At 35.3% G+C, this 234,986-nt stretch overlaps 17 protein-coding genes and 6 long non-coding RNA genes across 35 annotated transcripts; 7 read left to right on the top strand and 16 right to left on the bottom strand.

Moving 5' to 3' along the window:
- Nucleotides 1–6,707: 6,707 nt before the first annotated feature.
- On the bottom strand, nucleotides 6,708–11,361 carry LOC148786815 (uncharacterized). Of its 2 annotated transcripts, none has more exons than XR_016067169.1 (5): nucleotides 11,027–11,361; nucleotides 10,614–10,820; nucleotides 10,250–10,332; nucleotides 10,040–10,117; nucleotides 6,708–6,984 (listed from the first exon to the last, which is right to left on the bottom strand). It is a non-coding gene; the product is annotated as an uncharacterized LOC148786815 (long non-coding RNA). The 2 variants fall into 2 exon arrangements; XR_016067168.1 differs by having other exon boundaries at nucleotides 10,614–10,742; nucleotides 11,027–11,357.
- A 13,882-nt stretch (nucleotides 11,362–25,243) lies between these two features.
- LOC148786814 (uncharacterized) lies at nucleotides 25,244–29,908 on the bottom strand. Of its 2 annotated transcripts, none has more exons than XR_016067167.1 (5): nucleotides 29,576–29,908; nucleotides 29,163–29,369; nucleotides 28,822–28,904; nucleotides 28,612–28,689; nucleotides 25,244–25,521 (listed from the first exon to the last, which is right to left on the bottom strand). It is a non-coding gene; the product is annotated as an uncharacterized LOC148786814 (long non-coding RNA). The 2 variants fall into 2 exon arrangements; XR_016067166.1 differs by having other exon boundaries at nucleotides 29,163–29,291; nucleotides 29,576–29,903.
- A 13,897-nt stretch (nucleotides 29,909–43,805) lies between these two features.
- Nucleotides 43,806–48,468, bottom strand: LOC148786813 (uncharacterized). 2 transcript variants are annotated; one of them, XR_016067173.1, is made up of 5 exons: nucleotides 48,137–48,468; nucleotides 47,724–47,930; nucleotides 47,383–47,465; nucleotides 47,173–47,250; nucleotides 43,806–44,082 (listed from the first exon to the last, which is right to left on the bottom strand). It is a non-coding gene; the product is annotated as an uncharacterized LOC148786813 (long non-coding RNA). The 2 variants fall into 2 exon arrangements; XR_016067172.1 differs by having other exon boundaries at nucleotides 47,724–47,852; nucleotides 48,137–48,463.
- A 13,904-nt stretch (nucleotides 48,469–62,372) lies between these two features.
- On the bottom strand, nucleotides 62,373–67,070 carry LOC148786812 (uncharacterized). Of its 2 annotated transcripts, none has more exons than XR_016067186.1 (5): nucleotides 66,752–67,070; nucleotides 66,339–66,545; nucleotides 65,974–66,056; nucleotides 65,764–65,841; nucleotides 62,373–62,673 (listed from the first exon to the last, which is right to left on the bottom strand). It is a non-coding gene; the product is annotated as an uncharacterized LOC148786812 (long non-coding RNA). The 2 variants fall into 2 exon arrangements; XR_016067185.1 differs by having other exon boundaries at nucleotides 66,339–66,467; nucleotides 66,752–67,059.
- A 13,902-nt stretch (nucleotides 67,071–80,972) lies between these two features.
- LOC105169931 (uncharacterized) lies at nucleotides 80,973–85,657 on the bottom strand. The gene is made up of 5 exons (XR_016067192.1): nucleotides 85,323–85,657; nucleotides 84,914–85,038; nucleotides 84,550–84,632; nucleotides 84,340–84,417; nucleotides 80,973–81,249 (listed from the first exon to the last, which is right to left on the bottom strand). It is a non-coding gene; the product is annotated as an uncharacterized LOC105169931 (long non-coding RNA).
- A 14,646-nt stretch (nucleotides 85,658–100,303) lies between these two features.
- On the bottom strand, nucleotides 100,304–105,058 carry LOC105169932 (uncharacterized). The gene is made up of 4 exons (XR_016067204.1): nucleotides 104,763–105,058; nucleotides 104,346–104,553; nucleotides 103,982–104,064; nucleotides 100,304–100,636 (listed from the first exon to the last, which is right to left on the bottom strand). It is a non-coding gene; the product is annotated as an uncharacterized LOC105169932 (long non-coding RNA).
- Nucleotides 105,059–108,968: 3,910 nt separating this feature from the next.
- On the bottom strand, nucleotides 108,969–114,330 carry LOC105169934 (uncharacterized). Of its 2 annotated transcripts, none has more exons than XM_088884487.1 (7): nucleotides 114,067–114,330; nucleotides 113,736–113,770; nucleotides 113,206–113,283; nucleotides 113,031–113,133; nucleotides 112,718–112,806; nucleotides 112,491–112,601; nucleotides 108,969–109,156 (listed from the first exon to the last, which is right to left on the bottom strand). In XM_088884487.1, exons 3-6 carry the CDS (start codon nucleotides 113,265–113,267, stop codon nucleotides 112,526–112,528), a joined length of 330 nt encoding a protein of 109 aa, XP_088740613.1. In that variant the 5' UTR covers nucleotides 113,268–113,283; nucleotides 113,736–113,770; nucleotides 114,067–114,330; the 3' UTR covers nucleotides 108,969–109,156; nucleotides 112,491–112,525. The 2 variants fall into 2 exon arrangements, with proteins under 2 accessions (XP_088740613.1, XP_088740612.1); XM_088884486.1 differs by having other exon boundaries at nucleotides 113,736–113,780; nucleotides 114,067–114,329.
- Nucleotides 114,331–121,888: 7,558 nt separating this feature from the next.
- LOC105170215 (transcription factor MYB8) lies at nucleotides 121,889–123,661 on the bottom strand. Its single transcript, XM_011090887.3, has 3 exons — nucleotides 123,419–123,661; nucleotides 123,193–123,322; nucleotides 121,889–122,890 (listed from the first exon to the last, which is right to left on the bottom strand). Exons 1-3 carry the CDS (start codon nucleotides 123,552–123,554, stop codon nucleotides 122,080–122,082), a joined length of 1,077 nt encoding a protein of 358 aa, XP_011089189.1. The 5' UTR covers nucleotides 123,555–123,661; the 3' UTR covers nucleotides 121,889–122,079.
- Nucleotides 123,662–132,172: 8,511 nt separating this feature from the next.
- Nucleotides 132,173–135,852, top strand: FUC1 (alpha-L-fucosidase 1). 2 transcript variants are annotated; one of them, XM_020696718.2, is made up of 4 exons: nucleotides 132,173–132,914; nucleotides 133,522–133,562; nucleotides 133,662–133,758; nucleotides 134,902–135,852. In XM_020696718.2, exons 1-4 carry the CDS (start codon nucleotides 132,283–132,285, stop codon nucleotides 135,665–135,667), a joined length of 1,536 nt encoding a protein of 511 aa, XP_020552377.1. In that variant the 5' UTR covers nucleotides 132,173–132,282; the 3' UTR covers nucleotides 135,668–135,852. The 2 variants fall into 2 exon arrangements, with proteins under 2 accessions (XP_020552377.1, XP_011088787.1); XM_011090485.3 differs by having other exon boundaries at nucleotides 132,174–132,914; nucleotides 133,522–133,758.
- Nucleotides 135,853–136,152: 300 nt separating this feature from the next.
- Nucleotides 136,153–141,272, bottom strand: LOC105169936 (S-adenosyl-L-methionine-dependent methyltransferases superfamily protein). Of its 2 annotated transcripts, none has more exons than XM_020696719.2 (11): nucleotides 141,130–141,272; nucleotides 140,736–140,794; nucleotides 139,818–139,884; nucleotides 139,151–139,216; nucleotides 138,277–138,370; nucleotides 138,064–138,180; nucleotides 137,737–137,837; nucleotides 137,448–137,522; nucleotides 137,269–137,379; nucleotides 136,762–137,076; nucleotides 136,153–136,456 (listed from the first exon to the last, which is right to left on the bottom strand). In XM_020696719.2, exons 2-10 carry the CDS (start codon nucleotides 140,747–140,749, stop codon nucleotides 136,771–136,773), a joined length of 951 nt encoding a protein of 316 aa, XP_020552378.1. In that variant the 5' UTR covers nucleotides 140,750–140,794; nucleotides 141,130–141,272; the 3' UTR covers nucleotides 136,153–136,456; nucleotides 136,762–136,770. The 2 variants fall into 2 exon arrangements, with proteins under 2 accessions (XP_020552378.1, XP_020552379.1); XM_020696720.2 differs by having other exon boundaries at nucleotides 137,269–137,361; nucleotides 141,130–141,271.
- Nucleotides 141,273–143,785: 2,513 nt separating this feature from the next.
- On the bottom strand, nucleotides 143,786–146,184 carry LOC105170216 (serine carboxypeptidase-like). Its single transcript, XM_011090888.3, has 8 exons — nucleotides 145,793–146,184; nucleotides 145,372–145,543; nucleotides 145,080–145,199; nucleotides 144,839–144,982; nucleotides 144,612–144,762; nucleotides 144,435–144,523; nucleotides 144,097–144,355; nucleotides 143,786–144,009 (listed from the first exon to the last, which is right to left on the bottom strand). Exons 1-8 carry the CDS (start codon nucleotides 146,182–146,184, stop codon nucleotides 143,786–143,788), a joined length of 1,551 nt encoding a protein of 516 aa, XP_011089190.1.
- Nucleotides 146,185–147,392: 1,208 nt separating this feature from the next.
- LOC105169937 (serine carboxypeptidase-like) lies at nucleotides 147,393–150,537 on the bottom strand. Its single transcript, XM_088885335.1, has 8 exons — nucleotides 150,154–150,537; nucleotides 149,540–149,708; nucleotides 149,297–149,416; nucleotides 148,748–148,891; nucleotides 148,514–148,664; nucleotides 148,319–148,407; nucleotides 147,956–148,214; nucleotides 147,393–147,867 (listed from the first exon to the last, which is right to left on the bottom strand). Exons 1-8 carry the CDS (start codon nucleotides 150,486–150,488, stop codon nucleotides 147,611–147,613), a joined length of 1,524 nt encoding a protein of 507 aa, XP_088741461.1. The 5' UTR covers nucleotides 150,489–150,537; the 3' UTR covers nucleotides 147,393–147,610.
- Nucleotides 150,538–155,171: 4,634 nt separating this feature from the next.
- LOC105169938 (vacuolar protein sorting-associated protein 24 homolog 1) lies at nucleotides 155,172–158,236 on the bottom strand. Its single transcript, XM_011090488.3, has 6 exons — nucleotides 157,915–158,236; nucleotides 157,694–157,770; nucleotides 157,236–157,338; nucleotides 156,156–156,277; nucleotides 155,599–155,787; nucleotides 155,172–155,503 (listed from the first exon to the last, which is right to left on the bottom strand). Exons 1-6 carry the CDS (start codon nucleotides 158,024–158,026, stop codon nucleotides 155,438–155,440), a joined length of 669 nt encoding a protein of 222 aa, XP_011088790.1. The 5' UTR covers nucleotides 158,027–158,236; the 3' UTR covers nucleotides 155,172–155,437.
- A 2,444-nt stretch (nucleotides 158,237–160,680) lies between these two features.
- On the top strand, nucleotides 160,681–163,419 carry LOC105169939 (xyloglucan endotransglucosylase/hydrolase protein 31). The gene is made up of 4 exons (XM_088885226.1): nucleotides 160,681–161,020; nucleotides 161,510–161,610; nucleotides 161,720–161,937; nucleotides 163,016–163,419. Exons 1-4 carry the CDS (start codon nucleotides 160,816–160,818, stop codon nucleotides 163,374–163,376), a joined length of 885 nt encoding a protein of 294 aa, XP_088741352.1. The 5' UTR covers nucleotides 160,681–160,815; the 3' UTR covers nucleotides 163,377–163,419.
- A 2,004-nt stretch (nucleotides 163,420–165,423) lies between these two features.
- Nucleotides 165,424–167,908, bottom strand: LOC105169940 (putative glucuronoxylan glucuronosyltransferase IRX7). The gene is made up of 4 exons (XM_011090490.3): nucleotides 167,257–167,908; nucleotides 166,778–167,145; nucleotides 166,426–166,676; nucleotides 165,424–166,312 (listed from the first exon to the last, which is right to left on the bottom strand). The coding sequence occupies exons 1-4, from the start codon at nucleotides 167,555–167,557 to the stop codon at nucleotides 165,847–165,849; spliced, it is 1,386 nt and encodes a 461-aa protein (XP_011088792.1). The 5' UTR covers nucleotides 167,558–167,908; the 3' UTR covers nucleotides 165,424–165,846.
- A 4,990-nt stretch (nucleotides 167,909–172,898) lies between these two features.
- Nucleotides 172,899–178,658, top strand: LOC105170218 (actin protein 2/3 complex subunit-like protein). Of its 3 annotated transcripts, XM_088884430.1 has the most exons (13): nucleotides 172,900–173,139; nucleotides 174,307–174,481; nucleotides 174,576–174,638; nucleotides 174,713–174,818; nucleotides 175,008–175,112; nucleotides 175,186–175,262; nucleotides 175,370–175,499; nucleotides 176,067–176,139; nucleotides 176,423–176,614; nucleotides 177,265–177,385; nucleotides 177,670–177,894; nucleotides 178,087–178,149; nucleotides 178,366–178,658. In XM_088884430.1, exons 1-12 carry the CDS (start codon nucleotides 173,063–173,065, stop codon nucleotides 178,132–178,134), a joined length of 1,392 nt encoding a protein of 463 aa, XP_088740556.1. In that variant the 5' UTR covers nucleotides 172,900–173,062; the 3' UTR covers nucleotides 178,135–178,149; nucleotides 178,366–178,658. The 3 variants fall into 3 exon arrangements, with proteins under 3 accessions (XP_088740557.1, XP_088740556.1, XP_088740555.1); XM_088884431.1 differs by having other exon boundaries at nucleotides 172,899–173,139; nucleotides 176,082–176,139; nucleotides 178,087–178,658; XM_088884429.1 differs by having other exon boundaries at nucleotides 178,087–178,658.
- Nucleotides 178,659–183,965: 5,307 nt separating this feature from the next.
- Nucleotides 183,966–185,325, top strand: LOC105169941 (uncharacterized). Its single transcript, XM_011090491.3, has 2 exons — nucleotides 183,966–184,394; nucleotides 184,486–185,325. The coding sequence occupies exons 1-2, from the start codon at nucleotides 184,338–184,340 to the stop codon at nucleotides 185,137–185,139; spliced, it is 711 nt and encodes a 236-aa protein (XP_011088793.1). The 5' UTR covers nucleotides 183,966–184,337; the 3' UTR covers nucleotides 185,140–185,325.
- A 7,437-nt stretch (nucleotides 185,326–192,762) lies between these two features.
- LOC105169942 (UPSTREAM OF FLC protein (DUF966)) lies at nucleotides 192,763–196,502 on the top strand. The gene is made up of 7 exons (XM_020697018.2): nucleotides 192,763–193,171; nucleotides 193,574–193,922; nucleotides 194,018–194,087; nucleotides 194,192–194,307; nucleotides 194,820–195,699; nucleotides 195,802–196,104; nucleotides 196,215–196,502. The coding sequence occupies exons 2-7, from the start codon at nucleotides 193,685–193,687 to the stop codon at nucleotides 196,279–196,281; spliced, it is 1,674 nt and encodes a 557-aa protein (XP_020552677.1). The 5' UTR covers nucleotides 192,763–193,171; nucleotides 193,574–193,684; the 3' UTR covers nucleotides 196,282–196,502.
- A 2,201-nt stretch (nucleotides 196,503–198,703) lies between these two features.
- On the bottom strand, nucleotides 198,704–202,147 carry LOC105169945 (E3 ubiquitin-protein ligase RZFP34). The gene is made up of 12 exons (XM_011090493.3): nucleotides 201,826–202,147; nucleotides 201,623–201,710; nucleotides 201,206–201,265; nucleotides 200,880–200,912; nucleotides 200,716–200,793; nucleotides 200,573–200,616; nucleotides 200,387–200,427; nucleotides 200,212–200,294; nucleotides 200,021–200,112; nucleotides 199,589–199,658; nucleotides 199,453–199,494; nucleotides 198,704–199,155 (listed from the first exon to the last, which is right to left on the bottom strand). The coding sequence occupies exons 1-12, from the start codon at nucleotides 201,924–201,926 to the stop codon at nucleotides 199,000–199,002; spliced, it is 888 nt and encodes a 295-aa protein (XP_011088795.1). The 5' UTR covers nucleotides 201,927–202,147; the 3' UTR covers nucleotides 198,704–198,999.
- Nucleotides 202,148–205,673: 3,526 nt separating this feature from the next.
- On the top strand, nucleotides 205,674–207,559 carry FRU (FER-like regulator of iron uptake). The gene is made up of 4 exons (XM_011090891.3): nucleotides 205,674–206,351; nucleotides 206,448–206,648; nucleotides 206,763–206,936; nucleotides 207,130–207,559. The coding sequence occupies exons 1-4, from the start codon at nucleotides 205,830–205,832 to the stop codon at nucleotides 207,232–207,234; spliced, it is 1,002 nt and encodes a 333-aa protein (XP_011089193.1). The 5' UTR covers nucleotides 205,674–205,829; the 3' UTR covers nucleotides 207,235–207,559.
- An 8,069-nt stretch (nucleotides 207,560–215,628) lies between these two features.
- On the bottom strand, nucleotides 215,629–216,760 carry LOC105169946 (aquaporin TIP1-1-like). The gene is made up of 2 exons (XM_011090494.3): nucleotides 216,289–216,760; nucleotides 215,629–216,175 (listed from the first exon to the last, which is right to left on the bottom strand). The coding sequence occupies exons 1-2, from the start codon at nucleotides 216,691–216,693 to the stop codon at nucleotides 215,813–215,815; spliced, it is 768 nt and encodes a 255-aa protein (XP_011088796.2). The 5' UTR covers nucleotides 216,694–216,760; the 3' UTR covers nucleotides 215,629–215,812.
- Nucleotides 216,761–222,404: 5,644 nt separating this feature from the next.
- On the bottom strand, nucleotides 222,405–230,214 carry LOC105170220 (uncharacterized). Of its 4 annotated transcripts, none has more exons than XM_020696704.2 (6): nucleotides 229,682–230,214; nucleotides 225,121–228,003; nucleotides 224,506–224,559; nucleotides 223,478–223,822; nucleotides 223,134–223,206; nucleotides 222,405–223,052 (listed from the first exon to the last, which is right to left on the bottom strand). In XM_020696704.2, exons 1-4 carry the CDS (start codon nucleotides 230,114–230,116, stop codon nucleotides 223,565–223,567), a joined length of 3,630 nt encoding a protein of 1,209 aa, XP_020552363.2. In that variant the 5' UTR covers nucleotides 230,117–230,214; the 3' UTR covers nucleotides 222,405–223,052; nucleotides 223,134–223,206; nucleotides 223,478–223,564. The 4 variants fall into 4 exon arrangements, with proteins under 4 accessions (XP_020552363.2, XP_011089194.2, XP_020552366.2 ...); XM_011090892.3 differs by having other exon boundaries at nucleotides 222,405–222,895; XM_020696707.2 differs by having other exon boundaries at nucleotides 222,405–222,895; nucleotides 225,121–227,668; nucleotides 229,682–229,822.
- A 788-nt stretch (nucleotides 230,215–231,002) lies between these two features.
- Nucleotides 231,003–234,240, top strand: CSD2 (copper/zinc superoxide dismutase 2). Its single transcript, XM_011090495.3, has 8 exons — nucleotides 231,003–231,424; nucleotides 231,691–231,752; nucleotides 231,860–231,899; nucleotides 231,994–232,089; nucleotides 232,180–232,211; nucleotides 232,339–232,414; nucleotides 232,541–232,594; nucleotides 233,958–234,240. The coding sequence occupies exons 1-8, from the start codon at nucleotides 231,130–231,132 to the stop codon at nucleotides 233,981–233,983; spliced, it is 681 nt and encodes a 226-aa protein (XP_011088797.1). The 5' UTR covers nucleotides 231,003–231,129; the 3' UTR covers nucleotides 233,984–234,240.
- The last annotated feature ends 746 nt before the right edge of the window (nucleotides 234,241–234,986 follow it).

Here is a 234,986-nt window from a genome sequence, read left to right as displayed (position 1 = left end):
ACTTGGATAAAAACCGTATTATCATCTCTAGAGATGTTCACTTCCATGAACATTACTTTCCTTTTTCTACCCTGTTTCTCTCTCTTCTCTTAGTCTCTGTCATTTTCCTTTAGTTCCCCCTTATACTGATGATGTTGTCTGTGATCCTACTGCACTTTTCACCCATTTCCCGCAGTTCCTTTGGCTCCTGTGTCCCTTCTGTTTCTCCTCTTGCTCCTCAACCACCTGCACCTCCTCTTCGTCGTTCCACCAGAAATACTCAATGTCCTCCTTGGCTTAATGATTTTATATGTTCTGCACATGTACCTCCTTCTTTGCACTCCACCACTCCTGCATTTAAGTTGTTTCTAGCCTCGTTATCTGTTTTGCATGTTAAGTTATGAAGATTGATTTGAAGAAGAAAAAGATAACCTGATTCAACTTAGAAATCCCAAGTTGAGTTGGAGAAGGATAACTCGATTCAAAGTTGAGTTGGAGAAGGATAACCCAATTCAACTTAGAAATCCCAAGTTGAGTTGGAAAAATGATAAGTCATGGCTATATATATACTACTCTTATTAGCATTGTTTTGTAGAATAGAGTAGAGTAGAATAGAATAGAGAGAAAAGAAAGAGTTGAGACGAGGGTGAGTGTTGTCTTTCACGTGTGGTGAAGACTTGCATACAAGTGTGTGTGTGTTGTACTCCTCAATTTTTCTCCTCTTTGAGTGTTTTCTCCTGGCTTGGTATCGCCCCCAGACGTAGGATTTATATCCAAACTGGGTTAACAAATTCGTGTGTCTTTTATCGCCTTCATATTCCACCTGTTATCCATCTTAACCCGATCCATTTCCTAACAACTGGTATCAAGAGCCTGGTTCAAGGAGTTAAGATGGAGGGAAAGTTTCCAGTCAAACGGTTCAATGGTTCTGACTTTGGGTTTTGGCGTATGCAGATGGAGGCCTACCTGTACGGGAAGGACCTATACGAACCACTTGCAGAGAAGTCCGAGAAGACGAGTGATGAAGAATGGAAGGTGCTCGATCGAAAGGCGATGAGCGCAATAATCCTGTCGCTCTCTCGGAATGTCGCCTATCATGTGAAGGGAGCGAAGAGCACGAAGGAAGTCCTACAGACTCTTGCCGATATGTACGAGAAACCCTCAGCAATGAACTAGGTCATGCTGATGAAGAAACTATTCAGGTTGCAGATGGAGGAGAGGAAGTCGGTGGCCGATCACCTCAATGACTTCAACCAACTCACGACACAGCTGGCATCTGTGGATATCGTGTTTGACGATGAGGTAAAAGCGTTAATTTTGCTCTAATCTTTACCTGACAGTTGGGATGTGGTTGTTAGTTCGGTAAGCACTTCGTCTGGGAAGGAGAAGATGAAGTTCGACAACATCAGGGACATGATGTTGAACGAGGAAACCCGTAGAAAGCAAACGGGTGGATCATCTGGCTCTGCACTACATATAGAGTCCAGAGGGAGACTTGACACACGGGGTAAATACCGTGGAAGGTCAAGGTCCAGGGGGAAGAACAAGGGCAAGAAGGAGATGGTGTGCTGGAACTGCGAGAAGCCCGGACACATGAAAAGCGAATGTCGGGCGCCAAAGAAGGAAAAGGAGGGCTGGACAGCGAATGCCGCGACGGAAGAGATCACGGATGCACTCTTGTTGAGTGTGAGCAGTTCTTCCGATGATTGGGTTGTGGATTCAGGGGCCTCATTCCACTCATGCAGCAACAAAGACATCATGGAGCCATACACCTCAGGTGATTTTGGCTTAGTTTACCTTGCAGATAACAAACCCCTCAAGATTGTAGGAAAGGGAGATGTGCGGATCAAATCAACGAATGGGTCATGCTGGACCCTACATGATGTGAGACACATACCAGGACTGAAGAGGAACTTGATCTCAGTCGGACAGCTGGATAGTGATGGATTCCACACGACGTTTGGAGACGCAAAGTGGAAGATCAGTCGGGGAGCAATGACTTTGGCACGAGGACTAAAGTCGGGAACGCTCTACATGGCGGGAGGATCCAGTTCAAACATCCCCTTTGCAGGAACTGTATCGCAGGCTAACCTGTGGCACAATCGCTTGGGCCACATGAGCGAGAAAGGAATGAATGTGCTGAAGTCGAAAGGACGGTTGCCCGAGTTAAAATCGGTGGAGGTGGGTCATTGTGAACACTGCGTGTTCGGAAAGCAGAAGCGGGTGAGCTTCTTGACCACAGGAAGAACTCCGAGGAAAGAAAAGTTGGAGCTTGTTCACACCGATTTGTGGGGGCCAGCATCGGTGTCATCTCTTGGTGGATCAACGTACTACATGACATTCGTCGATGACTCCACTAGAAAGGTATGGGTGTATTTCTTAAAAAGAAAATCTGATGCCTTTGATACATTCAGGAGATGGAGGGCACTAGTGGAAAATGAGACAGGTCTACAAGTTAAATGTCTCAGATCGGATAATGGTGGCGAGTACAGCAGTGAAGGTATCAAGAATTACTGCGCCGACCATGGAATCCGAATGCAGAAAACAATCCCGGGGACACCTCAGCAAAATGGCGTTGCTCAGAGGATGAACAGAACACTGAATGACAGTGCGAGATGCATGCGATTGAAGAGCGGACTACCAAAGATGTTTTGGGCAGATGCAGTCAACACGGCTGCTTTCTTGATCAATCGAGGGCCTTCTGTCCCGTTGAACAACAGGATACCAGAAGAGGTATGGACTGGTAAGAAAGTGGATCTTTCTTTCTTACGTACGTTTGATTGTTCAGCCTATATTTTGAACGATGATCGGACTAAGCTGGATGCTAAGTCGATTAAATGTACATTCATTAGGTATGGGACTGACGAATTTGGGTATAGATTCTGGGATGATCAAAGCCGGAAAATAATTCGTAGCAGGAATGTTATATTCAATGAGGATGTAATGTACAACGATAGGAAGGTAAGCCCGGACGATGACAAGAAGGAAAGGGAATTTGTTGATCTCGACATTTCAAATTCCGGGATCATGAGACCAGTAGATACGGATTCAGTGGGAGTTCAGACGGACAAAACCGAACAGACGGAGATAGAGCCAGAACCAGTATCGGAGGAACCGATTACTGAAAGCAGCACACCCTTGACACTGGATCGAGAATCGAGGCTGAGAAGGGCCCCAGATAGGTACTCCCCCTCTCTTTATTATTTGCTTTTTTCTGATTGTGGAGACCCGAATGTTACGCAGAGGCAGTCAATGATGTCCACAAGAGCAAGTGGGAGCTTGCGTTAAACGACGAGATGAACTCGTTGAAGAAAAACAACACATGGAAATTGTGTCAGCTCCCAAAAGGAAAGAAGGTCCTACAGAACAGATGGGTCTATCGGGTTAAGGAAGAATCAGACGGGAAGAAGCGGTACAAGGCAAGACTCGTAGTAAAGGGATTCCAACAAAGATACGGTATTGACTTTACTGATGTTTTTACACCTGTTATCAAGTTAACTACTATTCGTCTTGTGTTGAGCATGGTAGCGGCAGAGAACTTGGAGTTACAACAGATGGATGTGAAGACAGCCTTCCTACACGGGGATCTTGAGGAGGAGATATACATGGTACAACCAGAGGGGTATAATGGAGATGATCAACAGGTGTGTCGCCTGAAGAAAAGCCTGTATGGATTGAAACAGGCTCCGCGGCAGTGGTACAGGAAGTTTGACAACTTCATGCTAGAGATAGGTTTCTCTAGATGCAATGCTGATCATTGTTGCTACGTGAAGAGGTTCGATGAGTTTTTTATCATTCTACTCCTGTATGTTGATTAAATGTTGATAGCAGGATCAAATGTCAAGGAGATCAATAGGCTCAAGGATCAGTTATCGAGGAAGTTTGACATGAAAGATCTTGGCGAAGCAAGGCAGATATTGGGCATGAAAATCACAAGGGACAAAGGTATTGGTAAAATATGGTTATCTCAATCTGATTATATTGAGAAGGTATTATGCAGATTCAAGATGGAAAATGCAAAATCGGTTGGAACGCCATTGGGAAATCAGTTCAAACTATCCAACAGTAATTCGCCCCAGACTGACTCCGAACGTGCAAAGATGAGAGTCACATCGTATGCCTCAGCAATTGGGAGCCTGATGTATGCTATGACCTGTACTCGACCGAATATAGCACATGCAGTGGGAGTAGTTAGCCGTTTTATGAGCAATCCAGGAGTGATGCACTGGGAAGCTGTGAAATGGATTCTTAGGTACCTAAGGGGTACTAAGGACCGAGCATTGGTGTTTGGTAAGGGCAAGCTTACCTTGTTTGGGTTTGTTGACGCTGATTTTGCAGGGAGTGACTATGACAAAAGGAGGAGCACTACAGGGTACGTGTTCACATATGGCGGTACAGCCGTATCCTGGGTCTCAAAGCTGCAGAAGGTTTTCACACTGTCCACGACGGAAGCTGAGTACGTGGCAGTTACTGAGGCGGCTAAAGAGCTCATTTGGCTGCAACACTTCTTGGGTGAATTAGGGAAACCTCAGGCAGATGTGATTCTTCATAGCGATAGTCAGAGTGCGATCCATCTGGCAAAGAATCCCGCGTTCCATTCGCGGATAAAGCACATCGAGATCAAGTACCATTTCATCCGACAATTTCTGGAGAAGAAGGCACTGCAGCTGGAGAAGATCCAAGGAGAAAAGAATCCTGCGGACATGTTGACCAAGGCGGTTGCGATGGAGAAGTTGAAGCTGTGTACGGCTTCGACTGGCCTTGATGACTAGAGTGGACAAACCCGGCGGTACCAAGAAATAAATGGAGAAAAGCTAATCAATCTTCAAGTGGGAGATTGTTAAGTTATGAAGATTGATTTGAAGAAGAAAAAGATAACCTGATTCAACTTAGAAATCCCAAGTTGAGTTGGAGAAGGATAACTCGATTCAAAGTTGAGTTGGAGAAGGATAACCCGATTCAACTTAGAAATCCCAAGTTGAGTTGGAAAAATGATAAGTCATGGCTATATATATACTACTCTTATTAGCATTGTTTTGTAGAATAGAGTAGAGTAGAATAGAATAGAGAGAAAAGAAAGAGTTGAGACGAGGGTGAGTGTTGTCTTTCACGTGTGGTGAAGACTTGCATACAAGTGTGTGTGTGTTGTACTCCTCAATTTTTCTCCTCTTTGAGTGTTTTCTCCTGGCTTGGTATCGCCCCCAGACGTAGGATTTATATCCAAACTGGGTTAACAAATTCGTGTGTCTTTTATCGCCTTCATATTCCACCTGTTATCCATCTTAACCCGATCCATTTCCTAACATTGCAGGAGCCCAAGTCTTTCTTTAGGCCATCCAGCATGAGGAATAGAGGGAGGCCATGAACAATGAGCTGCAGGCCTTAGAGCACAACAACACTTGGAAGCTTGTCCCTTTTTTGCCTGGTAAACGGGCAATTGGTTGTAAATGGATCTTTAAGACAAAGCTTAGAGATGATGGCCAAAACAGTTTTAGAGAAAAATTATATATATATAAACAGGTGTAAGAGTAAATAAAAAGAATGTATTTTTTTAGGGGAAATTATTGTAATAATGCAAAGAAAAAGAAAGTTACAAGAGTGGGGTGGTTTTGGAGGTGTTTAAAAAGTAGGCAGCACCGCTGCTGCTATTTTTTATAATTATACTGTTTTTTTTAAATTCTTAACAAGTAAAAGAATATTATTTATTTTAATTCTTAACAAATAAAAGGATTTATGCTATATTTTGAACAGTTACGAAACATAAAAAATAAAAAATAAGATAGAATTATGGAACAATCACATCATTATGGGCATCAACTGTGGAGTGTTAGGCTGTGGCCCACTGCTAGCAATTTTCAGCCCACATGCGATAATTGGAAACTAGCATTCCACCTTTGAAAATCAGTATTTTCAGCCCAATTTAAGGAATGTTATTTGTTCCAACGTGGCTTTATTTGGTTTTAATTTCTTAAATCCGATTGTAATATTTCAAAACATCATTTCGATTGCTTGAAACCAAATATTTTTCCATCATAACCCTTCTCCTTATTTTGTATTAGTAAATAAATAAATTAATATTATACTAATATTATGGTTTACTATATAAAAAATTTTAAAACCTTATTAAAAAATATCTTATCAAACAAGAATAAGAAATTTTCTTGTTAATAAAAATATTCATTAAAATGATTATTGCTCATTTATTTTAAATTGTTTATTTTAAATAAATTCCTAGCAAATTAACAACGTTGAAATGTTATTTGCCTATTTATTTTTAAGAATATAGTGTTTATTCTTTAATTAGTTTAGAGAAATTAGGAATTAATGGCAAATAATTTTCTTCTTTGACAGAGTTTGCTCTTATGTCTTTTCACAACAGGACTGAAATACTTAGACTATATTTGAATTGATGGATTTGAAGTTTAGATTAGTGTTTATATATTATTTACATTTTATTTATTTTAAATTTTACTATGCCAAGTATATTATAATCAAAATATCTTCTATCAAATTAATTGTGTTAAAATATTATTTTGCATTTAATCTTTTTATTGGATATATAGTTCTGTTTCCTACTTGGTCGTTTACTTGATTCATCCCTTGGACTTGATGTTGTCATGTGTGGCGACTTAGCCAAATAATTCGAGTGAAGTTTGTTCCTCTCAAAATAAAACAAAAAAAAACAGAAAAAGATAGAGAAGGTATAATAGTGCACATGAGAAGCAAAAGGAAAAAGAAAAATTGCTTGCTTGCTCAAAACATGGTACCGCATCAAGTATTTACTTACAAGATAGTAGGAAACAACTACATAGGATCTCTAGGAAACAACTACATGCTTTCTCTGTTTCTGGTTTCCTTAATATATAATTATGATCTAAGTATTACAGACATGCTTGGTTCTATTTACAGTAGGCAAGATTTACACCGACGGCGAACCCATCGACAAATCCACGAATGTGTTGTTAAGCAGACTCTTTCATTCAGATCATCTTCACCGTAACTTAACTGCAAAAACAAAGAAGAAAACTTGAGCAAAATCAACCATATAAGAAAAGTATGCAACACATAATGGCATGTAAACTATAGGACAACCTATATCCTCTCTGCCATTTCTACCCAAAAAGCAACCTTTGTCCCCATCCATTTCACCTTTACTGATTTTTCCCCATATTTAAAAATCAAGAAATATTGAGACCATTTTATTATCCTTTGCATAATTCAAACCCAAAATTCGGACTGATTTCTATTATGCCTTCACGTTCTCAACATTCTAATAGGGAAAGCAATAGGATTATGAATTCCAAGGCCACTTTAAACATGACGGACGCAAGGCAGTTCGGAGTTGAGGCCTACACGAGAGATAATACTCCAATGTTTTTGTAGATTTATTATTGGTCTGTTCATTATGTTGGCTTTTGGCCTCATGTTGCTTTTTCAGAACTTTTTGTTTGTCATACATTTGCATTTTTGTACAAATTTTACAAAAACACCATATATGTCCATATCATTGACATCTAACATTTGAAGGTGTATCACAAAAAAATTTGTTGAAAAATCATTATTACACAATCACACGAAATTCAGAAATCAAATACTCCATACTAAATTGCAAAACAGTCGAGATGCCAATCTCATTATTTGTGTTAAAATCACTTGTATATATATCTTAAAAGACTTTTATCATTTATCAAAATAAAAGATAGTGATGGATGCAATTTGCTAAAAAATAGTGTACTTTTTTGGAAGTCTAAACAAAGATGGTGATGAATGCAATTTGCTAAAAAACAGAAAACTTAATGCAGCTTAAAATGTTGCAAAGATCTGCAAAAACTGTTTTGAATCCAATTCTTTTTTACGGAAATAAAAATCAATAACAGATTTCCTTGAAAATCCAAAAACATGACTTATTCATGCATTTATCAAAAATAATTAAATGAATATATGCCCATGAATAATCAAATACAAAAAATATTCTAAACGCTGTAAATTTATCTTAAATAATTTGAAAGAAATTACTGCAATTCAAGCTGATTTTGAGAATTAAAGAAGACCACCCCACAAGAAAAACAAATCTTTGAGTCAAAGAGAAAAATTTATTTTAAGAACTTTACGTGAAAACAAAGGAACACTTGAGAAGGAAAGAAAATCTTTTGGGCAAAAGAGAGAAACAATTTTCTAGTAATACATTTCAACTTATCAAAACTTTGTGTTCCTTAAAAATCATTGATGAACTCTTGAAAGTACATAATACTCACAAAAGTTTTACCAAGTAATCTTGAAAAATATATTTTGAATTGGCATCTCGACAACTGTTCCACATTAGCATAGCATTTAATACCAAAGTTCGCAAATAAAATAATTCATGATTGTATAATATAGATGTTCCAACATACTATTCTGTAATACACCTTCAAAAATAAGATGTTAATAACAAGAACTAACATGGTTTTTGTAAATCATACACAAATGTCAAATGTATTAACAACAAAAAGTTTTAAGACAGCTCATGAAGAAAACCCAACATAATAAACGAACCAAAAATAAATTTACAAAAAGATGAGATATTTGTTCTCTCATTAAGGTCTCAACTCTATACTTGCATCATTCACATTTTTGAGCAGCCTAAAAAATCCCTAATCCCATACTTTCCAAACCAGAATGGAGAAAGCACGGCTTTCCAAAGAAATCAGAGCAGCAAATTTTAGGTTTGAATTATACAAAGTATAAAATCAATGGTCTCAACCATTCTTGATTCCAAAATATAGGAGAAAAATCAGCAAAGAAGAATTGATAGGGGCCGTTGGTTGCTTTTCAGTTAGAAACTTGAAGAGAAGACTATGAAGATACGTAAGGCTACCATTAGGTTCTAAAATGTCAACAAATTCCCACACAATTCTTATCGATATGAGGTTATCTAGTTTGCACCTAATTGGCAAACCCAATTCAAACTCTAGCCTTCAATCTTTTAATAAACAAGTATGAAAAACCTATACTAACTTATATGCTTCACTTTAATGCATGTGGAGAATGATGTATCAGGTAGGGTGATGCCCTTTGCTAATTGAACGCTATATGTGTTAGGGCTAAAGAAAACCAGATATCACCTCCAACATTAGTTCAATATGGTCCAATTTTTATTTGAAAATCTCTTAAAATTTCACTTTATATGTACGGATAGAAATTCACCAATAAATAAATACTCACCTTACCTAGTCAATGGGTTGTGGGACCCAAAACCTAACGAACAATTTCACAATTTTAATGCAATTAGAAACAAACTTGCAAATAAATATGGGTTTCAGCAAGACTTCAGTGACGGCATTGCCTGCATCAAATTTAGAGTATAGTGCTTTTTTCAACAAATAAAACTTGCAAATAAAAGAATTGATAACAGCAATTCCGTGTGACTCTATTGAATCTCTGTACTTGGTATCAAGACAGAATTACGAACAGACATGGAAGAAAACAACATAGATACAACATTGTAGCACTCTCCAATTAAAAGGCATAAGAACAAATACCGCACTTGATGCACTTGAGAAAAGATATTTTGCTGGCCCATCAATTGAGCAAGTATCAATTACAGTCCAAAGAGGAAATTGAGATATTTAAAGTCAAGCTCATATTCAGCGAATCACATATATGCATTAAGAAAGAAGATAAGTGAACTTGATCGGCAACAAAGATAATAGCAGGAAAAACAAAGTGTTACTTACTGTTCCTAAAGTAGGTTCATAGTTGCTGATCTAAGTGAAGATACATGTGGGGTCCCATTAGTTTCAAGCAACTGTCTTATGCTAGATTGTGTAAGATAATCGACATGGTGTGACTAACAAAAATCATCATATTTCTAGTATAGCCTAGCCCCATATATTAACAACTGCAGCCAAACATTTTCAGAAACAAAGTCCCACGTAAACCAAATGGCAGCAATTTATACGGATGGAAAATGAAAATCATTCACACAAGCAAAATATATTAACAACTGCAACCAAATATATTAGTAAATAACTTTTCTGAAACACAACATTCATGCAAATTATAACATTGCTAGACTCACATTCTTTCCCAACCTAATGGTAGGGAAGATCAGCCAGCAGACAAAGATGACAATCCAATCCAAAGCCTGCAGGTTCTCCTGGCAGATTTGGAAAAACAAAGGTTTTGCCCTAGGAGTTACTATATCATTAACACTCGTGAAAACTTGATTCGAAACAATGATTAACGCATGCATTATTAACAAAGAACATGTAAAAGACCAAAAGATTACCAATTCAATGCCAGTAGTCTCGTCGATTCGAGTCCCTAAACCCAACAAAAGTTTCGTTCCCACTCCATCTCTATAGGAATCCCCTGTGAAAGCATTTGGATGCAATTAAATAACATTATAAGATGGGAAAAGACCAATGAAATCAGAGCCAAAAAGAAAAAAGGAAAAGCTAGACACAGAAAATGCAAGTGGAAAAAGCAAAGCCAAATCTGCCTTCAAGAAAGAAGCTCTGAAAAACAAGACTGCCAAAAAATTGACCAGTTTGCGAGTGTAGGCAATATGTATTAATATCCCTCAAGACACTAGCGATCAAAATGACAACAGGATCACTACTGAATATAATCATATGAAAAAACAACCATACCCAAAGGGAAAAGCCTTCAAAACCTCCAATTCAGAGAGCCATCTTGCCTATTCTCTGAACAAGTTCTGATCCAGCAACAATGTCCACACCAGCATCCTTGTATGTAAGTCCCAGACACTTGTCCGCAGACTGCAGTCGTAATCCAAGACATACAATAGAACCCATGTGTAATTGAAATTCAAGAACCTTGAAATAACAAATCGAGACCTTAAAAAAGACAAAAAGGAAAAAGAGTAAGGCCGTGTAATTTCAAAATTCAGTGACACTGAAAAGTACTCATATTAAATCTTCCGTTGGGAAGACAGACTTTCTTTGACCAAGATACTCTTAAGTTCACAATGCAAGAACCCATAATTCAAGAAACTTAAAAGAACTCTTATGCAATGAGTTGATGTCAGACTCTCAAGAAATACCTTAAGAAAGAAGAGATCGAGGCTGAGGGCAGTCGGCGGAGGCGGCAGGACGTCTGAGACGATGTTCAAAAACGCCGCTGTTAAAAAAGAAGGGCATGTCAATGTGAGCGCCCTCTTGCTTTTCTTCTGCACTATTTTTGATTTTTCAAAATCTGGTCGTGGATGTTCCTCTTATATAAATATGCGCCGGCGCGGGGAACACAACGGTAAAGTTTTTTTGTTCTTTTCTTTCTTGAAATCACAACGGTAAAGTTGGGAAGATTAGGTTTCACTGTGGTTTGAGGGTGAGAAAGTGACAGACCCGTGAACAAGATGATGATTTCAAGGGTAAATTGCATTTTTGCCCCTGTATTATCATCAAAATGCAAAGAACCCTTATATTAAAAAAAATAGGTTAAAAATTCGATGTTTTTATTAATCTTGTGTAGAACCTTATTCCATCTGGCGAAGAGTGAGAAATATTAAAAAATGCTATATCAATACAATATTATATCATATGATATCAATTAGAAAAATCCGCACCATTGTCGTGTTAATACATTAATATATGACTGGCATGTGTTGAATTAAAATATAATTAAATCATACATAATTTAAAAATATAATCACATATAACCCACACATGTAGGTGAAATAAGTGCATGTTATAAAAAAAATGGGGTTAAATGCAACTTACTCATCTGATATACGAAATGAGCAAATATCCCCTTATGACAACACATGAAACAATTTACTATTTTATTTTTTATAGAGGATTTTTTGCTCATTTATATTATGCAATTTGATATTTTCTTTTTACATGTAAGTGTTTATGTAGTGGATGAAAGACTAATTAAAAAAATGTCCAATCAATAAAATCCTCAAATTAAAAAATCTCAATTTTGTCCATCTCACCATATTTTAGCCACTTTTAAAATCGACGATCAGAATCTTGCAATTGTAAAAATCAATTAATAAAAAATCAATTTTGTCCATCTCACCATATTTTATATACATGACAGTAAATGCTATTAAAACTTAAAAAATCCCACTATTCAATTTCGGCATTGGATCTTCTATTTCATTTTCCTATTTCATCTTCTATTGCTTTTTGGGCTGATTGCCGTGTGGATAATCTTAAATGAGAGAAAATGTGGCGTAAAATTCGTGGGGCAAGAGAGAGAAAATATATAGAAAAAGTAGATTGAAATAAAAAATTAAAAAAAATAAAATCTATGGCAAAGAGATAGAAAATTATCGATAAAAAATAATTAATGATAATTTTAATATTATCACAAATTATATTTATTTAGTGGCAAGAATTATTATTTTATTACAACAATGAATTTTAAAGTTTTATTGAAGATAATTATTTTATAAAAATTATAATTAGTTTCTAATTGTAAAAATTAACTCTTATATTTACCAGTTCACTAACTCTTGAGAGAGTTAATGGTCGTGAACAAAACAATAACGCCAAGAGAGGTAGTACAGTTAGTGAGCTGGTAAATACAGGAGTTAATTAAGTGAACTAGCAGATATAATTATTTTGTAAAAACTATTCTTTAACTTAAGAAAAAGTATTTTAAATACATTTGAAAAAAATATATCACATCAACTATAATCATTATATATTATTTTATCTCACAATTAATTATGTATTAAAAAAATATTGATTATACTACAAAAATAATGATTATTTTATATTATTATATCTGTCTTTCATTAACGCGTATTATTATTAAAAATACATTAATAAGTAACTTAAAATCATTATTATTGAAAATATTAATGAGTACGTGAATGTAGCTTTTAAAATAGTATAACATATTTAATATTTTGTAATTGTTGTAAATAAAAAATTTGCATTTTTGGCACAAGAATATCATCTAACTATGAGAATCAAGACGTCATTTATTATTGGACCTAGCCAAGTATTTTCCACACTCAACCAATTACATTATTAACTTAAGAACAGTGTCTCTTTATATCTCAAAATGTAAATAGTTTAGGCTGTAATTACTTGCGAGTAAAATATGTTTGATTGAGATAAGATATTAAAATTATTATTAAATACTTTTTATTGATAATTTTCTATTTTCTTGTAGTAATAAAAAATAAATTTTTGTCTCCTATCTATCGACGGTTGTCATGAGGGATAATGGCACATGCGACAGGGAAGACAACAACCATAAAAGTGCCACACATAACTGCTATCATCAATCAGCTTGAGCGCATATATTCCCGTTCTTCCACGACGCACATTGTCTGCTAGTCTGCCGCACGTAGGGTGCTGCCTGCCGCACAACTTGATGTCGTCTAAACATTGGATGTTGCCTGCGCGTGCAACTTCCTGCCTTTTGAACGTCGTGTCCTACATGAGTGCATGACATCCGGTCTTACTGCAAATGCATGCGGCCTGTGTGGGCGGCACCTTTCTTTGTTGCAACTCAAGTGCTATCTTCACTAAACTCGGGTACCATTTAGCCAACCCCCGCAACCTTCCATGCAAAGCCCCTATCCACACATACCCACAATCATTCACCACTGTAGAACAAGGCTACGACACCAACGTATTGTTGCTCACACCTCTGCATGGCTAATCGTCACTCTAATACGATGAACCGTCTGCCTTAAACTGGTTCAACACTTAACCAGCTCGAGTGCCACACCATGCTGGCACCTATGCACACTGACAGGCAAACCTGCCATGCCAACGTCTGATAGAGCTTCAAGGGGCTTACAGGAGCATCGTCTAAGGCTGATCCGCCATTTGCTTCCAAATATCAAGAATGCTGAGGCATGGCCTTCTCGGGTAGTATAACATGTCCCCTTTCTTCCAGATTACCCCATCCACCATTAACACCCTGTCTTCACAATATTGATTTCTTCTTTACATGGATGGGAAATCAAAGAGTGTAGCGGGCCTAGCGTAGCGATCGAGGGAGAGAGCGGCTTCCTAGTTGGAAGGCGCGAGAGACCGACTAACGGGGGGGGGGGGGGGTTACAGGGGGGTGTTCCCCTTGTTTGGCATCGTAAACTATATACCAGTGCCCCCTACCAAATTACTATAACTAAACTATATGCCCCAATCCCCTTTAAACGACACTTTTTTGACTACATCATTTTAGAAGCGGGCTCGGGATCTTTAACAATCTATAAGGCAACTCAGAAAACCATGATAGTCTAGAGAAAGCTCATAAAGAAAAATTATTCGTAGTTCCTTGCAAGCAGAATTACCAATCCAGGGCCTTCATCAAATCGAAGTGCTTCTTACACATACCTACGAACTTCGGATGCCATGAAAACGCTGCAGGTGCAGGACAACCGAGAGTATGAAACTTCATCGTCTGAAAAAATTGACTGCATTTTTTTCTCAATTTTATCGGCCACAAATTTGAGAAGTTTTGTTTAATGATGCCCCCTCCTTGTTTCGAATTTTCCATTTCCTTGTCTGTCCGTCTTTTTTTTTGTGGTGTGTGGGTGTGGTGTGTGTGTGTGTGTGTGTGCATGCACGTGTGCGGTGTGGGGTGTGTGTGTGCGCGCATGTGTGTAGGGGGTGTGTGCGTGCGTGTTGGGTGTGTGTGTGTGTGTGTGTGTGTGTATGCGTGTGGAGTGTGTGGGGGTGTGTGTGTGTTTGGGGTGGGGTGTGTGAGTGTGTGTGTCACGATAGGACATGTTTTACTTTCATTTTGAACATAGAAGAAGTGAGGTGTTGCTTTTATCTTCAGCACCAACGAATGTCATCTGCGTCTTGTTACATTTGCCATCCTCCTTCAATTTCTAAGTCTTCATTTTTATCTACACAACCTTTTTTCTCGTGCAGGATATCACCATAGTTTTGCAATATTTTATACTCATTACGGGTATTGTGTGTCTTTGTGGTCTATTTATGTCCTTTGTAATATTTTTGTGTGCTTGCATAGATGTGTATCCTCATTTTTGTTTACCTGATATTAAAGAGTATTTATTGAAATAAGAGCAATAACAGGATAGGAGAGATCCATTGCCCTCTTCTTTTTTTCTTTCAATATATCTCGTTAGCAAGAATGGTCTTGGATTGATTTAATTTACTAGAGGGGATATAGTAAGGAAAATGAGTGGAGGATTGATAAAATCTGATAACTGCCTTGGGTGGTTATGATATGCTAACCAATTCTTGAATTGGTTGACAGCGACCATTACAAAATGTTGTAGTTTTGAACCCTGACTTTGGTGTGTTTAGCCATTTTGATTTTCTTCCTGCTAATAGCGGTCTCTATAATTTTCACCCTTGAATCACATGGTAGTTTCTGTGGCATCATCGTGATTTTTGGGTACTCGCATAGAAGAGGGAGAATGGTGCTTTTGCTTAAGAACAATTAATTAATTATATATGTTGTAGCTGATGCTTGACTCATGCTTGTTCTTATATGTGGCTTACTGTTTATCAGGTATACAACTAATCAATACGTGGACTCTGAGCATTTTTTTCCATTGCTCAGCCAAGGTACAGTTGGACTTCAATACATTCATTTATATCGTATTTGTTTTCCAGGCAAATGAGGTCTGTGCTTGATGTGATAACCAAAGGAAGACTAGTTCGTATTTTTGTTCCTTCTCTTACAACATAGTTCATCAATCAATATGACCTTTGCTCAGAATTATTGAATTGATTGTTTCCCATATTGTTATTCCTGTAGCTAAAGCATATTCCAAGTAAATAATTACAATACTCAAATCTTATTAAAATTTGAACCCTTTCAATAGATTAAGAGATGTCTTAATTGACTTTAACTGTTTGTGGCGGCTATAGAGCTTGGTAAGTTATCCACTCTGCTCTTTTTGTCTGGATCCAACCTCAGATCAAATGATATTCTTAGATGATGGATTCCATGAGCAGCAGCAGCAGCAACAACAAACACTAGCCTGAAGATGATGAAACCATGAAGAAGACGACACTGATATTGTAGACGCAAGATGAAGTCGCTATTGTCACACGCTTGTTTTATTTTTTCACTTCTTACGTTTGATGTGTATGCTGATTCATTTATTCTCATGTCTATTCGGCCACGTCATTACTTAGTCAGTTAATCTGTTAGTGATACTTATAGGAGCTCATTTGTATATAAATCACAATCATCTTCTTCCTCATTGATATATACACGAATTCACAGAAAACAGAGCTTAAATGTTCATTTTCATGGCTTCCACTGTGTCATATCTCTTCAAGATCAAACTTTAACATGGTATCAGAGCCTTCCTTGTGAAGATCTCGGGGTGCTAAAACCAATTTTACTTCAATGGCGCATAGAGAATTGCTGAGTTATGGCGGATTCGATTGTGAGTCCGAGCAGCAAAGCTGCTGCAGAACAATTGGAAAGATATGCACTATATATATATATCCCTCTAAGAATTCGAGCTTGACACTACCCTATTCTCCGTTAGACGGAACAAACTTTCTACCATGGAGTCGCTCCGTTATGTAGCGCTTGGGACAAAGATGAAACTCGGTTTCATTGATGGGACTTTCCCCAGACCAACAGCTGGTTCGGTGATCTTTGAACAATGGAGACGGGTGGATTTAATGGTCACGTCATGGATTTGGAATTCAATTTCCAGAGATTTCGTTGAGTCGTTCATGTACGTATCTTCCTCACGTGAACTTTGGCTTGAGATTCAAGGTAGATATGGGCGGAGCAATGGCCCTATGGTCTATCAAATTCAACGGGATCTATCACTGACTGCTTATGTGACCAGACTTAATAAAATATGGAACAAATTGTCGTACCTGGCGCCTAATCCCAAATGCACCTCTGGAGGCTGCACATGTGGTTAAACAAAGCAATTGCAGAGAGGAATGAGAACACACAATTGATGCAATTACTCATGGAGTTACATGAAAGCTTTGATTATGAAAGAAGCTAGATTTTGATGCAAGAACCTTTGGTAGATTTAGAGCGAGCATTCTCCATGGTTTTCACGGTGGAGAAACAAAGGCAGGTTCACACTGATATGGGAGAAGTCTCAAGACAAATGGTCTACCAGCTCATGTTGAAAGATAAGAAGAAGGATGTAGGAGATATGTTCTCAAACAGGAGGAAACCATATTTGAATAAACATAATTTGTTGCGCACCTACTGTCATAAACCTGGTCTTACATAAGACACATGCTTCCAGGTTCATGGAGAGCAAAACTGGTACAAGTACAAGTAGAAGGAACAAGCAATCGAAATTTTGTTGCTGCAGCAACACTGGATGAAAGGGCAACATCTGTAGATACCACCACTATCGAACTTTGCTTGTCACAAAATACAGAAGAGTTTGTTGGTAATACCTCTGGACCATCTGAAAATGATTCGGACTGTTGGATAATTGATTGCAGGGCTACTAACCATATATGTGAAACATTCAACTTTTTCATTCATACACTAAGCCTCCACACACCAAATATATTCACTTGCCTGGTGGTTCCATGAAGCTTGCATCATAAGTTGGCATTGTTCACTTAAATGACCATGTCACACACACGCAAGTCTTTATATTCCTTCTTTCTCTATCAACTTGTTATTTGTCAGCCGGTTATGTCATCACAATGCTTATACTTTTCAGTTCCCTAAAGCTAAGTGCTTATTGCAGGACCAAGTTACGAAAGGAGCTTGGTTGAAGGGACTGCTTCCAAGAATCTCTACATTGTTAGACAGTGCCTTAACACATATGCCTTTCCTCCCTCTGTGCATTGCAATATTGCATGTTCTAAGTCAGTTCAATGTGATGTACAAACCTGGCACAATAGGCTGGGACATTCTTTTAAACGTAATGAAACATATTCCAATCTGTGTTTTCACTAATGTCGATCTTGATGTACCCTATGATGTGTGTCACAAAGCCAAACAAACTAATGACATTTCTTTCCAGTGAATCACAATCTGAAGCCCCCTTTCATCTTATACATTTAGATGTTTGGGGCCATTATACAACCTATACAATTTCAAAGTGCAACTATGTCCTCACAATTCTAGATGATTACAGTCGCTCCTTGTGGACTTACCTCTTGAGACACAAATCCTAAGTTGCTTCCACTCTCAAGTATTTCTTCTCCATGATCAATAACCAATTTGCCATAAATATAAAAGTCATAAGGACGGACAAAGGTTCTGAATTCCTCAACAACGACTGCCACACTCTTTGTCAAGATCTAGGTGTCATCCATCAAACTTCTTGCACATATACACCTCAGCAAAATGGGAGAATTGAACGCAAACATAAATAACTTCTAAATATTACTAGAGCCTTGCTATACCAACCCTCCTACAGTTCCAGGGTGATTCCATTCTCACAGCAACCTACTTAATCAATAGAACACCTTCAAAGCTCCTCCACTAGAAAACTCTCTTTGAACAATTAATAGATCACAGTCCCTCTCACACTCATCTTTGTGCCTTTGGTTGCCTTTGCTATGCCAGTAATGTAGATCCTTTCACAAGTCTAAGTTTCATCCTAGGGCTCTCAAGTGCATTCTGTTAGGGTATGCCATGACCTAGAAAGCATATAAACTCTATGACTTGGATAAAAACCGTATTATCATCTCTAGAGATGTTCACTTCCATGAACATTACTTTCCTTTTTCTACCCTGTTTCTCTCTCTTCTCTTAGTCTCTGTCATTTTCCTTTAGTTCCCCCTTATACTGATGATGCTGTCTGTGATCCTACTGCACTTTTCACCCATTTCCCGCAGTTCCTCTGGCTCCTGTGTCCCTTCTGTTTCTCCTCTTGCTCCTCAACCACCTGCACCTCCTCTTCTTCGTTCCACCAGAAATACTCAATGTCCTCCTTGGCTTAATGATTTTATATGTTCTGCACATGTACCTCCTTCTTTGCACTCCACCACTCCTGCATTTAAGTTGTTTCTAGCCTCGTTATCTGTTTTGCATGTTAAGTTATGAAGATTGATTTGAAGAAGAAAAAGATAACCTGATTCAACTTAGAAATCCCAAGTTGAGTTGGAGAAGGATAACTCGATTCAAAGTTGAGTTGGAGAAGGATAACCCGATTCAACTTAGAAATCCCAAATTGAGTTGGAAAAAGGATAAGTCATGGCTATATATATACTACTCTTATTAGCATTCTTTTGTAGAATAGAGTAGAGTAGAATAGAGTAGAGAGAAAAGAAAGAGTTGAGACGAGGGTGAGTGTTGTCTTTCACGTGTGGTGAAGACTTGCATACAAGTGTGTGTGTGTTGTACTCCTCAATTTTTCTCCTCTTTGAGTGCTTTCTCCTGGCTTGGTATCGCCCCCAGACGTAGGATTTATATCCAAACTGGGTAAACAAATTCGTGTGTCTTTTATCGCCTTCATATTCCACCTGTTATCCATCTTAACCCGATCCATTTCCTAACAACTGGTATCAAGAGCCTGGTTCAAGGAGTTAAGATGGAGGGAAAGTTTCCAGTCGAACGGTTCAATGGTTCTGACTTTGGGTTTTGGCGTATGCAGATGGAGGCCTACCTGTACGGGAAGGACCTATACGAACCACTTGCAGAGAAGTCCGAGAAGACGAGTGATGAAGAATGGAAGGTGCTCGATCGAAAGGCGATGAGCGCAATAATCCTGTCGCTCTCTCGGAATGTCGCCTATCATGTAAAGGGAGCGAAGAGCACGAAGGAAGTCCTACAGACTCTTGCCGATATGTACGAGAAACCCTCAGCAATGAACAAGGTTATGCTGATGAAGAAACTATTCAGGTTGCAGATGGAGGAGAGGAAGTCGGTGGCCGATCACCTCAATGACTTCAACCAACTCAAGACACAGCTGGCATCTGTGGATATCGTGTTTGACGATGAGGTAAAAGCGTTAATTTTGCTCTCATCTTTACCTGACAGTTGGGATGTGGTTGTTACTTCGGTAAGCACTTCGTCTGGGAAGGAGAAGATGAAATTCGACAACATCAGGGACATGATGTTGAACGAGGAAACCCGTAGAAAGCAAACGGGTGGATCATCTGGCTCTGCACTACATATAGAGTCCAGAGGGAGACCTGACACACGGGGTAAATACCGTGGAAGGTCAAGGTCCAGGGGGAAGAACAAGGGCAAGAAGGAGATGGTGTGCTGGAACTGCGAGAAGCCCGGACACATGAAAAGCGAATGTCGGGCGCCAAAGAAGGAAAAGGAGGGCTGGACAGCGAATGCCGCGACGGAAGAGATCACGGATGCACTCTTGTTGAGTGTGAGCAGTTCTTCCGATGATTGGGTTGTGGATTCAGGGGCCTCATTCCACTCATGCAGCAACAAAGACATCATGGAGCCATACACCTCAGGTGATTTTGGCTTAGTTTACCTTGCAGATAACAAACCCCTCAAGATTGTAGGAAAGGGAGATGTGCGGATCAAATCAACGAATGGGTCATGCTGGACTCTACATGATGTGAGACACATACCAGGACTGAAGAGGGACTTGATCTCAGTCGGACAGCTGGATAGTGATGGATTCCACACGATGTTTGGAGACGCAAAGTGGAAGATCAGTCGGGGAGCAATGACTTTGGCACGAGGACTAAAGTCGGGAACGCTCTACATGGCGGGAGGATCCAGTTCAAACATCCCCTTTGCAGGAACTGTATCGCAGGCTAACCTGTGGCACAATCGCCTGGGCCACATGAGCGAGAAAGGAATGAACGTGCTGAAGTCGAAAGGACGGTTGCCCGAGTTAAAATCGGTGGAGATGGGTCATTGTGAACACTGCGTGTTCGGAAAGCAGAAGCGGGTGAGCTTCTTGACCACAGGAAGAACTCCAAGGAAAGAAAACTTGGAGCTTGTTCACACCGATTTGTGGGGGCCAGCACCAGTGTCATCTCTTGGTGGATCAACGTACTACATGACATTCGTCGATGACTCCACTAGAAAGGTATGGGTGTATTTCTTAAAAAGAAAATCTGATGCCTTTGATACATTCAGGAGATGGAGGGCACTAGTGGAAAATGAGACAGGTCTACAAGTGAAATGTCTCAGATCGGATAATGGTGGCGAGTACAGCAGTGAAGGTATCAAGAATTACTGCGCCGACCATGGAATCCGAATGCAGAAAACAATTCCGGGGACACCTCAGCAAAATGGCGTTGCTCAGAGGATGAATAGAACACTGAATGACAGTGCGAGATGCATGCGATTGAAGAGCGGACTACCAAAGATGTTTTGGGCAGATGCAGTCAACACGGCTGCTTTCTTGATCAATCGAGGGCCTTCTGTCCCGTTGAACAACAGGATACTAGAAGTGGTATGGACTGGTAAGAAAGTGGATCTTTCTTTCTTACGTACGTTTGGTTGTTCAGCCTATATTTTGAACGATGATCGGACTAAGCTGGATGCTAAGTCGATTAAATGTACATTCATTGGGTATGAGACTGACGAATTTGGGTATAGATTCTGGGATGATCAAAACCGGAAAATAATTCGTAGCAGGAATGTTATATTCAATGAGGATGTAATGTACAACGACAGGAAGGTAAGCCCGGACGATGACAAGAAGGAAAGGGAATTTGTTGATCTCGACATTTCAAATTCCGGGATCATGAGACCAGTAGATACGGATTCAGTGGGAGTTCAGACGGACGAAACCGAACAGACGGAGATAGAGCCAGAACCAGTATCGGAGGAACCGATTACTGAAAGCAGCATACCCTTGGCACTGGGTCGAGAATCGAGGCTGAGAAGGGCCCCAGATAGGTACTCCCCCTCTCTTTATTATTTGTTTTTTTCTGATTGTGGAGAACCCGAATGTTACGCAGAGGCAGTCAATGATGTCCACAAGAGCAAGTGGGAGCTTGCGTTAAACGACGAGATGAACTCGTTGAAGAAAAACAACACATGGAAATTGTGTCAGCTCCCAAAAGGAAAGAGGCCCTACAGAACAGATGGGTCTATCGGGTTAAGGATGAATCAGACGGGAAGAAGCAGTACAAGGCAAGACTCGTAGTAAAGGGATTCCAACAAAGATACGGTATTGACTTTACTGATGTTTTTACACCTGTTATCAAGTTAACTACTATTCGTCTTGTGTTGAGCATGGTAGTGGCAGAGAACTTGGAGTTACAACAGATGGATGTGAAGACAGCCTTCCTACACGGGGATCTTGAGGAGGAGATATACATGGTACAACCAGAGGGGTATAATGGAGATGATCAGCAGGTGTGTCGCCTGAAGAAAAGCCTGTATGGATTGAAACAGGCTCCGCGGCAGTGGTACAGGAAGTTTGACAAATTCATGCTAGAGATAGGTTTCTCTAGATGCAATGCTGATCATTGCTGCTACGTGAAGAGGTTCGATGAGTTTTTTATCATTCTACTCCTGTATGTTGATGACATGTTGATAGCAGGATCAAATGTCAAGGAGATCAATAGGCTCAATGATCAGTTATCGAGGAAGTTTGACATTAAAGATCTTGGCGAAGCAAGGCAGATATTGGGTATGAAAATCACAAGGGACAAAGGTATTGGTAAAATATGGTTATCTCAATCTGATTATATTGAGAAGGTATTATGCAGATTCAAGATGGAAAATGCAAAATCGGTTGGAACGCCATTGGGAAATCAGTTCAAACTATCCAACAGTGATTCGCCCCAGACTGACTCCGAACATGCAAAGATGAGAGTCACACCGTATGCCTCAGCAATTGGGAGCCTGATGTATGCTATGACCTGTACTCGACCGAATATAGCACATGCAGTGGGAGTAGTTAGCCGTTTTATGAGTAATCCAGGAGTGATGCACTGGGAAGCTGTGAAATGGATTCTTAGGTACCTAAGGGGTACTAAGGACCGAGCATTGGTGTTTGGTAAGGGCAAGCTTACCTTGTTTGGGTTTGTTGACGCTGATTTTGCAGGGAGTGACTATGACAAAAGGAGGAGCACTACAGGGTACGTGTTCACATATGGCGGTACAGCCGTATCCTGGGTCTCAAAGCTGCAGAAGGTTTTCACACTGTCCACGACGGAAGCTGAGTACGTGGCAGTTACTGAGGCGGCTAAAGAGCTCATTTGGCTGCAACACTTCTTGGGTGAATTAGGGAAACCTCAGGCAGATGTGATTCTTCATAGCGATAGTCAGAGTGCGATCCATCTGGCAAAGAATCCCGCGTTCCATTCGCGGATAAAGCACATCGAGATCAAGTACCATTTCATCCGACAATTTCTGGAGAAGAAGGCACTGCAGCTGGAGAAGATCCAAGGAGAAAGGAATCCTGCGGACATGCTGACCAAGGCGGTTGCAATGGAGAAGTTGAAGCTGTGTACGGCTTCGACTGGCCTTGATGACTAGAGTGGACAAACCCGGCGGTACCAAGAAAGAAATGGAGAAAAGCTAATCAATCTTCAAGTGGGAGATTGTTAAGTTATGAAGATTGATTTGAAGAAGAAAAAGATAACCTGATTCAACTTAGAAATCCCAAGTTGAGTTGGAGAAGGATAACTCGATTCAAAGTTGAGTTGGAGAAGGATAACCCGATTCAACTTAGAAATCCCAAGTTGAGTTGGAAAAATGATAAGTCATGGCTATATATATACTACTCTTATTAGCATTGTTTTGTAGAATAGAGTAGAGTAGAATAGAATAGAGAGAAAAGAAAGAGTTGAGACGAGGGTGAGTGTTGTCTTTCACGTGTGGTGAAGACTTGCATACAAGTGTGTGTGTGTTGTACTCCTCAATTTTTCTCCTCTTTGAGTGTTTTCTCCTGGCTTGGTATCGCCCCCAGACGTAGGATTTATATCCAAACTGGGTTAACAAATTCGTGTGTCTTTTATCGCCTTCATATTCCACCTGTTATCCATCTTAACCCGATCCATTTCCTAACATTGCAGGAGCCCAAGTCTTTCTTTAGGCCATCCAGCATGAGGAATAGAGGGAGGCCATGAACAATGAGCTGCAGGCCTTAGAGCACAACAACACTTGGAAGCTTGTCCCTTTTTTGCCTGGTAAACGGGCAATTGGTTGTAAATGGATCTTTAAGACAAAGCTTAGAGATGATGGCCAAAACAGTTTTAGAGAAAAATTATATATATATAAACAGGTGTAAGAGTAAATAAAAAGAATGTATTTTTTTAGGGGAAATTATTGTAATAATGCAAAGAAAAAGAAAGTTACAAGAGTGGGGTGGTTTTGGAGGTGTTTAAAAAGTAGGCAGCACCGCTGCTGCTATTTTTTATAATTATACTGTTTTTTTTAAATTCTTAACAAGTAAAAGAATATTATTTATTTTAATTCTTAACAAATAAAAGGATTTATGCTATATTTTGAACAGTTACGAAACATAAAAAATAAAAAATAAGATAGAATTATGGAACAATCACATCATTATGGGCATCAACTGTGGAGTGTTAGGCTGTGGCCCACTGCTAGCAATTTTCAGCCCACATGCGATAATTGGAAACTAGCATTCCACCTTTGAAAATCAGTATTTTCAGCCCAATTTAAGGAATGTTATTTGTTCCAACGTGGCTTTATTTGCTTTTAATTTCTTAAATCCGATTGTAATATTTCAAAACATCATTTCGATTGCTTGAAACCAAATATTTTTCCATCATAACCCTTCTCCTTATTTTGTATTAGTAAATAAATAAATTAATATTATACTAATATTATGGTTTACTATATAAAAAATTTTAAAACCTTATTAAAAAATATCTTATCAAACAAGAATAAGAAATTTTCTTGTTAATAAAAATATTCATTAAAATGATTATTGCTCATTTATTTTAAATTGTTTATTTTAAATAAATTCCTAGCAAATTAACAACGTTGAAATGTTATTTGCCTATTTATTTTTAAGAATATAGTGTTCATTCTTTAATTAGTTTAGAGAAATTAGGAATTAATGGCAAATAATTTTCTTCTTTGACAGAGTTTGCTCTTATGTCTTTTCACAACAGGACTGAAATACTTAGACTATATTTGAATTGATGGATTTGAAGTTTAGATTAGTGTTTATATATTATTCACATTTTATTTATTTTAAATTTTACTATGCCAAGTATATTATAATCAAAATATCTTCTATCAAATTAATTGTGTTAAAATATTATTTTGCATTTAATCTTTTTATTGGATATATAGTCTGTTTCCTACTTGGTCGTTTACTTGATTCATCCCTTGGACTTGATGTTGTCATGTGTGGCGACTTAGCCAAATAATTCGAGTGAAGTTTGTTCCTCTCAAAAAAAAACAAAAAAAAATAGAGAAGGTATAATAGTGCACATGAGAAGCAAAAGGAAAAAGAAAAATTGCTTGCTTGCTCAAAACATGGAACCGCATCAAGTATTTACTTACAAGATAGTAGGAAACAACTACATAGGATCTCTAGGAAACAACTACATGCTTTCTCTGTTTCTGGTTTCCTTAATATATAATTATGATCTAAGTATTACAGACATGCTTGGTTCTATTTATAGTAGGCAAGATTTACACCGACGGCGAACCCATCGACAAATCCACGAATGTGTTGTTAAGCAGACTCTTTCATTCAGATCATCATCACCGCTAACTTAACTGCAAAAACAAAGAAGAAAACTTGAGCAAAATCAACCATATAAGAAAAGTATGCAACACATAATGGCATGTAAACTATAGGACAACCTATATCCTCTCTGCCATTTCTACCCAAAAAGCAACCTTTGTCCCCATCCATTTCACCTTTACTGATTTTTCCCCATATTTAAAAATCAAGAAATATTGAGACCATTTTATTATCCTTTGCATAATTCAAACCCAAAATTCGGACTGATTTCTATTATGCCTTCACGTTCTCAACATTCTAATAGGGAAAGCAATAGGATTATGAATTCCAAGGCCACTTTAAACATGACGGACGCAAGGCAGTTCGGAGTTGAGGCCTACACGAGAGATAATACTCCAATGTTTTTGTAGATTTATTATTGGTCTGTTCATTATGTTGGCTTTTGGCCTCATGTTGCTTTTTCAGAACTTTTTGTTTGTCATACATTTGCATTTTTGTACAAATTTTACAAAAACACCATATATGCCCATATCATTGACATCTAACATTTGAAGGTGTATCACAAAAAAATTTGTTGAAAAATCATTATTACACAATCACACGAAATTCAGAAATCAAATACTCCATACTAAATTGCAAAACAGTCGAGATGCCAATCTCATTATTTGTGTTAAAATCACTTGTATATATATCTTAAAAGACTTTTATCATTTATCAAAATAAAAGATAGTGATGGATGCAATTTGCTAAAAAATAGTGTACTTTTTTGGAAGTCTAAACAAAGATGGTGATGAATGCAATTTGCTAAAAAACAGAAAACTTAATGCAGCTTAAAATGTTGCAAAGATCTGCAAAAACTGTTTTGAATCCAATTCTTTTTTACGGAAATAAAAATCAATAACAGATTTCCTTGAAAATCCAAAAACATGACTTATTCATGCATTTATCAAAAATAATTAAATGAATATATGCCCATGAATAATCAAATACAAAAAATATTCTAAACGCTGTAAATTTATCTTAAATAATTTGAAAGAAATTACTGCAATTCAAGCTGATTTTGAGAATTAAAGAAGACCACCACACAAGAAAAACAAATCTTTGAGTCAAAGAGAAAAATTTATTTTAAGAACTTTACGTGAAAACAAAGGAACACTTGAGAAGGAAAGAAAATCTTTTGGGCAAAAGAGAGAAACAATTTTCTAGTAATACATTTCAACTTATCAAAACTTTGTGTTCCTTAAAAATCATTGATGAACTCTTGAAAGTACATAATACTCACAAAAGTTTTACCAAGTAATCTTGAAAAATATATTTTGAATTGGCATCTCGACAACTGTTCCACATTAGCATAGCATTTAATACCAAAGTTCGCAAATAAAATAATTCATGATTGTATAATATAGATGTTCCAACATACTATTCTGTAATACACCTTCAAAAATAAGATGTTAATAACAAGAACTAACATGGTTTTTGTAAATCATACACAAATGTCAAATGTATTAACAACAAAAAGTTTTAAGACAGCTCATGAAGAAAACCCAACATAATAAACGAACCAAAAATAAATTTACAAAAAGATGAGATATTTGTTCTCTCATTAAGGTCTCAACTCTATACTTGCATCATTCACATTTTTGAGCAGCCTAAAAAATCCCTAATCCCATACTTTCCAAACCAGAATGGAGAAAGCACGGCTTTCCAAAGAAATCAGAGCAGCAAATTTTAGGTTTGAATTATACAAAGTATAAAATCAATGGTCTCAACCATTCTTGATTCCAAAATATAGGAGAAAAATCAGCAAAGAAGAATTGATAGGGGCCGTTGGTTGCTTTTCAGTTAGAAACTTGAAGAGAAGACTATGAAGATACGTAAGGCTACCATTAGGTTCTAAAATGTCAACAAATTCCCACACAATTCTTATCGATATGAGGTTATCTAGTTTGCACCTAATTGGCAAACCCAATTCAAACTCTAGCCTTCAATCTTTTAATAAACAAGTATGAAAAACCTATACTAACTTATATGCTTCACTTTAATGCATGTGGAGAATGATGTATCAGGTAGGGTGATGCCCTTTGCTAATTGAACGCTATATGTGTTAGGGCTAAAGAAAACCAGATATCACCTCCAACATTAGTTCAATATGGTCCAATTTTTATTTGAAAATCTCTTAAAATTTCACTTTATATGTACGGATAGAAATTCACCAATAAATAAATACTCACCTTACCTAGTCAATGGGTTGTGGGACCCAAAACCTAACGAACAATTTCACAATTTTAATGCAATTAGAAACAAACTTGCAAATAAATATGGGTTTCAGCGAGACTTCAGTGACGGCATTGCCTGCATCAAATTTAGAGTATAGTGCTTTTTCCAACAAATAAAACTTGCAAATAAAAGAATTGATAACAGCAATTCCGTGTGACTCTATTGAATCTCTGTACTTGGTATCAAGACAGAATTACGAACAGACATGGAAGAAAACAACATAGATACAACATTGTAGCACTCTCCAATTAAAAGGCATAAGAACAAATACCGCACTTGATGCACTTGAGAAAAGATATTTTGCTGGCCCATCAATTGAGCAAGTATCAATTGGTTTACGAAGTTCCATTACAGTCCAAAGAGGAAATTGAGATATTTAAAGTCAAGCTCATATTCAGCGAATCACATATATGCATTAAGAAAGAAGATAAGTGAACTTGATCGGCAACAAAGATAATAGCAGGAAAAACAAAGTGTTACTTACTGTTCCTAAAGTAGGTTCATAGTTGCTGATCTAAGTGAAGATACATGTGGGGTCCCATTAGTTTCAAGCAACTGTCTTATGCTAGATTGTGTAAGATAATCGACATGGTGTGACTAACAAAAATCATCATATTTCTAGTATAGCCTAGCCCCATATATTAACAACTGCAGCCAAACATTTTCAGAAACAAAGTCCCACGTAAACCAAGGATCATTGGCAGCAATTTATACGGATGGAAAATGAAAATCATGGCCAATACATTCACACAAGCAAAATATATTAACAACTGCAACCAAATATATTAGTAAATAACTTTTCTGAAACACAACATTCATGCAAATTATAACATTGCTAGACTCACATTCTTTCCCAACCTAATGGTAGGGAGGATCAGCCAGCAGACAAAGATGACAATCCAATCCAAAGCCTGCAGGTTCTCCTGGCAGATTTGGAAAAACAAAGGTTTTGCCCTAGGAGTTACTATATCATTAACACTCGTGAAAACTTGATGCGAAACAATGATTAACGCATGCATTATTAACAAAGAACATGTAAAAGACCAAAAGATTACCAATTCAATGCCAGTAGTCTCGTCAATTCGAGTCCCTAAACCCAACAAAAGTTTCGTTCCCACTCCATCTCTATAGGAATCCCCTGTGAAAGCATTTGGATGCAATTAAATAACATTATAAGATGGGAAAAAGAAAAAAGGAAAAGCTAGACACAGAAAATGCAAGTGGAAAAAGCAAAGCCAAATCTGCCTTCAAGAAAGAAGCTCTGAAAAACAAGACTGCCAAAAAATTGACCAGTTTGCGAGTGTAGGCAATATGTATTAATATCCCTCAAGACACTAGCGATCAAAATGACAACAGGATCACTACTGAATATAATCATATGAAAAAACAACCATACCCAAAGGGAAAAGCCTTCAAAACCTCCAATTCAGAGAGCCATCTTGCCTATTCTCTGAACAAGTTCTGATCCAGCAACAATGTCCACACCAGCATCCTTGTATGTAAGTCCCAGACACTTGTCCGCAGACTGCAGTCGTAATCCAAGACATACAATAGAACCCATGTGTAATTGAAATTCAAGAACCTTGAAATAACAAATCGAGACCTTAAAAAAGACAAAAAGGAAAAAGAGTAAGGCCGTGTAATTTCAAAATTCAGTGACACTGAAAAGTACTCATATTAAATCTTCCGTTGGGAAGACAGACTTTCTTTGACCAAGATACTCTTAAGCTCACAATGCAAGAACCCATAATTCAAGAAACTTAAAAGAACTCTTCTGCAATGAGTTGATGTCAGACTCTCAAGAAATACCTTAAGAAAGAAGAGATCGAGGCTGAGGGCAGTCGGCGGAGGCGGCAGGACGTCTGAGACGATGTTCAAAAACGCCGCTGTTAAAAAAGAAGGGCATGTCAATGTGAGCGCCCTCTTGCTTTTCTTCTGCACTATTTTTGATTTTTCAAAATCTGGTCGTGGATGTTCCTCTTATATAAATATGCGCCGGCGCGGGGAACACAACGGTAAAGTTTTTTTGTTCTTTTCTTTCTTGAAATCACAACGGTAAAGTTGGGAAGATTAGGTTTCACTGTGGTTTGAGGGTGAGAAAGTGACAGACCCGTGAACAAGATGATGATTTCAAGGGTAAATTGCATTTTTGCCCCTGTATTATCATCAAAATGCAAAGAACCCTTATATTAAAAAAAATAGGTTAAAAATTCGATGTTTTTATTAATCTTGTGTAGAACCTTATTCCTGTTAGGATCTGGCGAAGAGTGAGAAATATTAAAAAATGCTATATCAATACAATATTATATCATATGATATCAATTAGAAAAATCCGCACCATTGTCGTGTTAATACATTAATATATGACTGGCATGTGTTGAATTAAAATATAATTAAATCATACATAATTTAAAAATATAATCACATATAACCCACACATGTAGGTGAAATAAGTGCATGTTATAAAAAAAATGGGGTTAAATGCAACTTACTCATCTGATATACGAAATGAGCAAATATCCCCTTATGACAACACATGAAACAATTTGCTATTTTATTTTTTATAGAGGATTTTTTGCTCATTTATATTATGCAATTTGATATTTTCTTTTTACATGTAAGTGTTTATGTAGTGGATAAAAGACTAATTAAAAAAATGTCCAATCAATAAAATCCTCAAATTAAAAAATCTCAATTTTGTCCATCTCACCATATTTTAGCCACTTTTAAAATCGACGATCAGAATCTTGCAATTGTAAAAATCAATTAATAAAAAATCAATTTTGTCCATCTCACCATATTTTATATACATGACAGTAAATGCTATTAAAACTTAAAAAATCCCACTATTCAATTTCGGCATTGGATCTTCTATTTCATTTTCCTATTTCATCTTCTATTGCTTTTTGGGCTGATTGCCGTGTGGATAATCTTAAATGAGAGAAAATGTGGCGTAAAATTCGTGGGGCAAGAGAGAGAAAATATATAGAAAAAGTAGATTGAAATAAAAAATTAAAAAAAATAAAATCTATGGCAAAGAGATAGAAAATTATCGATAAAAAATAATTAATGATAATTTTAATATTATCACAAATTATATTTATTTAGTGGCAAGAATTATTATTTTATTACAACAATGAATTTTAAAGTTTTATTGAAGATAATTATTTTATAAAAATTATAATTAGTTTCTAATTGTAAAAATTAACTCTTATATTTACCAGTTCACTAACTCTTGAGAGAGTTAATGGTCGTGAACAAAACAATAACGCCAAGAGAGGTAGTACAGTTAGTGAGCTGGTAAATACAGGAGTTAATTAAGTGAACTAGCAGATATAATTATTTTGTAAAAACTATTCTTTAACTTAAGAAAAAGTATTTTAAATACATTTGAAAAAAATATATCACATCAACTATAATCATTATATATTATTTTATCTCACAATTAATTATGTATTAAAAAAATATTGATTATACTACAAAAATAATGATTATTTTATATTATTATATCTGTCTTTCATTAACGCGTATTATTATTGAAAATACATTAATAAGTAACTTAAAATCATTATTATTGAAAATATTAATGAGTACGTGAATGTAGCTTTTAAAATAGTATAACATATTTAATATTTTGTAATTGTTGTAAATAAAAAATTTGCATTTTTGGCACAAGAATATCATCTAACTATGAGAATCAAGACGTCATTTATTATTGGACCTAGCCAAGTATTTTCCACACTCAACCAATTACATTATTAACTTAAGAACAGTGTCTCTTTATATCTCAAAATGTAAATAGTTTAGGCTGTAATTACTTGCGAGTAAAATATGTTTGATTGAGATAAGATATTAAAATTATTATTAAATACTTTTTATTGATAATTTTCTATTTTCTTGTAGTAATAAAAAATAAATTTTTGTCTCCTATCTATCGACGGTTGTCATGAGGGATAATGGCACATGCGACAGGGAAGACAACAACCATAAAAGTGCCACACATAACTGCTATCATCAATCAGCCTGAGCGCATATATTCCCGTTCTTCCACGACGCACATTGTCTGCTAGTCTGCCGCACGTAGGGTGCTGCCTGCCGCACAACTTGATGTCGTCTAAACATTGGATGTTGCCTGCGCGTGCAACTTCCTGCCTTTTGAACGTCGTGTCCTACATGAGTGCATGACATCCGGTCTTACTGCAAATGCATGCGGCCTGTGTGGGCGGCACCTTTCTTTGTTGCAACTCAAGTGCTATCTTCACTAAACTCGGGTACCATTTAGCCAACCCCCGCAACCTTCCATGCAAAGCCCCTATCCACACATACCCACAATCATTCACCACTGTAGAACAAGGCTACGACACCAACGTATTGTTGCTCACACCTCTGCATGGCTAATCGTCACTCTAATACGATGAACCGTCTGCCTTAAATTGGTTCAACACTTAACCAGCTCGAGTGCCACACCATGCTGGCACCTATGCACACTGACAGGCAAACCTGCCATGCCAACGTCTGATAGAGCTTCAAGGGGCTTACAGGAGCATCGTCTAAGGCTGATCCGCCATTTGCTTCCAAATATCAAGAATGCTGAGGCATGGCCTTCTCGGGTAGTATAACATGTCCCCTTTCTTCCAGATTACCCCATCCACCATTAACACCCTGTCTTCACAATATTGGTTTCTTCTTTACATGGATGGGAAATCAAAGAGTGTAGCGGGCCTAGCGTAGCGATCGAGGGAGAGAGCGGCTTCCTAGTTGGAAGGCGCGAGAGACCGAATAACGGGGGGGGGGGGGGGTTACAGGGGGGTGTTCCCCTTGGTTGGCATCGTAAACTATATACCAGTGCCCCCTACCAAATTACTATAACTAAACTATATGCCCCAATCCCCTTTAAACGACACTTTTTTGACTACATCATTTTAGAAGCGGGCTCGGGATCTTTAACAATCTATAAGGCAACTCAGAAAACCATGATAGTCTAGAGAAAGCTCATAAAGAAAAATTATTCGTAGCTTCCTTGCAAGCAGAATTACCAATCCAGGGTCTTCATCAAATCGAAGTGCTTCTTACACATATCTACGAACTTCGGATGCCATGAAAACGCTGCAGGTGCAGGACAACCGAGAGTATGAAACTTCATCGTCTGAAAAAATTGACTGCATTTTTTTCTCAATTTTATTGGCCACAAATTTGAGAAGTTTTGCTTAATGATGCCCCCTCCTTGTTTTGAATTTTCCATTTCCTTGTCTGTCCGTCTTTTTTTTGTGGTGTGTGGGTGTGGTGTGTGTGTGTGTGTGTGTATATGCACGTGTGCGGTGTGGGGTGTGTGTGTGCGCGCATGTGTGTGGGGGGTGTGTGCGTGCGTGTTGGGTGTGTGTGTGTGTGTGTGTATGCGTGTGGAGTGTGTGGGGGTGTGTGTGTGTTTGGGGTGGGGTGTGTGAGTGTGTGTGTCACGATAGGACATGTTTTACTTTCATTTTGAACATAGAAGAAGTGAGGTGTTGCTTTTATCTTCAGCGCCAACGAATGTCATCTGCGTCTTGTTACATTTGCCATCATCCTTCAATTTCTAAGTCTTCATTTTTATCTACACATCCTTTTTTCTCGTGCAGGATATCACCATAGTTTTGCAATATTTTATACTCATTACGGGTATTGTGTGTCTTTGTGGTCTATTTATGTCCTTTGTAATATTTTTGTGTGCTTGCATAGATGTGTATCCTCATTTTTGTTTACCTGATATTAAAGAGTATTTATTGAAATAAGAGCAATAACAGGATAGGAGAGATCCATTGCCCTCTTCTTTTTTTCTTTCAATATATCTCGTTAGCAAGAATGGTCTTGGATTGATTTAATTTACTAGAGGGGATATAGTAAGGAAAATGAATGGAGGATTGATAAAATCTGATAACTGCATCGGGTGGTTATGATATGCTAACCAATTCTTGAATTGGTTGACAGCGACCATTACAAAATGTTGTAGTTTTGAACCCTGACTTTGGTGTATTTAGCCATTTTGATTTTCTTCCTGCTAATAGCGGTCTCTATAATTTTCACCCTTGAATCACATGGTAGTTTCTGTGGCATCACCGTGATTTTTGGGTACTCGCATAGAAGAGGGAGAATGGTGCTTTTGCTTAAGAACAATTAATTAATTATATATGTTGTAGCTGATGCTTGACTCATGCTTGTTCTTATATGTGGCTTACTGTTTATCAGGTATACAACTAATCAATACGTGGACTCTGAGCATTTTTTTCCATTGCTCAGCCAAGGTACAGTTGGACTTCAATACATTCATTTATATCGTATTTGTTTTCCAGGCAAATGAGGTCTGTGCTTGATGTGATAACCAAAGGAAGACTAGTTCGTATTTTTGTTCCTTCTCTTACAACATAGTTCATCAATCAATATGACCTTTGCTCAGAATTATTGAATTGATTGTTTCCCATATTGTTATTCCTGTAGCTAAAAGCATATTCCAAGTAAATAATTACAATACTCAAATCTTATTAAAATTTGAACCCTTTCAATAGATTAAGAGATGTCTTAATTGACTTTAACTGTTTGTGGCGGCTATAGAGCTTGGTAAGTTATCCACTCTGCTCTTTTTGTCTGGATCCAACCTCAGATCAAATGATATTCTTAGATGATGGATTCCATGAGCAGCAGCAGCAACAACAACAAACACTAGCCTGAAGATGATGAAACCATGAAGAAGACGACACTGATATTGTAGACGCAAGATGAAGTCGCTATTGTCACACGCTTGTTTTATTTTTTAACTTCTTACGTTTGATGTGTATGCTGATTCATTTATTCTCATGTCTATTCGGCCACGTCATTACTTAGTCAGTTAATCTGTTAGTGATACTTATAGGAGCTCATTTGTATATAAATCATAATCATCTTCTTCCTCATTGATATATACACGAATTCATAGAAAACAGAGCTTAAATGTTCATTTTCATGGCTTCCACTGTGTCATATCTCTTCAAGATCAAACTTTAACATGGTATCAGAGCCTTCCTTGTGAAGATCTCGGGGTGCTAAAACCAATTTTACTTCAATGGCGCATAGAGAATTGCTGAGTTATGGCGGATTCGATTGTGAGTCCGAGCAGCAAAGCTGCTGCAGAACAATTGGAAAGATATGCACTATATATATATATCCCTCTAAGAATTCGAGCTTGACACTACCCTCTTCTCCGTTAGACGGAACAAACTTTCTACCATGGAGTCGCTCCGTTTATGTAGCGCTTGGGACAAAGATGAAACTCGGTTTCATTGATGGGACTTTCCCCAGACCAACAGCTGGTTCGGTGATCTTTGAACAATGGAGACGGGTGGATTTAATGGTCACGTCATGGATTTGGAATTCAATTTCCAGAGATTTCGTTGAGTCGTTCATGTACGTATCTTCCTCACGTGAACTTTGGCTTGAGATTCAAGGTAGATATGGGCGGAGCAATGGCCCTATGGTCTATCAAATTCAACGGGATCTATCATTGACTGCTTATGTGACCAGACTTAATAAAATATGGAACAAATTGTCGTACCTGGCGCCTAATCCCAAATGCACCTCTGGAGGCTGCACATGTGGTTAAACAAAGCAATTGCAGAGAGGAATGAGAACACACAATTGATGCAATTACTCATGGAGTTACATGAAAGCTTTGATTATGAAAGAAGCTAGATTTTGATGCAAGAACCTTTGGCAGATTTAGAGCGAGCATTCTCCATGGTTTTCACGGTGGAGAAGCAAAGGCAGGTTCACACTGATATGGGAGAAGTCTCAAGACAAATGGTCTACCAGCTCATGTTGAAAGATAACAAGAAGGATGTAGGAGATATGTTCTCAAACAGGAGGAAACCATATTTGAATAAACATAATTTGTTGCGCACCTACTGTCATAAACCTGGTCTTACATAAGACACATGCTTCCAGGTTCATGGAGAGCAAAACTGGTACAAGTACAAGTAGAAGGAACAAGCAATCGAAATTTTGTTGCTGCAGCAACACTGGATGAAAGGGCAACATCTGTAGATACCACCACTACCGAACTTTGCTTGTCACAAAATACAGAAGAGTTTGCTGGTAATACCTCTGGACCATCTGAAAATGATTCGGACTGTTGGATAATTGATTGCAGGGCTACTAACCATGTATGTGAAACATTCAACTTTTTCATTCATACACTAAGCCTCCACACACCAAATATATTCACTTGCCTGGTGGTTCCATGAAGCTTGCATCATAAGTTGGCATTGTTCACTTAAATGACCATGTCACACACACGCAAGTCTTTTATATTCCTTCTTTCTCTATCAACTTGTTATTTGTCAGCCGGTTATGTCTTTACAATGCTTATACTTTTCAGTTCCCTAAAGCTAAGTGCTTATTGCAGGACCAAGTTACGAAAGGAGCTTGGTTGAAGGGACTGCTTCCAAGAATCTCTACATTGTTAGACAGTGCCTTAACACATATGCCTTTCCTCCCTCTGTGCATTGCAATATTGCATGTTCTAGCTCAGTTCAATGTGATGTACAAACCTGGCACAATAAGCTGGGACATTCTTTTAAACGTAATGAAACATATTCCAATCTGTGTTTTCACTAATGTCGATCTTGATGTACCCTATGATGTGTGTCACAAAGCCAAACAAACTAATGACATTTCTTTCCAGTGAATCACAATCTGAAGCCCCCTTTCATCTTATACATTTAGATGTTTGGGGCCATTATACAACCTATACAATTTCAAAGTGCAACTATGTCCTCACAATTCTAGATGATTACAGTCGCTCCTTGTGGACTTACCTCTTGAGACACAAATCCTAAGTTGCTTCCACTCTCAAGTATTTCTTCTCCATGATCAATAACCAATTTGCCATAAATATAAAAGTCATAAGGACGGACAAAGGTTCTGAATTCCTCAACAACGACTGCCACACTCTTTGTCAAGATCTAGGTGTCATCCATCAAACTTCTTGCACATATACACCTCAGCAAAATGGGAGAATTAAACGCAAACATAAATAACTTCTAAATATTACTAGAGCCTTGCTATACCAACCCTCCTACAGTTCCAGGGTGATTCCATTCTCACAGCAACCTACTTAATCAATAGAACACCTTCAAAGCTCTTCCACTAGAAAACTCTCTTTGAACAATTAATAGATCACAGTCCCTCTCACACTCATCTTTGTGCCTTTGGTTGCCTTTGCTATGCCAATAATGTAGATCCTCACAAGTCTAAGTTTCATCCTAGGGCTCTCAAGTGCATTCTGTTAGGGTATGCCATGACCTAGAAAGCATATAAACTCTATGACTTGGATAAAAACCGTATTATCATCTCTAGAGATGTTCACTTCCATGAACATTACTTTCCTTTTTCTACCCTGTTTCTCTCTCTTCTCTTAGTCTCTGTCATTTTCCTTTAGTTCCCCCTTATACTGATGATGCTGTCTGTGATCCTACTGCACTTTTCACCCATTTCCCGCAGTTCCTCTGGCTCCTGTGTCCCTTCTGTTTCTCCTCTTGCTCCTCAACCACCTGCACCTCCTCTTCGTCGTTCCACCAGAAATACTCAATGTCCTCCTTGGCTTAATGATTTTATATGTTCTGCACATGTACCTCCTTCTTTGCACTCCACCACTCCTGCATTTAAGTTGTTTCTAGCCTCGTTATCTGTTTTGCATGTTAAGTTATGAAGATTGATTTGAAGAAGAAAAAGATAACCTGATTCAACTTAGAAATCCCAAGTTGAGTTGGAGAAGGATAACTCGATTCAAAGTTGAGTTGGAGAAGGATAACCCGATTCAACTTAGAAATCCCAAATTGAGTTGGAAAAAGGATAAGTTGGCTATATATATACTACTCTTATTAGCATTGTTTTGTAGAATAGAGTAGAGTAGAATAGAGTAGAGAGAAAAGAAAGAGTTGAGACGAGGGTGAGTGTTGTCTTTCACGTGTGGTGAAGACTTGCATACAAGTGTGTGTGTGTTGTACTCCTCAATTTTTCTCCTCTTTGAGTGCTTTCTCCTGGCTTGGTATCGCCCCCAGACGTAGGATTTATATCCAAACTAGGTTAACAAATTCGTGTGTCTTTTATCGCCTTCATATTCCACCTGTTATCCATCTCAACCCGATCCATTTCCTAACAACTGGTATCAAGAGCCTGGTTCAAGGAGTTGAGATGGAGGGAAAGTTTCCAGTCGAACGGTTCAATGGTTCTGACTTTGGGTTTTGGCGTATGCAGATGGAGGCCTACCTGTACGGGAAGGACCTATACGAACCACTTGCAGAGAAGTCCGAGAAGACGAGTGATGAAGAATGGAAGGTGCTCGATCGAAAGGCGATGAGCGCAATAATCCTGTCGCTCTCTCGGAATGTCGCCTATCATGTGAAGGGAGCGAAGAGCACGAAGGAAGTCCTACAGATTCTTGCCGATATGTACGAGAAACCCTCAGCAATGAACAAGGTTATGCTGATGAAGAAACTATTCAGGTTGCAGATGGAGGAGAGGAAGTCGGTGGTCGATCACCTCAATGACTTCAACCAACTCACGACACAGCTGGCATCTGTGGATATCGTGTTTGACGATGAGGTAAAAGCGTTAATTTTGCTCTCATCTTTACCTGACAGTTGGGATGTGGTTGTTACTTCGGTAAGCACTTCGTCTGGGAAGGAGAAGATGAAGTTCGACAACATCAGGGACATGATGTTGAACGAGGAAACCCGTAGAAAGCAAACTGGGTGGATCATCTGGCTCTGCACTACATATAGAGTCCAGAGGGAGACCTGATACACGGGGTAAATACCGTGGAAGGTCAAGGTCCAGGGGGAAGAACAAGGGCAAGAAGGAGATGGTGTGCTGGAACTGCGAGAAGCCCGGACACATGAAAAGCGAATGTCGGGCGCCAAAGAAGGAAAAGGAGGGCTGGACAGCGAATGCCGCGACGGAAGAGATCACGGATGCACTTTTGTTGAGTGTGAGCAGTTCTTCCGATGATTGGGTTGTGGATTCAGGGGCCTCATTCCACTCATGCAGCAACAAAGACATCATGGAGCCATACACCTCAGGTGATTTTGGCTTAGTTTACCTTGCAGATAACAAACCCCTCAAGATTGTAGGAAAGGGAGATGTGAGGATCAAATCAACGAATGGGTCATGCTGGACCCTACATGATGTGAGACACATACCAGGACTGAAGAGGAACTTGATCTCAGTCGGACAGCTGGATAGTGATGGATTCCACACGACATTTGGAGACGCAAAGTGGAAGATCAGTCGGGGAGCAATGACTTTGGCACGAGGACTAAAGTCGGGAACGCTCTACATGGCGGGAGGATCCAGTTCAAACATCCCCTTTGCAGGAACTGTATCGCAGGCTAACCTGTGGCACAATCGCTTGGGCCACATGAGCGAGAAAGGAATGAACGTGCTGAAGTCGAAAGGACGGTTGCCCGAGTTAAAATCGGTGGAGGTGGGTCATTGTGAACACTGCGTGTTCGGAAAGCAGAAGCGGGTGAGCTTCTTGACCACAGGAAGAACTCCAAGGAAAGAAAACTTGGAGCTTGTTCACACCGATTTGTGGGGGCCAGCACCAGTGTCATCTCTTGGTGGATCAACGTACTACATGACATTCGTCGATGACTCCACTAGAAAGGTATGGGTGTATTTCTTACAAAGAAAATCTGATGCCTTTGATACATTCAGGAGATGGAGGGCATTAGTGGAAAATGAGACAAGTCTACAAGTGAAATGTCTCAGATCGGATAATGGTGGCGAGTACAGCAGTGAAGGTATCAAGAATTACTGCGCCGACCATGGAATCCGAATGCAGAAAACAATCCCGGGGACACCTCAGCAAAATGGCGTTGCTCAGAGGATGAACAGAACACTGAATGACAGTGCGAGATGCATGCGATTGAAGAGCGGACTACCAAAGATGTTTTGGGCAGATGCAGTCAACACGGCTGCTTTCTTGATCAATCGAGGGCCTTCTATCCCGTTGAACAACAGGATACTAGAAGAGGTATGGACTGGTAAGAAAGTGGATCTTTCTTTCTTACGTACGTTTGGTTGTTCAGCCTATATTTTGAACGATGATCGGACTAAGCTGGATGCTAAGTCGATTAAATGTACATTCATTGGGTATGGGACTGACGAATTTGGGTATAGATTCTGGGATGATCAAAACCGGAAAATAATTCGTAGGAGGAATGTTATATTCAATGAGGATGTAATGTACAACGACAGGAAGGTAAGCCCGGACGATGACAAGAAGGAAAGGGAATTTGTTGATCTCGACATTTCAAATTCCGGGATCATGAGACCAGTAGATACGGATTCAGTGGGAGTTCAGACGGACGAAACCGAACAGACGGAGATAGAGCCAGAACCAGTATCGGAGGAACCGATTACTGAAAGCAGCACACCCTTGGCACTGGGTCGAGAATCGAGGCTGAGAAGGGCCCCAGATAGGTACTCCCCCTCTCTTTATTATTTGCTTTTTTCTGATTGTGGATAACCCGAATGTTACGCAGAGGCAGTCAATGATGTCCACAAGAGCAAGTGGGAGCTTGCGTTAAACGACGAGATGAACTCGTTGAAGAAAAACAACACATGGAAATTGTGTCAGCTCCCAAAAGGAAAGAAGGCCCTACAGAACAGATGGGTCTATCGGGTTAAGGATGAATCAGACGGGAAGAAGCGGTACAAGGCAAGACTCGTAGTAAAGGGATTCCAACAAAGATACGGTATTGACTTTACTGATGTTTTTATACCTGTTATCAAGTTAACTACTATTCGTCTTGTGTTGAGCATGGTAGCGGCAGAGAACTTGGAGTTACAACAGATGGATGTGAAGACAGCCTTCCTACACGGGGATCTTGAGGAGGAGATATACATGGTACAACCAGAGGGGTATAATGGAGATGATCAGCAGGTGTGTCGCCTGAAGAAAAGCTTGTATGGATTGAAACAGGCTCTGCGGCAGTGGTACAGGAAGTTTGACAAATTCATGCTAGAGATAGGTTTCTCTAGATGCAATGCTGATCATTGCTGCTACGTGAAGAGGTTCGATGAGTTTTTTATCATTCTACTCCTGTATGTTGATGACATGTTGATAGCAGGATCAAATGTCAAGGAGATCAATAGGCTCAAGGATCAGTTATCGAGGAAGTTTGACATGAAAGATCTTGGCGAAGCAAGGCAGATATTGGGTATGAAAATCACAAGGGACAAAGGTATTGGTAAAATATGGTTATCTCAATCTGATTATATTGAGAAGGTATTATGCAGATTCAAGATGGAAAATGCAAAATCGGTTGGAACGCCATTGGGAAATCAGTTCAAACTATCCAACAGTGATTCGCCCCAGACTGACTCCGAACGTGCAAAGATGAGAGTCACACCGTATGCCTCAGCAATTGGGAGCCTGATGTATGCTATGACCTGTACTCGACCGAATATAGCACATGCAGTGGGAGTAGTTAGCCGTTTTATGAGCAATCCAGGAGTGATGCACTGGGAAGCTGTGAAATGGATTCTTAGGTACCTAAGGGGTACTAAGGACCGAGCATTGGTGTTTGGTAAGGGCAAGCTTACCTTGTTTGGGTTTGTTGACGCTGATTTTGCAGGGAGTGACTATGACAAAAGGAGGAGCACTACAGGGTACGTGTTCACATATGGCGGTACAGCCGTATCCTGGGTCTCAAAGCTGCAGAAGGTTTTCACACTGTCCACGACGGAAGCTGAGTACGTGGCAGTTACTAAGGCGGCTAAAGAGCTCATTTGGCTGCAACACTTCTTGGGTGAATTAGGGAAACCTCAGGCAGATGTGATTCTTCATAGCGATAGTCAGAGTGCGATCCATCTGGCAAAGAATCCCGCGTTCCATTCGCGGATAAAGCACATCGAGATCAAGTACCATTTCATCCGACAATTTCTGGAGAAGAAGGCACTGCAGCTGGAGAAGATCCAAGGAGAAAAGAATCCTGCGGACATGCTGACCAAGGCGGTTGCGATGGAGAAGTTGAAGCTGTGTACGGCTTCGACTGGCCTTGATGACTAGAGTGGACAAACCCGGCGGTACCAAGAAAGAAATGGAGAAAACCTAATCAATCTTCAAGTGGGAGATTGTTAAGTTATGAAGATTGATTTGAAGAAGAAAAAGATAACCTGATTCAACTTAGAAATCCCAAGTTGAGTTGGAGAAGGATAACTCGATTCAAAGTTGAGTTGGAGAAGGATAACCCGATTCAACTTAGAAATCCCAAGTTGAGTTGGAAAAAGGATAAGTCATGGTTATATATATACTACTCTTATTAGCATTGTTTTGTAGAATAGTGTAGAGTAGAATAGAGTAGAGATAAAAGAAAGAGTTGAGACGAGGGTGAGTGTTGTCTTTCACGTGTGGTGAAGACTTGCATACAAGTGTGTGTGTGTTGTACTCCTCAATTTTCCTCCTCTTTGAGTGTTTTCTCCTGGCTTGGTATCGCCCCCAGACGTAGGATTTATATCCAAACTGGGTTAACAAATTCGTGTGTCTTTTATCGCCTTCATATTCCACCTGTTATCCATCTTAACCCGATCCATTTCCTAACATTGCAGGAGCCCAAGTCTTTCTTTAGGCCATCCAGCATGAGGAATAGAGGGAGGCCATGAACAATGAGCTGCAGGCCTTAGAGCACAACAACACTTGGAAGCTTGCCCCTTTTTTGCCTGGTAAACGGGCAATTGGTTGTAAATGGATCTTTAAGACAAAGCTTAGAGATGATGGCCAAAACAGTTTTAGAGAAAAATTATATATATATAAACAGGTGTAAGAGTAAATAAAAAGAATGTATTTTTTTAGGGGAAATTATTGTAATAATGCAAAGAAAAAGAAAGTTACAAGAGTGGGGTGGTTTTGGAGGTGTTTAAAAAGTAGGCAGCACCGCTGCTGCTATTTTTTATAATTATACTGTTTTTTTTAAATTCTTAACAAGTAAAAGAATATTATTTATTTTAATTCTTAACAAATAAAAGGATTTATGCTATATTTTGAACAGTTACGAAACATAAAAAATAAAAAATAAGATAGAATTATGGAACAATCACATCATTATGGGCATCAACTGTGGAGTGTTAGGCTGTGGCCCACTGCTAGCAATTTTCAGCCCACATGCGATAATTGGAAACTAGCATTCCACCTTTGAAAATCAGTATTTTCAGCCCAATTTAAGGAATGTTATTTGTTCCAACGTGGCTTTATTTGCTTTTAATTTCTTAAATCCGATTGTAATATTTCAAAACATCATTTCGATTGCTTGAAACCAAATATTTTTCCATCATAACCCTTCTCCTTATTTTGTATTAGTAAATAAATAAATTAATATTATACTAATATTATGGTTTACTATATAAAAAATTTTAAAACCTTATTAAAAAATATCTTATCAAACAAGAATAAGAAATTTTCTTGTTAATAAAAATATTCATTAAAATGATTATTGCTCATTTATTTTAAATTGTTTATTTTAAATAAATTCCTAGCAAATTAACAACGTTGAAATGTTATTTGCCTATTTATTTTTAAGAATATAGTGTTCATTCTTTAATTAGTTTAGAGAAATTAGGAATTAATGGCAAATAATTTTCTTCTTTGACAGAGTTTGCTCTTATGTCTTTTCACAACAGGACTGAAATACTTAGACTATATTTGAATTGATGGATTTGAAGTTTAGATTAGTGTTTATATATTATTCACATTTTATTTATTTTAAATTTTACTATGCCAAGTATATTATAATCAAAATATCTTCTATCAAATTAATTGTGTTAAAATATTATTTTGCATTTAATCTTTTTATTGGATATATAGTCTGTTTCCTACTTGGTCGTTTACTTGATTCATCCCTTGGACTTGATGTTGTCATGTGTGGCGACTTAGCCAAATAATTCGAGTGAAGTTTGTTCCTCTAAAAAAAAAACAAAAAAAAACAGAAAAAGATAGAGAAGGTATAATAGTGCACATGAGAAGCAAAAGGAAAAAGAAAAATTGCTTGCTTGCTCAAAACATGGAACCGCATCAAGTATTTACTTACAAGATAGTAGGAAACAACTACATAGGATCTCTAGGAAACAACTACATGCTTTCTCTGTTTCTGGTTTCCTTAATATATAATTATGATCTAAGTATTACAGACATGCTTGGTTCTATTTACAGTAGGCAAGATTTACACCGACGGCGAACCCATCGACAAATCCACGAATGTGTTGTTAAGCAGACTCTTTCATTCAGATCATCATCACCGCTAACTTAACTGCAAAAACAAAGAAGAAAACTTGAGCAAAATCAACCATATAAGAAAAGTATGCAACACATAATGGCATGTAAACTATAGGACAACCTATATCCTCTCTGCCATTTCTACCCAAAAAGCAACCTTTGTCCCCATCCATTTCACCTTTACTGATTTTTCCCCATATTTAAAAATCAAGAAATATTGAGACCATTTTATTATCCTTTGCATAATTCAAACCCAAAATTCGGACTGATTTCTATTATGCCTTCACGTTCTCAACATTCTAATAGGGAAAGCAATAGGATTATGAATTCCAAGGCCACTTTAAACATGACGGACGCAAGGCAGTTCGGAGTTGAGGCCTACACGAGAGATAATACTCCAATGTTTTTGTAGATTTATTATTGGTCTGTTCATTATGTTGGCTTTTGGCCTCATGTTGCTTTTTCAGAACTTTTTGTTTGTCATACATTTGCATTTTTGTACAAATTTTACAAAAACACCATATATGTCCATATCATTGACATCTAACATTTGAAGGTGTATCACAAAAAAATTTGTTGAAAAATCATTATTACACAATCACACGAAATTCAGAAATCAAATACTCCATACTAAATTGCAAAACAGTCGAGATGCCAATCTCATTATTTGTGTTAAAATCACTTGTATATATATCTTAAAAGACTTTTATCATTTATCAAAATAAAAGATAGTGATGGATGCAATTTGCTAAAAAATAGTGTACTTTTTTGGAAGTCTAAACAAAGATGGTGATGAATGCAATTTGCTAAAAAACAGAAAACTTAATGCAGCTTAAAATGTTGCAAAGATCTGCAAAAACTGTTTTGAATCCAATTCTTTTTTACGGAAATAAAAATCAATAACAGATTTCCTTGAAAATCCAAAAACATGACTTATTCATGCATTTATCAAAAATAATTAAATGAATATATGCCCATGAATAATCAAATACAAAAAATATTCTAAACGCTGTAAATTTATCTTAAATAATTTGAAAGAAATTACTGCAATTCAAGCTGATTTTGAGAATTAAAGAAGACCACCCCACAAGAAAAACAAATCTTTGAGTCAAAGAGAAAAAATTATTTTAAGAACTTTACGTGAAAACAAAGGAACACTTGAGAAGGAAAGAAAATCTTTTGGGCAAAAGAGAGAAACAATTTTCTAGTAATACATTTCAACTTATCAAAACTTTGTGTTCCTTAAAAATCATTGATGAACTCTTGAAAGTACATAATACTCACAAAAGTTTTACCAAGTAATCTTGAAAAATATATTTTGAATTGGCATCTCGACAACTGTTCCACATTAGCATAGCATTTAATACCAAAGTTCGCAAATAAAATAATTCATGATTGTATAATATAGATGTTCCAACATACTATTATGTAATACACCTTCAAAAATAAGATGTTAATAACAAGAACTAACATGGTTTTTGTAAATCATACACAAATGTCAAATGTATTAACAACAAAAAGTTTTAAGACAGCTCATGAAGAAAACCCAACATAATAAACGAACCAAAAATAAATTTACAAAAAGATGAGATATTTGTTCTCTCATTAAGGTCTCAACTCTATACTTGCATCATTCACATTTTTGAGCAGCCTAAAAAATCCCTAATCCCATACTTTCCAAACCAGAATGGAGAAAGCACGGCTTTCCAAAGAAATCAGAGCAGCAAATTTTAGGTTTGAATTATACAAAGTATAAAATCAATGGTCTCAACCATTCTTGATTCCAAAATATAGGAGAAAAATCAGCAAAGAAGAATTGATAGGGGCCGTTGGTTGCTTTTCAGTTAGAAACTTGAAGAGAAGACTATGAAGATACGTAAGGCTACCATTAGGTTCTAAAATGTCAACAAATTCCCACACAATTCTTATCGATATGAGGTTATCTAGTTTGCACCTAATTGGCAAACCCAATTCAAACTCTAGCCTTCAATCTTTTAATAAACAAGTATGAAAAACCTATACTAACTTATATGCTTCACTTTAATGCATGTGGAGAATGATGTATCAGGTAGGGTGATGCCCTTTGCTAATTGAACGCTATATGTGTTAGGGCTAAAGAAAACCAGATATCACCTCCAACATTAGTTCAATATGGTCCAATTTTTATTTGAAAATCTCTTAAAATTTCACTTTATATGTACGGATAGAAATTCACCAATAAATAAATACTCAGCTTACCTAGTCAATGGGTTGTGGGACCCAAAACCTAACGAACAATTTCACAATTTTAATGCAATTAGAAACAAACTTGCAAATAAATATGGGTTTCAGCGAGACTTCAGTGACGGCATTGCCTGCATCAAATTTAGAGTATAGTGCTTTTTCCAACAAATAAAACTTGCAAATAAAAGAATTGATAACAGCAATTCCGTGTGACTCTATTGAATCTCTGTACTTGGTATCAAGACAGAATTACGAACAGACATGGAAGAAAACAACATAGATACAACATTGTAGCACTCTCCAATTAAAAGGCATAAGAACAAATACCGCACTTGATGCACTTGAGAAAAGATATTTTGCTGGCCCATCAATTGAGCAAGTATCAATTGGTTTACGAAGTTCCATTACAGTCCAAAGAGGAAATTGAGATATTTAAAGTCAAGCTCATATTCAGCGAATCACATATATGCATTAAGAAAGAAGATAAGTGAACTTGATCGGCAACAAAGATAATAGCAGGAAAAACAAAGTGTTACTTACTGTTCCTAAAGTAGGTTCATAGTTGCTGATCTAAGTGAAGATACATGTGGGGTCCCATTAGTTTCAAGCAACTGTCTTATGCTAGATTGTGTAAGATAATCGACATGGTGTGACTAACAAAAATCATCATATTTCTAGTATAGCCTAGCCCCATATATTAACAACTGCAGCCAAACATTTTCAGAAACAAAGTCCCACGTAAACCAAGGATCATTGGCAGCAATTTATACGGATGGAAAATGAAAATCATGGCCAATACATTCACACAAGCAAAATATATTAACAACTGCAACCAAATATATTAGTAAATAACTTTTCTGAAACACAACATTCATGCAAATTATAACATTGCTAGACTCACATTCTTTCCCAACCTAATGGTAGGGAGGATCAGCCAGCAGACAAAGATGACAATCCAATCCAAAGCCTGCAGGTTCTCCTGGCAGATTTGGAAAAACAAAGGTTTTGCCCTAGGAGTTACTATATCATTAACACTCGTGAAAACTTGATGCGAAACAATGATTAACGCATGCATTATTAACAAAGAACATGTAAAAGACCAAAAGATTACCAATTCAATGCCAGTAGTCTCGTCAATTCGAGTCCCTAAACCCAACAAAAGTTTCGTTCCCACTCCATCTCTATAGGAATCCCCTGTGAAAGCATTTGGATGCAATTAAATAACATTATAAGATGGGAAAAAGAAAAAAGGAAAAGCTAGACACAGAAAATGCAAGTGGAAAAAGCAAAGCCAAATCTGCCTTCAAGAAAGAAGCTCTGAAAAACAAGACTGCCAAAAAATTGACCAGTTTGCGAGTGTAGGCAATATGTATTAATATCCCTCAAGACACTAGCGATCAAAATGACAACAGGATCACTACTGAATATAATCATATGAAAAAACAACCATACCCAAAGGGAAAAGCCTTCAAAACCTCCAATTCAGAGAGCCATCTTGCCTATTCTCTGAACAAGTTCTGATCCAGCAACAATGTCCACACCAGCATCCTTGTATGTAAGTCCCAGACACTTGTCCGCAGACTGCAGTCGTAATCCAAGACATACAATAGAACCCATGTGTAATTGAAATTCAAGAACCTTGAAATAACAAATCGAGACCTTAAAAAAGACAAAAAGGAAAAAGAGTAAGGCCGTGTAATTTCAAAATTCAGTGACACTGAAAAGTACTCATATTAAATCTTCCGTTGGGAAGACAGACTTTCTTTGACCAAGATACTCTTAAGCTCACAATGCAAGAACCCATAATTCAAGAAACTTAAAAGAACTCTTCTGCAATGAGTTGATGTCAGACTCTCAAGAAATACCTTAAGAAAGAAGAGATCGAGGCTGAGGGCAGTCGGCGGAGGCGGCAGGACGTCTGAGACGATGTTCAAAAACGCCGCTGTTAAAAAAGAAGGGCATGTCAATGTGAGCGCCCTCTTGCTTTTCTTCTGCACTATTTTTGATTTTTCAAAATCTGGTCGTGGATGTTCCTCTTATATAAATATGCGCCGGCGCGGGGAACACAACGGTAAAGTTTTTTTGTTCTTTTCTTTCTTGAAATCACAACGGTAAAGTTGGGAAGATTAGGTTTCACTGTGGTTTGAGGGTGAGAAAGTGACAGACCCGTGAACAAGATGATGATTTCAAGGGTAAATTGCATTTTTGCCCCTGTATTATCATCAAAATGCAAAGAACCCTTATATTAAAAAAAATAGGTTAAAAATTCGATGTTTTTATTAATCTTGTGTAGAACCTTATTCCTGTTAGGATCTGGCGAAGAGTGAGAAATATTAAAAAATGCTATATCAATACAATATTATATCATATGATATCAATTAGAAAAATCCGCACCATTGTCGTGTTAATACATTAATATATGACTGGCATGTGTTGAATTAAAATATAATTAAATCATACATAATTTAAAAATATAATCACATATAACCCACACATGTAGGTGAAATAAGTGCATGTTATAAAAAAAATGGGGTTAAATGCAACTTACTCATCTGATATACGAAATGAGCAAATATCCCCTTATGACAACACATGAAACAATTTGCTATTTTATTTTTTATAGAGGATTTTTTGCTCATTTATATTATGCAATTTGATATTTTCTTTTTACATGTAAGTGTTTATGTAGTGGATAAAAGACTAATTAAAAAAATGTCCAATCAATAAAATCCTCAAATTAAAAAATCTCAATTTTGTCCATCTCACCATATTTTAGCCACTTTTAAAATCGACGATCAGAATCTTGCAATTGTAAAAATCAATTAATAAAAAATCAATTTTGTCCATCTCACCATATTTTATATACATGACAGTAAATGCTATTAAAACTTAAAAAATCCCACTATTCAATTTCGGCATTGGATCTTCTATTTCATTTTCCTATTTCATCTTCTATTGCTTTTTGGGCTGATTGCCGTGTGGATAATCTTAAATGAGAGAAAATGTGGCGTAAAATTCGTGGGGCAAGAGAGAGAAAATATATAGAAAAAGTAGATTGAAATAAAAAATTAAAAAAAATAAAATCTATGGCAAAGAGATAGAAAATTATCGATAAAAAATAATTAATGATAATTTTAATATTATCACAAATTATATTTATTTAGTGGCAAGAATTATTATTTTATTACAACAATGAATTTTAAAGTTTTATTGAAGATAATTATTTTATAAAAATTATAATTAGTTTCTAATTGTAAAAATTAACTCTTATATTTACCAGTTCACTAACTCTTGAGAGAGTTAATGGTCGTGAACAAAACAATAACGCCAAGAGAGGTAGTACAGTTAGTGAGCTGGTAAATACAGGAGTTAATTAAGTGAACTAGCAGATATAATTATTTTGTAAAAACTATTCTTTAACTTAAGAAAAAGTATTTTAAATACATTTGAAAAAAATATATCACATCAACTATAATCATTATATATTATTTTATCTCACAATTAATTATGTATTAAAAAAATATTGATTATACTACAAAAATAATGATTATTTTATATTATTATATCTGTCTTTCATTAACGCGTATTATTATTGAAAATACATTAATAAGTAACTTAAAATCATTATTATTGAAAATATTAATGAGTACGTGAATGTAGCTTTTAAAATAGTATAACATATTTAATATTTTGTAATTGTTGTAAATAAAAAATTTGCATTTTTGGCACAAGAATATCATCTAACTATGAGAATCAAGACGTCATTTATTATTGGACCTAGCCAAGTATTTTCCACACTCAACCAATTACATTATTAACTTAAGAACAGTGTCTCTTTATATCTCAAAATGTAAATAGTTTAGGCTGTAATTACTTGCGAGTAAAATATGTTTGATTGAGATAAGATATTAAAATTATTATTAAATACTTTTTATTGATAATTTTCTATTTTCTTGTAGTAATAAAAAATAAATTTTTGTCTCCTATCTATCGACGGTTGTCATGAGGGATAATGGCACATGCGACAGGGAAGACAACAACCATAAAAGTGCCACACATAACTGCTATCATCAATCAGCCTGAGCGCATATATTCCCGTTCTTCCACGACGCACATTGTCTGCTAGTCTGCCGCACGTAGGGTGCTGCCTGCCGCACAACTTGATGTCGTCTAAACATTGGATGTTGCCTGCGCGTGCAACTTCCTGCCTTTTGAACGTCGTGTCCTACATGAGTGCATGACATCCGGTCTTACTGCAAATGCATGCGGCCTGTGTGGGCGGCACCTTTCTTTGTTGCAACTCAAGTGCTATCTTCACTAAACTCGGGTACCATTTAGCCAACCCCCGCAACCTTCCATGCAAAGCCCCTATCCACACATACCCACAATCATTCACCACTGTAGAACAAGGCTACGACACCAACGTATTGTTGCTCACACCTCTGCATGGCTAATCGTCACTCTAATACGATGAACCGTCTGCCTTAAATTGGTTCAACACTTAACCAGCTCGAGTGCCACACCATGCTGGCACCTATGCACACTGACAGGCAAACCTGCCATGCCAACGTCTGATAGAGCTTCAAGGGGCTTACAGGAGCATCGTCTAAGGCTGATCCGCCATTTGCTTCCAAATATCAAGAATGCTGAGGCATGGCCTTCTCGGGTAGTATAACATGTCCCCTTTCTTCCAGATTACCCCATCCACCATTAACACCCTGTCTTCACAATATTGGTTTCTTCTTTACATGGATGGGAAATCAAAGAGTGTAGCGGGCCTAGCGTAGCGATCGAGGGAGAGAGCGGCTTCCTAGTTGGAAGGCGCGAGAGACCGAATAACGGGGGGGGGGGGGGGGGTTACAGGGGGGTGTTCCCCTTGTTTGGCATCGTAAACTATATACCAGTGCCCCCTACCAAATTACTATAACTAAACTATATGCCCCAATCCCCTTTAAACGACACTTTTTTGACTACATCATTTTAGAAGCGGGCTCGGGATCTTTAACAATCTATAAGGCAACTCAGAAAACCATGATAGTCTAGAGAAAGCTCATAAAGAAAAATTATTCGTAGCTTCCTTGCAAGCAGAATTACCAATCCAGGGTCTTCATCAAATCGAAGTGCTTCTTACACATATCTACGAACTTCGGATGCCATGAAAACGCTGCAGGTGCAGGACAACCGAGAGTATGAAACTTCATCGTCTGAAAAAATTGACTGCATTTTTTTCTCAATTTTATTGGCCACAAATTTGAGAAGTTTTGCTTAATGATGCCCCCTCCTTGTTTTGAATTTTCCATTTCCTTGTTTGTCCGTCTTTTTTTTGTGGTGTGTGGGTGTGGTGTGTGTGTGTGTGTGTGTGTATATGCACGTGTGCGGTGTGGGGTGTGTGTGTGCGCGCATGTGTGTGGGGGGTGTGTGCATGCGTGTTGGGTGTGTGTGTGTGTGTGTGTATGCGTGTGGAGTGTGTGGGGGTGTGTGTGTGTTTGGGGTGGGGTGTGTGAGTGTGTGTGTCAAGATAGGACATGTTTTACTTTCATTTTGAACATAGAAGAAGTGAGGTGTTGCTTTTATCTTCAGCGCCAACGAATGTCATCTGCGTCTTGTTACATTTGCCATCATCCTTCAATTTCTAAGTCTTCATTTTTATCTACACATCCTTTTTTCTCGTGCAGGATATCACCATAGTTTTGCAATATTTTATACTCATTACGGGTATTGTGTGTCTTTGTGGTCTATTTATGTCCTTTGTAATATTTTTGTGTGCTTGCATAGATGTGTATCCTCATTTTTGTTTACCTGATATTAAAGAGTATTTATTGAAATAAGAGCAATAACAGGATAGGAGAGATCCATTGCCCTCTTCTTTTTTTCTTTCAATATATCTCGTTAGCAAGAATGGTCTTGGATTGATTTAATTTACTAGAGGGGATATAGTAAGGAAAATGAATGGAGGATTGATAAAATCTGATAACTGCATTGGGTGGTTATGATATGCTAACCAATTCTTGAATTGGTTGACAGCGACCATTACAAAATGTTGTAGTTTTGAACCCTGACTTTGGTGTATTTAGCCATTTTGATTTTCTTCCTGCTAATAGCGGTCTCTATAATTTTCACCCTTGAATCACATGGTAGTTTCTGTGGCATCACCGTGATTTTTGGGTACTCGCATAGAAGAGGGAGAATGGTGCTTTTGCTTAAGAACAATTAATTAATTATATATGTTGTAGCTGATGCTTGACTCATGCTTGTTCTTATATGTGGCTTACTGTTTATCAGGTATACAACTAATCAATACGTGGACTCTGAGCATTTTTTTCCATTGCTCAGCCAAGGTACAGTTGGACTTCAATACATTCATTTATATCGTATTTGTTTTCCAGGCAAATGAGGTCTGTGCTTGATGTGATAACCAAAGGAAGACTAGTTCGTATTTTTGTTCCTTCTCTTACAACATAGTTCATCAATCAATATGACCTTTGCTCAGAATTATTGAATTGATTGTTTCCCATATTGTTATTCCTGTAGCTAAAAGCATATTCCAAGTAAATAATTACAATACTCAAATCTTATTAAAATTTGAACCCTTTCAATAGATTAAGAGATGTCTTAATTGACTTTAACTGTTTGTGGCGGCTATAGAGCTTGGTAAGTTATCCACTCTGCTCTTTTTGTCTGGATCCAACCTCGGATCAAATGATATTCTTAGATGATGGATTCCATGAGCAGCAGCAGCAACAACAACAAACACTAGCCTGAAGATGATGAAACCATGAAGAAGACGACACTGATATTGTAGACGCAAGATGAAGTCGCTATTGTCACACGCTTGTTTTATTTTTTAACTTCTTACGTTTGATGTGTATGCTGATTCATTTATTCTCATGTCTATTCGGCCACGTCATTACTTAGTCAGTTAATCTGTTAGTGATACTTATAGGAGCTCATTTGTATATAAATCATAATCATCTTCTTCCTCATTGATATATACACGAATTCATAGAAAACAGAGCTTAAATGTTCATTTTCATGGCTTCCACTGTGTCATATCTCTTCAAGATCAAACTTTAACATGGTATCAGAGCCTTCCTTGTGAAGATCTCGGGGTGCTAAAACCAATTTTACTTCAATGGCGCATAGAGAATTGCTGAGTTATGGCGGATTCGATTGTGAGTCCGAGCAGCAAAGCTGCTGCAGAACAATTGGAAAGATATGCACTATATATATATATATCCCTCTAAGAATTCGAGCTTGACACTACCCTCTTCTCCGTTAGACGGAACAAACTTTCTACCATGGAGTCGCTCCGTTTATGTAGCGCTTGGGACAAAGATGAAACTCGGTTTCATTGATGGGACTTTCCCCAGACCAACAGCTGGTTCGGTGATCTTTGAACAATGGAGACGGGTGGATTTAATGGTCACGTCATGGATTTGGAATTCAATTTCCAGAGATTTCGTTGAGTCGTTCATGTACGTATCTTCCTCACGTGAACTTTGGCTTGAGATTCAAGGTAGATATGGGCGGAGCAATGGCCCTATGGTCTATCAAATTCAACGGGATCTATCATTGACTGCTTATGTGACCAGACTTAATAAAATATGGAACAAATTGTCGTACCTGGCGCCTAATCCCAAATGCACCTCTGGAGGCTGCACATGTGGTTAAACAAAGCAATTGCAGAGAGGAATGAGAACACACAATTGATGCAATTACTCATGGAGTTACATGAAAGCTTTGATTATGAAAGAAGCTAGATTTTGATGCAAGAACCTTTGGCAGATTTAGAGCGAGCATTCTCCATGGTTTTCACGGTGGAGAAGCAAAGGCAGGTTCACACTGATATGGGAGAAGTCTCAAGACAAATGGTCTACCAGCTCATGTTGAAAGATAACAAGAAGGATGTAGGAGATATGTTCTCAAACAGGAGGAAACCATATTTGAATAAACATAATTTGTTGCGCACCTACTGTCATAAACCTGGTCTTACATAAGACACATGCTTCCAGGTTCATGGAGAGCAAAACTGGTACAAGTACAAGTAGAAGGAACAAGCAATCGAAATTTTGTTGCTGCAGCAACACTGGATGAAAGGGCAACATCTGTAGATACCACCACTACCGAACTTTGCTTGTCACAAAATACAGAAGAGTTTGCTGGTAATACCTCTGGACCATCTGAAAATGATTCGGACTGTTGGATAATTGATTGCAGGGCTACTAACCATGTATGTGAAACATTCAACTTTTTCATTCATACACTAAGCCTCCACACACCAAATATATTCACTTGCCTGGTGGTTCCATGAAGCTTGCATCATAAGTTGGCATTGTTCACTTAAATGACCATGTCACACACACGCAAGTCTTTTATATTCCTTCTTTCTCTATCAACTTGTTATTTGTCAGCCGGTTATGTCTTTACAATGCTTATACTTTTCAGTTCCCTAAAGCTAAGTGCTTATTGCAGGACCAAGTTACGAAAGGAGCTTGGTTGAAGGGACTGCTTCCAAGAATCTCTACATTGTTAGACAGTGCCTTAACACATATGCCTTTCCTCCCTCTGTGCATTGCAATATTGCATGTTCTAGCTCAGTTCAATGTGATGTACAAACCTGGCACAATAAGCTGGGACATTCTTTTAAACGTAATGAAACATATTCCAATCTGTGTTTTCACTAATGTCGATCTTGATGTACCCTATGATGTGTGTCACAAAGCCAAACAAACTAATGACATTTCTTTCCAGTGAATCACAATCTGAAGCCCCCTTTCATCTTATACATTTAGATGTTTGGGGCCATTATACAACCTATACAATTTCAAAGTGCAACTATGTCCTCACAATTCTAGATGATTACAGTCGCTCCTTGTGGACTTACCTCTTGAGACACAAATCCTAAGTTGCTTCCACTCTCAAGTATTTCTTCTCCATGATCAATAACCAATTTGCCATAAATATAAAAGTCATAAGGACGGACAAAGGTTCTGAATTCCTCAACAACGACTGCCACACTCTTTGTCAAGATCTAGGTGTCATCCATCAAACTTCTTGCACATATACACCTCAGCAAAATGGGAGAATTAAACGCAAACATAAATAACTTCTAAATATTACTAGAGCCTTGCTATACCAACCCTCCTACAGTTCCAGGGTGATTCCATTCTCACAGCAACCTACTTAATCAATAGAACACCTTCAAAGCTCTTCCACTAGAAAACTCTCTTTGAACAATTAATAGATCACAGTCCCTCTCACACTCATCTTTGTGCCTTTGGTTGCCTTTGCTATGCCAATAATGTAGATCCTCACAAGTCTAAGTTTCATCCTAGGGCTCTCAAGTGCATTCTGTTAGGGTATGCCATGACCTAGAAAGCATATAAACTCTATGACTTGGATAAAAACCGTATTATCATCTCTAGAGATGTTCACTTCCATGAACATTACTTTCCTTTTTCTACCCTGTTTCTCTCTCTTCTCTTAGTCTCTGTCATTTTCCTTTAGTTCCCCCTTATACTGATGATGCTGTCTGTGATCCTACTGCACTTTTCACCCATTTCCCGCAGTTCCTCTGGCTCCTGTGTCCCTTCTGTTTCTCCTCTTGCTCCTCAACCACCTGCACCTCCTCTTCGTCGTTCCACCAGAAATACTCAATGTCCTCCTTGGCTTAATGATTTTATATGTTCTGCACATGTACCTCCTTCTTTGCACTCCACCACTCCTGCATTTAAGTTGTTTCTAGCCTCGTTATCTGTTTTGCATGTTAAGTTATGAAGATTGATTTGAAGAAGAAAAAGATAACCTGATTCAACTTAGAAATCCCAAGTTGAGTTGGAGAAGGATAACTCGATTCAAAGTTGAGTTGGAGAAGGATAACCCGATTCAACTTAGAAATCCCAAATTGAGTTGGAAAAAGGATAAGTTGGCTATATATATACTACTCTTATTAGCATTGTTTTGTAGAATAGAGTAGAGTAGAATAGAGTAGAGAGAAAAGAAAGAGTTGAGACGAGGGTGAGTGTTGTCTTTCACGTGTGGTGAAGACTTGCATACAAGTGTGTGTGTGTTGTACTCCTCAATTTTTCTCCTCTTTGAGTGCTTTCTCCTGGCTTGGTATCGCCCCCAGACGTAGGATTTATATCCAAACTAGGTTAACAAATTCGTGTGTCTTTTATCGCCTTCATATTCCACCTGTTATCCATCTCAACCCGATCCATTTCCTAACAACTGGTATCAAGAGCCTGGTTCAAGGAGTTGAGATGGAGGGAAAGTTTCCAGTCGAACGGTTCAATGGTTCTGACTTTGGGTTTTGGCGTATGCAGATGGAGGCCTACCTGTACGGGAAGGACCTATACGAACCACTTGCAGAGAAGTCCGAGAAGACGAGTGATGAAGAATGGAAGGTGCTCGATCGAAAGGCGATGAGCGCAATAATCCTGTCGCTCTCTCGGAATGTCGCCTATCATGTGAAGGGAGCGAAGAGCACGAAGGAAGTCCTACAGATTCTTGCCGATATGTACGAGAAACCCTCAGCAATGAACAAGGTTATGCTGATGAAGAAACTATTCAGGTTGCAGATGGAGGAGAGGAAGTCGGTGGTCGATCACCTCAATGACTTCAACCAACTCACGACACAGCTGGCATCTGTGGATATCGTGTTTGACGATGAGGTAAAAGCGTTAATTTTGCTCTCATCTTTACCTGACAGTTGGGATGTGGTTGTTACTTCGGTAAGCACTTCGTCTGGGAAGGAGAAGATGAAGTTCGACAACATCAGGGACATGATGTTGAACGAGGAAACCCGTAGAAAGCAAACTGGGTGGATCATCTGGCTCTGCACTACATATAGAGTCCAGAGGGAGACCTGATACACGGGGTAAATACCGTGGAAGGTCAAGGTCCAGGGGGAAGAACAAGGGCAAGAAGGAGATGGTGTGCTGGAACTGCGAGAAGCCCGGACACATGAAAAGCGAATGTCGGGCGCCAAAGAAGGAAAAGGAGGGCTGGACAGCGAATGCCGCGACGGAAGAGATCACGGATGCACTTTTGTTGAGTGTGAGCAGTTCTTCCGATGATTGGGTTGTGGATTCAGGGGCCTCATTCCACTCATGCAGCAACAAAGACATCATGGAGCCATACACCTCAGGTGATTTTGGCTTAGTTTACCTTGCAGATAACAAACCCCTCAAGATTGTAGGAAAGGGAGATGTGAGGATCAAATCAACGAATGGGTCATGCTGGACCCTACATGATGTGAGACACATACCAGGACTGAAGAGGAACTTGATCTCAGTCGGACAGCTGGATAGTGATGGATTCCACACGACATTTGGAGACGCAAAGTGGAAGATCAGTCGGGGAGCAATGACTTTGGCACGAGGACTAAAGTCGGGAACGCTCTACATGGCGGGAGGATCCAGTTCAAACATCCCCTTTGCAGGAACTGTATCGCAGGCTAACCTGTGGCACAATCGCTTGGGCCACATGAGCGAGAAAGGAATGAACGTGCTGAAGTCGAAAGGACGGTTGCCCGAGTTAAAATCGGTGGAGGTGGGTCATTGTGAACACTGCGTGTTCGGAAAGCAGAAGCGGGTGAGCTTCTTGACCACAGGAAGAACTCCAAGGAAAGAAAACTTGGAGCTTGTTCACACCGATTTGTGGGGGCCAGCACCAGTGTCATCTCTTGGTGGATCAACGTACTACATGACATTCGTCGATGACTCCACTAGAAAGGTATGGGTGTATTTCTTACAAAGAAAATCTGATGCCTTTGATACATTCAGGAGATGGAGGGCATTAGTGGAAAATGAGACAAGTCTACAAGTGAAATGTCTCAGATCGGATAATGGTGGCGAGTACTGCAGTGAAGGTATCAAGAATTACTGCGCCGACCATGGAATCCGAATGCAGAAAACAATCCCGGGGACACCTCAGCAAAATGGCGTTGCTCAGAGGATGAACAGAACACTGAATGACAGTGCGAGATGCATGCGATTGAAGAGCGGACTACCAAAGATGTTTTGGGCAGATGTAGTCAACACGGCTGCTTTCTTGATCAATCGAGGGCCTTCTGTCCCGTTGAACAACAGGATACTAGAAGAGGTATGGACTGGTAAGAAAGTGGATCTTTCTTTCTTACGTACGTTTGGTTGTTCAGCCTATATTTTGAACGATGATCGGACTAAGCTGGATGCTAAGTCGATTAAATGTACATTCATTGGGTATGGGACTGACGAATTTGGGTATAGATTCTGGGATGATCAAAACCGGAAAATAATTCGTAGGAGGAATGTTATATTCAATGAGGATGTAATGTACAACGACAGGAAGGTAAGCCCGGACGATGACAAGAAGGAAAGGGAATTTGTTGATCTCGACATTTCAAATTCCGGGATCATGAGACCAGTAGATACGGATTCAGTGGGAGTTCAGACGGACGAAACCGAACAGACGGAGATAGAGCCAGAACCAGTATCGGAGGAACCGATTACTGAAAGCAGCACACCCTTGGCACTGGGTCGAGAATCGAGGCTGAGAAGGGCCCCAGATAGGTACTCCCCCTCTCTTTATTATTTGCTTTTTTCTGATTGTGGATAACCCGAATGTTACGCAGAGGCAGTCAATGATGTCCACAAGAGCAAGTGGGAGCTTGCGTTAAACGACGAGATGAACTCGTTGAAGAAAAACAACACATGGAAATTGTGTCAGCTCCCAAAAGGAAAGAAGGCCCTACAGAACAGATGGGTCTATCGGGTTAAGGATGAATCAGACGGGAAGAAGCGGTACAAGGCAAGACTCGTAGTAAAGGGATTCCAACAAAGATACGGTATTGACTTTACTGATGTTTTTATACCTGTTATCAAGTTAACTACTATTCGTCTTGTGTTGAGCATGGTAGCGGCAGAGAACTTGGAGTTACAACAGATGGATGTGAAGACAGCCTTCCTACACGGGGATCTTGAGGAGGAGATATACATGGTACAACCAGAGGGGTATAATGGAGATGATCAGCAGGTGTGTCGCCTGAAGAAAAGCTTGTATGGATTGAAACAGGCTCTGCGGCAGTGGTACAGGAAGTTTGACAAATTCATGCTAGAGATAGGTTTCTCTAGATGCAATGCTGATCATTGCTGCTACGTGAAGAGGTTCGATGAGTTTTTTATCATTCTACTCCTGTATGTTGATGACATGTTGATAGCAGGATCAAATGTCAAGGAGATCAATAGGCTCAAGGATCAGTTATCGAGGAAGTTTGACATGAAAGATCTTGGCGAAGCAAGGCAGATATTGGGTATGAAAATCACAAGGGACAAAGGTATTGGTAAAATATGGTTATCTCAATCTGATTATATTGAGAAGGTATTATGCAGATTCAAGATGGAAAATGCAAAATCGGTTGGAACGCCATTGGGAAATCAGTTCAAACTATCCAACAGTGATTCGCCCCAGACTGACTCCGAACGTGCAAAGATGAGAGTCACACCGTATGCCTCAGCAATTGGGAGCCTGATGTATGCTATGACCTGTACTCGACCGAATATAGCACATGCAGTGGGAGTAGTTAGCCGTTTTATGAGCAATCCAGGAGTGATGCACTGGGAAGCTGTGAAATGGATTCTTAGGTACCTAAGGGGTACTAAGGACCGAGCATTGGTGTTTGGTAAGGGCAAGCTTACCTTGTTTGGGTTTGTTGACGCTGATTTTGCAGGGAGTGACTATGACAAAAGAAGGAGCACTACAGGGTACGTGTTCACATATGGCGGTACAGCCGTATCCTGGGTCTCAAAGCTGCAGAAGGTTTTCACACTGTCCACGATGGAAGCTGAGTACGTGGCAGTTACTAAGGCGGCTAAAGAGCTCATTTGGCTGCAACACTTCTTGGGTGAATTAGGGAAACCTCAGGCAGATGTGATTCTTCATAGCGATAGTCAGAGTGCGATCCATCTGGCAAAGAATCCCGCGTTCCATTCGCGGATAAAGCACATCGAGATCAAGTACCATTTCATCCGACAATTTCTGGAGAAGAAGGCACTGCAGCTGGAGAAGATCCAAGGAGAAAAGAATCCTGCGGACATGCTGACCAAGGCGGTTGCGATGGAGAAGTTGAAGCTGTGTACGGCTTCGACTGGCCTTGATGACTAGAGTGGACAAACCCGGCGGTACCAAGAAAGAAATGGAGAAAACCTAATCAATCTTCAAGTGGGAGATTGTTAAGTTATGAAGATTGATTTGAAGAAGAAAAAGATAACCTGATTCAACTTAGAAATCCCAAGTTGAGTTGGAGAAGGATAACTCGATTCAAAGTTGAGTTGGAGAAGGATAACCCGATTCAACTTAGAAATCCCAAGTTGAGTTGGAAAAAGGATAAGTCATGGTTATATATATACTACTCTTATTAGCATTGTTTTGTAGAATAGTGTAGAGTAGAATAGAGTAGAGATAAAAGAAAGAGTTGAGACGAGGGTGAGTGTTGTCTTTCACGTGTGGTGAAGACTTGCATACAAGTGTGTGTGTGTTGTACTCCTCAATTTTCCTCCTCTTTGAGTGTTTTCTCCTGGCTTGGTATCGCCCCCAGACGTAGGATTTATATCCAAACTGGGTTAACAAATTCGTGTGTCTTTTATCGCCTTCATATTCCGCCTGTTATCCATCTTAACCCGATCCATTTCCTAACATTGCAGGAGCCCAAGTCTTTCTTTAGGCCATCCAGCATGAGGAATAGAGGGAGGCCATGAACAATGAGCTGCAGGCCTTAGAGCACAACAACACTTGGAAGCTTGCCCCTTTTTTGCCTGGTAAACGGGCAATTGGTTGTAAATGGATCTTTAAGACAAAGCTTAGAGATGATGGCCAAAACAGTTTTAGAGAAAAATTATATATATATAAACAGGTGTAAGAGTAAATAAAAAGAATGTATTTTTTTAGGGGAAATTATTGTAATAATGCAAAGAAAAAGAAAGTTACAAGAGTGGGGTGGTTTTGGAGGTGTTTAAAAAGTAGGCAGCACCGCTGCTGCTATTTTTTATAATTATACTGTTTTTTTTAAATTCTTAACAAGTAAAAGAATATTATTTATTTTAATTCTTAACAAATAAAAGGATTTATGCTATATTTTGAACAGTTACGAAACATAAAAAATAAAAAATAAGATAGAATTATGGAACAATCACATCATTATGGGCATCAACTGTGGAGTGTTAGGCTGTGGCCCACTGCTAGCAATTTTCAGCCCACATGCGATAATTGGAAACTAGCATTCCACCTTTGAAAATCAGTATTTTCAGCCCAATTTAAGGAATGTTATTTGTTCCAACGTGGCTTTATTTGGTTTTAATTTCTTAAATCCGATTGTAATATTTCAAAACATCATTTCGATTGCTTGAAACCAAATATTTTTCCATCATAACCCTTCTCCTTATTTTGTATTAGTAAATAAATAAATTAATATTATACTAATATTATGGTTTACTATATAAAAAATTTTAAAACCTTATTAAAAAATATCTTATCAAACAAGAAGAAGAAATTTTCTTGTTAATAAAAATATTCATTAAAATGATTATTGCTCATTTATTTTAAATTGTTTATTTTAAATAAATTCCTAGCAAATTAACAACGTTGAAATGTTATTTGCCTATTTATTTTTAAGAATATAGTGTTCATTCTTTAATTAGTTTAGAGAAATTAGGAATTAATGGCAAATAATTTTCTTCTTTGACAGAGTTTGCTCTTATGTCTTTTCACAACAGGACTGAAATACTTAGACTATATTTGAATTGATGGATTTGAAGTTTAGATTAGTGTTTATATATTATTCACATTTTATTTATTTTAAATTTTACTATGCCAAGTATATTATAATCAAAATATCTTCTATCAAATTAATTGTGTTAAAATATTATTTTGCATTTAATCTTTTTATTGGATATATAGTCTGTTTCCTACTTGGTCGTTTACTTGATTCATCCCTTGGACTTGATGTTGTCATGTGTGGCGACTTAGCCAAATAATTCGAGTGAAGTTTGTTCCTCTCAAAAAAAAACAAAAAAAAACAGAAAAAGATAGAGAAGGTATAATAGTGCACATGAGAAGCAAAAGGAAAAAGAAAAATTGCTTGCTTGCTCAAAACATGGAACCGCATCAAGTATTTACTTACAAGATAGTAGGAAACAACTACATAGGATCTCTAGGAAACAACTACATAGGATCTCTAGGAAACAACTACATGCTTTCTCTGTTTCTGGTTTCCTTAATATATAATTATGATCTAAGTATTACAGACATGCTTGGTTCTATTTACAGTAGGCAAGATTTACACCGACGGCGAACCCATCGACAAATCCACGAATGTGTTGTTAAGCAGACTCTTTCATTCAGATCATCATCACCGCTAACTTAACTGCAAAAACAAAGAAGAAAACTTGAGCAAAATCAACCATATAAGAAAAGTATGCAACACATAATGGCATGTAAACTATAGGACAACCTATATCCTCTCTGCCATTTCTACCCAAAAAGCAACCTTTGTCCCCATCCATTTCACCTTTACTGATTTTTCCCCATATTTAAAAATCAAGAAATATTGAGACCATTTTATTATCCTTTGCATAATTCAAACCCAAAATTCGGACTGATTTCTATTATGCCTTCACGTTCTCAACATTCTAATAGGGAAAGCAATAGGATTATGAATTCCAAGGCCACTTTAAACATGACGGACGCAAGGCAGTTCGGAGTTGAGGCCTACACGAGAGATAATACTCCAATGTTTTTGTAGATTTATTATTGGTCTGTTCATTATGTTGGCTTTTGGCCTCATGTTGCTTTTTCAGAACTTTTTGTTTGTCATACATTTGCATTTTTGTACAAATTTTACAAAAACACCATATATGTCCATATCATTGACATCTAACATTTGAAGGTGTATCACAAAAAAATTTGTTGAAAAATCATTATTACACAATCACACGAAATTCAGAAATCAAATACTCCATACTAAATTGCAAAACAGTCGAGATGCCAATCTCATTATTTGTGTTAAAATCACTTGTATATATATCTTAAAAGACTTTTATCATTTATCAAAATAAAAGATAGTGATGGATGCAATTTGCTAAAAAATAGTGTACTTTTTTGGAAGTCTAAACAAAGATGGTGATGAATGCAATTTGCTAAAAAACAGAAAACTTAATGCAGCTTAAAATGTTGCAAAGATCTGCAAAAACTGTTTTGAATCCAATTCTTTTTTACGGAAATAAAAATCAATAACAGATTTCCTTGAAAATCCAAAAACATGACTTATTCATGCATTTATCAAAAATAATTAAATGAATATATGCCCATGAATAATCAAATACAAAAAATATTCTAAACGCTGTAAATTTATCTTAAATAATTTGAAAGAAATTACTGCAATTCAAGCTGATTTTGAGAATTAAAGAAGACCACCCCACAAGAAAAACAAATCTTTGAGTCAAAGAGAAAAATTTATTTTAAGAACTTTACGTGAAAACAAAGGAACACTTGAGAAGGAAAGAAAATCTTTTGGGCAAAAGAGAGAAACAATTTTCTAGTAATACATTTCAACTTATCAAAACTTTGTGTTCCTTAAAAATCATTGATGAACTCTTGAAAGTACATAATACTCACAAAAGTTTTACCAAGTAATCTTGAAAAATATATTTTGAATTGGCATCTCGACAACTGTTCCACATTAGCATAGCATTTAATACCAAAGTTCGCAAATAAAATAATTCATGATTGTATAATATAGATGTTCCAACATACTATTATGTAATACACCTTCAAAAATAAGATGTTAATAACAAGAACTAACATGGTTTTTGTAAATCATACACAAATGTCAAATGTATTAACAACAAAAAGTTTTAAGACAGCTCATGAAGAAAACCCAACATAATAAACGAACCAAAAATAAATTTACAAAAAGATGAGATATTTGTTCTCTCATTAAGGTCTCAACTCTATACTTGCATCATTCACATTTTTGAGCAGCCTAAAAAATCCCTAATCCCATACTTTCCAAACCAGAATGGAGAAAGCACGGCTTTCCAAAGAAATCAGAGCAGCAAATTTTAGGTTTGAATTATACAAAGTATAAAATCAATGGTCTCAACCATTCTTGATTCCAAAATATAGGAGAAAAATCAGCAAAGAAGAATTGATAGGGGCCGTTGGTTGCTTTTCAGTTAGAAACTTGAAGAGAAGACTATGAAGATACGTAAGGCTACCATTAGGTTCTAAAATGTCAACAAATTCCCACACAATTCTTATCGATATGAGGTTATCTAGTTTGCACCTAATTGGCAAACCCAATTCAAACTCTAGCCTTCAATCTTTTAATAAACAAGTATGAAAAACCTATACTAACTTATATGCTTCACTTTAATGCATGTGGAGAATGATGTATCAGGTAGGGTGATGCCCTTTGCTAATTGAACGCTATATGTGTTAGGGCTAAAGAAAACCAAATATCACCTCCAACATTAGTTCAATATGGTCCAATTTTTATTTGAAAATCTCTTAAAATTTCACTTTATATGTACGGATAGAAATTCACCAATAAATAAATACTCAGCTTACCTAGTCAATGGGTTGTGGGACCCAAAACCTAACGAACAATTTCACAATTTTAATGCAATTAGAAACAAACTTGCAAATAAATATGGGTTTCAGCGAGACTTCAGTGACGGCATTGCCTGCATCAAATTTAGAGTATAGTGCTTTTTCCAACAAATAAAACTTGCAAATAAAAGAATTGATAACAGCAATTCCGTGTGACTCTATTGAATCTCTGTACTTGGTATCAAGACAGAATTACGAACAGACATGGAAGAAAACAACATAGATACAACATTGTAGCACTCTCCAATTAAAAGGCATAAGAACAAATACCGCACTTGATGCACTTGAGAAAAGATATTTTGCTGGCCCATCAATTGAGCAAGTATCAATTGGTTTACGAAGTTCCATTACAGTCCAAAGAGGAAATTGAGATATTTAAAGTCAAGCTCATATTCAGCGAATCACATATATGCATTAAGAAAGAAGATAAGTGAACTTGATCGGCAACAAAGATAATAGCAGGAAAAACAAAGTGTTACTTACTGTTCCTAAAGTAGGTTCATAGTTGCTGATCTAAGTGAAGATACATGTGGGGTCCCATTAGTTTCAAGCAACTGTCTTATGCTAGATTGTGTAAGATAATCGACATGGTGTGACTAACAAAAATCATCATATTTCTAGTATAGCCTAGCCCCATATATTAACAACTGCAGCCAAACATTTTCAGAAACAAAGTCCCACGTAAACCAAGGATCATTGGCAGCAATTTATACGGATGGAAAATGAAAATCATGGCCAATACATTCACACAAGCAAAATATATTAACAACTGCAACCAAATATATTAGTAAATAACTTTTCTGAAACACAACATTCATGCAAATTATAACATTGCTAGACTCACATTCTTTCCCAACCTAATGGTAGGGAGGATCAGCCAGCAGACAAAGATGACAATCCAATCCAAAGCCTGCAGGTTCTCCTGGCAGATTTGGAAAAACAAAGGTTTTGCCCTAGGAGTTACTATATCATTAACACTCGTGAAAACTTGATGCGAAACAATGATTAACGCATGCATTATTAACAAAGAACATGTAAAAGACCAAAAGATTACCAATTCAATGCCAGTAGTCTCGTCGATTCGAGTCCCTAAACCCAACAAAAGTTTCGTTCCCACTCCATCTCTATAGGAATCCCCTGTGAAAGCATTTGGATGCAATTAAATAACATTATAAGATGGGAAAAGACCAATGAAATCAGAGCCAAAAAAGAAAAAAGGAAAAGCTAGACACAGAAAATGCAAGTGGAAAAAGCAAAGCCAAATCTGCCTTCAAGAAAGAAGCTCTGAAAAACAAGACTGCCAAAAAATTGACCAGTTTGCGAGTGTAGGCAATATGTATTAATATCCCTGAAGACACTAGCGATCAAAATGACAACAGGATCACTACTGAATATAATCATATGAAAAAACAACCATACCCAAAGGGAAAAGCCTTCAAAACCTCCAATTCAGAGAGACGTCTTGCCTATTCTCTGAACAAGTTCTGATCCAGCAACAATGTCCACACCAGCATCCTTGTATGTAAGTCCCAGACACTTGTCCGCAGACTGCAGTCGTAATCCAAGACATACAATAGAACCCATGTGTAATTGAAATTCAAGAACCTTGAAATAACAAATCGAGACCTTAAAAAAGACAAAAAGGAAAAAGAGTAAGGCCGTGTAATTTCAAAATTCAGTGACACTGAAAAGTACTCATATTAAATCTTCCGTTGGGAAGACAGACTTTCTTTGACCAAGATACTCTTAAGTTCACAATGCAAGAACCCATAATTCAAGAAACTTAAAAGAACTCTTATGCAATGAGTTGATGTCAGACTCTCAAGAAATACCTTAAGAAAGAAGAGATCGAGGCTGAGGGCAGTCGGCGGAGGCGGCAGGACGTCTGAGACGATGTTCAAAAACGCCGCTGTTAAAAAAGAAGGGCATGTCAATGTGAGCGCCCTCTTGCTTTTCTTCTGCACTATTTTTGATTTTTCAAAATCTGGTCGTGGATGTTCCTCTTATATAAATATGCGCCGGCGCGGGGCACACAACGGTAAAGTTTTTTTGTTCTTTTCTTTCTTGAAATCACAACGGTAAAGTTGGGAAGATTAGGTTTCACTGTGGTTTGAGGGTGAGAAAGTGACAGACCCGTGAACAAGATGATGATTTCAAGGGTAAATTGCATTTTTGCCCCTGTATTATCATCAAAATGCAAAGAACCCTTATATTAAAAAAAATAGGTTAAAAATTCGATGTTTTTATTAATCTTGTGTAGAACCTTATTTCTGTTAGGATCTGGCGAAGAGTGAGAAATATTAAAAAATGCTATATCAATACAATATTATATCATATGATATCAATTAGAAAAATCCGCACCATTGTCGTGTTAATACATTAATATATGACTGGCATGTGTTGAATTAAAATATAATTAAATCATACATAATTTAAAAATATAATCACATATAACCCACACATGTAGGTGAAATAAGTGCATGTTATAAAAAAAATGGGGTTAAATGCAACTTACTCATCTGATATACGAAATGAGCAAATATCCCCTTATGACAACACATGAAACAATTTGCTATTTTATTTTTTATAGAGGATTTTTTGCTCATTTATATTATGCAATTTGATATTTTCTTTTTACATGTAAGTGTTTATGTAGTGGATGAAAGACTAATTAAAAAAATGTCCAATCAATAAAATCCTCAAATTAAAAAAAATCTCAATTTTGTCCATCTCACCATATTTTAGCCACTTTTAAAATCGACGATCAGAATCTTGCAATTGTAAAAATCAATTAATAAAAAATCAATTTTGTCCATCTCACCATATTTTATATACATGACAGTAAATGCTATTAAAACTTAAAAAATCCCACTATTCAATTTCGGCATTGGATCTTCTATTTCATTTTCCTATTTCATCTTCTATTGCTTTTTGGGCTGATTGCCGTGTGGATAATCTTAAATGAGAGAAAATGTGGCGTAAAATTCGTGGGGCAAGAGAGAGAAAATATATAGAAAAAGTAGATTGAAATAAAAAATTAAAAAAAATAAAATCTATGGCAAAGAGATAGAAAATTATCGATAAAAAATAATTAATGATAATTTTAATATTATCACAAATTATATTTATTTAGTGGCAAGAATTATTATTTTATTACAACAATGAATTTTAAAGTTTTATTGAAGATAATTATTTTATAAAAATTATAATTAGTTTCTAATTGTAAAAATTAACTCTTATATTTACCAGTTCACTAACTCTTGAGAGAGTTAATGGTCGTGAACAAAACAATAACGCCAAGAGAGGTAGTACAGTTAGTGAGCTGGTAAATACAGGAGTTAATTAAGTGAACTAGCAGATATAATTATTTTGTAAAAACTATTCTTTAACTTAAGAAAAAGTATTTTAAATACATTTGAAAAAAATATATCACATCAACTATAATCATTATATATTATTTTATCTCACAATTAATTATGTATTAAAAAAATATTGATTATACTACAAAAATAATGATTATTTTATATTATTATATCTGTCTTTCATTAACGCGTATTATTATTGAAAATACATTAATAAGTAACTTAAAATCATTATTATTGAAAATATTAATGAGTACGTGAATGTAGCTTTTAAAATAGTATAACATATTTAATATTTTGTAATTGTTGTAAATAAAAAATTTGCATTTTTGGCACAAGAATATCATCTAACTATGAGAATCAAGACGTCATTTATTATTGGACCTAGCCAAGTATTTTCCACACTCAACCAATTACATTATTAACTTAAGAACAGTGTCTCTTTATATCTCAAAATGTAAATAGTTTAGGCTGTAATTACTTGCGAGTAAAATATGTTTGATTGAGATAAGATATTAAAATTATTATTAAATACTTTTTATTGATAATTTTCTATTTTCTTGTAGTAATAAAAAATAAATTTTTGTCTCCTATCTATCGACGGTTGTCATGAGGGATAATGGCACATGCGACAGGGAAGACAACAACCATAAAAGTGCCACACATAACTGCTATCATCAATCAGCCTGAGCGCATATATTCCCGTTCTTCCACGACGCACATTGTCTGCTAGTCTGCCGCACGTAGGGTGCTGCCTGCCGCACAACTTGATGTCGTCTAAACATTGGATGTTGCCTGCACGTGCAACTTCCTGCCTTTTGAACGTCGTGTCCTACATGAGTGCATGACATCCGGTCTTACTGCAAATGCATGCGGCCTGTGTGGGCGGCACCTTTCTTTGTTGCAACTCAAGTGCTATCTTCACTAAACTCGGGTACCATTTAGCCAACCCCCGCAACCTTCCATGCAAAGCCCCTATCCACACATACCCACAATCATTCACCACTGTAGAACAAGGCTACGACACCAACGTATTGTTGCTCACACCTCTGCATGGCTAATCGTCACTCTAATACGATGAACCGTCTGCCTTAAATTGGTTCAACACTTAACCAGCTCGAGTGCCACACCATGCTGGCACCTATGCACACTGACAGGCAAACCTGCCATGCCAACGTCTGATAGAGCTTCAAGGGGCTTACAGGAGCATCGTCTAAGGCTGATCCGCCATTTGCTTCCAAATATCAAGAATGCTGAGGCATGGCCTTCTCGGGTAGTATAACATGTCCCCTTTCTTCCAGATTACCCCATCCACCATTAACACCCTGTCTTCACAATATTGGTTTCTTCTTTACATGGATGGGAAATCAAAGAGTGTAGCGGGCCTAGCGTAGCGATCGAGGGAGAGAGCGGCTTCCTAGTTGGAAGGCGCGAGAGACCGAATAACGGGGGGGGGGGGGGGGGGTTACAGGGGGGTGTTCCCCTTGTTTGGCATCGTAAACTATATACCAGTGCCCCCTACCAAATTACTATAACTAAACTATATGCCCCAATCCCCTTTAAACGACACTTTTTTGACTACATCATTTTAGAAGCGGGCTCGGGATCTTTAACAATCTATAAGGCAACTCAGAAAACCATGATAGTCTAGAGAAAGCTCATAAAGAAAAATTATTCGTAGCTTCCTTGCAAGCAGAATTACCAATCCAGGGCCTTCATCAAATCGAAGTGCTTCTTATACATATCTACGAACTTCGGATGCCATGAAAACGCTGCAGGTGCAGGACAACCGAGAGTATGAAACTTCATCGTCTGAAAAAATTGACTGCATTTTTTTCTCAATTTTATCGGCCACAAATTTGAGAAGTTTTGCTTAATGATGCCCCCTCCTTGTTTCGAATTTTCCATTTCCTTGTCTGTCCATCTTTTTTTTTGTGGTGTGTGGGTGTGGTGTGTGTATGTGTGTGTGCATGCACGTGTGCGGTGTGGGGTGTGTGTGTACGCGCATGTGTGTGGGGGGTGTGTGCGTGCGTGTTGGGTGTGTGTGTGTGTGTGTGTGTATGCGTGTGGAGTGTGTGGGGGTGTGTGTGTGTTTGGGGTGGGGTGTGTGAGTGTGTGTGTCACGATAGGACATGTTTTACTTTCATTTTGAACATAGAAGAAGTGAGGTGTTGCTTTTATCTTCAGCGCCAACGAATGTCATCTGCGTCTTGTTACATTTGCCATCCTCCTTCAATTTCTAAGTCTTCATTTTTATCTACATAACCTTTTTTCTCGTGCAGGATATCACCATAGTTTTGCAATATTTTATACTCATTACGGGTATTGTGTGTCTTTGTGGTCTATTTATGTCCTTTGTAATATTTTTGTGTGCTTGCATAGATGTGTATCCTCATTTTTGTTTACCTGATATTAAAGAGTATTTATTGAAATAAGAGCAATAACAGGATAGGAGAGATCCATTGCCCTCTTCTTTTTTTCTTTCAATATATCTCGTTAGCAAGAATGGTCTTGGATTGATTTAATTTACTAGAGGGGATATAGTAAGGAAAATGAGTGGAGGATTGATAAAATCTGATAACTGCCTTGGGTGGTTATGATATGCTAACCAATTCTTGAATTGGTTGACAACGACCATTACAAAATGTTGTAGTTTTGAACCCTGACTTTGGTGTGTTTAGCCATTTTGATTTTCTTCCTGCTAATAGCGGTCTCTATAATTTTCACCCTTGAATCACATGGTAGTTTCTGTGGCATCACCGTGATTTTTGGGTACTCGCATAGAAGAGGGAGAATGGTGCTTTTGCTTAAGAACAATTAATTAATTATATATGTTGTAGCTGATGCTTGACTCATGCTTGTTTTTATATGTGGCTTACTGTTTATCAGGTATACAACTAATCAATACGTGGACTCTGAGCATTTTTTTCCATTGCTCAGCCAAGGTACAGTTGGACTTCAATACATTCATTTATATCGTATTTGTTTTCCAGGCAAATGAGGTCTGTGCTTGATGTGATAACCAAAGGAAGACTAGTTCGTATTTTTGTTCCTTCTCTTACAACATAGTTCATCAATCAATATGACCTTTGCTCAGAATTATTGAATTGATTGTTTCCCATATTGTTATTCCTGTAGCTAAAGCATATTCCAAGTAAATAATTACAATACTCAAATCTTATTAAAATTTGAACCCTTTCAATAGATTAAGAGATGTCTTAATTGACTTTAACTGTTTGTGGCGGCTATAGAGCTTGGTAAGTTATCCACTCTGCTCTTTTTGTCTGGATCCAACCTCAGATCAAATGATATTCTTAGATGATGGATTCCATGAACAGCAGCAGCAGCAACAACAAACACTAGCCTGAAGATGATGAAACCATGAAGAAGACGACACTGATATTGTAGACGCAAGATGAAGTCGCTATTGTCACACGCTTGTTTTATTTTTTCACTTCTTACGTTTGATGTGTATGCTGATTCATTTATTCTCATGTCTATTCGGCCACGTCATTACTTAGTCAGTTAATCTGTTAGTGATACTTATAGGAGCTCATTTGTATATAAATCACAATCATCTTCTTCCTCATTGATATATACACGAATTCACAGAAAACAGAGCTTAAATGTTCATTTTCATGGCTTCCACTGTGTCATATCTCTTCAAGATCAAACTTTAACATGGTATCAGAGCCTTCCTTGTGAAGATCTCGGGGTGCTAAAACCAATTTTACTTCAATGGCGCATAGAGAATTGCTGAGTTATGGCGGATTCGATTGTGAGTCCGAGCAGCAAAGCTGCTGCAGAACAATTGGAAAGATATGCACTATATATATATATATATATCCCTCTAAGAATTCGAGCTTGACACTACCCTCTTCTCCGTTAGACGGAACAAACTTTCTACCATGGAGTCGCTCCGTTATGTAGCGCTTGGGACAAAGATGAAACTCGGTTTCATTGATGGGACTTTCCCCAGACCAACAGCTGGTTCGGTGATCTTTGAACAATGGAGACGGGTGGATTTAATGGTCACGTCATGGATTTGGAATTCAATTTCCAGAGATTTCGTTGAGTCGTTCATGTACGTATCTTCCTCACGTGAACTTTGGCTTGAGATTCAAGGTAGATATGGGCGGAGCAATGGCCCTATGGTCTATCAAATTCAACGGGATCTATCACTGACTGCTTATGTGACCAGACTTAATAAAATATGGAACAAATTGTCGTACCTGGCGCCTAATCCCAAATGCACCTCTGGAGGCTGCACATGTGGTTAAACAAAGCAATTGCAGAGAGGAATGAGAACACACAATTGATGCAATTACTCATGGAGTTACATGAAAGCTTTGATTATGAAAGAAGCTAGATTTTGATGCAAGAACCTTTGGCAGATTTAGAGCGAGCATTCTCCATGGTTTTCACGGTGGAGAAACAAAGGCAGGTTCACACTGATATGGGAGAAGTCTCAAGACAAATGGTCTACCAGCTCATGCTGAAAGATAACAAGAAGGATGTAGGAGATATGTTCTCAAACAGGAGGAAACCATATTTGAATAAACATAATTTGTTGCGCACCTACTGTCATAAACCTGGTCTTACATAAGACACATGCTTCCAGGTTCATGGAGAGCAAAACTGGTACAAGTACAAGTAGAAGGAACAAGCAATCGAAATTTTGTTGCTGCAGCAACACTGGATGAAAGGGCAACATCTGTAGATACCACCACTACCGAACTTTGCTTGTCACAAAATACAGAAGAGTTTGCTGGTAATACCTCTAGACCATCTGAAAATGATTCGGACTGTTGGATAATTGATTGCAGGGCTACTAACCATATATGTGAAACATTCAACTTTTTCATTCATACACTAAGCCTCCACACACCAAATATATTCACTTGCCTGGTGGTTCCATGAAGCTTGCATCATAAGTTGGCATTGTTCACTTAAATGACCATGTCACACACACGCAAGTCTTTATATTCCTTCTTTCTCTATCAACTTGTTATTTGTCAGCCGGTTATGTCATCACAATGCTTATACTTTTCAGTTCCCTAAAGCTAAGTGCTTATTGCAGGACCAAGTTACGAAAGGAGCTTGGTTGAAGGGACTGCTTCCAAGAATCTCTACATTGTTAGACAGTGCCTTAACACATATGCCTTTCCTCCCTCTGTGCATTGCAATATTGCATGTTCTAGCTCAGTTCAATGTGATGTACAAACCTGGCACAATAGGCTGGGACATTCTTTTAAACGTAATGAAACATATTCCAATCTGTGTTTTCACTAATGTCGATCTTGATGTACCCTATGATGTGTGTCACAAAGCCAAACAAACTAATGACATTTCTTTCCAGTGAATCACAATCTGAAGCCCCCTTTCATCTTATACATTTAGATGTTTGGGGCCATTATACAACCTATACAATTTCAAAGTGCAACTATGTCCTCACAATTCTAGATGATTACAGTCGCTCCTTGTGGACTTACCTCTTGAGACACAAATCCTAAGTTGCTTCCACTCTCAAGTATTTCTTCTCCATGATCAATAACCAATTTTCCATAAATATAAAAGTCATAAGGACGGACAAAGGTTCTGAATTCCTCAACAACGACTGCCACACTCTTTGTCAAGATCTAGGTGTCATCCATCAAACTTCTTGCACATATACACCTCAGCAAAATGGGAGAATTGAACGCAAACATAAATAACTTCTAAATATTACTAGAGCCTTGCTATACCAACCCTCCTACAGTTCCAGGGTGATTCCATTCTCACAACAACCTACTTAATCAATAGAACACCTTCAAAGCTCCTCCACTAGAAAACTCTCTTTGAACAATTAATAGATCACAGTCCCTCTCACACTCATCTTTGTGCCTTTGGTTGCCTTTGCTATGCCAGTAATGTAGATCCTCACAAGTCTAAGTTTCATCCTAGGGCTCTCAAGTGCATTCTGTTAGGGTATGCCATGACCTAGAAAGCATATAAACTCTATGACTTGGATAAAAACCGTATTATCATCTCTAGAGATGTTCACTTCCATGAACATTACTTTCCTTTTTCTACCCTGTTTCTCTCTCTTCTCTTAGTCTCTGTCATTTTCCTTTAGTTCCCCCTTATACTGATGATGCTGTCTGTGATCCTACTGCACTTTTCACCCATTTCCCGCAGTTCCTCTGGCTCCTGTGTCCCTTCTGTTTCTCCTCTTGCTCCTCAACCACCTGCACCTCCTCTTCGTCGTTCCACCAGAAATACTCAATGTCCTCCTTGGCTTAATGATTTTATATGTTCTGCACATGTACCTCCTTCTTTGCACTCCACCACTCCTGCATTTAAGTTGTTTCTAGCCTCGTTATCTGTTTTGCATGTTAAGTTATGAAGATTGATTTGAAGAAGAAAAAGATAACCTGATTCAACTTAGAAATCCCAAGTTGAGTTGGAGAAGGATAACTCGATTCAAAGTTGAGTTGGAGAAGGATAACCCGATTCAACTTAGAAATCCCAAATTGAGTTGGAAAAAGGATAAGTTGGCTATATATATACTACTCTTATTAGCATTGTTTTGTAGAATAGAGTAGAGTAGAATAGAGTAGAGAGAAAAGAAAGAGTTGAGACGAGGGTGAGTGTTGTCTTTCACGTGTGGTGAAGACTTGCATACAAGTGTGTGTGTGTTGTACTCCTCAATTTTTCTCCTCTTTGAGTGCTTTCTCCTGGCTTGGTATCGCCCCCAGACGTAGGATTTATATCCAAACTGGGTTAACAAATTCGTGTGTCTTTTATCGCCTTCATATTCCACCTGTTATCCATCTCAACCAGATCCATTTCCTAACAACTGGTATCAAGAGCCTGGTTCAAGGAGTTGAGATGGAGGGAAAGTTTCCAGTCGAACGGTTCAATGGTTCTGACTTTGGGTCTTGGCGTATGCAGATGGAGGCCTACCTGTACGGGAAGGACCTATACGAACCACTTGCAGAGAAGTCCGAGAAGACGAGTGATGAAGAATGGAAGGTGCTCGATCGAAAGGCGATGAGCGCAATAATCCTGTCGCTCTCTCGGAATGTCGCCTATCATGTGAAGGGAGCGAAGAGCACGAAGGAAGTCCTACAGATTCTTGCCGATATGTACGAGAAACCCTCAGCAATGAACAAGGTTATGCTGATGAAGAAACTATTCAGGTTGCAGATGGAGGAGAGGAAGTCGGTGGTCGATCACCTCAATGACTTCAACCAACTCACGACACAGCTGGCATCTGTGGATATCGTGTTTGACGATGAGGTAAAAGCGTTAATTTTGCTCTCATCTTTACCTGACAGTTGGGATGTGGTTGTTACTTCGGTAAGCACTTCGTCTGGGAAGGAGAAGATGAAGTTCGACAACATCAGGGACATGATGTTGAACGAGGAAACCCGTAGAAAGCAAACTGGGTGGATCATCTGGCTCTGCACTACATATAGAGTCCAGAGGGAGACCTGATACACGGGGTAAATACCGTGGAACGTCAAGGTCCAGGGGGAAGAACAAGGGCAAGAAGGAGATGGTGTGCTGGAACTGCGAGAAGCCCGGACACATGAAAAGCGAATGTCGGGTGCCAAAGAAGGAAAAGGAGGGCTGGACAACGAATGCCGCGACGGAAGAGATCACGGATGCACTTTTGTTGAGTGTGAGCAGTTCTTCCGATGATTGGGTTTTGGATTCAGGGGCCTCATTCCACTCATGCAGCAACAAAGACATCATGGAGCCATACACCTCAGGTGATTTTGGCTTAGTTTACCTTGCAGATAACAAACCCCTCAAGATTGTAGGAAAGGGAGATGTGCGGATCAAATCAACGAATGGGTCATGCTGGACCCTACATGATGTGAGACACATACCAGGACTGAAGAGGAACTTGATCTCAGTCGGACAGCTGGATAGTGATGGATTCCACACGACATTTGGAGACGCAAAGTGGAAGATCAGTCGGGGAGCAATGACTTTGGCACGAGGACTAAAGTCGGGAACGCTCTACATGGCGGGAGGATCCAGTTCAAACATCCCCTTTGCAGGAACTGTATCGCAGGCTAACCTGTGGCACAATCGCTTGGGCCACATGAGCGAGAAAGGAATGAACGTGCTGAAGTCGAAAGGACGGTTGCCCGAGTTAAAATCGGTGGAGGTGGGTCATTGTGAACACTGCGTGTTCGGAAAGCAGAAGCGGGTGAGCTTCTTGACCACAGGAAGAACTCCAAGGAAAGAAAAGTTGGAGCTTGTTCACACTGATTTGTGGGGGCCAACACCAGTGTCATCTCTTGGTGGATTAACGTACTACATGACATTCGTCGATGACTCCACTAGAAAGGTATGGGTGTATTTCTTAAAAAGAAAATCTGATGCCTTTGATACATTCAGGAGATGGAGGGCACTGGTGGAAAATGAGACAGGTCTACAAGTGAAATGTCTCAGATCGGATAATGGTGGCGAGTACAGCAGTGAAGGTATCAAGAATTACTGCGCCGACCATGGAATCCGAATGCAGAAAACAATCCCGGGGACACCTCAGCAAAATGGTGTTGCTCAGAGGATGAACAGAACACTAAATGACAGTGCGAGATGCATGCGATTGAAGAGCGGACTACCAAAGATGTTTTGGGCAGATGCAGTCAACACGGCTGCTTTCTTGATCAATCGAGGGCCTTCTGTCCCATTGAACAACAGGATACTAGAAGAGGTATGGACTGGTAAGAAAGTGGATCTTTCTTTCTTACGTACGTTTGGTTGTTCAGCCTATATTTTGAACGATGATCGGACTAAGCTGGATGCTAAGTCGATTAAATGTACATTCATTGGGTATGGGACTGACGAATTTGGGTATAGATTCTGGGATGATCAAAATCGAAAAATAATTCGTAGCAGGAATGTTATATTCAATGAGGATGTAATGTACAACGACAGGAAGGTAAGCCCGGACGATGACAAGAAGGAAAGGGAATTTGTTGATCTCGACATTTCAAATTCCGGGATCATGAGACCAGTAGATACAGATTCAGTGGGAGTTCAGACGGACGAAACCGAACAGACGGAGATAGAGCCAGAACCAGTATCGGAGGAACCGATTACTGAAAGCAGCACACCCTTGGCACTGGGTCGAGAATCGAGGCTGAGAAGGGCCCCAGATAGGTACTCCCCCTCTCTTTATTATTTGCTTTTTTCTGATTGTGGAGAACTCGAATGTTACGCAGAGGCAGTCAATGATGTCCACAAGAGCAAGTGGGAGCTTGCGTTAAACGACGAGATGAACTCGTTGAAGAAAAACAACACATGGAAATTGTGTCAGCTCCCAAAAGGAAAGAAGGCCCTACAGAACAGATGGGTCTATCGGGTTAAGGATGAATCAGACGGGAAGAAGCGGTACAAGGCAAGACTCGTAGTAAAGGGATTCCAACAAAGATATGGTATTGACTTTACTGATGTTTTTACACCTGTTATCAAGTTAACTACTATTCGTCTTGCGTTGAGCATGGTAGCGACAGAGAACTTGGAGTTACAACAGATGGATGTGAAGACAGCCTTCCTACACGGGGATCTTGAGGAGGAGATATACATGGTACAACCAGAGGGGTATAATGGAGATGATCAGCAGGTGTGTCGCCTGAAGAAAAGCCTGTATGGATTGAAACAGGCTCCGCGGCAGTGGTACAGGAAGTTTGACAAATTCATGCTAGAGATAGGTTTCTCTAGATGCAATGCTGATCATTGCTGCTACGTGAAGAGGTTCGATGAGTTTTTTATCATTCTACTCCTGTATGTTGATGACATGTTGATAGCAGGATCAAATGTCAAGGAGATCAATAGGCTCAAGGATCAGTTATCGAGGAAGTTTGACATGAAAGATCTTGGCGAAGCAAGGCAGATATTGGGCATGAAAATCAGAAGGGACAAAGGTATTGGTAAAATATGGTTATCTCAATCTGATTATATTGAGAAGGTATTATGCAGATTCAAGATGGAAAATGCAAAATCGGTTGGAACGCCATTGGGAAATCAGTTCAAACTATCCAACAGTGATTCCCCCCAGACTGACTCCGAACGTGCAAAGATGAGAGTCACACCGTATGCCTCAGCAATTGGGAGCCTGATGTATGCTATGACCTGTACTCGACCGAATATAGCACATGCAGTGGGAGTAGTTAGCCGTTTTATTAGCAATCCAGGAGTGATGCACTAGGAAGCTGTGAAATGGATTCTTAGGTACCTAAGGGGTACTAAGGACCGAGCATTGGTGTTTGGTAAGGGCAAGCTTACCTTGTTTGGGTTTGTTGACGCTGATTTTGCAGGGAGTGACTATGACAAAAGGAGGAGCACTACAGGGTACGTGTTCACATATGGCGGTACAGCCGTATCCTGGGTCTCAAAGCTGCAGAAGGTTGTCACACTGTCCACGACGGAAGCTGAGTACGTGGCAGTTACTGAGGCGGCTAAAGAGCTCATTTGGCTGCAACACTTCTTGGGTGAATTAGGGAAACCTCAGGCAGATGTGATTCTTCATAGCGATAGTCAGAGTGCGATCCATCTGGCAAAGAATCCCGCGTTCCATTCGCGGACAAAGCACATCGAGATCAAGTACCATTTCATCCGACAATTTCTGGAGAAGAAGGCACTGCAGCTGGAGAAGATCCAAGGAGAAAAGAATCCTGCGGACATGCTGACCAAGGCGGTTGCGATGGAGAAGTTGAAGCTGTGTACGGCTTCGACTGGCCTTGATGACTAGAGTGGACAAACCCGGCGGTACCAAGAAAGAAATGGAGAAAAGCTAATCAATCTTCAAGTGGGAGATTGTTAAGTTATGAAGATTGATTTGAAGAAGAAAAAGATAACCTGATTCAACTTAGAAATCCCAAGTTGAGTTGGAGAAGGATAACTCGATTCAAAGTTGAGTTGGAGAAGGATAACCCGATTCAACTTAGAAATCCCAAGTTGAGTTGGAAAAAGGATAAGTCATGGCTATATATATACTACTCTTATTAGCATTGTTTTGTAGAATAGAGTAGAGTGGAATAGAGTAGAGAGAAAAGAAAGAGTTGAGACGAGGGTGAGTGTTGTCTTTCACGTGTGGTGAAGACTTGCATACAAGTGTGTGTGTGTTGTACTCCTCAATTTTCCTCCTCTTTGAGTGTTTTCTCCTGGCTTGGTATCGCCCCCAGACGTAGGATTTATATCCAAACTGGGTTAACAAATTCGTGTGTCTTTTATCGCCTTCATATTCCACCTGTTATCCATCTTAACCCGATCCATTTCCTAACATTGCAGGAGCCCAAGTCTTTCTTTAGGCCATCCAGCATGAGGAATAGAGGGAGGCCATGAACAATGAGCTGCAGGCCTTAGAGCACAACAACACTTGGAAGCTTGCCCCTTTTTTGCCTGGTAAACGGGCAATTGGTGTAAATGGATCTTCAAGACAAAGCTTAGAGATGATGGCCAAAACAGTTTTAGAGAAAAATTATATATATATAAACAGGTGTAAGAGTAAATAAAAAGAATGTATTTTTTTAGGGGAAATTATTGTAATAATGCAAAGAAAAAGAAAGTTACAAGAGTGGGGTGGTTTTGGAGGTGTTTAAAAAGTAGGCAGCACCGCTGCTGCTATTTTTTATAATTATACTGTTTTTTTTAAATTCTTAACAAGTAAAAGAATATTATTTATTTTAATTCTTAACAAATAAAAGGATTTATGCTATATTTTGAACAGTTACGAAACATAAAAAATAAAAAATAAATCACATCATTATGGGCATCAACTGTGGAGTGTTAGGCTGTGGCCCACTGCTAGCAATTTTCAGCCCACATGCGATAATTGGAAACTAGCATTCCACCTTTGAAAATCAGTATTTTCAGCCCAATTTAAGGAATGTTATTTGTTCCAACGTGGCTTTATTTGCTTTTAATTTCTTAAATCCGATTGTAATATTTCAAAACATCATTTCGATTGCTTGAAACCAAATATTTTTCCATCATAACCCTTCTCCTTATTTTGTATTAGTAAATAAATAAATTAATATTATACTAATATTATGGTTTACTATATAAAAAATTTTAAAACCTTATTAAAAAATATCTTATCAAACAAGAATAAAAAATTTTCTTGTTAATAAAAATATTCATTAAAATGATTATTGCTCATTTATTATAAATTGTTTATTTTAAATAAATTCCTAGCAAATTAACAACGTTGAAATGTTATTTGCCTATTTATTTTTAAGAATATAGTGTTCATTCTTTAATTAGTTTAGAGAAATTAGGAATTAATGGCAAATAATTTTCTTCTTTGACAGAGTTTGCTCTTATGTCTTTTCACAACAGGACTGAAATACTTAGACTATATTTGAATTGATGGATTTGAAGTTTAGATTAGTGTTTATATATTATTCACATTTTATTTATTTTAAATTTTACTATGCCAAGTATATTATAATCAAAATATCTTCTATCAAATTAATTGTGTTAAAATATTATTTTGCATTTAATCTTTTTATTGGATATATAGTCTGTTTCCTACTTGGTCGTTTACTTGATTCATCCCTTGGACTTGATGTTGTCATGTGTGGCGACTTAGCCAAATAATTCGAGTGAAGTTTGTTCCTCTCAAAAAAAAACAAAAAAAAACAGAAAAAGATAGAGAAGGTATAATAGTGCACATGAGAAGCAAAAGGAAAAAGAAAAATTGCTTGCTTGCTCAAAACATGGAACCGCATCAAGTATTTACTTACAAGATAGTAGGAAACAACTACATAGGATCTCTAGGAAACAACTACATGCTTTCTCTGTTTCTGGTTTCCTTAATATATAATTATGATCTAAGTATTACAGACATGCTTGGTTCTATTTACAGTAGGCAAGATTTACACCGACGGCGAACCCATCGACAAATCCACGAATGTGTTGTTAAGCAGACTCTTTCATTCAGATCATCATCACCGCTAACTTAACTGCAAAAACAAAGAAGAAAACTTGAGCAAAATCAACCATATAAGAAAAGTATGCAACACATAATGGCATGTAAACTATAGGACAACCTATATCCTCTCTGCCATTTCTACCCAAAAAGCAACCTTTGTCCCCATCCATTTCACCTTTACTGATTTTTCCCCATATTTAAAAATCAAGAAATATTGAGACCATTTTATTATCCTTTGCATAATTCAAACCCAAAATTCGGACTGATTTCTATTATGCTTTCACGTTCTCAACATTCTAATAGGGAAAGCAATAGGATTATGAATTCCAAGGCCACTTTAAACATGACGGACGCAAGGCAGTTCGGAGTTGAGGCCTACACGAGAGATAATACTCCAATGTTTTTGTAGATTTATTATTGGTCTGTTCATTATGTTGGCTTTTGGCCTCATGTTGCTTTTTCAGAACTTTTTGTTTGTCATACATTTGCATTTTTGTACAAATTTTACAAAAACACCATATATGTCCATATCATTGACATCTAACATTTGAAGGTGTATCACAAAAAAATTTGTTGAAAAATCATTATTACACAATCACACGAAATTCAGAAATCAAATACTCCATACTAAATTGCAAAACAGTCGAGATGCCAATCTCATTATTTGTGTTAAAATCACTTGTATATATATCTTAAAAGACTTTTATCATTTATCAAAATAAAAGATAGTGATGGATGCAATTTGCTAAAAAATAGTGTACTTTTTTGGAAGTCTAAACAAAGATGGTGATGAATGCAATTTGCTAAAAAACAGAAAACTTAATGCAGCTTAAAATGTTGCAAAGATCTGCAAAAACTGTTTTGAATCCAATTCTTTTTTACGGAAATAAAAATCAATAACAGATTTCCTTGAAAATCCAAAAACATGACTTATTCATGCATTTATCAAAAATAATTAAATGAATATATGCCCATGAATAATCAAATACAAAAAATATTCTAAACGCTGTAAATTTATCTTAAATAATTTGAAAGAAATTACTGCAATTCAAGCTGATTTTGAGAATTAAAGAAGACCACCCCACAAGAAAAACAAATCTTTGAGTCAAAGAGAAAAATTTATTTTAAGAACTTTACGTGAAAACAAAGGAACACTTGAGAAGGAAAGAAAATCTTTTGGGCAAAAGAGAGAAACAATTTTCTAGTAATACATTTCAACTTATCAAAACTTTGTGTTCCTTAAAAATCATTGATGAACTCTTGAAAGTACATAATACTCACAAAAGTTTTACCAAGTAATCTTGAAAAATATATTTTGAATTGGCATCTCGACAACTGTTCCACATTAGCATAGCATTTAATACCAAAGTTCGCAAATAAAATAATTCATGATTGTATAATATAGATGTTCCAACATACTATTCTGTAATACACCTTCAAAAATAAGATGTTAATAACAAGAACTAACATGGTTTTTGTAAATCATACACAAATGTCAAATGTATTAACAACAAAAAGTTTTAAGACAGCTCATGAAGAAAACCCAACATAATAAACGAACCAAAAATAAATTTACAAAAAGATGAGATATTTGTTCTCTCATTAAGGTCTCAACTCTATACTTGCATCATTCACATTTTTGAGCAGCCTAAAAAATCCCTAATCCCATACTTTCCAAACCAGAATGGAGAAAGCACGGCTTTCCAAAGAAATCAGAGCAGCAAATTTTAGGTTTGAATTATACAAAGTATAAAATCAATGGTCTCAACCATTCTTGATTCCAAAATATAGGAGAAAAATCAGCAAAGAAGAATTGATAGGGGCCGTTGGTTGCTTTTCAGTTAGAAACTTGAAGAGAAGACTATGAAGATACGTAAGGCTACCATTAGGTTCTAAAATATCAACAAATTCCCACACAATTCTTATCGATATGAGGTTATCTAGTTTGCACCTAATTGGCAAACCCAATTCAAACTCCAGCCTTCAATCTTTTAATAAACAAGTATGAAAAACCTATACTAACTTATATGCTTCACTTTAATGCATGTGGAGAATGATGTATCAGGTAGGGTGATGCCCTTTGCTAATTGAACGCTATATGTGTTAGGGCTAAAGAAAACCAGATATCACCTCCAACATTAGTTCAATATGGTCCAATTTTTATTTGAAAATCTCTTAAAATTTCACTTTATATGTACGGATAGAAATTCACCAATAAATAAATACTCAGCTTACCTAGTCAATGGGTTGTGGGACCCAAAACCTAACGAACAATTTCACAATTTTAATGCAATTAGAAACAAACTTGCAAATAAATATGGGTTTCAGCGAGACTTCAGTGACGGCATTGCCTGCATCAAATTTAGAGTATAGTGCTTTTTCCAACAAATAAAACTTGCAAATAAAAGAATTGATAACAGCAATTCCGTGTGACTCTATTGAATCTCTGTACTTGGTATCAAGACAGAATTACGAACAGACATGGAAGAAAACAACATAGATACAACATTGTAGCACTCTCCAATTAAAAGGCATAAGAACAAATACCGCACTTGATGCACTTGAGAAAAGATATTTTGCTGGCCCATCAATTGAGCAAGTATCAAATGGTTTACGAAGTTCCATTACAGTCCAAAGAGGAAATTGAGATATTTAAAGTCAAGCTCATATTCAGCGAATCACATATATGCATTAAGAAAGAAGATAAGTGAACTTGATCGGCAACAAAGATAATAGCAGGAAAAACAAAGTGTTACTTACTGTTCCTAAAGTAGGTTCATAATTGCTGATTTAAGTGAAGATACATGTGGGGTCCCATTAGTTTCAAGCAACTGTCTTATGCTAGATTGTGTAAGATAATCGACATGGTGTGACTAACAAAAATCATCATATTTCTAGTATAGTCTAGCCCCATATATTAACAACTGCAGCCAAACATTTTCAGAAACAAAGTCCCACGTAAACCAAGGATCATTGGCAGCAATTTATACGGATGGAAAATGAAAATCATGGCCAATACATTCACACAAGCAAAGTATATTAACAACTGCAACCAAATATATTAGTAAATAACTTTTCTGAAACACAACATTCATGCAAATTATAACATTGCTAGACTCACATTCTTTCCCAACCTAATGGTAGGGAAGATCAGCCAGCAGACAAAGATGACAATCCAATCCAAAGCCTGCAGGTTCTCCTGGCAGATTTGGAAAAACAAAGGTTTTGCCCTAGGAGTTACTATATCATTAACACTCGTGAAAACTTGATTCGAAACAATGATTAACGCATGCAATATTAACAAAGAACATGTAAAAGACCAAAAGATTACCAATTCAATGCCAGTAGTCTCGTCGATTCGAGTCCCTAAACCCAACAAAAGTTTCGTTCCCACTCCATCTCTATAGGAATCCCCTGTGAAAGCATTTGGATGCAATTAAATAACATTATAAGATGGGAAAAGACCAATGAAATCAGAGCCAAAAAGAAAAAAGGAAAAGCTAGACACAGAAAATGCAAGTGGAAAAAGCAAAGCCAAATCTGCCTCCAAGAAAGAAGCTCTGAAAAACAAGACTGCCAAAAAGTTGACCAGTTTGCGAGTGTAGGCAATATGTATTAATATCCCTCAAGACACTAGCGATCAAAATGACAACAGGATCACTACTGAATATAATCATATGAAAAAACAACCATACCCAAAGGGAAAAGCCTTCAAAACCTCCAATTCAGAGAGCCATCTTGCCTATTCTCTGAACAAGTTCTGATCCAGCAACAATGTCCACACCAGCATCCTTGTATGTAAGTCCCAGACACTTGCAGACTGCAGTCGTAATCCAAGACATACAATAGAACCCATGTGTAATTGAAATTCAAGAACCTTGAAATAACAAATCGAGACCTTAAAAAAGACAAAAAGGAAAAAGAGTAAGGCCGTGTAATTTTAAAATTCAGTGACACTGAAAAGTACTCATATTAAATCTTCCGTTGGGAAGACAGACTTTCTTTGACCAAGATACTCTTAAGTTCACAATGCAAGAACCCATAATTCAAGAAACTTAAAAGAACTCTTATGCAATGAGTTTATGTCAGACTCTCAAGAAATACCTTAAGAAAGAAGAGATCGAGGCTGAGGGCAGTCGGCGGAGGCGGCAGGACGTCTGAGACGATGTTCAAAAACGCCGCTGTTAAAAAAGAAGGGCATGTCAATGTGAGCGCCCTCTTGCTTTTCTTCTGCACTATTTTTGATTTTTCAAAATCTGGTCGTGGATGTTCCTCTTATATAAATATGCGCCGGCGCGGGGAACACAACGGTAAAGTTTTTTTGTTCTTTTCTTTCTTGAAATCACAACGGTAAAGTTGGGAAGATTAGGTTTCACTGTGGTTTGAGGGTGAGAAAGTGACAGACCCGTGAACAAGATGATGATTTCAAGGGTAAATTGCATTTTTGCCCCTGTATTATCATCAAAATGCAAAGAACCCCTATATTAAAAATAATAGGTTAAAAATTCGATATTTTTATTAATCTTGTGTAGAGCCTTATCCCTACTAGGATCTGACGAAGAGCGAGAGACATTAAAAAATGCTATATCAATACAATATTATATCATATGATATCAATTAGAAAAATTTGCACCATTGTCGTGTTAATACATTAATATATGACTGACATGTGTTAAATTAAAATATAATTAAATTATACATAATTTAAAAATATAATCACATATAACCCACACATGTAGGTGAAATAAGTGCATGTTATAAAAAAAATGGGGTTAAATGCAATTTACTCATCTGATATACGAAATGAGCAAATATCTCCTTATGAAAACACATTAAATAATTTACTATTTTATTTTTTATAAAGGATTTTTTGCTCATTTATATTATGCAATTTGACATTTTCTTTACATGTAAGTGATTATGTAGCGGATGAAAGACTAATTAAAAAAATGTCCAATCAATAAAATCCTCAAATTAAAAAATCTCAATTTTGTCCATCTCACCATATTTTAGCCACTTTTAAAATCGACGATCAGAATCTTGCAATTATAAAAAATCAATTAATTCGAAGTTACTATTTTGCCACCTCTTATATACATGACAGTAAATGCAATTAAAGCTTAAAAAAATCCCACTATTCGATTTCGGAATTGGATCTTCTATTTCATTTTTCTATTCCTTCTTGGGATGATTGCCGTGTGGATAATTTTAAGTGAGAGAAAATGTGGCGTAAAAATTAGAAAAAGTAGATCAAAATAAAAAATTAAAAAAGATAAAATCTATGGCAAGAGTATTAATGAGTACGTGAATGTATCTTTTAAAATAGTATAACATATTTAATATTTTGTAATTGTTGTAAAAAAAAATTTGCATTTTTGGCACAAGAATATCATCTAACTATGAGAATCAAGATGTCATTTATTATTGGACCTAGCCAAGTATTTTCCACACTCAACCAATTACATAATTAACTTAAGAACAGTGTCTCTTTATATCTCAAAATTTAAATAGTTTAGGCTCTAATTACTTGCGAGTAAAATATGTTTGATTGAGATAAGATATTAAAATTATTATTAAATACTTTTTATTGATAATTTTCTATTTTCTTGTAGTAATAAAAAATAAATTTTTGTCTCCTATCTATCCACGGTTGTCATGAGGGATAATGGCACATGCGGCAGGGAAGACAACAACCATAAAAGTGCCACACATAACTGCTATCATCAATCAGCCTGAGCGCATATATTCCCATTCTTTTGTAACGCACATTGTTTGCTAGTCTGCCGCACGTAGGGTGATGCCTGCCTCACAACTTGATGTCGTCTAAACATTGGATGTTGCCTGCGCGTGCAACTTCCTGCCTTTTGTACGTCGTGTCCTACATGAGTGCATGACATCCGATCTTACTGCAAATGCATGCTGCCTGTGGGTGGCACCTTTCTTTGTTGCAACTCAAGTGCGATCTTCACTAAACTCGAGTACCATTTAGCCAACTCCCGCAACCTTCCATGAAAAGCCCCTATCCACACATACCCACAATCATTCACCACTATAGAACAAGGCCACGACACCAACGTATTGTAGCTCACACCTCTGCATGGCTAATCGTCACTCTAATATGATGAACCGTCTACCTTAAACTGGTTCAACACTTAACCAGCTCGAGTGCCACACCATGCTGGCACCCATGCACACTGACAGGAAAACCTGCTATGCCAACGTCTGATAGAGCTTCAAGGGGCTTATAGGAGCATCGTCTAAGGCTGATCCGCCATTTGCTTCCAAATATCAAGAATGCTGAGGCATGGCCTTCTCGGGTAGTATAACATGGCCCCTTTGTTCCAGATTACCCCTTCCACCATTAACACCCTGTCTTCACAGTATTGGTTTCTTCTTTACATGGATGGGAAATCCTCTCACAGCTACGCACATGCATTTTGTGGAAAGAGGAGAAATTATTCGTTGCTTCCTTGCAAACAGAATTATCAATCCAGGGCTTTCATCAAATCGAAGTGCTTCTTACACATATCTACGAACTATGGATGCCATGAAAACGCTGCAGGTGCAGGACAACCGAGAGTATGAAACTTCATCGTCTAAAAAAATTAACGCATTTTTTTCTCAATTTTATCGGCCACAAATTTTAGAAGTTTTGCTTAATAAATCCCCCTCCTTGTTTCGAATTTTCCATTTCCTTGTGTGTCCGTATTTTTTTTTTGTGGTGCGTGGGGTGTGTGTGTGTGTGTGTGTGTGTGTGTGTGCATGGGGTGTGTGTGTGTGTGTGTGCATGTGCGTGCGTGCATGTGGGGTGTGTGTGTGTGTGTGTGCGTATGGGGTGTGTGTGCGTGTGCATGTGGGGTGTGTGTGTGTGTGTGTGTGTAAGCGTGTGGAGTGTATGGGGGTGTGTGTGTGTTTGGGGTGGGGTGTGTGTCATGATAGAACATGTTTTACTTTCATTTTGAACATAGAAGAAGTGAGATGTTGCTTTTATCTTGAGCGCCAACGAATGCCATCTGCGTCTTGTTACAGTTGTCATTCTCCTTCAATTTCTAAGTCTTCATTTTTATCTACACAACCTTTTTTCTCGTGCAGGATGTCACCATAGTTTCGCAATATTTTATACTCATTACAGGTATTGTGTGTCTTTGTGGTCTATTTATGTCCTTTGTAACATTTTTTTGTGCTTGCATCCTCATTTTTGTTTACCTGATATGAAATAGTATTTATTGAAATAAGAGCAATAACAGGACAGGAGAGAGTGCATTGCCCTCTTCTTTTTTCCTTTCAATATATCTCGTTACCAAAACTTGTCTTGGATTGATTTACTTCACTAGAGGGGATATAGTAAGGGAAAATGAGTGGAGGATTGATAAAATCTGATAACTGCCTTGGGTGGTTATGATATGCTAACCAATTCTTGAATTGGTTGCCAGCGACTATTACAAAATGTTGCAATTTTAAACCCTGACTTTGGTGTGTTTAGCCATTTTGATTTTCTTCCTGCTAATAGCGGTCTCTATAATTTTCACCATTGAATCACATGCTAGTTTCTGTGGCATCACCGTGATTTTTGGGTACTCGCAATGGAAGAGGGAGAATGGTGCTTTTGCTCAAGAATAATTAATTAGTTATATATACTGTAGCTGATGCTTGACTCATGCTTGTGCTTACATGTGGTTTACTGTTTATCAGGTAATGTATCGTTATAATTGCTTTATTATTTTGGTTGTAACAATTAGGATACTTACTGATTATATTATGTGTGATTCCGACATGAGATCGGTCCTGTTAGTTGAAATATTGCAGTAATGCTTTGTAATTTTACTGAGTTTAAAGTTGTTTTACTTGTTGGTTGCTATTCGATGCTTTGGAAGAAGCCTGCCTGTGACATCAAGAAGAGCTTAACTATTACTGCTCGTTTGAACCTAGTGTTATTATTGGAGCAAAGAAAGTTGCAGCATTTCGCAGTGTGTTTTATATATGTAATAGTATAAAGGCAATGATTTTGTCATTAATATTATCTAGTTTCTGGATCAACTTCTTTGAAAATTAAGATCTATTGTAGCAGGTTTCTGTTAAGATCATGATGTCAACGAATATATTTTTATATGTCCTAATCAGCTACTGCATTTCTTTTTCAATTTTATTGACCACAAACTTGAGAAGTTTTGCTTAATGATGCTTCCTCCTTGTTTTGAATTTTTCATTTCCTTGTCTGTGCATTTTTTTTTTGTGTGTGTGTGCGTGTGGGGTGTGTGTGTGTGTGCGTGTGTGCGTGTGGGGTGTGTGTGTGGGGTGTGTGTGTGTGTGTCACGATAGAGCATGTTTTACTTTCATTTTGAATATAAAAGAAGTGAGGTGTTGCTTTTATCTTCTGCGCTAACGAATACCATCTGCGTCTTGTTACATTTGCCATCCTCCTTCAATTTCTAAATCATAGTTTTTATCTACACAATCTTTTTTCTCGTGCAGGATGTCACCATAGTTTCGCAACATTTTATATTCATTACGGGTATTGTGTGTCTTTGTGGTCTATTTATGTTTTTTATAATATTTTTATGTGTGTGCATAGATGTGTATTCTCATTTTTATTTAACTGATATGAAAGAGTATTTATTGAAATAAGAGCAATAAAAGGACAGGAGAGAGTGCATTGCCCTCTTCTTTTTTTCTTTCAACATATTTCGTTAGCGAGAGTGGTCTTGGATTGATTTAATTTACTAGAGGGGATATAGTAAGAAAAAATGAGTGGAGGATTGATAAAATCTGATAACTGCTTTAGGTGGTTATGATATGCTAACCAATTCTTGAATTGATTGCCAACACCATTACAAAATGTTGTAGTTTTGAACCCTGACTTTGGTGTGTTTAGCCATTTTGATTTCCTTCCTGCTAATAGCGGTCTCTATAATTTTCACCCTTGAATCACATGGTAGTTTCCGCAGCTTCATCGTGATTTTTGGGTACTCGCATGGAAGAGGGAGAATGATGCTTTTGCTCAAGAATAATTAATTAGTTATATGTTGTAGTTGGTGCTTGACTCATGCTTGTGCTTACATGTGGCTTACTGTTTATCAGGTAAAGAACTAATCATTCACCTCCCCAAGTTTCTGCTATTTTCCTGCCTTCAGGTACTTATTGGCAGTTTCATACATATTTGAGTGGTAACAATTTCCTAGTAATGCGGTTTTGGTATTGCAGAAACTAGGATATTAGGCCTATAAGTTGTTGAATCTGTGGTGTTGCTCGATAAATGGTACAGCAGTTCTTGTGGCTCCTTCAGAAAGTGAATGATTCATTTACTGGAAGGAGACATTAGCTTTAAATTTTTGGAAGGGAGGTAAGTTTCATTAAGTAATCAAAATCCATTACAAGTTTTTATGCTAACTTTGTTAAAGGTTGAGGTGTCTTGTGTGATTATGTTTCTTGTCGCTTGGGCTTTTGCTGAAATGCGTTAGTAAATACAAAGCTAACCCAGTGCTAATTGCTTTCTGTTAACCATCCCATGTATTCATAGCATTTTGGATTTTTGTTTACTTTCTGATCTCATATTGCTTTTGAGCAGTATGGGTAGTTGGATTACCTTGAAGGTACTTTTCTATTTTTTTTTAAGGAATTGAAGGCACTTTTTTGAATTAGGTAAATTGCAGGTATAAATTGCAGGAACTGAAGCGCATGCGAAGAAAGAGGAAGAGTATGAAGGAGAAGAGGAGGGGGAGGAGTCACCATCATTCAGATGATGATTCTTCTGATGATTCTGCTGATCTGCGGCATAAAAGGAGGAACAGAAAGACGTATTCAGACTCTAATTTCGATGTCAGTGCTTCAAATGATTCGCGAGTGGTTAGGGGCAAGAAGCGGTCTGACAAAAAGAGCAGGAAACATCGCCATGAAGAGGACTAGCTTCTACAGTGGGTGATATGTCATGTGCTTTTAGGGTTCCTCGAAACTGCTGCTCAGTGTGCGCTATTCAATCTTTAATCTGGTGATTGATGAGCTTCTTGATGAAAATCACTTTAGCTTAGTAGACAATGCATTAGTTTGGTTCATTTGCTGTTTTTCAATTTGATGTAATGTATCATTGTAATTGCTTTATTATTTTGGTTGTAACAATTCTGATACTTACTGAATATGCTATGTGTGATTCCGACATGCGATTGGTTCTGTTAGTTGAAATATTGCAGTAATGCTTTGTAATTTTATTGAGTTTAAAGTTGTTTTATTTGTTGGTTGTTATTCGATACTTTGGGAAAAGCCTACCTGTGGGCATCAAGAAGAGCTTAACTATTACTGCTCTTTTGAACCCAGTGTTATTATTGGAGCAAAGAAAGTTGCAACATTTCCCAGTGTGTTTTATATATGTAATAGTATTAGGGAAATGATGTCAACGAATATATTTTTATATCCTCTAATCAGCTTCTACATTTCTTTTTCAATTTTATCGGCCACAAACTTGAGAAGTTTTGCTTAATGATGCCCCCTCCTTGTTTCGAATTTTCCATTTCCTTGTCCGTCTCTCTTTTTTTTTGTGTGGTGTTTGGGTGTCTGTGGGGTGTGTGTGTGCGTGCGTGCATGCGTGTGGGAGTGTGTGTGTATGTGTGTGCGCGCATGTGGGAGTGTGTGTGTGTTTGTGTATGTGGGGGTGTGTGTGTGTGTGTGTGCGTGTGTGTGTGCAGTGTGGGGTGTGTGTGAGTGTGTGTGCGTGTGGGGTGTGTGTGTGTGTGCTTGGGGTGTGTGTGTGTGTGTGTGTGTGTGTGCATGTGGGGTGTGTGTGCGCATGTGTGTGGGGGTGTGGGTGTGTGCGTGTGGGGTGGGTGTGTGTGTGTGTGTATGCGTGTGGAGTGTGTGGGTGTGTGTGTGTGTTTGGGGTGGGGTGTGTGTGTGTCACAATAGAACATGTTTTACTTTCATTCTGAACATAGAAGAAGTGAGGTGTTGCTTTTGTCTTCAACGCCAACGAATGCCATCTGCGTCTTGTTACATTTGCCATTCTCCTTTAATTTCTAAGTCTTCATTTTTATCTACACAACTTTTTTTCTCGTGCAGGATGTCACCATAGTTTCGCAATATTTTATGCTCATTAGGGGTATTGTGTGTCTTGTGGTCTATTTATGTCCTTTGTAATATTTTTGTGTGCTTGCATAGATGTGTATTCTCATTTTTGTTTACCTGATATGAAATAGTATTTATTGAAATAAGAGCAATAACAGGACCGGAGAGAGTGCATTGCCCTCTTCTTTTTTCCTTTCAATATATCTCGTTAGCAAGAGTGGTTTTGGATTGATTTAATTTACTAGAGGGGATATAGTAAGGAAAAATGAGTGGAGGATTGATAAAATCTGATAACTGCCTTGGGTGGTTATGATATGCTAACCAATTCTTGAATTGGTTGACAACGACCATTACAAAATGTTGTAGTTTTGAACTCTGTCTTTGGTATGTTTAGCCATTTTGATTTCCTTCCTGCTAATAGCGGTCTCTATAATTTTCACCCTTGAATCACATGGTAGTTTCTGTGGCATCACCGTGATTTTTGGGTACTCGCATAAAAGAGGAAGAATGGTGTTTTTGCTCAAGAACAATTAATCAGTTATATATGTTGTAGCTGATGCTTGACTCATGTTTATTCTTACATGTGGTTTACTGTTTATCAGGTAAACAACTAATCAATACGTGGACTCTGAGCATTTTTTTTCCATTGCTCAACCAAGGTACAATTGGACTTCAATACATTCATTTATATCATATTTGTTTTCCAGGCAAATGAGGTCTGTGCTTGATGTGATAACCAAACGAAGACTAGTTCATATTTTTGTTCCTTCTCTTACAACATAGTTCATCAATCAATATGACCTTTGCTCAGAATTATTGAATTGATTGTTTCCCATATTGTTATTCCTGTAGCTAAAGCATATTCCAAGTAAATAATTGCAATACTCAAATCTTATTAAAATTTGAACCCTTTTAATAGATTAAGAGATGTCTTAATTGACTTTAACTGTTTGTGGCGGCTATAGAGCTTGGTAAGTTATCCACTCTGCTCTTTTTGTCTGGATCCAACCTCAGATCAAATGATATTCTTAGATGATGGATTCCATGAGCAGCAGCAGCAACAGCAACACTAGCCTGAAGATGATGACAACCATGAAGAAGACGAAACTGATTGTAGACGCAAGATGAAGTCGCTATTGTCACACGCTTGTTTTATTTTTTCACTTCTTACGTCTGATGTGTATGCTGATTCATTTATTCTCATGTCTATTCGGCCACGACATTACTTAGTCGGTTAATCTGTTAGTGATAGTTATAGGAGCTCATTTGTATATAAATCACAATCATCTTCTTCCTCATAGATATATACACGAATTCACAGAAAACAGAGCTTGAATGTTCATTTTCATGGCTTCCACTGTGTCATATATCTTCAAGATCAATCTTTAACATGGTATCAAAGCCTTCCTTGTGAAGATCTCGGGGTGCTAAAACCAATTTTACTTCAATGGCGCATAGAGAATTGCTGAATTATGGCGGATTCGATTGTTAGTCCGAGCAGCAAAGCTGCTGCAGAACAATTGGAAAGAGATGCACTATATATATATATATCCCTCTAAGAATTCGAGCTTGACACTACCCTCTTCTCCGTTAGACGGAACAAACTTTCTACCATAGAGTCGCTCCATTTATGTAGCGCTTGGGACAAAGATGAAACTCGGTTTCATTGATGGGACTTTCCCCAGACCAACAGCTGGTTCGGTGATCTTTGAACAATGGAGACGGGTGGATTTAATGGTCACGTCATGGATTTGGAATTCAATTTCCAGAGATTTCGTTGAATCGTTCATGTACGTATCTTCCTCACGTGAACTTTGGCTTGAGATTCAAGGTAGATATGGGCGGAGCAATGGCCCTATGGTCTATCAAATTCAACGGGAGATATCTTCAATCTCTCAACGGGATCTATCACTGACTGCTTATGTGACCAGACTTAATAAAATATGGAACGAATTGTCGTACCTGGCGCCTAATCCCAAATGCACCTGTGGAGGCTGCACATGTGGTGTAAACAAAGCAATTGCAGAGAGGAATGAGAACACACAATTGATGCAATTACTCATGGAGTTACATGAAAGCTTTGATTATGAAAAGAAGCTAGATTTTGATGCAAGAACCTTTGGCAGAGCATTCTCCATGGTTTTCACGGTGGAGAAACAAAGGTAGGTTCACACTGATATGGGAGAAGTCTCAAGACAAATGGTATACCAGCTCATGTTGAAAGATAACAAGAAGGATGTAGGAGATAGGTTCTCAAACAGGAGGAAACCATATTTGGATGAACATAATTTGTTGCGCACCTACTGTCATAAACCTGGTCTTACATAAGACACATGCTTCCAGGTTCATGGAGAGCAAAACTGGTACAAGTCCTTGAATGACAAGAAGTAGAAGGGAACAAGCAATCGAAATTTTGTTGCTGCAGCAACACTGGATGAAAGGGCAACATCTGTAGATACCACCACTACCGAACTTTGCTTGTCACAAAATACAGAAGAGTTTGCTGGTAATACCTCTGGACCATCTGAAAATGATTCGGACTGTTGGATAATTGATTGCAGGGCTACTAACCATATATGTGAAACATTCAACTTTTTCATTCATACACTAAGTCTCAACACACCAAATACATTCACTTGCCTGGTGGTTCCATGAAGCTTGCTTCATACGTTGGCATTGTTCACTTAAATGACCATGTCACACACACGCAAGTCTTTATATTCCTTCTTTTTCTATCAACTTGTTATTTGTCAGCCAGTTATGTCATCACAATGCTTATACTTTTCAGTTCCCTAAAGCTAAGTGCTTATTGCAGGACCAAGTTACGAAAGGAGCTTGGTTGAAGGGACTGCTTCCAAGAATCTCTACATTGTTAGACATAGCCTTAACACATATGCCTTTCCTCCCTCTGTGCATTGCAATAGTGCATGTTCTAGCTCGGTTCAATGTGATGTACAAACCTGGCACAATAGGCTGGGACATTCTTTTAAACGTAATGAAACATATTCCAATCTATGCTTTCACTAATGTCGATCTTGATGTACCCTGTGATGTGTGTCACAAAGCCAAACAAACTAATGACATTTCTTTCCAGTGAATCACAATCTGAAGCACCCTTTCATCTTATACATTTAGATGTTTGGGGCCATTATACAACCTATACAATTTCAAAGTGCAACTATGTCCTCACAATTCTAGATGATTACAGTCCCTCCTTGTGGACTTACCTCTTGAGACACAAATCCTAAGTTGCTTCCACTCTCAAGTGTTTCTTCTCCATGATGAATAACCAATTTGCCATAAATATAAAAGTCATAAGGACGGACAATGGTTCCTAATTCCTAAACAACGACTGCCACACTCTTTGTCAAGATTTAGGTGTCATCCATCAAACTTCTTGCACATATACGCCTCAGCAAAATGGGAGAATTGCACGCAAACATAAATAACTTCTAAATATTACTAGAGCCGTGCTATACCAACCCTCCTACAGTTCCAGGGTGATTCCATTCTCAAAGTAACCTACTTAATCAATAGAACACCTTCAAAGCTCCTCCACTAGAAAACTCTCTTTGAACAATTAATAGATCACAGTCCCTCTCACACTCATCTTTGTGCCTTTGGTTGCCTTTGCTATGCCAGTAATGTAGATCCTCACAAGTCTAAGTTTCATCCTAGGGCTCTCAAGTGCATTCTGTTAGGGTATGCCATGACCTAGAAACCATATAAACTCTATGACTTGGATAAAAACCGTATTATTATCTCTAGAGATGTTCACTTCCATGAACATTACTTTACTTTTTCTACCCTGTTTCTCTCTCTTCTCTTAGTCTCTGTCCTTTTCCTTTAGTTCCCTCTTATACTGATGATGTTGTCTGTGTCTTACTGCACTTTTCACCCATTTCGCGCAGTTCCTCTGGCTCCTGTGTCCCTTTTGTTTCTCCTCTTGCTCCTCAACCACCTGCACCTCCTCTTCGTCGTTCCACCAGAAATACTCAATGTCCTCCTTGACTTAATGATTTTATATGTTCTGCACATGTACCTCCTTCTTTACACTCCACCACTCCTGCATTTAAGTTGTTTGTAGCCTCGTTATCTGTTTTGCAGGAGCCCAAGTCTTTTTTAGGCCATCCAGCATGAGGAATAGAGGGAGGCCATGAACAATGAGCTGCAGGCCTTAGAGCACAACAACACTTGGAAGCTTGCCCCTTTTTTGCCTGGTAAACGGGCAATTGGTTGTAAATGGATCTTCAAGACAAAGCTTAGAGATGATGGCCAAAACAGTTTTAGAGAAAAATTATATATATATATATATATATATATATAAACAGGTGTGAGAGTAAATAAAAAGAATGTATTTTTTTAGGGGAAATTATTGTAATGATACAAAGAAAAAGAAAGTTACAAAAGAGTGGGGTGGTTTTGGAGGTTCTTAAAAAGTAGGCAGCACCGCTGCTGCTATTTTTTATAATTATACTGTTTTTTTAAATTCTTAACAAGTAAAAGAATATTATTTATTTTAATTCTTAACAAATAAAAGGATTTATGCTATATTTGAACAGTTACGAAACATAAAAAATAAAAAATAAGATAGAATTATGGAACAATCACATCATTATGGGCATCAACTGTGGAGTGTTAGGCTATGGCCCACTGCTAGCAATTTTCAGCCCACATGCGATAATTGGAAACTAGCATTCCACCTTTGAAAATCAGTATTTTCAGCCCAATTGAAGGAATGTTATTTGTTCCAACGTGGCTTTATTTGCTTTTGATTTCTTAAATCCGACTGTAATATTTCAAAACATCGTTTCGATTGCTTGAAACCAAATATTTTTCCAACATAACCCTTCTCCTTATTTTGTATTAGTAAATAAATAAATTAATATTATACTAATATAGTTTAGTATATAAAAATTTTTAAAACCTTATTAAAAAATATCTTATCAAACAAGAGTAAGAAATTTTCTTGTTAATAAAAATATTCATTAAAATGAGTATTGCTCATTTATTTTAAATTGTTTATTTCCTAGCAAATTAACAACGTTGAAATGTTATTTGCCTATTTATTTTTAAGAATATAGTGTTCATTCTTTAATTAGTTTAGAGAAATTAGGAATTAATGGCAAATAATTTTCTTCTTTGACAGAGTTCTGCTCTTATGTCTTTTCACAATAGGACTGAAACACTTAACGAATATATATGGAATAGAAAGATTCCAACCCCCCAAGTAAAGAACTGTTACAAATAATGAAGAAACTAGTAGATTTAGATACGAAGCAACGTAAAATAAACCAAATTTGATACCTGAATATTCGGTTTGATAACCTGCTACTAATTCTTCTTCTGCTTCTGGTAAATCAAAGGGTAATCTCTCACACTCGGCTAGAGAAGAAATTAGAAAAACGATAAACCCTATAGGTTGACGCCACAAATTCCATCCCCAAAAACCATATTTTGACTGCGCTTCAACTATATCAACTGTACTTGAACTGTTAGATAATCATAGTCGATGATAACATCACTGTTCCCGTCACTATTACAGAACCGTACATGAGATTTTCACCTCATACGGCTCCTCATAGGTCACAAATAAATCTAAGGACCTTTCGGCATTATTTATTTTGATGTGTTTGTAGGATCGATAGAGAGTCAAACTCTTATCCTAAGGCCTAGAATTAGACCAATGGAATTCTGTCTGCTAGATTTATAATAAAAAAGTGCTTCTGAATTGATCTCATCTTTTAAGAATTTTCATTTTTCTTTGTTGATTAATAACTTTATCCTTGAATAAAAAAAAAGACTTTTTTTATAGGAATATCACATAGATATTTCAACCTATCGTTTTTAATTACGAAAAAGAATTAGACATTACATTATATAACAAGAATTGTATTTCTCTATATAAAATGGAAATACTTTTGAATAAACAAAAGGAGATCTTTTTGTTTTTGCAATTCTAGTATTTCGATTGTATTTCGTTCCTATTCTCCTTTCTCAGAAAAAGGGACATTACCCAAAGTAAAAGATTTCTTCGTTCTTGATAGTTATTTACTTAATCGGTGGATAGGAACATACTCTGGATCGAAATCGCGGGGAGTACTTCTTAATCATTTCTACCAACTTAAAGCACCAATTCGCATTACTTTTCTATAAAGAAATATCCTGTTGGATAATTTACAGAATCTCTATTACTAATCCTTTGTGTATCTTGGTCTTCCTAACCATCCACTCATTTTTTTGAATCTCTCATTAGGGTAATACATATATGGTAATAGATAATAAAAACCCCATACAGTTAATCTTTTGAACCCGCTTCAAGCCATGATGACTAATCAAGAAATCTTGGGGTAAACAGTCTCGACTGCTTATGTTTACTTTCACTTAATTCTTGTACATAGGAAATGAGATTGAATTCCTTTAACAGCAAATTTATAAGCTGTTTTATTTCACTCATATAACTATCTGGTTTAGTTCATCAACCCCAATGATGAATAAAAAAAATAGATATTCCACTCATTCAATTTTCTTGCTAGAAAGAAAAGAAATAGGGAAAATTTTATGTCTCACCGAATCACACGTAGAGATATTGATAATACACATAGAGTTAATGGTATTTCATAACTAATTGATTGAGCAGCAGCCCTTAATCCACCTAAAAAGGAATATTTATTATTTGATCCATATCCTGACATAAGAAGTCCAATGGGAGCAAGACTTGAAACGGCGATCCATAAAAAAACACCGATACTAAGATCGGCTAGAATAAAGCGATAACTAAAAGGAATTACTGAATAGCTTAGTAAAATGGATATGACTGCTATGGATGGCCCGATACTGAATAAACGAGTATCTCCTCTAGATGGAAGAAGATTCTCTTTGAAAAGTAGTTTTGTACCATCTGCTAGAGCTTGAAGAATTCCCACAGGCCCGGCGTATTCGGGTCCAATACATTGTTGTATCCCTGCAAATATTTCTCTTTCTAACCAAACAATTACTAGTACACCTAGTGTGATTCCTAATACAAGAGTCAAAATAGGGACAAACATCCATATGATCCCATAGACTTCTTTTAAGGATTCAAATCTGGAAAAAGAATTGATAGCTTGTATTTCTGTTGTATCAATTATCATTTCAACGATCAACTTCTCCCATAATGATATCTATGCTATCTAATATCGTCATAATATCAGCCAATTTCATTCTTTTAACTAACTGAGGAAGAATTTGCAAGTTGATAAAACCCGGTGGGCGAATTTTCCATCTCCAAGGAAAAACACTCTGATCTCCTATCAGAAAAATTCCCAATTCCCCTTTTGGTGCTTCGACTCTTACATAAAGTTCTTGCTTGGACAATTCAAAAGTTGGAGAAGGTTCTTTTACGAATAAATCAATATTCAAAATCATTCCATTCAGGGTCTTTTATTCTATCAAAGCGTCGGATTTCTAAATTCTCATAGGGTCCCCCTTGAATTCCTTCCAGAGCCTGTTGGATAATTTTTATGGATTCTGTTATTTCACTGATTCGTATTAAATACCGAGCTAATGAATCCCCTTCTTTTTGCCATTGGATCTCCCAATCAAATTCATCGTAACACTCGTAACGATCAACTTTATGAAGATCCCATTGTATTCCGGAAGCTCGTAGCATTGGTCCTGATAAACCCCAATTTAGTGCTTCTTCTGCGCCAATAATGCCTACGCCTTATGGATTTGAAGTTTAGATTAGTGTTTATATATTATTCACATTTTATTTATTTTAAATTTTACTATGCCAAGTAAATTATAATCAAAATATCTTCTATCAAATTAATCGTGTTAAAATATTATTTTGTATTTAATCTTTTTATTGGATATATATAGTGTCTGTTTCCTACTTGGTCGTTTACTTGATTCATCCTGTTGTCCCCTTGGACTTGATGTTGTCATGTGTGGCGAGTTAGCCAGATAATTCAAGTGAAGTTTGTTCCTCTCAAAATAAAAAATAAAAAAAACAGAAAAAGATAGAGAAGGTATAATAGTGCACATGAGAAAGGAAAAAGAAAAATTGCTTGCTTGCTCAAAACATGGTACCACATCAAATATTTACTAACAAGATAGTAGGAAACAACTACATAGGATCTCTAGGGATCACTTTTAGGCATGAACCAGACATACTTTCCCTGTTTCTGGTTTCCTTAATACATGACTATGATCTAAGTATTACAAACATGCTTGGTTCTATTTACAGTAGGCAAGATTTACATCCACGGCGAACCCATGAGGCTCATACTTAGAATTACTTGAACGCCACAACTGATATCGACAAATCCATGAACGTTGTTAAGCAGACTCTTTCATTCAGATCATCTTCACTGCTAACTTAACTGCAAAAACAAAGAAGAAAACTTGAGCAAAATCAACCATATAAGAAAAGTATGCAACACATAATGGCATGTAAACTATAGGACAACCTATATCCTTCTCTGCCATTTCTACCCAAAAAGCAACCTTTGTCCCCATCCATTTCACCTCTACTGATTTTTCCCCATATTTAAAAATCAAGAAATATTGAGACCATTTTATTATCCTTTGCATAATTCAAACCCAAAATTCGGACTGATTTCTATTATGCCTTCACGTTCTCAACATTCTAATGGGGAAAGCAATAGGATTATGAATTCCAAGGCCACTTTAAACATGACGGACGCAAGGCAGTTCGGAGTTGAGGCCTACACGAGAGATAATACTCCAATGTTTTTGTAGATTTATTATTGGTATGTTCATTATGTTAGCTTTTGGCCTCATGTTGCTTTCTCATAACTTTTTGTTTGTCATACATTTGCATTTTTGTACAAATTTTACAAAAACACCATATATGTCCATATCATTGACATCTAACATTTGAAAGTGTATCACAAAAAAATTTGTTGAAAAATCATTATTACACAATCACACGAAATTCAGAAATCAAATACTGCATACTAAATTGCAAAACAGTCGAGATGCTAATCTCATTATTTGTGTTAAAATCACTTGTACATATATCTTAAAAGACTTTTATCATTTATCAAAATAAAAGATAGTGATGGATGCAATTTGCTAAAAAATAGTGTACTTTTTTTGAAGTCTAAACAAAGATGGTGATGAATGCAATTTGCTAAAAAACAGAAAACTTAATGCAGCTTAAAATTTTCCAAAGAGCTGCAAAAACTGTTTTGAATCCAATTCTTTTTTATAAAAATAAAAATCAATAACAGATTTCCTTGAAAATCCAAAAACGTGACTTATTCATGCATTTATCAAAAATAAATAAATGAATATATGCCCATGAATAATCAAATACAAAAAATATTCTAAACACTGTAAATTTATTTTAAATAATTTGAAAGAAATTACTGCAATTCAAACTCAAACTGATTTTGAGAATTAAAGAAGACCGCCCCACAAGAAAAACAAATCTTTGAGTCAAAGAGAAAAATTTATTTTAAGAACTTTACGTGAAAACAAAAGAACACTTGACAAGGAAAACAAATCTTTTGGGCAAAAGAGAGAAACAATTTTCTAGTAATACATTTCAACTTATCAAAACTTTGTGTTCCTTAAAAATCATTGATGAACTCTTGAACGTACATAATAATACTCACAAAAGTATTACCAAGTAATCTTGAAAAATATATTTTTAATTGGCATCTCGACAACTGTTCCACATTAGCATAGCATTTAATCCCAAAGTTCGCAAATAAAAAATAATTCATGATTGTATAATATAGATGTTCCAACATATTATTCTGTAATACACCTTCAAAAATAAGATGTTAATAACTAGAACTAACATGATTTTTGTAAATCATACACAAATGTCAAACGTATTAACAACAAAAAGTTTTAAGGCAGCTCATGAAGAAAACCCAACATAATAAACGAACCAAAAATAAATTTACAAAAAAATGAGGTATTTGTTCTCTCATTAAAGTCTCAACTCTATACTTGCATCATTCACATTTTTGAGCAGCCTAAAAAATCCCTAATCCCATACTTTCCAAACCAGAATGGAGAAAGCACGGCTTTCCAAAGAAATCAGAGCAGCAAATTTTAGGTTTGAATTATACAAAGTATAAAATCAATGGTCTCAACCATTCTTGATTCCAAAATATAGGAGAAAAATCAGCAAAGAAGAATTGATAGGGGCCGTTGGTTGCTTTTCAGTTAGAAACTTGAAGAGAAGAATATGAAGATACGTAAGGCTACCATTAGGTTCTAAAATGTCAACAAATTCCCACACAATTCTTATCGATATGAGGTTATCTAGTTTGCACCTAATTGGCAAACCAAATTCAAACTCTAGCCTTCAATCTTTTAATAAACAAGTATGAAAAACCTATACTAACTGATATGTTTCACTTGTAGAATCAAATAAATGCATGTGGAGATTGATGTATCAGGTAGGGGGTGATGCCCTTTGCTAATTGAACGCTATATGTGTTAGGGCTAAAGAAAACCAGATATCACCTCCAACATTAGTTCAATATGGTCTAATTTTTATTTGGAAATCTCTTGAAATTTCACTTTATATGTACGGATAGAAATTCACCAATAAATAAATACTCACCTTACCTACTCAATGGGTTGTGGGACCCAAAACCTATCGAACAATTTCACAATTTTAATGCAACTAGAAACAAACTTGCAAATAAATATGGGTTTCAGCGAGACTTCAGTGACGGCATTGCCTGCATCACATTTAGAGTATAGTGCTTTTTTCAACAGATAAAGCTTGCAAATAAAAGAATTGATGCTAGCTAAATCACCTGCAACAACAATTCCGTGTGACTCTATTGAATCTCTGTACTTTGTATCAAGACAGAATTACGAACAGACATGGAAGAAAACAACATAGATACAACATTGTAGCACACTCCAATTAAAAGGCATAAGAACGAATACCGCACTTGATGCACTTGAGAAAAGATATTTTGCTGGCCCATCAATTGAGCAAGTATCAATTGGTTTACGAAGTTCCATTACAGTCCAAAGAGGAAATTGAGATATTTAAAGTCAAGCACATATTCAGTGAATCACATATATGCATTAAGAAAGAAGATATGTGAACTTGATCGGCAACAAAGATAATAGCAGGAAAAAACAAAGTGTTACTCACTGTTCCTAAAGTAGATTCATAGTTGCTGATCTAAGTGAAGATACATGTGGGGTCCCATTAGCTTCAAGCAACTGTCTTACGCTAGATTGTGTAAGATAATCGACATGGTGCGACTAACAAAAATCATCATATTTCTAGTATAGCCTAGCCCCATATATAAACAACTGCAGCCAAACATTTTCAGAAACAAAGTCCCACGTAAACCAAGGATCATTGGCAGCAATTTACACGGATGGAAAATGAAAATCATGGCCAATACATTCACACAAGCAAAATATATTAACAACTGCAGCCAAATATATTAGTAAATAACTTTTCTAAAACACAACATTCATGCAAATTATAACATTGCTAGACTCACATTCTTTCCCAACCTAATGGTAGGGAAGATCAGCCAGCAGACAAAGATGACAATCCAATTCAAAGCCTGCAGGTTCTCCTGGCAGATTTGGAAAAACAAAGGTTTTGCCCTAGGAGTTACTATATCATTAACACTCATGAAAACCTGATTCGAAACAATGATTAATGCATGCATTATTAAAAAAGAACATGTAAAAGATCAAAAGATTACCAATTCAATGCCAGTAGCCTTGTCGATTCGAGTCCCAAAAGCCAACATATGTTTGGTTCCCCCTCCATCTCTATAGGAATCCCCTGTGAAAGCATTTGGATGCAATTATATAACATTATAAAATGGGAAAAGACCAATGAAATCAGAGCCAAAAAGAAAAAAGGAAAGGCTAGACACACAAAGTGCAAGTGGAATAAGCAAAGCCAAATCTGCCTTCAAGAAAGAAGCTCTGAAAAACAGGACTGCCAAAAAATTGACCAGTTTGTGAGTGTAGGCAATATGTATTAATATCCCTCAAGACACTAGCGATCAAAATGACAACAGGATCACTACTGAATATAATCAAATGAAAAAACAACCATACCCAAAGGGAAAAGCCTTCATAACCTCCAATTCAGTGAGCCATCTTGACTATTCTCTTAACAAGTTCTGATCAAGCAACAATGTCCACACCAGCATCCTTGTATGTAAGTCCCACACACTTGTCCGCAGATTGCAGTCGTAATCCAAGACATACAATAGAACCCATGTAGTAATTGAAATTCAAGAACCTTGAAATAACAAACCGAGACCTTAAAAAAGACAAAAAGGAAAAAAAAGAGTAAGGCTGTGTAATTTCAAAATTCAGTGACACTGAAAAGTACTCATATTAAATCTTCCGTTGGGAAGGCAGAATTCCTTTAACCAAGATACTCTTAAGTTCACAATGCAAGAACCCATAATTCAAGAAACTTAAAAGAACTCTTATGCAACGAGTTGATGTCAGACTCTCAAGAAATACCTTAAGAAAGAAGAGATCGAGGCTGAGGGCAGTCGGCGGAGGCGGCCGGACGTCTGAGACGATGTTCAAAAACGCCGCTGTTAAAAAAAGAAGGGCATGTCAATGTGAGCGCCTCTTGCTTTTCTTCTGCACTATATTTTATTTTTCAAAATCTGGTCGTGGATGTTCCTCTTATATAAATATGCGCCGGCGCGGAGAACACAACGGTAACATTTTTTTTTTTCTTTTCTTTCTTGAAATCACAACGGTAAAGTTGGGAAGATTAGGTTTCACTGTGGTTTGAGGGTGAGAAAGTGACAGACCCGTGAACAAGATGATAATTTCAAGAGTAAATTGCATTTTTGCCCCTGTATTATCATCAAAATGCAAAGAACCCCTATATTAAAAAAAAATAGGTTAAAAATTCGATGTTTTTATTAATCTTATGTAGAACCTTATCCCTGTTAGGATCTGGCGAAGAGCGAGAGACATTAAAAAATGCTATATCAATATAATATTATATCATATGATATCAATTAGAAAAATCCGCACCATTATCGTGTTAATACCTTAATATATCACTGGCATGTGTTAAATTAAAATATAATTAAATCATTCATAATTTAAAAATATAATCACATATAACCCACACATGTAGGTGAAATAAATGCATGTTATAAAAAAAATGGGGTTAAATGCAATTTACTCATCTGATATACGAAATGAGCAAATATCCCTTATGACAACACATGAAACAATTTACTATTTATTTTTTATAGAGGATTTGTTTGCTCATTTATATTATGCAATTTGATATTTTCTTTTTACATGTAAGTGTTTATGTAGCGGATGAAAGACTAATTAAAAAAATATCCAATCAATAAAATCCTCAAATTAAAAAATCTCAATTTTGTCCATTTTACCATATTTTAGCCACTTTTAAAATCGACGATCAGAATTTTGCATTTGTAAAAATCAATTAATTCGAGATTACTATTTTGCCACCTCTTATATATATGACAGCAAATGCAATTAAAGCTTAAAAAATTCCACTATTCGATTTAGGCATTGGATCTTCTATTTCATTTTCCGATTGCTTCTTGGGATGATTGCCGTGTGGATAATCTTAAATGAGAGAAAATATGGCGTAAAAATCGTGGGGCAAGAGAGAGAAAATATATAGAAAAAGTAGATTGAAATAAAAAATTAAAAAAGATAAAATCTATGGCAAAGAGATAGAAAATTATCGATAAAAAATAATTAATGATAATTTTAATATTATCACAAATTATATTTATTTAGTGGCAAGAATTATTATTTTATTACAACAATGAATTTTAAAGTTTTATTGAAGATAATTATTTTATAAAAATTATAATTAGTTTCTAATTGTAAAAATTAACTCTTATATTTACCAGTTCACTAACTCTTGAGAGAGTTAATGGTCGTGAACAAAACAATAACGCCAAGAGAGGTAGTACAGTTAGTGAGCTGGTAAATACAGGAGTTAATTAAGTGAACTAGCAGATATAATTATTTTGTAAAAACTATTCTTTAACTTAAGAAAAAGTATTTTAAATACATTTGAAAAAAATATATCACATCAACTATAATCATTATATATTATTTTATCTCACAATTAATTATGTATTAAAAAATTATTGATTATACTACAAAAATAATGATTATTTTATATTATTATATCTGTCTTTCATTAACGCGTATTATTATTGAAAATACATTAATAAGTAACTTAAAATCATTATTATTGAAAATATTAATGAGTACGTGAATGTAGCTTTTAAAATAGTATAATATATTTAATATTTTGTAATTGTTGTAAATAAAAAATTTGCATTTTTGGCACAAGAATATCATCTAACTATGAGAATCAAGACGTCATTTATTATTGGACCTAGCCAAGTATTTTCCACACTCAACCAATTACATTATTAACTTAAGAACAGTGTCTCTTTATATCTCAAAATGTAAATAGTTTAGGCTGTAATTTCTTGCGAGTAAAATATGTTTGATTGAGATAAGATATTAAAATTATTATTAAATACTTTTTATTGATAATTTTCTATTTTCTTGTAGTAATAAAAAATAAATTTTTGTCTCCTATCTATCGACGGGTGTCATGAGGGATAATGGCACATGCGACAGGGAAGACAACAACCATAAAAGTGCCACACGTAACTGCTATCATCAATCAGCCTGAGCGCATATATTCCCGTTCTTCCGCGACGCACATTGTCTGCTAGTCTGCCGCACGTAGGGTGCTGCCTGCCGCACAACTTGATGTCGTCTAAACATTGGATGTTGCCTGCGCGTGCAACTTCCTGCCTTTTGAACGTCGTGTCCTACATGAGTGCATGACATCCGGTCTTACTGCAAATGCATGCGGCCTGTGTGGGCGGCACCTTTCTTTGTTGCAACTCAAGTGCTATCTTCACTAAACTCGGGTACCATTTAGCCAACCCCCGCAACCTTCCATGCAAAGCCCCTATCCACACATACCCACAATCATTCACCACTGTAGAACAAGGCTACGACACCAACGTATTGTTGCTCACACCTCTGCATGTGTAATCGTCACTCTAATACGATGAACCTTCTGCCTTAAACTGGTTCAACACTTAACCAGCTCGAGTGCCACACCATGCTGGCACCCATGCACACTGACAGGCAAACCTGCCATGCCAACGTCTGATAGAGCTTCAAGGGGCTTACAGGAGCATCGTCTAAGGCTGATCCGCCATTTGCTTCCAAATATCAAGAATGCTGAGGCATGGCCTTCTCGGGTAGTATAACATGTCCCCTTTCTTCCAGATTACCCCATCCACCATTAACACCTGTCTTCACAATATTGGTTTCTTCTTTACATGGATGGGAAATCAAAGAGTGTAGCGGGCCTAGCGTAGCGATCGAGAGAGAGAGCGGCTTCCTAGTTGGAAGGCGCGAGAGACCGACTAACGGGGGGGGGGGTTACAGGGGGGTGTCCCCCTTGTTTGGCATCGTAAACTATATATGTTGTAGCTGATGCTTGACTCATGCTTGTTCTTACATGTGGCTTACTGTTTATCAGGTATACAACTAATCAATACGTGGACTATGAGCATTTTTTTCCATTGCTCAGCCAAGGTACAGTTGGACTTCAATACATTCATTTATATCATATTTGTTTTCCAGGCAAATGAGGTCTGTGCTTGATGTGATAACCAAAGGAAGACTAGTTCGTATTTTTGTTCCTTCTCTTACAACATAGTTCATCAATCAATATGACCTTTGCTCAGAATTATTGAATTGATTGTTTCCCATATTGTTATTCCTGTAGCTAAAGCATATTCCACTTATTAACTTATTGTATTCAATTTGTAAAAAGTATAACTTTCAAATTTAAAGCAACAATGGATATATTATCAATAATTAATAAAGAAATCAAAATTCTAAAACATCTTAATAGAAGAAAAATAAGGGAGTCACCTAATTTTAATTTATTGTTTTAATTTAAATAATTAAGTGAACAATATTATTAATATTAGTTATGTATAGTTTGTCTCTGATTTGTATATAAGCAGTTTAGGTATAATTTTTGTTTTGATTAATGTATAGAACAATACATAAAATTAAAGGACGATAAATTTTTCTTTAGAAGATTAAAGTAGGATAAATTCTTATTCATTTGATCTATTATTCTAACAAAATAATTCAAAATTCTAGCAATTAGAATTGAGTCAAAATTGCTCAATTTTGGTAAAAAAACATCCTTCAAATATATATATATATATATATAAATATAAATAGAATAGATTACTAGATGATAAAAATCAATCAATAATAAATGCATATATAAATAATAAAATTGCACATTTAATGTTAATAAATTTGCTAATACATAGGCGCTATAATAACATTAATTTGCTAATACATAGGTGCTAAATTTGATTGTTCTTGTTCAGCAGTGTTGTTTCAATTATTATGTTCTTCACAGCAAAAGGTCGGTACTTGTGAATTTTAACATTTGATTATCAATTTTTGAGATACAACGACTTGTATTGCGAAGGCTTGATTATGATTTATATGGAATTAGTGTTGTTTCAATTATTATGTTCTTCACGGCAAAAGGTCGGTATTTGTGAATTTAACATTTGATTATCAGCTTTTGAGATACAACGACTTGTATTGCAAAAGCTTGATTATGATTTATATAGAATCAGGCAACAATTTTTCTTTCTCTTGGAAGAAAATTTTCATTTCTTTGGATAATTTACAACAAAGTATACAAAGCTCCCTTGCACAAAGTATTCTACTTTACAACCAAGTATCTTTACATTAGATAGCGGCAAATGTCTCACATGATGAAACCTTCTTCTCTTGTGTTGAGGCATCTTCAACTTCAATTTAATGGCAGCCTGAAAACGACAAAAAGAAAAAGAATCAGAGCATGAGCAGCAATCGGTCTATACTCGTTTATTAAAGCTTGAGCGGCCCTAAGTCTGTCATTGATTTGCCATGTGTCCCTTGCCTAAATAACCTCGTACTCCTAAGACTTGTGTGGAACATCTAAGGTTTATGTAAAAATTTAAACACTCTACTCAACACACGGGCTAAGATAATGTACTTTAACATCATTTAGAACCAAACTGCAACCTATGTATCGATCTATTTCTCTCTTTCCCTCTTCTTCTATCTTAGAAGATATTCTATGTTCCTATACAATTCCTCTCTGTCAATTTTTCTCATGTTTGAAAATCCAAAAAGTTGAAAGACCATTGTATTCCTCTTTGTACACTTCAAACCAAAAGTCTGTTATAATTTCCATAAAAGCTCCACGTTCTCACTACTCTAATTTGAAAAGAACAAGTACATAAATTTTTTAAGCCTCCAAGAATACGACGGATGCAGAATAGTTAAGAATGCCTAAATTGGAGAACAGTTCTCCAACCTTTTCGCAAATTTATTCTCAATTTATTCAATGCGTGGGTTTCGTTTCAAGGATTGCTTTTCAAAACTTTTCTATGTCATATATCTAAAATTTTGTATGAATTTTACAGACCACCATATTTTGTCATGCCATGCACATCCGATTTTTGCAGGTGTATCATAATAAAGTTTGTCGGAAAAACATTATTATACAAAACACAACTAAGTTTATTTATGAACTTCATTAATAGAACATCTGATACTAAAATATTAACGATTGTCTACATGCAAATTTGATTCATTTATTTTCTCGAATACAAATAGATACAATTATCATAATTAACACACATCTTTTCAAAAGTGTTTTGGACAACTTCAAAAACATTTGAATCAATCACCAAAACGTATGAAATTCATCAATTCAATAGTGAGAAGGTCCGCTAAAGCGCTCTTTTGAAAATTATAAAAACTCTTCCGTTGAAAATTATAAAAATCATTTTGTCATCAAAACAAAAATGAATTGGGCTTTTTCAGGTGTTCTGAAACATTTATCCAAAAAATAAAATACTAAGAATTATTTGGATAAAAAAATTTGTGCACCACAAGCTGATTTGAGAAGGAAAAAGTTCATCAAAAGAATATTAATTCATAAGCAACTCAATGCATGTGCAAGTGAAAAACTTGTTGAATTAACAAGAGAAAGAAAGAACTGAAAAACTTGTGGTAAGTAAAGGTTTTATAAAAGAAAGCATTTAATAAGAAAAACAAATTGTGAACAATTTTCTAAATACAAAAATCATAGTACTTTCCATGTCTAAGATTATCAATTTGCCAAAACTGTATGTTCCTTGAAAATCATTCCTCAAACTTAAGAATTATATAATATTGAAGAAAGAGTTATCAAATCCCATTAAAAAAATAATAATAAAAGTGGCATGTAGACAATCCTATATTTTGGCATAGGGTTCCATTATCAAAGTTCACAAATAAATAGTTTATGACTGTATAGTAAAGAATTTCTAACAATTTTTTCTACGATAAACCTGCAAACATGAAGATGTCAAGAACATGACACCATGATTTTCTGCACATCCATACAAAATGATAGATAAACAACATCAAAAAATTCTAAAGCAAGCCCATGAAGAGAATCCAACAAAATTAATAAACCAAGACTAAATCTGCAAAAAGAATGAAGTTATGTTCTTCATATTGGCATTCAACACTACACATGCATCCTTCAGATTCTTAGCAGCATAAAAAATTCATATTCTTGTTTCTTCCAAATTACAATGGTGATAACGAGGACACTTCACAGAAATCACAACAGGGCTTTAGGTTTTGAAGTTTACAAATTGTAAAACACAATGGATTCAACATCTCTTGATTTTCAAATGTGGGAGAAAAATCAACAGAGTGGAACGGAAAGGAACATGGATTACTTTTCTGATAGAAAAACAAGTCGAGAGGAAACCATAGATACAACGGTTACCATCAGGCTCTAAATGTTGTTAAAATGCATCATAGTAACAGTCAATGTGTGTTTCGGTCGAGCGTTCAAATTTCTACTTAACCCTTTTGAATTCCACACAATTCATAAGAATATGAGATTACTTTAGTTCGCACAAATTTTGACAAACCAAATTCAAGCCCCAGGCCCTCGATCTTCCAATAACGAGTATAGATCACCTACACTAATCACATAATTTGATATTATAAATGCTCGCTTATCAATATATCAAAATAAAATGCTTGTTATACATAGAACTGAAAAATGATTTCTCAAGTAAATTGATACCATTTCATAATTATATGCTATATGTGTTATGGGCAAACAAAATCAGATATTGCCTCCATATCCTGTAATATGCATTAGGACAGAATTGTGAAAGAAACTAGGATATGAGAAAAGTACAGGGAAAATCTTTGGGTGCCACAGTGTAAACCTGTGACTCAAACCGTAGCTCATAGAATAGTCCAGTGGAAGCGCATAACCAATATACCAATGATACATCATAAAGAAGAAACTTTCTATGCAGACATAAGAAACAGCGAAAATACTTCAAATTCAAGAAACCTCTCCGAAATGCACTTAAGAAAAGAATATTGCTGATCAATTTGCAAGCTTCTAATGATTTAAGAAGATTATTAAACTCAAGCTAAAATAGAAGTAAAAGAGAGTGGTCGAATGGCACTTACATTACTTTGAAACCATATATATTAAAATAGGAGAAAGGCGAACCTGATTGGTAATATAGATAATAGTAGGAAAACAAAGGTTACTATGGCTCCAAAAGGAGGTGAACATACAATTCCAATGAAACAAGAGAGGTTCTCACATTTCGTTTCCATGTAAAGTTGACATAACCATATTCACTAAGGACAAAAGTTAAACCATGCTGATGGATTATTCAAGAACCTTTATTTCAGTTCAAACCAGCTCTGATTCTCATAATTAATCCAACTAATAATTAGTAACTAGTCTCCTGTTTTATTTCCTTATTTAATATTAAAGATTTTAGGACTAGCAAAGACGACAAAAGCTAGCTTCTGTCATATGAAATTTTCCCGTGCTGAAATCTTTGTAAATTGTGAAGTGAAAAGCATAAATTCTTTAACTCTATGACTACTGACAATTTTCTTCACCAGATATTCAGACAAGTCACAGATGTAACACAGAGGAATATTTATTATGTGAAGTATTACACCTCTTCGCCACAGTCTGAATCGTCCAGAATACGAATCAATCCATTTATTAGTATGGCAACAAGCAGGAAACATTTCAAACTTCGAAACAGAGCAAGAAAATGTCCTAACACTCACCTTATCAGGATCCTGTAAATCCTTAAATGCTTTGTTCAACTTAACAAATGCTTGGTGAGCTTGAGGGTGAGAGCATTTGTTGGGTGAACCATCAGCGACAACTTCCAATACCTTCCATATAGAAAAATTATATGCGCACATGTCAAAACACAGGAACAGATACAAGGCGCAGTCTAGGAAAAGATGAATGCCGATTATTTGAGTGGAGAAAACCTGAAAATGGATACCTTTTTTTCATGTTTTCAGGAGACATATTTTTGTTGACTCCGAGAATATCATATGGACTATCTTCCTCAGCACCAATTATTCTTGTAATCTGAAGATATAGCAGAGAAGTTAGCCATGCGCAACAACCATTTATAAAACTGATAGTAATAGAACCGAGCAACTCAGATGCAAGAAGACAATAACTTCTTTCTTTTTGAAATGGCAGCATTTGAGAAATTGGGAAGTCTACATGATTTTGGGACAAAGACTGGAAAAGAAAATTGCATATCTAGGGATATCACAGAGTTATCAAGAAAGAGAAAGGAGCGGAACCTCCTCGAAACGTTCTGCTTCATTGGCAGATTCAGCTTCCGTGACCACAGCAGGAGGCGGGGGTCCTATAAATAATTCAGTGTCTCCGTCCAGCTCAGCTTCTCTGTGAATTATTTTCAGTTAAATATTCACATGCATTCTTATAGAATTAATAAGGATAAGTTGTGCACTATACCGTAATTCAGCTTCTACTTCTGTTAGTTTGGCTGCTGCGGCAAGTAACTCAGCAGACGGCATTTCAGGCCCAATGACCCTGCAAGAACCAACAGCAGGTCATGATACAAGAAAGATACAAAATAAAAGCTTGATATCAGGAAGGGAACAAACAAATATAAACCAACATGATCTTCTTTAGAGACATCTACTTTTCTTCTGAAAAATCCACAACCACTAACAATGTCATATTTAATTCACAACAATTTGGTCACTGTACACATTTCTTCAACCAAAGATGAAAGTAACAGAGAAAGACACCTACATACAAACAGGAAAGTGAAATGGAGAAATTCAACACGAAAATGACAATCAACATTTTTTAAAAGGAAAAATCCGGTGAAGTTAAATAAGCTTGACAATGAACAAAATCGTGTCCAAAATGATGTCTGACACCAAAATTTTCAAAAGCATGTCGCTTTTCTCTCTGCATCTAGAGACACTCAACACACTTGAAACAAAAATAACAACAGGTAAATTAGGAACACAAACCTCCAGAATGCTTGAAGATCCAACCAAAATGAGCACTACAACAATCTGGTAGGCAAAAGAACTGCATTAGTGGACTTTTCAAGATTCAACGTGTCCTCAAGAAACAAGACAGTAAAAAAAGAACAAGAAAGGGAAAAAGAATCGGTTCATACAAGAAAATAACAAAAAACAAAAAAAAGAACCGGGACATTCATCAGACCAAGAGAAGAGTTCACATGTTCAGCAATCAATTCGTAGTGCTCCAAGATTCACTTATTTCCTATACTATATCAAGAATCAAACCAAATTCAAGAAAATTGGAAACAAGAAAAATTGGATAAAAATACAATACCTCTCTAAACTCCAAGAAGTGAGGGTGGAATCTTCACGCACAACTTAAAGAAAAGAAGTGCTTAAAACCGCAAGGGTTGCGCATGCAACGGATCATTCTTCTGAAACTCGACCCAACCCTCTCGAAGATTTCAAGAAACAAGACCAGAAAAACCAAAAAGAAGACAAGAAAGGGAAAAAGAAGGAGTCAACTCCACAAGAAATAGAGACGACTAGAAGAAGAGACTCTGGAGTGTGGAATCTGGAGTCTGGCATCTCTCTCATTTAAGAATTCATTATAAAAATAAAGAAGATTAAGCAACGTCACTTATCAATAAAAGCACCCAAATAATATAAATATTTTCCCCACAAAAAAAATAAAAATTAAACTTGTTAATGAATGAGAAAATTTTATTACATATAACAAAATATCATAAAATCTAGAAAAAGAAATATCTCTGTACATATCTTATGAATAATGTATGATCAACAAACTGATGCTTCTTATTATATATGATTTTCCCATAATATATATGAGTATATATAATTTTTATGTCTAAAAATATTATGATAAGAATGAAAATTTCATTTTATGCCCACAGAATATAGGATAAATATATATAGTTAACACAAGTTGTGTAAGCAAGATTGAAATATATATACATTTAAAAAAAATAAAATGCATTAATAAAATCATAATAATTCAAAAGTAGTTTCAATTAAAATTATGTTTTAAGAGAAACAAATAAATTATATAGGATTAAGCATAACATATCGTAAATATTTAAATATAAAAGTGATATGAGCTATTATATGTATATCGACGTGTGTATTAATAATATATATTAGGGTAAATTACAACGACCTTTATTAAGGTTTGGCATATTTGTGAATACCCTCTTGATGTTTGAAAAATACAAATACTCCCTGATGTTTGATTAAATTATGTAATTTTTTTATGGAGGTATGAAATTATAATTTATTCCATTACTGTATTTTTTTAATTAAAAAACAAAAAGGATTATAAAAAAAATTATTTACTTAGTCAATAAAATAAATAAACAAAATTATAATTTTAATGTACAAGGGCATTTTGATCAGTTCATCACAAAAAGTGGATGGGAACCTGATAGAGACTAACTGAATAAACTAATTGTTAAACAACCGTTAAACTCATAGGGTATTGGTAATTTTCAAATAACTAGGCGGTATTTGTAATTATACCAAATCATAGGGAAGGTCGTTGTAATTTACCCTATATATTAAACAACTAAAAGGTAATAAAATGGTTAAAAATGCATACTATTTTAATTAATTACAAATTCAATAAAAACTGTGATCGACAAAAAAGAAAAGGGGATAAGTTACATTTTACCATCCAAACTATAATCGTTTATATAATTTGACATCTACATTTTTTTTGTGTCAACTTTTCTTCTCAATTTTACAAAATTTTGCACTTTGGCATTTATAATTATCTTTCGATCAAGTTTTTTGTTAAAAAACATTACATACAGTGCTCATTGTGGTATTAAAGGATTATGTGATGTGATATTTTTCACATATGGATAGCATGTTATGTTTTTTCGATAAAAAAATCAGCAAAAAAAGGATCATGTATGGTAAAGTGCAAGTTTCGCAAAGTTGAGATTACAAATCGACAAAAAAAATATATATATGTCAAAGTATAAAAATGAGTATAATTCAAATGACAAAATATAATTTATCAAAACAAAAATATGAAGCTCTATGTCAAAATTAAAAGAAGAAACCCAATGTATGTGTCAATATTATATTTTTATAACAGAAATAAAGAGTAAAACTTACAAATTTGGAAATTGCATGATAAGACTACATCATAAAGAAAATTTGTGAAAAAATATTATATTAAGTAAAGTTTATATGAATGAACACATCATAATTAAAAAAAGCCTACAATGACGTAGGTATTTTTTAAAAGATAGAATAATTAAAACTAAAAACACAAACAAAATATTTAGAAATGATAGAGCACCTTAAAAACAATGTCTTGAAATTGATTTGTTCATTAAATTTATATGAATCATATATTTGAATAGCTCTTACTTGAAAATTATTTTAAATGGCAAAGACATGATCCAATGAACGACCTATCAATATTAATGAAAAGGAGGTCACGATTTTAGAGAGAAAAACAAAGAGAGAAATAAAAAGTTCAAATCATGGTGTCTTTCAACACAATTTAACCCCTATTTATAAGGTTCTAAAATTTGAAATCCCAATTTAGGGTTTTGAAAAATGGGAGATAAATTGAGAAATATTTAAATAAGGTTATCAATTTTGATGCAAAATTATAGAAATCTAAACCCCTAATTATTTGTTCTTTACAATCTAGCGTATTTTTATGGAATGTTTACAATATTAAAATATTAATTGCTAATTTAAGACATTCACTTTCTTTAAAATCATATAATAACTAATAAGAATTAATCAATAATCAACTAATGAAAATATTGAGTATAGGTTGACCAAACATGATCCTTCCCTCTTTGATTATATATGTATATATATATATATGATAATAGAATCAATAACTAAATATGGTTGATGTGTATTAGATTTTTTTCCCATACTACAATGTCGAAGGATCTTTAAGAAAAATTCCTTTACAAAATAAAGGTTAGCACTCTAATATTTAAATCAGTAACGATTTATTGAAGAAATGAAAGGAAAATTTTGAACTAAAGTGAGAATCATAGTGAAATATGATGTGGGAGTGATAAATATTCGTGTGAATTGCAAAATATAAGCTCAAAACAACTTAAAAACCGAGAGAATAAGTGAGAGTTTGAGGATGAGGGTTGATGTTATCAAATAAATGTATAAAACCTCTTTTGTCACTTGCTGATTAAGCTTACCATCTCTTTCTTCAGTGATTCCCATATTCCAGGGGGATGTAAGGTGGTTGCTTACTTATTGGCAAAAGTCAGGAGGCGTGGATTGATCCCGCTGGGAGCCCGACAGGAATCTGCTCGTCAACGCCTTGGCTTCCTGGTGTTCCACCTCTTGCTAGCTGGGATGGAGGTCCTGCTCCGCTCGCTTGAGAACTGTGGAGGGCTGAGTTGATGGTCTTCATGATGAATTAATGAAGTTGCACACAGAAGAAAGGGTTCGTAGCAGCAGATCAGCTGTTTGATCGAGAGCTGCAACTGGAGCATTGGTAGCTCCTAAGGTTGGATTTGGAATGGGAGCATTAGCGTCTCCTGCAGTTGTATTTGCAGGTGAAATGGTAGGACCTACTACAGCAGGTAGGGAAGAGTTTCCCTAATAGGATCCATTATCACCTCCATTTATTGAATTAGTCATTTCTCGCATCTTAAGCTCAAGTTCCCACAGACGGTGTCAATGATCAGTACCAAATTTTTTGCCACAGCACAAGGTGAAGAATCTAAAAGAAAAATTCTAAGGTCAACATGAACTAACCCTACAAAACAAAGGTTAGCACTTTGATGCTTCAGTCGTTAATGATTTATGGACGAAATAAAAGGAAAAACTTGAACTAAAGTGATAATAATAGTGAAATAATTTATCCGATTGAAATGGGCTCATTTCTTGAGGCTGCCAGTTCAGTAAACAAAAAGTAAGTTTGTGGGCCTGATCTCCTTGCTGATGGGCTAGCAGGGCTGGTATGCTTTGTTTTAAACTTAATCCATGAAAAGATATCTACCCTGCTCCTACCTGATTTCTCACGTAATCCCCTTGGTTTACTCTGCGAAATTTATTTATTTATTTATTTTCTCCTTCAATTAATCAATATATAATATTTTAAAAAGTTTTAAGCGTGTTTATGAATAATCAATAAGCTATTGTCATGTAAAATGTAAATTTATTCTATAAATACATTTATTAGACAATAATTAATTAAAATTAACTAAATCCATGAAAATATTATGTGGGGTAGGTGGGGATTCGATTTTATTGTTTCTGTCAACAGTATGAAAAATCTGGAGCAGTACTGTCCAGTTAATACAAAAATGTTCATGTGAGTGATAAACAATTGGAAGGATGAGATCTCCCTCCAACATATCTTTTTCTTATTATTTGTCGTTGTTTATTTATTTGTTTTTAGTTCTTGTGATTGGTGAATGAAAGGTGAACTGTTGGTTGGGAGAAAACAAAATTTTATGCTTGTGTGTTTGGGCAAGTAAGCTCTTGCTCCTTTGACGCCCCATCAATTCAATTTATGAAAATTTTTGATAAATAAAATCTAATTGAGTCAAATCAATTATAATAAATATAAATTATATTTATTATACTTAACATATAATTTATTTACGTTGAATCTAACTCAATTTGCAATGAAAACATAAACCAAAAGGGAAACCCCAAACTCTCTTTCTTTATGATTTCGCAGTTGTCGGATTGTCAGTTGTCTCCACTCACTTTTGACCATTGCTCCTCACTAGAAACGACATTCCTGTACGTCAACACCACCACCTCCCCAACACTTTTCTATCATCATAATTATTAATTATTTTTTAAGGTTGAAATTAATTTTAAAACTATCTATCTATCTATATATTTGGATTCAGATTTACTATAAATGTAAGTTTTTATTTTATTTATTATACAAGTTTAATTTGTTATTTCACTGTATTATTCAATATGTTCATTAATAAAGACTACGATGAACTATTGATCATGCTTTGAGATAATGATATAATTATTAATTATTTGGATTTTTGCAATTTGCATGAATGAGATTCCGCAGAAAAATAAATTATTCATGTAATATTTATATATATATATATGTATATAGGGGAGTATGTACTTATGAAATTATTTTATGGTAGTAATTAATTAATATATGTAGAAGGATAATAATAATAACAAAAAAAAGAGTAGGAATGGCGCATGTAGTGACATCATACATGTGATGATATTGTATAATAATTTTGGAGGTGATGTCATGTGACATGCATGCATGTATGTGGTTTCCCAATTAGGATTCTCTGCGAAAATTTCTACGCTTTCAATCGGATGTGCTGCTGCTGTCTCACTTCATATCTCCCCTCTGCTATACATCTACATAAGTCATCATCATAGCTTATGACTTACATGCATCCAACATAAATACCAACATCCATCCTACAAGTCTTGCATACATTCACTCACTATTCTAATCAATTTCATCCATTCAGAGCAAAATAGTATGTCGTAAAATACAACTTCCTTAATTAATATTTGTTATAATTTTTTGATAAAAAATGATTACTTATGAGCAAAAATTATATTTCTTTACTGTAAATTTCAAACGCTTTTTGCTTCTTTAAAATTAAGAATTTTATAACAAAAGAAGATAACAGTAGAAAAAAAATCTTAAACAGTTATGTTTCTTACAGTCGGGCGCGACAAAAAAATTAGGTTGATAGAGAAAAAGACAAAGATTTGAGCATAGAAATTGTAGGATGCCTCATATGGCTAAAGTCTTAACTATCAATTCCCCAAACAGTAAAAGTTTGATCAATCTTAACTCTAATGAAGCTGTAAATATAAATTAGAATTAAGACAAATTAATATTTCACTGTCAAATTTAATACTATGAATTAGCAAGTTTTGGAAGGTAGTATATATAGTTGTGTGATAACTATATGCTTTCTATGTCGCATATTAATTAAGTCTATAGTCAATATGTAATTAATTAATTTGATTTGAAGGTTGGATTAGAATATTAATTTGTCCAAGTTCATATATTATAGTATTGGTTAATTAATTAATGATTGTATGATGTTTGATCAGTAAGGGGTTTGTGTTTATTCCATGCTTCTTTGTACATGGATGTATGCAAGTCTTTCTATATCAATATATGTGAATTTATAATCATTTATTTCATGGTTTTCTGATAAATTCATTAATTACTTAATTTATTGAAATGGTGATGGAGTTACAGTTTTTTTTGAAGCAATAATGTAGCTACAATTTTATTTTTTTTTTTGGGGTGAGGAGATGATTACTTTCTTCAAGGGAAAAATGTATCTTACCCATGTGCAACTTATCTTTTCATAAAAAAATAATTAGCAATTTATTTTTATGTATTTTTTAAAATACAACAATTTATTCCATTGTATTTTTTAGAATGAATCAATTTATGCATCTAGATAGGGAGTAAATTGCTTCATTTTAGAAAGTATAAGGAAGTAAATTGCTATTTTTTCTATAGGAAAGTAATTTACCCACTTTGCAATATCACAGGGAAGTAAATTGCATTAAACTCCTTTCTCCAATAATGAAAATAAAAGTAAAAATAATTAAGTTAGACTCGCTCAGCAAATTTTATACTGAGATGGGCCAAAATTTGAAAATAACTGAGTTGGGGACGAATCCCAAGTCCTCCTTAAAATTAATGAGGCAAGTCTCAATTCCACAAAAACCCGCCCGTTGCCACCCCTAATAAAAATGAGAGGGTAGCTTTATGGTGAGTGAAAGAAACCAAAAATTTGATGAATATATAATGATGGTTGTGGGGTTGAAATATTTAGCTTACCTAAGTTGATGGGGCTAAGCAAAGAGTCAACTCTAATGGGACCTCTCACAAATATTGAATCAATATTAAAAAAAAAAAACACCATAGTCAATGAGTAATAATCAATCAAATCAATGGGACCATGCATATATACACTCTGAGGTGCCGTGATAGGCGTCCATAATACATGACGACGTCGTCCCACTTTTATTTTTTCCTAAAAAAATTTAATTCACATGCACGTACAGTAGCTATGCCTGCTGTACAGCATTTATATATATATATATATATATATATATATTGGTGCGTGATAATAAGACTAAGATTTTTTATGTTTTTCTGTCATTTCAGTGGTTTTGGCAGCATGCAAATTGAAAATTTTGTGTCCTTTTTTATAATTATTATAATGCTAAGTCTTTTTTCCATGATAGGCCTCAGTCCTGACTTGTTCATTAGTAAAAGAGTACTCATCACTAGGCTATATATATAGAGATGGAGCATCTAATCATATTAATTAAACCCATGCAGTATTAATTAATTAATTTAATTTAATTTGGCCGTTTTTGTAGAACCAATGAAATGCTACTGTCTCTAATCACAATTTAAAACTCCAATATTAAGAAGGTTTTAACGACTTTTTCCTTTTCCAACTTCAATGTAGAAAATATTAATTAATGTTTAATTACCAAAACAAAATATGTTAAAATATTGTCTTACCAATAAACTAGCAATGTAGTAATATCCTAAGTGAGTAATTAGTTCAATTTTTTTTATTGTGAATTAATATTTTATTTTATGTTCTATATATTTCATTTATACACAAAGCATATATAGAATTTCCTACAAACTTTATATAATATATATATATATATATTTGAAGCGAATATCGATATTAACTGAATTAATAAAGATTTGTATTAATTTGAAGTAGTATTTACATAAAATATTAATTCAAAAGGAAATTCAAACCCACTGGTTTTTTGTAGATGATTTGTTGCTTCTTAGTTCCCTTGAGAGGATATATTGATTTCTGAGTTTGGGATTATATTTTTGGATTTTTTTTGGCTAAATTAGTTGATCGAATTAAATTAATTTTATGTAAGTGTGATATATTTGTTATGTATTTGATAATTTTTTTTAACTGTACAATAATCATACAATAAATATATTATATTTTTTATATAATTAATTTAGATCGGACAAATTGAATATCCGATAGAAACTTTTTTTTTTTTTTTTCTTTTTCTGGATCTGCCTCGTAAATGAAGAATAATGGTAGATGAGAGAGAAGGTAAGTGATGAAGAAGGGTAAGTGAGACAGAAGACAGAGCTCCTATAACAATTGCACAAAGGAAAGAGCAATTTGATTACTATGTACGTACTGTCAATTAAAAGAAAAAATATTTCGGTTCAAATTCCCATCAAAACACAAAATCCCAGAAACTGCAAATCTCTTTTTACCCCCACTCCCACAATGCCATGCCCCTTCAAATCTTTGAGATTGTACTTACTTTACTTACACTCAGTTTCCAATCAGAAGTAGTACATCCCCTTCTCATGCGTCTTGTTTTCATCATTGTACAAGAAATTATTGCTATCGCCACCGCTACTAATCAGCTGCTTAACTTCCTCAAGATCATACTCTAATTCACTGTTTTTCAGTACAACGCCATTTGCCTTCTGATCATGATCATCAAGAAACGAACTCATCAATGGATCCCCATGATGATGATGGTGATCATCTTCGTCTACCTGATTAATCTTCCCACAGTGAAGCATGAACTTGTGATTTCCATCCAGCCCATTTGAGATCATGAAACCCTGGAAACCTCCCATTTCTTCCTGTTTCACATGATCTTTGCCGCCATAGCTGATCTGGCTGCAGCTCCCGTCAGATGAAGAACAGCTGTTTTCATTTCCCCCAAACATGAGCATATTCTCTCTCAGTGGATAATTACACTGCAAATCCACCAAACCCTGATCCTGGTTTCCCTGATAATTACAATTAGAAGATTGACTACTAGTAAAGAATGGAAAGTTATAATTGTTATTGTTGCAGTAGAGAAAGCTTTGCGGGGCTGAAATGGGCTCAATGGGGCCGGTGAGAGATTTATTTGTAGCAGCATGACTGTAAAATGAGTTGTACAACTGAGATAGGCCTGATAGAGGGAACTGATGAGGATGTAATGTTTGTGGGGGTTGAAGGTTTCCTGGGAACGGCTGTGAAAATTTTCCCTGGCCTGACGGGATTATTCCTATGAGTTTCTTCTTCAGCTTCGTGTTCCAGTAGTTCTTGATATCGTTGTCTGTCCTCCCTGGTAACTGAGAAGCTATGATTGACCACCTGCACATTTTCATAACAGGCAAATGTTCCATTACCACAAGTTTTTGGGCAACTATACGAACAGATGTGACTGAGAATGTTCATAAAAATCGTCCAAGAATAGAACCCTTCTCGACATGATTTTATACATCATACAAGTATCCAACAGACAATGGATGTGGTTAGCCCTTTTCTTTCCCACATGTTTTTTGTTTCCTTTTTGGGTTGGAACTTAGGAGGCTTCTGTCAATTTCCAGGTAGTTGAAATTCAAGAAATCTTGGACAAAAGGAAGTTTCCATGACAGGAAGGAAATTCTTGCTACCTGCTTCCAATGCTTGCGTACAGCGTACAAATGATTCTGTCTTCTTCATCAGAAAATTCGCCATGCTTAATGTTAGGCCTCAGATAATTCAGCCACCTCAATCTGCAGCTCTTTCCACATCTTCTCAGACCTGAAATGAAATATTCAAGAAACCCCATAATATATATCAGCATATATACCTTAAAACACACAGATTTTCCAGGGAAATTTTAGAAAAAATGCTTACCAGCTTTTTGAGGAAGAGCAATCCAATTTCCACCAGTACCATGTTTCTCGATGAACTCCTTAAGTTTTGCATCTTCTTCAGGCGACCATGGCCCCTTCTTCACATTTGCCTTATCACAGCAAGGAGCCCGCCCCATCTCTCTCTTTCTCTCTCCCACTCTCTCTCTCTAGAGAGTATTATATTTTCTGCATCTGTGTGTTGGCTGCTTGAGGAACTTGTCTCACTTTATCTCTGTAATTTGACCTGGGGTTGTGTTGTGGCTGTGGGCTTTTTATTGAGAGACTTGGATTAATTAAGAAACAGTAAAAAGTCATTAGTACAAGGAGGGGCTACAAGTCAAAGAGATAGGCTTATACGTTTTGATTAATCAATAATCATGTCTAAGTTCTTGTTCTTTTGCTAAAATTTTAGATGAAAATTAAGAAACCTTCCATCTCTCCCTTGTATTTAATTTACTTGATACATAGACACAAACCCACTCACCTACCCCTAGCTAGCCAGCAAAATGTCGACAAAGATACTATTTCTTTTACCATTCATTTATGCTGTATATTTGACAAATTACAGCCCGACGAAAGGAATATTATTGAAATTACTTGGTGGAAATTAAGCTCAATAACATAGAGAAATTTTTAGCTTGAATTGAGTAATTGTTCAGAAACTAAACAAATCAAATGATAAATGCATAAAACTGATATGCAATTTAGAAAAAATGAACAATTACATATATATAAACTGATTAATTATTTGGATATAGCTAATACTTGTTTGAATTAGAATTTTTGATAGAACAAGTAAAGTTCAAGAGGTCAACATTTTATGCACTAATGCAAGATTTTACCACAATTCGTTATGACCTAATATTTAAGGTTGAACGTTATCACACACACAATGCGTATTTGGAACCATATTTAAGGTGGAGTTAAGTATATATATATCTTGGTTTGTACGTTGATTGCCATGTGATTAGGCATTGATTTTTTTGTACAACGATAGATCAATGTATTGTAAGGACCATTAATAACACACAAGGGCATGCATAATCCTTCTTGCTGGATCTGCGTGTATTTTGTTCCTTTTTTTTTTTTTTTAAATGTAAAAAATAAAAAATGAAAGATATAGCATTGTACATGTAATAACTTCGATTCATGTTGTCATAAACATGCAGATGATAAGTAAAAAGATCATAAAGGCCAGCTTGATAGTTAATAAAAAGTAGCATGAGATGAGATGGATAAAGCTGAATGCGTATCAGAAAATAGTAAAAACAGATGAAGAATTATTGTTGCACAATCCTGGTTGGGTACTGTTTATAGGATTTGCAAACTGACTGACGAGAATGATCATGTTTTATTATTATGACCCATCTTTTAGAACTCAGGTGGCCTATCTGTATATGTTCCTTTGATCACCGGTACCTGCCTTTTGAATTGACTCATCATCATCCATTGCCTTTTTTCTTTTTGAATTGTCACATGTACAGCTCCTACCAACACCATGCACATTAACCATTTCCAAATATTAATAATTTTACCGGTCTTTGTACGTTATGAAATTCAGTATTTTAGTGGCTTATAACTATATATGTAGTTGACGTTTTAAGGTACCGCTCAAGTGCCCAGAGGTTTCTTCAGACCCCAATATTTCCTTAAAAATATTAAGTCACGGGAGATTTCAGTATCTCACTCTCTCACACACACATCTATGTATGTCTATATTTGCTCATTTTTTGCATAGAAAATATATATTTTGTCATGGTTAATTATCGAAAAAGTAAAAAGTTATGAACATTAATTCATCACGATTGTGCAATAATTATTAATTGTTGTTTTTTGTAGGTGAGGCAAAACATTGGTCGTAATTAAAAATTATTTTATATGTTTTGATTATGGTAAAAACCATAGTAAAATATTTAAATTTTTGAATTGACTATGTTTGATTTGTTAGATAATATTAATTTGTCGTAATTGTTTAAACTCTAATAATTTATAACGAAAGGAATAATATATTCTTTTGACAGAAATAATACTTGTAATATTATCTTATTACTTATTAGTATAGTTTCGAATCTTTTGTTTTAATTTTGTATGCACTAATATTATGATAATTCCAAGGACAAGAGTTGTGATGGATTTCTTACTTACGTGGAGAGGGTTAATGGGTGATCAACAACGCCCGTGGTCTAAGTTGGCGATTTCAATTGTACTTGGAAAGAGCACCTATTTAAAGTCGAGTTAAGTGGTTAAATCTATGTCATAATCTGTAGTAGAGGGGCTGCAAGAACTTGTTGTGGTGGATTTCAGAAATCTAAAAACTCATGGGCCTTTTTTGAAATTTATCTGAAAATACAGGGGAAGAAACGGAAACCAGATTCATCACAGACAAAAAAATTACCAACTTGAACAAATATGTGTTTTCCCTTCTTGACTTCAATCAGGGACAAATAAGGAAATAAACAATCTGAATGTCAACCAAAGGTGAAACAAATGTTGTTATATTATAATTATTATTATTATTATTTTGTAATTTCGAGAAAAGCTCCCTAAGCTTCCTACGGAAAAAATGTATACCCACATACAAGATATATATATATATATATATGTATTTTATATAGTTTTAATGAAGGATATAGGGTTTTGATGTATGTAAAAAATATTCTTGTGGTGGTGTGACTATTGTCTGGTTGGCTGCTATCTTCCAAATAGTTATGACATTTGGACAAAGCATAATGATTGTTTGCATTACGTACCTTAAGAGTCTAGAGATATATCCAAGTTGACATATACATACATATATATATATATATGTTGTATACACACATATTTATCCTTAATTCTTTTATTTGTCTATTACTAACAATAGAAACCCAGATTCTTGTTATTAATTAAAAACATCATAAGATCCCTCGAGACTGCATATCTACAAGAATTTTTTAACATGATCAACGGGAGTTCTTTTAATTACTGGACATATCATCTGTTCTTAACCAAAGAAAGTAAGATTAAAGTAATTTTTGAACTTGTATGTTTATATTTAAATAATGTATAATGATTGTATTTGATATGTTGTGTAAAAAATATAAGTGACGGATAAAATATATAGATTGAATTTAATGTGATCGTGCCTACTTTTTTAAATATGTAGAAAAAGAATTATAACAAACAAACAAGAACAATTCATAAAAATATTTTATGAGATGAGACCAGATAAATAAAATTCATATAATTTTTTATATGTATGCGAATATTTAATGTATGATATGAGTATAAATTTACTAAAAAAAATATATAACAAATGCACTCTGAAAAATAATTTTATCTTATTTGATTTTTTGAAAATAAATTTGCCCATTTTCTCCATTCATGAAAGTCATCCTGTACCATCAAAGATGTCTTACTTTAGTACTTAAATTTGATGTCTCATGAACAAATTGGAGGTCATGAGTTCGAATTTCACCAAACGTTTAAGTACCCATTTCACTTTCTATAAATTTATTATAATTTATTTTATAAATTTTATGATATTGATCAACCACGCAATTTAAAAAGAAAAAAAAAAAATCAGCGCACAGCATCCATATTTCAAAGTTGAACTGTATTGCATTTAACCTCTGGAAAGCTACGGACAACATGATTTGTTGTTTTGGTTCATTTCACGTGAACAATATTTGGTAACGGTAAAAAGTCTAACCTTGACATTGACGAATTTCCGGTTAAGCAAATCATAAGTAATGTTGATGTCGTGTCCTTAATAAAGCTTGACAAATGTAAGCTTTTGTCAAGATTAAGGAACAATTAGTGTATAGATTAAGTAATAATTAGTTGACCAAATTTAGATTTTAGACTTTAATTGGCCTGATTTCGAACTAAATAATTAAACGGGAATAGACCAATGAGGCCTTGTCCAGTGATAAGCTCGGAGTTCTAAAGCTGTTGATTTAACAAAATTTCAGATTTGAATTTTTCTAATGTGAACTATAGTTAGAATTTGTCATTTTATGCATATTTTTATATTAAATAAAACCTCTATATTTTAATTAATTTTTTATATTTTAAAATACGGAATGAAATAATTTCAAAAAAAAAAAGATAGAAACGGAAAAAGAAAAAAATGCTTGAAGTAACTTATATAATCAATTATTGGGTGCAATTATTATTTGTACAAATTTATTAATATATATTCATATATAATTATTTTTTTTAAAAAAAAAAATAAATGCATGCATGACTACTACCTACGTACGAACTACTATTATATACTCCATTATTTTGTACACGTAGAGAGGACTATAAATAAATAAAAATAAAAACCGAAAGAGGAAAGCTTCTTCTGACCCAACTTTCAATACAAAATATATTAATTAAGTCTATGATCCTTAATTAAATCGCGATTTTGTCCTTTCTCGTGCGACATCGAATCTCTTGCCTTATTATTATTATTATTTAAAAAAAACATTTAATTACTGTCTTAATTAAAAAAATTCACTGGACTAATAATTGAGCGTAGATGATATGATTATGATTATTATTTAAGTAAAAGGAAGACAGGTGTCGTTGTCTCAATTGACTTTGGGGCATCGAAGACGAGGACTTGTGTTTGGATTAATCCTAAGTCAATTGATGGTTGGCTAACTAAGTTTGAATTTGTTTTTACTAGGACACACCTCTTTTCAATATTTTAAATATATTCTGTTATTTAACCAACTGATCTAACTCACAAGATTACATTTCTTAGCTACGTGTCTTATGGCCTATTTCTTTTTTTTTTTCTTTTATGACATAGGGAAATTAATTTATGTTTTATATCCTCGTTATTTATTGTCTACGTGGTGCAATCAACTTTTCTTTTTTTTCAAATCTTTGCATTGATGTGAAAACGTATCGGCAAATTGATTAAATTGACATTACTTTTCTCTTTAAAAAAAAAAAAAAAACCTTGAATTCAAACTCATATCTTAAACCCCACCCCCACTGTATCCATTAATTTGGATTTCATGCGTATATGTGTTAGGGTCACGACATATTGCATGATCCACATCATCAGTGGATAGCAATGCTTATAATTTCATATGGTATGAGAAATTACTGCCAGCAATGAATGGAGAGGCAAACACATAGGGTACATGGTTTTTGAACCTACAGTATGAAGTTATTAGCTAAGTTATACTAACATTTGACAGCTTATTAGAGATGTGTCGTTCGAGTTACTTACTCGTCTCCATTTGATGTGGTACTATAGTAACACTCAATATAATCAACACTAAATAAAGTTAAATGATAGAGTATACATTTGTATTTTCAGTCGAGAAGTCCTCGTGCAAAATAACGTCCTCTTTAAAGTTCAATATTTGAATATAAATATAAATTTTACAATAGAAAAAAGAATAAAAAAAATGCAATTTATCCCCTGTGTTATGATAAATGAGCAATTTACCCCCTTGTGAAAAATAAACCAACAATTCATCCTTATGTGTTATAAAAAAAAAAAACAAAATACCTCCCTCAGTCCAGCGGGGCATTTCACTCGCTCCGCGTGCATCTGGGTATATGTTTTAATTATTAAAATACTATTTTATTTATATATATTTAATTAATAATTAATATTATATATTATTATATATATATATATATATAATTCCTTTCGTCTTCCTCTACGAATCGCAGTCCGCCACCGCCGCCACCAGCCCCTCCCCTCATGCTGCCACCGCCTTCCCCTTCCTCCTTGTTGTGATCTCCTTTCTCCTCCCCCATCCTTGTCCTTGTCGTTGTCGCCGCCGCCACCTCCTCCCTCCCATGACCGCAACCTCCTCCCCTTCCTGCACCCAAATCCGCCCTCCCCCCCACCCACCGCACCCAAACCCTCTCCCTCCCTCCTACTCTTCCTCAAACGGTTATTAAATAAGGATATAAAAAGTTATTTTAAATTTTAAACTAAAAAAATTAAAAAAAATATGTGTTTAATACATGAAACGTGTCCAAGGGTATGTTGCTCTATTTCTAATAACACAGGTGAGTGGATTGCTGTTTTATTTCACAGGGGGTTAATTACTCATTTTCCTTAATATAGGGTAAATTGCATTTAACTTCGTAAACTCAAAAATAAGGTATGGAATTCTCAATTTTCAATTTTTAAACTTTTATAAACTCCTTCAACTTTTATTATATTATTGATAAAATTATTATTATTGTCATTTTATAAATTTTACAATATTATTTTATTAAATATTTTAAGATATTATTATTAAAATAAATCTAACATCTTATAATTTAAAATATTTTATAAAATGTACAAATTTATAATTAAATATTTTAAATAAATTTAGTCTAACAATTGGTTAATTAGCTACATGATTTTTGTCTCTTAGAAGGGGCAGCGTTAAGGAACAAATGATTCTATATTGTGAATGATTTTCAAATAATTGGAATTTAATTTTATGGGATATTAATTAATTTTAATATTTTAAAAAAGCAAAAAATAAAAATAAAAATAAAAAGGAAAAGAAAGAGAGGGAAAAGGATAAAGACAAAGCGTGGATGGAAGCAAAAAGGTCAAAGGTGTTTCGACTGGGATTCGGTGGACAAGGGGTGGCGTCACAGTATGCGTGTGGTACATTACACCTTCTCGCCGTCCCATCCCAATTCCCAATCCCAATCCATTCCCCACGGCGTGTTTGTGTGAGCAAATCAGCATCGGAATGCGATGCCCCACGACGGCTGGACGGTCGAAACGTGTCTCTTTTTCTGCCCGGTACCGGCTGCTCCACTGCACCAATAACAGTCTATAATTGTTCTTCTAGCTCTTTTCTTTTGTATACGCGAAAACAGCCAAACTCCGTAACTTTACCTGCGGTTTGATTATTATTATGATGATACAGAAATAATATTATTAGTAAAATATTTGGTAATTTTGGTTCCACTGATCCAAAAGTCTAATAGAAATAGCAGAACTGAATTAAGAATAGAAATTAGAATTTTATATTTAGAAATAATATAAAATAGTTAAGCTTAACAGAAATTATTTCAATTTAACAGAAATAATGCACATTTTCATAAATAATCTATGATCCTTTAAGAAATAACATAAAATTAGGGTATTTAACAGAAATAATACACATTTAAGAAGAAAATTTGAAGATTTTATTATATATTTACACTTGATTGTTGACATGACCAGTTCAATCAACTCAATATTAGATCACACGATTCATTAATTGAACCACTGAGTCAAACAATTTTCATGAAAAAAAAAAGTGAGTTTTTGGCTCATCTGATTTTCTAACCAATATATTTTGTGGTACGATTGACAATTTAAACAATCAAACTGTCTGGATCGAATTGGGTTTAAAACCTTGATACCAACATCCTTACATAATTCATGTATGAAATGCATTGATTGACCAGAAATCCAAGTTCCAAATAGCTACCAATGTTGATGAGACTTTGCATTCCTCCTTTGTGTGTTTGAAATAATGAGAAATTGCATATAGGTTGGGGCATAACGGCCAAATAACTAGTAGTAGTAATCAGCAGGAAAGTGTGGTGTCCACTGTGCATAGCTGTCTCGCACTTTTGTCACCACAGCCAGTAATTAATTTATTGGTTGCGCGAGTATAGTGTGGGTGGAGATGCGATTTTGCGAGACGTGGTCCGATAAATTGACCAAAGGTTTTTGAAAAAAGCGTGGGTTTTGAATAATATCAAATCAATCACATCAACATCAATCTCATATTTGATGATGGGTTAGTCAGATCGGGTTGGTGGGTTTCTGCTCTGCTTTTGAAATTCACACTCACACGTATTGTTGCTTTGCTACCTCTGACCACAAACCTTCCATTATTCTACCAATTTTACAAATAATAATTTTGTTTTTAGATTGTATTTTTTAAAAAGACAAACATTTTGTAATTTTCATTTCATGAAGGATAAAATTATAAATTTATAGATGATTAGTCGTTCACTAAAAACATTAGCATTAGCAGATTTATTTTTTAAAATTGTAAAAAATGGAATTTAATGAGTTTAAAGTTTATAACACCTTTAGTGGGTCTAACCCGATCTCAGGTCCGAAACTTGGTTCAACCTCCCAAAACAATCTTGATGGATCGGATCTCGGGGTTGTAGAAATCCACCCGAACTGCCATCTACTAACATCCACTATCAATAATCATTCAGAAATTTTGGGCCCAAGCCCAATCAAGGTTGTGTACTGCTGGCCCAGCTTGAGTATACCGTTATTTTTTCTCTTTTCTAAGGGAAAAAAGAAAATTCGGATTTTGATCTGCACAAATCCTTTAATATGAAGATCCAAGAATTATTCACTACTATTTTATTCTTATTTCTATCTTGCAAATTTCAATCTAACTAAAAATATAGAGTGTTCTTCTTTAAGTGAATATATTATGAATTAGTTGTCACTTAAAATATTTGATTTGGTGCTAATCAAATTTTGTAATATTCTAATAGAGTTTTAACGAGTTTTTAAGTGTAAAAGATTGACAGTTAAAACAAAATTTTACCAACTACCCTTGTTTATAAATCGATTATCATCAATAAATAAAATAAAATATATAGGTATGCATTCGAATTTTATTCAAGATATGTATTTACATAATTTTGTTTTATAATATTTAATTATATTAATTAAATTAATAAATTGACGTAATGATCCAATTTATTATAGTTGTATAATAACAAGTATATGAAAAACTAAAATTAGTAAAATATATGTAAGGGGAAAAAATTGAAGAATACACAAGTGTTACAGAAGTTGAATTGGTCGGGACATAGCAGAAATTCATTATCATCTTTCCTTTACCTTTCCCAATTGTCCCACTGTCAGCTCTCAGACCCCTCAACAAACCAAACATGATCAACAAGAACACAGCCACTGATCATCAACAAACTCGTATGCTCTCCAAAAAAGACTTCAATCTTTCAGAGTCCAGTTTGTTAAAATACATTTTAATTATACTTATAATTGCAATCCATTCTCTGGAATCTCAGGCGTCCGTTTCAAACTTGCTTTCCTCTCATCCAAAGCCTCCGCCAATCCCAATTCTCCCTATCCCAACCTCACAGCAACTCTCATGGCAGTTCACAGAAATGGCCATTTTCTTGCACTTTGGCACCAACACTTTCACAGACTCGGAGTGGGGAACAGGGCATGTTGACCCTTCAGTTTTCAATCCCACTGCGTTGAATGCCACACAGTGGGTTAGTGTGGCCAAAGAAACTGGCTTTTCAAGAGTTATTCTGACTGCAAAACATCATGATGGGTTCTGCCTTTGGCAGTCTGACTATACTGATTATTCTGTGAAGTCTAGTCCTTGGAAGAATGGGACTGGGGATGTGGTGAAAGAGTTGGCTGAGGCTGCAAGAATTGCTGGTTTACAGTTGGGGCTTTATCTTTCTCCTTGGGATAGACACGAGCCTTGTTATGGCAAGACTCTCGAGTACAATGAGTATTATTTGGGGCAGATGTCTGAGTTGCTGACTAGGTTTTGAAAAAGGAGCCTTTTTTTTTTCCTTTTTGGTGCTTTGTTCGTCTGGTTTCAGAGTATTCTTGAATCTTGATGTGAACTCCCTCTAGGGATTATTTGAGAATTGGGATATTCCAATGTGTTGGCTATTTGGTGATATTTTTGGCTATTCTGGAATTTAATCTAGTTGTAAAGTTATTGGATTTCTCTATGTAGTAGTTCTGGTTGATTGACTGTGCTGCCATGCTGGGCAGCTTAGTTTTCTTTTTTTATTATCTTGGAAGAATTTGCTAAATCAATTGAGAAAGCATTTGAGAGCATGTTTTAGGTAGCACCTACTCTTTTGCCTCTCCTAATCGGGAATACTCATGTAAATGTGGAGTTGAGTTTGATTTTTACTATCACAAAATGGTCACTGGAAGCTGAAAATGGAGATAGATATTTTACTATGTGGAATATATGATGAAGTACTTGATATTGCATATTGTGTTTATGACTTCAGTTTTCTTAAAAAGACTACTTTTTTACCAGTAATGGTTTCTTTTTCTTCATATTTTTAAAACAAAATAGTATTGTAAGAACTAGATTACAAGTTAATTTTATTTTCTTGCTGAAATTGGAGCAGATATGGTGAGATTAGGGAAGTTTGGCTGGATGCTGCGAAAGGTGAGGGAGAGAAAGACATGGAGTACTTTTTTGATGATTGGTTTAGTCTTGTTCATCAACTTCAACCTGGGGCAGTCATATTTTCTGATGTTGGTCCAGACACAAGGTGGATTGGGAATGAGGGTGGTGTTGCTGGTACAACTTGCTGGTCTCTTTTCAACCGGAGTAATGCAGAATTTGGCGATACTGATCATCAGTAAGTCACATTTTTCAGTTAATTTTCACTTGTTTTTGTTTGGGAACTGTTATATACCTGAATGTTTCAGATCGCAATGAATAGGCCAAGGGTTTGTATAGTTTCAGCCTGAAGCTGGTTCCAGTAGGCTATTGCTACCCTAGGAATCAGAAACATTGGCAGACAACAAAATTAGACTTTTCTTATGTGCTTTTATTCTGCTGGAATTGATGCAATGCTTGGTCTGGCTACCAAATACACCTAGTTTGGTATTTAGGAGCCTTCTTGCTCTACCCATGATTTGAGTGCACCCATTATCTAAAATATTAAGGTATGGAGGATTTCTATAGAGATGCCAAGGAATCTGCATAGCATTGCATAAGAAACCCATCATTTCAGGTAAGACTGGGATGGGGAATTACAACCTTGTCCTGTCAGTAGGGAGAAACAACATAAACTTGAATGTTCAACCTTCAGCTTGCAATGTAGGAACCTATTATCTTTGGTAAGGCTATCTTAGGTTACTAAACCAAGACACCAACATATGGGGTATCTGCTTCAAGTTTTTGGAAGTTAAATGCAGGATGCATCTCTTTCACATGTTTCAAATCAAATTTTCAAAACGTATGCTAGTACTAGTACTATGAACACAAATCCTTCTGTGAATGAATGCCTTTAGAATTTATGCTATACTCCATTAATCCATTTTATACATTTCGTGAACAGAATATGATTAGCTGTATGCACTTTTGAGTATGGGTTGGAAAGGTCAGGATACGTGCTTTCTTATGTTGAGGTATCACAAGGGGTTTTTTATTTGAATATGTTTATTGGTTATCGGTTTATGATATGACATTCTGGCACTTTGAACTTTTTGTGGTATTGTTGAAGAGCTAATTGGTCCAGCTATGTATCTTATCAAAGACAGTCCTGCTCATGAACAACTGCTGATATCTATTTATTGCAGAACATGTGTTAATGTAACGATAAGGTGGTTGTTTACTGATAGTGTTGATCATCTGTCAATTTACCCTAAATCACAGTCGATAGGACTTTGCAAAATGCAATTTTCACTATTAACATGATGAAACTTCTTCGGTAATTCAGTATTCCAGTATTAGAGTGGATTTTCCTAGTAGTATACTAATGCTTTGAATCTGACAGATATTCTGGAGAAGGGGATCCTCTTGGCCATGACTGGGTACCTGCAGAATGTGACGTCTCCATCCGACCCGGATGGTTTTGGCATGCATCAGAAGTTCCAAAATCCGCAATGACCCTTCTTGATCTATACTATGAATCAGTTGGCAGAAACTGTCTCCTTTTACTAAACGTACCTCCAAATTCTTCAGGTCTTATATCCCAGGAAGACATTCAAGTCCTTCAAGAATTCTCAGAGATTCGCGGTTCTATATTCTCCCACAATCTAGCAGAAGGTGCCTCAATTTCTGCTAGCAGCACGCGAGGTAGTCCAAGTGATTCTCGTTATGGCTCACACAACCTTCTTGAAGACAGTATATATTCCTACTGGGCTCCGGATGAGACTTTATCAGACTGGATACTGTATTTAGATTTCCGAGAGGTCGTTACTTTCAATGTCCTGCTCGTGCAAGAGCCAATCCAAATGGGTCAGCGGATCATCAAGTTCCATCTCGACTTCTTGAACGAGAATGGCGAATGGGAGTTGGTGACAACGGGCTCCACCGTGGGATACAAAAGGCTGTTGAAATTTCATAGTGTCAAAGCCAGTCACTTGAGGCTTGTTGTCGAGAAATCTCGGGCCGACCCACTGATATCTTATTTAGGCATATACATGGATCTGTTTTCTATTTTCGGACATATCTCTAAGCTTACCTCTGGATCATCAGTAAATGGTAGTGAACCTCTCCGGCAGACTACACAAAGAAATTCCAACAGTTACTATATCTAGTTTAATGTAGTAATGTATAGGAGCGGTCTTGTTCCAGCACTGCTGTTCATTGGTGTTTTCATGCATCTAAATAGTTCATCTAAACGTCTGTCTTTGTTTGGTTGTGGTGAGCACCCCGACATTTGTCTGATACCATTAATCAAATTCTGTAATATATAAATCAATCTCCTGAGGATATCTGCAAACTATGAAGCCTTGAGAATTTCTTTAACCACCGTTCTTAATGGAGATTTATTTCTCTCTAAATTCACACACAGATATATATATTGAAAGCATGTTTCGGGTACTTGTGTGCATGATAGCTGTAATAGAGGAGGCTTTTGGTAATCTTTAGCACATTTCTTGGCAAAATCATTTGCACGATTGAAGTCGAAATCATCGCTCGCACGAAACCAATGAGTCTCAAATATTCAAAGCACACAAGTTGGATAAATTAGTATATTCCACCTAATGCGCCGACATAAACACCCCTTCTGGATATGATGTGGAATAAAGAATCAGCTTTCTGCATATTTGCATGGCCAATTCAGGAAAGTTCGATACAACTTCTGTGTGCCAAATAAAATAGAATCATCCCCTTGTGTGTCACCACAAAGACACTAAAAGGTTTAGATAAAGTTCCTATAATTACAACATACGTGCTGGAGGTTACATTCCTGATGTCCTGGAAGCACCTTGTGTCTATCTTCCTCGCACTGCTATTATAGAAACACAGCCTGCGAACTAAGTGAATTGTCCGAGTCATATTCAACAGTTTGGCAGGGCCATCTTCTCTGTGGCATAGCCGCCCTATGAACAAGGCAAGAAAACAATCAGGTTTGCAATTATGAATTATGGACAAAAGCTTACATTTGAAGCAAAATGAACAAGAATCTCGTTGTTGTAAATTCCTTCTGTAGTTTGTACTTTAAGCAAAAGACCACCATGGATGCAGGAAAGTTGGAATTTTAAGCTGATAAAGTTTAATTGCTTTGTCTATCTAGAGAATCAACGCCGTCATGTTCACATGGATATTGAAGTACAGTGGAACCCATAATATTTTTCAGCAGTCTAGAAGCGAAGGTATGTAATAGTAAATTGATGAAAACACAAACCTGATATGTCTATGTTATCTTTACATCTCGAAGAAGTCGAGCAGCCATAGCTCCATATCGTCTCATTTCCCAGTCACTAAGATTCTTACCCTGGAGATTTATGACTAGTCTGCTTGCTTCCTCAGTTTGATCACCTTCACAATCATACACTTCATCATCAACACAAATACTGCCATCATTCGCTTCTGATGTTTGTTCAGTTTCTTCAGATTTAACCTCTTCAACATGGGAGCCGGTCTCATTGCCCCTGCTGTCTGAAGGCTTCAGTGTCATCATAAATAACTGTATACTTGGATGCTGGTACTCACTGTGCATCTACAAGGATCATGGAATTACATTAAAATTTAGAAGTTTGAGCGTTGTTTTTCAAAGTATCAGTGTCTTGAATATTTCATTAAATCTTGTTGTACCTAGTATTTTTGTCAACTTTTTCTTATTGTTTATAGTGATTGACAACCAGAAAAACCCAAATCAGCATCAACTCTGCAGGCAAATGTATATTCATACCTTTGCTTTAGGGAGACTTTTAACCTCGAAATTTCTCTTCCACAAGTCAAGCATTCTGTCATGGACATTTGTGGAACGAAGCTCATATCCCAACTGCAAACCATAGGTTTTCTGTAACTAATTAGAGCATCACTAATCTCCAGTTTGAAAGTGAGAATATACAAATCTAACAAAATTACCAAGATGGTGGTTCTGGGACCAGACAAAGCAAGTATTGTCTGCAATAGAGGTTCCAAGAGATGCTCTGCATAAACCTAGAAAAGCAATTAGGAAGCTTTGATGAAATCACAGGTAGTTGAAATCATTATGTCTGAAAATCACTATTAACATTTGGTACACAAAGCAGAAATGTCAGTGTTGGAAAACACATAGTACTAATCACTGAACATTTTTACGATGAATAACTGATGGAATTTAAACAACCAAAAAAGTGAGAGCAAGTTATAGATGCCATGAGTTGTAACTCACAACATCTGTGCCAATGATGTAGTCGAAAGGTGGTTCAACAGCTCTTATATGATCTTCATCCCCCCAGTTAAGCTCTGCAACTTGGATGGAACCAAAGGAATCTACAAGGAAAAGAATTATTCGCATAAGGAAAGAAAAATAATAAAAATATATTTCTACCCTTAGGTTCAAGAATGCACATTTGTCGAGGAAAGACACAATAAATTTCTAATATATTTAGAGGCCAAGTCATTGTCAGAATCAGATGACTTTTAAATGTAAATTGTTTATGAAAGGAAATTGAAAGAGAATTGGGAAGGCAACAGAGACGCTCAATAATAGGCATACCTGAATCAGGAGCTGTCTGCAGTATCCTTGAAGTATTCCGTTCAACATTTCTCATAAGCAAAGGCAAAACCTCTGTTTGATCAGTTGAAATGACATCACACCCCAGCAATGCCATGCCTGAAGAATAGAGTCACCTCTTCATTATTTAGTCTCTAATCTTGAAACATTTGAAAATTTTCACTTCAAGAAAGTTCAACAATAAATGAAACTTACCAAATCCAGCTACACCACAGCCCGCTCCAAGTTCAATTACGCGTTTTCCTTTTAGTTTAGACGGAGAAAACCTTCCCTTTCTACAGTTTTTTTCCTTTCATAAGTAACAGAAAATAAGTTTACTTTAGTTGATTGAACCAAAAATCAACAGTTAAATTGCATACATGTAGCCAAATACATTAGTTAGCAATCCCAGGTTAGAAAAAACATAATAAAAAGATATGCAAGCATGTGAACCTCACTGATGTCTATGTCTCTCCAACTCTAAAGCTCCAATTGTGCATCAATTTATGAACCAAACAAGACTTTGCTCTCTCTTTAGAGATTTTTCGCAAACTTCAGTAAACTCTGTTAGGACTTCCATACAGGCATCTGGATCCAATGGAGTTAAAGAGAGACAAACTGGCTATAACTAGTATTGAAGATACAAGTATCAATTTGCTACATTTAGAAGACAAGTATAGTCTTTCACTTGGGGCACATGAAACTTAAATTCCCTAATTTAACATAATAAAAGGTAGAAAACTTGTTTTCAATGTTTATCAACATCACTGAATAGGGAGACAAAAAGACGAAGAAATGGAAAAACATAACTCCAGATTTGAATAAAATACCATTCTAAACAAGAACTTAACACCATTAAAAATCAAAGGAAGAATCTATATTTTATGTGCTGAGCAATATCAATACAGATGAACAGGGACTGGACCTCAGTTAAAAATTCAAGTAACATTAGCAAACATCATAACTGGATATGAAAACAAAACGTTATTTTCTTGACCAACCTATTACATAGCACAATGAGAGTTACACAAAGCATCACGAAATTTTAAAACAAGAAGCAAACAGGAAACGAGTAAGAAAAACATTTTACCAAAAATTTGACAAGCACCATTGATGCATCCCAAACTGTAGTCCCTAAGTGCTTAGAATTTGGATCCTGCCATAATTACAGCATAACTGTCACTCAAAATGAGGCTAACAAGAAAAAGGGGAAACAGAATTTTTTTTTCTTTCCTAAAGATAAAATAGGTAAAAGGATCAGCAACCCAAAGGCTGACAAAATATTATACACCATCAAGCTCATAAATAATTGATCTAATGGCTCCAGGCTAAAAGACAGTTTTTAGTATTTCAAATACTAGAAAATCTTTATTAACACTGTATGGCATAAATAAAAAGCGAACATTGATATTATAGTTGTAATGCCTATCTTTGTTGCCATCAAGTAAATCCTGTTTAAAAAGTTGCAGTAGTGCCTTGTCAAACACCCAAAGCAATCATCTCTTTAAAAAAAAAAAACTGATAAAAAAGAAATCTAAAGAGATTAAAATGGTCATAAAGTTCTCCTTCTAGTATAAGCAATTGCTTTTCTTTCCGACAGAAGAGGAGGTACAAGAGATAGTCAAATGCTATATGGGGGCTACTGAAACCACCAAAGAATTATATGAAACCAAATGTCATGAACGCAGTGATTTACTTATTGTTTTAAACCAAAAAAATTTGAGACAATGTGTTCAAACTCAGTATAGTAGTAATACCTGTGAAAACTGAAGCTGATGGCCAAGAGCTTCAAACAGAACTGCTGATGTGTTGGGAGAATTTAGCCTGAGATGAGAAAATAAAGCATGAACAAAATATAAGCTTGAAATTCAAGTATGGGTAGAACTAAATAATATTAACCTACTAACTTCCCGAATTCCTAGAAACAAATTAGTACAAAAGGAAAATCATTGAAAATGAGTTTGTAAATCTCATTTGCATAAAGCAATAACAACATGAAATGACCATTTTGTGTCTATTGACAACCACATAGAAAAGAAAACATAGAGCACCTAAACTGCAAAAGTCGGGCAGTACTAAAGGCAAGTAGTGTGTTACTGTCAACAACCAACAGTAATTAGGACGCTTTTATAGCTATCAAAGAAGCAGAAGCGTGCGTTACGAATATAAGAGTGCAATTTATAAGTAACCACAGAAACAATCAACAACAAGTACCAGTTCTCATCTAAATGAAGCTCAGCTCAAGTTCCCTGCCAAACTGGATTAAGAAAAGCTAGAAACTTTTATTCTCAAAGCTAATAATTGAAAATTCAATCATCCCAAGCAATATACAGTATACCGCATCATGTATTGAAACTGAGGAAAACAAATATAGAGATCCCTGAACTGAAGGAAGGAGAAAATGAGCAGAATGGTCTTAATAAAGTAAAAAGAAGAACCCATTCAAAGCCTTGATTCCATATTCAAACCAATTCAGGAATCTCTTTTATGTGATTAATCATTTCCAATTTGACTTTAGTAGGTTAAAAGATAATAAGACACTGCATACGCTTTAACCAGCAGAACTAAGATTTCTGCGTAAAACTGGGCATCATCAATCAATCTAATACAAGAAAATATCTCCAGGGCTACTTCCAAGTAAACATTGCTTTCCACATAGAGATGAAGTAAAATACCTGTCCGCCTCCATCTGGAAAGCTGCACTCTTGCGGGAAACAACACTTCAATGTAGATACTGTCATACACAACAGCATTCTTAAAGAAGAATAACTACTGGAACCAAAAGATTGTCTTTCCAGTCACTTGAAACATTTATTATAAAAAGACAAAACTTAACAAAAAGTACACGAACTCTAGGAAGTACTAAAATAAAACAAAACCCAGAAAGGAAATCGAATACATTAAGGGTGGTTTTGAGGAAAAGTCGAATTAAGTTGAAGAACTGAAGACAGACACGTAGAAGAGGAAGTTTCTATTTTCCAAAAAGGAAAAAACAGATTTGATAACGTCTTTCTTCTCCTCCTTTTTTCTACAGTGGAAAGGTTGTTGAAATTCGTAGAATGAGCTAACCCTGGATCGAAGCTGACAGTCTTCTACAATCAGCAGTTTCGATTTGGCGATGAGATGAATTTCCCTGTCCCGTTATGAGTGAAGTCAGGTACTCCTATTTCCGGAGGTGAGTATATATATGTATTAATATGTATATATATATATATATATGTATTAATATGTATATATATATATATGTGTGTGTGTGTGTGTGTCTTGGCCCACGATTGAATCCGACATTGGGCTGTTTGTCGTACATAGCAACGATCTGTACCTTTTACTACTGCATTAACCCTCAAATCCAATTTAAAGTATTGAAATTCTAATAAAAATACAATTACATAATAAATTTATTAAATGATTATTATGGGCATGATGTAATTGGTATGGATAAATTTGTTATTTTTATATGTGTTACATTTGTTAATGAAAACTAACTCAATTGCTGAGTTAAACTTATGATCAAGAGATAGTCTTTAAGTCTTACTAATGAAATAATTATTATTTGTTATTTATATATATATATATATATATATTTGATATCAATAATTAATTTATATTAATTATTAATAATTAAAATTTATAAATTATAATCGATTCATTAAAATTATTATTGAAAGGACTGTTTTTGTAGGATTTCTTTTTTAAATTAGGAAATTATATACTCTGCAGCTATTACCAATTATATTAGAATTAGATTAGGAAGTCTCAAATTAATTGCCAATTGATTGAAGTGGGAAAAAAAAATTATTCAAATAAAATATGTTATGTTAGTATTATCATGACCTTAATCTTGCGCACTAAAATCAATTACGAGTAGTGGCATTCTTCTACCAATTAATTAATCAACTATATAATATTAATTTTTGCTAGAAACAATGAGATGATTTATGTAAATTTTTATCTTAATTGTGGTTATTTTAATAAATTCATATATAATTAAAGGATGATAATATATTATTAGTTTTGTTAAAATAAATAAACAAAAATATAACTATCATGTCTATTTTATATTTAATCACGCATTTATCTATCATATATTAATCCCAAAAATCCTAGGTTAATTGAGTCAAGATGAATTTAAAGGAATCCTAATTTAGGTCTAATTTGATGAGAAGTTAGAGTTCTTACCTACTATGTACATATAAATAAGTTCAAATTAAATAGGTGTTGAAGAGCTCTACAAGTTACGATCTTCTCTTCCCGATTCCCTAATTGCAAGCATGACATATATGTTGCCTGTCCGACCATGGACGTCCGTCAGTTCCTCCATTCATGTTCGTCTTCGCGAGCGCCCTCATCGCCACCAGAGATCAACCCCGCCGGACCAACTTCGGTTCTACATCACCGTTCAGGTTATTCTCCAGTCATCATCCGCAGTCGCTGGGGTTCTTGGCTACTATACAACGAACAAGTTTTTAGTACAACCAGAGGAGTTTCTTTCTGAACAATGCAGCGAAACTTTGAGCAAGTTTATTGACCTGATGAACATCCCTTTCTCCCTTGATGATAATCTCTACTTGACGTGTTCTTACGAGGAAGGAGGAGTTATAGAGTGTAAATCGCTGGAAAACTCTCAAGATTTGATCAGGGAGGTGGCGGGGGGTATTCGCAGAATCAGAGACGGATCGGGATCGGGTCCGTCGAAGGATGTTGTTTTGTTCATTAGGAAATTTGCAACTTTACCAGAAGATGAGTTTCAGGAATGGAAGTGTTTCTCTGAGAATCATCGGTTGGAACATAAGAGTTTGGTTCATTGGGATCCGGAGTTGAGGATGCATTGGCGAATGGCGGCGCTGAGAGTGTTGGAGAAGGTGAGAATTGAGAAGGGCGGCGGAGATGCGGCGGAGTGGGCGGCGGATCCGTGCCCCATATGCCTGGAAGAATTGGCGAAAGGGGATGTTATACGGCTGCCGTGCTCTCATGCGTATCATGAAGTTTGCATCCTGACCTGGATCAAGAACCACCAAGCCTGTCCCTATTGTCGAGCAAAGTCTCCCGATATTAAAATTGATTACGAGGAACTGCGAAGAAATAATCGTTTCTTGCCATATATGAATCACAATAGAGGAATGAGTAGTCAGGTGTTGCAAGAGATGGAGAGATTAAGAAGAAACTATGTAGGCTTCTAAGTTTTTTTCCGTTTTATTGTTAATTATATCCACAACTCCTGAAATTTGTTATAATTAAAATTTTATTTCTATTACATTGAAAATTAGCATTACCCGTATAATGTTTGTACCATCTTACAATGTAGGAATGTGTAAATACAAAAGTAACCTCAAGCTTTTTAATGCCAAAGCAATTGAAAAAAATATTTTTTAAAAAGAAAAAAGATCCCCAGTAGAATATCAAGAAATAACACATAATTCGTAGGCTGTGAAGTCATTAATTTCAGCCCTGACGCGCTGCTCCTATGTCAATTTAGTGTCGTCCCTTTCAATTCATTCTTGTCTCTCCTCTTTTTATCATTTTAAGTCTCACAGTCTCTCTTTTTATTAGAGGATCATCATTAGAGATTACGTCGGATACATGATCACTCACTAGTTGGAGTATGGAACAAACGCCCGGTAAGATAATTATATAAGCAATTCTTCTGAAAAGAAGATCTTTAAATCCATGTACAAGAATAAAATGATATGAATCAATAAGAAAATGTGGCTTCATCTCTGCCTTTTCACAGAGGTTTCCCTGCTATCCATCTCCTCAGCATTTCCAGCGATGCTTTCGGTTGATCCATGGGAACCATGTGACCGGCGTTATAGACCTTGAGGAAAGTGAGAGGTCCGTGGCTTTTCTGTTCACCAGCCTTCGCACCATCCACTGTAAACGGGACAGACGGAGCCGACAGGAAATCTTTCTGACCTGACCATGTCATGTTATCTACCCATCTTGAGTTGCCTGAACATGTAAACGGCAATCTATGTCAGGATTTAGTTCATTGAAAAATGATCAACTTTGATATTGGAATGTATGATGTATTAGTACCTAGCCAGTTGCAAATAAGATCGTATTCCCCAGCGTATATTAGTGACCTGATTCCATCTTGTAATAGTTCAGGAATACCAACTGCAAAATTCTTCATCCAGTCCCCTCTCATTGCCTCATAAACTACACTACTACACGAAACAAATACTATGTCGCCGACACCTAAAGCATTTTTAACTGAGTTCTTGTTTAGGAATTCCTCTGCGTTTGAGAAGTCGTAGCAGAGAGAACCTTGACATTTTTTCCGAATATCGTAGTACTAGAATGGAAATAAAGAGACAATTAGTTTTCTTGAAACATGGGCAAGGTCAAGAAACTATCTCAAATTAGTTACTAACATTTATACCACCACTGGCTGCAAGGATTTCATTGAAAACGTTGTTGCAAATCCAGTAGGCACGAGAGCAAGCTGATGATCTGTTAGCGCCTGCCATTAAACATCAGGTAAAAGAACTAATTTCAGCTCAAAAAAAGTAAATTTCAGAGAAAAGGATGGAGTGGGCATTGAGATCTACCGCAAGATCTTATTTCCTGTTGACATGTCAAGACTGACTGGCTTAGGTTGTCATACTGAGACTTGTCGATGAGTTTCATGTCTAAAGCGTAATCAGGGTATGCTTTGTACTGAATCTCTGGATTTGTCAACCCATTTCCAATGGCTATTCCCTGATTTATGTATCAGATTAGGTGATCAGGACGACCGTCAGGTTATCACATATGAAGATAAAACAGGACAACTTACTTTAAGATTTATGTGGAGCCCTTCATTGTTTTTGTTTCTCTGGTGAATCTGGGAAGCAAAAGCGGGAATATAATGCCCAGCATATGATTCTCCGGTGATGTAAAAGTCGTTCTTCGCATACTGAGGATGCTTTTCAAAGAATGCCTGTACGTGTTGTGAATGCCTTGTTTAGAATTGTGACAGGTGATGAAGATTTTGTCATAAGTGATTCAATTTCAATGTAAAACTGCAGAAAACAGACCTGTAGGAAGTCGTAGAAATCGACACTGGCTTCCTCTGAGCTGGTCCGTATATCATTCCTGTCAGAAGAATAGCTGAACCCTGTTCCTGTTGGCTGGTCGATGTATATAAGGTTCGACTCCTGCCATTTTGACGTTGTAAAACGTCAAAAATTGTGTGAAAGATACATGTATTGATGAAGATGCATTTTCTGTACTAATTGAGAAGCTGTTGAAATCAACTGTAGGAACCATGAGTGCCAGGAAAAATGATGTATTATTACAATTTACAAGTTGAGAAGTTTTTAGGATTACCTTATCCCAACCGAAATCATTCCATACAAGTGAAAGGTTGTTTGTCAACTGAAAAGGACCATTCTCATAAAACAAAGCCAACGAACTGCTGCATCCTGGCCCTCCAGTTAACCACAGAACAACAGGGTCATTTATGTTTTTTTTTCTCGATTCAAAGAAAAAGTAGAACATCCTGCAAACATTACTCACTTTAGCAGCTGAACAATGTTTTCTGACAAAGATTACTACAAGTATGCTATTTAAATTATGAGAATGCAGATGTTGTTAGGCAGAAAAACTAGCACGATATATATAACGTATGTGTCTTAAGAAATGTTGTTCATATGTAACTTCCCATGTTACATGCCTGAATAAAACTATATTTAACTTATACATATGTATGAACTCGACATATGTCCCGATACATGTTATTTACACGTACCTGGCACCTTTGGTGTGTGGAAGCCTATAATAGCCAGCATGGTGGCCAAAGTCTTCAAGAGTAGCTCCAGCAGAATTACCAGCTTTAGAATAACTAAGGTATGGGAACTGAATACGTTTTTCAATGATTTTTGGTGTATCGGCTGCAGGGTCATCCTCTACAATGTTGACATCGTTTCTGGGAAACAAGTTCAGCTCTCTGATGAACTTTTCTGCTTGTTTCTTTGGGAACTGCAACGTAGAAGGTGGCAAAAGGTTGTCAATTCTTGCTTCTGCAGCTGCCGAAGTGGAAACTGACGACAGAAGAGTAAGAAGAAGAAGAAGAACGCAATGAGAAAATATAGACATGATTCTACCAGATTGTTTCCAGGGAAGAATTGGGGTCCCAACCATTGGTCTTGATGTACTATTTATATTTGCATGAGTTCATGTAATATAATTCTTAGTGATTACAAGGGATATAAACATTAATGATTATTGTATATATATAGCATTCTAGGATTTCAGAAAATAGTATTGATGATGCAATTGCAATGGACAGATGTTACATACCACAATTGGAATTGTTGATTTTATCCTTTCTTTTAATTTCAAGAATTTGATGCAAAAGAGATATAAAAGTAATTCATTACGGGCTCCTGATTTTTTGGAATTTAAAGCTGATTCTGTCATAACAGCTGATTTTCAGTGCATTTAAATCTTTGGTCAATGATATTCCGTAGGCAAATGGTCAGTTGATTTTCAAGTTTGTAATGAGTCAGCCAAAAAAGGCATAGCTTACAAACTTTACTAAAATATGAAAACATAATCCGCGGAAGTCTCATTTAGCATCTAGTTCAGGAAACAAGTTGAGCTCTGGTATGATCTTCTCACGAGGTTTAAATTTGGGCTATTTCCGAATTAACTCATAAAATTATGAAAATTGATCTTGGACATGACCAAATGTGGCAAAAAGTTAGACCCAAGAAACAACAGTAGAGAAAATAATAAAAAATAAATGAAATTCACCAGAAAGTGAAAAAGAAATAAATTCAGAAAAATGCTCGAACAACAATCGAATGTCTCTTATGAAAGATGATATTGTATACATGTAGCTTGTCTCGTAATTTGTCGAGGATTAAAAGTTATAGCCGTTTTGAGCTTCTTCTAGGCAAACTTGTACCACTATATGTCAATCAAACGGCTTCAAAAGCATCTATCTCTACATCATCTTCGAATATGGGTAAACAGTGAAACTCTAGTTTCTGACTTGAACTGATGATTTTGTCATGTTTGTTTGATGGTTTGTGCATTTGTGCATCTTAATAAGCAATAATGTTAATTATACATAGCATAGAGAGATTCTTTGAGATAAAAATAAAAGTGGCAATAATGTTAATTATACATAGCATAGAGAGATTCTTTGAGATAAAAATAAAAAAGTCAAAGATCATTAGGGGACAATTTTTTTTCTCCGGGATAACGTTCATGTTACATAAAACATGACCACTACCTGTTATAGGTGTACTTAGAATTTGGATTTGTTTTCATCTTTACATGTATTTCTTACAAATACAATACATAATACAACAGATTTGGATGCAGAACCATAAAAATGCAAATGAACAAGAATTCACCTTCATTACTTGACCAAGAGTCGATAATTAAATATAAGTATCATGATTTTCCAACAACATTTGTTGCTTTTGTGCTTTGCTCAAATGAACAAAGCCATGAAAGAAAAGGGTTGATTACATCTGTTGATATGCACCTTTCTTTGTTCCATATATGAATTCTTGATTCTCTAACTTTTTTATACATTTATATGGCTAGTCTTTGGTCACATTGGAGCAAGGTGACCATCTCTCTGTGTCAATGGGAATTTTCCCTGAATCCACCTCTTCAGCATTTCTAATGATGCTTTTGGCTGATCCATCGGAACCATATGACCCGCATTGTGTACCTTAAGGAAAGTAAGTGGCCCATGGCCCTTTTGTAGTCCAGCCTCCACACCGTCGACTGAGAATGGGGTTGTTGGAGCTGCTACGAATTGCTTCTGTCCAGACCATTCCATCGCATGAACCCATCTTGAGTTACCTGTCGATATCAAACATTTTGATCTTTTCAGTTTCGTACATACTCAAAAGGAAAAGCTGGTTTCTTGATTTGAATGAAAGAATCTTACCAAGCCAGTTGCATATGAGATCATACTCTCCAGCATACACAAGTAATTTGATTCCATCCTCCAGAAGTGCAGGTATTCCAACTTCAAGATTTCTCATCCAGTCTGTAACCATAGCCTCATACACGGTGGAACTACAAGAGACGAAATCTATGTTCCCTACACCTAGAGCTGCTCTAACAGATTGTTGGTTTAGAAAATCCTCCATCTTGGAGAAGTCATAGCATAGGTCACCGTCGCACGTCTTTCTTATATCATAGTACTGCATATCAAAGATGAAAAATTGCATATTTTAAACAACACTTTTTTTAAGTGCTTTATGTTTCTCGTTTGACATGGTCTGAGATACGTAAAACTTAGTCTTACATTTTTACCACCAGAAATGTCCACTATGCGGTTGAAGATGTTGTTGCAGACCATGTATGCGGACACACAAGAAGATCCACCATCAGCAGCTAAAGAAGAAAACAGAACAAAAAAGATGAAAGATGAATAGCATGTTATTAGGCTGCAAAATTCAGACTTGTAAGCTTATTGCATGGAATTGGAATTACTAATTACCACAAAGCTTGATTGCTTGTTGGCAGTCCGAAACCAACTTGCTCATGCTATTGTAATCTGATTGTTGAATCAGTTTCATGTCCAAAGCATAATCAGTGTATGCTTTGTACTGTATTTCCGGGTTCGTAAGTCCATTACCGATGGCAAATCCCTGAGAAATAGTGAATTGGTTACATAAAGACCTGATAGTAATGCAATTTGAAGGCTGTCGTAGACAAGAATTCAGTAAGATACCTTTAGATTAATATGAAGTCCTTCTCTATTTTTATTCCCTTGATGAACCCGAGCAGCAAAAGCAGGAATGTAGTGCCCGGCATATGACTCTCCAGTAATGTAAAAATCGTTCTTCGCATACTGAGGATGCTCCTTGAAGAAGGCCTAACAATGTAGAATAAAGACACTTAGATTCTGATACAAAATGTGATTTCTCCATTTTGATAGCATCCCTTTTAATAATAACTCAGCTACTGCGTAAACAGGAGCGATATAGTCCTCAGAGATCTCTTTTCTTCTCTTCATACCTCAAAAGACGTGAATGATCTATTATAAATTGTTCAAGCATTAGAAGTCCTTAAAAGTTGGCCACTTTTGCCTACATGCTTGGATGACTACCAAATGTCTAGATATAAAGAATGCATTTTCTTGATTGCAATAAGTGATGGCATTACTTTCGTCGAAAGCCTTTCACAATCTCAAGATGCTTGGAAGAGTGCAAACTCATTAATAACATGGAAAACTGTGATCAGATCATGAATTTCATACTTTATGCATGGAGAAACAAACCTGCAGGAAGTCATATAGATCATTGCTAACACCCTCCTCATCGTGCCTAATGTCATCATCATCAGAACTATAGCTGAAACCTGTTCCGGTGGGCTGGTCGACGTATATAAGATTTGATATCTGCATTTCACGATCTCTAGTGAATACACATCTACCAATATTGAAGCATTAGATAAACGGAACATGGAAAAGTAACAAAAAGGTTATCGCTTGGTAGCAATAAAACCTTTCGATAGAAAGTACCTTATCCCATCCAAAATCATTCCATGCTAAGGAGAGGTTACTTGTTATGTGGAAGGGGCCATTTTCATAAAACAAAGCCAATTCACTACTGCACCCTGGTCCTCCAGTTAGCCATATAACTACAGGATCAGTGGTGCTGTTCCTCGATTCAAAGAAAAAATAAAACATCCTGCAAAACATTGCCCCAAGATGCTAAGCAAAAATTTTCTTCACTAGACTTGAAAATGATCTAAATAAGCACCAACAGGACGCAAAAATACAGAGCATGAAAATGTTCAACAACACTGGTAAAATTGTCGTACACGTGGCATGTATATGTGAACTGGAATACAATACAGAAACATTAATGTGGAATCCATATTCAGTACCGTCCAAGAATGTATATATAAATCAAATCCCGCACTCATCCTATTCCCTGAAAATCCCTCAAAAAATCAAATCTGCTCATAAGAACCTCTAGCAACAGCCATTCTTGATCTGGCAACTTACATTCAGACACGTACAAACAAGCACATAAGCGCGAAAGATAAATGGATTATACAAAATTCTTCACTGGAATCAGCATACACCAAAAAAACAGAGTACATATTCAAATTGCAAGAATATGTATATACCTCGCATCTTTAGTGTGTGGGAGTTTGTAATAACCAGCATGATGGCCCAAGTCTTGGACAGAGGCCCCTGAGTTCCCCAGAAGAGGGAATTTCAGCCGCTTTTCAACAATTCTTGATGCGCCAAAATTGTAGTCTTGGCTGGGATGCTGAGACACTTCATGCTTGGGGAACAAGTTGAGGGCTCTGATGAGTTTATCCGCCTGTGTTTTTGGGAATCTAAGATTGGAAGGAGACGTTAAAAAACTGCCGTCTCTTGACTCTGCTAATGAAAGAGTTGCAAAACTGAGAAGAAATGAGAGCAAAAAGCAATGAGAAAAGCAAAGGGTTGCAGCCATTTTTTCCCGTAGTCGAAGGTTTCTAAGAAGGAATGCAAAGATTGTTTTCTCCGTGAGTTATATATATACGCAGATGGAGTGAGAAATGTGCATTGTATGCGTCTGTTCTGTGGGGGGGTTGCATTAACGGTCTTTAATTTGCATCTTTTTCTTATTCTTTCTCAATAATATTGAATTCTTTCATTTAATTTCTTGACTTTCATCATTAACTTAATTCATAAATAATGATAACTTTGATTTAATTTATTGATTTTTACGTATGTATGTCGATAAAAAAAATGATCCCTTCATGTCAGAATATTAAGTTAATATTTTTTTTTTTGGAGCAAAAACTGTATCAATAATTTTCAAACGTATTCAAAAAATCTTATAAATTAATATTGATTTTCTTGGTGTAAAATTATAGTGGACCCAAATGAGAAAAGGGAATAAAGAAAAAGTAGAAAAAAGAATAACAGAATTTTAATTAAATGGACATAAAAGTATTTTAGAATTTGGTAAAGTGCAATGCTTTGGCAGGAGGAGGTTAAAGGCTAAAGGGAGTGATGATGAAATCATTGACATAAACATGACTTTTTTGCATCATTATTTATTGTTTTTCCATGAAATGCACCTTAACAGAATCTTCAGTTCATTGTTTTGGTGGTGGTTGGAATTACTTACTTAGAACTTGGAACTTAAAGTTCAATCTTCATACTAAGTACCATTCATCAGATGTTGTAATATTAATACCATGAATGTCACTATTTATTTTTTATTTAATAATATTCAATGATTGTTAAATTGTTCGAATAGTGGTAACCAGTAGTGTGAAAGTTTGAATAAACAACTTAAAGATCCACGTGTCATTTTTTAATTATTTATATAAACAATTGTTTTGGTATTAATTTATATTGAAATACGAGTATACAACGGGGTGTTTGCAATAGTTTTTACTTTTTGTGGTGGAAATAAATTATAAATTAAGTAGTAGTAAAAGTTGAGATTGTTCGTAATAAGTGGCGTAAGTTGATAGGAAGGTATTTATAACTTTTAATTTCAGTTAATTTAATTTAAGCAATTTAAAAATAAAAATTGTAAAATAAAAAAGATGTAATTTTGACATGGAATGATTTTGAGATTTTAAGATAATTTGGTCTAAATTATTTGAATGAATTATGATAAAAAATTTACTATGAGGTTTGTCCCTTCTCCAAAATTAAAATTAAGCATCAGTTTAGCACACCTAATTCCGGAAATTTCGGATACTATTTTGACTCAGCCTAGTGATGACATCAAATGCTGATAACCTTCTCATCATTATCATCACCTCTATTTTTCATTCTTCTTTTTTCTTTTTTTTTTAGGTAAATTATAACTATCTCATGTGATATTTATCACAATTATAAATACTCCCATATTGTTTAAAAAATTATAAATACTTTATTGAATGAAAAATAATTATGTAACTCATAAACGGTGAAGTAGACATTACTATTGTATCCTTGTTGAAATTTTTTAAAAATAAAAAAATATATAGAGTGGGCAGAATAAATAATTTATAGGAAATATTAATCCATAAAAATACTTTAAAAATTATAAAAAGTATATGAATTACAATTCATGTATAATTCAAAAGGCAATTTGATTGATTCACCAAAAAAAATATGAATGAAAATCTAATACAATTGGCTCGTTATTAAACAAATATTATAATTAGAGAGTTATATATTTATAATTTCTCGAATATCAAAAAAGTATTTATTTTTTAGGATATATAGCTGTAATTTTCCTTGTTTTTTTAAGTGGGATTGAAGACACACACGCTCGAGCGTGTGTATTGGGAACGGATGGATGTTTGTCATTATGCTTCAAAATTATTGAAAATAGATTATAATATATGTATTATTGTTTTTAAATTGGATAAAATTATTATAGATATCAAATTATGTCTTGATAGTAATTGTAAAAGCATAAAATTTATTTGATATTATGAGATCAAAATATTGTATATATCGAGTCGTGGTTTAAATAAAATAGAATAAATTATATTGATGTCTAATGAAATTAGACTTAATTACAAATACTTAGTAAAATCAATTTAAGACAAAAAGTATATATCTAATAGTGGGAAATTCAAAACCATAATAAGGAGGTAAAAATGTGGGAACACGTCACGTGGCCTTCATTTAAGTCTAATCAATAATAAAATCACACTAATTAATTACTATCTATTTATAGCTATTTTAAATTCTATATTCAAAGTACTAAAATACATATATGATGTAGCACATATGACAGAAGTGCTAATATAACAATAACAGCTAGGAAAAAGGAAAACGTCAAGTACACTACACGCTTTTGCCTTTCCCATTACGTCATAGATCCCCGGCCTATTAGTTATAATTAATTTCCTACACTGGTAATGGTATTGAAAAAACAAATAGTTGTCAAGTTTTTGTTCAAGAAAATCGTGTTTGGAACTGAAACAAAGATTTGTCCGTCCGCGGAAGCCATGTGAAGCCAAGCTGTTGGCTGTTGCTTGCAAGCTACAGAAACCTTAAAATCATAGAAGCAATTGCTGATTTAAGAATTGCAACCGTAAAGCAACAGACTCGCTGGGGTTTGCCTGAACTGTAATAATAATACACCATTTTTTTTTGGTACAAATCCAGTATCACCAGCTTTCCCCAATTATATGCTACATACAATATATTGTGGAATAAAAATATTAATTTACAGGAAAATATTGTGGAATAAATTGTTACAATAAACAATTAGTGTCATCTCATATTAATTTACAGGAAAAAATGCAAGCAAACTCCATGTGATATTGCAAATGAGCAAATTATCCTCTTATGAAAAAATTAATAGCAATTTACCTCCCTATATTTTTAAAATAAAGTAATCAACTCTTTAGACAGAAAAGTAAATTACTCCATTTTAAAAAATACAAAAAAATAAATTATTTTATTTTTTTATACGGAATAATTTATTTATTTTTAATATCATAGGGATAAATTGCTATTCACCCTTAATTTATATATTGTAACGGTCAATATACTAACAATAAATATAATTGGGATTAAATTTTATCTTCCAACTTAGGTTATTTTGGTATTTTTGTCTTTTAACTTTGTAGGCTAGTATTTTGATTTTCTATTTTTTTATTTTCAGTCCTTTTTCACCGTAGTTAGCAAGAACGGTGAACTTAAATTAAAGAAAATACAGTACCAAAATGTTGTCCTACAAAATTAGAGGATAAAATGCTTGCAAAAATAAGATTAATATCACCAATTTAAAAGGTCGGATAAGGTATGCATAAAAGTAGTAAATTCCAACGAAAGAAAAGACTAAATTGAGAAAATAAAAGAGATAAAGGATCAGGATGATATTCTATTGAAAAAATAAACAAAAAAGGTCGACAAAACGCAAAACGACCTAAATTAGATGATAAAAATTGCATTTAAACCATATAATTGTTTTCATATTTATGTTGTCACTAAATTATAATAGTAAATATGTTATGAAATATTTGTAAAAACAAATTGTTTTCATAGTTTCTGTTAAATGGGGGGGGGGGGGGGGGGGGGGAGGTTTCAATTCAGAAATCTATGTAAATCATAAGCATAGGATAATTGGCTTTCATGATCAATCTGAATGTGAGGGGATTTGGCTCGACAAATGGGACAAGATTGCTTCTTCCGCAGCCACCCGAGAATGCAAACTTCATGGTACACATGCGAGCATGGCAATCTTATCACCTCCGTAACTTCACCTTTCAACAACTCTTCCAGGCATATCGAGCACTCCCCCCCCAAATCCCCGCCCCCACTTTTCTCAACTCTCACCCTCTCTAATACCTTCAGCGCTTCCCACCGGAAAAGCATCCGTAACTCCGGTTGAGAGTGCACCAATTCAAAATATTCTTCCGGATGATTCTCACGGAAAGATTTCCACTGCTGGAATTCTTCCTCTGCTATAGTCTGAATCTTTCTTATCACCAGATAAAGACGGTGATTTTTCAGGGATAACTGGTTTTCTGCGAAGCTGTCAAAAAATTTAACCAATTCCCTAACCAAATCTTGTGAGTTCTCCAGTGATTTACTCTCAGCAACATTGCCATTGCTGAAAAAACCCTTCCACTGGATCTGTTTCTCATCCAGAGAAAACGGTATGCTCATCAGGTCTAGCATTTTCATCATGGTTTCACGACATTTACCTGGAGAAAATATTCGGTCCGATGGTATGGAAAACTCTTGTGTTGTCCCGTAGCAAGAGACTTTGCTGCTTGCTGATGATGATGGTTTGAGATCAATCTGAACATCGGAGAACAATCGCACTTCATCCAGCAATGATGTAGACTGCTGATGCGTTCGTGGCACTAATAACCGATAAAGATAAACTTCAATGGAGCAATTGTTGCTCGAGTTAAGGGGTGGAGTGCGCACCATCTTTAGGAAGAGGATTTTGAGAAAAACAAGTAGCAGTTGTTGAGGAAGTATGAACAAATAAATACCCATCGGTAAAGTAGTGTCAACTGTATCCTAGTTATTGTAGAACTCTAGAGTGGACGTAGAATTTGAGTTCACGTCAAACTCATTTTCCAGGTATGAGATTAATATATCATTGTTTAAAATACAATACTATTTAAGTTAAAATTTGAGATATATAATATTTTAACCAACATTGGACTCCCAAAAATACAAGCATCATGACTTTCTTTCCTTCTCTTATAAATATTCAAGACCGTGTAAACGGGCGAACCCACAGGTGCAGAGCAAAATCAAGAATCAGATGTTCCATTATAGTACACCTAAGGTTTTATGATACACCTAAAATACAGAATACGTTCCACACTGCGAGGGTGATGGTCATGCAGAGTATAAACGAGCATCTCCTCATTATGTACTAACCTCGTACATGATGTGATGGCATTATCAAGTGGATAATAGCAACAGAAAAACAAGTTACGATCGAACTCTGGCAAGACGAGCCCTCATTTCTTCTAGTTCTTCATCATCATCAGCATTCTCCTGTAATTAAACAGGAGTACTCGACATGTTTAAAGCTCGGGAAACAAAGGGACGAGACATCTATGCATGGCATTGGAAATAGGTGAGAAAGGTACCTCTGCTTCTTCACTGGTCTCAGGTTGCTTTAGTTTCTGTTTTCTGACAGCTTCAGGAAGTTGTGCGGCAGTCTCACCAGCAATTGCTGTTAAGACCTTGTCAATTTCTTCTTCAGTCTCCTCTTCTATGTCTTCTGAATCCAGTGCATCGTCCACAGCCTCATTCACCATCTCTTCAATTACACCGGCCTGCAACGGCGTAATAGGGCCTTAACACATCATAATTCATTAAGAAGAAAACATTAAGGATATTAAAATGTCCCATCAGAAAATTCACTGTCAGGACCTGCCATCACCATAGACTCATCTGTCCACATTTCCAGTACATATGAAATGACAATATTTCAGCATGGCAGTACTTTTCTACATTGCATTGTTCTTGTACAATTTTTCAGTTTTCTCTGCCTTTACACCAGAAGACTTGTCAGATCTATAATATTGAGATTCTCCCCACGTATCTTTAGGTATAATTTATAAACTGTTTATGTCGACACAATTAATAATTTAAATCAGACAAAACGATGAAATATTGGCAGTTGCCGCAAAAGCAAAATCACCTTAGTCATTTCTTTAGTGAATTCTTGCATAGTCACAGCTACTTGTGGAGCTTTCATAAGATTATTGACAAGCTTCATGACTTCAGCACTTTTCGACAAGTGTCCCACAGTTCGAGCAACAGCTGAAGAATCATAATAAAAAATCAAGCAAAGATACCATGGAAAGTGGTTAACATCTGAGGAAACAGAAAACAAAGTAAACACCAAAAAGACAAGATCAAAGTAGAAAATCCCTCTACTAATTACAAAATCACATCACAAAGAAAGGCATACAGCAATTCCAGGAGCATCTAGCCAAGAAACCAACTCTGAGCCTGACTCTAACAATTTTGAAAAAGATGAACAGATTCACCCTCTTCAAAACGAGTTCTTCTACTGATACAAGATATATATAAGAAGTTGCAAGTTTCCATGTTTAAGACAGAAAGAGACAATAAAGTGAGCAGATCCTAATTACGCTCCAACTATGAAAATAAGAGGGCGACCAGCCTAGAAGAAGCACTATCAAGGCCAAGTTCTGTGGGTGAGGTTAAGAGTGTGGCTCTCCTGAAGTTTATACTTTCCTGCTCATATATGCATAGGATCTTTTACCACTAGAATTGCTAATACTTCATCACTATACCAGTTACAATGTTATTTAACTATTCACAAGTTATCTGACTAACGTGTATATTTTAAATAAAAATACATAGTATTGCAGTCGAATTTGTAAACCAATGGTCAAAGTCTATAAAGCATTGTTGTTTATCATATAGTGTGCCAAAAGCATGATGAAAAATGAATTACTATCCTCATCGAGAATATACGACCTTACTCCAATACGGAATATGAAACAAATTCGATATTATATAGAGTGCTATTTTCTAAAATCTCGCAATAAATCAGAAACGGCAAAAATTAATCAAACACTGGGCAGAAGCATAACACAAGATCGATTGGCATAATTACAACTTAAGACTTTATCGTACACTTAAACAAACAAAAATACAGGACCTTTAGCCATAATAACAAGCTAAAAATTCCCAAAACATCTTGTAGCATCACTCATGACAAGAGAAAAAGTGAACGGAAGGCCCTAACCAACACTTTCTCCAAGATGCATTGATATGGAATTCAACTGAGCCTTGTTTTCGTAGAGTCGGTTCACCGTTTTCCTAGACCTCACAAGTTCTTTTGCGAGTGCCTGATGAGAAATTATTAAGGAAGCAAATTAGACACATAAATAATCCCATGCTCGCAGATTTGATGTAGGTAAACATTAAAGAATCTCTATATTATCCAGCCATCCACTCACATTTCCTGCCACTGAAAAAGTGGTCCTTTCTAATTAATACAATCCCAGGATTGACTGGAAAACAAAACTTAAAGCCTTGATCTCTCGATTCACAAACATTGAAATACAATCCATGAAAAACAATATTTAAAAACGCAGACCAAAATCTTTAACCCATGTCCCAAAAATCCAAGTGATCGTTCATCACAAACTTACAAATTTACAATCCCTTAAAAAAGTCAGAAAATCAATAAAGAAACAGTACCTTTGCAGAACCCATGTCGTTTCTTTTAGCAGCCTCTTTGATCGCCTTCTGCACATTCTTCTCTTCTCTCTGTATATCTAGTCAAACCCACGAACAAAAGCAACCCAAAATCTTCGTTAAACACTTAAAATCAAAACAAAAGCACAAAATAAAATTCCAAAAAGGAAAAAGAAAAGAAACATAAAACCCATATGATTAAACCTAGAAATATGAACAATGACCTCGGATTTGGCGTTCGATGTTGCGGCACTCTTGGCGGAGGCGACGCTGCCAATCTCTCAGCAATTGCTGCGGGTTAGGTTTCGGCTTTAATATATTCATCACTTTCTCCATTTTTCTATTCAGGGTTTCTATCTCCGATCAGTTTTATTGAAAAGCAGATTCTGATTTCTCCCTTCACTCTCCGCTGTTGTCAGTTGAGTGAGGCTTCCGCTGTGTGTTTCGGTTTCCACAGGCAGAACAGAACCCCAAATCCGGAGAAGAGAGGAAATAGCGCTTTTTCCCTATTTTACCAAAAATCGAAAAAAAAAATATAAAAATGGAGCAGAGTTGTTGATGGAAAAAAATGAGAAAAATTAAAACCAAACTGTATTTTCCTTTTTTCTTTTTCTTCATTTTTAAAAAAGGCGCTTAGATATTTGTGTCTGAAATTATATATTAATGTGTTTCCGGTTATAACAATAATAACATAAGAAGGAATATTAGTCATATGCATAATTTTAATTTTTTATTAGTAAATTAATTAATGAATCAAAATGTCGTGCCATGAAAACAGAGTTCAGCCCAACATTATTATTATGATTTCTGCCTAGTACAAGAAATGGGCCTGTACCGGTATACTATATAGTCTACTATTGGTCCATAAACAGAGTTCAGCCCAAATTTATTTGAAAAATAGGCCATTATCTAATATGCAAGCATATATAATATAAATAGTATTGGTATATTTTAATAATTATAATTTTATTTATATATATTTGATCTTGATAATTACATATATAATGAGTATTGTAATAATGTAATCATAGTCATTCACTCAAAAAAGGCAAATACACACATATATAAAAATTCTGATCAAATTGAGTTTGGCTATTTATATATCATATAAGATATAAATATAGTGACTGGGATATTTCAAAACATAATCTTTTAAATGAATTAATGTATCCCATGTATATATATAAAACTGCCTTTTGTTTGTTTGTATATAAGGTTGGAATTGAGTCCAACATCCTATTCAAGGACACTGTTTGTTTTCAGCTACGACGGTAGAGTAATTCTATCCCTACAACAATTAATTTTTCTTGACTTCCGGACATAAACAAAACATTAATGTTCACCTACTATACTCTGAATTTCCTACATCTAAAAATTAACCATTGTATAACTGAAAATGATTATAAAGCCAGTCTAGTGCAAAGTGTGTAGTTATTTTAATAAGTTTTACTGAAAGAAATATTTAAGGTAGCTATTTTAATGATTAACATTTTCAAACCTTGGAAAAAAAACGAAAAGATTGAATAAGAAATCAAATATATTGACTTGGAGCTGGTACAGATGACAAACATGTTTTTGGGTCATTAATTTGCACATCTGACTTCTACAACCAGACAGTATAGTTAGAAAATTAGCAACTTAAAAGGAAAGATTGATAGCCTTTCATTCTTAGCCGTGGGGACTGCACAGGACAACCAAAGTAGCATATATATTGGCAAAGCCCTTGAAAAAACATTGTCGGCAAAGAGAGGTCCCATTTCAGTCATGCAGACGAAGGCCGGCCACAGCCGCCCGACACATACACATACAGTTGAAGAAACCCGTTGTCTGAAATTCCAGGATTTGAGGCAATCTATAATAGAAGCTGCTGCTGCTGTTTCAGATTGTGAAAAGAAAAGGATATTGTCCATATTAAAATTTAGTACATGGACTTGAAAGTTACTGCCGACCAAACTAATCATTTCGATTATTAGCTAGTTACTCTCTACTCTCTCATTTCATTTTAGAATTAATGTTTAATCATATATTCTCCTGAGTTGATAAGTGTAATGCATTTGTTATATTATTTCGTTTGTGATTAAATATCGACAATGTGCGGTATTAATTTGTAATATGGTATGCTATATATTCATCCATCTCAATCTAAGTGTGCTAGATTATGTGTTTTGTTAGAACTTTAACAAGTTTGTCTTTAAGAAAAAAAATATTTACTTGGAAGAGAGGGAAAGAGGGATGGTGGTAATTATACATATGTTGCTCGGCCCTTAATTTGTCTTCATCTTACAATAACTTTATCATTAATATTATATATTAATTGTTGTAGTGAACATCCTGATGATGTTGTAATATTATGGCATGCACGGTAAGAAATTTGCATAAGCAGTCCAAGTTTCTGTGGAGTCACAAGGCAATAAATACATGAGGGACAGGATTTCTACGTGTTAGAATATACATAATGAAATTCCACAATTGTCGACCCTCACACTTTAACAGCTTCAACTAATTAATTTGATCGCGGTACACAATTGATTTGGTTCATGTCCTTTACACACTGGGACAAGTCACATTTGAAATTCCCCATCAGCTTTTAACTATGGAGATGTTGAACCATTGATGTGAATTTTATGAACTCTCATCACACTGATGAAATTGGAAGGAATCTAATTATTTACTCTACATTAATAACTTAATATTACCACATTATATATATAAGGGGGAAAACTATATATATATAACCTCATCCCTAGCTAGAGCAAATCTAATATTTAATACAATCAATTACGTGACATGTATATATACCATAAAACATTTGAACCCCAAAATAAGCAGGAACAAACCCTGTCTGAACTTCAAAATCTTTCTTCTACACATCCCCAAAGGAGCAACCATTAATTGTGGCAAAAACAATCCAAACAAGCAAGCATTAAGACTTTTTTGTTAGTATGTATCACAAGTGCTTGAGCCTGTTTTTGTCTCCAAATGCAGCCCATGCCCATTCATCATCCCATTTTTTCTTGAGTGGGACCTCACAATCTTCTTATTTATACCATCGCATCCCATTCCCATACTTACTCATCATCAGAACCTGCACCAAATCATTAAAGCAAACAACTGATCTGTTGCACATGGGCATGGCTCTCCTTGTTTATCTCCTCTTCCTCTTCATGTTCCCCTTTTGTAATAAGGCTCAGGGTCCACCTTCGCCTGGCTACTACCCCAGTTCAAGAATTGGCTCAGTAGGGTTCCACCATGGGTTCACCAACCTTTGGGGTCCTCAGCACCAGAGTTTGGACCACGGAACACTCACAATTTGGCTGGACAGGACCTCAGGTAGTACACTCATCACTCATGTCTACACCTTAGCTAACCTAGGTTAGCTACTCATCTTAATTTGTGTGCTTCAAAGAATGACTTGTACTGTGTGTTGGTGGTTGTTTTCGGAGTCTTTAATAACACAATGCGAATGTGGTACTACTACCACGAATATCTATACTGTTTGTCTATCGGCAACATGTAATTTGACTCAACGTTACATTTTAATCTAGCTTGTATATATATTTAATTTTAATGCTAAGAACTCTATTTTTGCAAGTTTATAGTATTTTATAAGTGCCCTAATAATATATAATTGATGAGAGATCATATGTTGTACATATCCGTACAATATTTTAGTTTAGTATGAAAAAATTAATGATTAAGAATTGTCTTTAGTTGGCTACTTTAATTTTGAAAAGCAAGAAATGGTGAGTGAATGCAACAATACTTCTTTAATGCCAATTATGGAACCTAAACTGTTTGGATGGTTATTTTCAATGGCAGGGAGTGGTTTCAAATCGCTCAATCCTTACTCTTCCGGTTATTTCGGGGCCGCCATCAAGCTCCAACCTGGTTATACTGCCGGAGTGATTACATCTCTCTATGTAAGAAATTAACTGAAAACGTACATGTATACGTAGGTTGGAAGTGGTGCTAGAATTTTGTTAATTATAAGTAATAAAAGTTGAAGTAAACGATGGGAATTAATGGCAGCTTTCGAACAACGAAGAGCATCCTGGGGAGCATGACGAGATTGACATAGAGTTCCTTGGGACGACAGAGGACAAACCCTACGTGTTACAAACAAATGTGTACATCAGAGGGAGTGGGGATGGGAACATCATAGGGAGAGAGATGAAATTCCACCTTTGGTTCGACCCCACCCAAGATTTTCACGATTATGCTATCCTCTGGAATCCTGCTGAAATCATGTGAGTGTTCATTTAATCTTTTATTTTTTGAATTAAATTTATTAATATAAATTCTATTCCCTCTTCTACTCCATTTAATATACACAGTCTGCATAAGTGCATGTATATAATCTTTTCTAAAATAAAAAAACATAACCTCATCCTTATACACGTAGCATGTACATGTCAAATAGAGTAATAGATGGAACAGAGTTTATGAGAAAAAAAATCTAATCCATTTATTTCCTGCAAAAATCCAAATATATTTCATCTCCAATATTTATTTTCTTTCATTTATGATTAGTAACTTTTGTTTTCTAATTTCAAATTCTTTTAACATCATGTACTGATTTTGGATAGAAAATTAATTAAATTGTAGGTGCATGCAGAATTTTTGGTTCTTCTGAATATCTTTTATTACAAAACAGTGTTGGTATTTTAATTTATATTAACGTACAACGTATAATATTATTTTGTAGTTTATACTAAAATTAGGTTATACTATGTTATTTTGTGTAGCAATGATTGGCACGTAGTGCGTCAATCTTTCAAAAAGATGTCACGTACTGTATTATGCCATTAGCTAATTAATGACAAGCATAGATATTGACACAATTACAGGTCATTTTTTTTTCAAAAAAGAAATCACCTATTTATAATATCAAAGCCATATTACATAACTTTATTCTAAAAAAAAAAAGAATTAAGTTATCAGAGTGATTTGGAAGATATTTTGTGATTAAGACTGATCGATGAGTGCCACTCATCAATGAATATTATCATTTTATTATATTCATCGTCTCTAAATAATTTATAATTCTTCTAATTAAATTTGAATTCTATAATTTTCTAGAGTGACTATTGAATTACATAATAATTTTGGACGATTATACTAAATAAAATTTTAATTTATGAAAAAAAAATTCAAATGAAAAAGGAACATATATAATAATTATATATGTTATACCTAATTCGTTCAAGAATTTGAGGGCATATCATTTCAATGGTCCCAAGCACCAGCAAATAATTGCCTTTCACTTTCCAACCTCTTATTAGGTGTCCTAAAATGTGGGTTTTTTCATGTGATGTGGAAACGCAGATTTTTCGTGGATGATGTGCCAATCAGACGGTACCCGAGGAAAAGCGACGCCACATTTCCGTCGCGGCCCATGTGGGTGTACGGGTCCATATGGGACGCATCTTCATGGGCCACCGAGAACGGAAAATACAAGGCTGACTACAGTCACCAACCCTTTGTTGGCAAGTACAAGGATTTCAAGATTGGTGGTTGCGCCGCCAATGCCGCCACCTCGTGCCGCCCCATTTCTGGTTCTCCTTCCGGATCCATAGGGCTGAGCCACCAGCAGTTGGCTGCGTTGATGTATGCCCAAAACAATTATAAAGTTTACGACTATTGTCAGGATCCTGAAAGAGACCATAGACTCACACCCGAGTGCTAAAGTTTGGACACCATGTTAAGGAAAAAAAACTTAATTATTTTTATCGATTTGTTTGGAGCGTCCTAAGATTCGCCACTTGTCAAAAATTGATATAAAAGAATTAGATTTTTCTTGTATTCATTGAGTGTGAAAATATCAACATAATATTACATGAAAAATTGGGATGTTCAATTATTTAGTTAAGTCAAAAATTGCGTTGTAAGTTACTCTCATATTTGTTGAGTTGTAGAAAATACTGGAAAATGCTTTTTCCAGTGTCCAAAACTCAATAAACATTTTCAGATTGTTTCTTTATGTCTTTTATTTTAACTTTCGAAACAGCAAGTAAAATAAAAATATATTTATTTTTATTAAAACTATATTAATTTGACATTATAATTAATATAAAATATAATTTTATTAATTAATGCAAACGTATTCTCATTTCACACGAAAATCAAAAACATATTTTTCAATATATTAGATTGCAATACCTCTATCCTAACTTTATTTTCATAATTCGTGTCATATTATGGGACATTTTAAAACGAAAAAAAAAATCATTTAATAAATTATCCTCTAAAGAATGGGGGAAAAATTATAACTATGATAAGATCACACTGAAAACTTGAGATGGACCAATAATATTAATAAATTTTTATAAATTGGGCCTATTTTAGTCCACTTTTATGTATAATTTTTTGCCAGAAAAGCTGCAAAATAAACGGAACTAAGCAGGGTCGGAGGAAATGTATAGTTAGGCCCAAAATTCAGTGCTAATTATGTGCCAATTTAAAGTTATGTCAAAAATTCGAATTTTTAATGAGAAAAACGTAACAAGACACAAAATATATATATAAGTGCAGTGTGTGTCAAAAGTGATTATCTTCTATTAATCATTAAAAAAAAAATACCCATCTGAATATCATGAACTTATTTCAGTAACAGAATTAGCAAAAGGTTTGAAAAGATTAAGGAAAATGTAGGGAATTAGTACTCATGGGTTATAAGTTATTTGGAGAATATATAATTACATTTCATATGAATGACATCTCCAAATGTTGCATGATACATTATTCATAACCCAATTGACCATCGATTTTCGAAGCTTTCATGTTTTCATTCCATTATATTTTTTTTCATAAATATATATATATATATGTTCAAATATATTTTAATTTCTCACATAAAATTCAAAAGAACAATTGAAAAATACTAAGATAAATCAAACAAGACATTTAAATGGTCCACCACCGCCATCTCTAAGTTTTGGGTTAAAATATCTTGCATTTCAGCAACAAGAATACCCTCTGCTTAACATTTTTGGCTCCTTCAGAGGGAAAAATAAAAAGAATAAATCGAATTTATATTTTTTAAAATTAGATTTAAATACACAATATTTTGTATTTTTTATAAAATTACAGATACATTCTTTCAAAAGGTATTATTATAATGTATATAAAAAATTTTATACATAAAAAACGTATTTTTAATGATAAGTATATGTTGGAAAAAAATATAATTATAGTTATGTATTAAAATGTAATAGGAGGGGGTGATGAAAAGAGTGACATGTTTGTATTATTATGGGAGAGAGAGCCCGTGACTCCCCCTGCACTGTGCCCTTTCCCATTCCCGAATTAAAACCCAACTCTGACACATCTGAGCTGCCACCCCCACCCACATTATTCCTCTCCCCTCCCCTCGTGACCACCTCCTTTCCCTTTCTCCATTTTCAATTTACACTCATTATTCTTCCCAATGCCACATAACCTACATCTACACTTTTTTAAATCAAATTTCCTTTCTAAGTAAAAAAATAAAAAATAAAAATCAAATTTCCTTACATAAACATTCTCATTACTCTTTTTTATAGAGTTAAATAATAATATGATATTATTTTTATATATATTAAATTAAAATAATTTATTTTTTAATTTAAGGAAATTTCACCATATTACGTACAAATACTTTGCACTTTTCTAGTTTATAGTAACCAAAATATAGATTTATTTAATTTGAAAAGTAATCATTATATTTTATTTTTTGTTTCTATGTTTCAAAAATATTGGCTGTACCCCACTACTAATATTTTATTATTTAAAAAAACAAATGAATGCTCCTACAGTCCTATCAGCAGCTTTGTAATGCGATGCGGACCATGTGGACCTCGACATGAGATCCCAGCTCCTCCACTTACAAAACCAAAAAGAATTGGTCCTCCTCACATGTACAGATATACTCTTTATGTACAACATACGACCAATGATGTCCCACCAGGCCCCAAAGCAACCAATCCGTTATAGCCACGTCAGACGCCCAATACTACCTAGCCAACAACAACACAATCCCGCCACTCTTCGCGTGGGCCCACTAGCAAATTCCCCATACACATATGCATCCAATAACTCCCAGCTGTCTCCCACTACGTATATGCTGTACAGGTCAAGGAAAGCGCCACCCTTAGCTGGACCCGCCACGTGGACATCAATCATTGGATGGAAACCCTTGGCTTCTTGTGGGACCTGTCTAGCTTCCCAGATAGGGCCACGAGAACCTGCCACGTCGCATCGCCTTCCAACATCGGATCGTAGAATAGTAGGCTCTTTCTCACTTCTGGGTCCCAGAGGTTCCGCTGTATTGAGGTGAGATTCGTAGCGGCCACGTGTTCCAGTATTTTACCCAGCTGGTCCACGTCCTTCTCCGCCACGGTTAAGGAAATCGCCGCCCACGGCACGGCGGAGGGGAAGGGCAACCGTATACCATCCGCTATGATGACCGGGACACACCCCAGCGCCACGGACTCCACTAGCCTCGGACTCCATGGGGCCCACCCAGTAGGGCACAAACAGAACTTCGACCGCGCGATTTCTGACTGGTAACCGGCAAACCTGTGCCTCTTGAGGTAAAACCTCCGGTCGTTCCCGTATCTCCGCCATATCATTGTCCTGACCCGCCTGTGGGGAAAACAGAAAAAGAAATCCATCCAAGGTTAATCGAGTCATTTCACATCAACATAACTGTAATAACGACGATAAGGTTAGTTAACGACGAACGATCCTAATCTTACTTGCTGTAAAAACGGCCGCTAACGTTCTTGGGATGAACTTCCATTTTACCCCGGAAAAACGCGAAGATGTCACGGCGGCCGTCGAGCGGCGACTTCTCAAGGGTGGCGCGTACACTTTCCGGGGAGACGTACGGCGGAATAACTACGTTCTCCACGTCCTGACATGGATGCTTGTGTTTCACCCCAAACGTTTGCAAAATTATCGAATTTCGTAAAAATTCAGGCACCCCATCTGCCATCGCCATGTCCTCCTACGAAAACAACATTTAAACCAAAATATAATCCCTTATTTACACAAACCCCAAGAACAACCTTGAAATGTAATAAAGAAAAGGAAATATTTCTATATTACCATGGTGTGAAAGCAAGAACCAAAATCATGGGTGGCGACAAAAACATGGTCAGAACCGCGGCTGTGGTTCCAAAACGGAAGCTGAGACGAAATATGGCGTACGGCGGACGCCATGAGAGAGCGGGCGTGGCCGATGGCGGGGAAGCCATTGACTTTGCTGAAATTGCATGAGACGTAAACAGGGACAAAGAAGAAGTCAGCCTCCCACGGGTCCAACGTTCTAGCTTCACTGCTCATCAACGCCCCGTGAATAGCAACCTCCGCAGCAAACAGATGGCTGCTGCACCGCTCGTTCGACAGCCAATCTCTGTTGTATTTTGATGGCAAATCGTAAACATACACCTTCATCCCTTTCAATATGTTTGAATCTGTACCAGAACATAAAAAGACAAGATTTTTTAATCACCTCGTGAGCAATATATATATAATACGTTGAAAAACTAAAAACAAAAAAGATTATTTTCATTTTCTGAAATTACCGCCGGGGTTCTTGAGGTGGTGGCGGAAGGCAGCGGAGGAGTCGAGGGGTTGTTCTTCAATGAGAGCACGGGCTTCTCTGAAATGGGAAATGGTGGTTTTGGACAACGAGGGGGTGGGCTTATTGCTGGTGATGAGAAAAGAGGAGAAGAAATAGAAGGAGATTGAAAACCAGAGAATCCATTTGAAACATCTGTAGCAAAAGCTTTTCTGTAGATTCCTGTTGTTTCTCGCGTTATGCGGAAGCCTCATCCTCACATAGAAACCACTGCTCCTGATCAGGGGCTTCTTGGTTTCAAGCATGTCCGTCAACTCGATCACCTCCCCCTTAAACCTCTCAATCGGGAGAGAGAGAGAGAGAATGGTTGAGATGGGGGTTCCTGTATTTGGTAGTGAGGTGAAGTGGAGAAGAAGGAAGAGAAGATGAATGATGCAATGGATTTGTTAGGAGTTCGTTTTTGCTTCAAGAAACAATATTAATAATCAAATCAAGCTTTGGTAATAATTTGGTATATCCAATGATGGGGTTTGGTTGAAGTCATGTTTTCTCAAGATAATGTTTGCACCAATAATCAAGAAGCCATATGCAGTTGTTCGGAGAGAGAGAGGTGTGTGTTGCAGCCTGATGGAGCAGAATGGACATCGGCCTTTGTTCTCGGTTTTATCAACTTCGTATTTCCAACTTAGGAAATGACGAAAACATCCTCGTATTTTACATTTCATCTGTTCCGTGTGTTGGGAAGGAATTTTCCAGTTAGGCATGTATGTGTTTGCTGTTTCTTGAGAAGTAGTTGTCTTTAAATGCTTATTTAATTTTAGTAGTTGCCTATTTTAAAATTCAATACCAAGTATAGGACAGCACCTGTTCCTCAATAACCTTTAGTCCATCCATATAAATTCCACTTTCTATTACTTTACCTCTGCCAATTAGGAAAAAAAAAACTTCAAAATTATTTTTGAAAAATATTAGTATAATATCTTATTTAATAAATAAGGTTAACAATCTTGACTTGTGGACTTTCACTACAATAGTTCTATAATATTTTTAAATTTTTGAGTCTATATATATAACTTAATACTTCAATTCATATTTACACACCGAAAAATTGCATTTACCACTTGTAAAAATATTAATAAATATAAAATCTATCTAAATAAAAAAGTGCAGCATGATTAAAAAAAAGAGAGAACTCATTAACTGTCAAAGAATCATGTATCTTGTAATGCTTTTGTACAGGAGTATATAGTATTTTATTTTTACACACAATAAAATTTATAAAAAATATATTAAATATATAAATTACTTTTTAAAATATAAACTTACGGGTGATTACACACATAATATACACACTACAATCCAAAATTTAACTAGTAAAAAAATTGAATTCTTACAATTTGAAGCTTGATGATGTTGTCTAATTAACATGATACGTGTTGGGTCCAAACAAACAAAGTTTGACTTAGGCCTAACACGTACGGGGGCAAAACAGTTGTGGCCTCATTATTTGGTAACTAGGTACATAGGAGCTGAGCTTAGCTTATCTCATCCAATGAAGATAAGGCAACAGCTGTGATTTGAAGGTGATGGACTATATAATTTAAAGCGGAGTAGAAGGAGATGGTAAGGAGGAATAAATGAGATGAGGGGAAAGGAAAGGGGGGCAAAGTAGGAAATAAAGGAATTGTCTGAGAAAAGTTGGAGATACGTGCAAACTGCAAAGCCCCACTCTTTCTCTTTGAAAAGAAGACAGCTTATATTTTTATATGGGAGTTGTCAAAAGTTGAGAGTTCCCACAGCCGCAGCCACATGAGGAGATGAGATGAGATGGCAGTATGAAAAGATGAGCAGCAGCTCCCACATTCATAACTTTTTATTCAAAGATGGAGTGATGTGATGCCAGTCTCTGCATTCCATTTCAGGGACATCAAGGAAAAAAAAAGTCTGACCACATTGCAAGATTTTTAATTCAGTTAGTATTTTATATTTTAAGTTTTTGTTTGAAAATTAAAATTACATTAGAATTCTACTCCATAGTCATAAAATAAAGATTCTTGCTTTAAGTTAATTTGACGTTTATTTAGTAAAATAATGAACCATCTAATTAATTCATTTTTTAAACTTTTAATTCAATGGTAATATGAATCAATAGGAGAAGTATGATTATCAAATATCCATACCAAAGTCAGGCGAACAAAAATATGAAGGCTTGATTTTGGGACAGGTGAAGTAATTTGAAAAATGTGCAATTCACTTCAAATAATTATTTTTTTTAATCCATTTATTCCAACATAATGTCAAAATAAGGCAGCGACTCCATTCTGAAATTCATATATATATATATATATATAGTGTTATTTTAATTGGTTTTACTACGAATAGTCTCCTTAAATTACCAAAAAAAATCACTAGGTTGTAAATCTTTAGTCAAGATTAGCTTAATTGAGTGCAAAGACTCAACCAAAAGAGACTTAGTCATCCTTAATCATAATTAAGTTTTGAGTGGTGCACTTAATCTCCTATTTTCTTACATACATAATGGTTTCTTACATCTTGATATATATACATAAGGATTCAAAATAGGTCACTCGGGCCAACATAAAGAGGAATGAACAATAAAATAATAAACTAAAAGCGATATGGGGTAAGTACTGTAAGTGGGAGTGATGTGAAGAAGAAGTAGATAGGTACCAGAATTAACGGTCAAAATGATAAAGACTAGTTAGGATAAACATTCTTAATAAAAATAATATGTAAGTGGAAGTCCTTTTCCCGTAGAGATTAAGCAAATAGTAACCCTTTTTTTTTTTAATCTTAATTCCTCGTTTGTTATACTTTAATGCTAAACTGATGATGCTTTTCAAATTTCGTCTTATTACAGACGCGTCAATATTTATATTTGTTTATAATAGTTAGTGGAAGGACAAAAAAAGACATAAAACACGACGAGAGACAGTTGTCACAACAAAAGAGCTCATTGAAATTTAAACTTTAGAAAATGTCAAGAATAATTCAGAGCAGTGAACATATATGAATTTCTTCTTTTTAATATTTTTATCTTATTATAAAAAATATCTTGTAGCTTAATCTAAGCACTGATGTTCTATAAACAACTAATACCAATATAAAAAATACAAATAAATTTTAATATATAAATGACAATTAAATTTAATTGCACATACATTCAGGAAGCAGGGGTGCTACACATATTAGTACCTAATTATTGAAGACAAGTCTTAAGCTGTCCTCATTTTGTCTGTCAATTGATTAATTTGTCTTATTTTTAAAATTTTAATATAATTTTATCAATTTTCTCATTTTTTTTCCTTTATTCTTTGTTAACTTACAATTTTCGCATTCATATCAACTTATTTTAATATGTATATTTATATACATACACTCTATTAATATATTTTTAACCTCTTATAGCTTTATTTCATATATATATATATATATTAATTTATTTTACTTAAATATTTTAAAAAATAACAATTGCCTTTTAAATTTTTTAATTAAGCGTGCTCGCCGTTGACACGTGCGATATATGGATGGTTTCGGACATACATTCTGAGTTTGTTTCAGAATTAGTTCACATGCTTCGTCATCATCAATCAATACTAAAAAGCAAAGCCCATGGGCCACCCGAACCCTTTTGTCCAGCTCCACAACCCGTAGCTGGTGGGACCCATATTGCAATATGGGAAGAAGCGGGTCGGAGCCTTACTCTCAAAATTTATATTATCATCGTTGATCAGTTATCATCGGACTAAATCCTGCCACTAATCATTGGACAACACGTACCCCCATATCATACCATCATAATTGCACCCTTTCCCCAAGAAAATGCGGATTTCCCCATTAACACCCCTGCCTATCAACCATAATAAATTTTGTGGAATAATGTCAAGATACTAATTATAAATAAATAAATTTTAATTAATTGAACCCGTCAGTGTCTCCAGCGTTTAAAATAAACATTTATCATCCTAATACTGGAGATAAATTGAATATAGTGTTTTGATTTGTAATATCTACTTTAGAATTATTAAAAATAAATTGATTGGAGCTAAATGTTATAAACAACTATTATCAATTTTTGCAACTTTCGATAAAATTATAAATTATAAATTATTTTTCCAAACACTCAAATGTCAACTTTCGATGCAAAACTTACTGCTATTACAAATGCACAAGTTATTGTGAACACCCCCGTGGAGAATTGTCCCTACCGGTGTGGAACATTAGCTGGAGATGCACATGCAAGGCTTTGGCTTTGGCTTTGGGTGTATTCTTCGTATATAAAGAGTGGAGAAAGGGAGCTGGGGGAGGAGTGATGGAATGCATGTGAGCAATTATTAGACACTGAAGAAAGGGGCAAGTTGCAGTGGCCGATGGGAAAGGAAACTATGCACTGTGTGCATGTGCCCATGTCTGCTCCGCCATGTGATTTTTAATACACCTTTCTGCTTCTTCGTTTACTCATAACTTGCAATCATTCTACACTAAATACTAAAAAGAAAATTTCAACACCACTTGCTTTCTAGCCCTTTGACTCCTCAATTCTCTATTTAAATATTTGGGATAATTACACTCTCTTCCCATAAGATTAGTATAATTACACACACACCCCTCTAATCAATTGAGGGTAGATATGAACTTTTATTCAATTTTTCTATTAATATCATCAAATTTAATAAATTTTGACTAATGAAAAGATTTATTTGTTAGACGGAAGCAAATCTTAGAAGTACTAAATATAATTTCTCAAACCACAGGGATTTACGTGTAATTACATCAATCATCAGGGGGAAAAAGTATAATTATCCTTGAATATTATGAGTTCGAATCTTATAAAAAATTTGCGGGTATGTAATATGATTGGATAATAATGGACTCATAGTGCTTCATGTATTCTATAAACTTTATTGTAATCGGTGTGATGGTGAGATGATTGATTAAGTCGGACAACATTTCGGTTAGTTTTAGGGCGATAAAATCTTTTAATTTCAGTAACCTAATCTATTTTTTTACAAAATGTGAAAAAAACACAAGTAAATAGAACCTAAATTATGAAGGTCCATCAATGGATTCCTTACATAACATTTTGGGCTCAATAAGTTTCTTTCACATTGCATTATTATTCAGATTTATTTTAATTATTATCGAGTTTGAAGAGTTATAATTAAATTTGATTTAAGACAGTCTAATATTATACATATAATTAAATTGAATTTGAGCTGAATTATAAAATTTATTAAATGAAAAGTTAAGTTCAAATATGATTTATTAAATTAACAAATTCAAATCAAACCAATTTTTATCAATTAATTTCAAATCGAACGATTTGTTTGTTTTTTTTTTTTTGTGCCATAGGTTTTGATAGAGATGGAAATTGATAAATTACAGTGGGCTAAAATTCTTGGATAGGGCTTGATTGACTAAAATATGAAGCTTACCCAACTTCGGCCACAACCCAATCCACTATCCAATAGATTGGATAAAAATTTAGTCCTGGGTACGCGGGGGCCCAACCATACCCTACAGCGTTACAATCCGACTCAAACCCAACAGAACTTGAGTACCTGGTAGCCCGATACTGCCCGGCCCGGCCAAGGAATGGAATTTATAAGAGGTGCCATCTCATCTCAGTTTGGCGCCCGTAACTTTCAACCAAGTGAAAATCACCGTCAGAAGGAAAAGAAGAGAAATCAGATTATTGTGTTTGGCGCCGGGAACTTGATTCTTGAGAGAGAGAGAGAGAGAGTGAAAGAGAGAAAAATCAGTGTCTGTTTTTGGGGAGTGAGAAAGAGATGGACGCCGCCAACGATCCGTTGGACTTCGAGTTTGAAGAACTCCGTCAAGCCTCTCCGCCTCTCACCAAGAAAAAGTTAGCGCTTTTCCCTTGTTTTTTCATCATAGCTTCCTATGGTGTTCTGATTAAGTTCGAAGGGCTTTCTTTTTGTTTTTTGGTCTTTTCTTCTTTGTTGGGTTTTTCTGTTGTCTGATATCGAACCCTCCTGGCTTCATTTTTCCTTAATCTACTTCGTTCATGTTTAAGTTTACCCAAGTGGATACTTAATTTGATGATTAGTTATATTACTAGCCACGTATTGAGTTATCCTAGTTACAGTATTGAGAATGCCTGAATTTCCGAGTTTTGGAGATGCTATTCTTAATTATAGGTGGGCTACTGAAAATTTTGCCATTCGTGTTTAGTATTAGGAGCAACTTTTTCAATGCTAATAGTTTGGTTTATCTGTCACATAATCTTTGCATACTGTTGCATAGCCATGAGTTCTAATACAATATATACTCATTCTGGCAACTCATTAGTTTGAATTGTAATAAAGGTGTGGAGAGTAAGACTTAGGCGTCAGCAGACACATTTTCCGAATAGCTTATTAAGTCCACGCATAAGGTCCGATGATCTCATTCATTTCCAGTTTCTAATCCTTCTTGTTGCACTATTTTCTGATCAGTCTCATGTAGGATAAACATAATTGATATGCACAAACTTTTTGCATCAATTCGAGTGCAATGACATTGAACTCATTCACGTTACAATTACCTAGCCTCAGGTTCTTCTTAAATTTATCCCTCGTGTTATTGTCAAGAACCATGTTAAGATGGGTATCCAGTGTCAACTGTCAAGGAATAGCTACTATGTAGATGTATGAATTTTGAATTATGCATGTGAGTTAGCTCCATGTACAGAGTACTATATATTCTTTGCACAATCATACTCTATACTTCTCTCTGGCTTTCACTTTCACTTTGTTTAATATCTTTAAGCTAAATGCATCACCCCTCTGTGCTCGCCATAAGGATTAAGTTGTAAAATGATTGGCTTACAAATATGTACTGATTTTGTAATATTTTTACGGAAACGGATTGTGCTCTATGAATATCATGGTGCCATATATTGCTAACTCACAACATCTCGCTGAGAGTGTATGGTTTGAGAAATGTTAGCAGGACTGTAAAGACTATTTACTATTAGTATGTATATAGATTTTCTGTTAGCGACATCATTTTCTCTTGTCTTATTTTATAGGAAGAAACTCATTTATTTGGATGATCTATTGGCGGATTTTGAGAAAGAGCAAAAGAGGCTCAATGAGAGAAAATCGAAACAGAAAAAGGTCCGAAAGGTTCGTGATGCGGATGATGAGATTGATGATGCTACAGAAACCCGACTGTCCGAGTGCGTCGACAAGTGCCAAAAAGAGGCACGGTTTATTCTTTTCTATTTCTGTTGGATTCTTGTGTTCTTGCAAATATTTCCCATACTATGCTACTTCTAATGCAGAATCTCTTTTGTAGATAAATCAAATAAATGGTGAAGAAGAAATGCCCTTCTGGGGCATTCAGGTGTTTGGGAGTCAGGTTCTATATTCCTCCTCAATTTAATATGTAGAGCTAGTTGTGTGTGTGTGTGTAATATTCTTTGCTATTTGCAGGAAAAGCTGCCACAGCAGGAGTACCCAGAGCTGAAAAGTTCTGTTCTCCTGCAATCTTTTGTGAAGCATGAGATCAATTCACTGGTTGAGGTGAACATTGAGAAAGGTTCAACTATAGCTTCTTTTATTTCTCTTCCTCTTAATTGTTCTTCTGGGTACGGTACTCTTTTGAATGAGATAGTATCAGCCTTTTGATTTTGCATCTTAGTTTAATGCCTGAATGTTATAAACGGGCAACTGGATTTCCTTATAATTAAATATTCAAATTCAGTATGCATCCGTGTTGCTGTTGCAGGGGAAGATTTCCTTGAAGGATTGTTGGTGGATGGGTGGCTATTGCACCTTGTATATAAATTCGGTTGTGTTGAAAAACCCATTGCGATGTGGACTTTTAACTTAAGTAAGTATATTGTCGGGTAAAATCATCTGTTGAATTGTCTGTATTTTTCTTTTAAGCTTATTCCTTTTTCCAGTGTTATATTCATCAAAGATAAGGTTGGTGGAAGCTGCATGTGAGTTCTGGTGTTCTGTTCTCTCACTTAATGGGAAGGTTGTTCTTTCTCTGTCATATGGTATATTCTTTCCGCTTTAATTACATTAGATATAATTTCCTTCAGTTTTGTAACCTTCGAGTTTTGCTTACCTCATTTTGAGCAGGCTGATTCTTCTAGCATCAACATTGACTGGTTACCAGGATATTCAGATCTAAGAAGGGCTCTTCAATCTTATGGTTTCCTTCTGGGTTCACCTTCTAACTTTTCATCAGACATTGATATGGCTCCTGCTGGTAAGCATTTGCATGCAGTTTTAATCTTAGAATTTCTGCATGGAAATGAGATATGTGAGGAAATCTAAACTACTTTGACTGCATAGTAGAAGGGTTCACTGAATTTGGTTTTGTGAAGAAAAACCTGCAGAGTTCTTGTACTTGGTCCTATGAACAAATCATATTCAAATGACCTTCTGAAGGATCCTTCTAACCTTCAGATCCCTTTTCTACAAATGAGTGATTGGGCTAACCGGCAATGATAGTTATCAGACCTAGTCCTTGTGCATTTTAATCGAATCAGATTTGGTTCTTGGAGGAGGAAATTCTACTATGCTTTGTGTCTTGTTTCAAGCTGTTGAAAAAATGGGCGAAAAAAAGACAGCAAAGATCTGAAGTATTGCCTTCATTCATGTTTGTATTCATCTCTAGGTTACTGTTGATTGTTAAGAATTAAAGATGTCAGTAACTACTTGATCCACTTGCTTTTGATATGTTACTTATTTTGTGCACGATATTTGATAATTCCTAGCATCCGGTAAGCTCATCATTGATCTGCTCTTTACATCTCCTTGCAATCTGTCTTAGATTCTGTTACGGCAGGGCCACCACAAAACATTCGTTCTTGGATAAAATGCATGGCTTTTTGTTGCCACGTAAGGTATGCATCTATTATTGTTAGAGCAGTATAGCCTACTAATGTAGCTGTATACAATTATTGTTCGTAACTGGTTGAAGCATTACGTTCGTGATATAGAAATTATGCAGTTAAAACATTGCACCTTGATTCACTAAAGGTTAACTTCATCAATTATCAATTTAAGTGACTGGGGAAAAGCTAAGGGATAAAAGGGAAAAAAATTGTCTATCTGGATGCTTTGCAACTGCTCCAAATTTTGTTTTTTAATGATCTTGAACATTTGTCATCACATTTTTGTTTGCAGGAATGCAAATATAAAAGTCTCAATTCAAGAAGCGGAAGAATTGCTAGTTATAATTATTTCTCTATTTCTAGATCGACAACTACTAGGCCTGTCTATGGTATTGAATGAGGCAATGCTCTCACTAATAAATTTCTTCAGAGACGAGGAATGGCCTGACAGCTGTAAGAAAGTCGCAAAATCTCTTGCTCACAGGTTATTATCTGATACTCCATAGTTTACTATCTAATTTTCTCTACTTTTTTATTCTCTTTAGTTTTCTCGTGGGGTCATTTAACTGTGTACAGCATTTAATGTCTGTTGATCCTGTTTCTTGGGTGGTTGTTAGTTCTGATGCTGATACCCAAATTTATGAATCAGAACATGTTGAGTGATAATAAGTGTTGATATCCAAATTTATGGAGTTGGAACTTGCCAAATGATAATAAGAGATGCTCCCTTGTACCAAAAAGTTTACTCCCACTTATTTGCAAAGGAGTTCTATATGAGAATTGGAAACAAGGAAAAGTTTTTATTTTTATTACCTTGAAAATTTGTGGTCGAGAATTGCTCGTGTCATCACTATTTTGATTGATAGTGTAGTTTTATGAGAAAACAAATTCAATTATGGGAAACTGAATCTTATTCTGCTACATCTCAGGAGGAAATAGGAACAATATATTTGGAACTGAAGGTGCCTATTGTATTTTCTCGTCGGAAAGTACATTTCATATTTGATGCTTCCACACAGTTCTTTGATTTGTTCAGAATCACAGTTTAATGTGCATTATGTCCTCCCCTCCCCTCCCCTCCTTGAAGATATATATCATATTTTCATAACTTAAAAATGTGATTTCTTAATGAAGATTGCCTTGCAACATTAATTGCTTGAGAGTGGTGGAGAGTATAGTGGGAGTTGATGGACGAAGTAAGCAGCTTAGGAGTGCAGTGGCATTCCAATTTCTGGTGACATGTTTGGACGAGAAGGTAATCTGGTTAATGCTTTTGTCATTGCACTGTAGTCCCGCTGGAAACCCAAGTTGCACAATAGAACACTATGGTTACTCTTCTGATTGTAGTGAAATATTACACTTCTGGTATTGCATATTTAAACAAAAGGGCATCGGTTCTTGAAGTAACGTAAGCAATGATAAGTGAATCATTGAGCTTGGAGAACACAACTTTGACCATTCTGCTGTCATTTCAATTTTGCTGAAGTGGAACATTGAAGATGAGCTTACTATATTTTTAATTATATTCCATGTGTGCAGGTTTTTGATGCAGAGGACATCCTGAGGTTGCTAGTTTCTTTAAATGTAAAAGACAAGAATTGTGATCTTTTCAAAATATATATATACTTGAGTCTGGTGGAGAACTGGCTGTCGTTTGATGCCATGCTAAAAGATAAAGCAGAAATACATGAGTTATGGGCTGTTTTTCTCCGGAACTGCTCTTGCGGAATAACTATCACTGACTTGAGATCTTATGCTTCAAATGTAAGCATCAAATGCCTCTCTCTTGCTCTCGATTATGATCTTTATCGAGTCCTTTTGCTTGTCAATATTTCTGCATGCAAGTTGTAGTATAATCTTTATATAGTCATGCTAAGAAGAAGTACCATCTCCATAGCAACACAACTGAAAGACGACGAACCAAAAATAGTTCCTGAAATTCCTCCAACTATGCAGGTCCGTAGTAAAGCTTCATATCTCCTTCAAGGCAGCACAAGCAAGTGATTTCTTACTATATGGGTATGTATTTGCAATTTAATAAATACTACAAGAAGACTTGAAGTCTTGTTTTGGTCTCTATTAGGTGTACAGGTTTACATTAATTGCTAATGTATCATCGTCACATGGAAAACTAGCGATGTTGCTGGAATTTATGAAACAAATGGATCATGCCTTGTCTTTCCTAGAATATACTGTGTAATGTAGAGAAGGTTCAGTGACTATTGATATTCGCAGGAGGCAATGCTGAGGACGAATTGAGACAATTTTTCACATAGAACTGAAGCAAGAATATGTTGAACCACCTTAAATCCTGCTGATAATATTTTACTACTTTCTCCTCCTGTTTATCAAGTAGAATACAAATGATTTTCATCTGCTTCGGTCCTCGCCTTGGGCATTGTCAGGATCCATCATCTTCTTTCTGGCTTTTGTTAGCTTCCATCTGCATGTCTTGTAAGGCTGTTTACTATCATTTATTAGCATGTACATGTACATGATTAATACTGTATATATGGTGTATTTTTGCATCTAATGTTCGAATTTATGTTTTTGGGATCCATTCATATGTTCTCAACCTGCAACCTCGTTTGTCATTTAGGCCATGTTTACATTTAAAGATGGGATTAATGTGTGGAAATATGATAAAGTAGTTGGTGTATTGTGTTTGCTTATAGTGAAGGAATGTTTGATAGCTGATGTAATATCCAAATTTGGTGGGCTTGGTGGAATTGTTTACCAAGGTCTGCAAAATGCAAGTAAATAGACAATTAGATCTGATAAGTAGAGATATTCAGCCAATTCTTGAATGTAAACATGGCCTCAGAGATTCATCAGATTTATAAGTTTGTCCAATGAACATCACGTTTTCCTACACTCTTTAAGAATGTCAATAATGAAATTTTCCTGGACAACTCGAGTACTGAACTGCATGAATTGGGCTACTGATCCATTATTTTGTGTGCTGCATGAAGTTTTTGGTCATTTTGTAGTGTGGGGCTGGACTTCCCATCGTCATCTTTTATACTTTAAATTAGGAGAGGAGGATAACGTTGTCCTTCTAATCATCATTGTGCTTTACTATGAAGTGTTTTCACATGTCCCATGTAAACTGTTTTCTTTGCCTTCTGACAGTTCCAAATGGAAAAATTGCTTGATCAACCATGTATGTATACTTGGGTTTTAATGTGGACGACATAGCAAGATGAATGCTGTTTTTCCGTACAAGTTTTGATATGGACATGCTTATGTCATTTAATCTTAGTAGGTAGTAGCTTTAATTTCCGGATTACGAAAGCTATAAAGTATAATCATAGGTAACAGGGAAATGATACCCCAATAATATTATGATAAAACAACAAAAATACATCTAAGTGATTGATATAAGTTTATAAAAATTGCATGTGATATAAATTTAAACAAAGAAACAGGCATAGAGTGTGACCCAGAAAATGAACTCCTTTTCATAAAAAATCAACCAAATTCAAATGTGACGTAAACAACGCTCTCTCTCTTTCATAATTCAAATCATGATTTTTGACGTAAAATGTTTTCTGAATTTTGAACATGTCCGATTTACCTGTTAAAATTATTGAAGCGTATGTATTTATTATAGTAGTAAAGTGTTAATAACAATAATAATAAGGTAATAATAATGAGGCTATTAATAATTATCAAAGTCGAGACTCATCAAACAGGAAGATTGTATAGGTTGTTAGTTTCATGAATGGAGTTTATAATAATTGTTTATTTATAGCTTAATAATAATCATTAAAGAAATATTTAATTATTAATTTATACTTTGATACAACTATTCTTATAAAATAAAATTAAATGTGAGTGATTATTGTGACTTGTGGTAAAAGGCCACCTGCACCTGGGATTCCCGTTGGATCTGATGTATGAGAGCATTACACCCACCCCTTCTAAAGGGCGAAGTGACCGTACACACAGAATGTGGGCACCACATTTGACCACTTTTTTCCTTTTCCTGTGATTGGAACTTTGAACTGCATGCACTGCAACAATTAAATATAATAGTTTAATTAATTTCAATATTTCTTTTTTAATCAATTTAAGATAAGAAAAAGAAATTAATTTGAATTTTGAAAAGTTTATTTTGAATCCTAACTATATTCTAATAGCTTCCTTCCAACAAGCTACCAATAGTAAAATTTATTGTGGATATTAATTAATTATAATTGTATAATAATTATTATTCATAATTTTTATAAATGAGGCCAAAACATCGACTACAATTAAAAATTATTGCAAATATTTATTTTCTTGCGACGAGGATAACTTCGTGCTGCAAAGCCAATCTCTCAAGAAATAAATTGATTTAACAATCTGACTCATATCTTCAAAGTTATGTCAAATCTATAATTTCTTTAAATTGTAAATTTAACTTCGAAATTTATCATATGATGCGTAATTAGAATGCAATTCTTATTTTTGGCAATTTTACATTTATAACTTATTTCGAATCCATTACACTTTCGTCGACAATATGTTTTGTTTGAGAAACAACACATTATTATTTTTTTTAAGGAAAAAAAAAAGTAATTTCATAATTTGTTATCTCTTACTCTTTTGTTTGGTCGGTAAGAATAGAATATGACTTGTCAGAGATTTAGTACCATTTTGACGTTTGGACGAGGGAATAAAATATATATTTTTTTTAAATACATGTGTTATAAGATAAATGAATAAAATTTATTTTTAAATAAGTTAACAAAAATGCTTGGAATATTTTTTGGTATAATTTCCTCTCTTTTCAATCGTTTATCATCGGATCGTGATAGATTAAAATGCACTTTTCAAATTCTTAACATTTTGTTGGGATAATTATATTCAAATTTGAGGAAAGAATTTAAAAAAAAAAAAAATTCAAATGACCCCATATTAAAAGAACTTCAAACCCATCATTATTTTATAAAATATAATTTCAAATGGGACTGAAAGGATTAGCCACTTGGGATTTGAAATCTCCAACTTTAAATTCATAAATCCAGCAATGAACGGGTTTGGAGAAATTTTTTTAAATAATTCCATAGTAAAAGAACTCGAAATACATCGATATTCAACAAAATATAATGCAAAATTAAATTTGAAGAATTTGAAATAGTTTAATATTGTAATTATCCAAACACTTTATTATTACATATTTAAGTCCATAAGTCTAAATTCATGGACGCAAATGTAAACTAAAACTAAAACTCATTTTCTCATACCATCCAACAATGAAGCCAGAACAAGTTCAAACATTCCGAACACAACATGCATTCGTACTACGCCTGCAGACAAGAGTACTATATATGTCTTGACCTAGAAAGAAATCAGGTAGGGAGTAGTTAGAATGATTGATAAAAGTTGACAATTTTTGGTGCAAAATTTCAAAACGAGAAAATATATATATATATATATATATATTAATAATCACTAAAAAAATTATGATATTTTGTTACGGTTAATTTTTATAGCCCAAAAAAAAAAATATATAGCAAATACAAATCAATCACGGCTTCGTAATAGTCATTAGTCGTTGTTTCTACAAGTGTGGCCAAAACATTAGGCCATGGCTAATGTTTTGGCTATGGCTATGGCTAAGGCTAAAAGCCGTAGTAAATATTGATTAATCGTGGTAAAAATTTAAGTTTTTATTTTGATTTTGTTTAGCCGTGGTTAATAATATTGATTTACTATGATTTTTAAGTCGTGATCATTTATAATATAACGAAAACTCAAATTTTTTTTTATAGGAAAGGATAACAAATGATAATAATTCATCTTGATATTTTGAGTAATACATCAATCCAATCAAGTTGAATCCATCAATATGACTATTACTAACATAAAGTAGAATAAATACTCACACACTTAATGAAACTCGAACTCATAGTTTTAAACTTATCCATAAAACTGCAGTCTTATTATTAACCAATTCTGGGTAACGATAGAGATTTTAATTAAAATAATTAGTCAAATTAAAGCCTAGTATGTTTCCTGCCCAACAAGATTCCCCCCCTCCCCCCCCTCTCTATATATACATATATGTATATATATAACAAATATCTACACTTGACTACCTACCAATGTCAAAGAAATTAACGAAAAGAAGGGGTTAGGGTTGGGGTGTTAGGTTTTATATCAGTTAGTTAATTTTACTGATTGTCAATCCCACATCCAAGCAATTATCTATGTCTGATTATGGGAGGCAAACCAAGAAAATTTAAACAAGTCTAAAATTATACTAGACAAGATAAAATACACCCAATATTTATTTTTATGTTCCTTATAACTTTCGATATTTAACATATATATATACACTTATATATATAATATAAAAATACATGATTTGACAATAAATAGTAATTTTTATCTCTAAAAAATATAATATTTATATATATATAAGATATATAATTTGACAATAAATAATGATTTTTGTCTCCAAAATCTTAATATCAAATCTACACCATTTATTTTAAAATATTTTAAATTACCTTAAAAGACAAATTCAAATATCATGACACATATTCCTGTTCTTGTTTCAAGTGTTTTGACTTTTTATGTTTTAACAAAAAAAAATACGATGTTATTAATATGTGTCATATATATATATATATATGTGGTAAATTGAAGTCTATATTCTGATTTGGGGTTAACAATGAGGTTAGTTCTGGTGCAAAGTTTTCTTTAATTAATTGATATACTTGGATCAGACACGTCAAATGACATGATGTAATTATTGAGTTAATCTGCCAATTCAGAGGATAGATTGGACTATTTTAGATTAAAAAATATAGCATTGGGTGAAGTTGAATCGAGTAAAACACACCTACCTTCAGAATGGTCCGCAATTTTCTTGAAATTTGGGAAAAATTTGATCTTCTGCTAATAATTGAATTCTATATCACATTAAAATAAATTAAATAAACAATAAGTTACTCTAAAGAGTAGAGCCCACAAGACGTACGTGATAAACAATAAAGTATTTTTATACCCATGTTCATAGAAATTGAATCTATACTTTCTTAGTGCTGAAACTTCAAACAAGTTCGTACTTATTCCGAAGCACGATTTCAGTTGACTAGGCTTTCTTGGTGTAAATTTTTTTCTTTTTCTTTTCCCTTATTTTTCCATTGACAAAGTCGAACAACATTATTCAAATACATATATATACCTGATTATATTGAAATTGATTAAATATATAAATAATGTCAATTTAAAACATATATCTACATTTAATTTAATGTTGTACTTTTCATGTATAAGTATAAAACAGAAAATGGATCATGTAATCTTGATGTGTATGATAAAACAAAAATTAGAGTAAGTGATTAGAAAACCAAAAATTAGAGCAAGTGCTTGAAAAGTGATAATGTAAATCTTTCTTGTATTTGTGGATATTTATACATATATACACACTATATATATTATACGTAAGCCGTCTACGACTTAACATTCTACAAAAGACTGTCTAGGGATTAACACATATCATAATTAAGGATATGGACTAGGACTAAACTGTGAGCAGCTAGCAGCCCATGTGATTAAACATGTTAGGCAGCCACACCCACACCAAAGTAAAACAAAAATGTCTTCATTCATTCATTAATTAACCTAATTGCTCCCATAATGCTAAATAATAATCAATTTTCAGATTAATTTTGTAAGAACGTAACATGTACAAAAACTCAAAGTGTTGATAGTCATAAATTCGAACTTTCCAATGATGTCTTCTTCTCTTAAATGATCGTGCAACAGTATAATTGTCATCTGTTTACGGCCATCAATATAGGACTCGTAGTACGTGTTCTACGTGGAGTGTAATTTTAAAGAAAACGGCTTCTCAAAGTGTTGTTGGTTTGCGGAGTTTTTGGGAGCAAATCACATCAGAGTTGTCTTTACTCCCGCATTTGTCGCTGATATGTAAACTCCCCGCTTCAGACACACACACCCTGCACTTTGAACGCTTCATCAGTGAGTCTGATTAAAGTAGATATGTACTGTTCAACTCTTTCTGTTACTACACTATTTACCCTCTATAGGGTTACCATTGTAGCCTCTTGACCTTTTCTGCATCATTATGATTGAGACTAAAGCAAAACAGTTCCAAATATTAGCCCTTATAAGAAGCACAAAGATCACCACCCTCATTCCCCTCTCTGCCCCACCCCCAGAAAAACCCCACATCTCTCTTGAGCGCCATGGATAATCAAAGAGGTTTTCTTCTCAACTGGGCTTATTTACACCAAGGAGAAAAGGTAAGAGAAAAGCTTTTAAGTTCACCCAAACTTGTGCTTAATTAGTAATGCTTTCTTGAACTCGAGTTAATTGGTTTGATTGTTGAAACAGAGTATGGATGAGGTAAGGCAGTCTGTTCTGCTGAGTATGGAACTGGAGGAGACTAGAGTCAGAGCACAAGAGGAGCTCAAAATCAGAGATCAAGAAATTGCCCAACTCAAACAGCTCCTCAGCAGAGTCATTAAAGAGAGGGATGAAGCTCAAGCAAAGTGCCACAAAGTGTTGTATCAGAAGCTACTGCTGCAGCACTCAGCTCCCCATTCTGGGGTTTCAAGCCTCGAAGATGATCCCAGAAGAGGAATCGACTCCTACAATGGCTTTTCTTCCTCAGACTGCGATGAAAGCGTCGTCTCGCCGCCGCCGCCGGAGCCAGTACCAATTGAGGCCGAAACGGATTTGCCTATACCACTCAACAGGCCGCTGCCGGAAAAAGGGAAGCTTCTGCAAGCAGTGATGAAAGCGGGTCCGCTGCTACAGACCCTCCTCCTCGCCGGCCCTCTTCCGCAGTGGCGCCATCCTCCGCCACCGCTTGACAGCTACCAAATCCCACCACCTCCGGTGGTGATCCCGCCGGCGCTGCCCGCACATCAAGATTCGTTAATCAAGTGCGGGAGTATAATGAGTAGGAAGAGAGGTGCGGGTGAGGGGTCTGAATCTGATTCATCCAATGAATTACTCAAGTACCAAAGAGTTGTCCTTCAATGACAGTACTACCCTAAGAAACCAACCATGTCTGTCTACCTTTTTTCTTATTTTTGCTGTCCTTTTCTTACAATTTAGCGGTCAAGATTAGGAAAGTGGGAACTGCAGCTGATGTGTGTAGCACTTTCGTGTACAGTGGTTTCTTTCCTTAAAGAAGTGAAAGCCAAGATCCAAAGCTTGACCATTTGACGTTTGTTTGTCGTCTGCTTTATTGGCCAGCATTTTGGTTGGGCTGTCTCTTTCCCTCACATAATTATCTTTTTTGTATATTTTAGTAAATATTTGTTAAATATATGTGAAATAAAATATAAAATATTAAAATTTCATTTTGAAAGTATTTCTTGTATTGTTTAAATTGTCAATATATTTTAAAAAAATCAAGTTATTCTAGAATAAATATTTTGTTGTTATGAAAAATAGAACAAAAGTATTCTTAAGCAGTTTTCGGAGTGATTGCTACTTCAAAAGCAATTGGTATTCCTCAAAATCCGACAGTATGCCTGTAAAACATGCACATGATTGAACCACACCGAGGATGGTATCGGCCATGACCCTCCCATACTAAAATTAATGATCGAAAACAGGATTCGGGCTATAAAAATATGCAAATTTATTTAGTAGAGACTAGGTTACAACAATAAAGTAGGACGGGTTTGAAGTCCGACAATCACTCCATTACTACTGTTCCTAAAAATTAACATTCAATTTGATGAGAGCTTAATATTAATAAACCGACAATAGTCCCATGAGGGAAATTATACTAAGGACTAAGGTGTAATTTTATATGTCTTACAATAAATAAAACGTGCAAAGATATAGAAATATCCCCAACAGGCCACTGTAAATGTAATATTTGAGAAGCAAATAACTAAAGACTTTCTTGCAATTCGGGCTACATCAACTTGATTCAAGATCAGCTTTTGACAACAATTATATATATGTGATTAATTTAATGCAATTGAATTTTAATTGGAGTCAAAAAATATTGACGTAGCATACAATCTTAACGGTGCTATAAGCAAATGTTTGAGGTTAAATGTAATTTACTCATGTGATATGTGAAATGAGTAAATTAATACTCTGTGAAAAAAGAATTATAAAAAACAGATTCCCCCCTATCAATAGTTTATATGGAGAATAATTTTTCTTTTTTCAAAATATAGAGAATAATTTATTATTTTAATTTTTATAATTTTTTTAATTTATTTATCATATTATATGAATAAATTGCATTTCTCGCCAAATTTGTTTGTGTGTGAAATGTTGAATGTGGGTTGTGTATATGTATGGGCAACAAGCAGAAGGTGTGGAAGGACCAGCATGTCGGGAAGAGTGGGAACCCACAAATCGGAATTGGGATCTACTAATTGACCAATGTCTAATTATTTTTTTGAGTAGAAATGGTTTCTCTCTTTTGCATTTTCTTTTACCATGTAATTTATTGATTTATTTACTATAGTTTAATTTCCTGCCTCAAATCTTTGGCGTCCTTTAATTATTAGTATCCTCGCAAAAGCTAAGGATAATGAACTTAATTGGTCACTGTTCCTTGAGCGCACAAAAACCCTCTTTCTTTCTTTTTCATGGAAGATGACTTGAGATTGCGCTACAAACCCTTCAACGGAGACAGCAATACAGGATAAAGGCTTTGGTTATACTTCATTGAAAAGCACAAATTCAGACACCCCCACACCAAAAAAAAAAGTAACAACATAAATCAAGATGAGTTATTCATTGCATTATAACGATGATATAGTTGTTAGAACTGTAATTTTAGTTTTCGTATATACTTGACTCCATAAAGTATCATACTATAGCGACGATCAGCATGAGGTGATTGCACCAGGCAAATGTTATGGACTATGGTGTTAATATGAGATACTTGTGCACCAAAAAATGTTTGTCTGTACACTACAGAATGATCGGTATGAAATAACTGTACATCATAAATGTCATAAATCGAGCTCTCATGAATCAAATGATGGTAAGATGCGGGTAATTACCCCCAATTTAAAATTGGACAATTCAAATTAATAAATCAAACACTTATCACAAGGCCAAAAAGTATATTTTTTAATGAAAAGACAAATTTATTTTCCTAAATCTTTGTTGGTGCAAAACATCATAATAGTCGGTATACGGGAACTATACACCTTCCATAAACAACATCATGCTTTCTAAGTGATTAGTTCTCGCCCTATTATATTCCCTCGAAGCAAAGAAAGATGCTAGTATAAATAACTTAGAGTCAGTATTTTCTTTTTATAGGTGTTGGATACTCGTTTTATTTCTATGATAATTTCAACGTCGTGAAACTTTAAAATTGTGATATTTACTATGTTAGATATTTTATCTAATTGTGTAAGAAAAACATTAATTAAGTTAGTAGAGATTGTACTAAAAAAGAGCAATCAAGTTAACTCATGATTACTAATAACATGAGATCCATAAGTTTGGGATCAAATGCACGAGTGACGCTCCCAAACACTACTTACTAAGGATGAAATGAAATAATTCTTTCTCTCTCTCTCTACCCCCATCATTAAAATTCGATCATTAATTGACATGAATTATTGTTACCCAGAAATGGCGACAGATGCGACCCAACATGCAATCTTACGTTACTTGAAAGAGAAGAATTATATCAATGGTGGTTAAAGTAACAATTCTATAAATTAAATTTGAAGTTTGAATCTTATTAGATGTGTGAGTTTGTTCTATTTTATTATAATTTATTTTAATATTGTCTTTGTTATAACAGTGATTGATCGAATCGATGTATTGCTTAATTTATTAGAATATTGATATTAGAATTGATGTATTGTTCAATTTTTTGAAATATTAATATAAATATATAATTATTGCTTTTATAAAGAAAAAGAAATAAACAAAGAAGGAATAACATGCAAGATGCCCCTCCGACAGACCTTTAGTCCATGAGGTTCAATTTAATCAACAATTGAGATGAAAATTAATTATATATGTTTGATATCAATAATTGATATATAAATTTCTTATAATTAAATTTTTTGATGTAATCATAATTAATTCATTAAAAAAATAATTGCAAAAGAGCTAGTTTTAAGTGTTTTAGATTTCATTTTTTTTCTTTCATTCACTACTCCACGTTTCTCTCTCGTCTTAGTATTTTTTTTCCCATAAAGTTTCATATTTTGAATAAACCCACAATTATAGGGACCAATTAAACCCTCGAAAAATCAAATTCAAGAGTCAAAACATATAGGAAGAGTTGGATCATAACTTTAATTCTTCCATTTTTATTCTAAATATAATTAGTTCGTCTTTAATGTGAAAAAAAAAAAAGGAACCCCACAAGTCTCCATTGTAGCCTGAAGTCTTATCAACAAAACTGAAAACCCTTGGCCACACATGAACATGATGCTAGGCCTAATGTCTTCACTTGCCAACCCAAACAGTCGCCAACGCCTAAAAGCGTGCGAGGGCAGACTGGCAACCTAAAAAAACAAAAAAAGAAAAACAAATGAATATAGAATGTTCCGGAGTGTCCTAATGTGATTAAGTAGAATCCTTAAAAAATCCTCCCTATGTGCAGTGGAAGTCTTAGGATAGCTTTTGAGGTCTTTCGGGCCATCTGCAAATTGAGCCCATTAGTATCTATCTGAAAATTTTGGTCCCTATTTACAACATTTAAAAGTCTAGTAAAAACTTAAATCTGGGCCTCCTCTTTTCCCAACACCATACATTTGCTCAAATCATTGAATTGGAAGGTGGACCCTTCAGTCATATGCTAAATAATCAACTCTATATATATATATATACATATATTCCCCTTAAATTGTTAAGAATAAAATACCTTCATTATCTCTGAACTATCATTCATATCGCAAAGTAGCCTTAAACAATATAACGTACCAAAATGTTCCTCATGTTGACATTAATTATAATGAGCAATTATATTTATGTTCATTACAAGTCAATAGAACAAAATGAATCGACATAATATGTTATTGCCATGTGGGATGATTCTATAAACAAGAACACCCCAAAATAAAGACAGAAAATTAAGCCTTAAAAATGTTATAAGAATGATGAAAATACATTTTTTTTTAATGTAAAATGAGAAAAAAGGAATGATTTTAAAACAAAAATTTAACAAAGAAAAGAAAAACGAAATTGGGATAGGAGGAGAAATGGTTTTAACAATGTAAAGTAGTGAACTATTAAGAGCAGGTTATTTGCAATGCAATGTAAAGGCTTTTTCCAAGAATGTATTTAAATTTTTGGTAATTGCTACAAACAAACATCAAACTTTTCCAAGAAAAATTGCTTTTATTTCAAGCCATTTTTAACATTTTGGTGGCAAAAATTCTAATGAGTAGCACCCCAAAACCTAGAGAAAATAGTCAATACCATCTTAGCAAAATGACAACAACCTTATCTTTCGTTACCTTATCGATAGTCAAAGAATGTTCGTTGATTAAATTCCTAATCAATAAATAACCTTGAAAACGTTTTCAAGATTTAATTTACCAACAGCATTAAGAACTATAAATGACTAATTCTAACCAATAAATTTATACGAAAATTTATTTAAGTTAGATTGTGCATTCCCCACAACATAATCGAAAATTATTGCATAATCAATTAAGTTGCCTTACCATTAGTTATTGAACTAAGCAAACAATTATGGATTTGCAAGTTCAATTGGCTGGAAAATATTCTTGAAAATGAAGAACGAGCTCTTTAATTAATAAATCAGATTATTTATAATAAAAACACGGAGAATAACACAACTATCAATATGAATGAAAGTAGAAAGTACAAGTTAGATTTTACAACATATTGAAATCAAGCATTCACCAAATTTTTAACTAGAAATAAAAGAACTAGTCTAGATGCTAAAGAGAGAAAAAATAAAAAGAGAAGAGAAAATATTATAGAAAAATATAGAGAAGATCCCCAAAGATGAGAGAGCAAAAGAAGTCTATATGGTTAATTACATCACACATATATACTAATTAGTTACCTCATCCTACTAGAACTAAAAAAGATCAATTCATAATAAAACTAAAAGTTTTAAGGAAGTAAAACTATTCTTTTAAAGAGATTCTTTCAAAACATGTAGTTTTCAATTAGTCAAAAGTCCCAATTCGCCATAAATCTTTTCAAAAATCGAGTTTTGAACCTTCTTTTTGCAGCCCTATTCTCGCAGGGTTAGACATGGACAAGCCTAACTCTTCCTTCTAAGTGTCTACATGTTGATTTTGGCTTCTTTTTTTCTTTTTCCTCAGTCTATTATAGACTAATATTGCGGTAGAACATTTGATTAGGCACATTTTAATCACAATATATATATATATATATATATCACTTGAAATTAACACAACATGCACTCCTATCAATGGGCCAAGAATTTTCTTCCCCTTCTCATACGCAATCTCCCATCCCATCATCTATAACCTTCAAATTTAATTTGATTAAGACTTCGCCGCATTCAATAATGTTTTTCAAAGTCATTTGATTTGTTTTTTCAAATTTAAATTCATCAATTCAAGTTACTTTTTTAAATTTAAATTCATCAATTAAAGCATAAACATTATAAAAAAAAAATTCAAGAATTTGAATTTTTTCTTTTGAAAGAAGTGAATTTAGTAGGTGGATATTAATGCACAAGTTCTTACTTAATGTGTGAGGCAAAGGTTTTGATCAGCCCCACCAACCCTCAGAATGTTTTCTGAATTTTCCCATCATACGTGGATATTATTAATCCATGTAGGCCAGCCCTACTTTTTTCATAGAATGAGATGAGTCCTCACTCATCATCTTTATCATGTGTATTTTAGTTAGGTAATGGCCGAAAAAAAAAAAAAAATTCGTGTAAATCTACTTAGTATACATGTGATTGGGGTCGAATACGCGAGCTTCTTGGAGATCAACCTCTGCAATTTTGTTTGATTATACGAGAACTATAGTTATTTTTAAGAAGAAAGAAGCACGTTAGGCTAGTTGTGATAATCCTTGTGGAAAACTCTCAAATGCTTAAGGCAACCTAAACTCAAGATAGTAAATAACGATTTGGAGCAATAAATGAGGAAGCAAATAATAATTGACTCTTACCATAAATATAGTAGCATAAGGGTATTTATAGGATCATATATTCTTACTTTCTTGATCTATATGGCATCATTTCAAGCCCTGAGCTGTCATACATGGTGTGGCTTGGATCTCAAGTCCTTGGAGCTGATTGTTGTATTAGGTTGCCGGAGTAGAGGACACGGATCTTGGGGTGCTGGTGGTATTTTGGCTTAGTAAGAGAATTATTTGTCTTTTTCTTCAATAGGTGTGATACACACTCCTATTAATGAGGCAGACTTATTTATACGAGAAATAATGGCTTAATTAAAAAGTTTTTTTTTCTTTTTGTGGTGAAAGATTTTTTATTATATTTTAGAGATGTATACTAATATAACATCGACGTGTGTATTGTATGTGGCTCAAATTTTAAATTACAATCTAAATTTATCACACACACACACACACATATATATATATATATATATATATATCAACAAGGACTTTTTGATTAGGATAGTGTTTGGAAAACCTTATACTTTTAAAGAAATGCTTAATTTTTTTTATTTTTTTTACGAGATAAGTGATTAAAATACAAAAATTGAGAGTTTTGGATGTAATAATTATAAGTATAAAAAAGTTGATGCTTAAGTGTTTGGTAAAGAGTTAGTAGATTACCAACTTATTTATGAAATTACCTAATTATCTTTACAGGTGGATGCGATGAAATATTTTTAAATATACAATGAATAATTGGAGCAAAAAGTCATAAAAAGAAATTTAACTTATTTACAAAAATGTCTTAATCTACAATAAACACATTTTCATCACCTTACAACTTTTAACTTATTTTAGTATAATTTTAAAAAAGACAAAACATAAGCAAAAATTATATTTTCAAACACTCTGGTTTCGCTAAATTTAAGTGTTTAGGTAGGAACTCCCCCTATAATTCTAAAGACAAAAGCTCATTGTTCAATTATGAGGAAGAATTTTCTAATTTTAAATAAGAACATGAGAAACACAACATCGTTTTGTTGAAAACAAATAGGGTTAAATATATTTTGCACTTTTAAATTGTGGATAAAGTGCATTTACACTTTTAACAAAATAGTCCCTCATAATATGAACTAATTTGTTTATGATGATAATGGCCAGATTATTTACACTCCTGAAATATCTCTATTGCAATCGTTTTCTTAAATATGATTTGAATTATTATAAAAAATATATTTAAAATAAACACTACAGAAAATATCCAATAATAATACTAGCGAATAATTTACTATTTTTTTCATAAAATTTTCACAATGGAATAAATTGCATTTACAATCTCCAACTCTAGGGTTTAACATGGCTCACTTTGGTGATCAAAGTGGAGCCATTTATATCTTTTGTAATAAAAAAAAATAGGTTTGGTTCAATTTTGAACTTTTTCATTAGTACCCAATATATATATATATATATATTGGTTTCTTTTTGAAGTAATATATTACAGATTTCAAAAGAGACTAATATTTCATTGAATATTTTCCCAATTTTGAAAATAACAAAAACCAACACATCCCAAGAAAGAGCCAAACAAAGGTTGAAAGGTCCCCCAGGAGGTCACGAATGCAGTAACAATGGCGACAAAAGAAATAAAAGGAAGCGACATAGATGGGAGATTATTGGAGCCATAACCCACTTCACTTCACTACCAAACGCTGCAAACCCCACAAAACTCCAAAATCAAAAGAAATTTCCAATCCGCCAAAACATCCAACGGGTCGGGTCGGCAAATTCACGGCTTCTCTCATCTTTCTTCCCCATCTCCTTTTCACCAGTCCCTTTCTCCATCTCTACTCTGTCATTTCCATGAATAGTCACCTCTACCGTTTCCTCCTTCTGAAGGCACACAAATCCCAAGTGGGTCGGGCGGCCGGGTTCTGATGCATTAAATGCGGGTGTCCTGCTTTTGCTTTGCTTCCTTCTCTCCCAGGTTGGCGTGTTTTCTCTCACAAATGTGCTGAAAATTATACACCCCATACATTTTTTTCCCTTTTCTGACTCTTGGGCTTCAGTTCGTCAATCTGCAAGTGGATTTACTTGCATTGATTCATCCTTTATTTGCATTTTTTGGGAAATCTTGCGTCCATGGCCATGTTTGTTTCCTTACATAGAACTAAGTATTTTTATATGGGATATATTTGGTAATATGCTTGACTTGTGGAGGTTTTCTTTGATTGTTTCTTAAAGATTTTTGAGCTTTTATGGGTCATGCGTAGATCTGGTAGCAAATTTACTGAGCTCAAGTGTTCAGGAAAATTGTCTAACGTCGATTTCTTGTATAGTTTTTTGGGGACTTTGGGCCTTGATGATTGTGTTGCCCGGAATTTTTCAGTTTGACGCTGCCTGCATTTGAAGGAAAAATTTAAGAGAAATATTGGGTGGTTGTCGGAAATCTCTGTCTGTTTGAGGAAATTCAGGTCTGACCAGATTTTGAAGGTGCAAAATGGAGGGGAGGATTAAGAAATATAGTCAAGTGAGCCCGGAAAGAGCAAAAGTATGGACTGAGAAATCGCCCAAGTATCACTACAATCATCAGTGCAATCAGCAGCAGCAGCAGCAGCAGCAGCTACAGCATAATGGGAAAGTACCAGTAGTTTACTATCTATGTAGGAATAGACAACTCGAGCATCCACACTTCATGGAAGTCCCCTTGTCTTCCACTGATGGCCTTTACTTAAGAGGTAGCATACAGTTTATTTATGTGAATTCGACAAAAAGATAATTTGGTAATTGCTATTTGAAGTCTGAAAGTTGGAATGTTGTCTTTGTTTTGAAGATGTGATAGAAAGGCTCAATGCTCTGAGAGGCAGAGGCATGGCTTCGATGTACTCTTGGTCTTGCAAGAGGTGAAAATGGTCTATGGACTTTTTATTGGATTCTCTTCAGCTTTGCTCCCTTTTTGCTTGCGAGAGTGCATCTCGTAGTTTTTTATGGTAATTTGTGGATGCAGGAGTTACAAGAATGGGTATGTATGGCATGATCTTTGTGATGATGATTTAATCCTTCCGGCTCATGGTAATGAGTATGTGCTCAAGGGTTCCGAGCTCTTTGAAGATTCGAATTCTGGTAATATGATTATTATTTTGTTTGAGTTGTTTTAGCATGATCTTCAGTTTGTGTGAGAAATGACTTCAACTATGTTCAGAAGTTGCTGGGAGCAGTTAAACTTGAAAAAGAATTATGAGTATGCTTAAATAGGCTATTAGCTGATGCCCTTTAATTTAATGGCCTTAACAATGATATGGAAAAACCAAATGCTAGCACATTTTGTTGTTCTAGATGGAGATAGTCTTAGTTTCCTTAAGTAGCCATGTCTTTACTTCATTGTTGGTATATTTTCATGATCACTAACAACTGTTAGGTAATGAATATCACTAGACGCTGTCTTCTTTCCAAGAGATGACAAGAATCAAATAGGTCCTACTTGATTAAAGAGAAAAATGTAATAGCTGATAAATGAAGAAGAAATTGGAAGTTTCCTTCTTTCGCCAAACCCTTTCCGTTTTCTTGAGGTTCGGATTGCCGCATTTGTATAAAAGCCCCCATAACTATGAAAATGGATACTTCTTGTTTTCTAGGTCGCTTTAGCCCTGCTGGGACTTTTATATTACAGAATCAAAAAGCACTACCAGAACCACCGTCCTCTAGAAGCCAGGAGGAATCATCGTCTTCATCTAGCTTGAACGGCAGAACTACAAAGAGTTCTCAGGATGATGAGCTATCTCCTCCGGTTCAGCGTCCATGCTCATCAACTGTGTCCCCAGAATCGAGCATCGAGAAAACTTCCTCTTGGAATGGTTCTCTAAGCCTGACAGAGTACAAGGTTTACAAGAATGATGGTCTAGCTGATGCGTCCACTCAGACTGAAGAAAAAGCCAGCAGAGTTGTTGAAACTCGAGATACTTGTACAAGAGGGGTTTCAACTGATGATGGTACATTGGAGAACGACAGTCGTGGAACTCACCAAATCCAAGTCTCTCGGGTAAAACCAACTCCAGAGATTTGCAGAGACGTTGTTTCACCACCTCCATCGACGTCCAGTGCTTCGTCATCAAGTGGTAGGACAGATACATTGGAATCTCTCATCCGAGCTGATGTGAGGAAGCTCAACAGCTTTAGAATTCTCGAAGAAGAGGAATTTCGAATGCCATCTGGTACAAAGTTTAAGGCCTCGAATATGATAATGCAACTGATATCTTGTGGTTCAATTTCAGTGAAAGATCACAGCTTTGGCTTGATCCCTACCTACAAACCTAAATTCTCACATTCCAAATTCCCCTCCCCGTTGTTCTCGACGTCATTAATGTTCGGAGAGCTTGATTGCCTGGCAGAGAACCCTCGTCTAACGAGCATGAGACTGGAAGATAAAGAATACTTTAGTGGGAGTTTGGCTGAAACAACTACTCTCAAGGAAAATGTACCCACACTTCAGAGATCTTCTTCTTACAATGCTGACCGGTCAGTCAGTTTTCTCCACCTATGTTTAAAACTTTGTTGATAATCAAATTTCTGTGTTCCCCCTCTGCATTCCTGGGTGAGTAAAATAATTTGGCCTTGCAGAAGTACTCAGCAACTTGATCCTAATGAAGACAAGGAAGAGGGAAGTTCCACAACATCGAAGTGTGTTCCTAAATCGATCATGGCTTCACTGAGCAAGCAGCCAAGAAGTGAATCAATGAGATCTCCTCTTTCTGAGGGGCCTAGAATCTCATCGGAGAGAGCAGCAAGTTCACGGACCATTACACCCGGCACATCAAATGGTGGGAGCAGGAGAATGACGGAACCATTCTCTGGCAAAGAACAATCCGGAAAACCAGATTCTTCCAGAAACGACAAGGAGAACGTCATCAAAATTGAAGAAAGTTAAGTTTTGACTCCACTCAAATCTTTATCCGTCACTCAACTAGCCAGCTTAATGCTGATTCTCGTGTTTTTGGTGGATTGAGATTTTCTTTATAATTTCTTCCAAACAGGCTTGCTTCAGGAGCTCGGGTTATAATACAATCGAAGGTATCTTCTGACATCGAGGGTAACTCCTAGAATACGCGCCTTAAGGTTAAGAATTGGAGTTTCAACATAATCCATGGAGATTATGTGTTTATACTGTAAAACGCCCTTGATTTTTACTGAATTTTATCATACACTTGTGTTAAATCAGGAACTGAAAAAACGAGTAGGTTCAGGTCTTTGGCTATTCAGCTGCATTTTTGTGTTATTGACACTATTTCTTGAGTAAATTCTTCTACATTCTTTCTCCTTAATATGCTAAAACCGTCATGATTGAGAATTATCCCGAGTCTTACTCCTATATTAGTGTTAATTACAACGGTATGGCCAATGTAGATTTATGTAATCTCCATACCTGATTTATCTTGTTGATGAGAACATCCAGCATCAACAAAAGTTAGTGAAGCTGTCTAGATGTGATAAACATATGTACTGGTTGTTCAGGTGTCTGATACGTCATGCGACAACATATGAAAATGTTATATTGTATAGCAAGGGTGGCAAGGTTGCCACTGCTTCTGTCCTTTTTTTAAAATTATTAAAAAACATATAGATATGTAGAAGTTGGGAAAGACTACCAGAGTTTGTTTGGTGTACATTTATTATGGGCTTGGGGAAGAAAATGCAATAACAAAAACAGTGGTGGAGATTTGAAGAAGCTTCAGATGTGGAAATCACCAAAGTCAAACTGAGAGAGTTGAAGTTGAAGCAGCATAGGATTCTGATTGGGTGATGATACCTTGGACTTCATAATGTTGACCGTACCATAGAAAAGTTAGTTTAAAGTCAAAGTAGGCATTCATTTTTTCCAGACATGGGAATGTGGGATCCAACCTTCCAATGCCTAAAAAGGTTACTAGCTTGTCCAAAATCAATAAAATGTCAACACTGGCAGTGTTTGGCTAATCTTGATTATTTTTTAACAACACTAATTATGGACAATATTTTCCAAAAGATAAGTGAAAATCAATTAAAATATCCATCACATGTTTCAATTCTTTTCTCCCTTAAAACAACCATTTTTTTGAAAAGCAATTTCTCATTCAAACTGCTTCCAGTTCCAGCCTGGTCTCACCCAAAAAAGGGTCACATCCTAACATCACGTAAATCTGTTTCCTAACTAGAGAATATATTCCATCACTTTTGTTTCTTTTTATGAATATATTCTCACGGCCTTTAATTCTTAGTTATTACGTTACTTCTCTTTCAATTCTTGGTGCATTATTATATATAGAAAGACGTACACCCCAAATTAAACACCTTGTGATATTAAGTTTAAATACACAAATATTCCATATATTTTATAAAATTATAAATGCAATCCTTGATATTGTAGTTATGATTATAAGTACACTCTTATTCAATGATAAAAATTTGTAAAAATACTTCTTGAAGTACATTAACTAACACCACCCGAAAGTAATTTTTAGAAAAACGTAAGGTGTCTGTATATTTGAATTTAAACTCAATGATATCAATGCAAATTTGCCCATATTATTATTGTAAATGTTGACACAGACAAGAATCCATTTCAATTGTAGCTTCACTCACAAGCTAATTTAGGAACATGATTGAAGGGCAACATCTTTATACTCCTTTGGTTGTCATAAATTAGAAATGTGTGCAATAAAAGTGGGGACGTTTTGAACAAATGCTCAAAAGGTGGGTAAAGAAGGTTCCCTGGTTTTGAATTAAAGCAATGTGCGTACAAAAAAGGGCTGCATCCATTCACGTGTGCAAACACAACTACTGCATTTGTTTGACTGCGTATGTTTCTGTCAGGGAGTACTAAGAAATGGGTACAATTTAAATTTGATCCACACACCTTAGTTTTCCTTACAAATATTTCTTTTATAGTAAAAATTTGAAGTATTTTCATTTTCGATCACCATCACATATCAGCACAGAACTGTAAATCACTCAAATGGGGTAATTAAGAATTAATCCATCCAAACAACTTTTGCAATTTGTTAGAAATATAATATAATTTCTGAGTAAAATTTTGGTGAAAATGTCACAAGTTGAGTTTTTGGTAAGAGGGGGGAAAAGGTAAAAGTAAATTTGGTAATCCAAAGTGGAAATTCAGCTGATATATAAATTTTCACTAGAACCAAGAATTTTGTACGTATTAAGAGATCATGCACTAATCAATATTTATGTGTGTGTGTTAATATGTAATATATTGAAGAGCTTTGGCGACTTGCTCTCTGCGCAATTCACCGTCCACATTTTATTTTATAGAAATTTAAAATTGGGCTGTTTTGGCCCTTTTGCTTCCCTCTTATATATAATAATAAGAGTGAATAACAATTTACCCAAACAATATTAAAAATAAGCATATTACCCCTTCTAAAAAAATATAGCAATTGTGTTTCATAAGCTTCGTGCTGGAAAAATAACAAGACAATATTGTCTTCTTCTTCCTAATAATACACAACTACAAAATGGAAGGTGATTGAACACTAAACAAGTCAGCTTGCTATTATATTGCAACATGAAAGCACACGACGCTGAAAGGAGCAAGAAACTGCATCTAAAACCTTGTAAAATTCATGCTGTCCCCAAAGGGCTCAATAGCCTTGTAATTAAGGGTAACAAATAGACTTTCCTTTTTAAAAATATTGCACAAAAAAGTTGCTTCCTACCACATTTTCTTCTCCTCCCTTCTGGAGGAGTAAAGAACAGCCTTAAGGCACAACAACTGTGCTCCAACAGCACCATCCTCTCGAGGGTTTTAACGTTAATCGGAAATCATCTTACTACCTCGGCAACTCTAGATGAGCATGAAGGTGGAGGGCCACCTTGAATCTGTCTAGTATTGTAAGAGCTGCAGCTCAAGCATTTGTACCCCACAATGTGGAACTGAACTTCGGACGTCTCCTCACAGTCGTTACATAGTATCCACACCTACTTACAGAAAAAAACACAAAAATTCATGTAAGCTAGATGTCTTGGAGATTTGTCATAGATATCCTGAGATTTAGGTGTACTACGAAAAATTTCATCAATTTCAACTCCACGCCCTGTCGTCATTTTTACACTACAGACTAGATGACTAAGTAAAATCTATAAAGTAAAACATGACAATAGGGAGTAAGAGTTTAATCTTTCAGAATCCAATGGTTTTTCTTATAATATGCCCAAACCTGAGGAGGGGTCAGTGTAATTATCTAGTAACCTAATTTGTTGAAATGACACTCTTACCTTTTTGTTCTTGTACATCTCCGGCATAGGAGTTGAAGCAATCTGTTGGTCAATTTGCAGAATAAAATAATGAATCAGATGGTCCGAAAATGAAAACACAAATAGATTAAAAGTGCAAGTGCATCTTGATAGGTACCTCTTCATCAAGCTTTCTCCATACATTTGACATATCACAAATGGACTTTGAGCAGACAGGACACGCGTATCTGGAAGTCGTAGGAAGAACATTAATTTCTTGGTTAAGGATCCTATGTTCAAAATGCAAAACTAAGGTTGCAATTGGATGACACGCTATTTCCATAAGATCGTCATTGAAAGATATCACAGACACCCCCGCCCCAACCCCAAGCATGTGTTTATTCGATATTCTTGAAAATTTATCCTAAAAAGACATGTTATTTCCAAGTCTATATTCAAAAATCATTCTCCAAGCTTACTTTTTCCCCAGAATTTTCACTAGGCAAATGTCCTAAGTTCGAGTCCCACATATATATGGAAGTTGATTAGATATATTTTATGATGATATTGATCATGTCTCTCGTAAACAAAAAGGGGGGGGGGGGGTCACCTGCGATGACGCTCCATCTCTTTGACACATTCCATATGTATCGTATGTCCACATAACAAAACAGCAATGTTCCTTGTCGAGTCAAACAAGAACTGCAATTTGAAATAATAAATAGAATTACACCTCAGGACAAACGTTATTTCATCAACTTCCAATGATGTCGAGTGGCTTAATAGAGTAAATAACATTACCTCAAAGCAAACTGCACAATTGTGATGCATTGCTCGTTCCACACAACGATGCGCATCCTTAATCAAGTTCGAATAGCAGCACCCTGGACCACAAGCAGTGGATTGGATCTCAGGAAAATTAAAAATTAGAGTTCAACAGGAAATTCTGAGAATTAAGGAAATCAACTTGACGTACCGCAATTGCTGCAGTGAAAGAAGTTCTCCCTGCCACCAGTTCTGCAGAGTAGTGATGGAAAATAAATTTAAAAAGGTATATATTTTATAGGGATGATTACATAACTTCCCCTGAAGGTTTAGACATATTACAAAAAACACCCACTAATTTTTGAAAAATTTACACCGTCGTGGTGTGAGTTCTCACCTGCATATCCCACATTCATCACAGTGGTATTGTTTCTTCGAGACCTAAATTCATGTAAATAAAACACAGTATTAAATTTCACGTAGATGGACACAACAGAATACCGTGAAAGAGTGTTAGAAACACTGTGAAGAGCTTCTCACATCATCGTCGAAGAATTTGCATTTTTCACAGAAGTAGTTCCCCATGCAAACTCCACAACTTACACAGTTCTGTCCAACCTGAAAACCACACACTTATATAAATCAAGGACCGTATAAATAAAAGCCAAATTTGTTTATGAGTATTGCTCGTTTATTTCGCTTACATCTTGTTCGGTGCCACATAAGGAACACATGACCTGCACAACATATGCATCCATAAGTCAACTTCGAAACACTTCTGTCTTCATATGATTAATCTATAACGCGAAAAGGTCGATCGACTATAAACACTTATAAATTACTACACATGAAATATTTAGCCTTATTTGTGAGAAGAAAAGGATTTTTTGAACATTTCATTTGTTGTCTTACTCCACTAACATTTAAGACAATATTGTGAAATATTATTATTCTTCAGAAAATCAAACAAAACACAGATTTTTTATATTTAACTCAGAGAATTTATGATCATAGATTAATTAAAACTCACCCTTTTCACATGGTGGCGAGGGACATCATGTCGATGAAGGGGATTGATCTCAAGGGCGTTCTGTCAAATCAGAAAACAAGTAAGATAGAGAAAACTAGCTGCTGCAAGAAAATTTTGTTTTATAGAAACGGTAATTACATTATTATATCAAAATATTCTGATATACATTTGTAAAATAACAAATTATAACAGAAATAAGACAAATACGAAATTATCTGATGGGATTAAAACCCATGATTGCATACTTATTTATAGATCACAGTGCTAAACATTAGACCAAGACTTCATTGATTGCTAGAAGTAATTAAATGCATAAAAAAAGTCAAGAAAAAGAAATTTCAAAGATACATTAAGCCTTAATTGATGAACTAGAATGAAGGCAAGAATATAAAGAAAAGGAATCATGAATCAACAGACCTTAGCTTCATTATGGCAATGCCTGCAATCGAAAACCTCGTCACAACAAGGGGCCCTGATCTTGCATCTCCTCCTATAATGTTTGCACCTAAAAGCGACAGATTTAGATGAAATTAATCAGACAGGCAAAATCAATTCAAGAAACTGTCACAAAAACAAAAGCAAGAAACCCCAGAAAGTCTGAAAGAAACTCGAAAGTGTACCCATAATTGGCAGGGGCAGGCTCCATTTGAAGCTGTTGTTTACTGGAATCGTCGGACAGTACAATCGGCGGCTTTTGCTGATCAGACTCGGACATCATCATTTTCTTCTATTTCTCAGAATTTATTCTTTCAATTGCAGCAAGAAATGCATGCAAGAATTCAGGGATTCTCTTGATTCTGAAGAGAGTTTGAATGTATTTAATTCAAGTGGAAGATGGAGCACACGGTTTTGAGAGAGCGGGAAAACAACGGCTTTACAACGTGTTTGTGAAGGATTATTAGGACGATGAATCCTCCCATTCCACCCCATCATTCCTCAATTATTCTGACCTTTTATTTCCTTAACAAGAAAGGCGACATTTGCGAGAAAATGAAGTGGGTTTTCGGAATCCCACATTCAAGCCTCGACGCGTGTTGCTCACCTCTTCTCTATTCCTCCACAGTGTATTAGCTGGAGTATTTGAGGCGTAGTTTGAAAAAGTATTATGGGATAAAAAAAGGAAGAATAATTTATATTAATGTGTTTCTTAGTTTGTAATATGACACTAAAATTAAATAGAAAAAAAAGCCTTATGAAATATGAAGAAGAATTTCACGTACTAACATTTAATAAAATGATTATATAATATTATATTTTTCAACAATCAAACATAAAATTTTGATTTGAGACGCCAACATATTTGCAAGTGAAGTGAGATGATCATCGATATTTTATTATTAAGGGAAAACACCTCTTTATTGTTTCTTCTCCTTTTTTATCTGCTTTTTTTAATATTTAATTTATTTTTTTAATAATTTTCCACTTCCCGCATTATCTTTTTATATTTACTTATTTCTTTTTATTTTCATGCATATTTATTGATACTATTTTATTATAAATTTAGCATTAGAAAATAATAAAATTTAACATTAAATTATTATTTTTTATATATTTTATTAAATAATAAATATTTTAAAATATGTGATACAAATAGTATATATATGAAAAGCGGTGGTAGGCGCGTTTACCACTTGGGAAGTGAACACGACAAGATGACATGGGATTGGAGGTTTGATAGAAAGCCAAAGTTGGATAAATACAGAGTAGAGTGAGTAGGTTCCACGTCCTCATGACATTTTAATCCCTTTTTCACAACATCCCACTCACCAATCAAAATTATTTTATATTAGAATAAATTGCATTAAACCCCCTGTCATATAAAATATTTACTAAAAAATCTCCTGTATTAATGAAACAGGTACAGAAAAACTCTACTATTGTAAGTAAACCTTGCAAAAATTTAGTAGACACCCAATAACAGAATGAGAGTGAACTACACACACAATAAATACAGTGAAAACTAACCAAAATGTCCCTTTTGACCTCTATCACACTTTGAGAGACCAAATTCAAAAAGTGGCATTGTTGATGGGACAAATGTAATATTTACCCCACTGTAATTGTTAATAGTGTGAAGTCTCTACATTTTTTTATTTGAATGGGATTAGAAATTATGTTTCTTTATCGCTTTGAATTTTAGTAATGTCATACTACATATTTTGAGCAGAATATAGTATTAATTTATTTATTTTAATTATAGAAAAAAAAGTATGTATACAAATAAAAGTTTAATATTAAGATTTGAATAAATTAAAATTATCTTTTCTGAGATCAACATAATTATGAATTAATCAAAATATTCTTTTGAATTATGAATTATTATTTTATATATATATATTAAAATTTTAAAATATTTTTATGAACAAAAACACCCTTTTAACCTTAATATACGGTGAGACTGAAAGAAAACCGGAAAAGAAAGTCGAGCGAAGAAACGAAAGATAGGATGAAAACCAAAATAGGGCGGGAGCAAACTTTTGTATCAACCAAAAACTGTAAAGTTGAACACTTGGAGCTCCGAACTTCAATTTTGGGCTGATAATTTTCTCTGGCGGCCCAATAAGATATTAAAGAATTGGGTCTATTCATAAAATTGTGGCCCATTTTTATACGCCTTCCGCAAATAGTGAGCCCATTTATACATGTTTGGGCTAATGGCCCATGCTTGTGTGAATCTATTTCTCCATATTTTCTTGTTTAAAAAATATAATTTATTCATCATAAAAATATTTAGAAAAAAAAAAACTATTAATTACGTATCATAATATCAATTAGGAATTCAATCAATACCCTCGTGCCCATAAATAACCAACAACTCTCAAGAATGAAATAATAAAAGCAAAAGTTAATATAGTTAAAATAAATATTCATGGACTACGACTCTTGATATAATTAGTGAAGCTTTAATTTCAACCATTAAGTTAAGATTCATTAATTGGGAGCATAATAGATTTGCATAAAATATATCAAATAATGTATCAATATTAAATTTAATCAAGAAATATACATTATTAATTACAATATTCGGAAGCTAGAGTTGAGGAGGACTTAAACCCGTGGCTAGAGAGTTCTGGATTATTCTAATTCCAACTTATGGGGTTCAGCCACGCGCTCTAGGTGCATTATCAACAGTTGCACACACACTCGTCACGAGCCACGAATTTTAGGATATGATTAATACATTATTAATGATGATTAAGTGAGGTGAAGCAGTATAATTACACCAGTTGTTGGAGGATTAAGTGCTGTCCTAATCCTTGTCACGTCACCAATGACGCTTATGATGAATTAAGCTTATAACTATTGTTTTTCATGGCATCTTTTCCCCTTCACATTTGATAAGTACAAAGCTGTAGGAATCGAACATGAGGATGAGGAGTTTGTTGTCATAAAATAATGATAAGAACATCAGGAATTTGACTTAGAAGATATGAGAATCTCATGAAAGTCAATGAATTGAGAGCGACGTAGCTGAAACCTACCCAAGTTAGAAGTCATCTGTATTTGAGTTAATCAGTTATAATTATATTAAATTATTAATAATTAATATACATTAATTATTGATATCAAATATAGAGAGAGAGAGATAATTAATCAATAATTACTATTAACATAGATAATACTTACACATTAATTTGTGAAACTTGATCCCATGACCTCTTGATTATAGGACTTTAGCTTTATCAACCAATTGATCATATTACGATCTAAAAATTATCTAATTTAAAATTGAATTTGAATTTGATTATTAATTGAATCAAGCTTAAATGAATTGTAATTCAGTTGAAGATGATCTATCGGATTTTGTGTTCATAATTAAAAAGAATAAATACAACTTTATGTAAGTTGTAATAATTATTCAAAAATATGTAATGTCATCTTTTATTACTTAATGTGTGTATGTTGAATAGAACAGAAAATGGAATAAAATTTGTAGCATAAAAAATATAATCTGCACATAATTAGTATCATCACTTATGTCAAAGTGAAGCGAAATAGGTAACTAACCAAACTTGTCTAATTACTCTTAGGCACAAACGAAAACTTTTCATTCAAATTAGATTTGATCAAATAAAAATAAAATAATTATATATATAGCAAATGTAACATAAAATTGAATGTTCTACTTATATCATACCATAAAGTGCTTATCATGTCGAGATCTGATCGGAGTCGAGCAGACCAAGAATTTTCCCAATAAACTCAATAATCACACTTATACATTATCAACAGTAGTATTTTTGTCTAGTAGTGTTTGTCAATATTACGTGGAATTAACCAAACAGTTCTGTGGTAGTTGCGAACTATACTCCCGTCCTGCGGCATCTAATATATATATTAACTCAATTGAGAATCTCCCGACATCTTAATCCACATAACAACATACTCGTTAAGGGAAAAAAAGGGCAACTAGTTGAAGTTACAACGTCATTCCTTTCGATTCTTGCAACATTAATTAATTCGTAAACTCCCTAATTACACTAATCTCAGTACTCATTATCATAAACCAGATTCCATTCCATTCAACCCGTTCACACCGTACCTATATAAATACTTGTAGAACCCCACAAAAATTAAACCACGAAAATCCCAAAAAATTTGAAGTGTAGTTGAAAGAAATTAAATGGAGAGGAGTTGTTTGGAAAGTGGAGGAATCCCAGAGCTTGATCCGTACCAATATCAATATGCAGCTGATCATTTTGGGTTGATAGATTTCATGGATGAGGCGATTTTCGACCAGTTTATCGATCTCATTCGTGGCGAAAACGAGAACGAGACGGTGGCCAACTTCGCAGCTCATCAAGGCTACGATTTCCATGGCCAGTTTTTCTCAGAAGCTCCGCCGGCCGAGTTGCTTGATTTCGATGGCCTGATGGGCCATAATGCCATTGATACTGATGTAAACAATGACTTGGGTTTTCTGAATGCATGTGTGAAGAATGTGAGTGAGGAGGGTGTAATGGATGTGGAGGAGTCGTCCGGCACAACCACCACCACAGGCACCGGCACCTGCAGCAAGAGGGCAAATAAGAAGAATAGTAGTAAGGTTGATAGATCGAGAACGTTGATTTCAGAGCGGAGGAGGAGAGGAAGAATGAAGGAAAAGCTCTATGCATTGCGCTCCTTGGTTCCTACTATCACTAAGGTTGCTTCATCTATATATATGTATATTAAATAGGATCTCATAATTAAAGTGATGCATGGGTTTATGACGGAAAATATATGTTAATGGTGGATGCAGATGGATAAAGCTTCGATAGTGGGAGACGCGGTGTTGTACGTGAGAGACTTGCAAATGCAAGTGAAGAAGCTCAAATCCGAGATCAGCAGTCTGGGAGGAGGAGCTACTCATGTCCAGTCGTCATATCAAGGAAGAACCGATGGCAGCAATGGGAAGAACAATATCATGAGTTTCTATCCTGTAATCAAGAAGATTTTTAAGGTACAGGACACGTACCAATAATTAATGTAGACTAATCGTCTTAATACGGATGACAATCAGATGACTTTGATGATGTTGAGAAAGAATTAAATGTTATGGTGTGCATGCACGCAGATGGAGGTGTTTGAAGTAGAGAAAAGAGGGTTTTACGTGAGAGTAGTCTCCAACAAAGGGAGAGGCATCGCTGCTCTCCTTTACAAGGCTCTTGAATCCCTTACAACCTTCACCCTTGCCACCTCTAATTTGGCTGCTTCTGCTCATAACTATGTGTTCACCTTCACTTTGCATGTAAGCAAGCATTCGTCTTTTCTTTATATAATTAGGTACCTACCAAACACATCCAGATATGTTCAAAATTCTATTTAGCATATCAATAATTTTATAATCTAACTACTGTATAAATAGACCGATACGTACTAGCTAGCTAGCTAGGGAGTCGAATCTGACGAAACTGGGTTTGTTCCTTGTGTGAAAATTGCAGATTACACAAGGGGAGATGGACATAAACATACAAAATATGGAGCTGTTGATTGCTACCGTTTTTCTTAAGCAAGGGTTTGAGATGGAGACGTCTCAATCTGCATAAATGCCAAGTGATCCTAATCCAGACCCAATTTGGTCCAACCTAAAAATTAATTATATGATAAGTGCAATACACTTGTGATGTGATTAGCGTATAATTAAAAAAAATGATTAATCACATCACAAGTGTATCATGCTTGTTCTGTAATTAATTCGATTTGATGAAACCTGATTTAGAGAAGAATTTTCTTAAATTGGAGTTATATATTTCAGTGAAATACGGCAAAAAGGGAATCCATGTGTGTAATTATTTTTGTTCAGACATGGATGTATGTACAAGTCCTACAAATCTTAATTTAGATTTGCAAATAAAATTTTTCTCAATGTTACGGTGCATGTTATTAATTACGTGGTAATTTGTTGAAAGTAAATGAATATATAGAGAATTAATGATGATCTTGTGTTGCATCATGTTTCATGTATCTTATTAATAATTCCAATCACGGTCGCATCAGTGCAAAAAATAATATTATTTTCAAACAAATTAAATGCATATTATCCTAACAGATTTGAGATTTTAGCTACCAAAATTTGTACAATATGGAAATTTCCAATGCTGCTTCTTTCATATTTTTCTTTTAAGTATTTTGGATTTTGGAAATTCATAAAAAAAGAAGAATGAAAAATTACGTGATAAATAAAAAAAAAATTAAACTAATATATTAAAACAATATAATAGAATACCAAAAATGGATGAGAGGCCATAAAGCTAATCTTCCTTAATAATAGAGTATAGATTATTTTGTAATAGAAATAAAAAAATTAAAAAAGTAAATAAAGTATTAAATCCAGATTACACTGATCATATGAAAACTGCAACACGCTTTGTATAGAATATGACGGATACCATGGCCTATTTAAACTGCCATTTAGTTTGTACGCTATTTTTTTTTCTTTACTTAATGAAATTTATCATTATCGAAAGAAAACTGCAACAGACGCAAACCCCTTCTAAATTGGGAAAAGAAAGTCATAAAAATTGGATGGTACCTTGATAAAATGATTTGGGCTCAAGTTATTTATACTAAGCCCATTAGAGAGATTTGGGCTTCTTAATGGGCCTGTATTCCATCTACCTCTCACTCCCGCTTTCTTTGATTTGATTGGTTTGAAGTTGAGAATAGAAATGGATACTTAAACTTGATATGGTGTTTGAAGTTGGTTGGAAAATGTTAAAATTAGTTGATTATATGTTTGATGATTATTTTTATCGGGACAAAGTTATTATAAATATAACGTCATATCTTGATAATTATTATTTATTTTTAATATTTATATGTGATGTGAGGACCACACTCAAAACTCTAAATGCTCAAAACGATCCATTGGCATCATCGACCTTAATAACCGTCTAATCATTTTTGAATCAGTACTCGAGCTATCCCCACACATGACTTCACTTGAAAGGTCATAATTGGAGTTTACACTTCTTACCACTTTTGTGTCTATAGATATTTGAAAATCAAGATTGCAACTAAAAATGAAGTCGAAGGACGACCACAGAACTTGTCACAATCTAACTATATTAGGGCTCATTTGTGGTATGATCTCAAGTAAAACCCAAAGGATGTAAAAGCATGGTGATTGTTGTTCCGTGGTTTTATCCAACATATATGATGTTTGAATCAGTAACTTAAATGTGTGCGTCCAAGTGAAGAAGCTCGCTCCTCTCCATTCAACCCAATTTTTGCACATACAAACAAATCAAAAAACCCTTCATGGACCAGCGTTTCTCTTTCACGCACAGCCGACCACACCGACTTTTCGACACAGTGGGGAACCACATTTTTGTATCTTACCTTCCCCCTCTTTCTTTTCTTTTTCTTTCTGTAAAATATATATATATATATATATATATTTTAAAAGAAAAACAATTATATTATAATTTCACTCGTCACAATTAATATATGTCAATTATAAATAATAAATATGTATAACTAATCAACAATTATTCTTACAAATGCATTGACAATTATTATTACCTACGTAACAGTGGGACTCGAATTCACTTTAATATAAAATTTCAATTTTATTAATTGAGTTAGGCCTAATTTATTTAAAAAAAGAAAGAAAGAAAGGATTGACAGTAGAATTTGAAGATACCCCACAGCATGTGGAAGAAAAGGGGAGGTCCCTTTTTCCCAGTTTGGGGGCGTTGTTGGTTTTCTGCTAATCGCACATGAATGTAGGCATCCAACACATCGACATCGACATCCACTCAACAGCTACGGCTTTTTATTTCGAGATATTTTTGGATTTTGTGGTCCTAATTCTTTTTATTTTTATTTTTACTTGCTTGTCTTGCTATATACATATTCTGCTTTTTTTGTAAATTTGGAAGGAATTTCTATTCTAATATGTGAAATGTGAATCAGTGAAGCAGCATGCAGATGATGTTTGGAGCTAAGATTTAATGTTGGGATCTTTCTCTTTTGTGGTTCCAATTTCTTTTCATCATCACATGATAAAATCCTATACAATCATATACAAATGCAATATACTTGCCCTATAATTAATATATGATTAAAAAAAATTTCACTTACTCTATAATTAATTTGATTCAAATAAATCTAGTTTGAGCGATAATTTTATTTGATTTTTAATTTCGTTCTCAATTTTCAATATTTACAAGTGATTTTTTGTCATAAATGAAATATGTTATATTATTACGTTTTGTTATATGTCTTTGTACTAAAAAAATGTGATAAAATAAAAATGTGTTTGGGTTTGTAGTTTGTAATAGTTTTATATATAAAAAGACATAATAAATAAAAATGTACTTAAAATATGATGTTTTGTGATAATTTTTGTATAAAAACAAAAATCTGTTATATACCCTATGGTAATTTTTCTAGGGGAAAATCTAAGGATCCCACCGTAATTTCAAAAATATTTAAAAAAAATCTATAAAAATTAAAGTATCAATTACATCTCCTATAATATAAAACAAGTTCATAAAACTCCCTAAAGCCAGGGTTGGCAGCACACGCACATCAACTGCGAAGATTTGTGGAAATTTGTCTTCTTTTTTTTTTTATATATATATTTTTATCCTTCTCCCAAAATCTAATATATAATATACAATATATAGTTTAATAAATCTTAAAATAATATATCAATATTTATTAATAATAAAATACTATTTTATATGTGAATATATAATTACATTAATATTATTAATAGGGATAATTAAACTCCCCTTTCCTGAAGTTTGGAGTAATTACACGTAGAGCCTATATGGTTTGGAAAATTATATTTGACACTCCTAAAGTTTGCTTCCGTTTAATAAGTTAGTCCCTCCGTTAGTCAAAATTCACTAAATTTGTTAATATTAACAAAAAAATTGAATGAAAATTGATATATACACTCGATTGATTTATTATTGACTTATTGTTGATCAAACAATTTCTTTCGAACTAAATTATAACGGTGAAGATATACCTCCTCATATGCATTAAAGCATGAAGGCGTATGAGGGTAATTTGATTATAAAAATATTTATTTGACCTGCAATAAGTTAGTAAGAAAGCAATTGATGGTAAATATAGATTCTTTTTTTTCAATTTTTGTTAATATTAGCAAATTCGTGAATTTTGACTAACGAATGGACTAATTTGTTAGATGAAATTAACTCCAGGGGTGTTAAATATAATTTCTCAATTATAGAGAATTTACATGTAATATTCTTTTAATTAAATTAATGAATAATTAATTTTAAAGAAAAGCAGCGGTGGCGAAACCGCCGCCGCCACTGTAGAGAAGGGCGCGACAGCGCCCTACTGACCCCTGGGCTACGTCGCCTAGAAATAGTTTTGGGTGATGGCATCTAGCATAGGGAGGCGACAGTGGGGCGCGGAGGGCGAGGGTGGGCTTTGCAGGCAGCGGGCAGCGGGCAGGTGGGGGAAGGGAAGGGGAAGCGAGTCGCTGGTGGGGGCGAGTTTGATTATTATTTTTTAAAATAATAATTTTATTTTTATAAACTATAATATTTTAATTTTTATAAATTATAATAATTCATATTATATAATTTTATCTAATATATGACCCAACTCATTTTGTCAAAAATTAAAATTTCGGCCACCGAATGACATTCATCCATTTTAAAACTTAATGAATTTTTAAAAGTGAGGCTAATTATCGGACTAAAATTAATATTGAACATATTTAACGAACTAAAAAAAACATTTTTTTCTATATAAAACTTAATATAAATAATTTTATAGGTATATTTTAATAGATATATTTTTTTTATAGATATTCTTTTATATAAATTTTTTTCTAAATAATTTTTATATATTATAGGTATATTTTAATAGGTCTAGGTTGATCAGGTTGATTACGAGAGGTATTTTAGTCATTATCCTTAAAAAAATAAGTCCAAATTGACAAAGGAATTGTGTAATTCATTATTTAATAATATAGGACTAAATTTTTATATTTAAATTATTACATGAAACTTTTTGATATTTTCTCATAGGAGATCAAAATGAATTTAACTCGTTTTTCAGTGCCACAACTTCAACTTTTTAGGGTTTCATATCATTTTTGACTCGTTTTTTACGGGTTTTGAGTTCAATCCATTTACGTTTTGATGAAATTTTGAGAATTTCTTATTTCTTATTTTTAAGTGAATAGACTAAATTACCCCCGTGTTTGAAGAAGTAATATCCATATAGTTTTTTCATTCTTATTTATTCTTGAAATTTAATTATTTTTTTTCTTTTCTCTCACATCACTCATTGTTTTATTTTATTTTCTCTATTTTTTTTTAAAATCATTTTGTTATTTATCTGTTCACATATCTTAACTAGTAAATACATCAGAACATATTTAATTCATATATAAACTTTAATAAAAACATCTTTAACAATACATTTTGAAAATATAAGCACACGCATCGATTGCCCATAATGCTAGTGAAAAATAATACCTTTGGATTCAGCAATTATTTATATAGTTTATTAAATAATATTTAAACGAGTTTCACCAAATATTATTAGTGGGTGGAGAAGTCCAAAAAGCCTTTTGTCCACGTCCTTAGTGATTTGCAGTGTATGAATCCGGGAAGCAGTCCAAATTCAAAGTATATCATCCACTTCTCTTAATTGATCAAATACATTTTCTCACTTTCCAGCTATTAATGATAAAAGTATACATATCTCATCACTGCTATTTCTATATATATTTGGAATAATTATCCCGCCCTCCTCTTTTAGGTTTGTTGTAATTACAGTTAAATTTTATATATTTTAAAAAATTATATTTAATATTTTTTATATTTATTTTCATCTAACAATTAAATCCCTCTATTAATTAAAATTCATCTTGATATTAGTAAAAATATTGAATGAAAAATAATATTTAATCCGAATTGGCTTGTTACTGACTTATTGTAAGTCAAACAAACCTGACCAAACTAGTCGTATACATTTTCACACGCTACTGCATGTGAGGAAGTCCGTCTTCACCCTTATAAGAGTTGTTTAGTAAGAAAAATATTTGTTTGACTCATAACAAATCAATCAACGGCAAATATAGATTTTCATTCAATTTTTTTTTATTAGTGTCAGCAAATTTGGTGAATTTTAACTAACAAATTAATCTAATTATTAGACGAAAATAAATATTAGGAGTACTAAAATAATTTACTAAACTATAAAAATTTATATGTAATTACACAAACCTAAACAAAAGCAGTGTAATTATCCCTATACTTTATTTTATTTCGAAAAGTGCATCACATATAATATATATGTATAATCAATTAGTAAAATGTGTGTTGACTAAACTACCTCGACTGTGCTTATGTTTAAAAGCTTTGATAAGTTATTTATTATTATTTTTCTTAATTTATTAATTAAATAGATGTAATAAAAATATAAAAATTATACACACATATTGCATGTAGCATTTTTTTTTATTTATGTCAACTCAAAACGTAGACTTAAATTAAAAAATCAATCACAATCTTTTAAACGGCTTAGCTAGGAATCATTCAAATTATAAAATATTAGTCTAGGTGAAAAAAATAAAATAATCAGTGTAATAATTAATCCAAGATATTGGATAATTTAAAACTAATTAAAAATATAAAGCGTTTTAATCAATCAACTTTCATTTTTTCTTCAAGGCAAAAAATCAATTAATACTTGAGTGCTTGAAATGATCATTGTCATTATTATCTAAAAATAAGCACGAAAGTCAATATTCTCACATGGTATGATGTGTAATTTTGGACCATTTGATTATGATTATACTGTATTTATTCATCAATTCAATTTTATTTAAATTTATGACTTAGATCTTAAGTTGCTGCACCCAAAATTTTTTTGATACTTCAATAATAATTGAAAATAAATTATTCGTAATCGTTCAACGTGTTAGATCTTATGCATATAATTGATTTACTCCGAAAAAAAATACTAATAGTGATGTTTTCATAATCTTATTTTTAATAAAAAATCCACAAAAATATTGTTTGTGAGTTTTAGGGGAAAAAATTTAATTCTGAAAATAACTTTTGAATTTTTTACTTTCTCTATTTTGAGATAAGGACATATATGCACGAAACTACGGTATGATGAGGATTATAGTTTTAGAAAAATTAAAAATAAGTCAAGAGTTACAATATAAAAATGAGTAATTGATATACCTTGAAATTTAATATGAAAAACCATCAATATTAAAAATAATGTTTTGTAAATATAAAAATAAATTTAAAAGATATTACTAACTAATTTATCTCAAAAAATCTAAAAATATTTTAAATAAAGATAAACAGTTTTAGAACTAAAAATGCACCATCTCCCATGTGGCAAAATAGAAGTCAAAATAGTTGCGCAAATGTTCACACACGTGATGCTTACATTTGGCAATAATTACAATTCATTTTTATTTAGAAAAATACAATATTTTAAATTAAAAAACTAATTACATTTACACCCCTTAATATATAGTTTATTTGTACAGATTATTCATGCCTTCAGAAAATTATAAACATCCATCAGAAACGTCAAAATCTTTATACAAACCAACCATACTTTTTGAAAAATTACACATACACCTCCCAATACGCCAATATCATTACGTAAATTACTCATGTTTCTTGGTTACTATGAGCGATTTCTGTAACCATCCAAAAGAAGTGAGTAATTTGTGCAGATGCACCACAGAACAAATAGTGTAAGTAAATATGGCTAAATGAAACCAAGAGAATGAATAGTAGTTATTTATCCTTTGTTCATATAAACATTGGATTAATATATCTAACAAAAATCAACTGTTTTTAAATAAACAATATTATCCATGAAAATCAAATATTAATTTCAAAGTAGTGGTGAGTGAAAGGTACCACAAAAATCTGATGAAATTTTCTATGACTTTTCAAAAACCGTAACGTATTACTATTATTTTTACATCCATAAAAAAGACAGTAATGTCCGGAAAAGGACAAAAATGGAAAATAGTTGAAAGGTAGGCTAAGCATATCCCATGTTGTTCGGCCCCAACCCTCTCTTTTCCACTGTTACTCATGTTTCAAAATTTTAATTTAGTTTTTTTCTTTAAAACTTCAATAAAAGTTAAATATAAACACATAAACATTTCAAAAATATTCTTACAATTACATTCAAAATAAGTAGCTTTTTCGTAAATTACAAAATAAAACTGTCGCTAATTGTTTATATTAAAAATAAATTAATATTTGTTTTAATTATATTGAAAAGTTGTTAATTGTCGGTAAAAAAGAAATAATAATTTAATTGAAGAAAGGAAAATAATGATAGTAGGGTTTTGGTCGTGGCGTGGGTCCAATGGCAGCTTAATTTATATGCAGTTGAGAAAGGTTCGTTCGGTTTGGTAGGTAGGTGAAAAATATAAACTCAATGATTAACCCTAGCTTATTTAGCTTTTTTCCTCAGCTAGCAAAGACAACGTGCTTTTTCATCTTTTTTTTTTTTTGTTAATTAAAAAGATATAATTTCACACGAATCGCTAATTATGGCTGGCAATGTGTTACAACAATGTATGAGTGACTCTCACAACAAACATATGTCATTCATTACAAAAACCCATCGTTGATCTTATAAAGAATTGTGGTCTAACTGAAAATTTGTATGGCTGACAGTGACAGGTCAATAATACGGGTTTCGACCCTTGTTCGATTCAAATACGCTGCAACAAACAGAGTAGTCCTTCATGTCGAGTGTTTTCCCTAGTTTTCGACTTTTATACAAAAGAAAAAAAAAACAAAAATTAATAGGTGAGGGGCATGCCATAAATAGTTTTAGTACAAGCTACGAAAAATAATTAATTAAATTTTGTGAACACAAAAATTGACTTTGGAAAACAAAAGATAAATCCAACTTATTACCACCGTAAAAGATAAATAAACAAGATGTTGAAGAATGGAGCATAGTAGTAATAATAATAATAAGCCGTGGAAATACAGATTAAATTTCACAAATTCACAGCCACCAATTCAAAGTTCAACAAACCACAAGAGATGAAATTACAAACACTAGAATAAACTCATCATCCTCATCAAACAATTACATCAAATAGAAAATCAGCTCCAATTTTCCTTAGAACTCCGACAACGGCTCGTGGGTGTGGCTGATGAAAAACACCTCGTACACAACGCCGGCCAGCCCTCCGCCAATCAGGGGCCCGGCCCAGTAAATCCAGTGGTTGGTCCAGGTGAAGCTCACCACTGCAGGGCCGAAGGCCACTGCAGGGTTCATCGATGCTCCGGTGAATACACCACCGGCCAGGATGTTAGCTCCCACGATGAAACCGATGGCAATGGGTGCGATGACGCCGATTTCACCCTTCTTTGGGTCGACGGCGGTGGCGTAGACCGTGTAGACGAGCCCGAAGGTCATCACAATCTCAAAAACGAAGGCGCTCCAGACAGACACGCCGGAGACGGTGAATGCGGGAATTGCCTGTATATTTTCATACCCAGAGTAAACTAGCTAGTTAGCATCAAACACAGAGAGATATTTGGATCTGTGTATGTGGGTATGGCATCAATTAAAAAACATGTTTTTAATCTTACCCAGCCGCCGGTGGTGAAGGAGAGCAGGAGGCAAGCAACAATGGAGCCGAGCAACTGAGCGATGATGTAGAGAATACCACGGAACAGAGTGATGTTTCCACCAACAAACAGCCCAAACGTGACTGCGGGGTTGACGTGGCCGCCGGAAATGTTAGCGCCAATGGCGACAGCCACGAACAGTCCGAAAGCATGGGCAACGGAGGCAGCGATGAGGCCGGCGGGGGTGTTGGGGGCGTTTCCAGTGAGCTTGTTGTAGGCAATGCCAGAGCCAGAGCCGGCGAAGACGAACACGAGGGTACTGATGAACTCAGCCACCGCCGCCTTCACGGCGCCGGGCTGGCGGAACTCATCGTGGCTGCCGATGGCGACGCGGCGGAGGGGGACGTTGAAGTACTCGCCCGGCATGGTCGGAGAATGGAGGACAAGACTGGAGGGTTAGTAGGTGTGAGAATTATTGAGAGTGAGAGAGAGGAATGCATGCGATAGTACTCTTTATACTGCAAAATTGTGCATGGTGTGGGTCGGACTGGGGCACCCGGTTGCCCGTGTATCCGGAAATTATTATGGCAGGTTATAATAGGATTTAATTTTTTATTGTAGTTTCTTATTATCTATGTTAATATATATATAAAAAAAAAATTATTCACACACACAAAAGACGATTAGTGCAACTATTGCATCAATTTTTTATGTAATAAAAAATATCTTTCATGATAAATAACTTATTCAACTTTTAAAAATTTATATCTATTGATAAATTATTATTTTTATTACTTATTTCTTTGTATCAATGTAATGTACTGATTTATATATTTTATTTTTATTTATAATATATTCTAAAATAAAAAAATTATTCTTTATATGCACATAGAAAGTATTTAAATAAGTAAATAAAACATATAATTTTTTTTATAAATTTGATTATTAAATGTAATATAAAAAAAATAAAATCAAACAATAAATTCTACGGTTAGAGCGAATGAATTGGGCAGACTATTTTATCCTTTTGGTCAAACCATTTGCTTATTCAGTTGAAATTGGTGTATCCGGTTGCCCGCCGTGTGGGGAAATTATTGTGGCCGATGATAATTTCAATGCAATTTTTCTATGGCCAGAGCCAAATTGTAATTGCAGAGACTATTTTACCCTTTGGGTTAAAATATTTTTCAACTTTCCTAGACATATAGTTGGCTAAATTCATTGTCCGAGTGGTTAGTCCCTCTACTCACTTCAAAATATTCAGCTCCTATGCCTGCATATCAGTCTTAAATCATCATATTTTGATTTAATGGTTTTTAATATATGTACAATATACCCACTTGAATGGTGTCACGTCCCTCTCCAAATTCCATGAAAATCACAAATATTAAAGGTTATTATCCAAATTCCACGTTATATTAATTGCTCCACTAGGTCAAACTTAAATTTCTCTATAATAAAAGCATCTTAATTTGTCCGTTGCATTTTTACGGATGTGTATCATATTAGATTGAACCTATTAAACTTTTTACAGAATATATTTAAATTTAAACAAAACATCGTATAATTATTTTAAAGATTATTATATTTGTAAAATTAACTGATGTTTCATATTTGATCTACATTTTTTTAAATAAATTCAATTTCTAATTATTAAAAAAAAAGTTAGAACTGGCCGATGTTATATGTATTCCGAAGAATTTTGAAAGATTTAGAATGGATGTATTCCATCATTAGATCAAAAACTCCCCCCCCCCCTCCCCCAAAGGGGAAAGACCATAAAAAAATAATAATAAAGAAATTAAGTGGATGGGTGTAATCGTCAATCACAAAGTCCTAATCTGGCAATAATGAATTTGGTGTGGCAAGTAGGTCCAAAGGAAAAACGTCGGGGAAAGTATGGAATGCGGAGGAGTGGAGGGGGTGGGGACCAGGAAGAGCAGGTTTCACAGCTAAGCAGTGAGCTGAAAGGTGAATAATGGACCGACACGTGTCCGTATTGGATAAGAGCCAAGTCACATGGTCTGTGTGATGGTGACTTGTGGAGCGGCTGTCCCTTGGATGCTTATTTCGGTCATCCTCCAATCATTCATGTTGGGCTGGAATACTCTAGAACTCACTCTTCCACCCCTTTTTTATATTAAATTTTAAATTAATTAATTAATAATAAAAAGATTAATAAACCAAAGTGAAATACTCTAATTAGGTGAAAATTTTGGGTTGGAAAAATAAATTAGGAATTTCAATTTTATTTTCATTTTTAAATAATTAAGAAGTCTATGAATTAAGCTGGTATTTGCGAGCGATATTAGAATAATATTCCTCAATTTACTGTTGAAATATAATATTTTTATTTTATAACTTTTACTCTCGAACTACTTTAAATTAAGTTGACTTAATAGCTCCATGCTAATTTCGACAACTCATTAATAAAATTATAAATACTAAATTATTTTTTAAAAATCTCCAATTTTTTTATTTTGAACTTTTATTTTTAAATACTCAAAAATTTTATTACTGTTTAATTTATAATTTTTTTATAATTTTCATCATAAAAATAAAAATTATTGCAAACAGTCCTCGTTTATAGTACTTTTTGTTAGACGTACTCATAAGAAATAAATAGAAGCACGAGTCATTTTAGGAAAATTATTGAGTACACCTCATTTATTATAATTTAATTTTAAATTTACTATGTAATTTAATTATATCATTTACATATCTAGATATTAAATAGTCACATGCCAAATTTTCTATATATACAGAAACAAACTTTCAATAATTGTAAATTAGATATTTGACGCTGCTACTCAATTCTGGTTCAGAATTAAATTGATGTCGATTCTCATTTTTTATTTAATATATATTATATGTAAACAAATTATTTTATTTATACATAAATATTTATATTATAAAACTCGTATATATTAAATAAAACAAAAAACACAAAATTGGGTACTTTCCGTCAGGTGGTTCGTGGTTCAATTTCTTCTACTGATGTGACAAATAATTTATAAGTAATCTTACGAATAACATATGATTTTGAGGCTAAAATTTTGATAGTCGAAACAAAAATCACCTAATTTTTTTTCTTTATAGGAAAAAAAGCAAACAAATTATTTTAGTAATCAAAATCAAAGCGACTGAATTTTTGTATACCCCAAAAAGAGAAAAAAGTGGAAAAGGTTCTGCCTTTTCTAATTGTTGTATCCGAAAGAGATGAAAAGTTGAAATAAATGGTTTATTGGAGAAATCTCCCATCTTCTTGGAAGTATACACTCTCTTGGCATCATGAAGGCGTTTAACAAAGTTGTAAAGGGAGCGACATATAAATTCATCAAAGAATACACGTTTTTGCATTATGGGAAAGCTCCAACATAATTATTAATCTTACAAATTATATCAACACTTCATTGTATATTGAAAATATAATATAGGGATGATTACATTCTCATTTTCTGAATTTTTGTGTAATTACACGTAAGTTCTCTGTGGTTTGAAAAATTATATCTAGCACCCATGTAGTTTGCTTCCGTCTAACAAATAAGTCCTTCTTTGTTAGTCAAATTTCACTGAGATTTGCTGATATTAACAAAAAAATTAAAAAAAAAATCTATATTTACCTCTAATAGATTTATTATTGATTTCTTGTAGATCAAATAAATATTTTTATGCTCAAATTACCCTAATACATCTTCACACGTTAATGATTATTTGAGGATGTATATGTTCACCATTATAAGGATAATTTAGTCGAAAAATGATTATTTGACCTGTAAATTTGGTGAATTTAACTGACAGATGACTTATTTTTTTGACGGAAACAAACATCAGGGGTGCCATGTTTAATTACACTAAACCTCAAGGAGGGGGAGGGGGGGAAGTGTAATTACCAACATTCTTGACGTTTGGTGTAATTACACGTAAAGCGCTCGTGGTTTGAAAAATTACATTTATGATCTCAAATGTTTGTTTCTGCTAATAAATATATCTTTTTATTAATTATAATTCACTAAATTTACTAATATTAATAAAATAATTAAATAAAATTTTATATTTATTTTTAATTAATTTATTACGAATCAAAATTATGACGATTAAATTAGCATACTTGTGATCAGCTTCTGCAACACTAACTCCAAATAAATATCAAATAAAGCCAAAATGAAATATTCCACATATATAATTGAAGTGAGATCTTCTAGAACGATTCCTCTTCCTCTGCTCCAATTAAATAAAAATAAAAAAGATATTATCTATACTTTATGTCATTGACAACTAATTAATTTTAGACACGCATATTTTTATGATTCGAATTTTATGGAGTGGTTTACGCAACAAGTAATTATTATTATTTAATAATTTTCCCTTTCTCCCTCTGAATTATTAGTACATGTTACGCACCATAATTAAACTATAATCACAAAATCTATTAAAATACTGAAACAAATCAGATCCACCCTATTGCTTACCACACTTTCTCATCAAAGAAGGATTTATTTTTCTTTTTTTTTTATAGGGACTAGAAATTATTATTTTGATAAGAAATATTAGATCGATAGATGAACTTATTGGATCAGCTTAATTTTTTATTTTTTAAATTAGTTGCATCTTGAGTGTGCACATTTTTAGAGTGAGATCCCATAAATCGATACAATATCATGGCTACCAAATCTCTTTTCTCATTCAAATTTTATTAATAGTTGAAACTATTGATGTAGAATAAAGATAGATGTTTGGATTGATGGAAGTCGGAAGCTGAATACATGATTTAGAGATCAAATTTCAGACAACTATAGCATTTGTTCTGAGAGGAATTATAGAATTATTTAACTATTTGTTGGATCGTATTATTAAGGAGAACCTAATTTCTCATCACTTACGTCATGAGTAACCACCATTCGATACGAAATTTCATCGTTTCAACTACTATCCTATATTTAAAGTTTTAATATCAAACGACGCACTTAAAGTACAATATCTGTGTTTTTCGTCAATCCAAACGATCTTACAATGCGTTGTCCTCTTTTCTCCATCTACTATATAGTTACTAAAAAATGTACTTCAATTATTAATTTATATTTATTTTAAGAATAAATTACAATGCCGTCCTCCGAGTTGGTATAATTACAAATACCCCTTATTGTTTGAAAAATTATAAATATTTTCCTGAAAATTGATGAAATTATATAATTCTTGGATGGATGTATGAAATTGTCAACTTTACCCTTATTGCATTTTTTTATTTTTTTTAAAAAAATTAAAGACTTATAAAAAAATCGTATGGGGTAGATGAAAAAATTTTAAAAGTTATAAAAAATTATCCATTTAGTCCTTAAAAAAAATAATTTTTTAACGAAATAAATAAAATTATAATTTTTAGTCTACAAAAATATTTTGATAAGTTCACCATAAAAATGGATGGAAATTTAACGGATTGAGCTAATTATTAAACAGTCGTTAAAATTAAAGAGGTATTAGTAATTTCTCAAACAATGAAAGGGTATTCGCAATTATGACAAACACAAAGGAAGAAGGTTGTGATTTACGCTTATTTTAATAGAATACTATTATTAGTGTTTCTACTAAAAAAAAAGAAAGAAGACGAAGAGGTATGGGGGAGCATATGAATTAGATGAAGTGTGGGTAGAGAGTAGAAACATGTGAAGAAGGGTTCCTCACTGTCCATCAATGCCGACACCCTATCTTCATTTATTTCTCTTCTGGCTTTTTATATCCAACCCCAACCCCCCCTCCCCCCCCCCCCCCCCAAACAAAAAAAAAAAAAGAAAAAAAGAATATATATATAAATGAATAATAAATAAAATTCAGAGTACAGAGACGGTATCGCACGTTTTGCACGTCCATTCACGGAATTCCTATTTTTTTGATTGGACAACTAATTTCATCCTCCCCTTCTTTTTATGGATTATTTTTCTTTTTTATCTTAAGATAAATTCATTTTATTTTATGGAACAATGAGTCAGATAATCATTTAAAATGCTAAGGAAAATATATTAATTAATCAAAATTTATCAAGTTCCTAATATATACGATCAACTTCCTTGGCCTGTTTATATATATCATCATAATTTTATCTATTCTCAAGATGAAGACAAACGGAAAGGGGGCAGTCCTTCTAACAAATTGCTAAATTCTTATCAATAAAATAAAAAAAAACTGAATTTGGAGTGCCAAATCAAAAGGTATTATTTCAATCTCATGACCAATACTCCTTGAATTTGAGCAAGGACAACAAAAGGTAGATAATTCATGAAACCACAGACATCCTTCACGCCAACAACTTCCCCATCCCCAAAAGCTAATGTTCCAACTTATAAAAGTCGCTCTGCATGGACGGATGCTGCAATGATATAGAGAGAATTTACCAGGAAACATTGTAATCGAATCATGTGGAGCCATAACAGTGCCCATAGTTCAATTCATTGTCGATCTCAAAGAGTCCTTTTTTATGTTCTTTGCATTGCACAAGTCCCGTTCATCAGCATATGAGGCGAGAGTTCCAGCAATAATGGCCAAGTAGATGGAAGACGGTTTCTCCACAGGCCACTCATTGTGACATCAGATGCCAAAAGCCTGCCTCAGGAAACAGCATGAACTCGCTTGTCTGCACATCACATTAACAAGCCTTTGAGACGATGCTAATCTCTTCTTAACATTGTTACTTTGTGCTTCATGATTTTCACATCAAAACAATATTTCCCTCTTCTTTTCTTTTTTTTTCCCTTTCTATTAATCAACTTCAACTTTCGCGGACATATAATCTGAATACAGAAGCAACTGATTGTCTGAGCATATATACGACAGATATCCAAATGCAGATGTTAAAAGATCAAAAAACATACCGGTCATAAGAGGACCCTCCTCAATTGTAGGCTAGAAATCTGAGGAATTGGTCAAATTGCTTGATGAAGAGACCTGAAAACATTCCAATTACTTTCAATTTCCCTGTAAATCACAGAGTCAAACTCTGCAATGTCTTCAAGAGATGCCACTTATTAACCACAGTTGCCAAAACAGGAAAATTGCTAAGAAGCCAAACCCCTCCAGATCCACAGTGAAAATAATTAAATTATTTGGGGGTGGGTGGGGGGTTCTGAAGGGTGAAAAACAGAAGTTTGTACTGCTAGATCCAAGACTGGTCAGAACATAAAACATAAACACACACTTGAGACTAGAAAGAGTTTACCTGATGCACAGGGGGAACTCTCCACTTCCTAAGCACCCAGAAACCCAAGAGGAGTGATATATGTAGCAGCAGAAGTTCTTTGACTTGCTATGTGACTAATGCTGGATCAAGATTCCCTCTACTCGACACAACCTGCAAAGCTGTTCCTTTCATAATATAGGCAGTGAGTTGTGGTTGATTCTCAAAAGGTCTAAGAGAATGTAGACTTCCATCGTCCAATTCTACGCCATAAACAAAAGGGAGCCTTAGAGAGAGAAAACTCTCTGGTGGCAGAATCACTGGACAACCCAAGCTGAATCGTAGTTTTTGTTCACGATCAGGAACAGAGGGAGGTAGACATGACAACTGCAATTAGGACAAACTTGTCAGAAACAGTGTCAGAAATTCCAGAATTCTGGTTTTAAAAAAAAGTTGTGTCTCACTGGCATACTTTCAATATGAAATAAATGCACAGCATATGAGAATGCAAACCAGTGTAAGACTGGATGATCACATAGAAAGAGATAGTAGAAGAACATTCATAGAAGAGCGTTCTTCAGGATCTTTTGATATATTGGGTTCCTTTAATGATCTTCACGAGATTAAATTTCTAGCAATCTTGATGCTTCTACAGTTATTCTTAGTACCTCATCAAACATAATGCCCAACAACTTTTGCCTAGATAGTGGCCAGAATTGCATTTACCGAAAAGCCCAAAAACTCTCCAGGGATAAAAGCACGACATCTTGTCCACACTTTATACATGCCAACTTTGCATAGAACACCATTTCAAACTCATAAAATGGAAATGTACAACAACCAGGGTGGTGTAGAGATTGCAATGCGATTTTTCCTGAATTCTGAATAACATAACTTGTAGCATGAGGCTTCATAAAGAAAAAACAAAAATCACCAACTAAAAGCCCAAGATATCAGATACCAAAATACAAAAGAGAGAGTCACATCACATTACAAAATAAGAATTGAAAACCAGCCAGACATTACAAAATTTAGCAGCAATAGGTAGCAATTCTTTTACTGGTACATACCTCAAATTGTATGATTGGATCTGCAGCTAACAGGATAGGGAATGCAGGTGTTACCTGCACAACCAAAAGCAAAATCAGTACATGTTTTCTGTGCGTTCTTCCCAGTTGGAAGAAGACCACGACTAGAGCTAATTATAACAGGTACAAGGTAGTTTGTGATAGCCTTAAGGTAGAGAAAAAAAATCAATATCACTAAGAATTGACCGTTGATAGAATTTAAGAACCCACACGAGGGGACAGGAGAAAAAGAGATGCGGACCATGAGCAACACAATTATCTACAAGGACATCAGACATTAGGAAGATTACAATGCAACAGCCATGAATGATGAGGAAAGAAAAGCTTGTGGAAAGGGAGCATTGACAAGTCTCAAAAACAGGGGAAATTTGAACAGAAAGTTATGACAAAAGCTGAACTAAAAGATAAACCTACAAAAAGGGAAATGCAGATGTTAAATGTTTCGACTTTCGAAGGAGGAGGGCAATGGATAAAGGATGGATGACATAAAGAAAAGTCATACAGTTGCAAACCATGGCAAGCCCTCGTCAGGTTGACTATCACTAGACTTGTTAATATTATCCTAGGATTTAATATAGTAGTAGAACAAACATATACCACAAAGATCCTCTGCAGCTGTGAAATAGTGCTTGCAAATTTAATATTTGTTGTATCGTTCTTTGTTGTGGAGTTCCTACAGTGCGGACAGTTCATATATATTGGCAGACTTCTATTCAATAAGGAGGAGGCACCACCACCACCATCATCAACAGTGGGTCTAAGGTCGGCATCAAGATCTTTCACAACATCAGTAACTTTTATTCTCTCATTTTGATCCTTGCCTTGCCTGGTTGATTGCATAGATTTATTAGACATGTTTCCATTGGCCACTTTCTCTTTTGACTTCTCTGTGTTTTTAGACTTGCTACTACCACCAGCCATAATTATTCCATTTGACCCTCGTCGGGTTCTACCATGGCCACCAATTTTACCGAATTTAGCAGCATCCTGCTTTTTGTCCAAATTTTCCACCAACAAAGGGACAACATTCTCTTCGGGCACTAGGTATGACGAACCAAGGTCATTAAGATGATCTGGAGTTAATATAAACCTGTGGCCACGAGGGCACTCATGTTCAAACCCCAAATATATAGTCATACGCTTGACACTGGCAGCTTTGATCTGTTCCGTACTGTTCGTATTTAAAGGAACTATGTTGCTGCCAAAATGTGGAAAGAGATTGCCATACTTATAGGTATTGCTAGCAATGCCATTATCATTCGGTGCATTGTCAATTGAAGCAATATTCGCAACCCTTTTAGATTCTTGATTGTAGACAATTTCACTAAGTTTGTCTGCAGCCTGTTGTGGTTCATGATGTTGCTTTACACCTTTCTCAACATCTGGTAAAGGTTGTTTTCTAGACAAAAGTGGAGGAAATCCGGAGTTGGCAGCAGCTGGTCCAGCAACAACTTCAGAAAATGGTTTTCTCATTGTAAAGTTAGAGAATCCTCTACCAACACTTATATTTTTACTAGTGTTTCCAGTGATATCTGAAGGGAGCCTTATCTGCATCCCCACTCCATTCTGCGCTCCGCCAGTGCCCAACGGAGCAGCATCAGATGTCTGAAAATGTGCATCTATAACAGTTTCAACTCTAACGGTTCTGTCTGAGACACCTTGCTGGGAGTTATTTAGCAGGGAATGAGTTGCTTCCTTTAGCTTCTCAACAAATATAGTCCATCTTTGAAGAAACTTCTGAGTTGCATAAAAGCCGCTCTGGAGTAAACCTTTTGAAGGGTCATAGTACTTTGCACCCCCAATACGAATCAAATTCCAGGATGAAGGTTGAATGGGTCCCTTAATGCTTGCTTCTGGCATCTGGACCGCAGGAAGAAGCTTATCGCAATCAGCAAAACTATTGCATGCACCATTTGCTGTTTCATAATCAAAGGGATCTGGTCGGAGTCGCCTAGAACGACCACAGGCACAAGCATGGAGGTATACATATCCACTTGAATGAGGTTTTATGTCCTCTGCCGAAAGAGATTGCGTGTCATGCTTTTGATGCATGCAAGGTTTCCCAGTTAGACTAACTGCATCACATAGTTGCCTTCCAGAACTCCAGATAGATGTGCATTCATCCTTCAATTTTTTCATATAAACTTGCACGGCAGGTCCCTTCACCATTGAGGTAAGGGCACGCAAGGCCTTCTTTAGATGGTCCTCATGCTGTGAACTTGGATAACAAGGAGGCAGATCATCTAAATAAACTGCCTTGGCAACTGGAAAGGCTTTTTGGCACCACAAGGTTGAAAATCTAGTGTTCAATCCAATACCATTCTCCAGAAGAGATACTGCAGATTCGAATGGATCTGAAGGAGTTGCTGTATTTTCTCCAGTTGGTGAAGCAGTATCCTGCTCACGCATCCTGTTGATTTTGGTTTCATATGTGCAAGCACGTTTTGCTGACAGGATTCCATGAAGAATTAATTGAGAGGAAGATGACCAGATCCCCAAAGTTGGGAGCTCTGGAGCAGTTACTGTCTTTCCAGAAGCAGTAGCTGAGGCAGAGGCGGCTGCTGCAGCTGCAGCCGCAGCAGCCATGCCGACGCCGGGAGCAGAGCCACTGTTGCTGTTAGCAGCTAAACCGCCTCTTCCTCTTAGAAGATCAGACTGCCTGTAGATAAAATCCTTCACAGAGAGAATGTCCTCTTTGTTTGCATTTTGTTGGTGGCTTTCAAGCAAAAGAGAATCTGGTGTCGCTTTCCCATCCAATACTTCTTCGACAAGGCCGATTGCGAACTCAAGAGATTCACCACTCTGACTTAAACCAGCATCTACAAGTGAAACAGCCTTTGATGCATCAAGTGAAAATAGAGGGGTTGAACTTGCAATAGCACCACTCCTTGACCCAGCATGGCCGCCTTCAAAACCTGAAAGCGTTCTACATTTTTTTATTGAAAAACGAATTTGTGCCTCAAGGGAAGATTGTAGTTTCTTCCTTAATCCACCCTCAGATTTGTTCACAGGTCGTGCAAGCACAACAACGGAGCTAGATCCTTTTGTGGGCAAGCCTGGTCTGCCCGAACTGTTCAAATTTGGAGACAAATTAAGCGATGTGGTCTCCGAAGTCTCCTCCATATTTCCACTGGGGTGAATCTCACTGAAATCGTCAAGAAAAACAAAGAGTATAACTGGGGTACATTGACCAGGTAGTAAAGAGGTATAAGAACCTAAACCTGACATTACTGTAATTGATGAAGCATTACGATTTAGAATCCCTCGGCTTTTACCAGGAGAAGGATTTTTAGGTGATGCTCCGGTAGGAGATATTCGTGAATGGGCTGAAGAACGAGTCCTAGATGTTGCATATGACATATTTTGTGATCTTATAAATGGAGCCATTGTATGTTTAGCAGCCTGGAGGACCCGGAACTTTTTCAACATTTGAGTATCGAATCGTGACCCCTCTTGAATAAGTATTATTATGTGACAGACCTGCATCGCTTAAGTACGATCAAATGACTTACAACTTTGACGATTCTTAAAAGTACTGAAAACAGGGCAAAATAATTTTCCCCAAAGGTAAAGAATTGCTTAATCAAGACAAACTTGAATGACTTGACATTCAATTTTATGTATCTAGTTACTCGACTAACCCGCAGAAACTGGCAACTTAAAGTAAAATATAACGACATAGATTATAGACCATTAAAATCAAAGAAGTTTCTAAGATGAAGTTTCTAAATGCACTTCCAGAATAATCACACCACTGTTTGCATGTTGCAGTCTTTCGTAGACTGTAAGCGAGCAGCAAATGAAAGGAGCTACCTTGCAATTAAAATTTTGATCTTACTACTCTACTAAAGAGATTCTCTTACCACCTCGTTCACAAAAAGCCATTTTTTTCTCAAAAGAAGGAATATTGCCATTCTTTTCTCAAACGATTCCTCTTACCATATCTATATCTTATGTCAGAGTAGGGGGAGCATATTGCCATTTTTTTCTCAAAAGAAGGAATCACAGTCACAACGCAGATACCATGTAAAAGAGCATTTTCATGGAAAAAGTGAGATACTAAAATCATCTCAGAAAATAGTAAGCTAAATTTCGGGAACCCGTCTAATCAATTCTTTTTAGATCACTAAATTTTATTACCAGACAATACTTGAATGTTCACACTTTGCATGCAAAACAAGCTATTCAGTTAGAGATACACAGCCATAAAGCACATTGTTTCCTTTCACAAGAGAATATTTCCAACTGAGAAACCAGTTCCTAAATAAAGGATCAACTAAATGAAGCTATGTTACAGAACCACAAACCTCATTCAACTTCAATAGAGAATCAACAGCATAACTCTTAGCAAGTTCAATACTTTCTTTTCTTCTAGGATGTACAAGCTTTTTCGATATTCGGACAAAAAACTCAAACTTGCCTAGCAACAGCTTGAAATCTTTTGATAAATTAACATCCGAACGAGGCTTCATTTCAGTAACAGTCAAGCATATCAGCTGTTAAGTTCGAGTAAAATTGGAATAAATTATCAGTTCCAGGCATAACTGGCAAGTCATATGGCATTCAACAACATATCGTTCAAGAAGAGTTTCTTCTCAAACTGAAATAAAGTCACTAGGCTTGACACTTCCAATTATAACATACATTCTAGAACACAGATCCTCCTTAAACCTTCTTGTATATCATAAATTCCTGCCAAACTCTTGCTATCTTTACTGCTGTTGTTGATCATTATGAATGGATGAATACTTCAGGGAGTCAAGAGGCTACTCCAACATTTGCGCTTTTAGTTAAAACACAATAAGTTCCAAGATATTTGCTGAGCAGCAAATGGATTAGCTTTTAGGGAGTCCAGAGGCTACTCCACCATTCAAGCTTTTAGCTAAAACCCAGTAACTTCTTGATGCCCAGCATTCCTTCTTGAAAATTAATCACAAAATATCTCTTTTTAGGTTACATGAGATCCTCCAATCTCTAAATTTGAAAACTCCGTAGACCCTCTGACTTCCTTTCCCATAAAACTCGACACCCACGCCACATTGTAATTCATACACTTAAATCCCACTGAAAAACTGAGATAAAAACTCAAATTCACACTAAATGCAACAATCGTGTTCTAAGGAAAACTCATGCCGAAAAGTAAATAAATAAAACTTACAGAGAACATAAAGAGCAACCCCTGAAGATCCCCGAACTCCTGCTCCTCCATAACTGACTCAAACCGGGTCTCTGAACCCTCCTCAGTCACTGGGCAACAGACAGAGGAAAACTGCAAGTACAAAATCCCCTGCTCCTCGTCGTGATAAAAGCTTAATTTCCTGCTCTCGAACCATTTCCTCGTCTCCGGGTTGATTTTGTCGGGTTCAAAGCGAAAGGGGGTGTCCAAACTGCCGGAGCCGAAAACCTTGGAGTCAATAATTTTGTTGATGAGGTGGGACACGTCGTGGTGGCGCCTCCCTATGAATCCCACGACGACGACGCCGTTCCTAGGGGGCGGAGATGGGTCGGGCGGCGGCGGTTGAGGAGGGAGGGGATGGGTGGGCGCAGGAGGTGGGCGAACGAGAACCCGGATGGAGTGGGAATTGGGTTCCATCGAAATTCGGGACCGGGTTTCTGCAGCTGTGTTAACTGTTTATGTTTGGCTTTGGTGAAGGATTTCACGGCCATTAGAGGCCACAGCAGGTGAAGACTGAAGATACTCCGGACCGGGTATTTCTAAAGAAAAGTGGGCATAGATCCATAATCCGAATGTAGTTTCGGGTCAGTCCATCCCGAATGTTCTGGGCCCATCAAATTGTTGGATTGGATCTACACTTAGCTATGGGCCGCGGTAGGTCCTATTAAGGCCCAGTTGTGGAATGTTGGACTCCTCAACTACAATTTGCAAAAATTACGAAGATTAAAGCTTTTTGACTCAATCGTTTACCCGACATAGACTGCGTATGTGTACATTTTTAAAAATTATTTAGAATAATAGATTAATATTAAATTTATAAAAAAAATAATAACAACAAATATGCATTTAAAAAATTAAAAGAAAAAAAAAGTACCAAAAGGCATTTATGCAGACCACCTCTCTTCAATTACATATATAAAATTTTAAATTAAAAAGAACATAAAAACTTTGGGATGTGAATTTTTTTTAAAAAAATAAAAGCGATGACTTATTATTAATCACAATAAATCCGTTACAATTACAACATTCCACTTATATTATGTATTAGATAATAACCTATGCACATGGTCGAACTCGTGATCTCCAAAATTATGTAATCTCGACTCGTCAATTGAATTAATGCTCGAAACTTGAAGTTGTATATTTGCATATTATCCAAATAAAATTAGAATTTTTTTTTCCTGTTTTGTGGGGAATTAGTTAAGAAATTACAATGAAATCCCTATGATTTGATGTCGAATCCAAGTCCAACATAATATTTGACTTGTCCTCTTTCATTGTTAAAGCGACTTCTAAAAAACGTGGCCGATCAAATACTGGGAAAGGAAACAACATAAGAAGAAACCAGAAGCGCTAAATCCCCCTTTCTCAAGCGCTGCGCTCCCTCCACTCTCCACCCAATCATTATCACCTAATCCCACCCAATCCGGATGCAAGCAGCACTTGCGGTCATGGCAGCGCACACAGTTCTCGCCGCCGCTGTTCCAGCCGCCCACCAATCTCTCCTCTTCCCCAGCATTTCATCTGCGTCATCTCTATCTCTCCCGCTTCACTCTTCCTTCCACGGCGTCGCTCTTAAGGCAAATGTCCGCCCGTTCTTGTCTCTCTCGGCTGCTACCGCCCCCAAGCCACTCACCGTCGTCGCCGCCACCAAGAAGGCTGTTGCTGTTCTCAAGGGTACCTCGAATGTGGAGGGCGTTGTCACTCTCACACAGGAAGATGATGGTCAACTCCCTTTCTCATTCAGTCTTTTCAGCAAACACCTTTGCTTATATTTTATGTATGGCTTTTTAATGCGAATTCAAGCTAGGCTTGCTAATTTTGTGCTTGGGATTTCGTAACTGGCAATGCATCATTTTCTTGAAATGGGATTCACTAAGTCTTGGCTCGCTGCTACTGTACTTTATTGTCTACTTACGAACATGCACTGTTTGTGTATTTGTCGTCTGACGTTTTGTTTCCACTTTCTTGCTCGCCTTTTCGGTGTTTAGGCCCCACTACTGTCAATGTTCGTATCACTGGGCTCACTCCAGGAAAACACGGGTTTCACCTGGTGAATGTTTTTCAACAAGTTGATTTATGTTTTAGCTGGTGAATTCAGATGAACTTTTGCTCCCCGGAAGTTATGAGTCTAAGTTATGTTTTCTTTTGTGATTGTAGCATGAGTATGGTGACACTACAAATGGGTGTATATCAACAGGTTAGGACTTTATTATGTTTCGAGATTTAGACTAGCTAAAACTTATATTTTCATGAGATTTTATACGCATAAAACTTTTATTTGTTGCTAACAGGACCACATTTTAATCCAAATGGCTTAACACATGGAGCTCCTGAAGATGAAGTCCGTCATGCGGGTGACCTGGGAAACATAGTTGCTAATGCTGATGGTATTTTTGGTGCATTTTTCCATATTTTCTTTCATAAGCTTGGTATTTCTGGCATTTTATTGTTTAATTGGTGCAATGTGATTGATACAGGTGTGGCTGAAGCAACCATTGTAGACAGTCAGGTAGTGTTCCGTATGCTAGACTTCTACATAGTCTACAGACATGCTTATCAGAGCCATTTTTTGTTTTAAGAATTGCCAATCTCTGTGTTAATGATATAAACGGGATCTTTGTTATTAAAATGTGCAGATACCTCTGACTGGTCCTGACTCAGTTGTTGGAAGAGCTTTTGTGGTTCATGAGCTTGAGGATGATCTTGGAAAGGGTAAACTTCTATATTTCTAGTTTATGGATCATACCATTTGCACATGTGTTCAAATTTCTGCAGGATGGTCTTTCATATCTTGCCTGTAATTTTGACCCATTTTCCCTTAAATACTTTGGGATGCAGGCGGTCATGAACTTAGTCTCACCACTGGCAATGCTGGTGGACGTTTGGCTTGTGGTATGCAACTTTTCTTCCTCTACCTCTGTTATCCTATGCTGGCTCAAACTTTACTTTAAATGTTAATTTCTTGCGAGTAAACATACTGAACTTGGGGTTGGTACTTTCTCAAAATGTAAGTAATAATCACCACAGTCTGTTATCTCTTAGGCACACTGTGTAAGCAATGCTTCTGGTTGTCACAATTGTCATTGTTCTCTTAGCAGAACTAGACCACTTGTCTTAAGCGGTTCATGAACTCAGTTAATAGCTTTTGACTATCAGTACGTAATCTTGTTTTAGTGCTCACGAACCTCTAGTTGGCAAACAACTATTGGCCACAAAACTATAGAGCTACTCTGATGGCTCATTTTCCATAGAGAGAGAGAGCTGATATTTATTAGATTTCTAATGAATTATATCATTGTTACACTGAAGAAATATATCTCTATGTTCATTTGAAAAGTTTAGAGTAAAATTTGTACAGACTCTGCTAACAATCCCTATATTTCTGTTGAGATTAATAGTCGTTATTCTTTTTCTGCCAACACAAAAGGAACTAATACAAAAACTGACACTGAGAACATAGCTCACTATCAAACACCATATGTTAGACCTAATAAGTGCACACCAGCTAATAGTTTTACATTGCTCCTATTTGGAAATAATATGCGGATCCTGAAGAAATACTGATACATTTTAGCCGGTGAAAATAGCTAGTGCTTGTTTTCATATACTTAGTCTCTCACATGATGAATTTGCGGTCAACTCACTAATTGAGAAGTTTGACCTGGTATTTATATGTCTGTCTGTTTATGATTTTTTTCCGGCATTGACTTTAGAAAGCCTTTATTTGGTGAGAGAACTGTACCTATGATTCATGTTGAAACTACACTCTCATTTTCTTGTGTATTGTATGTATTTGGTGGTTGAGTTTTTTTTCCTGTTTCTTTTATGTAATTTTTCCTCTTTCTTTTCCGCTTTTGGACTGCGCAGATATTTGAATTGGCCAGGATGTTTTTGTTTCACAGTCTGTAACACCTGTGTTTTCATTTGTTGGGTCGTAGGTTCTCCGGCGTTACTTGATATGTCCTTAATAAACTGACTCTGTCTCAGAATAATGATCTGAGATTAAATTACTTAGAGAATGAAATTTGGGAAGTTGAATTTATATAGACATACACTTAGAAAGAAACAGTTCTTGAAACTGGAGAGTTGCACTCCCATATTAGCACGTTATATTTCCAGCTGCATCTTTAAGTCTGTTCGGTCTTCTCCAGAATGGTACCTTGTCTTGTGGGCATATCATCTGGACTTTTATCCTTTGTAGGCAGCAACCATCATTCGTTTCTTTACATATCTTCTCTTATATTGCAATGTGCAGGTGTTGTTGGTTTGACTCCCCTGTAATTGTGAGCTCCTTGTGTGAAACCATCCTGGGGTGCATTCTCGGACTTCTTATGGTTCATATGGAAGCCTATGGTTGCTGAGATTTTGCATTATATTAGATAATTGCTGTTTGCGTTATCGACCTAATAATTTAGCTATGTATGAGAATTCTGTCAAAGTAGATAACCTTCACCATGGATGACTGAAAGTTTCCAACTTGCTTATTAAATCGAAGTTTGTGTTCCATATGACAATTTGAATAAAGCTTACTTCAGTAAGAGTTATGGTTAAATGGTCAAAACTCTGATAGAATTGCTATATTCACCTACCGACCGACGGTCTAGTTTGCTGTTGTACAGCTGCTGAACAGAAAGTACTCCCGCAGGCGTTCATTCAGGTTTCTGGTTACAATATTAGGCAGCATAAGTTGGCCTCATTTTTTTGAAATTCGTATGTTATTATTTAGAAATCATATATTATGGATGAGAGTTCAAAAAATTAAATGTATGGAGAAAAAGAAGGGGCCACTAGAAAAGATCTTGATTAAGAAGTAACAGAATACCTATCAATATTAATGCGGGTTTCAACAGTAGCCTGCTGATCTTGACTGTTGAGCTTTTGGGTATGGATTAATTATGAGGGTGGCAAAAATTAATTAACAACTTTCTTTAAGGCTTGTCATTTGTATTATTGATCTTTAGTTGAGTTTTAAAGGCCTCTAATAATTCAATTTGAGAAATTCATCTTCAGAGTTACTCCCCTACTGAGTGGACTATGAATTTTGAAGCACAGAGCGTGTGATCAGTCACCTGGATCATTGCATAGATCTGTGACTGCAATAAAAGAGAGCAGATTAGAGTACCTACATGGGGCACATGTAAGAATAGAATAGAGAAGGGTACATAGTTTGAATGGTTGAATATGAGTACTGAAGAGAGTGTGATAGTGGTGTGTAGTGTAGTGTAGTAGAGTTGAGTGGAAGCAGAAGATGTGAAAGTGAAAGCTAAGATGGTTAGAGAGTTGT

The sequence above is a fragment of the Sesamum indicum genome, linkage group LG9, assembly GCF_026168435.1.
Source record: "Sesamum indicum cultivar Baizhima isolate 11 linkage group LG9, ASM2616843v1, whole genome shotgun sequence".
Taxonomy (NCBI): domain Eukaryota; kingdom Viridiplantae; phylum Streptophyta; class Magnoliopsida; order Lamiales; family Pedaliaceae; genus Sesamum; species Sesamum indicum.
This window is presented reverse-complemented; position numbering and strand designations above follow the sequence as displayed.

Coding starts and splice junctions, on each gene's coding strand:
- LOC105170218 (XM_088884430.1), top strand. CDS start 173,063: ATGGACGCCGCCAACGATCCGTTGGACTTCGAGTTTGAAGAACTCCGT. Junction 173,140..174,306: donor CCGCCTCTCACCAAGAAAAA/GTTAGCGCTTTT, acceptor CTTATTTTATAG/GAAGAAACTCATTTATTTGG. Junction 175,500..176,066: donor CATTGATATGGCTCCTGCTG/GTAAGCATTTGC, acceptor AATCTGTCTTAG/ATTCTGTTACGGCAGGGCCA.
- LOC105169940 (XM_011090490.3), bottom strand. CDS start 167,557: ATGCTTGAAACCAAGAAGCCCCTGATCAGGAGCAGTGGTTTCTATGTG. Junction 167,146..167,256: donor CCACCTCAAGAACCCCGGCG/GTAATTTCAGAA, acceptor GTTCTGGTACAG/ATTCAAACATATTGAAAGGG. Junction 166,313..166,425: donor AGCGGCCGTTTTTACAGCAA/GTAAGATTAGGA, acceptor TTTTCCCCACAG/GCGGGTCAGGACAATGATAT.
- LOC105169934 (XM_088884487.1), bottom strand. CDS start 113,267: ATGCCGTCTGCTGAGTTACTTGCCGCAGCAGCCAAACTAACAGAAGTA. Junction 112,807..113,030: donor AAGCAGAACGTTTCGAGGAG/GTTCCGCTCCTT, acceptor CTATATCTTCAG/ATTACAAGAATAATTGGTGC. Junction 112,602..112,717: donor CCTGAAAACATGAAAAAAAG/GTATCCATTTTC, acceptor TCTATATGGAAG/GTATTGGAAGTTGTCGCTGA.
- LOC105169938 (XM_011090488.3), bottom strand. CDS start 158,026: ATGGAGAAAGTGATGAATATATTAAAGCCGAAACCTAACCCGCAGCAA. Junction 157,339..157,693: donor ACGACATGGGTTCTGCAAAG/GTACTGTTTCTT, acceptor ATTTCTCATCAG/GCACTCGCAAAAGAACTTGT. Junction 156,278..157,235: donor GCATCTTGGAGAAAGTGTTG/GTTAGGGCCTTC, acceptor ATGATTCTTCAG/CTGTTGCTCGAACTGTGGGA.
- LOC105169946 (XM_011090494.3), bottom strand. CDS start 216,693: ATGCCGGGCGAGTACTTCAACGTCCCCCTCCGCCGCGTCGCCATCGGC. Junction 216,176..216,288: donor CCTTCACCACCGGCGGCTGG/GTAAGATTAAAA, acceptor GAAAATATACAG/GCAATTCCCGCATTCACCGT.
- LOC105169941 (XM_011090491.3), top strand. CDS start 184,338: ATGGATAATCAAAGAGGTTTTCTTCTCAACTGGGCTTATTTACACCAA. Junction 184,395..184,485: donor ATTTACACCAAGGAGAAAAG/GTAAGAGAAAAG, acceptor TTGTTGAAACAG/AGTATGGATGAGGTAAGGCA.
- LOC105170216 (XM_011090888.3), bottom strand. CDS start 146,184: ATGGTTGGGACCCCAATTCTTCCCTGGAAACAATCTGGTAGAATCATG. Junction 145,200..145,371: donor ATGATTTCGGTTGGGATAAG/GTAATCCTAAAA, acceptor TCAAAATGGCAG/GAGTCGAACCTTATATACAT. Junction 144,983..145,079: donor ATTTCTACGACTTCCTACAG/GTCTGTTTTCTG, acceptor CAACACGTACAG/GCATTCTTTGAAAAGCATCC.
- LOC105169942 (XM_020697018.2), top strand. CDS start 193,685: ATGGAGGGGAGGATTAAGAAATATAGTCAAGTGAGCCCGGAAAGAGCA. Junction 194,088..194,191: donor TACTCTTGGTCTTGCAAGAG/GTGAAAATGGTC, acceptor TTGTGGATGCAG/GAGTTACAAGAATGGGTATG. Junction 196,105..196,214: donor GTCATCAAAATTGAAGAAAG/TTAAGTTTTGAC, acceptor TCTTCCAAACAG/GCTTGCTTCAGGAGCTCGGG.
- LOC105170220 (XM_020696704.2), bottom strand. CDS start 230,116: ATGGAACCCAATTCCCACTCCATCCGGGTTCTCGTTCGCCCACCTCCT. Junction 228,004..229,681: donor GGTTGCTCTTTATGTTCTCT/GTAAGTTTTATT, acceptor TAAGCGATGCAG/GTCTGTCACATAATAATACT. Junction 223,823..224,505: donor ATCCAATCATACAATTTGAG/GTATGTACCAGT, acceptor TCCTAATTGCAG/TTGTCATGTCTACCTCCCTC.
- FRU (XM_011090891.3), top strand. CDS start 205,830: ATGGAGAGGAGTTGTTTGGAAAGTGGAGGAATCCCAGAGCTTGATCCG. Junction 206,649..206,762: donor TAATCAAGAAGATTTTTAAG/GTACAGGACACG, acceptor GCATGCACGCAG/ATGGAGGTGTTTGAAGTAGA. Junction 206,937..207,129: donor TGTTCACCTTCACTTTGCAT/GTAAGCAAGCAT, acceptor TGAAAATTGCAG/ATTACACAAGGGGAGATGGA.
- LOC105169936 (XM_020696719.2), bottom strand. Junction 137,380..137,447: donor GTCCCAGAACCACCATCTTG/GTAATTTTGTTA, acceptor AATTAGTTACAG/AAAACCTATGGTTTGCAGTT. Junction 137,077..137,268: donor AAAGTCTCCCTAAAGCAAAG/GTATGAATATAC, acceptor TGATCCTTGTAG/ATGCACAGTGAGTACCAGCA.
- LOC105169937 (XM_088885335.1), bottom strand. CDS start 150,488: ATGGCTGCAACCCTTTGCTTTTCTCATTGCTTTTTGCTCTCATTTCTT. Junction 149,417..149,539: donor ATGATTTTGGATGGGATAAG/GTACTTTCTATC, acceptor CGTGAAATGCAG/ATATCAAATCTTATATACGT. Junction 148,408..148,513: donor ACAAGCAATCAAGCTTTGTG/GTAATTAGTAAT, acceptor TTTCTTCTTTAG/CTGCTGATGGTGGATCTTCT.
- FUC1 (XM_011090485.3), top strand. CDS start 132,283: ATGATCAACAAGAACACAGCCACTGATCATCAACAAACTCGTATGCTC. Junction 132,915..133,521: donor ATGTCTGAGTTGCTGACTAG/GTTTTGAAAAAG, acceptor AAATTGGAGCAG/ATATGGTGAGATTAGGGAAG. Junction 133,759..134,901: donor TTTGGCGATACTGATCATCA/GTAAGTCACATT, acceptor TGAATCTGACAG/ATATTCTGGAGAAGGGGATC.
- CSD2 (XM_011090495.3), top strand. CDS start 231,130: ATGCAAGCAGCACTTGCGGTCATGGCAGCGCACACAGTTCTCGCCGCC. Junction 232,090..232,179: donor CATAGTTGCTAATGCTGATG/GTATTTTTGGTG, acceptor TGATTGATACAG/GTGTGGCTGAAGCAACCATT. Junction 232,595..233,957: donor TGGTGGACGTTTGGCTTGTG/GTATGCAACTTT, acceptor TGCAATGTGCAG/GTGTTGTTGGTTTGACTCCC.
- LOC105169945 (XM_011090493.3), bottom strand. CDS start 201,926: ATGATGATGTCCGAGTCTGATCAGCAAAAGCCGCCGATTGTACTGTCC. Junction 200,794..200,879: donor TATGTGGCACCGAACAAGAT/GTAAGCGAAATA, acceptor TGTGGTTTTCAG/GTTGGACAGAACTGTGTAAG. Junction 200,428..200,572: donor GATGAATGTGGGATATGCAG/GTGAGAACTCAC, acceptor ACTACTCTGCAG/AACTGGTGGCAGGGAGAACT.
- LOC105169939 (XM_088885226.1), top strand. CDS start 160,816: ATGGGCATGGCTCTCCTTGTTTATCTCCTCTTCCTCTTCATGTTCCCC. Junction 161,021..161,509: donor TTGGCTGGACAGGACCTCAG/GTAGTACACTCA, acceptor TTTCAATGGCAG/GGAGTGGTTTCAAATCGCTC. Junction 161,938..163,015: donor TGGAATCCTGCTGAAATCAT/GTGAGTGTTCAT, acceptor GTGGAAACGCAG/ATTTTTCGTGGATGATGTGC.
- LOC105170215 (XM_011090887.3), bottom strand. CDS start 123,554: ATGGGGCGGGCTCCTTGCTGTGATAAGGCAAATGTGAAGAAGGGGCCA. Junction 123,323..123,418: donor TGCTCTTCCTCAAAAAGCTG/GTAAGCATTTTT, acceptor ATTTCATTTCAG/GTCTGAGAAGATGTGGAAAG. Junction 122,891..123,192: donor TACGCAAGCATTGGAAGCAG/GTAGCAAGAATT, acceptor GAAAATGTGCAG/GTGGTCAATCATAGCTTCTC.